Here is a 249,186-nt window from a genome sequence, read left to right on the forward strand (position 1 = left end):
AAAAAAAGAAGGATGTTGAACTCCTCCTACCGACCCTGTTGGAGTGATTGAAGGAAATAAGGAGACGTGTGGTGCATGTTCCGTGGCTGCGAGGAGCACTGATGTGGGAGCGTTTCTGCTATCACAGGAGGATCCCGGTTATCAGACCTGGAAACCCACAGAGCAGGAGAGGCCGTGGTTGAGGAGCGACCACGGGGCACAGGATTTGCCAGGGCAACAGGATTTGCAAGCTTCACCAGGAGCCGCTTCCGTTCAGACTTGAGTAGTGGGGGTGGTCTCCACACTGGGAGAGCCCCGTGGGGACCTGAGGCCTGTCCCTGAGACGAGACCGTGGGATCTGGGATTTGAACCTGCAGGGTAGGAGGAAGCAGCAGCCACCGTGGCCGCTGGGGCCGGAGGATCAAGACCCCAGGCTCCTCCATGGGAGCTGAAGTGAAGGGGCGCAGGCACCTGGGACCCAGGTGGTAACGCTCAGGCCGGCTCCAGGGTCCCCTTCCAGGGCAGCACTTCAGTCAGCGGGGCTCGCCTGGACCCCCTGCTCCCCACTCCTGGGACACTCTGGTTGGGGGTGAGTGGAAGGGGTGAGTCAACTCCTTGTTGGGTTTCCCTGCCTGCAGAGGCCGGGGCTCTGTCAGCCCCTCCAAGGTCAAGTGCACGGGGCCAGGGGCTGGGGGAGTGAGGTGGGGGTGGGGTGTGAGTACTTGGAGCTGTATGACGCTGTGTGGATGAGCCCAGTTCTGAGGTTCAGTTTTAGGGATCTCTTTATGTGTCACACATTAAGCCGCAGCACCGGGCTTTCCAGGTGGTTCAATGGTAAAGAATCTGCCTGCCAATGCAAGAGATACAGGAGATGCAGATTCGATCCCTGGGTCAGGAAGATCCGCTGGAGAAGGAAATGGCAACCCACTCCAGTATTCTTGCCTGAGAATTCCATGGACAGAGGAGCCTGGGGGGCTACAGTCCCTGGGGTCACAGAGAGTTGGATAAGATTGAACTTACACACACACACACACAAACCACAACTCGAAGCCCAGTCCAACTTTTATCATGAAGAAAGATGGTGTTTTGAATTCCTCACTTTTTTGTCTGTCTGCAGGTTTGGAACTCAGGTGAGAAAAAGGGATGCACTTTTGGGGTCTCTACCCTCACCCTAAAGCGGGTCCAGCACATGGGTATATGTCGCCCTCCTTGGGTTTCTGTTCACATGTGCCCCCAATGAGTGGAGAAGCCAAGAGCAACACCCCTTGCAGTTGTGGTCATGACACAGTTATCCCTGAGTGGGCTCCGTGGCCATTTGGTGTCGATATTTCAGTTTTTAGAAACTGGGGTGAGGTGGAGCCCCCTTCGCTCACTGAGTAGGACCTCAGTGACTGTGCTAAGGGGTGGAGCTGTGGACTTGTGAGGCTGCAAAGTTTTTAAGAAGCCAGAGGAACTGTTGGGCTGGAAATGTGATCCTTTCTACAGGGAAGACAGTGAATCCTTGGAAAGCAGGATGCGCAGAGACATCTAAGCAGAAGAAAGGATTTCAGGCTGAGGGTGGTAGGGAGTGAGGGAGAGAAGGGGACCACTGGGCCCCACTGGAAGTCCATCTGGGTCTCTTTCAGAAGGTCTGGGGGTCATCTTCGAGAAACACCCCCGAGGAAACCCTTGGTCCTTGTGCAGTCCAAGGAAGGAAGAGGCTGGCCCAGGGCACAGTCCCGTCCACAGTTTCAGTTGGCATCATCACCCACAGCCCTTCAGCAGGAGCCCTGGGCCTGAGCTCCAGGGAGATGGTTGATGTGGCATCAACAGCTCAGCAAGGACTGATTTCTCCTGTACTCTGGTTACCTTTGAGCAGCCCTACACTCCCTGCGACCCACTGAACCCACCTCATGCCTCTCTGCTGTGACCACCCAGCTCCAGACACAGCAGGTGAACACAAAGCAAGGAAGGAGCCTGTCACTGCCTTCACCTTTCTCATTTCAGCACCCAGTGTCCGCATCCCCTGGGACTGGGTACCCTTTTCCTCCCTGACTTGGGCTCTAGCTGGCTGCACTCCCCACCTAGTGGTCTTGCCCGGTATTACAATCTCCTTGGAACAGTTTTGTTGCCTATTCAGAGAAACTGCAGCCCTGAAATTAAAAGACGCTTGCTCTATGAAGAAAACTATGACAAACCTGGACAGCGTATTAAAAAGCAGAGACATTCCTTTGCCAACAAAGGTCCATAGAGTCAAAACTATGGTTTTTCTGGTAGTCGTGTATGGATGTAAGAGTTGGACTGTAAAGAAAGCTGAGTGCTGAAGAATTGATGCTTTTGAACTGTGGTGTTGGAGAAGACTCTTGAGAGTCACTTGGACTGCAAGGAGATCCAACCAGTCAATCCTAAAGGAAATCAGCCCTGAATATTCCTTGGAAGGACTGATGCTGAAGCTGAAGCTCCAGTCCTTTGGCCACCTGATGTGAAGAACTGACTCATTGGAAATCCCCTGATGCTGGGGAAGATTGAGGGCAGGAGGAGAAGGGGATGACAGAGGATGAGATGGTTGGATGGCATCACTGACTCAATAGACATGACTTTGAGCAAACTCCGGCAGATGGTAAAGGACAGGAAAGCCTGCGATGCTACAGTCCATGGGGTCTCAAAGAGTTGGACACAACTGAGCGAGTGAAACAGACCAGCAGAGAAACTGAAGCAGAAAATCTCATCTCAAATTGTAACTGTCTAAATCCTTTGAAATTAGTAGTAGAAGCACCATTATTTCCTTCCAAATAAAGGTGAACTGACTTAAGAACTGGGTCCTGATATAAGTTTGATATTTGACGGTTCATGAGCACACAAATGCATTTATGGTCTGGACAGGAAAGTCCTGGCTTAACTGGTGAGGGAAGCCCTGAGACTTTGTCCCTCCCGTTCCCTTGCAGGCTCTGTCTTGCCAGAGAGCTGCATTCTGTCCAGGAGCCTCAGGGTGACTGTTTCCTCTCCACCTCCCAGAGGAGAACTGCTCAAACCTGCCCCTCCTCACCTGAGGCTCTGATCTCAGGTCCTGCAACCACTGGCAGAAGCTTCCTGAGATCTCTCTCGCACATGTGGACCTCACTCCATGGTGAGCAGTTGAAAGCAATCCACATTATTAAACAAGCTGCGAAAATGAATAGTATGGGATGAATTGTTAAGAGACAATATGACACTTTAAAGAAGTTCTGTGTTTCACAAGGAACTCTGCTCAATGCTATGTGGCTGACTGGATGGGAGGGGAGTTGCGGAGGAATGGATACACATATATGCATGGCTGAGTCTCTTTGCCATCCACCTGAAACTATCACAACATTGTGAATCAACTGTACTCCAATGTAAAATAAAAAGTTAAAAAGAAAAAAGATAAGTTATGCGTCCAGGCAGGCAACTTCATCGCCTGAACCCCGGGTGTTAGTGGAGTTGTTGTCACCTTCCTCCACCGTTATGATTCTGGGCTGCCAAGAGAAGGGGAACCCAAGTCTTAGCTTAGTCTTAGCTTCATTGAAAGGCAACACTGAATCAATGGACATGAGCTTGAGCAAATTGTGGGAGATGGTGAAGGACAGGGAAGCCTGGAGTGCTGCAGTCCATGGGGTCGCAAAGAGTTGGACACAACTTAGTGACTAAACAACAACAGCTTCACTCAACTATGGCTGACTTAGAAACCCAACCACTTGACTGCAAAAGGTGAACCTTTCACGGGTTTTCTATATCTGATATTCTGGGGATAGCTGGTGGGATCTCCAGGTCTCCTGAGTGAGTCCTGATGGCACTGTCTGCCATCCCTGGCAGATCTGGGATCAGGCAGTTCCACACTGGACTTGCTGCCCCCAGGGGATATGGCTGTAAGGGTCTGCCTTGCACTTGGGCAGCGGGAGGAACATTTCTTGGAATCTACCTCGGTCTGGGGTCTCCCAGGGAGCTCCAGAATGTCAGTAGGGTAGGGCACCACATGGAGTGAGGGTGGACCAGAGAAGCAAACGGTTGAATGAACAGTGAAGCTTGTGCAGAGTTCCCACTTCTATTAGTAATATTTCTGCAAATCCCTCCACGTGACAGCCTTTGCTTCTTTTGTCTTCTAAGTGTGTACTTCTATCAAGTGGAAGATCCATGGCGGGGAACTCAGTACTACTACATAGAACAGAAGCAGTGTGATTGGAAAGAACAGCTTCATGAAGGCTCAATGGTTGTAAGATAGGAGGTGGGTTGTAAGGATCAGTTAAATTGCCCCTACCCAGAGGGGTCAGAGGCTTCCCCTGGTGGCTCAGATGGTAAAGCGTCTGCCTGCAATGCGGGAGACCTGGGTTCGATCTCTGGGTAGGGAAGATCCCCTGGAGAAGGAACCCACTCCAGTACTCTTGCCTGGAAAATTCCACGGACAGAGGAGCCTTGTTGGCTAAAGTTCATGGGGTCTCAAAGAGTAGGACACGACTGAGCAACTTCTCTTACTTCAGAGGGATCAGAGGGATGCATACACAGAGGAATGCTGAAAACTTGGGGAGGGTTTATACACCAAATCTGGGGTTCTTCTCTGTGACTCTCTCCTGTGACTTCCCCCCAATCCTTCTCTCCAGAAAGCCTGGTTACCTTGGGCCTCTCTCCTGGTTCTGCTGACCAGAGAGAAGGTGGGCTTCCTGTAAGGCTCTGGCCACTCCGGTGTAGAGCTGTGACTGCTCCCAGAGTCAGTTGACAATAAGCAGGAAATGTTTTGCTCTGGCTGCATCCCGTGAGTTTCGATTTTCCTCCAAACCAGCCTACTTTTGTTTCCTTTCCAGAAGCCTTAGGCGGTTGCATTTTGAAAGTTGTCCAGAGTTTCTAGCTGCTACCCACAAGAAACTGGTTGGTTGTAGCTCACTCTTGAGATTTAAAGCAGAACTCTTGGTCCTCTTCCCTGGCAGACCAGTCCTGCCCGCTCCCTGGCCCAGGCCTTCTTCTGGCGATGTCAGTGGTTCCAGGGCCCCCCCGTCCCCTGCCCACCCAAGGAAGGGATGCTGCTGTGTGCTATGTCAGACAGAAAACACACCTATGTTAGGAAATACTCAAGCCAGAACTATGCACATTCTGTACCTCTGTGCTCATGGGAACACAAACACATGCCTTCTTAGAGTGTGCTTGTGTTAACAAACAAAATAACAGAGTAAACAATATGCTTGGGGGAAAGATATGAATTATTCTAGGATACCAGTTGGAGTTAATACCCACCTATACAGATGACACATACAGGGTGTTGCCAAGATGACTAAGAATATCTTTTGTTGTCATTAAAGGAGGAAATTGAGTGGTTGTTGTCCAATCTGGCTTTGCTCTAAGGACTTATTTACACAACCATCTGTTTCCAAGGGCTTAGGGCCACAACTTTCCTAATGTCTCCTTCTTGCTCTAAGTTCCCTGTGCACATAACTAAGAAAGGAAGATCGCCTAACCTATGTGTGTATAGTGAGAGTTCCTCATAATAGGAAACACAGATAGCTCAGTCCCTAGATTCTGATCTGGGTCTTGTGAAGACTCACAGGGACCTTTCTCTGCTCAGTTTAGAGAGAGCTGGAGGATGCCTGTCCACTCCCCCAGACGGAAGGTCCTTCCTCTGGCTCAGTGGGGCACAGTGTCCACCCTGGGATCCGCTCTAGGAGAGGAAACACATAGACTGACAGTGAAGAGTTGGAAAAGCTATTACGAGCAAATGGTAACCAAAAGAAAAGAGGTGAAGCTACACTTATACCATAAAAACAGACTTTAAACAAGGAAAGTCAGTTCAGTTCAGTCTTTCAGTTGTGTCTCACTCTTTGCAACCCCATGGACTGTAGCACGCTAGACTTCCCTGTCCATCACCAACTTCCAGAGCTTGCTCAGACTCATGTCCATTGAGTCAGTGATGCCATCCAACCATCTCATCCTCTGTCATCCCCTTCTCCTCCTGCCTTTGATCTTTCCCAGCATCAAGGTCTTTTCCAATGAGTCAGTTCTTCGTAACAGGTGGCCAAAGTACTGGAGTTTCTGCTTCAGCATCAGTCCTTCCAGTGAATATTCAGGATTGATTTCCTTTAGGATTGACTGGTTTGATCTCCTTGATAAAGGGGTTCACATTGGAAAGTTCAGGCTGAGGGGTCATTACCAAGTGGCCCAGGACCTCAGGAACACCTATCCTCCTGTAACTCCCAGGGACACAGGCACACTCCCCCCAGGTAAGGCCACAGCCAGGCTTCTTTGTGGCCAAACAGCTCACAGATATGGATTCTTTCCTTAAAGCTAAAGTGAGTTTCTTGTAGACAGTCTATACTTGGATCTTACTTATTTTAAAAACTATTTATTTGGGCTTTCTTGGTTTTTGAGCCATAAAGAATCTGCCTGTGATGCAGGAGATGTGGGCTCCATCCCTGGGTTTCGAAGATCTCCTGGAGAAGGAAATGGCAACCCACTCCAGTAATCTTGCCTGGGAAATCCCATGGACAGAGGAGCCTGGGGGGCTACAGTCCATAGGGTCACAAAGAGTCAGACACAGCTTAGTGACCAAACAGCAAGTCTAACTAGTGGCATTCGGGGTCTTTTGGTTGTGGCACATGGACTCCCTGGCTGTGGCGCTCGGGCTCAGGAGCACGCAGGCTCAGCAGTTGCAGTGTGCAGGCTTAGTTGCTCTGCGGAGTATAGGAATCTTAGTTCCCTGATCAGGGATCAAACCTTCATCCTCCGCATTGCAAGATGAATTCTTTACCACTGGACCACCAGGGAAGTCCCTAGATCTTACTTTTTAAGTCCATTCATCTATTCTATGTCTTTTGATTGAAGAACTTTATCCATTTACATTTAAAGTAATTATGATAGGTAAAAACTTATGACAAACCTAGACAGTGTTTTTAAAAAGCAAAGACATCACTTTGCCAACAAAGGTCCATAAAATCAAGGCTATGGTCTTTCCAGTAGTCACATATGGTTGTCAGAGCTAGACCATAAAAAAAGACAGCACCAAAGAATTTATGCTTTTGAACTGTGGTGCTGGAGAAGACTCTTGAAAGTGCCTTGGATGGCAAGGAGATCAAACCAGTCAATCTTAAAGGCAATCAACTCTGAATACTTTTTGGAAGGACTACACTGAAGCTGAAGCTCCAATACTTTGGTCACCTGATGTCAACAGCTGACTCTGTGGAAAATATCTTGATGCTGGGAAAGACTAAAGGCAGAAGGAGAAGAGGGTGACAGAGGATGAGATGTCTGGATGGCATCACCGATGAAATGAACTTGGGCAAACTCTGGGAGATGGTGAGGGACAGGGAAGCTTGGTGTGCTGCAGTTCATGGGGTCGCAAAGTGTCAGACAAGACTGGGTGACTGAACAACAAGAAGAACTTACTATTTACATTTTGTGAGTTGTTTTCTGACTATTTCATGCATGCTTTATTCTTTGCTTCCTCTCTTGCTGCCTTCCTTTGTGGTTTGGTGGCTTGTAACAGTATGCTTTGACTCCTTTATCTTAATATTTTGTGTATCTACTATAGGCTTTTCCTTTGTGGTTATCACAAGGCTTACATAAAATATCTTATTATTCTTATTTTCAGCTGATAACTTAGCTTCAAAACATTAAGAAACTTTATACTTTTACTCTTCTCCCTCACATTTAAAGTTATCAATGCTAAAATTTGCATCTTTTAAAATATTGTGTATCCAATGACAAACTGGGGTAATTATGGCTATTTTGAATATGTTTGTTTTTTAACATTTAAGGGGAATTATGGTGAATTATGTTTAACCATTACAGTATCAGAGAATCTGACTTTGACTGTGTATTTACAATCACTAGTATTGCATATTCACATTTCTATGATGTTAATTAGTATCCTTTCATTTGAAGTCGAAGAATCCCTTGTAGTATGTCTTATAAGGCAGATATAGTGATGATGGACTCCCTTGGCTTTTGTTTGTTTGGGAATGTGTATTTCTTCTTCATTTCTGAAGGACAACTTTGTCAGATACTATTCTTGATTCACGGTATTTTGGACTCCACGGTTAGTTATGAAATTAAAGGGCGCTTGTTCCTTGGAAGAAAAGCCATGACAAACCTAGACAGCATACTAAAAAGCAGAGACATCACTTTGCTGACAAAAGTCCGTAGCATCAAAGTTACGGTTTTTCCGGTAGTCATGTATGGATGTGAGAGCTTGACTGTAAAGAAGGCTGAGCACCAAAGAAGTGATGCTTTCAAATAGTGGTGCTGGAGAAGATTTTTAAGAGACCCTTGGACTTCAAGGAGACCCAACCAATCAATTCTAAAGGAAATCAACCCTGAACACTCATTGGAAGGATTATTGCTGAAGCTGAAACTCTGACACTGTGGGCATCTGATGTGAAGAGCCGAGTCATTGGAAAAGACTCTGACGGTGGGAAAGACTGACGGTAAAAGGAGAAGGCAGTGGCAGAGGGTGAGATGGTTGGATGGCATCACTGACTTCATGGACATGAATTTGAGCAAACTCTGGGAGATAGTGGAGGACACAGACCCTGGCACACTGCAGTCCATGAGGTCACAGTGAGTGGGACACAACCTAGCGACTGAACAACAACAATAGCAATTAGGTAAGGCTACAAGATGGGCTCTGCCATAGCGCCTGGTTGGACAGTTTCAGGCTATGCTGCCAGCCTGATGGTGCCACAGGCTGGACTCCATAGTTAAAAGAGGCCACAGACAGGGTCATACTGCTGGCTGTTCCCTGCTGTGGGGATGATTTCTTGCCAAGCTCTCTGGTTGAGGGGGCTCCAGCAGTTTCCTGCAGTTGGGTGGGGGTCAAAACTGCTCTACATTTGGAGTGTGGTTCTCTAGGTGCCCTCATTGGGTGGGGCCACAAATTTTGCTCCATGACTAGAGTAACTCACTGGTTAGGCTCCCTGCATGGACGAGATAATAAGCTGTGTTTGGCAACTGGACGGGGCTCTTTTGCTGGGCAGGGCTGTAGAGAGGACTCTGTGGGCAGGTGGCATCATAGGCTTGTTTCTGGGCTACTTGGATTACCTGGCCACACTTTCTGAATGACCAAAACTGGAAGCTTCACTCAGCAGATGGGCAAGGTTACAGTACACTTGTCCACCTGGGCTGGGTAGTAGAACCTGCTCCTTGGCACAACTTGGGACCCAAATCAAGCGCAACTGCCAACCGAGCTCTCTGACCAGATGGGACCACTGGCTTTAGCTCTACAGAAGGGCAGAGCCACTAGCTAAGATCTTTATTTAGGCCCCACAGCAAGCAGGAATATGATCTACCAAGGCCCGAGTATTGCTTTCTATAAACCCCAATCATGTTAGGTTTATAATAGTCATCCACTTACCATGAACCTCTGCTGGTTCAGAGGGTAAAGCAATGTAATGCGGGAGTGGAGAAGGCAATGGCAAGCCACTCCAGTACTCTTGCCTAGAAAATCCCATGGTCAGAGGAGCCTGGTAGGCTGCAGTCCATGGGGTCGGTACGAGTCAGACATGACTGAAGCGACTTAGCAGCAGCAGCAGCAATGCGGGAGACCTGGGTTTGATCCCTGGGTCAGGACGATCCCCTGGAGAAGGAACTGGCAACCCACTCCAGTACTCTTGCCTAGAAAATTCCACGAACGGAGGAGCTCGTTAGGCTACAGTCCATGGGATCGCAAAATCACACACAACTGAGCAACTTCAACATGAGCCATGAACCATGTAGCTTTTGCAGACATCAGGAAGAGATCAAACCAGTCAATCTTAAAGGAAATCAGTCCTGAATATTCATTGGAAAGACTGATGCTGAAGCTGAAGCTCCAATACTTTGGCCACCTGATGCAAAGAGCCGACTCTTTGGAAAAGACCCTGATGATGGGAAAGATTGAGAGCAGGAGGAGAAGGGGACAACAGAGGATGAGATGGTTGGATGGCATCACCAACTCAATGGACATGTGTTTCAGCAAACTCCAGGAGATAGTGAACGAGAGGGAAGCCTGGTGTGCTGCAGTCCATGGGGTCGCAAAGTCAGACATAACTGAGTGACTGCACAACATAACCCCTACATCCTTAAATCTTTGCACTTGGCATTAATCTATGTTATTTTTTCATTTCTCAGGAATGAATATTCCTTCCAACTTTCTATTTTACCATGAGAAACTTTAGTTTCAGAACTTTCTACTTGGCCTTTCCTAAGATATCATTGTTATTTCATAGATAAGAACTATGGGTTAAACACCAGTTAAGCAACTACTGTGGCTGTCCAGATTATACATTTAGGAACTTGGGTAATGACTGCCCAGTGACCCCCTGGATTGAGTGGACTCATTTTTAGATGGACATTACCTTTCATCATACACTCCACTCTAACAGGCACCATGATAGTGCTTTGGGCCTCCAGGTTCCAGCATCAACTCAGATCTTGTATCAACAACTGATAAGAGATCTGAGTATTTTCCTTGTCTGGCATCTGGTTACTTTAATCAATGGCCATAGATGCCTTTGGTGAAGCCTGGGGAATCACTTTCTTATGACACCTGCCCTCATTCCTGTGAGCAGGTCCTAGATTTGGCTCAGGTCTGGAAACTGGACAGGGGATCTTGACTTTTTATTGGGGAGCTGATCTCAGCCATCTGTTCATCTATTTTTAATCTCTTTTGATGATATACACAAGGAAATATACTTGTTGGCTGCCCATCTGTCTTCCTGGACACCATGTTTATGATCTATCTACATGGACATCTATGAGCCAGCATCCCTGCTGTCATCTAACCTTACTGCACATTATAATAATGACTTCATCTTGCTCTGACACTTTCTACCTTGCTGCCACCCAGCTTCTATTATTCTGGAATCCTATCAAGGCTGAAACTGAAACTCCAATACTTTGGCCACCTGATGCGAAGAGCCGACTCATCATTCTCTGATGCTGGGAAAGATTGAGGGCAGGAGGAGAAGGGGACAACAGAGGATGAGATGGTTGGATGGCATCACTGACTTGATGGACGTGAGTTTGAGCAAACTCCGGGCAATAGTGAAGGACAGGGAATCCTGGCATGTTGCAGTTCATGGAGTCACAAAGTATCAGACATGACTGACTGACTGAACAGCAAAATCACTTCCATTGCTACTAGGGAATCCCCTTCTGTAAGACATTCTTCCATTATGCCAGCCTACAGAGGACCAGAGGACAGCCTGGGCATCTCAAGGATGCTAGTGCCCCTCAGCTGTGTGCTCCTTATCACCTTGTTGAGTTAGTGTCTCTGAGGCCTCCTGAGGAGCAGTCACCTGGTGGAGGGTTTTCCAGTTGTAGAAAGTAAAGCTGTGCCAACCTCCTAGGCTTTTGGATTCCCCTTTTTACACAGTCTGCCCTGGCATGTCTAGTAAGTATCTCTGCTTCTACTTCATCTAGTATGTATCATGGTTTTTACCAAGCCTTTGGAAACCAGCAGGAACATACTTGAATACCCTTGGCCCTTGCCAAGGTAATTAAACTTCTTGGCATAGGAAAGTAATTCTTTTTAAAATTAATTAATTAACTATTTGGCTAGGTTGGATTTTTTTTTTTAAATAATTTCATTTATTTATTTATTCCTGGCTGTTCTGGGTCTTCATTGCCGTCTGGGTTTTTCTCTAGTTGCAATGAATAGGGGCTATTCTCTAGTGGTGGTACATGGGCTTCTCATTGCAGTGGCTTCCCTTGTTGCGGAGCACAGGCTTTAGGCCATGAGGGCTTCGGTTGTTGCAGAACATGGGCTCAGCAGTTGCAGCTCCTGGGCTCTAGAGCACAGGCTAAATAGTTGTGGCACATGGGCTTAGTTGCTCTGTGACATGTGGGATCTTCCTGGATCAGGGATCGAACCTGTGTCTCCTGTGTTGGTGGGCGGACTCTTTAACACGGAGTCACTAGGGAAGCCCAGGGGAGTGCTTCTGGGTTAACAATTTTTCCTTTTGTATTTTCATATTCCCCTTCTTTGTCCAGGGCTCACCCCCAGACCCAGTCTCCTGGTACCTGCTGTATATGTTGACAAGTCCTGCAGTTCCGCTGGGGTAAATCCTCTCTACAGATGGCAGGATGACCAGTGGGGTCCTGCTGGGAGAACTCTGCAGGGTCTTCATTCAAGCAAGATCAGGATGGGGGAAGGGTGGGGGCGGGCCTGTCTTCCAACCAGGGGTAAGGGACACATCTGCAGGCCCAGTAGGTTGAGACAGACTTCCTGGAGTTCACGGTTATCACATACACCTGTGTAGAAAGCCTGGCTCTGATGCACGGCTTCACTCCTGCTTTATGAGGGCCCTGCCGTCAGCACAGGAGGCCGGCCTGAGTCTAGGCCTCAGTCTTCTCCAATGGTCAGCCATTCCTAAAACTGGGGCTTGTGTCCAATCTTCCTTTTTCTGCCTTCCAGCTGCAGGTAGGAGAGTCTCTTTGCTTTGACTGATAGATCGAAGCCTATCATTTACTCCTTTCAATGCATCAGTGGCACTTAGCAGTAGCCACCAAAATCTACACTTCTGCTTACCATTTCTCCCTGTGTGAATGCCAATTTCACCCACTAGTGAAACCCTCTGTATCTTGTTTAGTTTCCTACATGTGGAAATTTAGCAATAGCACTGTTAGAGCACACTATAGATAGATAGATAGATACAGCTAGGTATAGATATATCTATAGGTATGGGCTTCCCTGGTGGTTCCATGTTAAAGAATTCGCTCGCCAAGCAGGAGACACAGGTTTGATCCCTGGGTCAGGAAGATCCCCTGGAGAAAGAAAGGGGAACCCACTCCAGTATTGTTGCCTGGAAAATTCCATGGACAAAGGAGCCTGGTGGACTTCAGTCCATGAGGTCACAAAGAGTTGGACTTTACTGAAGCAGCTGAACATAGCACAGCACATAGATATGAAGAGATGGAAGGCTTGGGATCACGCAGTCAGTTCCTGAAAGCATCGAATTATCTAAAGACCTGTCCCACCAGATTCTCTGGGGCACAGAGTGCCTCACTCCACACTGAACGCCCTCAGGGGATGTGACGTTTAACAGCGGCAGTAGCATTGGGTTCAGTCTCTGCAGAGGCAGAGGGAAAATGTCCTTGTTTTTGTTGTTGTTCAATCGCTGTCAAATGCTCTTGACAAGGGCCAGTTAGTAGTTGACAGTGTTAAAAAAAGATACTATCAGCTCAACTTGTTATTTATTTCTCCTGCAAAAGCAATATTTAATTACACTATATAATTTCAATATACAAAATATAATTTCATCAATAGGATTTATCCTATTAAATATGAATTCACAAATTTCCTGCCTTATTCCATTTTTTAAAATGCTGAAGGAAGTTCCTGGATGAACAGGACACAAAGGTCTTCAAAACAGTGGCTTTTCACTCCTGACATGCTGCAGGCCAAGGCTGGACATCCTAATCTTCTTTACCTGACCCATTTCTTAGGGCTGAACTAGATGTTGCCTGAGGCTCTCCTTCGTTGCTCAAGTCTGAAGAATCACTACTGCACATCCTGAAGAAAGAAATAAAAGTCTTTTACAATCTCAGTCTGTGACTTAGGACCAATACAGCATGGAATTCTTTAACAGAAAATTTGGAAAAGGGAAGCTTGTGTAAGAAGGTTAAGGATAATTCTCCCACCAGGTCACCCTGTGGCTCCATCTGACCTGGTGGTCAAGGTTGTTCCAGGAACCACCCCCAAGGCTGGGAGTGGACACAACTTTGCTATGGAAGGCAGTCCCTAAGCTCTTACCCTTTCTTCTTGTCAGTATATATTAACATTCCTGCTTTCACTCTGTTTCTTACCCAGAGAGACCCTGGAAGCAACATTTTCAATGTCAGAGCTTCCATCACCTGGGCCCTCAATGAGCACCCCTCCAACCTGGGAACTGCTTTATCCTTTGATGTGAGTGAAGAATAAACTTGTACTGCACTTGTGACACTGAACTTCTTGAGGCCTACCTGTTACATCAATTAGCTCAGCTCCTCTAATTCAAAATGTATAATATGAATTATTGAAAACACCTAGAAATGTATCATTTTATTTTCAAGGGTATAGCCAAAAAGCTAAATGAAGCTTTTGTAGCCAAAAAAGGTATCTGTTACATCAAGAATTTTTAATTGTTCTTACATCTTTTCCTATTACTTCTACTGCGAATCGATGTGTTTCCAATATCTGTAGGATCTAGGAAGCAAAGGAAAATAAAATCAGTAATCTGTAAATAAAAGAGTAGTAAATCTTGTGATTACTCACATTGTAGACAGGACATGGGCTATACAGATGCAATGATGGTCATTTCTGTTTCTCCCCATCTAAAGGAAAGTGATCACTACCAAATGGAGTGAATATCCCCTATCCTTTAGCCCTGATTGCAAAATCAAAGAAGTTTTGAAAACCAACATTTTTTTTTTCCATAGACTTGCAGCTAACTAATTTGCCAATGAATCTAGACTTCAGCTGCCAGGAGTCCAATAAAATATTACAATTGATGTGAATTCACACAATTTGCTACAGGAACACTAATATGGTTTATTTAATCATGGGATTCTGTCCCAGACTTTACTGGGGTGTTTTGTAACATATAGGGTGTACATCACACTGTTCTTCTAAAATAGTAAAACATTTCTATTTTATATCTGCTTGTAAAGATTTTGCTTTAATGTTTTATTTAATATTTTTGGAGTCTAGTTGCTTTACAATGTTGTGCTAAAGATTTTGAATAAAGGATTGCAAATGTTTGCTAAGAATCTAAGTTGTTGGTTTTGCATCTTCTGGTAACTTTCTCTATGCGATGTGTAAAAGATCCTTAAATGTTTATGTGCTGGAGTCTAAACTGGGAAATGAGGAAACCAGTTTTCTGAGCTACCTTTTATAATAGGTTGTTGTAAACATAAAAGGATATTTTATTGGAGAAAATATTTTCAAATATCGTTATATAGACCAATGCCATGTTGGGGGGTCATCTGCCAAAAGCTATAAATGGAATCTGATGGTAATAACCAGAAGCTCTTGCTTCTGTCAATACTTGGGGAGCATGGCCAGAAACTTCTAAGTTTTGAACAGACAAGTGAATCAAGCAATGGCAGACTGCTTCACTTTGCTCTTTACAAATAGTGGGTGGGCAGAGGCAGAAATCACTATATAACCTAATACTTTGTGGGGTAATACATCTGACAGCATGCAGTAAAACGACAGTGCCATTCACCTAGAGCCATTTGGTTAATCTGAATTTGCAAGTGTTTCTTTGCAATTTTCAGAATAGTCACAGGAGTAAATGCAGAAAATGGGCTCTGAAGGGTCACTGAACAGATGTGTGGAGTGTGCTCAGAGTAAATTGCACTAGAAAATTCCTGATGTCCAGAGCCCAGGGATGGCAGTCCTTACCCTCATCAGGACCACTCCTCAGGGTTGAGCTCCATGTTCCCCAGAGTGCCTCGTCCTCGCTGGACTCTAAAGAGTCTTCACTCACTGTCACTGCAGAATGGAGAAAATGTCCCTTGAAGTTCTTAGTGTGTGACAAAGGGACCAATATAGGAAAAAACCTGGGAAGCTCTGAAAACGAAGGCTTAGAATGTTCCACGATCAGACCATCATGATCTGTCTTTTATATTCATATGATCTGTAGGCCTGTATTTTATCCCCTTACATTGCCTGCACCTGAGAACACTTTACTCCCAGGGCTTCACTGCTTTGCATTGGCCCTTTATCATCTTCTTCTTCTTTTAAATATTTAGCTGTGCTAGGTCTTCATTGCAGCTTGCAGAATCTTTAGGTGCAGTTTGCAAACTCTTAGCTGTGGCATGTGGGATCTAGCTCCCTGACCAGGGATTGAACCCAGGCCCCCTGCATTGGGACCATGGAGTCTTAGCCACTGGACCATCAGTGAAGTCCCAGCCCTTCATCTTCTTACATCACGGTCTTTCTTTTTTCACTGCCCCATTATAGATTTCTTGTTGCTGTTTTGGTATCTATGTCTGTATCTATTTTTAGCATTGCTTCTCTCCCAGGGCAGTCTTGGAGAGACCAAGTCTGGTCTTGAAGAAGGCAGATCTCCCACTTGGCTATTCCCGCCAGACTACTTAAATAGACTCCCATTCCCCCCACCCCACCCCCTCATCTAAAACTCTTTGCAATGTTTACTTGACAAGAAATAAAAATTCTATGGTTTTTGAGTCCTTGACTTCTTCAGGTTTATTTCAGTCACTAGCCTAACTGATGAATACAAAAGCTAAATATGAACCATCTTAAATTAGAGCAAGTTTATATTTTACTTTGAAGGGTAGAGCAAAGAATTAGAATGGGTCATTTAACACTGCTCCTTTACAACAGTGGTGAGATTTTATTTGCTCTTACCTCTTTGCCAAACCCTTTTCCTGGATGTGGTTGTTTTTCTGAAGTTCCTGGGCTCTATCTTAATCGGGCTACGTTGGCTTGCCATGTGGCTCAATAGTAAAGTATCCGCCTGCCAAGGAGGACACTCGGGCTCGATCTCTGGGTCAGGAAGATCCCCTGGAGGAGGAAATGGCAACCCACTCCAGTATTCTTGTCTGGGAAATCCCATGGACAGAGGAGCCTGGCAGGCTTCAATCCATGGGGTTTCAAAGAGTCAGACACGACTTAGTAACTAAACAACACAGTCTCTACCAAGTAAGAGGAAGAAACAGTTATCTGTCCCCCAGAGTCTTATAATTTCTATGATAACTTGCAAGACAGATGGGCTTGCAATGGTAATAATCTTTTTTTTCTATTGGGTTTTGGTCGTTTACAATGTTGTGATAGTTTCTGCTATACAGAGAAGGGAATCAGCTACATGTATATACATGTCCTCTTCTTCTTGAACATCCCTCCCCGCCTCCCACTATCCCACCCCTCTAGGCCACCACGGAGCACTGAGCTGAGTTCCCTGTGCTTCTAGCAGCTTCCCACTAGCTGTCTAGTTCACGCACGGCAGGGTATCCCTGTAGCGCTCCTGCAGATTCCTGCAGCCCTGGCCTTGCTCTCCCCCTTCCTTACCAGCCGCCCTTCCTGGTGTTGGTGTGGAGGGTTCTGGGAACTCATCTCCATCACTGGATTCTGCAGAGTCCTCACTGCTGATCACTGCACAGAGGAACAAACCCCCTTAGGATCTCAGGGTGGAGCCCACGCAGCAGGAAACCCCAGAATGAGAGCAGCGGGGAGCACTAGAAGCTAAGTTAATTCAAGGCACATGGTCTGTGCTTGAATGTGGGTGAGCTGCAGGCTGCTCCCAGTCCTGCATGAAAGGTGACGACGCTCACACACAGAGGGCGGCTCTGCCCATCCTGCCCACACTCCCCTCCCCCATCCTCCTGCTACCCCTCACCCCAACCCTAGACCTACCTCTGACCCTCTACTCCATTCTACCTCTTTCTTTCATTCTCATTTTACCTCTTCACTTTCCTCTTGGCCCCTTTCCCTTACTTATGCCTCTCTTTCCAGGAACGGTATCGCTTGACACCTCGCTTTGTCTTTATGTGTTTCTTTTCCATCTACTCTCTTGAATATCTTGGCTCTCTATTTTTTTCCCCTTTTCTTTCTTTCTCATACTTTCCTCTCTTACTTTGGAAGTAGTCTCCTGGGCATCAATACTTATAACCCATCTTCTGATATTTCTCTGGTCCCTGGGGAACCTCCTCCGCTAAACTCACAGCACAAGATGCTGGTTCCCTGCCCTTCCTTCCTCTGCCCAAGGCCACCTGGACTGGCTGGCTGGACCCTGACGCCCCAGCCTCTTGCCTGGTTCCCTTGATCCCTGCTCCACATTCTTTCTGTCAGCCTTACCTATTATATTGGACACCTGGTTATAGTCAGTCCTTGCTTGGGCTTGTGGTTGAACTTCTGAGTTAAAAAATGGCTTTTCCTTCTTTATATCCTCTAGACGGACAGAACAGGAATTTATTTGTAGTCCATGGTTGGATGGCTTTGCTCCTGGATCAAATTTTAACGAATGAAAAATTTTAATTTGTCTTCCCAAAAAGGAGTGAGCACCGTTCACTAGCATTAAGAAGTCTGCTCCCTGTAATCCCACTTCTGGGAGTGGGGGAGCTCCGACCCACCCTTCTCCTTCCTGCTGCTCACTCTGTCCCTTCCTGTGTGTGTGTGTGTTTTAAAACCTTATTTCAACATATTTATACTTACAGAAATATACTCATCTTGGTTAACAGAACGCAATTTAACTTAGCCTATGCCATCTGAACCAAAAAACTTGGTACATGGTTTGCTTAAAAAAGAAAGAAAGCAAATTTGCAATCTGGTTTATTTTTATCAATTACAAATGTATATAAAAGATCCTCTATCAAATGCTGCTAAAACAAAGAGCATGAACCTTGACAAATTTAACTTTGCTTTGTCTCTGAAAAACAGCACATATTGAACTGCAAAAGTTTATAAAATTGGTGCAACAAAACATTGTTGTAATGTTTCAAGGCCAATTCACAAAGTTCAATAACTGATGGACGTTGACAAGGGTGAGGTGATCCTCTGTGTACATGTGAAAATATAAAGCGATCTGATCTGGTTAATATTACAGATAGATCCCAAATCTACTCAAACCAAGATTCAAATAATGTCTTAAATCTGAATAAACACTATCAGTCCAGTTCATCTGCTGAGATCAACAAGGAAAGTCTACACAGTAGCTGTTTTTCTGATTTGTGCAAAAATAGAAAATGAAGTTTCTTCCCCCAGATTTTCAGTCTAGAGCTGAAACTACAAGAAAGGTATTCCTTCCATTGTCTACATTCCTGGGATGACATGGGATGACTCAAGCTTAAATCCGAACTAGCACTCATATACAAAAGAGTCCCTGAAGTTTCAGACCACTTTAGAAGTGACTTTAAACTTTAGAAGTGACTCTAGAGAAACAAAGGAGGGGACAGAAAATCCACAAAACCTCTTCCCCAAACTGATTCCATGTCTTCCTTTGTTCCTCCCTCAGCTCTGGGCTTTCTTCTTTTGTCTTTCCTTTCCTGGGGAGAATCTTATTTTTATCTGAGGGGTTACCGGGCCATTTGGATCATTGAGAACACCTTATCTTTCTCAATGGTATTAGGAACAGCCCCTGTGCCTTCATTCAGATGACTGCCTCCTCAAACGGGACAATGTCTCCACTTCTCTCCTTCCTCTGTGCTTTGTCCACATTGCCCTTTACTCATTCTCTGTGGAGCTCTCTTTTGGTGCCTCCCCCATTTTTTTCCCTATATTTTTGGTGTTCATTTTTTTTTTTTTTTTGTATCTTTATTTATGCATGCTCTTTTCTCTACATTTTAAGTCAATGTCCCACAGGGCCCTGAAGGGTCTAGAGTTGAGGCAAAGAAGGTGCCTAAAATGAGATGGTTCTCACATCTCATAAGAAAGGGTCTCCCTGCCTCATCCTAGGCCTGGCCCTGCTGTCCTCTACCTAGCTGCTCAGCTTATCTACTCTCTATTATACTTCCTACCTTCTCCGAGTCTTTGCTTCTTAATTATTGACACGACTGGTGTATGCCTCTTCTATACCAATTTTGTCTTTCTATAGTTTCTTCATCTCAAGCATTCTAATCATCACCAAAGTCTTCCCCTGTGCCATTGTCCAACACACCAAGTCCCTCCACTTGCCTGTTCCCCTCCACACTCGTCAAACCCAGTCAGTCAGTCTTACCTGCTGGTTCAGACTCTTGGGCACATTGTTCATTTGTTTGTTGGCTTTCTAGAGCACCATTTTGGTCGCTGGTTCTATCTTTCATCTTCGCATTCATCTGCTGTCTTTCACTGAGGCGATCCGAGTGTCCATTTTCACGTGGGGTCATACCTAAATCATGTTTTGATTCATCAATTTTGTTTTCCTCCCACATCCATCAGCATCCAACAGGAAGATACAAACCACTTTAAGCCTTTAGAGCAGAGGGAATTTAATCCAGGGATTGGCTACACAGCTGATGGAAGAGCGGAGAAGACCAAGCGGAAGAATGTGAGGACATAAAGAGGAGTCAACAGAAAGCTGCGGGAGGGATAGAGGATGACATCATGGGCTGAGGTCACTGGGCAGGCAGAGGCTAGAGCATGATTTGCCTGCTTTGTGGAAGGTGCAGTCAAGGCTGAGATGCGGCTGCTGCCAGAATTGCGGCCGGAGGCAGTGATGGAGAAACACCTGGCTCCCCCCTTACTCCCACTCTCCTGCCAGGGTCTCCATGTTAGGAACCCAGCAGGGAGTCAGCAGCAAGGGGAGCTGACAGACAAGTCTGCGGGGGCCAGTGACCAGAGACAGAGGGCTGAGCAGAGCAAGGGAGGGGAAGGACTGAGTCCCTGGGCAAACCACCCAGGACCAGCACACATGCCCTTTCTCCATGGCAACCATCTCCGGTCCTCACTGGTTCCATCAACCCCTCCCACTCTGTTCCCTCCAGCCTCAATAATGTATGAACACATAGACATATTTTTCACTGCAGTTTGGATTTTTCATGTAGTGCTACTTTTGTGAATAAATTAATTAATGTAAAACGTGATTTAAAATTATTTCCCAAAGTTATAATATAGACTGTGGGCCCTGATGCCTGTTCTGTGCCACATCCTCAAGATTGGGAGCCTCCCCTTGGGGTGGGGGGGATGTGAGACACAGCCCTCCTCTCACCTGGGCACGTCAGCCCTTCTTGTTGGGTCAGACTCTTGGACACACTTATTGGTGACTTGCTGTGTACCATTTGGGTCCTAGGTTGAAGTTTCTCTCTTTATATTCCTTACTCCCCATCATTAAGATGCTCTGGGATTTCATTTCCTGACAGGATTGCCCCCAGACCACACTTTGAGTTTTAGAAGACTTCATTGCTTCCTCCCTCCACACCCTACACACACACACACACAATCCCTTCTCTTCCGGTCATTACTTGTCACAATTCCATTCACTCACCCCTTTCTAGTCCCATCAACTGCACTAGTAGATGAACAGCTAAGAGTATGGATTGGTGCATGTTGTGTAACTTTTTGAATAAATGTCACTTGCTAAATGTATAACTATGCTTTCAGTAGTCACTTGAAAAGTTTTTTTTTCTTTTATAAAAATGTAATAATAACTTAGAACATCCCTCCTTAAATAATCTATCCCATCTGGAAGCTACATAATAAGGGCTTTCCACGCTGTGAGAAGTTCCCTGAGACTTTTCTATGTTACTAATTTCCAAAGGAGACTCATGGAAGAAAGACATGAAATTTATTATAGACTAGTGTGCTCTATGGGTGGGGAAACTGTGCCTTTCAATTTATCTTTCTGGGTCAGGAGTAGGTGTTGCTTTTATCACTGAAATGGTCACTGTAATGGTTAAAAGCTTGGACTCTGGCACCAGACACAAACAATGATGGTGATTAAATGTAGTAATAATAACAAATGCATGGACACACTGATGCAGCCTCAGGCAAGATTGTGAGTGCTTTATATGACATAATTTGTTTAAAATCCATCACCCTCTGAAGTAGCTACCATTACCATGTCCATTTTACAGACAGTGAAACTGAGGAACAATGAGGAACAATGAGTGACTACTACCCCAATATCTCGAAGCAGAATCTGAAGCCAGGCCACAGGCCCCTGAATTCCTGCTGTGACACTGCACACAGCAGCGCTCAATTCTGATTCTCAGCTGGGTTAACTTGCACAGATAACCAAGCTCTCTAAGCTGATTCTTTCTCGTCTGAAAAATGAGGATGTTATATACCTCATTTTGGGATTTTTGAGACAGTTAAATAAACTATTGTCTGTATCACTATTTGGAATACTGTGACTGATCTGAAAAACGAAATCATTATGATTAACGTCTTAAATTGATATTAATCTTATTAACTTAGTATCATTATTAAGAGTGTTATGGAATAATGGAGGTCAAGTGTTGTAAATAGCGGTTACTGGTGGTTAAAGCACCAAAACGGTTTTCTCAGAGGCCTGTCTGGTGTTTGGAGGGCAGCTGCTGGTCTCTGTCCCAGGTATGATGGGAGAGGGTTTGTATGGGAGTCATGAGGTGTCCATGGTCCATGTGAAGGACTAGCAGGGGAAGAACCCTTCCCCCCGAGGATCACCCATCACCTGCTTCTCTCCACTCCCCCACTCCCGTCACTCTGGTCGTAGCACTGGCCTCTGCTGGACGTGACATCAAAGCACTGAGGTCGCTGCCAGACCAAGCAAGACAGAGCAGAACCCTGCAAAGCCAGGCTACTAGGCCAAATGTCCAGGCCCAGAGCCTTCAGGGATTGGCAGCAAGTATGTTCAAGGAGTGGAAGGAGTAACCCTCCCAGACAACTCAGAGAACTAAGACTCTGTTGTCTAACTCCTTGGAGAAAATGCAGATGCAAAGACTGACAATTCTGCACAGTCAGTAACACAAAGAAGCAGGCTCCATAGCACACCCCCAGACGGGACACGACAGCAAAGATCACAGAACAGTTTCCAGGAACTGACCATCACGAGACAAGGGAACTGCCTGTGAAGAGGTCAGGCCGTGATGAAAGTCTCCGCCAGTTCCTAGAGGGCAGAAAGGAAAAGTTTATTTCAGAAACTGGAGTATTAGCTATGTTATTCTTCCCTGATCCCTTTTTAGTCTTGATAAAGATGAAGTTGAAGATTGGTGGCTCAGACGGTAAAGCGTCTGCCTGCAATGCGGGAGACCTGGGTTTGATCCTGGGGTCGGGAAGATCCCCTGGAGAAGGAAATGGCAACCCACTCCAGTACTCTTGCCTGGAAAATTCCATGGACTGAGGAGCCTGGTAGGCTACAGTCTGTGGGGTCGCAAAGAGTCTGACATGACTGAGTGACTTCACTTTCTTTCTTTTTCTTTCTTCTCCAGATGTCTAGATGGAGACCATCTGGACCATCTGGGAAATTCCAACTAACAGGTGTGTCAGATCCTAGAGACTGGGATCAGCTTTACCTCTGGTTGAAAGTGCCTCAGACGGGCCATTTCCTCATGTGACCTCCACCAGCCATTCAGTGACTAGGAATGGTTTATCTTGACCCCTACAGCCAGAGTGAACCTGCTTTGCTTCCCAGAGCTATCCATGACTGGTGACCTTCCTGCAAAGTCCTAGAGCCTCTTCCCCACCCTCTCTTCCTCCATTCCCTCCCTGTACAGGATCTGTTTAATCAGTTCTGTTGGCCTCACCATGAGGATTCAATGTCTGATTCTCCTCTACTTTCCCCAGCCCTTGTATTCTTTTTTTCTGTATCTTTCCATCTTTATGTATTTCTCTATCTCCCAGGTCGTACTAGTGGTAAAAACAAACAAACAAACAAACAAAAAACAAAAAACCCCACTAGCCAGTGCAGGAGACATGAGACTTGGGTTCAATCCTTGGATCGAGAAGATCCCCTGGGGTAGGAAATAGCTACCTTTTTATTCTCCTTTCTCTCAAACACCCACATCCACTCCTCTTCATCTCTACCACTTCCTTGCCTCTGAATCTATATGACTGCCTTTTTCCTTGAATATTCCTGCTCTTGAACAACCTCCCCCACATTTAAATCAGTCCTTTCTTCTGCTATCATGAAGGGCCTTCTCTTCGACATTGACCTTGGGCCCATAATGATTAGCCCATCACACCTTCACATTGATCTTCTCCTATAGGATTCTTTCTAAATCACAATGACTTCCTGGCAGTCATTCTCTTTAAATCTGGTTACTGACACCCTGGGTTCCTCTTCCTTTGTCTTGGTATTTGGGGCAACAGCCTCTTGTCACAGCCAGTCCTCGAGGACTCAGACTCTGGTTAAATGCTCACACAAACACCCCTCCCTGCCTTCTCCGTGGTCCTTCAACATTTCTTCCCTGATTTCCAATCTTTGCTCAGGATTCAGGCCTCCCCCTCCTCTTCTCCTTTTCCGCTTAGCAAGGGAGAGTTGGTTTGTGCATGGTCTCAATCACCTTGCTCAAGGCTCAGTTGGATGGCCGACCTCTTTTGTCCGTTACTTTCTTCATAATTAATTTTCTCTTGGATCACTGAAGAGAGGGAGAGAGAAGACAATTGGAAATCTCCACCAGAGACCAGGAACATTGTCTCAGAATTGCACATTTAGAAATTTCCAGCTCTCGGGTCACTCAGAGATTAGTGGATCCCAACCTTCATGATAAATTTCCCCCATCATCCTTGGACAGAAAAGAGAAACCCCAGCAAGGGAGCAGTTATGTTCTCTGCACAGAAATGAGCCACTTGAATGTAAGGATAAAGGAGTCGTGGGAACATCCTGAGGCTGTCGGTCATGTACAATAAATGTCACACTGTGAGGATGACACGTGTTTACATAACTAAGGGAAGTGGAATGTGTATATTGAACTGTTCAAACTGTAAGAAAGAAACAGGTTTCCTCTGGAGAAGGGCTTGGATCCTAGAGATCTGTGTGTATAAAAGAGAAAGCCCAAAAGCTTTAAAGACGGTTCAAGATAAGGGGAAATTTGGGTTCACTGGGTCCTGGGGAATGAGTGGATTGCAAAGAGACAAACAAGAAGATGCGGGAGGAACTCTAGACCCCTCCCTGGGGTGCCCCAGATCCCAGGACACAAGAAGGACACTCTGAAGCTGCAAGCAGGGAGTGCCTGTTACAGTGCTGCAGGAAGTCCCCATGACTCCTAGACCAGGGACCCACGAGACTGCTAACAAGAACCAGGACACAAGCCCAGAACCCCTGCATGTAGATGCCCTGGCAGATGTTGGAAGAAGGAAGTAAACCAGGGATCCCAGAGGGTAGGTCTCTGCTGTGAATCCGGGAAAAGGACGGTAAGCCTGGGCCGCCCCAGGGCTGATGGCTGGGGCTCCTCCTGGGGCAATGCCTGTAGTAGCATCTCTTTACTGTCCAGTAAACAAATTTCAGATTCCTTACCTTTAGATTTAAGACCTTTCAGGATCTTTTTTTTTCAAACACATCCCTCTTGAGTCCGCTCCCACAGTCTGCTTCTCACTCTGAGTGACACCACTTGACCATGTCCTTTTCCAGAAACTCTAGAACCCTCCTCGCTCTGTGCCTATTCCCATAGCACCCTCTCTCCTCGGCTCATAGAATCATTCTTCCTGTGAATTCTCCATCACTCTTGGGAAGTCTTAGTTGAGGCCAAATTTTTCGTGTGAAGTCAAAACAAAAAATCTTGGAAGGACATCTTCCTTACATAGTACCAGGTATAAGCAGTGCTTTCTCAGGAAAAAGTGGTGAACCAAAGCTTTAGTTTTGTGCAGCATCAAAAATAGTCTGGTAGAGCAGTAGGTTTTGTGATATTTAAGCAATGTTTGTTTTACCCCCTTGTGGAGAAAGTTAAGTAAAACCATTTCTCCTCAAGGACAAATTTGATCTTGAGTTAACTTTCCATTAACTCTGAAAATCTGATGAAGGTAAACTCTTGTCTGTGTTACTAGGTCAACCCAGGGTTTAAGGTTAAAAAAATGACATGTGACTGGTAAATTGTGTGTAGACTGGATGGGACTCTCTATGGACTATTCTTGGGTCTTCCTTCAGGGCGGTGACTCTTGCCTCTCATGGGGTCCCTGAAAGTTATGACTACAGAGTTGCTGAATTTTTGGTGCCCATAGACATGGCGCTGCTCCTCCAGGATGGATCCTGCACCCACAGCTAAGCTTATAGTGAGTAGTAGTCAGCTGGGTGGATGCTGTATAGACCACCGCGGCTCTGTCATTTGTCCTTCTACCTAAAGCAGATGGCACTGTGGCGCTGCTCCTCCTGTGAGTCTAAGTGCCTAAGTTAAGCAGACCTCCAGGTGGGTGCTGTACCATAGCCATTATAACCTGACTTCTGAGAAGACTTAGGGTATGCGTGTTTTTTCACCTGTTACATCCCCACTGCTCAGCACTAATTATGGCACTTGATGGGAGCTCATTATATATACTTGTTGACCAAAATGGACCTTGAACATCAAAAGGTAGATAATAAGATAATTACCATTTTCGAAGCTTTTATAAATGTGATTTAAATCAGGATATTCCTGCATGTTGACCTCACTGAACAAAGCTTCCAGAAGCGACAGGTTAAATGTCTTCTCCAGCTCACTGAGAACATTGTACACCACTCTTGGTACAGGGACCAGGTTCCTACAAGAATCTTGACAGTCCTTAAAGGCAGTGAATGGGAAAAATAGAAATACAGACTTCCAAGTTACAAGAGAGCCCTAGAAAGAGATTTTGAGTTAATGTATTCCAATTTTCATAAATAGGTATCTTTTCATGTAGAGGTTTAGAATTTCTGTATATTTGTATGGCCACTAAGTGAAACAATAAATCCTCTCTTCTTAAAACAATCCATTTGTGAATCTGATCTCCTCACCCTCATATACATTATATGTAAGAAGGCACAATTCTGAAGACTAAAAGTGGGTTCAAAGTTACTGAATATGTAACTCTCTAAGAGCCTGGTCAACTCTTTGAGGGATAGACTTGGCAGGTGACGAGCCACTATTCTGTTGACTGGACAACACCTGCCCCTTCACCAATATTAACTTGGCCTGGAAGAGCTCAAGGAAGCCAGGTGACAGTTTTCCATTTTGTGAACTTGGCCACAGTTTGAAAGCATATTTGTAGGTCAAACTGCAGACTTGCATCTCTGTAACTCCAGAAACACCTATTGCAAAAATTAACTCAAATTCCAAGACTCAAGAATACCAGAAAAAAAAGAAAACTGAAAGCTGTTGGAGAAAAATAGCCTGCATCTACTCCCAAATTTGCTCTAACACGACATTGTCTCAGCGGGTTTTAATATTTTCAGATCTAATTATTTAAATTGATATTCATTGAAAAGAAATGCTCTGTCAATTATGATTTTTATCAAATCAATAAATTAAATTTATTCATCAGTTCATCGACATTAATTTAGTTTATGCTGTATTGTGTGCATTCCTACAGGGTAGTAAATATCTACAGAGCACACCCACTTCAGATCCAGCCTGTCTCCAATGTTTTTCACCCTGACTCCTGTGTTCACTATGAGTACCACCCCTTCGGTTAGAGACGGGACTGTCTCCAGTGATGCCTGTTTCTGCTCTCTCTTCCCTTTCTGCCTTTTAGGATCACTTGCATCACTACTTAAAAATGTCCCCCTCTCACTGGAGACTCTTCAGATGGCTAGTTATACCCTGATATTTGGGTCCAGGATATGAAATTTAACCTAGTTTCAGGCCAGTTTACCAGATTGTGATGTAATAAACTTCACTTACTTCATACATTTTACTGGTGATGAGTTCATTGTCACGGAGGCCTTCAAAGAAAGGAAATGTCTTTTTTATTGCATTTGAAATCTGCACCTTTTGTCTTTTGAAGTGCCTGAATACAGTCTCATAGAAGGGCCTGTTGTCTATGTTCTGATTTTCTGAGGACATCCTAGGAAGGAAGGATACCATGTGAAAATAGTCATCCAGATTATGAGATTCTTATGGAGGCTGTAAGATTTTGCATATAAAGACAGGTTGCAAAGAACAAACACATGTAAGATAACTGGTCCTGAGTAGAGACCAGTTATATATATATATCACATACCTGGTACACTATTTTAATAAGTTTTTTTTTAATTGGAACAAAACTGTAACAAAACCCAAATAGAGTAAACCAAAAAATGAAAAACAATGAAATAAAAATATAACCTTGAAAATGCTTCTTTATTAACTAAGAGAAGATAAACCACAGAAAGATAGAAAATAGTGTCTCCTCTCTGCATATAGCAGGTAAGAGAAATGCCATCCTACAGATGACCAACTGGCCCATGAAAGGCTGCTCAACATCACTAATTATTAGAGAAATGCAAATCAAAACTATGATGAGGTATTTCCTCACACTGGTCAGGGTGGCCACTGTTAAAATGTCTACAAATAACAAATGCTGAAGAGGATGTGGAGAAAAGGTAAATCTTCTACATTGTTGGTCAGAATGTAAGTTGGTGCAACCACTATGGAAAACAATATGGAGGATCCTTAAAAAACTAAAAACAGAGTTGTCATATGATCCAGCAATCCCACTCCTGGTCATATCCAGACATAACTACAACTCAAAAAGATACATGCACCCTGTGTTCACAGCAGCACTATTCACAACAGCCAAGATATGGAAAAAACCTAGATGTCCATCGACAGAGGAATAAATAAAGAAGATGTGATGCATATATACAATGGAATTCTACTTAGTCGTAAAAAGAATGACATAATACCATTTGCAGCCGCATGGGTGGACCTAGAGATTGTCATATTAAATGAAGTAAGTCAGAAAGAGGAAGACAAACATCGTATGATATCACTTATATGTAAAATCTAAAATATGGCATAAATGAATATATTTACAAAACAGAAGCAGACTCATAGACATAGAGAACAGACTTGTAGTTGCCAAGGGGAAGGAGGGCTGGGGGAAGGATTGATTGAGAGTTTTGGATTCGCAGATACAAACTGTTACATATAGAATGGATAAACAAAAAGATCCTATTGTATAGCACATGGAACTATATTCAATATCTTGTGATAAATCATAATGGAAAAGAATATGAAAAAGTATATATATATTTATATGTATAACTGAATCATGACCACAACATTGTAAATAAACTGTACTTCAATTAAGATGCTTTTTAAATTAAAAAAAGAGAAATTCATCCTATGTTATAAACTGGTTCATAAATGATAAAATGTTTTAATAATAATATAATTAGGTATAAACTGGGAATTTCACAATAATATCAGTCATTTCTCCTGGGACTTCTACTATGTGCTAATGTAAATTTATCTGTGCTATTGTTATATGGAGTGAATGTTTTTAGACATCTCAATTTTAGAAATAGCAGTTCTTTCCTTCAAAACTTAATTTTAAACTTGAGTCTATAATTTGGTTCTTAGTTGTTTTATAGGTCTGATATTTATGTTTAATCAATATTTCACATTTTTAAATGTTATGAAGACCCATTTTAAATGTTAGCTTTCTTAGTCAAATCAAAACAGAATTATTGTCACTTCAGTTCAGTTCAGTCAGTTAAGTTCAGTCACTCAGTCGTGTCCAATTCTTTGTGACCCCATGAACCGCAGCACACCAGGCCTCCCTGTCCATCACCAACTCCCGGAGTTCACCCAAACCCAAGTCTATTGAGTTGGTGATGCCATCCAACCATCTCATCCTCTGTCATCCCCTTCTCCTCCTGCCCTCAATCTTTCCCAGCATCAGGGTCTTTTCAAATGAGTCAACTCTTCGCATCAGGTGGCCAAAGTATTGGAGTTTCAGCATCAACATCAGTCCTACCAATGAATACCCAGAACTGATCTCCTTTAGGATGGACTGGTTGGATCTCCTTGCAGTCCAAGGGACTCTCAAGAGTCTTCTCCAACGTCACAGTTCAAAAGCATTAATTTTTCGGTGCTCAGTTTTCTTTATAGTCCAACGCTCACATCCATACATGACCACTGGAAAAACCATAGCCTAGTACCCAAAATCATCAGGGAAAAGTAATGTCACATTACTGTGTTGAATTTTTCATGAAAAAGTTTCTACTTAAAGATCTCAGATTGGAGAGAAACATTTATCTTCTTTTTTATTAAGCCCCCACTAAAATGTTAATAAAGGGGTTGGATTCACAATGATAAGGAGAATGGCAGGAGGCAAGGAGCAGATGAGAGATTTCTACCAAAATCTGTAAGATGATAAGTGGTCAGAGGATCGCTAATCACTGTTGAAGGTGGAGTATGCTCCCAGAGGTCAGGAAAGCAGCCAGTATGTCCTGCAGAACCCTGAAGGGGCAGTGGAGATCACAAGGGAGACATGGTGTGGAAAACTGACGTGTTATTTGAAAAATGAGGAAGAGAACAGCATACCCTATACCCCTCAACATGCATCCTGAGCACTTGTACGCAGACAGCCTCTCTGAGGGAAACAGTACTGTCCTTTCTGTTCCCATATGTTAATTTTACCTGTTACCTGACTTCATATACATGAAAATAATAAATCACACGTGCTTTGTGTCTGACTTCTGCTCGTCATCTATATTGTTGGATGAATAGAAGTTTGTTTCTCTTATTGTTGAGGATATTTTATTGTGTGGATCTAGCACAATCTGTTCATTCATTTTCCTTCTGAAGGACATTTTGGGTTGATTCCAGTCTGGAACTAGAATGAATAAAGCTGCTGTTCTTGGACAGATCTTTTGGTAGCAAGTTGTTTTCATTTCTTTTGGGTCAATGATTAGGAGTGAAATTGTTGGGTCATTGTGTAAGAGTATGTTTAATCATTTTAAAAAACTACCAAACTGTTTCTTAACATCTGTTATAAATGGCTTTTCTAATTTAGCCATCCTAGTATGTGTGATGTGGTATCTCATTTCAGTATTAATTTCTATTTAAAATGACTAATAATGTTGAGCACATATTCATATGGTTGGCAATTCATTGGCAATTTATACATCTTCCTTTGTGGAGTGTCCAAGCCTTTGGCCCATTATCCATTTATATTACTGGGTGTCTTCCACTTATTTATGTGTAGGAATAAAAAAAGTTTTTTTATTGTGGAGTGATTAGCCTCCAACTAGTAAAGATAAATGGGGAAAAAAAGAAGAGAGAAGAAAAAAAAAAAAGGAATAAAAAAAGAAGTTTTAATTTTTATGATCCAGTCTATCAGTATGTGTGTGTACATGTGTGTGTGGTTAGTGACTTATGTGTACTATCTAGGAAATCTCTGCCTACTGCAAGTTAATAAAAATTCAGAAAGCAATTCACAGCATAGCATGGGCCTGTTTCTGGATTTTTCTATTCTAGACTGTTTCTCAATTTTTATTCTATATCATTGACCTGTATGTGGATCAAGAAGCACCAGTTAGAATTGGACATGGAACAATGGATTGGTTCCAAATAGGGGAAGGAGTATATCCAGGCTGTATGTTGTTACCCTGCTTATTTAACTTATATGCAGAGTACATCATGTGAAATCCTGGGCTGGATGAAGCACAAGCTGGAATTGAGATTTCTGGGAGAAAAATCAATAACTTCAGATATGTAGACGACACCACTCTTATGGCAGAAAATGAAGAGCAACTAAAGAGCCTCTTGATGAGGGTGAAAGAGGAGAGTGAAAAAGCTGGCTTAAAACTTGACATTCAAAAAACAAAGATCACAGCATCTGGTCCCATCACTTCATGGCAAATAGATGGGGAAACATGGAAACAGTAACAGACTTTATATTTTGGGGGCTCCAAAATCACTGCAGACGGTGACTGCAGCCATGAAATTAAAAGATGCTTGCTCCTTGGAAGAAAAACTATGACCAACCTTGACAGCATATTAAAAAGCAGAGACATTACTTTGCTTACAAAGGTCTGTGCAGGCAAAGCTATGGTTTTTCCGGTAGTCATATATGGATGTGAGAATTGGAGCATCAGGAAGGCTGAGCACTGAAGAATTGATACTTTTGAACTGTGGTGTTGGAGAAGACTCTTGAGTCCCTTGGCCTGCAAGGAGACCTAACCAGTCCATCCTAGAGGAAATCAGTACTCAATATTCATTGGAAGGACTCATGCTGAAGCACTAATACTTTGGCCACCTGATGCGAAGTGCCGACTCACAGGAAAATACTCTGATGCTGGGAAAGACTGAAGGCAAAAGAAGAAGGGGGCAGTAGGGAATGAGGTGGTTAGATAGCATTACTGACTTAAAGGACACGATGAATTTGAGCAAACTCTGGAAGACAGTGAAGAATAGAGGAGCCTGGCATGCTGAAGCCCATGGGGTCACAAAGAATTGGACACCACTTAGCGGTAGAATAACAATAGTTATAAAATAGCTAACTCCTGAAGATATAACTTACAGCGTAGTGACTACAGATAACAATACTGTATTGCATATTTGAAAGTTGATAGGAGAGTAGACCGAGAAGGCAATGGCACCCACTCCAGGACTCTTGCCTGGAAAATCCCATGGACGGAGGAGCCTGGTAGGCTGCAGTCCATGGGGTCATGAAGAGTTGGACACGACTGAGTAACTTCACTTTCACTTTTCACTTTCGTGCACTGGAGGAGAAAATGGCAACCCACTCCAGTGTTCTTGCCTGGAGAATCCCAGGGACGGCGGAGCCTGGTGGGCTGCCATCTATGGGGTTGCACAGAGTCGGACACGACTGAAGCAACGCAGCAGCAGCAGGGGGAGAGTAGGACTTAAAAGTTCCCATCACAATAAAAAATTATGTGATTAAGCATAGTGATGAATGTTATCTAGACTTATTGTGATAATCATTTTGCAATATATACAAATGTATACAAAATATTCAGTCTTTATGTTGTACACCTGGAACTAATATAATAATATACGCCAATTTTACCTCAACTAAAAATGAAATTAAAGATCTTGAGAGGGGCAGATTAGATTATTCTGAATTATTTAGATGAGCCCAAAATATTCACAGGAATCTTTAAAAGGAGAAGAAGAGGGCAGAAAAGTTAGTCAGAAGATTTAGTGATGCTGTGTTGCTGGATTTGAAGATGGAAGAAGGGGCTCTGAGCCAGTGAATGCAGGGAGCCTCTAGAAGCTAAAGAAGGCAAGAAAAAGAGTCCCTCCTAGAGTCTGAGATAGAGCCACATGACTATAAAGGTGAAAAATCTCTAATATTCTTAATATCAAAGTAAGTAAAAATGCAAAATACTTAAGAGCATATAAAATATAGTCTTTTATTAAAAATGAGAACACAAATTATATATTTAGGAAAATGAATTATATATGCAAATCCATAGAAGAAGCTCTTAAAGTTATACCCACAACTCTAAAAGGATTGGGGTTGAAAGCTTCAATAACTGTTCTCTGTATCTATGTGTTTGTTTTTGTTTGATTTGGTTTATTCATTTATTTTGTATTTTTTTCATTTTTTTTAATATCCCACATATGAATGAAATCTTACAGTATTTGTGTTTCTCCAACTGACTTGTTTCGCTTGGCATAATATGCTCAAAGTCCATCCATGTTGTCAAGGATGGCAAAATTTCATCCTTTTATGACTGAATAGTATTCCATTGTTGGCGAAGGCAATGGCACCCCACTCCAGTACTCTTGCCTGGAAAATCCCATGCACGGAGGAGCCTGGTAGGCTGCAGTCCATGGGGTCACTAAGAGTCAGACACTACTGAAGTGACTTACAGCAGCAGCAGCAGCATTCCATTGTATATGTATGCTATAACTTTATGCATTTATTTATTAATGGGAACTTAGTTTGTTTCATATCTTGACTGTTGTAAATAATGCTTCAGTGAGCATATGAAGTGGTTAATATTACTTTTAAAATGTGTTTTTTAATTCTTCAGATAACTAAGTACAATTGGAATAGCTAGATCATATGATAATTCAATTCTTAATTTTTTAAAGAATCTTAATACTGTTTTCCACAGTGGCTGCACCAGTTTATATTCCTATCAACAGTGTAGTGTTCCCTTTTTTCTGTATACTCTCTACTCTTGTTATTTCTTGCCTTTTCAAAAACAGTCATTCTAACAGGTGTGAGTCGATATCTCATTATAGTTTTGATTTGCATTTCCCCAATAATTAGTGATTTTGGACATTTTTTTTGTATGTCTGTTGGTGATCTTTATGCTCTCTTTGGAAAAAATGTCTATTTAGTTCTTTTGCCCAGTTTCTAGTCAGGTTGTTTGTTTTTGTTGTATGATTGTATGAGTTCTTTATACATTTCACCCCTTACTAGATATATGACTTGCAAATATTTTCTCCATTTGACAGACTCATTTTCATTTTGTCAATGGCTTCCCTTGCTGTGCAGAAACTTTTTAGTTTGATGTAGTCCCATTTATTTATTTTTGCTTTTGTTTCCCTTGCCTGAGGGAACATATCCAGAAAGGTAATGTTAAAACCAGTGTCAAAAAGTGTACTGCCTCTTTTGTCCTAGAAGTTGTGTGCTTTCTGGTCTTGCATTCAAGTCTTTAACCCACTTTGATTTTTGTGTATGGTGTGAGATAGTGGGATTTATTCCAGGAATGCAAGAATGGTTCAATATCCACAAATCAATCAAAGTGATACATCATATTAACAAAATGAGAGATAAAAACCATATGATTATCTGAATAGACACAGAAAAGCATTTGAGAAGACAGCACCCATTTATGACAAAAACTCTCAACAAAATGTGTATAAAAGAAATGTTCCATATATATGCATTAGTATACTGTATTGGTCTTTATCTTTCTGGCTTACTTCAAAAATCACTACAATATTGTAAAGTAATTAGCCTCCAACTAATAAAAATAAATAAAAAAAAAAAACAAACCAGAACACACACACACACACACACACACACACACACAAAAGAAATGTTCCTCAGCATAATAAAAGCTATGTATGTCAAACCCACAGCTAATATCGTATTCAAAGGTGAGAAACTGAAAACTAGCCCTCTAAGATTAAGAACAAGACAAAGATGCCCCCTCTTGCTGCTCTTTTTCAACATAGTACTGGAAATCATAGCTAGATTGATTAAGTAAGAAAAAGAAACAAAAGTCCTCCAAATTGGAAAGGAAGAAGTAAAACCATCACTATTTGCATATGACATAGTTTTATATATAGAAAACCCTAAAGACATCACCAAAAAATGACTGGAAATAAGCAAATACAGTAAAGTTGCAGGGCACAAAATCAATATACAAAAATCTGTTGTATTTCTGTACACTAACAATGAGCTAGTAGAAAGAGAAATTAAGAAAACAAGCCCATTTGTATCCAACAAAAACAGCAAAATACCTGGGAATAAAGGTAACAAAAGAGATAGAAGACCTGTACACTGAAAACTGTAAGACATTGCTGAAAGTGAAGGCAGACAGACATTCTGTGTTTGATTACCTACGGCAATCCACAGATTTCAGTGCAATCCCTATCAAAATCCCAATCACATTTTTTATAGAAATAGAACAAAAATCCTAAAATTTATGTGGAGCCACAGAAGATCCAGAAGAGTCAAAGTAATCCTGAGAAAAAGAGCAAAGCTGGAGATATTACAAGCCCTGATTTCAAATATATTGCAAAGCCATAGTAATCAAAACAGCAGAAAAACAGACACATACATCAATGGAATAGAATTGAGAAGCCAGAAATAAACCCACACATATATGAACAACTAACTTGCAATAAAGGGTCAAAGAACATACAGTGGAGAAAGTATAGCTGCTGTAATAAATAGTGTTGGGAAAACTGGACAGACATACGCAAAAGAATGAAACTAGACCACTTGAATGAGACTTTTCCCCTCTATATGCTTCCCATATTGTTTGAAAGTTTATGAATCAGAATGTACAATGTATTTCTTTTGTGTTAAAATAACAGAAAATTAGATAGATGAAGCAATGTTATTTCTGAACTGATTACTAAAGAGGATTTTCCTTGTAGAGGAAACCTAGTCCAGAACAGAATATCAAAGCAAAAATGAAAACACTCAGCCTGGGCTAGCCTTGTACAGTCTTGGGTCTTTCTCTTCCTTTTATTTTCTTTGCTCAAGATTGCTGGAGGAAGACCCCAAGCCCCCAGTCAGAGGTGGGAATAGCATCAGAGCTGACGGAGACCCCATCCACAGGACAGACATGGGACCACACCACCCAAGGCTTCAAAATAAGTCAGGGGTTTACCCCGAATTTCGTGTTTTCTAAACTACCTCCTTTGAAATGACCTATGTCAAGGTAGAGATGACCTGAGGGAAACAAGAGTGCTACAGGGTCACAAGAAAATAAAATCTTCCTGCAAAGGCTCATAAAGGACAAAGGTCCCTTCAGGCAGACCAGCCAGCCGAGCAGTAGTTGCAAAACAAGCAGTCATGTGTGTTGTGGAGGCAGGACCCAACCAGCATGCACCCTGCTGCAGTTAAAATCCCATTTCCTCATCACACATTCCTGTCCACCCTTATATGGCAGGCGAAGGTTCCCCTACAGCAGGTGGAAGGCAAAGGTTCAGTGCAGAGTCCAAAGACAGCACTGAACAGCAGCTGGCCACAGGGAAAGGCGGAAGGAAGGGGGAGAAAGACTGACCTGGTGCTGAGCTCTCTGCCCTCTCCGGCCATTTTCCCGCCCAGCCTGGCCTGGGCCTGAGCTTGGCCTCCAATTCAATTCTTCCAGTCTCCCCAGCCTGGGTTCCGAGAGGCCGCTGGAGCCCTGAGCCCCGAGCCCCAGCAGGAAGTCAGCTCTGGGTCTCACCCACAGAGAGGAAAAGAGAAGTGAAAGTACTTGCCAGTGAGTGGTGCTTGGCAGATACCAGCTCCCTCCCTCCACCCGCAGCTCCCTGGTGCTTCCAGCCATCAAGACATGTGGTCCCAGGGATGCAAGACAAGGAGTGACCCTCAGGGCCTGGAGGGCCAAGGGAGGGGCAGGGCCAGCCCCCAGGGGGTCACCTGTTTGTGCAAAGACAGCAACAACATCTGTGTGATCCCAACTGTCCTCAGGCTTCTTCTGCCTTCTCAGGGCAGTTCAGAGTTTGGTATTGGGTCAAGGGCAAACTCAGGTGTGCCCCTTCCCCTTTGCTGAGATGGTTGTTGGGGGAAGAGGGAAAAACAAAGACTTCAGATCCTCTCTCCAGCCTGTGGGAGAGCCTGGACCAGTCGAGTCAGGTCCCCACATCCAGCCAGAGGGCTGGTGAAGCAGATATCCGCTAGAGCAATGGTTTCCACTCGGTGGCCCCTGAGTGTGACTTCCTCCAGCTGTGAGTAGAGTTCTCACCCAGCAACATTTGAAGATGAAGGGAAGGGTTTCCACCTTCTCTGTCACTTCCATTGTTTCTTTCTCCCAAAGGAGCAAGAAGCACTGTGGTCAGGATAGACCCCAGGACTCCAATGAGGACTTTTTCACCAGTGGGCAGAGTGTCAGTGGCACCAGATCCTGCACACGTGTGGACCCCTCTCCCGCCCCCCTCACTCTGAGGGTAGCAGGGCTACTGAGCTGAGCCTCATCTGGGCAGGACTGTCCTCTGCCCCTGACTCCATGGGACACGGTCCACACGAGGCTGGCACAGACCACACCTGCCTGGTCTAGGGTCCCCTCTCTCTCTCCTCTCTGTTCCTGGGTGGCTGGTGGACCAGGTCAGTGCTATGCTGTGTGTTGACATAAATGTGCCAGTTTTTCTGTTGTCTGTTTAGGACCTTCAAGGTGAACACCTGGAATTAGAGACCACCTAGCAGAGGCTGGGCCCATAATACACAGGATGGACACTCCTGAGCTGGGGCTGCTCCTGGCTCCTGGAGGAGACCTTCCTGTGGGTCAGAGAAAGCTGGGCCCGCACCACACCCATGAGAGCAGTGGCGGGGGCTGGGGGGTGGGTCTGAATCATCCCAAGTCCCCTGTGGAGAAAGCAGTTTCTTTAATCCAGGAAATAATGTCAGACCCACTCAGGTTTGGGAAAGGACAGGTTGCAGGTTGGTCCTATGATAAACCATAATGGAAAACTATAGAGAATGTGTATATATGACTGCATCACTTTGCTGTAAAGTAGAAATTAACACAACATTGTACATCACCTGTACTTCAATTAGAAAAGAAAAAGGAGGAGGAGGAGGTTGAACTCCTCCTACAGACCCTGTTGGAGTGATTGAAGGAAATAAGGAGACGCCTGGGGCATGTTCTGTGACTGTGAGGAGCACTGAAGCAGGAGCGTTTCTGCTATCACAGGAGGAGCCCGGTTATCAGACCTGGAAACCCACAGCGTAAGAGAGGCCGTGGTTGAGGAGCAACCACGGGGCACAGGATTTGCAGGGCAATGGGTTTCACAAGCTTCACCAGGAGCCGCTTCCGTTCAGACTTGAGTAATGGGGGTGGTCTCCACAATGGGAGAGCCCCGTGAGGACCCGAGGCCTGTCCCTGAGATGAGACAGTAGGATCTGGGATTTGAACCTGCAGGGCAGGAAGAAGCAGCAGCCACTGTGACTCCTGGGGCCAGAGGATCAAGACCCCTGGCTCCTCCGTAGGAGCTGAAGTGAAGGGGAGCGGGCACCTGGGACCAATGATTACACTCAGGCCAGCTCCAGGGTCCCCTTCCAGGGCAGCACCTCAGTCAGCGGGGCTCGCCTGGACCCCCTGCTCCCCACTCCTGGGAGACTCTGGTTGTGGGTGGGTGGAAGGGGTGAGTCTGCTCGGTCAAGTGCATGGGGCCAGGGGCTGGGGGAGTGAGGTGGGGGTGGGGTGTGAGTGCTTGGAGCTGTGTGATGCTGTGTGGATGAGCCCGATTCTGAGGTTCAGTTCAGGGATTTCTTTTTCTGCCACATGCTAAGCCAGAGCACTAAGCCTAATCCAGCTTTTACAGTGAAGAAAGCCGAGATTTTGATCACCATCTATCTCATCTTTTTGCCTGAGAGTCGATTTCGAACACAAGTGGGGAGGGTTTATACTCAGAATTTGGGGTTATTCTCTATGACTTTCCTGGAATTTTCCCCTCTCTCCCTAGAAAGCCTGGTTGCCCTGGGCTTCTTCCCTGGCTCTGCTGACCAGAGACAAGGTGGGCTTCCCACCGGAGTTTCAGCCACCTTATGCAAAACTAGGGCAGCTCTCAGAGCCAAGTAATAGTAAACAGGAAACATTCTGTCCTGGCTGCTTCCGCCGAGTTTCAACTTCCCTCCTCCATCAACCTGCTTCTGTACACTTTCTAGAAGCCCTGGCGGCTGTTCTTTGCCTACTGACCTCACGGGAGCATCTTCCCACCCAGTTTCCAAGAGAGAGGTGGAGAATTTTGTTCTCTCTTCCAGACAACAGGATGGGTGCTGATGCCCTGGGTTCCACACTGAGAGGTTCAGGCTGAGGGGTCGTGCCCAAGTGACCCAGACCCCAGAAGCACCAGGTCCTCCCTCAGATCCTGGGGACACAGACACACCCCACCCAGGTAAGACCACAGCCAGGCTCCTCTGCAGCCAGCATCCCACATCTGCATGCAGGTTAATGGAACAGACAGAGGTGACAGGCTTAGTGGCCATCCTTGCCCTTGGCTGACCCAGGGGGGTGGAGTGGATGCTCTCAGCCTTAATCTTCAAAGCACAGGCAGAGGAATCACAGTCAACCTGATTCCAGGAATGTTTTTCCCACCCACCCCGCCCCCCCACCACCACTCCCACTCTCTGCAGCCTCTCTGGCTGGCCTGGGACCACCCCATTCCTCCTCTTAGACATCAGAGCCCACTAGTGGTCCCTGAGTTGGGTTCTGCTGGTCAGCTGCATTATACTTGTTTGTCCAGCCCACTCCACCCCTTTGTAGACAGACCTGGATTCCTTTGAGTGAGGACTTCCCCTCTTTGTATGTAGGCATAGAAGGAATGTTAATCAAGATACTGGCCATTGAGCAAGCCGGGCCAGCCAGACTCCCTTTGGGGAGTTGAGCTCTCATGTGGTTTATTAAGGAGCTCAAATACAGTTGGATAACATTTGTTCAGTGGCAGCTTGTTAACAAGATGGAGGAGAGGTTTACTGTGTGTGCATGCGTGCTCAGTCTTGTCCGACTCTTTGTGACCCCATGGACTTTGTAGCCACCAGCCTCCTCTGTCCATAGGATTTTTCAGGCAAGAACACTGGAGTGGGTTCCCATTTTCTCCTCCAGGGGATCTTCCGAACCCAGGGATATTCTGTTAAGTGCCAGACCACTTAATCCCTAAAAACTTGCCTATATGGCATGTCTTCAAATCTTATAAGGTTTATCTCTCATCACTGGGAGTGCGTGTGACTCAACTAGGGTTTTAGAACACTCAACACTTCTTGCTCATCAAGTCCAATTAACATACTGTCATTGTGATAGCTAATGCTGTGTGTCAACTTGACTGGACCATGGGGTGTGCAGATTACCCCTAGATGTCTTTCAGGGTGTTTCTGGATGACATCAGCATTTGAATATGTGGGCTCAGTAAAGTAGATGGCCCTCCTCAAGGTAAGCAGGCAGCATCCAATCTGTTAAGGGCCTGAATTTAAAAAAAGTGAAGGAGGGAAATTTGTTCTCTTCTTGCCTGCCTAGTTGGGCTGGGACAGGTGTATCCAATGCTCTTAGATTGGACATTATGCCTTTGGCTCCCCTGGTTCTTGGGCCTGCAGTCTTGGACTGGACTTAACCACTGTTACTGGGTCTCTGGCTTGCAAATGGCATCTCATGGGACTTTTCAGCCTCATATTCCCATTAGCCAATTCCCATTTTATATATAAACAAACATGTATGTGTGTGTGTGTGTGTGTGTGTGTGTGGTTAATCATATCCTACTCTTTGCGACCCCAGGGACTGTAGCCTTCCAGGCTCTTCTGTCCATGGAATTTACTAGGCAAGAATGCTGGAATGGGTTGCCATTTCCTACTCCAGGGGATCTTCCCAACCCAGGCACCGAACCTGCTCTCTTGTGTTTCCTGCATTGGCGGCTGAATTTTTACCACTAGTACCACCTGGGAAGCATATATATACATACACACACACATATACATATATCTTTCAGTATTATATCTTTTTGCCTTTTCATACTGTTCATGGTGTTCTCAAGGCAAGAATACTGAAGTGGTTTGCCATTTCCATCTCCAGTGGACCACGTTTTGTCAGAACTCTCTACCATGACCCGTCTGTCTTGGGTGGCCCTACAAGGCATGGCTCATAGTTTCATTGAGTTAGACAAGGCTGTGGTTCATGTGATCAGTTTGGTCAGTTTCCTGTGATTGTGGTTTTCATTCTGTCTGCTCTCTGATGAATAAGGATAAGAAGCTTATGGAATCTTCCTGACGGGAGAGAGTATGGATGTGAGAGTTGGACCATAAAGAAAGCTGAGCACTGAAGAATTGATGGTTTTGAACTGCGGTGTTGGAGAAGACTCTTGAGAGTCCCTTGAACTGCAAGAAGATCAAACCAATCAATCCTAAAGGAAATAAGCCTTGAATATTCATTGGAAGGACTGATGCTGAAGCTCCAATACTTTGGCCACCTGATGTAAAGAACTGACCTATTGGAAAAGACCCTGATGCTGGGAAAGATTGAAGGTGGGAGGAGAAGGGGATGACAGAGGATGTGATGACAGAGGTTGGATGGCATCACCGACTCAATGGACATGAGCTTGAGCAAGCTCTGGGAGTTGGTGATGGACAGGGAAGCCTGACATCCTGCAGTCCATGGGGTCGCAAAGAGTTGGACACAACTGAGAGACTGAACTGAAAAGATATATATATATATATACAAGCATCAATATAGTGGACCAAGGTAACGTACTGCAGAGTGTCCAGACTGACTTTGCCCCTTCAGCATATAATGTGACAGACAGCAATAGAATTCACATAGCCCAGGTGCCAGACTGTAAACATGTACTATTGTCGAGTCCCTGTGAATGTGAAGTGCCTCTTATCCTACTTCCCACTGGATATTTTTAAAGTACGTTTTTCCATACTGATAACTGCATGATACATACCATAGGCCATGCTGATCTGCTCTAAGATAACATACCTATTAATAGCACAACAGTGTAATTGGGGCTACTATTGGCTAAGTTTCTAATAGTCATTTAGCAGCTTTTGCAGAATCCAGACTGCTGTTCAAACAAAGAGGTAAAGAGGACTAGAACTCTTGCATCCTTAAATCTTCACCTGTGGCACTCATCTCTGTGATTCCCTCATTCCCCAGGAATGCAATTTTCTTTCAACTGATTTTCACCAAGGGAAACTTCAATTTCAAGGCCTTCTGATTGGCCTTTCCTAAGACAGTCGTTGCTATTTCAGAGGTTAAAAAACCAGCTCAGCTAACTGCTATGTATGTTCTCATAATCCTCACATCCAGGAACTGGGGTGACGATGGCTGGGTGGCTCTGTGGATTGAGTGGACTCACTGTTAGATGGACGTTACCTTACTGCATACTCTAATAGGAACCGTGATGGTGTTTTGGGCCCCAGGAACTAGCATCAACTCAAATGCTGTAAAAACAACTGTTAAAAGATCTGTGCATTTTCCTTTGTCTGCCATATGGAAACTTCCATAAATGGCCTTAGGTCATTCTGGTGAAGAACTCAGGGAACGACCACATTTGCAGTTTGTTATGAGACCTGCCCTCATTTCCATGGGCAGGTCCTAGATTTGGCTCAGGTCTGGAAACTGGGCAAGGGATCTTGATTTTTGACTGGGGCAGCTGATCTTAGCCATCTGTGCACCATTTTTAAACTCTTTCAATTATATGTATATGTATATATATATATAGCCATATATATAGCAATATCCTGTTGGCTACCCACCTATCTATAGGCTTAAGGCATACAGCATTAATGATTTGACAGATGTAATCATAAAGTGATTATCAAAATAAGTTTAGTGGCCAAGTCCTATTAACTATCTTCATAGATATCTATGAGCCGGGTCCCTTGCTGTCATTCTAACCTCATCGCACGTTACAAATAGGGTTTCATCTCACTCTGACAATTGCCATCTTGCTGCCACCTGGTATCTGTTGTTCTGGAATCCTATCACTTCCATTGCTACTTGGGAATCCAGTTCTGTAAGACATTCCTCCATTATGCCAACCTACGAAGAGGACAGCCTCTGCTGAGCATCTCAAGGATGCTAGTGCCCCTCAGCTGTGTGTTCCTCATCACCTTGTTGAGTTAGTGTCTGTGAGGCCTCTTGAGAAGCATAGGCACCTGGTGGAGGGGTTTTCAAGTTGTAGGAAGTAGAGCTGTGCTAACCTCCTAGGCTTTTGGATCTTCTTTTCCTGGTAGGTCTGGTATCCCTGCTTCCACTTCATCCAGTGTATACCGTGATAAGTTTAGTGAACATCCATTATTTCATAGAAGTACAAAATGAAAGGAACAGAAACACATTCTTCCCTTATGCTAACCTACAGAGGAGAGCCCCAGAGAGCATCACAGGGATGCTGGTGCTCCTCAGTTTTGTACTCCTTATTACTTTGTTAAATTAGTGCTTTATATATACATATATATATGTATATATATATATATATACACACAAATAATGGTTTGTCTATAGACATAGTAAAGTGATTGCCACAATAAGTTTAATGACCATGTCCTAAAAACCATCTTCATAAACATCTATGGGCCAGGGCTCCAGCTGTCATTCTAACCATATATATATATGTTATTATATATATATATGTCATTCTATATACATATATGTCATATATACATATATATATGTATATACATAGACATATATATATATGTCATTCTAACCATATATATGTATGTCATTCTAACCATATATATATATATACTCCTGGTGGTCCTTAAAGGCATATATATATGTCTGTGTGTATATGTATATATATATATCCTGTTGGCTACCCACTTATCTATAGGCTTAAGGCGTATAGCATTAATGATATATATATATATATACACACATATGTGTGTGACACACATATACATATACTTATATGTATGCCTTTAAGAGCTACTGGGAACATACTTGGATAATCCCTTTTGGCCCTTGCCAGGGTAATTAAACATCGTGGCACAGAGGAGTGCTTCTGTATTAACAATTTTTCCTTTTTCTGTTTCATATTCCCCTTCTTTGTCCAGGATTCACCCCAAGACTCCTGGTACCTGCTGTACATGTTGGCCAGTCCTGCAACTCCACTGGGGTAAATTCTTGCTGCAGCTGGCAAGAGGACCCAGGACTTTCCCAGTGGGGTCCTGCTGGGAGGACTCTGCAGAGTTTTCATCCAAGCAAGATTAGGATGGGGGAAGGGTGGGAGTCTGTCTTCCAACCAGGGGGAAGGGACTCTTCTGCAGGGCCCATGGTTTCAGGGAGACCTGAGGTTCAAAGTTCTCACTTGCATCTACCTGGGAAGCCCAACTCTGATTCAGGGGTCACTCCTTTTTCACTAGGGCTCTGCCTTTGGCACAGGAGCCCATCTTAAATTTAGGCTTCAGTCTTCCCCCATGTTCTCCCATTCTTAAAATTAGAGTTTGTGTCAGGACTTCCTTGCTGTCTGCCTTCCAGCTGCAGGTGGTGATTAAGAGATTTTGTCCTTTTCATTATAGGGGACTGGAATACAAAAGTAGGAAGTCAAGAGATACCTGGAGTAACAGGCAAATTTGGCCTTGGAGCACAAAATGAAGCAGGGCAAAGGCTAATAGAGTTCTGCTAAGAGAATACACTGGTCATAGCAAACACAACACAAGAGAAAACTCTACACTTGGATACCACCAGATGATCAATACCGAGATCAGATTGATTACATTCTTTGCAGCCAAAGATGGAGAAGCTCTAAATAGACAGCAAAAACAAGACTGGGAGCTGACTGTGGCTCAGATCATGAACTCCTTATTGCCAAATTCAGACTTAAATTGAAGAAAGTAGAGAAAACCATTCACATATGACCTAAATCAAATCCCTTACGATTATACAGTAGAAGTGACAAACAGATTCAAGGTATTAGATCTGATAGACAGAGTGCCTGAAGAACTATGGAAAGAGGTTCATGACATTGTACAGGAGGTAGTGATCAAGACCACCCCAAGAAAATGAAATGCAAAAAGGCAAAATGGCTGTCTGAGGAGGCCTTACAAATAGCTGTGAAAAGAAGAGAAGCTAAAGGCAAAGGAGAAAAGAAAACATATACCCATTTGAATGCAGAGTTCCAAAGAATAGCAAGGAGAGATAAGAAAGCCTTCTTTAGCGATCAATGCAAAGAAATAGAGGAAAACAATAGAATGGGAATGACTAGAGATCTCTTCAAGAAAATTAGAGATACCAAGGGTACATTTCATGGAAAGATAGGCACAATAAAGGACAGGAATAGTATGGACCTAACAGCAATAGAAGATATTAAGAAGAGGTGGCAAGAATACACGGAACTACGCAAAAAAGATCTTGGTGACCCAGTTAACCACGATTGTGTGATCACTCACCTAGAGCCAGACATCCTGGAATGTGAAGTCAAGTAGGCTTTAAGAAGCATCACTACAAAGCTAGTGGAGGTGATGGAATTTCAGTTGAGCTATTTCAAATCCTAAAAGATGATGCTGTGAAAGTGCTGCACTCAATATGTCAGCAAATTTAGAAAACTCAGTAGTGGCCACAGGAATGGAAAAAGTCACTTTTCATTCTAATCCCAAAGAAAGGCAATGCCAAAGGATGTTCAAACTACTGCACAATTGCACTCATCCCACACTAGCAAAGTAAACTTCAATAGTACGTGAACTGGGAACTTCCAGATGTTCAAGCTGGATTTAGAAAAGGCAGAACAAGAGATCAAATTGCCAACATCTGTTGGATCACCAAAAAAGCAAAAGAGTTCCAGAAAAACATCTACTTCTGCTTTATTGACTATGCCAAAACCTTTGACTGTGTGGATCATAACACACTGTGGGAAATTCTTAAAGAGATGGGAATATCAGACCACCTTACCTGCCTCCTGAGAAATCTGTATGCAAGTCAAGAAGCAACAGTTAGAACTGGACATGGAATAACAACTGGTTTTAAATTGGGAAAGGAGCATGTCAGGCTGTATATTTTCACCCTGTTTATTTAAATTATATGCAAAGTACATCATGCAAAATGCCAGGCTGGATGAAGCACAAGCTGGAATCAAGATTGCAGGAGAGATATCAATAACCTCAGATATGCAGATGATACCACCCTTATGGCAGAAAGCGAAGAAGAACTAGAGTATCTTGATGAAAGTGAAAGAGGCAAGTGAAAAGCCTGACTTAAAACTCAACATTCAGAAAACTAAGATCATGGCATCTGGTCACATCACTTCATGGCAAATAAACGGGGAAACAATGGAAACAGTGAAAGACTCTATTTTTTGGGCTCCAAAATTACTGCAGATGGTGACTGAAGCCATGAAATTAAAAGACACTTGCTCCTTGGAAGAAAAGTCATGACCAAACTAGACAGCATATTAAAAAGCAGAGACATTACTTTGTCAACAAAAGTCTGTACAGTCAAAACTATGATTTTTCCTGTAGTCATGTATGGATGTGAGAGTTGGACTATGAAGAAAGCTGAGCACTGAAGAATTGATGCTTTTGAACTATGGTGCTGGAGAAGACTCTTGAGAGTCCCTTGGACTGCAAGGAGATCCAACCTGTCCATCCTAAAGGAAATCATTCCTGAATATTCATTGCAAGGACTGATGCTGAAGCTGAAACTCTAATACTTTGGCCACCTGATGTGAAAAACTGACTCATTTGGAAAGATCGAGATGCTGGGAAAAATTGAAGGTGGGAGGAGAAGGGGACGACAAAGGATGAGATGGTTGGATGGCATCACTGACTCAATGGACATGAGTTTGAGTAAACTCTGGGAGCTGGTGATGGACAGGGAAGCCTGGTGTGCTGCAGTCCATGGGGTAGCAAAGAGTCGGACATGACTGAACAACTGAACTAAACTGAAGAAATTTAAGCCTGCCATTTACTCTTTTCAATATATTAGGGGCACTTAATGACAGCCACCAAAATCCAGTTTTTTAGTCACCATTTCTTCTTTTGTAAATGCCAAAGAATATCACCTACTGTATGCCTTTTTGCCTTTATCTCATCCAGTTTCCTACATGTGAATGTTTAGCAACTGCATTATTAGAGCACACCATGGACCATCAATGCACTATCTGACAGGCTGTGATCCAACTCCAGAGCCCATTCTTAGCCTGCTTGCTCGGACCATGATCTTAAGTTGAGTTCCTTAGAAACAGACTCTGCGATAAAGTCTCTTACTTAAGTAATTTATTTTGTGTTTCTTTGCTAGAAAGGGATGAGGGAAGCAGGATGGTATTAAGCAAAAAGCTAAGGATGGATATATTCAGACAGGCTTCAGCCTGATCCCATAGGATGCACAGAGCATGAAGGTTGGGTCGACTGGAGGCCGGCCCCCAGGCCAAGGCTGTGTAACCTCCAGGTGACGTTGGCTCCACTTGGCTGAAGGCAGTGCTCTGGGGAGGGGTGGCATCAGCAGCCAATGCTTCATGCATCTGGGGAATGAGATATTTGGCCTAAAGGGGAATTTCCAGGACACCAACAACATCCACTATTCCAGACAACTGTCCTCATTTGTTTCCTGAAGAGCAAACACTTCCTTGAAATTCTTCTCAAATTCTGCCTCCAGTCTAAGTCCCATTCGGCCAAAGTCATGGAACTGGAAAAAAAAAACAATAAAATGAACACAAAATAATGATCTTTATTATCAATATCACTGGACACCCTGCAACTGAGGACGATCAACTCTTATCTTTGATATCCTGAGTTATGTGAACCAGGTTATGCTTAAAAACTCTTGCAGCGAAGAGTAACTGATGCTTCTTGAGAGCCTGATTATTTCGTATTTACAGGACAGGAATGGAAAATCATGACCACACTTGAGAGCTCTTACTTATTTGGCTAGGTTGCTGATTTCAGTGAGAGTCAGAAAAGTAATCTGTGTTCTTTGTAATAGTGCAAATAGTACAGGGTGGCTGTGGTAGCTCAGTGACCTTCCTTTCATGTTGCCATGGAGCAACTAACCCTGTGGGCTGAGTACTGAAACCCATGCGCCCAGAGCCTGTGCTCCACAAAAACAGAAGCCCCCACGATGAGAAGCCCGCATGCGGCAACTAGAGAGTAGCCCCTCACTTGCCTCAACTAGAGAAAGCGCTTACACAGCAATGAAGACCCAGTGCAGCCGAAAACAAATAAAATTTTAAGAAAGGAAGAGAAAGTGAAATGGAAGCAGAGAGAGCCACTTGCCTTGTAAGAGGCCCTGTGGTTCTGAAAGATGAGACGCATGTCCTGCACAAACCCTTCCACGTGGGAGTAGCCCTGCTCATTCAGCCTCTTCTTGATCTTGTCCAACCACATGGGTTCCTTGAGGTTTTTAGAAGCCTCTTTAATCTAGGGAAAAACAAAAGTCACTGGGAGCATTACTGACAGTGTTCAACGGGTGCCTCCTGTGGATTCCCATCAAATCTGGTAGAAACACAACAAGGCAACGATAACAGTATCTCATTCTCTTGCTCCCATGGGATTCCGGCCTCGACTATCACAGGTGCCAGTTTCCAGATGGGGTAACAACATGGCAGCCTGCGATTACTGTTGGCCGTGGTTACTTACGATCAGTATGTATCTATGTGTACTCGGTTGTGTCTGATTTCTTGTGGCCCCATGGACTGTAGTCCGCCAGGCTCATCTGTCCTTGGGGTTTTCCAGGCAAGAATACTGGAGTGGATTGCCCTCTCCTACTCCAGGGGATTTCCTCAAACCCACATCTCCTCTGTGTCCTGCATTGGCAGGTGGATTCTTTACCACTAGAACCACCTGGGAAGCCACTGTTGTGGTTACTTACATAATAATAATATGGAATCTTCGAAAAAAAGGTACTCTCTGAATGGCAATAGACCTTCAAGAGGAGGAACTCACATTTCTGTAAAAGAAGGAAGCTGTGAACAAAAAGCAGCCTGGAGACATTGAGCCCCATACACATACCCAGGCCAAGCATGACTCACACCAGTCTCTGGAAGTTTCCCCAGACGGGGATGGCTCTTGGACACAGACGTACAATGGCTGCAAACAAGTCCTGGTGTGACTTGAGTGTGACTGAGTCATGGTCACCCTGTGGTTGCCTTCCCCCTACCCTGTGCTTGACTTTTCACACTTGAAGGGGAAGGCTTGGGTTCCCATCTGACTCACCAGCTGCTCCTCTGGCTGCATCGGCCTCGCCAGGACCTCAGATTCCTTGAGACCCTGCTGGTTTCCTGAAGACTCTGTCATCCTGCAGAAGGTGCAACTCCACGGGCTCCTACGGGGCCGGGCATAAGTGAGCGAGGACAAGGTCCCCAGAAACACCCGCCACTCCCATGGCTGCCACCGTCCTCCTTCCAGGAACATTGGTGGACACAGTGCTGAGAGGAAGGGGGTATCTCCAGAGTCTCCAAGACCACCACATGGGGTCTGAGTCAATGACCCCCATTACGGTGTGTGGAGCTGGTGTCAGAGTAGGGGGCTCTCCTTTCTGTGTCCACTTCTGGGAGCACAAGGAATCCTGTCTGCCCGGCCTGAGTGTCAAAACTGGGCCCTACCCCTGGGGTCCTCCAGCTTCCCTCAGCCCATCAATAATGTGACAAAATGAGGGAACCTGCCCATGCTTCCTGTGTTTTCTGAATCAGCACAGAACAGCCAACTCATTGGAAAAGATCCTGATGCTGGGAAAGACTGAGGGCAAGAGGAGATGGGGGTGACAGATGATGAGATGGTTGGGTGGCATTACCGACTCAATGGACATGAGTTTGAGCAAACTCTGGGAGATGGTGAAGGACAGGGGAGCCTGGGTCGCATAGAGTCGGATACGACAGTGGCTGAACAACTGCAACAACAATAAACAAGTGCATTTCCACCCCTGTGAGCAGGAGTCCATGTTGGAAAACTTCTAGGAAAGGACAGGAGCCATGTGGACAAAGGACCTGGCTGCCAGCCTCAGTGTCCTAGAGGATATGAGTGGCAAAAAGCATCCACCTGCCACTGCCCACATCTTGAAGCGGCTCTCTGTATCATACTGCTGGACCCTGTACCCACGGGCCTGCTCCCCATCCAGACGTAGTAAGAACTAGGCAGGGGGAGTGGGCGTGGCCAGAGGGAAGGTCCCCAGTCAGAAGGGAGGGGCAGCATCTCACGTACTTCTCAGTTTCCACCGGCGGGATGTGACAGTCCTCGTGAAAAGACCTCGAACAAGTGTCACAGCAGAACAGCTTCCCTCCATCCCGGCAGGTCTCACACTCATCTGAGTTTCCCAGCTAGAAGGCAAAACAACATCTGTATCCCCAGTGAGACCCCAGAAGTCTAGGAATCAAGAACCCACTGCCTTTGTGTGAACCTGAATGGACGCACATGCTTCTCTCTGAGACATTAAAGAACAGCATGGTGTGGGCATTTCAGAAGAAGAAATTGTGCTCTGCAGTGAAATTGATGAGGAAGAGCCGGTATGTCGGACCAAAAAAGTCTTCCCTGTAAAACCAGAGAGTCTAACACTGAAAGACTAGAAGCAAAACAAGGTAATTTTATAGGAATTTATTACCTCGCAGATGAGAGATAAAGTCCTGAAATAAAGTGTTACATGTGTTTGCCTATACCACAATAATTAAATTGACTGCTGGGAGGGTGATATATTGAGAACTTAATAAAGTGGATTAAACTTCTTAGTATAGAAAGCAGTACAAGATTATTTTATGACTTGAGTCTTGTTCTGGGCTTTTGCATAAAGCTACTTGTGTTGGGTGAATTGGGATTCTGGCCATTTCTTTTTTTTTTTTTTTGAAATGGTCATATATGAGGAAGTGCTAGCCCCAAGGACCATCTTGCCTAAAGTTCCCATTCGATGTTATGGGGCATCCTCAAGGACATCCCCAACTGGGGACTGAAACTGCTCTGGCATGGAGCCATGGGACCGTGTTTCTTCCCTTCAGGGTAAACACTCACAGATTGCCATCATCATTCCCCAGAAAGTAATGACCCCTCTCCCCAGAGGAACAAGGAATAACAGATATAACCAATGTCTAAGAACCTCGTGCATGCTCAGTTGCTCAGTCATATCCAACTCTTTGTGACCCCATGGACTGTAGCCCACCAGGTTCCTCTGTCCATAGAGTTTGCTAGGCAAGAAGACTGGACTAGATTGCCATTTTCTTTTCCAGGGGATCTTCCTGACCTAGGAATCGAACCCTCATCTACTGCATTTCCTACATTGGCAGATGGATTCTTTACTACTGAGTCACCGGAGAAGTCCCCAAGAACCTCACATTTGTGTATTTTTTGGTAGATTTATCTACCTCTTTGTTTCTAGTCTAGCTACACATTAGAACCTCCAGGGCAGTGTATATAAAATATTAATGTCCTGGTCCCAATGCCAGAAGTCTGAATCAGTTTGTCCAGGTGGGGCAGAGTTATTGGTATTCTTCTTTAATTCATAGAATGGGTAATTTTGTGTATCAGAATCATCTGGGGACTTTTAAACAATCCTGATGTCCAAGTCTTAGCCTAGAATGATAAACAGAATTTCCTCTAGGTTGGAATCCCAGCAATACTATTTTCCAAAGGTCTTAATTGCAGTCTAAGTTGAATATTAGTCAAAGCAAAGTCTGTTATTAAGGCATGGGGTTTAGCTCAATGCTGAACTGTCCTCTAACATCAGTCCCAGAGACATCACTTTGCTGACAAAGGTCCGTCTTGTCAAAACTATGATTTTTCCAGTAGTCATGTATGGATGTGAGAGTTGGACCGTAAAGAAGGCTGAGCATCGAAGAACTGATGCTTCTGAACTGTGGTGTTGCAGAAGACTCTTGAGAGTCCCTTGGACTGCAAGGAGATCAAACCACTCAATCCTAAAGGAAATCAACCCTGAATATTCATCAGAAGGACTGATGCTGAAGCTGAAACTCCAATACTTTGGCCACCTGATGCGAAGAAGTGACTCATTGGAAAAGACCCTGATGCTGGGAAAGATTGAGGGCAGGAGGAAAAGGGGACAACGGAGAATGAGATGGTTGGATGGCATCACCGACTCAATAGACATGAGTTTAAGCAAGCTCTGGAAGTTGGTGATGGACAGGGAAGCCTGGCATGCTGCAGTCCATGGTGTCGCAAAGAGTTGGACACAATGAGTGACTGAATAGCAACAATCAATCCCAGGAAAACTGAGTCACAGCAGTGAGGGTCCTCTTGCTGGAACAGTTGCTTCCTCTTCCCTGTGGACTCTTGGCTGTGGGCTGTGAGACCTGACCCTCTGTACCGATGTCCATCCCAAACAAGCCACACAAACACTGGACTCCAGCACTGTTTAGATGACTGAAGAATCCTTCAGTTGGCCAAGGGTCAGAAAGAGAGTGAATAAGATCTAAATCTTGTTGGGGGCATTACTTTGGAGGTAAAGTATATGTAAAGCTATTTGACTATCCCTCCTCTATTGGACGCCATGCATCAGCATTACTGCATACTATCCCACCTGAGTGCTGCCCCCGGAGCTGTGCAAAGGTGACTCTGCTGCAAATGTCCATCCTGTTGCAGTGAAAGGAATCAAAAGGGCTTTCCATGTGGCTCAGTGGTAAAGAATCCGCCTGCCAGTACAAGAGATGTGGGTTCCATCCCTGGGTTGGGAAGATCCCCTGGAGGAAGGCATGTCAACCCACTCCAGTATTCTTGCCTGGAGAATTCCATGGACAGAGGAACCTGGTGGTCTACAGTCTATAGGGTCACACAGGGGTGGACATGACTGAGTGACTGGGCACACATGCACACACAAAGCAGCCAATCACAAGGTACCAGATTGAGTTAAAATGCCCTGATTTGTTAGATGGTGACCAGCTCAGCACCATGATGGTTCCCTCAAGACTGGATGTAGGGTTTCCATAAGGAACCCCCGAGCCCCAAGTGCATTTCTCTGCAGGATCCACGACAGTGTTTAAATCTTAACCTGCCAGCTTTACCTGGCCTGTTCCTTCTGATTGATGCTTAAAACCGTCAAGCTCTCCCCGTACCTTGGAATAGAAGTTTGGGATTTTTCTTTCCTTCTCTATTGCCTTCTTTAAAATGCTGCTCTCCCTCTAATTTCCTCCTTATCCCCCATCTGCAGGCCAGCTGTGCCCATTACTATGTCAAGCCCAGACTCTAGAGCCCCCAGTGGTCTCAAGCTCTGTCTCCTATTCGCACTTTCAAGGGGAAAGAGGAAATGGGAAGGTTTCCACTGAACAAACGGAAAGGATGCTTTCGGGTAAGACACCCAAAGCCAGAACCATGTACCTGAGTGGGCGATGTATCTGCTATGCCCTGCTCATCACCCACGGCGACACACTCCACCTGAGTGTGAGCGTGCTTCAGGGAAATAGGATGACTCAGAAAACGTGCTGAGGGAAAGGCCTGCATTAGTCTGGGTCACAGGTGGGAGTTAGTACTTACACAAAGGTCATCTAAGGTGTTGTGAGACTTCAGTCCTCTTTTCTGCAGAAAAGAAAGATTAAATGACAATATTGAATGTGATGTAGGTATCCGTCACTTATTTAAGCACGAGTCACTGGAGGGATTCAAGCCATGGTTCACCCATTACTTCACACCTGTTTTTTATGGATACATGTATCTACTTGGAAAATAAAAAAAGTACCAAAGGACCACTGCTTAGCCCAATAACAAGTTCTATTCCCTGGCTCTTAGATGCAATGTGGAGCCATCTGGGGACTTTAGCCCTGGTTCCCACAGATGGAGCTGGAGGAGCTCTGTTGGTTTTCTTACTTCAAGAGGCCCTTGGGCATTTTTCTCTACATTATACAATGCCATCCCACCAGAAGGAGCTGCAGTGAGAGTATCAGCCTGAAGATTCATCATCAACAACCCAGGTAACCATGGGGCCCGGAGTCCTGGAGTTCATGCAAATGTCCCAGAGGAGAATGCCACTACCTGTCACAGGTCTCCTGGGGCACAGCCTCAATGATAAAATGTACCCAAACTTCCCAGGGCTGCAACTCTTCTTCCAGAAGATCACTCTTCTCTCCCCTCCCTCTGAATCCGAAGAAGTCAGCTAGCTGGCTCTTCAAAGATAACTGACTACCACCCACCAGCTTTACATTGCTTTCCAATATTCAGTAGAATGACCTGGCCTCCATCCTTCTAGGGCAGGGGTTCCCAAACTCTGGGATCTAATGCCTGATGCTCTGAGATAGAGCTGAGATGATAATAATAGAAATAAAGTGCACAATAAATGTAATGCACTTGAATCCTCTGGAAACCATCCCTCCTCTCCAGTTCATGGAAAAATTGTCTTCCACGAATCCAGTGCCTGGTGCCAAAAAGGTTGGGGACCACTGCTCTAGGACACAGGTAGCCTCAGCTTTGGTCTCCAGCCCAGGGCAGAGTGGTCATGGACAAGTGTAATCCAGTGGTCAGTCACCTGAGATGTGGCTATGTCACTGTCCACCTTTCTATTGCCCATTCTAAATTCACTGCTTCCCAAGTGGCTGAGTGGTAAAGAATATCCCTGCCAAGCAGGAGACGTGGGTTCAATCCCTGGGTCAAGAAGATCAACTGAAGGAGGAAATGGTAACCCATTCCAGTATTCTTGCCTGGGAAATCTCATGGACAGAAGAGCCTGGTGCATGGGGCTATAGTGCATAGGGTCACAAGAGTGGGACACAACTTAGCAACTAAACAACAATAACCCTCTTAGTTATTCTTCCATGTTAGGCAATGAAGTTGAAACAATCCTTGAGGTCAAGGATATTGTTTTAATCTTCTAAAGACCATTGGGCATTTAGTAAGCATTCAATAATTGTATGTTGGATGAGTGAATAAATGAATATAATTTCACTTAGAAAATCCCCTGGAGGAGGAAATGGCAACCCACTCCAGTATTTGTGCCTAGAGAATCCCATGAACAGAGGAGCCTGGTGAGCTACAGTCCATGAGGTAGCAAAAAGTCAGACACAGCTGAGCAATTAATACTTTTTTTTCCACTTAGGAAAAGAAATTACTTGCTATCTCTTAAGCAAATATTACCCAATATTAAAAAGATTGTTCTAGAGGAATATTGTTGTACAGTTGCTAAATCACATCCAACTCTTCACGATCCCATGGACTGTGGCACGCCAGGCACCTCTGTCCTCCACTATCTCCTACAATTATTTTACAACACTGCAATTGTCATCAAAAGGTATTAGTGACCTTTGTCAGGAGCCAGGAAGCCATCGTGTGGTGTTGAGAGTGACACTGAAGAGTCCCAAAGCCAAGGAAAAAAGAGGTTCTGAGAAACACAGAAGACCCATGGAAGTAGTAATGGGTCCTGAGGTTTCCCATTCGGGGAACATCTGCTCTTGTGCATGGGGAGATGAGAAATGAAGAGGCAACTGCAGGTTGCTGCTAAAAAGTGTTGTACCCACGACTAAGGGTAGAATCTGTTGTTAGGAAGATGCCAGCTTACTCCGGTAAACCAACTGAGTCACTCTTGGCACCTGGGGAATGATACAGATGCTGGTCTTCAGGACACTAAGTAAGGCAAATAATAGTTCTCTGCAGAAAATCCAGCAGGTGAAATGTCCCAGGGACTTAGAATTCCAACTGTCCAGAACCTCAGATAATGTGAAGTCCTGGATCTCACATTCCCAATGGAAGATGAAGTCCCATGGGCCAACTATGTGTAACCTGTCTTAGAAGTTCTGTGAATGTCTTGATTGGCCATTTCTTTTTTAATAATTATTTTGTCTGCACCATGCAGCATGTGGAATCTTAGTTTCCCAACCAGGGACTGAACCCATGCCCCCTGCACTGGAAGGGTACACTTAATCACTGCACTGCCAGGGAAGTCCCTTGAATGGTCATTTCTATGTGGAGTACATAAGAACGGCACTTCTCACCTCCATCTTCAAGTTCTCATTCATACCCAAACTTGGAAAAGCCATCTCCGTGTCCTGAATCTACACTGCATCTTACATACTTATTGTCTCCATAGAGGAAGGAATCACTTTCATAGACAGAAGGGAGGTCTGCACAACAAAAGAGTTGCATCAAAGTAACCAGTTTTCTTGGCCAGCCCCTCCTATACAATCCACTGATCTCCCAAGAGTTTCCTATCCTACAGCACCATCTTCATGAAGGGCAAATAATGGTCCCCTGAGAAAGAGTATGTCTGTGTGTAGACTACTAAGGGGTGAAATGATCAGAAAAGAAATATGTTTCCTGTTGCCTATATTACAAAATGGTATATGGACCAAGATAGATGATCTTAGACTGGGATTCTCTGAATGACTGTGAACATACTTTCATTCCATCACATTTCATTAAAGTTAGAAAACAGTAATACTGATTTAAAAAATTTGGGTTTGACTTGAAGATGACCGTATCACCCTATCATAATATACTTTTACATATTCCATAATCATGCTTGCCTTTACAATTTTGACAACATCCACATCTATAGCTAAAGCACATCCTTGAGGTCTATTCTGATGGCTCCTTATCACTTCTATTTCAAATGGTTTACCATTCAAGAAGACCTTGCCATTCAGAACAACATAGTGTTCAAAGAAGCGACACTGAAGGCATATGCCAAAAGATTTTTAAAGGTGAGAGCAGAGTGTTACACAGTTGAGAAACCACAAAATAATACACTGTGCATGCAAAATCAATTATGTGATGAGAATTTCTAGAAAATTATGTAATAATCACCTTTCTTCCCCCGTAATATTTCCTTGGAGGATTATGGAGAAGTCTTCTCTGAAAGATAAAAAGATCCAAGTATATGGTTGGCCTGTGAGTCTGGCACTTCCAACCTCTTCCCAAATATTTCTACCTGGATGTCCCACTGTCAGCCCAAAGCCATGGTATTTAAATGAGAAACCATCTTCCTCTCCTCATTTGTATTTCTTCTAGAACTCAATCTGTGACCCTTTAAAAATCATCTTTAGAACATTTCCCCCCTCTTGTGCTTTTCCCCTTAAGTTTTAAGAGGTTTTCCTATATAATCTCTTTGACACCTCTCACCCGCTCTCCATTCCTACCAGTCACTCAAGCTTGAGTCCATATACCAAGGCTTGTCAATCAATATACACTTATCCCATGCCTACTGGGTGTCAGACATTCTCAACAATCTTGGACACACAAAGATGGACATAGAAAAAACAAAGTGAAAAGATAAGAGTAAAACTATAAGAGGATCTTAGTAATGGGCTCAGGAAGCCCAGGGAAGAAATGGTCAGGGCCAATTTGGTCAGGGAATATTCAGGGAAGAATGGCATTTGAGTTGAGCACTGCATGTTGGGTGTAGGTTTCTTGAGCTGAAAAGATTCTGGAGTCGTTTCAGGGTCCCTCGGCCATCTAAAACACTATTCTAAAAATGTCATTTCATATCTCAGAAGACTTCATTGATTCTGCATTGTCTATGAGTTTAAGCACTTTAACCTGGCACTAAATTCCTCTACAAACAACTGCAATTGAGTTGATGGATTATACCTTATTATATACAGTATGTCTATCTCAACCCACTGGGCATGGTTCTGGTTTTCACATCATTCTTTCTCTGGAATACCCTCTTCCTACTTGTTTGATTGTAAACTGTCTTCTTCCAGTGCATAAAGTTGACTACATTCACCTGAGTCAGAATGATCCTTCTCTCCTTTGAACTCCTATTCCATCCTGACAAAGGCAGTGGAATTTCCTGCCTCTTTCACAGCAGTGATGTGCTAAGTTGTACTGAGGTTAGGAATGTGGAACACTCTCCCTGGGTGAGAGGATAAACTCAGAGACATCTGAGCTTTTGCGATAACTCAACAAATATTTGGTGAGCAAATAGTGACCTTATTCTTGGGGGACAACAAGGAAAGTCACATCTTCTGCCCTGGCCCCCAGAATACCTCCATCAGCCATCGCAGGGGCCTCCCTCCACAGCGAACACTTAACTTCCAATTCTTTGATCTTTCGTGGCCGCCTCTGATTTCAAATTCCCTGGGGGTGAACCAGTCTCCGTTCTCACTCTGTATACACTTCACCCAGACTCCTGTAAGACCAGGGTAAATTCATCTTCAGCCTTCCTTGTTTTCAGAAGGTGGTCTTCCACCACACTGGATCTGGACACACCCAGTTTAGGCTCAAGATCTAAAACAGGAGAGTCTGGCCTCCCCTTTCAGGCTTCAGAATCCCCACACCTAGCCTCCAAGTCCCCTCACAGGAGATTCACTGCCTTGTGGCAACATTTCTTTAACCGATGTGCAACAACAACAAAAATGATAATTACCATTAAAATCAACCTTTTAAAAGTATTTCAAAATCACCTACAAAGGAAAAGCAAGTGATTTTGAAGTGTGAGAGCATTTCAATTTGCCAGGGAGAGGACCTTGGGCCCATGGGAGCAGAAACTCAGGTTGGGACTGAGATCTCTGATGGGTGCCTTGTGGCTCAGAAGGGCACCATAGCAGCATCTGAGCCCTTTATCACACTTCCTACCCAGTTCAATGACATTATTGAGCAGATGTTTCCCCATCCCCCAAACCGTGGATAGCTGATATTAAAAGTAATTGTGAAATGCTATCCAATGGTAAACTCAAGTTATGTATAAAAGATAATCACATGTTAGCATCATTAGTCATTAGAGAAAAGCACAGCCAAACCATGAGACACCATTTCACACCCAGTAAGATGGCTGTCTTGGAAAAATTAGACAATAACAAGTGTTGGCATGGAAACAGAGAAATTGGAACTCTTATACATTGCTGGTGGGAAGATAAAATATTACAGCCACTGTAGAAAACATTTTGATATTTCCTCAGTAGGGTTAAACATGGAATCATCACAGGAACCAGCAATTCCACTCCTAGGTATATACCGGAAAGAATTAAAGACTGTTCACACAAAAACTAGAACATGAATGTTCAAAATAGCATTATTCATAATAGTAGAAGAGTGGAAACAATCCAAACTGATGGATCGCTAAACAAAATATGGTATATCCATACCATGGAATATTATATTATGTGGCAATAAAAAAGAATGAAGTACTAATACATGCCATTACATGGATGAATCTTGAAATTATCATCATAAGAGAGAGAACCAGTCACAAAATGGCACACACTACCTGATTCCATTTACATGAAATACTGAGAGTAGGACAATTTATAGAGCAGAAAATAGATTAGCCAGTTTAGGGTTGGGTAGTGGGGTGAGTATGATACTGGGCATTGATTACTTAGAGACATGGAGTTTCCTTTAAGTAGGAAAGTATTCTGACAAAAATATTCTATAATTTGATTGTGGTGATAGTTACACCATCTTGTGAATATACAAACAAAATTTAATGTTGAATTGTACACTCTGATGGTGAATTGTATCTCAGTTGTTTACTAATACTTTATATCAATTATGTAAATTAATTCCTCACAGCTATACCATGAAGCAGGATTTAATGGTTTCTTTTTTAGATGAAGAATTTCAGGCTCAGAAAGGTCCCATTTTCTACTCAGATGAATCAGTTCCTCTTGGCACAGGAGAGGCTGGGACTCAGGTTATCTGATTCTGAATTCTGTGCTGGTCCTCATTACATCAAGCACCTGCCCTGGTGATGATCATCCCAAGGGAGAAAGGACATGAAGGTGGGGACTGAGGGCCTCATCCCTTTTATTTCTGATTCACTTCTCTTTGGTTCGTTGGCTTCCCTGTGGATACGTCCATGTGGGAGTGAGCACCTAATGTGTATGATTTCTTAGGTATGAAAACATTAACCTAGGTATCCCTTCCTCCTTCTCCCATGCATACTTTCACAACCATACCTTCACCTATGTGTAATTCACATAGATAATCCCATTACTTCTCAAGACTCCTCCAGATAGGCATTGCATAGTAGACCTTAAAACTCACCTTCTTTCAATTTCTTCTTGTATAACTTCCCCTTCACCTTACCACAGGTCACAGGAATTATCTGAGAGTGAAAATTCACATGTTCATATCTGTACCTTCTTTTCCCTGAAAGAGAAGATTCCTTCATGGTCTCGTTTTCAGTTACATCTGTACCACTTTTCCCATGTTGAGTTTGTTCCTATAAATGTATGAAAGGACGTAGAAAGCTTTATACCACAAATCTCTAGAGTTAAGGGCTTCCCTGGTAGCTCAGTTGGAAAAGAATCCACCTGCAATGCAGGAGACCACCTGCCAATGGAGGAGACATGGGTTTGATCCCTGGATCAGGAAGATCCCCTGAAGAAGAAAATAGCAACCCACTCCCATATTCTTGCCTGGGAAATCCCATGGATAGAGGAGCCTGGCAGGCCACAGTCCATGGGGTCTCAAGAGTCGGACACAACTTAGTGACTAAACCACCACCACTAGAGTCAAAGCCTTTCTTCCAAGTGGCATTTTTGATACATAACTACAGAATATCTACCTCTAACTCATCCCTCAAGTTTCACACAAAACAGAATGTGTTAGTAGAAAAATCAGGCCTCAATAAAACTGTCTTAGCTCCCAATCCAGTCAGCCTCACTGATTCTTATACAACCATGAAGCGTACAGCTGCATCATATTCTGAAGGGAGCCATGGGACTTCCCTGGCAATTTAATGGTTAAGACTCTATGCATGGCACACAAGTTTGATTCCCGGTCCTGGAACCAAGATCCTGCATGCCTCAAGGCCAAAAAAAAAAAAAAAGTTCTTTCTTTCTTCATTGTAGGGAATCCTCCAACTATTTCACCACAGTTAAGTAGCTGGAGCAAAATGAGAGACTCTACTTGCATCTCTCTATTTCAGGTCTGGCTGAGTGAGCAGAGGGCAATGATGGGGAACCTAATGGAGGTGACGTCTGCCTTCTCTTTGGGTTCTCTGCTTTGTTTCACTGTCTTTAGCTAAAAGAGAAGTTCAGGAAGCTCTAGGATAATCTGCAAGTTACACGGGGAGAGGGCTGCTGGAGACTGAGTCCACAGAAGTGGGGCTGAAAGGTCTTTGAATAAACTAGCTCAAGGAGGCTGTGTAACTGACCTTGACCCTGCAGTCAATGTTCTAGAGCCATGATGGGAGGAGGGGGAGCTGTCCATGGTCCATTTTGAGATAGTAGACTAGGAGAATTGGGATGGGCTGAGAAGGATGGTTGGCCTAATTCACCCTCTTACTTTACAGATGAAGAAACCGAAGGGAAAGCAGTCAAGTGACAGGCCCAAGCCCACACAATCAGAAGAGGATGATAGACTTCTGACCACCACTCCAGGCTATCCATGCTGTGCAACCTCTGACTCTCTGTATAGCAAGAGAAGGGCCAGTTAAATAATGTGTGGGTTATGTATGTGCCCTTTATGTGCAAACAGACTATTTCCAGCTTGAAAGTGATCAGTTCAGCGGGGAGAGCATCACTGTGATAGCCGTTGAACCCATGGAGTCTGGTTTAGATCTGTCACCAAATTACTTGTTTGTGAAATTATCTTCTTTTTCATCCAGGCACATTTTGAACCAAATTATAAACTCTTTCTGTTAGTAAAGCTGCATAAAGCGATTAGGGAGATAGATTTAACAATAAAAACAGAGTGCAAAACAGGAAATTAGCTGCCTAATTATTGAGACAATATTTCCTTTTTCTTCCTTACCTCTTGACCTAGCTCTTCTCTGTGGGGTTCTGTCATTATTAGTAAAGTGGAGTCTAGGTCTGCCTCTCTTTTTCCCTGAGGAAATAGAAAAACAGAATCGTTGTCACAGACATGCAGTTGCGTTGCATCTATTAATGCTTTTCAGAATTTCCACTGAAATGTAATTTCCCAGAAGCTTGTCTAATGCACAAAGAAAAATATATCATTCCTAGTCTTTAAGCTACCAAGAATTAGATGGCAAATCTTAGACTTATATTTTACTTTTCATTGTTGCACATTAGTAAAACAAACAAGAAATTGATATCAGCATTTTACTTATATCCCAAGCAACCATATGTTAACTGTTTAATAGATGCCAACTGTACATCTACTAATGCACAATTAAGGGAAATGAGTTATAAGGAAGCTTATGGCAGGCTTTGCAGGTGAGACACATGTCATACACATCACCTGGAATGAAGCTATTCGTACATTTGTATTGAAAGTGTTAGTAATGTAACCAAGAGTTTTGTCCACCTGAGCTTAAACAAAGATATTGGAATCTAAGAAACTAAGAACAAGAATGCTAACCAAGAGGAATGTGTTGATTTGAGTCCTCCAAAACCTTGATTTCACATAGTAACTAGGAATGGACTCAGAAAATATTGCAGCAGAGAATGTCCTGCCATTGACAAGTTAATTGGCTCTGGATATATATCTCAAAGTTTGCTATCATTCACATGTACTTTATTTCTAAGGTAGGAAGATAAATTCATTTCCTTCTTTCTGAGTTCAGTGCTCACCATCCAATGACCACCATCTGGTGGGAAGAGTAATTCAGACTCCAAGAAGAAATATTTTCCAGACTACTCCTTCCTAACTGCTATAAACTCTAAGCAGACTATGAGCATATATCAGACCAGCAAAGTAAAAAGACTCTTTCCTTCAATCAAACCCAAAGTGGATCCATTGGTTGGAAGAATAATCTTACTTTCTGGTCTTAAGACTAAACAGTTACTGAGAGGATTTTCAATTCCTCAAAATCAAAATGGCCCTATGGGACAAATCTTGATGATTAGACTTTATCAGAAGGTCTAAAACTTACAATAACCTTGCAAGTGGTCACCCTGTTATTATTTAACAGGGTAATATGAGCTCAAGGAAGAGGCCTACAGAGATTTATAAACTTGTGTAAGAAAGACTTCTGGGCATACACACCGAGGAAACCAGATCTGAAAGAGACACGTGCACCCCAATGTTCATCACAGCACTGTTTATAATAGCCAGGACATGGAAGCAACCTAGATGCCCATCAGCAGATGAATGGATAAGGAAGCTGTGGTACATATACACCAAGGAATACTACTCAGCCATTAAAAAGAATTCATTTGAATCAGTTCTAATGAGATGGATGAAATTGGAGCCCATTATACAGAGTGAAGTAAGCCAGAAAGATAAAGACCAATACAGTATACTAATGCATATATATGGAATTTAGAAAGATGGTAACAATAACCCTATATGCAAAACAGAAAAAGAGACACAGATGTACAGAACAGACTTTTGGGCTCTGTGGGAGCAGGCAAGGGTGGGATGTTTCGAGAGAACAGCATCGAAACATGTATATTATCTAGGGTGAAACAGATCACCAGCCCAGACTGGATGCATGAGACAAGTGCTCGGGGCTGGTGCACTGGGAAGACCCAGAGGGATCGGGTGGAGAGGGAGGTGGGAGGGGGGATTGGGGTGGGGAATAAATGTAAATCCATGGCTGATTCATGTCAGTGTATGGCAAAAACCACTACAATATTGTAAAGTAATTAGCCTCCAACTAATAAAAATAAATGGAAAAAAAAAAGAAAGTATTGGGTTGGCCAAAAAAGTTTGTCTGGGTTTTTAATGTACAGAAAATCTTGAATGAACTTTTTGGCCAACCCAATAGAAGAAAAGTAATAGCCATGGGCCAGGGAGAACCACTAAAAAGGTAGAAATGTGGTTCTTAAAGAGGTGGATTAATCTTTTGACTTCCTCTTACTTTCTCCCTTTGGAAGGTGGGTCCACCACACAGCAGAAGGCCATCCAGCCAGGTATGGCTCTCAAGGCGCTCCTCACCTCCTTGCTCACCCAAGATGCCAAAGAAAGAAAGAAAGAAAGAAAGTGAAGTCGCTCAGTTGTGTCCAACTCTGCGACCTCATGAACTGTAGCCTGCCAGTCTCTTTCATCCATGGGATTTTCCAGGCAAGAATACTGGAGTGGGTTGCCATTTCCTCCTCCAGGGCATATTCCTGACCCAGGGATGGAACCTAGGTCTCCCTCATTGCAGGTAGACTCTTTCCTGTCTGAGCCACCAGGGAAGCCCTTAAGATGCCAAAGTGGTAGAATACTCTAGAAAACCAGGATATTTCTGGCCCTCTTTCTCATTCCTCCCTCCTCTTCTAAAGGTCCATGCTCACAGACCAGTGAGAAGAGATCCATATATCTCATTCTTGCCTCTTCTGTATTCCGGCTCAGCTTGGCACTAAAGGTCTCATCACAACCTTGGACAGTCCAGCAATTGTAGAGCTCTTTCTTTCTCTCTGTCTGCCACTCTCTGGTTATGCCTTTCCTGGGTAATGGGTGTGTTGTAGTTGTGCATGAGTGCATGTGTGTGTGTGTGTGTGTGTGTGTGTGTGTGTGTGTGTGTGTATGTATGTAAGTCACTTCAGTCAAGTCCTATTCTTTGCAACCCTATGTACTGTAGCCCACCAGGCTCCTCTGTCCATGGGATTCTCCAGGCAAGAGTACTGGAGTGGGTTGCCATGCTCTCCTCCAGGGGATCTTCCCCAGCCAGGGATCGAAACCAAGTCTTATGTCTCCTGCATTGGTAAGCGGATTTTTTTTACCACTCACATCACCAGAGAAGCCATCAAATCTGTTAGCCTACTATCTGTAAGGAGAACAATAAAATACACTGCAGTCCATTCTAGTTTTTGGAGCTTCTGGTAAAAGGAAATTTTGAGCTTAAAACCCACTGCTTCATAATATAACACTATTGTATTTTACTTTCAAAACTGATTGGCTGATCAAGGCAGGATTTAACTATTTCTATGTCCCCAGGGTATAGTACCCATTTAATAACACTGAAGCTCTGTAACAAACCCTAATACATACTATAGCAGTCAGATTATAATCTAGGTCTATAGTCATACCAGTCTGAACACATCTGATCTTACCTAATCTTGGAGGCTAAGCAAGGTCAGGCCTGGTTAGTATTTGGAAGGGAGATTATAATCTAAGGCTATTTTTTTTTTTTAAATTGTTATGGTTGGTATTGGCTTTCTTGGTGGCTCAGTGGTAAAGGATCTGCTTGCAATGCATGAGACATGGGTTCAATCCCTGGGCTGGGAAGATCCCCTGGAGAAGGAAATGGCAACCCACTTCAGTGTTGTTGCCTTAGGAATCCCATGGACAGTGGAGCCTGGTGGGCTACATCCATGCGGTCGCCAAAGAGTTGGACACCACTTAGAGACTAAACGGCAACAAACCAAGTGGTTGGTATTAACCTCTAGAAGTAAATGTGACAATTTTTAATTTAATACTGTTTTCTCAAAATCTTAGTAGTACTAAGTCCCAAAAGTTGAGAACAGTTCACTAAGTGCCAAAAAGTATGACCAAGTGCCCCAGTCTGTTCGGGACTAAGGGGTACCCAGGATGTAGGACTTAAAGTGGCAGAACTTGGAAGGTCCTCAGCAAATCAGGTGGAGTTGGTTGCCCTACTTCCAAGCAGGAAGATGCCCACATCTGAAGGCAATGGACTGAACCAAGTAGGTGACATCCAAAGTTTCAGTGGAATATGTTATGGAGGTACTAAATCTTCATTCATATACAGACTATATTTCTTTCCCAAAACTTCAAGCTGGGGGTCTGACCTCACCTCTTCCCTCACTGTCAAGTTGATGAAAGCATCATATGGAGAAAAGAGCTAGTGACTGTGGGCTTTTCTCCACAGTGTCAACTCACAGCTGTGCCTGCCGGGTAAGATGCTACCACATCTGATCTCTCCTCTCTCATCCACTTTCCCAATCCTGAATGACTCAGACTAGCAGTTCCTAAGCGGGAATAGAGCCAAGAGAGAGTGAGAAAAGACCTCAATTATGCCACCTCTTCACTATAGGTATTTCAGACCAAGCTTACTCAGGAGGAAAGAGTGGAGGTGCTTTGAATTGGAGGAAAAAACTAGTCTTAATACCAGGCTAGAAAGGACCCTCAATAACTGGAAAAGACTCTTATTCCTGTGAAAAGGGAACATGAAAGCTCTATGACCTGCTCCCAAATAGGAAAAACTTAACTAATAGAAGATTGATTTGAAAGGGCAATGAAAGAATGAACTTGCTTTCTACTTACAATTTATAAAGTCTAGCCATTTTAATAAACCGAAGATGTGAGATAAAGGAATTTTTGTGAAAATAGATAAAACTCAGAGGAAAAAAATTTAGATCCTGGGCAGATAAGAGCTATGATATAAATGCAAACGATTTATAAAGTTGGCTTCAAATGGGTTTGCTTTCTAGATTTCATGGCGGTCAAATTGACTGGTAAGGTTGACTAGAAAAAAAAATGTGCAGGGGAAGATCTGTGTTCCCCAAAAGCATAGCAAAATTTCTGTTGATCCTTCAAGGCAAAATAGAAGTGTCACAGTCTTACTCCTGATCTTGGCAGGGTCCTGCAGGCGCATTTTCACCACCTTTTTACTTGGGGCTGGCTGGTCATCAGTTTTGCTGTTGTCTGGGGCTAGGCAGGGGAAAATACAGAGTTATGCAAAAAACAGCTGACATGTGAGATGAAAAGCAAGTGAGGAATGTTATGAGAGAGAGTATAAGACAGTGGGGAAAATATGAACTAGGAGCCAGAAACCCATGAAAATTTGTTTAACTCTCTCTGTCTCTTCCTCCATAATATAGATCTACTACTGTTGCTCTGTCTCATCACAGAGTTGTTGTGAAGGTCAAGTGTTAAAGTTTTTCAAAAGTGCTCTATAAGTTGTATATTACAAGCTACCATACCTTACGGCTGTGTAATTGTAAAAATACATTAAAACGTATCAATCTACCATTGACCATGTACTGAAAACAAAAAGTTCAATTCAGAAGTATCCAAAAAGAAAAGCAATGAGTACTGGTTTTAATTCTGAACCCCCTGAACTGTGCACTCAGACAAGAAAGAAAGTTATGGCAAGGGATCTCAAGCAGGTGTCCAGAGCATTTTCTATTTATGAGGGACGACTTTTAAATTATGTACAAGATTTCATTACACTTAGGGGAAATGTGGTTTAGAATTGATCTGTGGACACAAAGACCTGTATGAAAATGTTAAAAGGATTAAATACAAATATTTAGTGTTTTGAAAATAAATCATTCTTAAAATGGATGCAACCACTTTTTTTTTTTTTTTTTCTGAACAATATTATACACATCCCACTAATAGGGCAGCCACAGAAATTGGCAAGGACATTAAGATATATAGATTGGTGACAAATAATAAATTTTCACTGGACTCTAAAATCTTACATAGATCTACTGACTCAAATATTGGAAATCAGGGACTTCCCTGGCAGTCCAGTAGTTAAGACTTCAAGCTTCTAATGCAGCAGGTGTGGGTTTGATCCCTGGTCAGGGGAGCAAGATCCCATATGACACAGGGTGTGGCCAAAAAAAACCTGGAAATCATGTGAAAATGATTTCACAGGAAAATGAAGTCCAGTCCTCATTGTCTAGAGGAAGAGTGTTCCTTAAATTGCTACTAAAATAAACAAGATTTCATGGGTCTGATGAGAAGTAATACATACACATTACTGAAAACTCAGAAAATAAAAATTGCTTGAAATATCACCATCTGGAGAAAGCCACAGTTACCTTGTTCAAAAATATCCTGTTAGACCTTTCTTTTTGCACATTTTGCTGTTTAAATAACACTTTTCCATTACAATAGTTGAACATGTTTAATATTTTGAATTTATACATATAACTTTAAAAAACATAAAAATATAAACATCACCTATATTCCAATGACTACTGCATATTTTTTTTGGATGTACTGACATTAATTTTTCCATGTATCTATGTCTGTCTCTCTCTATATATATAGATTGATGACTATGTATAAATAAGGATTTATAGAGGTGTAAAAACACATAATGCTTATACATATATTTAACACACACATACTTGCACACACATACACATATAGTCTGCTTTGTTCATTGAGGCTTCTTTGGAACATCTCTCCAAATTAATAATAATTTTTTGACCTAGGAAAGAAGCCATGTATTGAGGACAGCAGTGTCTGTACCATTTAGCTCTGCACTACTGCACATGTGAAATATAAACCACTTTGTTGAAGCCAGTATATATGGCAGTCTCTTTGTTACAGTGTCTTGGCCTGTATTCTAACTGACACATTAGCTAGAAAACTATTATTGTCCTCAAGAGACTACAGGAATACGATAAGCAGTGTCTTATGAGCTAAACAGGTATGACTACTTCACTTCGCTGCTTACCTTTTCGACGTATGTTTCTCGATTTTGCTTTTATTCTTGTCCAGGAACGACCTTTCTTTTTTTCTTGAAAAAATAATAAAGTTAATTACTTAGAGCTGTAAATATAATTTTCAAAAACTTATATATCAGTAATTTTCAGGTATTTTTTCAGACATTAGTTCACAAGACTGGGGCAAATTTCTTAACTACCAGTGTAGCAGTGTGAGGTTGATTCTGAGCTATATTTTACTCTGGGAGACTATAGGAGATGACCCTCTTTTGAAAATTTTTTTAAAAATTAGAAAATAAACTCCCACTGATGCCTTAGACTGAATGATTATTGTTGTGGTTATATATTAACTTATTCCGTTTTCAAGTATTTTCATGTAAATTCAAATGTGCATATGGATAATATACTGTGCCCGATTCAGGAGGCATTCTCAACTTTGATGTGAAGAGTTGCCATTAAATATTCTCTGTACTCTTGCAATTGTAACAAAACCCTCTTACTTATATTTAATATAATGCCTGAGGGACTATAATGTCCAGCTGCCTGATCTGTCTGGTGGTCCAGTGGACTCCATGCTCCCAATGCAGGGGACCCGGGTTTGATCCTTGGTCAGGGGACTAGATGCTGCAACTAAAGACCCCGCATGCTGTAATGAAGATCAAAGATCCGGACAGCCACAACTAAGACCTAGTGCAGCTAAATAAATAAATATTAAAAAAAATAATATAGCACCTGAAATTCCCAGAGGAATTAAGGAACCACACTGGGTTTTGTGTTGGGTTTTGCTTCCCTGTGAGTGATATGAAAATGTGTGAGTGTGAGACCATTTCGCTGGGCAAATAGTTCAGTCCTGACTTACAAGGCAGGAAGGACCAAAAAGCCTTGCTCTTCAAATGGAAATGGTATATCCAGGAATGCTGGAGTTCAACCCCACTCCTGGGCATATACCCAGAAAAGATGAAAACTCTAATTCAAAAAGACACATGCACCCCAATGTTCATAGCAGCACTATTTACAATAGCCAAGACATGAAAGCAACATAAGTGTGCATCAAGAGATGAATGGATGAAGAAGTGATATATATACATATATAGTAACATATATAGATATAATGGAATATTACTTATCCATAACAAAGAATGAAATAATGACACTTGGCAGCAACATGGATGGACTAGAGATTGTCATATTAAGTGTAGTAAGTCAGAGAAAGACAAATATCAGATGCTATCACTTATATGTGGAATCTAAAAAAAAAATGATACAAATGAACTTATTTATAAGACAGAAATATAGACATAAAAAACAAACTTATGGTTACTAATGGGATTAACAGATACTATTATATACAAAATAGAGAAACAGCAAGGATTTACTGTATAGTACAGGGAACTATACTCAACATCTTGTAATAACTATAATGGAAAAGAATATATATATATTTCAGATTCTTATATTATCTGAAATATATATATATGTTTATTCTTATTATCTGAAATATATAACTGAATCACTTTGCTGTACACCTAAAACTAACACAATACTGTAAATCAACTATAATCAATTAAAGGAGAGAATGCAGGGACCTTGCCAGAAGCTCCCTGGCTTTGTACTCTACTTCCCAGCCTAAAGCAAATCTCAGCCTCGCTGGGGTCTTCAGCGTTACAGCCACACTCTCCGGGAAACAAACTCACTCAGAGGGACAATGCAAATAATGGAGTGCAGTTTATTACACCGGCGGGCCCAAGCCAGAGTCTCCTCTTAGCCAAGGACCCCGACCAGCATTTGTGAAAATCTTTTATACCCCATGTGTACGTGCCCAAACCCACCACCCCAATTTCCTTGAGACTTACATAAACAAAGGAAGGGTAAATACAATAACCCCATCATTCACGTGTTATGTGTTCAAACAGTCAATAATCAATAAGCCCGCAGTTACATTCCAAACAGTTAATAATCAATAAGCTTGTGGTCATGTTCCAACCAGTTAATAATCGATAAGCCTGTGATTACATCCCGATAGATATGAAAAAAATTTATGACCCGTCGGGAGACAGGGGGTGATTACGGTATGTTTCCTCTTAGGCAATGAGTAACCTGGACGTGTGATCTTCAAGATTCCCCTGTGCAGAGGGGGTCTTATCTTTCCATTGTCATTCCCACAGGCACTAAGCAGAGAGTTCAGAGTCCACTGGAGAGGCAGCAGAGCATGATCAGCACAGATAGGCCTGAGATGGAGTCCTGGCCCTATGAATTCCTTCTTCATTCCCTCCTCTTGATGCTCTTAGTTTCCGTAAGGAGCATCATTCATTGGGATATATTGTACCTTAGCCCTTCTGCCACCCACATGACAGAATGCTATCAACCTCTGGGTTACAAAATTCACAAGGCATTGTAGGAAGCAGGGCCCACAAAGCAGTATGATTAAGATTACTATAACAACAGTTACAATGGTTTCCCACCAGTCTCCCTTTAGCCAGGAGAGGACTGAAGTCCAAAAGGGAATATTTTCATTAGACTTGGCTTTCACTTGATTTTGCATATCCTCCAAGGCAGTAGATACATTTCCAGACAGGTCAGGGATGTACACACAACATTCGACTTTAATTATGGCGCAAGTCCCTCCTTGGGCTGCTGTGAGTACGTTTAATGCCATCCTATTTTGAATTACTGCCTTCCTCATCTGAATTTGTTCTTCGTTCAAAGCTTGAATGGCTTTTGTAGTGTCTAAGAGGGCCTGTTTAGTGAAATTAGTTAAAGCCTCTACCTTAACCATGATATCCATTGTCCCTACAGAGGGTACAAACAAGGCAGCAAGATAGTCATACCATTGGAACACAGATCGTGTCCATCTTGCACGCAGATAAGGCAGGTTTACTGGAGGCTGGTGTAGGCTAGGCTTAATACTGCCGTGGGCGAAAGCAAATCCTAATGTGCAACGCCCCACCCAGCCAACTGGTAACCATGGCCATAAGTTAAGCCCACAGAGCCACTGGGTCCCATTGGGGGCTACCCAGCGGATTCCAGGATTATATTTCCAGTCGGAACCGGGCCACTGAGCAGACTGATTGGGGTAATAGGTAACTTCCAAGATTTGTATACATTGTTCAGGGGACAAATAACCCATATATTTTAATTCTTTTGGGTCTAGGGGGCAGTCTCCAAATCCAACTTTCTGTTCTTTTTGTTCCCAGCAAATAGTAGCAGGGGTAATCAACTGTCCTTTCTCAGGAGTCATCCAGAAATATTCATCCCAGACCTGGTAGTATCGCTCAAGGTACCAGGAGGCCTGTCCCCCTTTTGTAAGAGAGCCCTTCTCCTTTTTGTTTTTCATATATAAGCCTTTGTTACTTCCATAAGGCTGGTGTTCATGTTAAATGCAATCCTATGTCCCTGGCCCATTGATGGCTTCTTCTTACACCAGGAGAGCAAAGAAAGGTTATGATTGGTGAGAGAAAGGAAAGTTCCTTTCTGTTGCTCTAAGAAGGACCACAGTGGTATAAAGTCCCCATAACGGAGTGGCGATACCCACCATGGGAGTCCGTCCATTACTGACAGGGGCATAGCCCCACATACCCAACAGTTGGAGGAGTTGTGGAAGTTCGCGTAAGAATGTGCCCACGAGATGAAGATGTCCTGTGCAGGAGCAGTGGTCAGGTTCAGAATTGCAGTGGTGAGGCCGAGCAGCAGGAGACGTTTACCCATCTCCATCCTGTAGAGAGCTCGTCCGGGATCTTGTTTTCTTTTTCCTCTTCAGAATGATCTTGGTTTCCCATGGGTCGGTGGGGTCCTTCTGGGTGGTCCACTCAGCGTCTTTCAGGTCAGTGTGGTATGCCTTCTTCGCTCTGGTGTGATGGATCCAAGGGGCAATGTCTGCAACTTTAACTGTGGTAGGGGTGGTTAAAAGAACAGTATAAGGACCTTTCCACCGGGGGGATAGTGAGTCATGTTTCCAGTCTTTCACCCATATCTGGTCCCCTGGTATAAACTCATGCATTTGCTCCCCCAAGGGGAACGGTATTCTTTCTTGCACAAACTTAGTTACTTGATTAATTACCTTACCTAGTTGTTCCATCTGCTGCGATATCCCGTCTCCTCCTACCTGAAGTATATCAGTTGCTACCTGTCTTATGATGGGAGGAGGCCTCCCATACACAATTTCGTAGGGAGAGTAGCCGTGGGACCGTGGGGTCATCCTGAGTTTGAGCAAGGCCATGGGAAGTAAATCTACCCAGGAACAGTCAGTTTCTATAATCCATTTAGAAAGTGTCTCCTTTAGTGTCCGGTTAGTTCGTTCTACCATTCTGGAGCTCTGAGGCCGGTAGGCAGTGTGTAACTTCCATTTTACCTTCATGGCTTTACTTACTTGTTATATCAGATCCGGTATGAAGGCTGGGCCATTATCTGATCCTATGCTGGTGGGGAATCCAAATCGAAGAACTATCTCCCTAAGCAGGCTCCGAGCCACTTCTGATGCTCAGTTCGGGTGGGGAAGGCCTCCACCCATCCTGAGAATGTACATACCAAGACCAACAGTTAACAAAAATGGTGATATGGTTTCATCTCAGCGAAGTCCACTTCCAGATGTTCAAAAGGAAGGGTACCTTTTAATTGGATGCCTGGGGGTTTTGGCCTGCACCCTGGAGTGGCGTTAATCTGAGAGCAGGCATTACAATTTTGGGATTCCGTTCTACATAGAGAGGAGAGGCGAGGAACCAGAAAATACCTTCGGATCAATTCCTCCAGTTTGTCATGTCCTAGGTGAGTCATACGATGAGATGGGCTCACCAGAGAGGGGGCCATCTCTTCGGACACTAGTAGCTTACCACCTGGCAGTTCCCACCATCTTTTCTCTGTTTTGGTGGCTCCCTCCGCTTCAGCTAGCTGGTTTTGAGCCTCGGTGTATGTCGGGGAGTCTGGGGCCAGCTCGGGTAGCTCAGCTAGGACAAATGTCCTCATGGGGATTTCCCTGGATTCCTTCCTGTCCTCAGCTGCTCGTCTGGCGGTCGCATCAGCCAGCCCATTTCCTCGAGCCTGTGGGGTGTCTTCCCTCTGGTGCCCACGGCAGTGTATGACTGCTACCTCCGTGGGGCTCCAAACAGCATCTAGCAGAGTCAGGATCTCTTCCTTATTCTTAATGTCCTTTCCATTGGCGGTTAGAAGGCCTCTCTCCCGGTATAGGGCTCCATGTATGTGGAGTGTAGTGAAAGCATACCGGAAGTCGGTGTAGACATTCACTCTCTTGCCCTTTGACAACTGCAGCGCCCGGACTAAGGTCCATAACTCAGCTTGTTGGGCTGACCAGTGCTGTGGCAAGGGACCGGCCTCTATAACAGTCCTTTCTGTAACTACAGCATAGCCTGACAGTCGCTGTCCTAGCTTTACCAGGCTGGTGCCATCAGTATACAGAGTCCAGTCAGGATTTGAAATTGGCCTGTCTCGGAGGTCTGGACGGCTAGCATAGACCTCCTCTAAGACTTCCTTGCAATCGTGAGTAGGTCCTCCTTCTCCCATTGGGAGAAGCGTTGCCGGGTTTAAAACCTGGCAAGGCTCAATACGGAGGTTGGGGTTTTCACATAGTGTCCCTGGTATTGAATAATCCGGGAATTTGACAACCATTTGTGGGGTCTCCTCGAAGGAGGGTGTTGACTTCATCTGGGACCTTTATGATCAGGTCCTGGCCAAAAGTCAGCTTTGTGGCCTCATGTACCAGTAAGGCGACCGCGGCCACCGCCCACAGACAGCCAGGCCAACCTTTGAAAGATAAGCTATTGGCCTGTCCCACGTTCCCAAGGTTTGAGTCAAAACCCCCATGGCTGTTTTATCTTTCTCAGTCACATATAAGGTGAATGGTTTGGTGAGGTCTGGCAATCCCAAGGCGGGGGCGGAGGTGATTGCTAGTCTTAGCTCCTCAAAGGCTTCCTGCTGTTTTTCAGTCCAGTTTACAGGATTTTCTTCAGGCCCTGTCAGGAGCTCAGATAAGGGCTGGGCTATTTGAGAATACCTTGGAATCCAAATCCTGCAGAATCCAGTGGCCCCTAGGAGCTCCCTGACTTGCCGCCAAGTCTTAAGCGTGGGGAGCCTCAGAATTACTTCCTTTCTAGATTGGTCCAGCAACCTTGTGCCTTCCCTTAAGACAAACCCCAAATACCTTAACCTCCTCCTTGCAGATTTGTGCCTTCTTCCTCAACACTCGGTATCCTGCCTCTGCCAGCAATTGGAGGAGTGCTTGGGTCCCTTCCCAGCATTCTTCCCAGGTCTCAGTGGCCAGCAACAGGTCGTCCACATACTGCAGGAGCCAACATCCATAACTTTCAGGCTGGAAAGGCTCCAGGTCCGAGGCCAAGGCTTCTCCAAAGATGGTTGGTGCGTTTTCGAATCCTTGCGGGAGGTGGGTCCAGGTGAGCTGCTGCTTATTGCCTCCAATGGGGTCCTCCCATTCAAAGGCAAAGATGGGTTGTGATGCAGGTGCTAGGAGTATACAGAAAAAGGCATCTTTGAGGTCCAAGCAAGTATAGATCCTTGTCTTAGGTGGGAGGAGGCTAAGCAAGGTATAGGGGTTTGGGACGGTCGGGTGCAAAGTTACAGTGGCCTGATTGACCAATCTGAGATCCTGCACAGGCCTATAGTCTTGTCCTCCTTCCTTTTTTACCGGCAAGATTGGTGTGTTCCAGGCTGATTGACATTCCACCAGGATGCCTGCCTGTTTTAGCCTGTTGATATGAGGCAGAATCCCAACTCGGGCTTCTATGGGTATTGGGTATTGACACTTTCTCACCGGGGTTGCACCAGGTTTGAGTTCTATTATTACAGGGGCTTGGTGTCTAGCTAGCCCAGAGGAGGTTATCTTCGGCCCAGACCTCAGGGAACAGCTGAGTCAGCCTTCTCGCCAACTCTGTTGCCTGGTCTTGTTTATCTCCAGGGGGCTCATGTAGCCTCCATTCGTCTTGAGGGGGCACAGAGAGGGAGAGTAAGTAGGTTGTTGTGCCCACCTGAAAAGTGGGCCTCTCTTCAGGACAGAAAGTCACCTGTGCTCCCAGCTTGGAGAGTAAGTCTCTCCCCAGCAGGGGTACTGGGCACTCAGGGATATAGAGGAACTCATGAGTCACTTGGTGACCCCCCATCTGACATTTTCTGGGCTGGCAAAATGACTTAACCATTCCTTCTCCCGAAACCCCAGTTATGGCGGCAGTCCTTTTAGACAGTGACGCCATGGGTTTAGTTACCACAGACAATTCTGCCCCGGTGTCCACCATAAAGTCAATGTCTTGGTCCCCAATTTTTAAAGTTACCATGGGCTGTCGGGGACCTGATGTCTTTGAGCCCCGGCATCCCTATTCAGTCTCTATGTTAGTGAGTCCTGCAACTGGGAGGGGTTTATTTTCCCTTCTTCCTTCTGGGCACTCATTCTTCCAATGACCAAACCCACGGCATCGGGCACATTGATTTGGCTGTAATGGAGCCCGTGGCCTCCGTTGGGACCGGTTGGAGGGCTGTCCTGACCTCGAAGCTGGGGGGGGGCTTCTTAGCTTTGGCGGTGGAAAAGTCTTCAGAAGAGTTTCCAAGCGCAGCAGCCAACATTGCAAACCTCTCATCTGTTCTCCTCTGCTCGTCTTTATACTTCTTCTCGTATTTCTTCTCTATTTCCATGTCCCTATTCCGGAACACCTTGTCTGCTATTTCAATCAACTGAGAACTGGACATGGATAGAACTCCCTCGGTCTTTTGAAGCTTTCATTTTATGTCAGGAAATGCTTGAGAGATGAATGCCGAATTGATAACAATCTGGGAGCCCGTAGCTTCTTGATCTATGGGTGTGTAGAGTCTGTAGGCCTCACAAAGTCTCTCGTAAAATTCGGAGGGTGACTTGTTTCCCTTCTGAACTATTCCGGCCGGTTTAGACATGTCCATCGGCCTCTGGGCTCCCCTTTTAAGTCCTTGTATAATCGCTGTCCGGTATCTATCTAATTGGATTTTTCCCTCCTCTGTATTATAGTCCCAGTTAGGTCTGTCAGTGGGGAAGGCTTGTTCTATCCACCTCTCTGGGTTAGCAGTGCCCTCAGGTACCATCTCCTGTAACCATTTCCTTGCCTCAGCGTTGATCCTGTATCTCTCTTCTGTACTGAAGAGGGATGCTAGTAATTGCATTGTATTATCCCAGGTTGGTCGGTGAGTGCAGGAAATAGTCTCCATTAGTCTAGTCATGCCCTGGGGTTCCATCGAGTAAGAGGAGGTGTGTTTTTGCCAGTTCAAATATATCAGTTGATGAAAAGAGCTGATAGTAATAGGTTACAGGAGCTTGGTGATAATTACCATCCTCCCCTATCACTGGGGGTTGCTGAACTTCTCTGAGGGGCATCTGCAAGGGTATTTTTTCCTCTGGCTCTTTTGCAGAGTGGAGCCTTTGTTTAATTCCAGTGGTTCCTCCCCCTTGTCCGGGAGTACTTACTGGGAGTGGAGGGTAGAGTTTAGGGAACGTAGTAGCAGCATCCGGGGTGGTAGAGTCCGGTGGGCTCATGGTCCCTCCAGTTGAGGCTGGAGCCTGCCGGGAGGGCGGCTCTACAACCTGTGGAGCTGTCGGGACCGCTGAGGAGTCGGGAGGCTTACCGGTCTCGGGCTGGTTCCTCCGGTTGCCACGGTGTTACTAGCTGGCGGAACCATCATCCAATACGGCGGTGGGGGAAGCTCATCTCCTTCAGGGTCCTGTAAAATTTCCTTCTCATCCTTGGTTATCTTTTGGGCCATCAAGATTTTCCCTTCCCCGCCATGAGCGTAAAAACGGGCCCATTTGGGGGGGTCTTGGGCTATTCCCAGCCAAGAGTCTATGTACGGGAACTGATCAGGGTGTCTGGGCTTTCCTGTAACTATAGCATAGACTGCCTTTATGAGATTTAAGTCCATAGTTCCCTCTGGTGGCCAGCCAACTCCCATTGAAGGCCATTCGACTTCACAAAGGGTACGGAGCTGGCCGGGTGTCATTTTCTTCCCATAGTCTCCATCGAATCCTTTCTTAAAATTCTTAATCATATTCTCCAATACAGTGGCCTTAGATCCGCTTCCTCCCATTTTCTTACCTCTGGATTCCCACATCCCAGGGCCTTCCCGAGAAGCCAATTTACCTGTCTCTACTGGCAGGGGAGATGATGGGTCACACAGCAGATGGGTACCTCCTGGGGGAGGGCAGAATACGAGCGCGCAGAAATTGATATCCTTTTTGTAAAAAAAAACCTGTGGCGACAGCTCGGCACGTTCCCTAGGACGGCGTGGACACACCTCCTGACTGACTTTCTTAAACCCTAAGTTCCCTTTCTTTATCCCTGGCACGGCCATCAACCTGAGTGCCGAGCAGCTATTGTCGCCAACCTAAACCAGTTTCCTATGCGGCTCCCTTCTGGTCCCTCCCAGGGGGGTGATCAGGCCCCCTCTTCCACCCTACCGGGTGGGATCCTCCTCACCTGAGCGCTCAGTTCCCTGCTGCCGTTCACTATCTGGCAAAGCAAAGAAACCGGGCTTTGAAAGGCTGAATTCTTCCAGAGGGGCGAGGCGCCTTCCCCCTTCTAAGAGATTCAAGCCACAAAGCCTCGGGGTGGCCTCAGATGAGACCTGTCTCCTCAAAGTGAGGAGTTTCCCGGGCCATGCACCAAATGTTATAGCCACGCTCGGAAACAAGCTCGCTCAGAGGGACAATGCAGATAGTGGGGTGCAGTTTATTACACCGGTGGGCCCAAGCCAGAGTCTCCTCTTAGCCAAGGACCCCGACCAGCATTTGTGAAAATCTTTTATACCCCATGTGTACATGTCCAAACCCACCACCCCAATTTCCTTGAGACTTACATAAACAAAGGAAGGGTAAATAAAACTACAATAACCCCATCATTTACGTGTTATGTGTTCAAACAGTCAATAATCAATAAGCCCGCAGTTACATTCCAAACAGTTAATAATCAATAAGCTTGTGGTCATGTTCCAACCAGTTAATAATCGATAAGCCTGTGATTACATCCCGATAGATACGGAAAAAAATGTATGACCTGTCCGGAGACAGGGGTGATTGCGGTATGTTTCCTCTTAGGCAATGAGTAACCTGGATGTGATCTTCAAGATTCCCCTGTCCGGAGGGGGTCTTATCTTTTCCATTGTCATTCCCACAGGCACTAAGCAGAGAGTTCAGAGTCCACTGGAGAGGCAGCCGAGCATGATCAGCACAGATAGGCCTGAGATGGAGTCCTGGCCCTATGAATTCCTTCTTCATCAGTTCCCCAACACTCCCCGGAGGCCTGGTGCCCTGGTGTGTGGCTAAGCTGACAACTGAAGTGCACTGGGCTGCTCAGTCTCAGAGCCAGATTGGCAGAATCAAAGTGGCTGTGGTCACTCCTCTGACCGGAGGAAATCAGATGACTCAGTCCCTCCACCTGAGCTACATGCTTGGTCTGCCATGTGGAGAACTACAGACTCTGGCAGAGTAGGAACACCAGTCTCTGGGCCAGTGATGGTGGAAATGACCTGTGGTGTGATTGGCCTGCCCGGGCCCCTCAGGGAAATTCCCAGATGCCTGATCTCTACCAACAGAGACTGACACCATGATTTTGACGCCAGGGTTATGGCTGATGGTCAGGCTCATGACACCTGCTAGAAGCTAACCCATTTGTTTCACATGAGGGGAGCCACATTGCAAGGGGTTTTGCCTCTGCCTGCTCCTGGCCCCTGTCAGTCCTGGCTGACTCTGGCCACACCACTGTGGACCTACAAACTCAATGGTATCTTGAGCCAGGCTGCCTGGACCACTGCACTCTGATAAAGATGTGCCTTGTATAAAAAATTCTACACTGCACTGACTCTCCGGCCCACATCCCTCATCTCCTCCTGTCCACACACCTCTGTAAGGCTCTTTGGTTACTGAAGGCAGCTATCCCCAGAAAGGGCTCAGCTCCTTCCTGGATAATGATTAGGACAAAGGCACTGAGGGATTAATGCTGTTAAACAGGTCAGTTCTGAAAACTCAGGATTCTGTTCCAACACTCTTGAGCACAATGCCTCATTATTTCCCCAACCAGCCTGGAAGGCACAGCCTGGGAGCGCCTAAGGGGTTCAGATTCAGTTCTGGTTACGTTTTGTGAAAGTGCCTTTATCCCGCTTTTATCTGACTCTTCTGAATGAAAGGTCTGAGTGGGGAATAAAATGATTGGGGAAAAACATGTGAAGGCCCAGCCACTGGAATGGTACACAGAGATTTTATGGCAGTAAAGAGGAAAACTCCAGCCATAAACTCCAGAAGGGACAGGGGATGGAGGAGCACTAACAAGATCTATCGTTCAGAGCCTCCCGGAATCCCTCGAAGAATGGCTGGTAGAGCTCTCCCAGCACACAGACACTCAATCTGCCATTCTGCACCCGATACAAGAAAAGGGGCTGGCCCCAGCATCTGCACAGACCATGCAGAATCCCTCAGGGCAACACCCCTACCCCCACCCAGTCATTCGATGGTGGGGGTGGAGAATGAACACCATCTGGTTGGCATCATGAACAAAGAGAACAGATCAGAAGGACAGTCCTCAGGAAGCAACCACTGTCCAAATTAAGGACTCGACACAATGAACAGAACTGGAAGCTATAAAGCTTACTGTTGGCCAGGGCCCACCCTGGAGACCCTGTCCACCTTTCTCCTGGCTGATATATGCCCCTTTAGGGGACCTCAACCACTTTAACTATTTCCCTTCTGGGGGTACCATGTGTACCCTAACCCTTGGGATTGTACTTCTTGTATGAAAGCCAGGCATTCACCTGCCTCCCCCATTCAAATGGGGAGAATTATACCTTAGGGGTGGTCATTAGAGACACAGGGCATTTGTGGTTTACGCAACTCGTTGAATGCAGCAGGAAATACAAATTGGATGGATTTAGTCTTCGCCTACATTGGTTGGATTAATCGGGATGGCTGATGAAGTGTTATCTCCATTGGGAAATTTGCCAGAATCTGATGGGTAAGATGAAGCTTCCCCAGTGGCTTAGCAGTAAAGAATCTGCTTGCAATGCAGGAGTCACAGGAGACCCAAGTTCAATCCCTGGGTTGGGAAGATCCTCTGGAGGAGGGCATGGCAACCCACACTAGCACTCTTGCCTGGAGGATACCATGGACAGAGGAGCCTGGCGGGCTACAGTCTGTGGGGTCGCAAAGAGTCTGACATGACTGAAGCGACTTAGCATGTACACACACACAATGTGTGAGGTGAATTTGTCGTGGGGGTGGGGATTCTCTGTGGTACTTCCACACACCTCAGAGTCTTTCCAAAGATGTTTGAACAAACAGCCTTGCAAGCTAGAGATAATGTAGCCTTCCAGGTCAGAGGGCAGATTTGTTTCCTGACCGATATAAAACAGAGAATGTCTCCCTCCTTAGAAGTATTCCAAGATAGTAAACTTCGCTTCAGTTCCAGCTAATAAGATAATGTCTCCCTCTTGGATAAGTTCTGTGCAGTTTTGCTAGTAGCCCCTTTGTAAGGTTAGACAGCACCACTGACTCAATGGACATGAATCTGAGCAAAACCAAGAGATAGTGGAGGACAGAGGAGCCTGGGATGCCTCAGCCCTTGGGGTCACAAAGAGTCAGACACAGCTTAGCGACTGCACAACAAACCCTTCCAAGGCTGGAGGTGTTCTTCAGCTTGGGCACAGCCTGCGTGTGCCATACTACTAACCCCTCAGTGGGTCTAGGGAGACAAAATAAATTGATGCACCTATTCTGTATCTTAACAATTTCATTTATAGGAATTTATTCAAGAGTTATAAAGACATAGAGCCACTGAAAGATTTCTACAACAGTGTTCATTGCAGCTTTTTCATGTTAGCAAAAAACTGGAAACACTAGTTATCTCCATCAGAAGGAGAGAGTATATACAAAATATGGTATAGTCATACAATGTAACTTACTTCATCACAAACTGATACAAACTACTGATACATTCAACAATATGGATAAATCTCAAAAACACTCTGCTGAGCGGAATAGACTTATGCCAAAAGAGAATACGCTCCAAAATCACATATCATGTTGATGTATGGCAGAAACCAGCAAAATATTATAAAGCAAATATCTTGCAACAAAAAAATTTTTTAAAAAAAGAAGAAATAAGATGATGGGTCCTACTGCAAAATATTTCTGCCTTCATGCATGCTAATATCCGAAATGTTACCACTGCATTTTAGCCTTTGTGAAAAATATCACACCACCCCTAAAATCTTTTTGGGGGGAAAACAAAATATCCTGGAAACAATAAAACATTGTAACTAAAAAAAAGTTTTAAAGCAAGCCAAATTATCATCTTCAAAAAAAAAGAATAATGGTTGTCCCTGATGAGTAACGGGTAAGGATATCCCAGAAAGAGCTTAAGGGTTGTTTCCAGGGTGATGGCCATGTTCTGTATCCTGATAAGGATTTGGATTATATGGGAGAATTGCATCTATTAAATCTCATCAGTGGTACACTTAGTATTTGTACATTTTATTAAACACTTTATTTCAAAAGAAAAAAATAAAAGAACTGCAAATAAATAAGGAACTCTGGTTAATAATGTACATATTAAAGTATTTGGGGGAAAGAGTACTGACATCTGTATCTTTGAAATGTTTCAAACTGTTTACTTGAAGATGGTTTGGTGGATGTATAGGAAGTGGATAGATTGAAAGAAATGTGATAAAACAAGAACAGTACAATGTCAATTGTGAATCTATATTAAAGTATTCTGGTGTATATTATAAAATTCTTCCAAGTTTTCTCTAAATTTAAATTTTCCATGATTCAGTGTTGGAGAAAGAACTTTTAGAGAGAAAGCACAGATTATTTACCAAGAAATTATAGTCACAATAAGAGAAATTTTCATCAGTCACAAAACAGATTCTAGAAGACAATGTAGTAAACACTTTATTCTACTGATGAAAAATTAATGTCAACCTAGGATTGTTAACTTCACGAAAAAAATTCTATTAAAATAAGGACAAATTTGCACATACCACACTTGAAAATTTTACCACTTATAGGTCTTCCCTGAAAGCTCAATTGGTAAAGAATCCCCCTGCAATGCAGGAGTCCCCAGTTCAATTCCTGGGTTGGGAAGACCCCCTGGAGAAGGGATAGACAACCCACTCCAGTATTCTTGGGCTTCCCTTGTGGTTCAGCTGGCAAAGAATCTGCCTGCAATGCGGAGATCCAGGTTCGATCCCTGGGTTGGAAGATCCCCTGGAGAAGGGAAAGGCTACCCACTCTAGTGTTCTGGCCTGGAGAATTCCATGGACTGCATAGTCCATGGGGTCGCAAAGAGTCAGACACGACTGAGCACCTTTCACTTTCACAGACCATTCACTAAAAAAACTAAATGATTTATTTCAACTAGACAAAAAGCAAAATCAAAGAAAAGAAACAGTGATGAGTACATAAAATGATTTTTAAGTGTTTAAGTAAACGTCAACTGCAAAAATCATAATTGTTTCCAAATTATAATTGAAAGAAAATTTAAAATAAAATGTTAAATAATAGCTAAATAGTAGAGATGGATAGTCAGTCTTCAGTGAATCCAGGCTAAGATCCTTGTCATCTTTGGGGGTTGGGGCATGGTCAAAAAGATTACAGAAACTTCATCTCTAGTCTCTAAACAAGCAGAGAAAAAAGGTGGAATATAGAATTCTTTCTCAATCCATTTGAGTGTAGGAAAGAGACACAAAAACACAGAAAAATAAAAATGAACAGTGATATACAAGTCAATATATATCAGAAATCAGAACAAGTGTAAACAAATAAAATGTAACTATTAAAAGGTTAGGATTTTAAAAAACGTCAGAGAAGATTAGAAGAAGTTAAGTGTTGTTAAAAGAGGCATAAAACAAAGCTGCAAAAATGGGCTTAATGTAGAAGGAGTAAAAAGCATCAAAAGGCATAAAACATAAAAGTTCACGTTACACTATCAGCACCCAGAAAAAGAGATTTTATTTATTTATTTATTTTTTAAATTATTTATTTATTTATTTTTTCCAGTGGGTTAGAAAAAGAGATTTTAATATCAAAAGCACTAGTAAGGATAAAGAGAAACACAGTATAACAATAAATGGAAAAAATTCATTAGGTTATACTGTCATGAATACCCTGAAAGTATTTAAAGTAAAACAATAGAACAGTGAGGAGTCAAATACACAGACAGTCGGGTGGGGGAGTTTACCACACCTAAATACAAACCTGATGGAACAAATATAGCCTAACTTAGAAGACGCAAGAATTAAACAAAAAAGTTGTACTTAATAAGACTACGTATATGGGAAGAAACCAGACCCCAACAAATAGTTCAAGCGTACAATTTTTAAGTGGCACAGAACATTCACAAAGATTGACCATAAATTAGGATGCAAAGGAACCTTCAATAAATTCTAAAGAATTGATGAGGTCAGTCTGTTAAAACTCACCCAGTCATACCTTAACAGTGATAAATGCTATTATATGAAATTATAGGTCAATAAAACTGACTAGGAAAGTAAAAATTGGCAAGATCTATTTACGAAAGTTAAAACTTTGTTGAAGAACATAAAAGATGACCTGAATAAGTGAAGAGCTCAAGCTCCTTGTAAAGACCTCAACTCTACCCAAACTAATCTCCAAATTCAATATATTTTCAAAGTTCCAATGCAGTTGTGGAGGTGTTGGGAGGAAATCTTGATTGATTCTAAAATTTATGCACAATGAGTGAGCCAGATTTGCCAGACTTCTGAAATCTCCTTTTCTGTTGCTCCTCAATATATTTTTTACTTTTTTCTTTGAAAAAAAAATATATATATATATAACAAGTAGGAATAGAAAATTTTACTTTAAAACATTATAATTAAACCAACTTGGTACCACATTAAAACTAAATAGACCAGCATCTCAGAGTAGAATCAGACACAGATCCATGAACATGAGAAAAGATGCAAAAGGGCATTCAAATCATGAAGCAAATAGTGTTGGCATCCACTGGCACATAAAAAGATGTTCAACATCACTGATCTTCAGAGAAATGCAAATCGAAACCACCTCGCACCTGTCAGAATGGCTCTCATCAGAAAGAACACAAATAGCAAGGTGAGCAAAAGCAAGAGAAAGGGGAACTTCACACGTTATTACAGGAATGTAAGTTGGTGCAGCCACTGTGGAAAACAGTATGGGGGTTTCTCAGAAAACTAAGCATAGAATTATCATATGACACAGCAGTCCCACTCCTGAATGTATAGCCAAAAAACACAAAAACTCTAATTTGAAAAGATACATGTACCCTAATATTCATAGCAGCATTTTTATAATTGCCAAGAAATGGAAGCAATGTACGTGTCCATCAAGAGATGAATGGGAAAAGAAGATGTGGTATATAGATAGATATATAGATAGATAGAGACAGATATGGAATATTACTAAGCCATAAAAAAGAATGAACATTTTTCCATTTGTGTCAACATGGATGGATTTGAAGGAAATTATGCTAAGTGAAATAAGTCAGATAGAGAAAGGCAAATACTGTATAATATAACTTCCATTTGGAATCTTAAAAATACAACAAACTAGTGAATGTAACAAAAATGATGCAGACTCACAGATATAGAGAATAAACTAATGCTTACTAGTGAGGAGAAGAGGGGAGGGGCAAATTAGGGGCAGAGAATTAAGAGGTATAAACTATTGGGTATACAATAAACTATAAGAATATATTGTACATCATGGGGAATATAGCAAATATTTTATAATAACTATAAACGGAGAATAACCTTCAAAATTATATACCTATAACATATAATATTGTACATTAGCATATTTCATTTTTAAAAAAGTTGGTGTGATTCCTTGTAATTACTATTTCACATCACACACAAAGAGGTGAGTCTTTTGTAAATAATAGATTTAAACATTTAAAAATATTAAGTACTTCAAATATTTTAGAAGTATATGTAAGTATTTTTAAAATTTCAAGTTGGAAAATGTCTTTGTATATTGTAAACAAAACCTAGAAGCCATAAAGGAAAATCCTGATAGATCTTATTATATAAAATTTTCAAATTTCTCTAGGACAAAATATGTTATAAACAAACCTAAGAGAAAGACATCAAATGAAATAAAATACTAACAGTATACATAGGCAAAGTTTAATGTATATACAAATATTCTTATGTTTGTTCAGTATGGTTTAAAAAAAAATAGCAATACTGGCAAGGCATACACACTATCCATTTTTAGAAGAAGGAAAACAAATAACCAATAACAAATGAAAAATGCTCAACCGCAATAAAAATGAGAGCAATGCAAATTAAAGCAGAATAAAATAAAACTTTTTACAGTTAAGTTGGCAAAATGTTAAATGTTTATAATCTCTCATGCATGATATACTGATTTAAAATAAGGGAAATCTAACAGTATAAATAGATTTATGTGTTAGTATATAAGTAGTATATACTATATATATACTATATACTATATATATAATATATAGTATAATATATAATATATTAGTATAATATATATTGTGTTAGTATAAGATGTAAATATCTCAATATATGCATAGAAAAATCTGGAAAGATACACATCAATCAAAATTTATACAGATCATATATTTAAAAATTTTGAAAACAACAAGATTTGAAAAACTATAAATTGCTATTTTAAAAAACTGTAACCTAATGATATAAAGGTGAAACTCGGGGTTTTTGTTTGTTTCTGTTTTGTCTTATGAAAAGTATTAGTTCTCTATTGTTACTATTATAAATTACCATAAACTTCATGGCTTAAAGCAATGCAAATGTGTTATCGTGCAGTTTGGAAGACCAGGAATCTGACACAAGTCTCACTGAGCTAAGATCAAGGCGTCTAGGGGCTTTGTTTCTTTCTGGAAGCTGTAGGGGATATTTGATTTCTTTACCTTTTCAAGTTTCTGAAGGCTGCCCACAGTTCTTGGCTCACTGCTCCCAAAGCCAGTCACACTGTATCTCCTTTGATCATTATTCTATAGTCACATCTCCCTCTCTGCATAGCAGGAAAAGTTTTTGATTTTAAGGACCCATGTGACCTGATTGGGGCCACCCAGATAATCTAGAAAAATCTCCCCATCTCAAAATCCTTTAACTTAATCACACCACCAGTGTGTCTTCTGCCAGGTAAAGTAACAGATTACAGGCTCTAAGGACTAGAACAAGGACCTCTCTGTTTCTGTTGGTATAAATGTCTTAAGAATTTTCTATATCTCCCGTGTATGTCATGAGGATCTCGTCCATTAGACAAGAGTCTCCTTCACAGACCTTTCTTGTAGACTCATATCCATTTTTCACTTCTGCTGAGATGGCTGAGGGTATCTATGGGTCACAAACTTAATCTCTTTGAAGAATAATTTGTGTGACTGAGTACTTTGATGTTTCACTACTTCTGGGACATTCGCAAAAAGTTAAATAGTGACGCTCCTGGTTGTCACTGCAGAGCATGTTTTCCTGACAGTGACTCTCCTAACTAGCAATTTTGCAATCTGAATAGGCTAAAAAATTTTTAAATCATCAAGTCCTGATTCCTTTTGTTTAGCAGCTCTTGCCTTGACTTACCTCTTTCCTTTCGTAGTTTACTCTAAGCAGCAACATGAAACCAGTTGCACCTTTACTGTAGTAATTAGGAATCTTCTTAGATATGTATCAAAAAAATTCTGCTTTCCACATAACTGCAGGACTTAATTTTGCTGAGCTTTCTGCCACTAAATAATAAGGATCCCCTTTCCTTTTATTTTCAAAAACATGTTCCTTATTTCCTTTATGACACCTTTAGCCTCCATATTACTACTAACAGCTTTTTCATAATGATTTACATATTCTCTAAAATGACATAGATTTTTCCTACCATACTCTTCACTTTCAAGTCCTCACAGTCTTCAGCACCACATTTCTACTAACTGTTCAAGGCAATCTAGACATTTTTTATTGTTCTACTTAAAATTCTTATTACCCAAATTCCCTCTGCCCATTGCCCAAATTCAAAGCCACTTCCACATTTTTAGGAATGAATTATGGCTGCATCCCACTTCCAACAACCAAAATCCATATTACTCTTTTATTGGTACCACAGCAAATGACCACAAATTTAGTGGCTTAAAACAGTTCATTATCTTATAGCTATGTTGGTTAGAAGTCTGACAAGGGTCACTCTGGGCTAAAATCAAGGTTTCAGTAGGGCTTCATTCCTGTCTGAAGGCTGGAGAGGGAAATTTCTTTCCTTTCTTTTTTCACTTTCTGTTAACAGAAGCCATCAATATTCCTTATATTTTCCTTCCATCTGCAAAGCTGGCAATATTGCATCTCTTTGTGACTATCTTCCATAATCACTTCTTCCTCTCTTCACAGTTAGGAACAGTTCTTCATATTTTAAGGCCCACTTGATGATACTGAGTGCACCCAGAAAATGCAGGATAATCTCCACTGCCAAGATCCTTATCTTAATCATATGTATAAAATCCTTTTTGCCGTGTAAGATAACAGATTACAGGTTCCAGAGATTAGGATATAGACACCTTTATGGAGTTTTCATATTATTATGTAATAATAATAAAACTGGCATTAAAAACTCATTTTAATATCAAAAGCAAATAAAATTGCATGCATTCTTACTTCTTCTCCTCTTGAGTTTTCTCACAGTAGAGTTGTTCCCAAGATCCGCCGTATCTAGAAAAAAACACATGGTGTGGAAACAAAAATAAATAAATAAAAGTTACAAATCTTAAGATGATTCATACTGCAGAAGGCTTGAATTTATAAAGGTGTTTGGGTTATCATCTCTCTTTCTTTTTTTTTTTTTTTTAAAGGTATGGAAGAGAATTTATTTCACTTTGTGAGGCTTTACTTTCACAATTATACATACCCTTGGTACAGGAAGACCCTATCAAAATTCTATTAGTTGCCTTAAGGTAAATAGGTTGATTTTATGAGACTTTCAGACAATTAAGTTTGAGAAAGTTTATGATTATCAGGATTTGTATACATGATCACAATCAAAACAAAGAGATAAGCCAAAGAACAAGACTTTCTTAACCTCCCTGAAAACATAATAAATTACAATTTCTGGTCAAATGTTATTCCTATGCTATATTCATTTTTATCTCATTTTCCATTTTATACTCTGGCATTTTCTGAATACAGGTTACATATAATGCTATGTGTTAACTCCCTGGTCTTAATACCACAAAGTCAACTGTTTTACCATGGGTATATTTTTATCATTTAGAGTAGGATATGCTTGTTAATAAGCCAGTTATGCTCCAGTAACTTTGTGAATGCAAAAACACTGAGAAGTAAGAACAAATAAAGGAGTTATTATTTCATGGATCCTCATTCAAGTTTAGGAAAATTACTTCCAGAAAGCTGCAATTCTGCCAAATATATTGTTTAAACGGAAACTGAAAGAAAAGTGAAACTACTGGAAGCCTTTGACGGTTCACTAGACATTGTGTGCTTTCAATAGTTCAACACTGTTATGCTTGATAACCAAAAGTAAATTAATAGGCTAACATTTTAAAATGTATACTTTAATTAAGCTATAAAGTATATAAACAATCAGGTAAGCTTCTAGAGAAGCTGACCAAGATACATAAATTAGGAGATAAAAGTGTCCATCTAAATTTTCTATACTTCCTCTTTTTTTTTCTTTTTACAGAATATTTATTAAAGTTGTTTAATATACAACTTTTCATTTGTCATTCTGGAAGTCCTTTTTTAGAAAGACTCTTCTAAAAGAAGAGTCTCATTGTCTCTTCTCATTGCAGCCTCATTGTCAGTGATTATTCCGGACCTCCACGCTGGATAAATTCAATTTCTTCTTGAGAGACAAGTTTCCGTCTGTATTTCTGAGGTAAAGTTTTTATTATCTCTGCAGTGTCTGGTGGACCCTGATGCATCAGCCAGTCTGGCGATTTACTTCCCTTAGAATGCTGCGAAATTGAGGAAGTATGAGATGGTAGTCCTGCTGATCGTAGAACTTCTGATACATTTGGTTTAGGATTGTCTCTTCTGTCAGGGAACCTTATTAATGGAGTATGTGGCTTGACTACCTGAACGACCCTGCTGGCAGACGCCATCTTGCTGCCCATCATGACTCCCGAGAAGGGGCAGCTTCAGGGGCGCTGGCGAGCCGCGGTTATAACAGGGTCACGCGCGGCTGGGGGGGCCTCATCTCTCTTTCTTGTAAAGGAATCAAACCTACTGAATTGAGACATGGGAGCCCGGGACCCTGGGTCTTCCATTGTTCCTTAATGGGACTTTGAAAAACATTCTTCAATATCTGTAAATTTCAGTTTACTCAGGGATGTTTGTCTAGTCCTTAAGAATTTTGTTAGGATGAAATAATGCCCTATCTGCAAAAGTGAATAGTATCACTATATAAACAAGTGACATGCTGGAGAACATTTATCAAACATATGTGCTGGGTTAAGAATAGTTGATCTGAAGTCTTTCCTTCTGACAATTAAGTGGCAGGACTAGCTATTTTTTGAGACCTTCCTAAGATTGTGACAAAATGACACTATTATCTACTAATGGAAATACACTTTACTTTCTTGGGTGACAGGGATAGAAATCACTGCAAATGACAAAACTTTGTTAGCAATATACTGATGTAATAAACAATAAACTGCCACTTTAAAGAGTGTGTTTCTCTTTGCAACACCATGGACTGTAGCCTGCCAGGCAAGCATACTGGAGTGGGTTGGCATTCCCTTCTCTGGGGGATCTTCCCAACATAGGGATCAAATCCATGTTGCCTGCATTGCAGACAGATTCTTTACCACCTGAGTCACCAGGGAAGCCCAATTAATACATCAACCATGTATAATCAACACAGGCCATCCCTTAAACACAATTTTATAATGATCTCTTGCTTTCCTGCTATTCCCAAAAGGATCAGGTCAAGCAAATGCAGAGATCAGGATACTGGGATAGACTGGAAGCCACCCATATTCCTTATTCCTTCCTTCCATCTGCCACCACCCTACCTGGGTCTGTGCTTCCAGTGGAGCCACCCCCACCTCACCGCCCTCAGGCAGCCTTACCTATCATGTCATCAGCTTGCGTACTTTCAGTTCTTCCTTCTGGACTTCTGGGCACATCTTTAGAGAAGCACATCACACAGGAGCACTTATTTCCAAACGTTGGTAGCTCTGTTCCTGGGTCAAAATCAAGGCTTATGAAGATTTTTTATTTCCCCAGTGATCCTCTTTTCTGAACCCCTTTTTGTTGATCCCCTTTTTTCTACTTCTTCCTCTGAAATCTTCCTTTGATGTTCCCCACATCTAACTCTTTCTTTAAGTCACCCTGTTTCCCTTTATCTCTTTATCTTTACCAGAACTTTGTTTCTGTTTTTTTTTTTTTTTAATTCATAATTACTTTGGCCATCATAGGATAGTGGGCTAGAACTTAGCGCTTCTGAATCTTCTTCTGTATGCATTTGGAGAGCTTCTAGTCTGCTAGATACTGAAGGGAAACAAGAACATTACTGTCTACAGATCCTGAGACAGTAATTAGGATAGAGTTCCTGGTGTTTTCATGTTGCACACTGATATTCTGAGCTAAGATAAACTGCTTTCTGGAAAAAAAAGTACATCTGCTCCAGTAATCTCACCTGAGGTCCAACAGAACCATGTTTTTTCCCATCTTTTGTACCTCATCTGCTTTCTCTTTTGCCAACAAAGGTCCGTCTAGTTAAGACTGTGGTTTTTCCAGTAGTCATGTATGGATGTGAGAGTTGGACTATAAAGAAAGCTGAGCACTGAAGAATTGATGCTTTTGGACTGTGGTGTTGGCGAAGACTCTTGAGAGTCCCTTGGACTGCAAGGAGATCCAACCAGTCCATCTTAAAGGAGATCAGTCCTGGGTGTTCATTGGAAGGACTGATGTTGAAGCTGAAATTCCACCTGATGTGAAGAACTGATTCATTTGAAAAGACCCTGATGCTGGGAAAGATTGAAGGCTGGAGGAGAAGGGAACAACAGAGGATGAGATGGTTGGATGGCATCACCGACTCATTGGACATGCGTTTGAGTAAACCCTGGAAGTTGGTGATGGACAGGGAGGCCTGGAGTGCCGCAGTCCACAGGGTCACAGAGTTGGACACAACTGAGCGACTGAACTGAACTGAACTGCTTTCTCTACTTTTCTTTTTCTACTTTAAACTTTAAGAATAAGACTAAAAAAATCTTATCCTTCTGGGAAAAACTGTCTTGAAAATTGCAAACCATAATTACCAGAACCAGTTTTAAATTTATCGCAATTGGCCAATGACTGTTTACATCACTAACTACATTTAAAACCAGCCAATTAAGGATGGCCTTATACTTATGAAAATCAGCCAATCAGCAACAGACACACTTCAGAAAGCCTGTGAGTGTGGCTAGATGCTAACCTAGTTATAAACACTCTTGTTTCTGAAAATCTTCTGTCCCTGAACTACATGCTTCCCAAAACTGTAAATAAAAACACAACACTGTAAATCTAACATACTGCAATAAAAATTAATTAAAAATAAATAAATAAAATTGGCAGTTTTCTTTTTTGAAAGACACTGAGTCCCATAAGCACAGTGCCTCCTCTCACCATGTGTCTTGCCAGCACAAGATATTGCATGATGACCTCTGCCTTCAAAAACAGAGCTCCCAGTGAGATCATCACAAAGACTTGTTTAGGGGTGTCTTTTGAGACCCTTGAACCAACAGATACAAACCTACAGCTTCTTGTGCATGACTCAGATTGTCTTCCTTATCCACTTGCAAGTGAAGCTGTCCCAAGAACAACTTGAGCTCTGACTTGTTTCTTTGAGGTTTTATAGAATTTATTTTAGTATCTAAAGGTGTGTATGAAATTAGATGTGAAATCATTGGACCTTTCGGTTTGGCAGCACAGCATTTAACAAATACTCTGTCAGTGTGCTTATGCTTCCACTACTTCATTTACTCACTTTTCTTTTGTCTATTTTTTTTAAAAGTCTTATCTCATGTGTGTTTGTGTATTCCTGAGTTTCCCATGCTTTTTAATTATTAGAAGATAGTGATCCAAAGCAAATACATAGAGACACAGACTTGATAAATCTCCAACCCTTGCCAGCCCCAAAGACTAATTAGTGGGTGGGGCTCCATTAGACCATAGCCAATTTGTGCAAATATATTTGGTCACACTCGTCTTGGGTCTCTCACCAAAACCTTCATGAGGATATTTGACATTGTATTAATTTGTGAAAGAAAACCACTTTGTTTAGTACATAACTATTATCATGTAATTAATCATATGTTTTCTTTCTCATCTCTGTTTGGTTGATGAGTTCAACGCCTCACTTACGAGCAGGACACCATTCATACTTATGACTGGGTGTAGTGGCCTCTTTGTTTGTCATGGGTTTGTCTCTGCCGAAGTCACAAGCTCCCACTGGCAGAACTTTCACTTCCTCCTTGTACTCTCAGTATGAGTCTAACTCTTGCATGTAATAAACAGCAAATTCTTACAAAAGGTATCTTTGGGTTTCAGTGGGGAATTTTTGGTATGTCAAAAGTAAATGACTCATTTAATAATATTTCCCTAAAAGAAACTCCTAAAAATTTAATAGGTAGGGCTTTATCCTGCAAATGAAACTATATTAAATGTATTAAGAAGTGCTAACTTCCACTGGAGAAGGGAATGGCAAACCACTTCAGTATTCTTGCCTTGAGAACCCCATGAACAGTATGAAAAGGCAGAAAGATAGGACACTGAAAGATGAACTCCCCAGGTCAGTAGGTGCCCAATATGATACTGGAGATCAGTGGTGAAATAACTTAAAAAAGAATGAAGGGATGGTGCCAAAGCAAAAACAACACCCGGTTGTGGATGTGACTGGTGATAGAAGCATGGTCCAATGCTGTAAAGAGCAATATTGCATAGGAACCCGAAATGTTAAGTCCATGAATCGAGGCAAATTGGAAGTGGTCAAACAGGAGATGGCAAGAGTGAATGTCGACATTCGAGGAATCAGCAAACTAAAATGGACTGGAATGGGTGAATTTAACTCAGATGACCATTTTATCTACTACTGTGGGCAGGAATCCCTTAGAAGAAATGGAGTAGCCATCATGGTCAACAAAAGAGTCTGAAATGCAGTACTTGGATGCAATCTCAAAAACGACAGAATGATCTCTGTTTGTTTCCAAGGCAAACCATTCAATGTCACAGTAATCCAAGCCTATGCCCTAACCAGTAACGCTGAAGAAGCTGAAGTTGAACGGTTCTATGAAGACCTACAAGACCTTTTGGAACTAACACCCAAAAAAAGGTGTCCTTCTCATTATAGGGGACTGGAATGCAAAAGTAGGAAGTCAAGAAACACCTGGAGTAATGGGCAAGTTTGGCCTTGGAGTACAGAATGAAGCAGGGCAAAGGCTACTAGAGTTTTGCCAAGAGAACGCACTGGTCATAGCAAACACCCTCTTCCAACAACACAAGAGAAGACTCTACACATGGACATCACCAGATGGCCAACACACACAGTTGTGTCCAACTCTTTGTGACTCCATGGACTGCAGTACGCCAGGCCTCCCTGTACATCACCAACTCCCAGAGCTTGTTCAAATTCATGTCCATCGAGTCAGTGATGCCATCCAACCATATCATTCTCTGTCATCCCCTTCTCCTCCCACCTTCAATCTTTCCCAGCATCAGGGTCTTTTCCATGGGGCAGTTCTTCATATCAGGTGACCAAAGTATTGGAGTTTCAGCTTCAACATCAGTCCTTCCAACGAATATTCAGGAATTATTTCCTTTAGGATGGACTGGTTGGCTCTCCTTGCAGTACAAGTGACTCTCAAGAGTCTTCTCCAACACCACAGTTCAAAAGCATCAATTCTTCAGTGCTCAGCTTTCTTTATAGTCCAACTCTCACATCCATACATGCCTACTGGAAAACCATAGCTAGACAGACCTTCATTGGCAAAGTAATGTCTCTGCTTTTTAACATGCTGTCTAGGCTGGTCATAGCTTTTCTTCCAAGAAGCAAATGTCTTTTAATTTCATGTCAGCAGTCACCACCTGCAGTGATTTTGGAGCCCCCAAAAACACTGTTTCCATTGTTTCCCAATCTATTTGCCATGAAATGATGGGACCAGATGCCATAATCTTAGCTTTCTGAATGTTGAGTTTTAAGCCAACTTTTTCACTCTCTTCTTTCACTTTCATCAAGAGGCTCTTTAGTTGTTCACTTTCTGCCATAAGGGTGGTGTCATCTGCATATCTGAGGTTATTGATATTTCTCCTGGCAATCTTGATTCCAGCTTGTGTTTCATCCAGCCCAGCATTTCTCATGATGTACTCTGCATATAAGTTAAATAAGCAGAGTGACAATATATAGCCTTGACATACTCCTTTTCCTATTTGAAACCAGTCTGTTGTTCCATGTCCAGTTCTAACTGTTACTTCTTGACCTGCATACAGACTTCTCAAGAGGCAGGTCAGGTGGTCTGGTATTCCCATCTCTTGAAGAATTTTCCACAGTTTGTTGTGATCCACATAATCAAAGGCTTTGGCTTAGTCAATAAAGCAGAAGTACATGTGTTTTTGGAACTCTCTTGCTTTTTTGATGATCCAATGGACGTTGGCAATTTGTTCTCTCGTTCCTCTGCCTTTCCTAAATCCAGCTTGAACATCTGGAAGTTCACTTCCTTACTAAATCATGACCTAATATTATTTGGTGATAAATATTATCTTTAAAATAAAATAAAATTGAGACAAAAGATAATAAAGAAAAATAAGATACCAGGCTGGTTATGCAGTGACTGCTTCAGATTTCCTTGTAGAGATCATTCCCTTACAGAAAGCAAAATTATCTCAAGTAACTGAATGTAGAACCTTCTCTGTGGTTGTGGTTGTTGTTGTTAAGTCTCTAAGTTATGTCCAACTCTTTGCGACCCCTTGGACTGTAGTCCACCAGGGTCTTCTGTCCATAGGATTTTCCAGGCAAGAATACTGGAGTATTTTTCCAGTTCCTCCTCTAGGGGATCTGCCCAAACCAGGGATTGAACCCATGTCTCCTTTCCATGTGGCACCTTGTATTTCTTCTGTATGCACATGTGAAGGGGAGTAGGGTAGGAAGGGAAATTGAAAGAGGGAGATCTTCCTCTCCGTAGACAGAAAAGATTCAATTAGTTAAATGGGAGTTGAAATTGTGAATACCTTCTCCATCATATAGTGGTTGACTGGGCAGCTCGTCTTGTTCTTCTATGTCAGTCATTTGGGAAGCTTCAGGATCACATGATACTGAAAAGAAATGAGAAATGGTATACAGGAATTTATTTCCATGCAGGAATAGAGATACAGATGTACAGAATGGACTTGTGGACACAGGGATAGGGAAGGGGGAGGTTGGACTAATTGGGAGATTAGGATTGACCTGGATATACTACCACGTGTAAAATAGATAGTGGGAAGGTGCTATATAACACAGAGAGCTCAGCTCTGTGATGACCTAGGCTGGTGTGATGGCAGGAGGTGGACATGGAAGGGACATCAGAGAGGGGATATATGTATACATATGACTAATTCACTTCATTGTACAACAGAGACTAACACAACATTGTAAAGCAATTATACTCCACTTTAAAAAAAAGAAAGAAGGAAATGAGCTGAGCTAGGATGTTCAGAGCACAGGTGAGCTGCCCTTTGGGAAAAAGGACATCTGCTCCAAGGACCACACCTGAGATCCAGCGGAGCCTGTTCTGCCTCTGTTTCCACTTCATTCACCTCATTCTCCTGCCCTCTGCTTCTCAGTTTCCTATCAATAGACCTGCCTCTTAACATTTCTGCTTCTGCACTAGGAGAATAATTGTGTATAATTATAAAGATGTATCTTTGATTTTGTGTGCTCTACCCACCCCCCAACATCCCCTATCTTTATGTTTTTTCCTCAATGATGATCTTGAGTTCTCATTTTTTGCTTATTCTCTCCAGCTGTATTCCTCTAGGTCTCTCAGATCCTATTGTCATTGTTTAGTCGCCAAGTCATGTCCAAGTTTTTTGATCCCATGGGCTATAGCCCACAGTCTCCTCGGTCCATGTGGTTTTTCAGGCAAGAGTACTGGAATGGGTTGCCATTTCTTTCTCCAAGAGATCTTCCCAACTCAGAGATCAAACCTACATCTCCTGAATTGGCAGGTGAATTCTTTACCACCGAGCCACAGGGGAAGCCCCCAAATCCTGTAGCAGAATTCATTTCTTGCCTCACTCTCTCTCTCTTAATCTCTTCCACTCCCTACTGATAGTCTTTATTTGAGAAGTAGAAGGCTCTCTGGTTTGGGCTCTGTTCTATTGTAATTGAGATGTTGCAGGTCTCCCTTTGGACTCCCATCATATGATGACACTGACTTCCTACAAGCCTCACACAGCCACCACCTGTATTGAGATACTCAGGACACTGGTCTTCACCCTTCCTCCTACTTTGATCTCAAGGGAAAAACAAATATTCTTTTTTCTCTGCTTCTGTATTCTAATTGCTAAGGAAAGATAATAACAGTTTCCCTGCTAAGAACTAAAATTTTGTGAGGAAATCTCACTTGCCAAAGCACTTTGAAAAAGAATAAAGCACTAGAAGTGAAAGTCACTCAGTCATGTTTGACTCTTTGTGACCCCATGGACTATACAGTCCATGAAATTCTCTCAGCCGGAATACTGGAATGGGTAGCCATTCCCTTCTCCAGGGGATCTTCCCAATCCAGGGATCAACCCAGGTCTCCACATTGCAGGCAGGTTCTTTACCAGCTGAACCACAAGGGAAGACCAAGAATACTGGAGTGGGTAGCCTACCCCTTCTCCAGCGGATCTTCCTAACTTAGGAATCGAACCAGAGTCTCCTGCATTGCAGGTGGGTTCTTTACCAACTGAGCTATCAGGGAAGCCCAATAAAGCACTATATAATCCAATAATCTGATGAAGAATATGTGGCAAAAACTGCTTGTGGGCTTAGAGTCATTGGTCTTTCTTTCTGACAAGTAGATCTCAAGGACCAAGTTTCTTTGGAAGTCAATCCAAAGTTATAACAAAATAATATTACTATTAAACACTAGATAAATACCTACCTTTTATTCTTTATAGAAAATAAGAGGTGCCCAGGAGTTAGAATCACAATATTGAGTCTTGAGTGTAAACAAGCATAAAGATTATGGAGGAAAAACAGACTCTTTAGGACTGATTTACTACAACAGAGGAGGAGATGGTTGGATGGCATCGCTGACTCAATGGATACGAGTTTAAGCAAGCTCCAGGAGATGGTGAAGGACAGGGAGGCCTGGCTTGCTGCAGTCCATGGGGTCACACAGAGCTGGAGACAACTGAGTGATTCAACAACAACTCCAACATGAGGAGGGAACCAGGGTCGTGCTATTCAGCTCTGAATTCAGACATCTGACAGCCTGCAGCTCAGGGCTGACAATCCCCCTTCCTTACCTGGCTCATATCTTGGTGGGGAGCTCGGGGCTTCCTGGGGCTCTTCTTTCTCACGGATCACATAACAGGCATTGTTATCCTCTGCAGAAAGGAATGAAATCCCTCAGAGGTCTCAGTATACAACCAGGGAAAATCATGGCAAAAAAACCCCCAAAACCTCATGGTGAAGACACAGGAAGCTCAGTTCTCTCCTGGGTGAGGCTGTCCTTGTCCCAGACCATCTTGGTCTGCCCTTGGAGTTCCCCTGACCTGCAGGGTAACTCCCTCCCATCATTACCACTGGAGGCTGAGAACCAGCCACCATCTCCCACACTCCCTACACATCTAATTCTCTTTCTCCTTTTTCCTCTTCCCGTTGACTCTGCATATTTTTCTGTCTCTGCCCTTGTTTCCTCTGCCAGTGTCTCTAGATGCTTCTCTTTGTTTTGGTGTGTGCTGCCTCCTCTGCTCCTTTTATTTTTTTTCTTTCAGCCTTGACACTGCTCTTTATTGCCTTTTCCCATCCCATTCTTCCCTCCGTTTTCACATGGACCACAGGGGCCAAAAGCTTCCCCTCATCAGCTTTAGTCTAAGAATCCTATATCACCTTTCTAAATCTCAAGCCTACTCATCACTCACAAAACTTATTTCCGTGTTCCTAGGACTTCCAGAAGGAAGGTGAAAATGATTTCCTTGCCTCAGTGGCCATAACCTGCTGACAACTGGATTTTTATATGCACTTAAAGTCACCCAAGTTCTAATCCTGGTCGGGAAGGTCCCCTGAAGAATGAAATGACAACCCACTCTGGTATTCTTGCTTGGAAAATTCCATAGACAGAGGAGCCTGGCGGGCTACAGTCCATGGGGTTGGAAAGAGTTGGACATGACTGAGCACACACACACACACACACACACACACACACACACAGAGTCACCCAGGCACTCCTACTTTGGGACCCCTGCCCACCTCTGGCACATGCTGTCTCCCTACCTTCTCCACCCAGGGGTGCTCTCCCCACTCAGCTCCACTCACCTTTAACCTTAGTATCTCTCACAGTTTTGGGAAAAACAAAACAGAAAATCAACACAATTTCTTGTGTATGTATGTGAATATGAAGAAGAGAATGGCAAGATGAGAGAAGGGGAGATTTTTTTCCCATTTATTGAGGCAATTGGGAATTTAAAACATAATTACCTCCTCCCTCTGCAGGTAGTAGGCTGAGCACCTCCTCGGCTTTTCCTTCAGGAGGTATTTGGGGAGCTTTGGGATCACAGGTCACTGCAGAGAAACAAGGACCTGATGGACGTGGAGGGCGATCAGAGACAGACCTCAGCGGGCTCGTGCCAACATGATGGGACAGTGATATGTCTGCTCCAAGCTCTGCTCCTGGGAGCCCCAGGCTGTCTGTTTCTTTGCCATCTGCTGGCGCCCCTTCTCCTTCTCACTCCCTCTCAATGTCCTGCCCACAGTTCCACCTCCACGCAGCTCTGTTTCCTGGATGTGCATCTGTTTGATTGTCTGGGTTTCTCTCCTCATGTCTTGTTTTCATGTCTTGGGGTTTCCTGTTTCCTTGTTTTTCAGTGATAGTGTGTCTCTTTTGCTCTATTATCCATTCTAGTTTTCTTACGCAAGATCACTTAAAGTCCAAGTGGTTGGTCCATTTCCATGCTCCCTGTTTCTCAGTGATTTCCATTCCTTCCCCACCAGCACTACTTTTTCCTTAACTAAAACCTCCTGGACTCTGGTTCACTCCTTCAAGAACCTGCAGAACTCCCTGGGCTTCCTCTTCCTCTTCTGACCACATGACCCCACCTTGACTGCCAGCTGGCTTCGAACACCGCTGTCCTCAGGGACACACCCAGGATGCTGGTGCCCACCCTTCCTTTTCTACCTTGCCCTTGCAAAAATAACTGCCCTGCCCTTGCAAAAATAACTCTGTGCTTTATTTCCACAGCCATAAAATAGAGGTTACGACAGTGTGCACACCTGTCTTTTGGTTTTGTGAAGATAAGAGGAGGGCTTGCACAACCCAGTAATCTGGTGCAGAATGTAAGGAAATGTGCATACCTGGTTTCCCAACCTTATTCTCTTTCTCATTCTCACCCTTTTCATGCATCTCTGCTTCTTCTATTTCTACCTCAGTCAGTGTCTTGCTGTTGGAATGTCTTGCTATTTCCTTTGTCCTGATTCGTTTCTTTTCCCATGTCTGTTCCCACCTCCCTTTTCTCCTCCTTCCTTCCCTGATGCTGATCTTTACATCCTCGCCCCATCTCTCAAACTGCTGTTTTCTAAAACTAAGGATCCGAAAAGGTATCTCTGAGATGGTATATAACTTCCATGTGAGGGATTCCTTGGTGGTCCAGTGGTTAAGAATCCACCTTCTAATGCAGAGGATGTGGGTTTGATCCCTGGTCGAGGAACTAAGATCCTGCATGCCAAGGGGCCACTAAGCTCATGAGCTGTAACTACAGAGCCCACGTGCTCTGGAGTCCACAGGCCACAACTAGAAAGAAACCCAAACATTGCAATGAAGGTCCCACATGCCACAAGTAAGATCCAATGCACTCAAAAATATACAAAGAACTAAGTAAATATAATTGGCATGTGGTTTCACCAATTAGTGAGCAGATTAGACAGTGGAATGGACCAAAAAAACTGTTCCCAGCACAGGGCTAAGTGTGTGGAAAAGGCTCAGATGAAAAAAATTCAACAAAGCTGAAATTACTGCAAAGTTTTACACGTACTTTAGAAGTCATTGCAGGAGAGGCACACATGAGACTGGAGCCATGGAAAGGAAAATAAGGGAAGGATTTACTCCTTATGACAACAGGAAGTACTGATTTAAGGTAGGCATGTGAGATAAGCCAACTTGCCTTTTCAAAGGGTCATCTAGGTGAGTTGGAGAGGATGGATGTGGTGGGAGGATGATTAGGGGAAGGTATGAGACTAGATAGAGATTGTTGCTCTGGCTCTGGTTCCAGAGAGAAGAGAGATCTGATGAGGGCTTTTGTGTTGAGAGCAGCAAGCAATGGATGAGCAGGAGACATGTTCAAGGTGTAGCTGATTAAACTGGATGATTGATGGGTTGTGTGAATTGAAGGAGGGGGAAGAGACACTGATGATCCCTAGGTGTCTGCCTAAAGAACGGAACAGTAGAGTTTCATAATGAAACAAAGAACACCAGGAAAGGAGGCAGATGCAGTTTCAAGAAAGATGATCCATGCAACTAAGGAAGTGTCTACTACTGAAGTTTCCCAAAACCATCCAAATGGAGCAGTCTCTCAGATGCCTGTACAAATATATTCAAGCACTTAGATGAATGAGCCTAAAAGACAAGTCTGGGCCAGAGATAGGAATTTGGGGATCATTAAGTTATAGGTGGAAGTAGACAAGAATGGCTGAGGAGAGACCCCTTGCCTCAGAGGCTATTACAGGTACCACTTTGATCATTGGGGTAATCTGAAATCAGTCCTGAATACTCATTGGAAGGACTGAAGCTGAAACTCCAATACTTTGGCCACCTGATGTGAAGAACTTTCTTGTGGGAAATGACCCTGATGCTGGGAAAGACTGAAGGCAGGAGGAGGAGGGGACAACAGAGGATGAGATGGTTGAGTGGCATCACCAACTCAATGGTCATGAGTTTGAACAAGCTCTGGGAGTTGGTGATGGACAGGGAAGCCTGGCGTGCTGCAGTCCGTGGGGTTGCAAAGAGTTGGACACGACTGAGTGACTGAACTGAACTGAAGTGAAAACTCATTGCTAACATGTTCAACTCCTAGTTTTAGAAGTTGCCTCCATGCAGCAACCCTTCTTTCAGTTCCCACAACGTCCCCAGCTGTCTTCTCCATCCCTTGTACATGGTTTTCCCTCTCTACAGATGTTTCACTCATTCTCCTTTATCTTTTTCTCTATGTATAACTGTCATGCTTTCCTCCACTCTTTCTACTTCTTAGCACTTTCCCTTTTAGGGTCTTTCTCTTCATATCACTTTCTCTACCTTTTAAACTCTGTACCTTGTTTGATTACTAAGTTTAACTCCTTTCTTCTGGGGAAATCATTTCCTTGCTTCTATCTCTTCTCTCTAATTGTTAACTTTCTGTTTGCAATGTTTCCACCTAAAATTTAAATCTAAAAGTTAAAATTCCAGCCTTTCTGTTTACTTTGTCCATCTCACATATTCCTCCTCCATATTGTCAAAGTTCTCATCTTCTGCCACTGAAAAATGAGCATGAATCTTTCCTTCCCTTTGGCAGGCTAATTTCAAAAGTCTTTCACATGAATTCTCTGTATTATGATTATTCTCACTATGTCCATGTTCTTGGGACAATCTTAGTGAAAGCAGGTTGAAAATTATCTCCCTTCCCTGATAGCATATTGCAGCCTGGTTCTATTTAGATTTCATGTCCATTTATTTCTTAATTATTATTGGAGTATAGTTGATTTAAAATATTGTATTAGTTTAAGGTACCCAGGAAAGTGAATCAGTTATACATATACATATATCCACTCTTTTTAAAGATTTTTTTTCCATATAGGTCATAATAAAGTATTGAGTAGAGTTCTTTGTGCTATACAATAGATTCTTATTATTTATCTATTTTATATATGGTAGGTGGCTCTAGTGGTAAAGAATCTGCCATTCAGGAGACATAAGAGATGAGGATTAGATCCTTGGGTTGGGAACCCGATCCTGTAGCCTTGCCTGGAAAATTCCATGGACAGAGGAGCCTAGCGGGCTACAGTCCATGGGGTTACAAAGAGTCGGACTCAAATGAGTGACTGAGCACACACACATATGTCAATCCCAATCTCCCAATTCCCTGTGTGAGTCTGAGCCTCACATGGCTACTACCTGCAATGAGATACTCGGGACACAGGTGAGTCTTTGTCCTTCCTTCTACTTTGATCTCAGGGAAAAACGAGTATCATTTTTCTATGTTTCCATATCCTAATCTCTAAGGAGAAATAATAACTGTTTCCCTGGCTAAGTCCTAAAGTTTTATAAGGAAATCATATTTGCCAAAGTACTTAGAAAAGAATAAAGCACTATATAATCCAATAGCTTGATATATATATATATATATATGGCAATAACTGTCTTGTGAGATTTTGGGTCACTGGTTTTTCTCTCTGACAAGTAGATCTCAAGGACCATATTCCTTTGGAAGCCTATCCAATGTTATGAAAATATATTATTAAAAATATTACTGTTAAACACTAGATAAATATCTATCTTTGTTCTTCATAGGAATAAAGGGTACTCAAGAGTTAAAACCGCAATATCAAATCTTTAGTGTAAATAAACATAAAGATTTTGGAGGATAAAAGACTTTCTTTAGGACTGGCCTACTACAACATGAGGGCTTCCCTGGTTGCTCAGATGGTAAAGAATCTGCCTCCAATGCAGAAGACCTGGTTCTATCCCCAGGTCAGGAACATCCCCTGGAGAAGGGAATGGTGACCCACTCCAGTATTCTTGCCTGTGGAATTCCATGGATAGAGGAGCCTGGTGGGCTACAGTCCATGGGTTTGCAAAGAGTTGGACAGGATGGAGCGACTAACATTTCACTTTAAGTGGGAACTCATCTGTTATAACCAGGGTCGTGCTATTCAGCTCTGAATTCAGACATCTGACAGCCTGCAGCTCAGGGCTGACAATCCCCCTTCCTTACCTGGTTCATATCTTGGTGGGGAGCTCGGGGTTTCCTGGGGCTCTTCTTCATTACAGATCACATAACAGGCATTGTTATCCTCTGCAGAAAGGAATGAAATCCCTCAGAGGTCTCAGTATACAACCAGGGGAAATCATGGCCAAAAAAAAAAAAAAAAAAAACTCATGGTGAAGACCTGGGAAACTCAGTTCTCTCCTGGGTGGGACTGTCTATGTCCCAGATCATCTCCGTCTGCCCTTGGAGTTCCCCTGACCTGCAGGGTAACTCCCTCCTATCATTGCCACCGGAGGCTGAGAATCAGCCACCATCTCCTGCACTCCCGGTACATCTAATTCTCTTTCTCCTTCTTCCTCTTCCCATTGACTCTGCATAGTTTTCTGTCTCTGCCCTTGTTTCCTCTGCCAGTGTCTCTAGATGCTTCTCTTTGTTTTTGTGTGTGATGTTTCCTCTGCTCCTGTCTTTTTTTTTTTTCTTTCAGCCTTGACACTGCTCTTTATCGCCTTTCCCCATCCCATTCTTCCCTCCATCTTCGCATGGACCACAGGGTCCGACAGCCTCCCCTTATCAGCTCTATTCTAAGAATCATACACCACCTTTCTAAATCACAAGCCTGTCCATCATTCACAAAACTTATTTCCATGTTCCTAGGACTTCTGTAAGGAAGCTGAAAGTGATCTCCTTGCCTCAATGGCCAAATTGGATTTTTAAAATTAATTTATTTATTTTGATTGGAGGATAATTACTTTGCAAAATCATGGTGGTTTTTGCCATATGTCAATGTGAATTTTATATGCAGCTGAAGTCACCCAGGCACTTCTACTTCGGGACCCCAGTCTACCTTTGACACATCCTGTCTCCCTACCTTCTCCCCACTCACCTTAGTTCACCTTTATCCTTAGTCTTTCTCAGTTTGGGGGAAAATAAGAGAAATTGACACAATTGCAAGCATACGTTTGTGACTATGAAGAAGAGAATGGCAAGATGAGAAAGGTGGAGGATGTTTTTTGCCCATTTACTAAAGCAGTTAGGAATTTAAATTATAATTATCTTCTCCCTCTGCTTGTAGTAGATTGAACACCTCCTTGGGTTCTCCTTCAGGAGGCACTTGGGGAGCTTTGGGATCACTGGTCACTGTGGAGAAACAAGGGCATAATGGACGTGGAGGCGATCAGAGACAGACCTCAGCACACTAGTGCCAACACGACGGGACGGCGACATGGCTCCTGCAAGCTCTGGTCTGAGAGCCACACCGTCTCCTTCTGTTTCTTTGCCATCTGCTTGCACTTCTTCTCCTTCTGTCTCCCTGTCAGTGTCCTACCCACAGCTCCACGACCACACAGCTCTGTTTCCTAGCTGTGCATCCATTTGATTGTTTGGGCTTCTTGTTTTCAGGTCTGGAGGTTTTTTTGTTTGTTTGTTTTTCAGTGATAGTGTATCTCTTTTCCCCTGTTATCCTTTCTACTTCTCTTCAAGCACAAATGATTGGGTCCATTTCTATACTCCCCATCTCTCAGTGGTTTCCCTTCCCTGCCCACCGATATAAATTTTTCCTTAACTAAAGTTTTGTCCTGGACCCGAGTTCACTCCTTTAAGAACCTGCAGAACTCCTTGTGCTTCCTCTTCCTCTTCTGACCACCTGACCTCACTCTGACTGCCAGCTGGCTTTGCACGCCGCTGCCCTCAGGGACACACCCAGGATGCTGGTGCCCACTCTTCCTTTTCTACCTTGCCCTTGCAAAAATAACCTCCGTGCCTTTCTGTGCTTTATTTCCTCAGCCATAAAATAGTCGTTATGACAATTTATGTGCCTGTGCCTTACTGTTTCATGAAGGCAAGAGGAGAGCTTGCACAATCCAACAATCTAATGGAGACTCTAAGGGACCTTGCACACTTTGTCTCCCAACCTTATTCGCTTTCTCATTCCCAGTCTTTCCGCACATCTCTGCTTCTTCTATTTCTACCTCAGTATCTTGCTGTTGGAACCTCTTGGTACCTCTCTTTGTCTGATTTGTTTCTTTTCTCATGTCTGTTTCCACCTGCCTTTTTCTCCCCCTTCCGTCCTCGATGCTGATCTGTAGGTCCTCGCCGCATCTCTCAGACTCTTGCTTTCTAGAACTAGGGATCAGAGAAGGTGTCTCTGACATGGTCTATAATTTCCATGTAACTTCACCAGTTAGTGAGAAAACTGTTCCCAGCATAGGACTAAGTGTGCACAAAGGCTCAAATGAGAAAATTCATCAAAATTTAAGGTACTGCAAAGTTTTACATGAACTTTAGAGTCATTGCCAGAGAGGCACGCATGAGGCTGGAGCCATGGGAAGAAAAATAAGGGACAGATTTAATCATTATGATGACAGGAATTATTGATTTAAGGTAGGCAAGTGAGATAAGCCAACTTGCCTTTTCAAAGCATCATCTAGGTGAGTTGAAGAGAACGGATGTGGTGGGAGGATGATTGGGGGAAGGTATGGACTTCCCTGGTGGCTCAGATGGTAAAGAATCTTCCTGCAATGCAGGAGACCCAGGATTGATCCTTGGGTGGAGAAAATCCCCTGGAGAAGGGAAAGGCTACCCACCCCAGTATTCTGACCTGAAGAATTTCTTGGACTCCATGAAATTCCATAGGGTCGCAAAAAGTTGGACACCACTGAGCGACTTTCACTTGCTCTTCTACATCTGTGACTCTATTTCTGCTGAGTAATTAAGTTCATGCTTTTAGAACATGATAGTGTTCTAAACATGGTAATGTACATGTTTACTTTTGTTTTTTATTTTCATTACTCTAGGAAATGGATCAAAGAAAATCTTGCTGGGATTTATGTCACAGAGTGTTCTGCCTATGTTTTTCTCTAAGAGTTTTACAGTATCTGGCCTTACATTTACATTTAGGTCTTTAATCCATCCCTGTTTATTCTTTCATTCACACTCACTTTGTCTCTGCTATTCTCAGTATTTCATTAATCCTATGCAATCCTGGAAAGCAAGTTTATAATGACTGCTCTCCTCTAAACTCCAATTTGGTAGTATTTAGATTTCATATGTGCGTGTGTGCATGTGTGTTTAGTTGCTCACTCACATCTGACTCTTTGCAACCCCTTGGACTGTAGCTTGCCAGACTCCTCTTTCCATGGAATTTCCCAGGCAAGATTATTGGAGTGGGTTGCCATTTCCTAATCCAGGGGATCTTCCCGACCCAGGGATTGAACCCGTGGCTTCTGTGGCTCCTGCATAGGCAGGAGGGTTCTTTACCACTGAACTACCTGGGAAACCTTAGATTCCACAAACTTTTAAATAAAATTAGAGCTACTTAGGCAACTCCATGTGGTGCCCTCAATCTACATTTTCATAATGCTGTGCCCTTAAATTCTCCATCCAGAAGCCCCTCCATTAAGGCCATTAGCCCCCCTTTCCCCCTTGCCTCCCTTACATGGAAGAAAGCAATCAGAGGCCAAGTAAATGGGTATATCTGTGTTTGGAGGGAGGAGAAACATGTTCCTTGCATACAGACATGTAAATAAATCAATGAGATCATTGGTCACTTAATTCAGTTCAGTTCAGTTCAGTCGCTCAGTCATGTCCAACTCTTTGCAACCCCATGAACCGCAGCACGCCAGGCCTACCTGTCCATCACCAACTCCCAGGGTTTACCCAGACTCATATCCATTGTGTTGGTGATGCCATCCAACCATCTCATTCTCTGTCATCCCCTTCTCCTCCTGCCCTCAATCTTTCCCAGCATCAGGGCCTTTTCAAATGAGTCAGCCCTTCACATCAGGTGGCCAAAGAATTGGAGTTTCACCTTGCTCCTTTAGGATGGACTGGTTGGATCTCCTTGCAGTCCAAGGGACTCTCAAGAGTCTTCTCCAACATCACAGTTCAAAATCATCAATTCTTTGGCGCTCAGCTTTCTTCACAGTCCAACTCTCATATCCCTACTTGACCACTGGAAAAACCATAGCCTTGACTAGACTGACCTTTGTTAGCAAATTAATGTCTCTGCTTTTTAATATGCTGTCTAGGTTGGTCATAACTTTCCTTCCAAGGAGTAAGCGTCTTTTAATTCATGGCTGCAATCACCATCTGCAGTGATTCTGGAGCCCAAAAAGGTAAAGTCAGCCACTGTTTCCACTGTTCCCCAGCTCCCCGTTTACCTGGCTGCAGTCTGGGCATCTCTGCAGGATTGCCTTTGCTGGTCCTTTGGAGAGATTTGTGCTCAGAGGAACCTGAAGAGAAACACAGGAAAGACCAACCAGACAGTGTGATGGGGGAACAGACCATGGATGATGCTGAATTCTGATGTCCAGTGCTCGGGTAAGCTTCTCCTTGGGAAAACAATACTGTTGTTCCAAGGACTTCACTTAAGACCCACTGGAGCCTTGCTCTCCCTGTTTTCCTTCTCTTTAGCCCCCAGTCACCTTTCTCCTCATTTTTCTGTCCTCACACATGGTCATTTCTGTGCCATGAAGGATCACACACCTCCTTTACCCTCTGGGCTTTTTCTTTTTTGCCCTCCAACATTCTTTATCAGTTTTCCCTACTCCCAACAGTTTTTCTTTCTAGGTTTTAGCTTCCCTGACTCTCTGCCAGCCCTACCCAACAGTCACCACTCTGAGTCATCGAGAATGCTGGTTGCCTAGCTTGTTTAACTTGTTTTGGACTGCTAAAAGACCCTTACACACTTCAGTGCTTCTATTTCCTTACCTATACAATAGGAATAAGTAACAGCCCATCTGTTTACACCCATAACTCTGTGGAGATAAGAATGATACCTTGTTTGCCAAGATTCTTTGAAAAATAATAGTCTATTTTGCCTTAGGTCTGTAACTGTATAATGGGGTTTTCTAACCATCTAAAAGCTTTTAATTTACAAATGGTTGTTTAAGCTCCTACGAGTGCCACAGCCTCCTCCAACTATTAATTGGAGCCCCTGGATCAGAGACCCTCAATATGAGAGTTAGGAGAATATGTTGCCTCAACAATTTAGGGACCACGCCCCTAAACAGCAGGAAGTAGTTATGAAATGAAAACGATGCCGCTTTCCCTTGGCAACATAATTCTCCTAAAAGAAAAGGGAGGAATGAGAGAGTCATTTCCTAGGCAGGTTGATAAGAAGTCTAGGGGTCCCCAAGGAGAGGCGGGTCTGGAATTCTCGAGGAAGAAAGGACAAGCTTTTTTTCTTTCCTATACATTCCTTAGCATTATATAACAATAATGTATCCTGCCTGAGGACAATCTCTGGATTAAACCTTCTGGCTAATCCTGTTATCTTAAAATGTAAATTATGGGAGTAGGTCTGGTGAGGTCTTTACAATCTTCAGACATTCTTCAGATTCATTGGAGACTATATAACTCCATTGCTAACACTAGCAAGTGGGTACTCTTTCTGCCCCCTTCTGATGTCTATGTCAGAAGCTTTTCCTATCCCTTTTATACTTTAATAAACTCTATTGCACACACACAAAAATAATAATAATAGTCATATAATAAATAATATTATTGGTTGAAAAAAATTATACTTTAAACTTGGAAGCAATTGATCTGGAAGACATGCTTCTTTGGGGGGGGGTGGTTTCCAAAGTTAGCATTATAAACAAACAAACTATATAAGCAAACAACATATAACAAAATAATAGTATTATAAGCAAACAGAAAAATACTGAGGTTTTATTCTCTAGAGAAGACAAAGGGTGAATAGGTATTAATGCAAGTTTTTTACAATTCATAGCTATGAGAGACATCCTTTTTCTCCAGCATATTGCTGGTAGAATGCACTAGGAACATTTGTGCTATTTGTTGTGTTACTTATGCTGTTATGGACTCATGAGATTCCAGGACGCTTTAGATCTTTTGACTGTGGAGTACACTCAATAAACACCTGCTGTGAATTCAGCCACCTGACACCCTCGGCTGGCAGTTCCTCCCCATCCTTACCTGGCATATACCTTGGTGAAAAGCTCGAGGCTTCCTGGGGCCATTCTTCATCCCAGGTATTGCTGATCTCTACAGAAAAGATTGCAATTCCACAAGCATTTCAATTTATGACCAAGGAAGAATCACAGCAAGAAAATAACTGGAAAATCAAGAAAGGCTGAGAAACTGGAAAGCCCTGCTCCCCAAAACAACCTGCCATGCCATGCCATATTGCTCTCAAGTCATGTCCAGCTCTTTTGCAACCCCATGGACTGTAGCAAACCAGGCTCCTCTGTCCATGAAATTTTCCAGGCAAGAATACTGGAGCAGGTTTCCATTCCCTTCTCCAGTGGATATTCCCTACCCAGGGATTGAACCCGTGTCTCTTGTGCTTCCTGCATTGACAGGCAGATTATTTAACCACTCCACCACCTAAGAAGAAAATGACCTGATCTGAAGGTTAACTTTGCTTCACCAGGTTTCACTAGGGGATGAAGAATTCACCCACTGTGGGACGATCTTCCTTTTCTTATACTGCATTTTCTTTCTATTTCTTCCCTTTCCATTGATTCTGTGCATTTTATCCAACTCTGCCTCTGTTTCTTCCTGCTGGTGTCTCTTGGACGGTCTCTTCCTCTTTTCCTGCAAATTTTTCTCTTGTTTCTCTGGTGCTGCTCCTTCTCTGCTATTCTTTGTCTCTCAACTGTTTTTTCCTAACTTTCTCTAGAAAAATGTCCCTGAGATAGTATGTTTTAAGTAGGCTTTAGCCAGAGGGAGGCGGTTAAGTGGAAGACAGTGGAACGTGAAAACAGTTCTTAATAAGGTAGAAAATATATGAAAAGGCTCAGATATGAAAGAGAGATTTAACAAGTAAAATTATTATGAGTGAGTCAAAGACAATATCATATGATATGGCTTATATGTGGATCTAAAAAAAAATAATACCAACGAACTTATTTACAAAACAGAAACAGACTCACAGACATAGAAAACTTATGGTTACAAAGGGGCTACGGGGGAGGGATAAATTAAGAGTTTGGGATTAATATATACACTTTATTGTATATCAAATAGTTAACAAGGACCTACTGTATAGCACAGGGAACCAAAACCAAATATCTTGTAATAATGTATAATTAAAGAACATGTAAAAAAGAATATATATATATATATGGGCTTCCTTAGTGGATCAGTGGTAAAGAATCTGCCTGCAGTGCGGGAGACACTGGAGACCCAGGTTTGATCTCTGGGTTGGGAAGAACCCCCAGAGGAGAAAATGGCAACCCACTCCAATATTCTTGACTGGAAAATCCCATGAACCGAGGAGCCTGGTGGGCTACAGTCCACGGGGTCACAGGAGTCGGACACAGCTGAGAGACTGAACACACACATAGATATGTATATCTGAATTAGCAAAGTGATTGGCTGAAACTAACTCAACATTGTAAATCAACTATATTTCCATAAAATTTTTTAAAATGAAAAAAAAATACAAATTTAAAAAATAAAATCACTGGGGGAAAAAAGTTTATCCTATATTGAATTAACAGTGTAGGAGGCAGGTGATGAGGCTGTGAAAATAGACCTGGGGCTCACCTTGGGTGATCATGGATGCCACTCAGAGGAACATATATTTAATCCTTAGTGTATTAAGAAAGTATGTAGGAACACAATCTAATTTTCATTTTCATATGTCCCATGTGGTTGAAGTAAAAATGACACATTTGATGGGAGTGAGGTTAGAGGAAAGTTATGAGTAGAGCCTGTTTTGAGAACCATGACAGAGATATGGATTTGAGACTTGAGGGTGTGACAGATTGGACAGGTGTGAGTTATTCTGGAAGAGAGATGACTATGCTGGATGAGTAACGGGCATGTATTTGAGAGCAAGAGGAGTCCTGGAGACGCCTTGACTTCCAACATGAAAACCCATGAGACAATAGTGACCCATCACTGAGACATGAATGCTGAAGAGGAGTTAGATCTAGCTTGAGCAATGAAGAAGCTACTTTCAGTCCTGAAGTGCCAAGTTTAAGGTTCTTGAAAGAATTCAAGTGCCAATGTCTAGCAGACCATGGTCTTTGAGTCCATGGATAAATACACTGTGAAGACAATCTAGGGTGGTGATTTGGTCTTAGGAATCATTGGAATATTCGGGGAGAGGACTTTTTCAATCTGAGTATTTTACAAGTGCCACTTAGATGATTGAGGAGAGTTTGATCTGAAAACTCACATCTGATGTTGCCAATCCTTGTGCCCAAAGTTGCTTATACCCAGTGCTCTTACCTCAAGCCTGCAATGTCCTGATCTGTTCCTCTCTCTCTTTTATCCTCTTTTCACTCAACCTGTTTTCCATCCATTCTCCAACTATTTCTCTACACAGTTGCCTTTGTACTTCTCTCTGACTTTTCCCAATTTTTAGCATTGATATTTTCCTCTTGCTCTTTCTCTTTCCATATTTTTGGCTCTCAATTTTTATCTCAGATTCTTTGGAGATTTTTCAGTTTATCTCTCCTCTGCTGTGTCTTATACTTGCTCCCCTTCCATTTGTTCCTCCCACTTTACCTTGACCTCTGACTCTCAATGCTACTCAACTTCTGTCTTTCTGCGTGATTTCATCCTCCAATTTCTGCCTTCTCATCATCTCCAAAACTCTCCTCTTGGACTCTGATTACAGTCCCAGGAACCTCCAACTGGCCAGCTCTCCCACATAAACCTGACATGGCATGATGTTCCCCAGTTTCTCTTAACTATTCTGTGAACCTAATTGAAAATTATCTCCTATCTCAACCTGGAAGGGTAAGATTTTATATTCCTTTTGGAAAACTGGATCCATTCCTGTAACTGGTCACATAGTTACACCTTATATACTTTCTCCACTTTCTCTTTTCATATTCCCTATCAATGGGTGCTCCACCTGCTCAGGAGTTCAGTTTCCTTTGCTCATTGTCTCTGTTTCATCTGAGAGCAGGTAAGTGCAGGTAGGAGAAGTGGGATCTGGCAGAGGGTTAGGACGGGAGATAGAAGGTAGGCTCTGCTTCCATGAAGACAAGAAAACAAAGATTTAATACAGAATTGACAAATTAAATGATAGTTACCTTGCCTATTATATGTCAGTAGTCTGGGCATACCTTCAAATCCTCTTACACTGTTCGTTTGGAGAGGTGAGTATTCCAAGGACACTAAAGAGAGCAACAAGGAAATGATAGAACTCAGGCAGTATCCGGAGAAGAGACTTGTCTGTAGGGATGCTTACATCAATAGGATCACACAGCATGTCCTTCTGTAACTGACTTCTTTTCTCAACATAATGTTTCTGAGATTCATCCTTGTGGTTACATATATCAGTAGTTCATTCCTTATATTGCTGAATAATATTGCATTTAATAAATATATCACAGTTTATTCCCTCTCTTATTGATGAAAATTTGAATTGGTTCCAGATTTTAGCTATTAGGAATAAAGCTACAGTAACATTGTTGTACAAATCTTTGTATGAACATGTTTTCATTCCTTACGAAAATATACTTAGGAGTGGAACCGCTGGGTGGTAGGTTATGTTTAACTTTATAAGAGACTGCCAAACAGTTTTCCAAGGTGGTTATATCACTTTATATTCAAACCATCAACATACATAAAGGAGTTCTAGTTGGTCCATAGGTCCCACCGCATTTGGTGTTGTCAGTATTTTTAATTTTATCAATTCTAATAACCAAATGGTAGCTTCTTGTGGCTTTTCCCCAATGACTAATGTTCACTTCACTTATGTCCTTATTGGCCATTTTATATCTTCTGCGTGAAATGTCTCTTCAAGACTTCTGTCACTTTTTTAAAATTGGTGCTGTGTTTTTTTATTATTCATTCATAGGAATTCTTTATACATTCTCCATCATTCTATGTGATGTACCTTTTACTCTTTACTAATAACTGTTACGAATCCTTCACCACCCATTCTCATTTCCACTATTCCCAGTAGTAGATGAATCTCTAAATATATTTTTTACATACTTTTTACTTTTTAATGTACATTTTATACTTTTAGCAACTGGTCTTCATTCAAAAGAATAAATATTATTATTAAATATATCAAAATGTTACATAAATGTATTAATACATGTCTAAAATATGTAATCTTTGAGATATAAATACAAATTAAAGATACATATTCATGGTATTCTGCAAAGCCATTCTTCAGTTTTTTCTTGCACTGTTCATTTCCAAGGTGGTGGGGGACCCAACATTTAACAAATAATTAAATTTACTGTTGACCATTTGGCTTAAGGATGGAGACAGTTTTCCTGGGTTTCAAGGGAGTTTCACTCACTAAATCTCTAGCTACCTTCACATCTCTGTTTCTTCTCCTGAAAAATGGGAGTAACAAAACCCTTATTACAGGATTGTTATGAGAATTAAGCGAGATGCTCCTGATAAAGAAATATTTGAATTACAGTAACTTAGAAAGAAATCATAATTTTCAATTAATGTCTTAGAATGAATAATTATTAGTAATAATATGAATGAAATGATTAAAAAGTTAGAAACCATGCATACAGCTTACAAAATTACGTATTGCACAAGTGAGCATTAAACAAGTTGATCCATGTCAACTGTTGACCTTGTGTCTACTGGTTCATGGATGTTATGTGTTGTAACTATTGTCAGAAATTTATTACTGACCTTGGTTCTCTTCTTCCCTTTTTACTCCTTCCCTTTTCCTTTTCTTCTTTTATACAAAACACTATTTCCTCCACATTTTCTTCTGCATACAATTACTTCTTCCTCTCTTCCTCTTTTTTATTATGAGTGAACTTTACAATAGTTTCTTCTTTTGACACATTAAAGACTTCCTCTTTGGACTTCTCTATCTCTGTATGTTAAACGCTCAGTCGTGTCCGACTCTTTGCAACCCCTTGGTCTGTAGCCCGCCAGTCTCCTCTGTTCATGGGATTTTCCAGGCCAGATAAATGGAGCGGGTTGCCATTTTCTCCTCCAGGGGATCTTGCCGACCCAGGGATCAAACCTGGGTCTCCTGCATTGGCAGGCAGATTCTTTACCATCTAAGCCACCAGCGAAGTCCAAATAACACCAAACCCTTATCCTTTCCCAGGTCCACTGAATTCCTAACTCATGGTTACTGCTATCAGTTCTTCACCTTAATTCTGCCTCACTGTCACAGTGAGACCTCTCTCGGACTTATGTTCTGCCTTCTCGGTTGTCACAGCTGCCTGGTAATATTCTTGGACTCCAGATCTGGTTGCCTAACTGGAGCCCATACACACACTGCTGCTCTGGTTTCCCCATTTCCTGTTGCACCAAAAGCTCAATCCCTTGACCTCTGATCTCCTTCTTTCTTAGCAGATGAGAAAACAAGCTTCTGTCAAGTCAGAATTACCTTGTTCATGGTTTAATTGTGAGTTGAGCATCTCCTTTGTCTCTCCTTCATCAATGGTTTGGTAATAGAAGTTGTCACAAATCGCTGAGAAGAGAAAGGAAAGACAAGTAGAGATCTCAGATGGGGACCAGGAGTTGCATCTCACAGTTACACATCCAGTCACATCCTTGACTCCCACAGTTCAGGGAAAACCTTCCAGCCCTCAGGGAACCCTGGGCTTCAGTGGGTCTCTCAAGTCCTGTGAGACCTGATGTTGCCCCTGTAATCTTACGGCTGTTCCACACTGAACACACCTCTCAAGGTTTAAAAAAGAATGGACAGTGGAAAATTGTAAACAGTGTTCAACTCCCTTTCCAAATGACCAGGAAACAATGAAAGCCAATTTAAAATAAATAGTAAAGTCATTTTGACAATATTGATTCTTCCAGTCCATGAACATGGTATATTTCTCCATTTGTTTGTGTCCTCTTTGATTTCTTTCATCAGTGTTTTATAGTTTTCTATGTATAGGTCTTTTGCTTCTTTAGGTAGATATACTCCTAAGTATTTTATTCTTTTTGTTGCAATGGTGAATGGTATTGTTTCCTTAACTTCTCTTTCTGTTTTCTCATTGTTAGTGTATAGGAATGCAAAGGATTTCTGTGTGTTAATTTCATATCCTGCAACTTTACTATATTTGTTGATTAGCTCTAGTAATTTTCTGGTAGAGTCTTTAGGGTTTTCTATGTAGAGGATCATGTCATCTGCAAACAGCAAGATTTTCACTTCTTCTTTTCCTATCTGGATTCCTTTTACTTTTTTTTCTGCTCTGATTGCTGTGGCCAAAACTTCCGAAACTATGTTGAATAGTAGTGGTGAGAGTGGGCACCCTTGTCTTGTTCCTGATTTTAGGGGAAATGCTTTCAGTTTTTCACCATTGACAGTAATGCTTGCTGTGGGTTTGTCATATATAGCTTTTATTATGTTGAAGTATGTTCCTTCTAGTCCTGCTTTCTGGAGAGTTTTTATCATAAATGGATGTTGAATTTTGTCAAAGGCTTTTTCTGCATCTATTGAGATAATCATATGGTTTTTATCTTTCAATTTGTTAATGTGGTGTATTACATTGATTGATTTGCAGATATTAAAGAATCCTTGCATTCCTGGGATAAAGCCCATTTGGTCATGATGTATGATTTTTTAATATGTTTTTGGATTCTGTCTCCTAGAATTTTGTTAAGGATTTTTGCATCTATGTTCATCAGTGATATTGGCCTGTAGTTTTCTTTTTTTGTGGCATCTTTGTCTGGTTTTGGAATTAGGCTGATGGTGGCCACATAGAATGAGTTTGGAAGAATCAATATTGTCAAAATGACTATACTACCCAAAGCAATCTATAGATTCAATGCAATCCCTATCAAGCTACCAACGGTATTTTTCACAGAACTAGAACAAATAATTTCACAATTTGTATGGAAATACAAAAAACCTCGAATAGCCAAAGTAATCTTGAGAAAGAAGAATGGAACTGGAGGAATCAACCTGCCTGACTTCAGACTATACTACAAAGCCACAGTCATCAAGACAGTATGGTACTGGCACAAAGACAGAAATATAGATCAATGGAACAGAAAAGAAAGCCCAGAGATAAACACACGAACCTATGGACACCTTATCTTTGACAAAGGAGGCAAGAATATACAAAGGAAAAAAGACAACCTCTTTAACAAGTGGTGCTGGGAAAACTGGTCAACCATTTGTAAAAGAATGAATCTAGAACACTTTCTAACATCATACACAAAAATAAACTCAAAATGGATTAAAGATCTAAATGTAAGACCAGAAACTATAAAACTCCTAGAGGAAAACATAGGCAAAACACTCTCCGACATAAATCACAGCAGGATCCTCTATGACCCACCTCCCAGAATATTGGAAATAAAAGCAAAACTAAACAAGTGGGACCTAATGAAACTTAAAAGCTTTTGCACAACAAAGGAAACCATAAGCAAGGTGAAAAGACAGCCCTCAGATTGGGAGAAAATAATACCAAATGAAGCAACAGACAAAGGATTAATCTCAAAAATATACAAGCAACTCCTGCAGCTCAATTCCAGAAAAATAAATGACCCATTCAAAAAATGGGCCAAAGAACTAAACAGACATTTCTCCAAAGAAGACATACAGATGGCTAAGAAACACAAGAAAAGATGCTCCATATCATTCATTATCAGAGAAATGCAAATCAAAACCACAATGAGGTACCAATACACACCAGTCAAGATGGCTGCTATCCAAAAGTCTACAAGCAATAAATGCTGGAGAGGGTGTGGAGAAAAGGGAACCCTCTTACACTGTTGGTGGGAATGCAAACTAGTACAGCCGCTATGGAGAACAGTATGGAGATGTCTTAAAAAACTGGAAATAGAACTGCCATATGACCCAGCAATCCCACTTCTGGGCATACACACCGAGGAAACCAGATCTGAAAGAGACACATGCACCTCAGTGTTCATCGCAGCACTGTTTATTATAGCCAGGACATAGAAGCAACCTAGATGCCCATCAGCAGACAAATGGATAAGGAAGCTGTGGTACATATACACCATGGAATATTACTCAGCCATCAAAAAGAATTCATTTGAATCAGTTCTAATGAGATGGATGAAACTGGAGCCCATTATACAGAGTGAAGTAAGCCAGAAAGATAAAGACCAATACAGTATACTAACACATATATATGGAATTTAGAAAAATGGTAATGATAACCCTATATGCAAAACAAAAAAAGAGACACAGATGTACAGAACAAACTTTTGGACTCTGTGGGAGAAGGCTAGGGTGGGATGTTTAGAGAGAACAGCATCGAAACATGTATATTATCTAGGGTGAAACAGATCACTAGCCCAGGTTGGATGCATGAGACAAGTGCTCGGGCCTGGTGCACTGGGAAGACCCAGAGGAATCGGGTGGAGAGGGAGGTGGGAGGGGCGATCGGGATGGGAATACATATAAATCCATGGCTGATTCATGTCAGTGTATGACAAAAACCACTACAATATTGTAAAGTAATTAGCCTCCAACTAATAAAAATAAATGAAAAAAATAAATAAATAAACAGTAAATGTGGAATGTGCTTTGTAAATTCTATGTGCAACTAAGACTAGGGAAGAAGCAGAAGGATTTTTTCAAGAGAAAGGTAATGTTTCTAAAGAAATAGACCTATGTTATAGAAGAAAAGCCCCAACGTCTTTAGAAGTTGAAGATTTTAAAAAGAAGAGAGAAAGGAAGGAAGGAAAGAATGGAGGGAGGGAAGAAGGAAGGAAGGAAAAAAGATCTTGGGCCAGGGAAGAAGATCTGGTTAGAGAGACACAACACTGAAGAGAAACTCTTATTTCCCTGGGGTGGGATGGGTGGGGAGAGATCCAGGAAACAGGGAAAGACACTGTCTGAAAGCCACAGACAGGAAGTGGCTATTTTTATGAACAGCACAAACAGGACGTAAATATTGCCATAGCTGTACCAGTGACCCAGGAGATGGTAACAAGCATGAGAAACCAAGCCAAGGCACCACTCCATCAAAACTGCCATTTCAAAATGACTCAGCACACATCTGGTCCCATCACTTCAGGAAAATAGATGGGGAAACAGTGGAAACAGTAGCTGAATTTATTTTTCTGGGCTCCAAAATCACTGCAGATGGTGATTGCAGCCATGAAATTAAAAGATGCTTACTCCTTGGAAGGAAAGTTATGACCAACCTAAACAGCATATTAAAAAGCAGAGACATTACTTTGCCAACAAAGGTCCGTCTGGTCAAGGCTATGGTTTTTCCAGTGGTCATGTATGGATGTGAGAGTTGGATGGTGAAGAAAGCTGAGCGCTGAAAAATTGATGCTTTTGAACTGTGGTGTTGGAGAAGACTCTTGAGAGTCCCTTGAACTGCAAGGAGATCCAACCAGTCCATCCTAAAGGAGATCAGTCCTGGCTGTTCATTGGAAGGACTGATGCTGAAGCTGAAACTCCAATACTTTGGCCACCTCACACGAAGAGTTGACTCATTGGAAAAGACCCTAATGCTGGGAGGGATTAGGGGCAGGAGGAGAAGGGGACAACAGAGGATGAGATGGCTGGATGGCATCACCGACTCGATGGACATGAGTTTGAGTAAACTTCGGGAGTTGGTGATGGACAGGGAGGCCTGGCGTGCTGCAATTCATGGGGGTCACAAAGAGTCGGACATGACTGAGGGACTGAACTGAACTGAACAGCACACATGGTTGGAAAAGCAAGACTCACAAGATATGAGGAAAAAACACTCAAGAAACAGAAAAAGACGCTGACAGAAGATGCTGCTAGAAGGATGGATGGCAGGAGCACACCTCCTTGGTGGGGGGGCAATACCCACTGAGGGTTCAGGGCAGTAAGAGATGCTTTTTCCATCTCCAGGACACCTTGACTTCACGCCCAGGCCAACTTCGGAAGAGGACATAGGGGGCAAATGCTGTGTGGGTGAGAGGTTTTAGAAATGTAAGGAGGCTCCAGAAGCAGGCATTTCAGTGATGGGAGTTGGGGGCTTCTCTGACCCCTCTTACCAGCATCTTGGCTCCTGGCTGCTGACTCTAAGCTCCTGTGGACAGCTGGGCTGGAAGGTACCAGCAACAACCTCCTCTGGGGGCAGGTGGCCAGCTGCATTAGACCAGGAGGTGGGCAGGGGTAAGCCTGATGGGTAGGATGTCCCAGCACAGGAAGCCCCAGAAATTAGCACACATGATGTGGGTGCTGGGGTCCAGGGAGGAGAATCCTTACAGTATTGGGAGAGGTTTGGAGCCCCTGAGATGTGGGCAGTAAAGTTAACCACCTTTCCCTTCCTACCGGCGGCCTGGGAACACCATGGTTACAAACATAGCATTGACTTGAAATTTGTGGCTTTTCTTTATTTCTTTTTTGGACTTTGATATAACATTGTGGAAATGAGATAGCTCTTATTTTACAACACAGAATTTTCACAAATAAACACATCCCATCCTTTATACTGACTTTTTTAACTTTTTCTCTGCTCAAAAATCTTACATTACTTCTTTGTTTCTCAAATAATAAATTTCAAATTCCTTAGCACAGGATGTCCAACCTTCAAAAATCCTCTCCAACTCCTCTTTCCAGAAGGGGCTTCCAAAACCTCCCACCCACACTCCCTTTTGTAGCCAACGTGGTTCTGCAAGTCTACCATTCCTTTTTCCTGATATAGCTTTCCCATGCTGCCCCTCCCCAATGCATGGGTAGGTACTGGCCTTCCCCTGCAAGTTCTCCACTGTTAGGGGAAGTAAGTTTGCACCTGACTGCCCCAAATGATAAATTTTTTCCTACAAAGAAAATCTTTTCATCTTTGAGTGTGTCTGCACGTGTTAGGGAAGGCTCCCTCCTTTCCAACAAAAGGGCATAATTCATGCCTTCCTCCAAAAAAGTAGAGATTTAAATCCTATGCTTTTCAGCTTCAAATATAGATCCTGGCTGAACAATCATTTGCGGCATTACTGGGTTAAGGTGTCACTCCTATTATATGTAAGCTTCATGGAGACACAGATTATGTGTGTTTTCTTTCCCATTTTACCTGCCACTAGATAGTCACTCAGTAAAATAACTTTCAAACATATGAAAAGTGAATGAATGAATCAGTGAATGAAGTGGACTTGAGTCCCCAAAAGTTGTTGAAAGCTCTAATTACCGTTTTGGAAGCTATTACGAATCTGAAGTAAATCAGGATAGGCCTTCAGGTTAACCTGGCTGAACAGGGCTTCCAGAACCGTCTTGTCAAATTTCTTCTCCAGCTCACTGAGAACTTCATACATCACTCTTTCCACCGGGACCAGATTTCTACAAGCTTCTTGAAAATGCTTAAAAAATATTGAATGGAGAATTATGTAGTTTTGTGTGTATGGGTTATGGGCAACTCAGATCAGAAATAAACAAATTTGTTCCCTGGTGAAGTGTTAGAATGTTACATATATTTGGACTGATTCCCTGATAGCTCAGTTGGTAAGGAATCTGCCTGTAATGAAGGAGACCCCGGTTCAATTCGTAGATTGGGAAGATCCCCTGGAGAAGGAAATGGCAACCTACTCCAATATTCTTGCCTGGAGAATCTCATGGACAGAGGAGCATGGTGGGCTACAGTCCCTGGGATCTCAAGAGTCGGACACATCTTAGTAACTAAACCACCACCACCATCACCCACTCTAGTATTTTTGGGCTTCCCTTGTGATTCAGCTGGTAAAGAATCTGCCTACAATGCGGGAGACTTCAGTTCAATCCATGGGTTGGGAAGATCCCCTGGAGAAGGGAACGGCTACCCACTCTAGTATTCTGGCCTGGAGAATTCCATGGACTTTCACTTTCATTACATATATTTGGATGACATCTAAAATATCCTCCATTGTAAAAATAGACTCTTATGTTGTTAACCTGCCTCTCTGACATTGATGTCCATTTAAGAGAGCAACTCTGAAGAATAAAAATAAATTCAAAATTGAATGTGGTGCGGGGACTTTAAGAGCCTGGCCAGGATGCTTCAGGAGTGGTCCTTACTGGTATTGAGTGGCCATTTTGTTGACCAGGAAATAACCATTGCCCTCGCTTCCAGGAAACCTGGCAACCACTCCTATGAACATGGCCAAAGGGCAAAGAAAATTCACAAAGACAAAACGATGACTTGCCCCCAGATTCCCAGGAAGGCCCACAGTGCATTCTGCATCCAGAAATGCCTAAAGAACAACAAACAGTTTGGAGACAGCAGCAAGCACCTTGTTCCGAATTCATCCTAATGTGACACAACTTCCCTGTGAGTTCATTCACCTTAGAATCAAGCGTGTAAAAGAAGAGGGCTTTGTGGTGAAATGTTGCCCAACTCACTTATTCACTTTAATTTTGTTATTGCTATTACATTGTGTCAGTAGACCTAAGACGCTCCCACCTGTGTCTCATTCCCATTTCCAGAGTTGCTGTATTTCCATCGTCATGGCCCCCCCTCCCATTTACGACAGAAGAAGGAATACTGTCTGTGATGCTGCTTCTCCTATCCCCTCCTAACTGACGGGATGGCGAAGGTCCCTGTTCAAAGGAGGCCCTTTAGCCTGTTCATCGCATTCTAAATTTGGCAGAATCTAGTGTGGGGCTGGTTGTCAAGAGGGAATTCCACTCACTTACCTCGTACATTGACTCAGAGATGAAGTCTCGATCTCGCAGGCCCATGAGGAAAGGAAATGGCTTTGGTATGGCATTTGCGATCTCCACCTTATTTTCTTTGAAAAGCCTGAATACAAACTCATAGCAGAGCTGCTCCACTGGGCGCTGCTCCTCTGGGTTCTGCTCCCCTGTGATCATTCTGAGAAACAAAGACATGATATGAAAGTAGACACTGGGTTTCCAAGAGATGGAGGCTAGATTTTATTTTCTTTTTTTTATAGCTTCTGAATGCTTTTATGTATGAAATGGTATATTATCATGACTATTTTTTTTCTACATGAATATTTACTGCATATATTTTTATATAATTTTTAAAGGTTACATTCTATTTACAGTTATAACAAAATACTGTCTATAATTCCCCATGTTGTACAATACATCATTGTAGCCTATGTTACACTCAACAGTTTGTATCTCCCAGTCTTCCACTCTAAATTCCCTCTCCCCCATTTCTCCCCACTGGTAATCACTAGTTTGATTTCTAAATCTACGAATCTGCTTCTTCTTTGTTATATTCATTAGTTGGTTGTATTTTTTAGATTCCATATGTAAGTGATATCATCCAGTATTTGTCTTTCTCTGTCTGACTTACTTCACTTAGTATCCATATATGTTGTGGCAACTGGCAAAATTTCATTCATTATTTATTGCTGAGTAGTATTGCATATGGAAAAGGGAATGGCAATGCACTCCAGTATTCTTGCCTGGAGAATCCCATGGACAGAGGAGCCTGGTGGGCTACAGTCCATGGGGTCACAAAGACCGAGCACAGCTGTGCTGACTAAGCACAGCACAGCACACAGTATTCCATATATATATATATAAATATATATATATATGAAAAGAAAGTTAAAGTGTTAGTCAGTCATGTCCGATTCTTTGCAATTCGCATAGACTGTAGCCCACCAGACTCCTCTGTCCATGGCATTCTCCAGGCAAGAATACTGGAGTGGGTAGCCATTTCCTTCTCCACGGGATTCTTCCTGACCTAGGGATTGAACCCGAGTTTCCTGCGTTTCAGGCAGATTCTTTACCATCTGAGCCTCCAGGGAAGCCATATATATATATATATATACATATTTAAAGACAATTGCAACTAATGCTGCTAGGAGAACTGGGGTGCATATATCTTTTCAAATTGGTGTTATTGCTTTTTTCAGATATATACCCAAGAATGAAATTGCTGAGTCATATTGTATTTCTCTTTTTAGTTTTTTGAGGAAGTTCCATATTACTTTCTACAACGGCTGTACCAATTTACATCAGCAATATAGGAAGGCTCCCTTTTCTCTACATCCTCACCAACATGTGTTATTTGCCTTTTTGATGATAGATACTCAGTGGAGAGTCAACATGGATAAAACTATGTTCTTGTGGAAGGACCAGAATAGATGGAATCTATTTAACTTAGAGAATAATCAAGGGTGCAATAGAACACACTGGGCTTAAGGAAGACCTGCACCTAGAAAGAATTCACCCTGTGCTACTTTAAACTACCGTGAAGAGACTTTCACCCAAACTCTCTTTGGAAAACATTGAGATTTAAAATGATAAAACTTTATAGGAATTTATAATGATATTGTGATGGTTAATTTTATATGTCAAACTGGAGGACTTGGGAGGATAAGACTACTATTTTATGTTAAATTGGTGAAATTTGAGTAAGAAGTTTGCCCGACATAATGTGAGCTGGGCCTCATCCAATCAGTTGAAGGCCTGAATAAAACAAAAACACCAGCCTCCCTGACTAAGAAGGAATTCCCCAGCTGACTACTTTCAGAGACTCTGCAGGATCTCTGGGCTGCGGGCCCATAGCTGACTTCGGACTTGCTGGCCTCCATTATTGTGTGAGCCAATTCCTTATTAATAAATCTCTCTCTCTCCACACACACACACACACACATACACACAATACAGCCTATTGGTTCTGTTTCTCTGAAGAATTCTGACAAATACACATCATCAAAAAATAAGTTACAAAGAAATAAAAATCAACTGAGATAATACTACAGAATCTACCACTGAACTGAAAGTCTTCTTAGTTAATAACAAATCGGAGAAATCTCTGGAAAGTATAAAAGAAATAGACCACTCCCATCTGTAACTGCAGAGACAGGAATGGCATTCCTCATCAAAAAATTAGGTCAAAGACTCTTCTCTAATAAAGTTTCAATTAAATATTGAGAATATGTCTTTCTGTTTGGTCTAATATAGAAGTGTGTGTGAATATTCAAAACTAGGACAAGGTTGTTCCGTATCTTAACCTGCCTGTGGAAGTGTTATATGCACGAAGAACTATAAGAGCTCTGGATTTCAGACATAACCACATCTCTGAGAAGCAATTTTAGTACTCAAAAAGCTTTGTAATTCTGATTCTTTCTTGATAAATTGTTTCCCTTGCTGATAATTTCTCAATCCACTTCTCAGTGTTGCTAAAAGGTATATAGACTCATAGGATATTTTTTATCCCACTGTAAGAGGGTCATTGGAACTTCCCATTCTCCAAATACGCATCATGATAGAAAAAATCCATTTCTTCATTGAATTCCTTAAAAAATGAAAAAGACTTCTGGTTAAAGATAGTTGATTGAAAACAAGTGTTTTTCTCCTCTCTCGCTAGAGAGTCCTATAAAACATTAGTAAAGGAATTAAAGTCATTATGACTAAGAGAGAAGGATTAGATGAGATACTTAAAGCAAAGTCTGAAAAAGTGGCCAGGACGTTCGTCACTATTACTGGTGGTGGATGCTCCCAGGGATCAGAGAGGGGTGCAGTGTGCCTTAGAGGCCCCTGGGGAGGTAGTGCAGGCAGGGAAGAAGACACTAGGATAAAAACAGAGGGATTGTTTGGAAGGAGAAAATATAAATCAATGTGCTCCCTCACTCCTCCCTGACCCCAACACAGAACTTCTCCATCTAGGCAGGAGACCAGAGGTTTCTTCTTAAGAAGACTGTAGATGACTCAGGAAAAAAACATCTTTGCCTTTGGGCATTTGGGATTCACCCAACAAAGCCACAAGTTTTCAAGCCCATCTCATTAAGTGGAGTCCCAAGCTAGCTTATCAGTGCCTTGCCCTTAAGAATGAACAAACAATTACAGACCACAGCCATTCATGGAAACCAACAGCATGAAAGGGCAGAACCAAGATGAGAAGAGAGCAAAGATTACTCCAGCATAAATAGAAATGTTACAGGAAACAGAATTTCTAAAAAAAAAAAAAAAAACAAACCAATTTTCATACACATAGGAGATGATATTATGTCCAGGATGCCAAGAAGAAAAGACCAGAAAATAAGATAATGGGCCTCGAAATTTTAAAAGATTACTGAATTTTTTTTTTAAAGTTTAACTAAAATGATCATAAAATAACGACAACAGAATTTTTCTGGAACATAGCTGGAAAAAAATTATAAAGGAGGAATGGAAAGCAAATTTGAAACATCTGACTGTCTAAAATAGTTATGCAAGTATGTAGATTCAGAATTACAAGGAAATGAGTAAAACATATATGCCCTGTTCAGTCATTTGTGTGTGAAATGTGAAAGAAAAATAGCTGTACCCAGGCTCAGAAAACACATCACTCACGCATTCTCTGTGCTGGTCACACAGTTTCAATGTTTAATATTCTCTGTGTGTGTGATTACTTGCTCAGTCGTGTCCAACCTTTTGTGACCCCATGGACAGTAGTAGCCTGCCAGTCTCCTCTGTCCATGGAATTCTAGGCAAGATACTGGAGTGTGTTGCCATGCCCTCCTTCAGGGGATCTTCCCAACCCAGGGATCGAACCCAGGTCTCCCGCATTGCAGGCGGATTCTGTACCGTCTGAGCCACCAGGGAAGCCCTCAATGTTCTTTACTTCTGGGCAAAGGTAGGGTTGCACCTCCTTGCCTTCCTGTGCTGACGGGTGTCACTTTGGGAGAGGAATTCGGAGCCAGCACGTGTGAGTCATGCTCACTGTACCTCAGCTTGCTGTGGTGGCTATCCCTTCAGATGGTGGCTCTTCACCAGTCAGAGACAGTCCAGGATGAGGAGTCCCTGAAGCAGCCAGGGACCTGTGAGATTTTTAGAACTGTCTGTTCCAAAGGAATGTGCTGTGGTGCTAAGTCGCTCAGTCATGTCCGACGCTTTGCAACCCTTTGGACTGTAGCCCACCAGGCTCCTTGATCCATTTTTTTCAGGCAAGAATGCTAGAGTGGGTCAGCATTTCCTCTTCTATGGGAACTTTCCAACCCAGGGATCGAACCTGCGTCTCCTGTGGCTCTTGTGTTGCAGGCGGATTGTTTACCCACTAAGCCACTGGGGAAGCTCATTACAACACAATAATCTACTCCAATATTACTGACACATGGTCTGGGACAAATTATTTGCTGATGTCTATAATAAGAGAATCAGGAAATCAATACCAGCAAGTTTTGTTATACAAGAAGTGGAAGGCATTACTAAAACTAGCTAAAATACTAATGTCTAAAAACTGTAAATTTAATTTGAGAACAGAAAGTACATCTCAAAATTATTTTACAACAGTAATTCTCCAAGTGTGGTCTGGGGACCCTGGGGATTTTGTGCAAAACTCTTTCAGGTGTCATCAAAGCCAAAACTATTTTCATATAAGATGTTATTTACCCTTTTTCTCTCTCGTCCTCTTATAAATGTATAGTAGATTTTTCCAGAGAATACATGGCCAGTGGTATCACAAGAGATTGAATGAAGAAGCAGATAGGAGAATCAAGCTGTCCTCTACAGAATCAGCTAATAGATTTGCAAAAGTGTGAACATCACTAATCTCACTAATTTAGTTTATTTTAGAAGACATAGTTATTTTTCATAAAATAGGTCATTTATGTTAGCAAGTAATGAGTTCCTCACCATCATTATTATTAAATGAATGAATAAATAAATATATTTAATTGTCCAAAGTTCTACTTTCTCATATGGTAAATATTAATAGGTATAACCTACATAAACAAAAGCTAACTCTTTGGAATTCCTAATAATATTTCAGAATATAGAGGGTTCAAAAACAAAAAAAATTTCAGAAGACCTATTCTAGAAAGAGAGGATATATACTGCATATAGTAATAAAATTATAGTAAACTTAATCTAAAACTTCAGAGTATATTAAAAATTTTAACAAACCAAATCTAGGCAAGTTAAAAAACTGAGTTAAATTATTTATTTCAAAGACACTAAACTCAAACGGCCTGGCTTCACACTGGATGTGTTGAATTAGAGAAACATATACTTGAGAATTAATTAGAAACATAAGGGTAACAAATAGAATCAAAATGAGACTATAAATCTTACAAAAGATAAAAGTAAAGAAAACACTGTTTTCCTTAAACAGAGAAAAATGAAGAGGGATTAGATATTAAAAGTGTCCTCAAAATTTATTAGCAAGAAGATATGTGTCATTTTACATAGATTAAATTTTCATCTATCAAAGATACAATTTAGCTTTGATACAACTACCAAAGATACAACAAAAACAAAGTGACAGTAAAAATGTTAAAAGTAAAAAAATGGGCAAGTGACATTAAAGAATTGTAAACAACAGAGAGCAAAATTCACAATATCTGTATTTTAATAACCTTTAAGACTACTAATAGACAAATCTTTCAAGGTTGTTAAAAATTTTTACTTTCAATTTTTAACTCCACAAGTGTATTTAAAAAGATATATGGGATATAAGTTTTTAAAATTTCAAAATGTATGTATTAATAACTTGGTCATAAACACAAGAACATACCAAGTATTGGGCCCTGAATTGATCGAAATAAATAATAATAAAGAGAAATTAAATAGGTTACAAGTTCTGGCTATAAGATAATATTACAATAGAACCATATTTTTAATACAAAAATTTTAAGAAAAGAATCTAACTTGTAGTGGTTTAAAAAGTTCAATTTTTGGTTTCAGTTCTAACAATGCAAAGACCTAAGAAGTCATCACTGACATCCTTACAAAAAAAAAAAAAAAGCTAAACAACCTGAAAATCAATGAATTTCATGTACATACAGGAAAACTGGGGTGACAGGGCAAACGGTCACCCCCAAAACTGATTGATAAACAAATCCAGAGAATCACAGATGAGATCAGCTATCTGGAACAGAAGCCACTTAGAGTCATAGACCACAGAAACACTTAAACGGTAAATTTAAATAGAGGCGGAATGTGGATTTACATGAGAATGAGGAACTCCTGGGGAGCCAGGGGAAGGGCAATTATCTAAAAATCCAGCTTCTTCTAGGTTTCTGTCTCATTTCATGGAGTGAGGAAAGGGAAAATATCTAAGAAGTCATTCTAAAAAGTACAGTCTAGGGACACAGTTCCTCTACAAGATTGAAATTTAATCATAAGACTAAAGAATGCTTTCTCTCCTCTGCACCTTACCTCTTCATCAAGAGGGCTCCAGTATAATAATAAGTGAGGATTATAGCTGATAGAGCTGGAAGGCTCTATTTAATAAATTCTTAGGGAAATACAAACAAAATAGGAGAGACAAAACTTGTTGATGTATAGCACCAAACATGAAGCAGTATAGCTTAACTCAGAGTGGATATGGTTAGTCGTAAATATATATTGCAAACTCTAGGGAAACCAATGAAATGTTCTAAAAGAAGTATAATTGATGGACTAAGAGAGATGAGAAAATAAAATCACAAAATGCTCAATAAAATGTTCAATTAAAAAACAGGCAGAAAAAGAAAGGAAGAAAAATGGAAGCAAATAAGCACAATGATTAAAAAACAGTTACAAACATGGTAGATTTTAATCCAACCACAGGAATAATCACTTTAAATATGAATGGTCTAAATACACCAATTAAAAGACAGAGATTGACAGAGCGGAAAAAGTAACACCCAACTATATATTGTCTTTGAGAAAGGAATTTTAAATGTAAAACACAGATGGGTTAAAAGTGAAGGGATGAAGAAATGCCATACCAACATTAATCACAGGAAAGTTGTAGTAGCTACATTAATTTCAGAGAAAACCTCAGAGTAAGGAAAATTTCAGAGACAAAGAGAAGTATTATATAAAAAGCAAATTTCTCCAAGAAGATTTAGCAATCCTTAATGTATACGCAACTAATCTAAGTAGCATCAAAATACGAGACAAAATTTGATAAAACTACAAGAAGAAATAGACAAATCCACTCCTGTTGTTGGAGAATTCAATACCCCTCTTTTAGTACTTGATAGAACAAGGAGGCAGAAAGTAAGTAAAAATATAGTTGACCTGAACAGCACCACCAATCTGATTTACTTGACACTTAGAGACTATTTATTCTACAGTGACAAAATATACACACCACTCATGCTCACATGAAATATTTACTAAAATGTACCACATTCTGAGCTGTAAAGCTTATCTTAACAAATTAAAAAGAAAATAAATCAGAAAAAATTATATTCTCAGACCACAATAAAAGTAGAAATAACAGAAATGTAGCTGTGTATTTTGAAAATTCCAGAATACTTAAAGACAAAATAGCCTATTTCTAGAATCAAAGAAGTCTCAAGAGAAATTTAAAATTATTTAGAATGAAATTAAAATGAAAACACACTTTCACAAAAGTTACAGAATGCAGCACAAAAGTGCTTAGAGAGACATGTGTGGTGTTAAAATTCATATTAGAAGAAAGATTTAAATCAATAATATAAGCTTCCATCTGAAGAAACTAGAGAAAAAGGAGACATTTAAGCCTACATCAAGCAGAAGAAATCATAAAAATTGGGTAATAATCAATAACACTGAAACAGGAAAGCAGAAAAAAACCAATGAAACCAGAAGCTAATTTTTAAAAATCAATACAATAATTGATAAACTATTGATAAATAAATAATTGATAAACTTCTACCTAGACTGATAAAGAAAATGATGGCAGAAATTACCAATATAAAAAACAAAACAGGGCTCATCACTATTAATCCTACGAACATTAAAAGGATAATAAAGAAATAATACTACAGATTACGCTATCCCTACAAATTTGATAAAATGGGCAAACCTTGAAACAAACTGCCAAACTCACACAAAGAGATAGCTCATCTGAATAGGTCTGTATCTATTAAAGGAACTGAATCAATAACTAATAGCCCTCCAAAAAAGAAAGCACCAGGCCCAGACGGTATCACTAGTGAATTCTACCAAACCATTTCAACTATGACCTCTTCCAGGAAATAGAAGCTGATGCATACCCTCCTAGCTCATTCTATGAGATCAGCATTACCCCACCCTCACCTCTCAGAGCCTTTCTTTTCCTGCCTGGAAGCCAAAGGCTAGTTGGACTTCAAGCTCCACTGGCTCATTCTCCCATCTCTCAGGAGCAAGTGGGAGCAGGGATGCAGTCAGCCTCCACGAGAAAGGGCGCTGGGCACTAAGGACCTGGCTGGCTGCACCACTGCAGGTAGAAATGCTGGGCCCAGCTAGTGCCAGAAATATCCCCAGCTTGGCAGCCCAGGTTAGAGGAGTCATCATACACTTTTACATTGCTTAAATTACTTACCACAAAAAATGGATTGATGGTTGACAATAAGTCTCTTTTTCAAAGACAATTTCCCTTTCTCTAGCCAGATGTGTAATACATCCCAGAATAGAAAAAGACAGTCGTTGCCTCCCTGCCTGTTTGCATTCATTCATGTTGAACCCCACCTACTTTCAGTTCCTCCAAGCGAGTTCCTGAGTTGACTCTCGGACTCAGGGCTCTGACAAAACCGGTACCCACCCCCCACTACTACCCAGAAACTGCACAACGTTTTTACCAAGAGTTGGGTGATTGATTTGGATGTTAATTTTTCTAAAAAGATGCTTCCTGGACAGAATTGTCTTTGGAGGTAGGGATGGAGAAGGCATTGGGGAGAAATGAGAGGGTTCAGAGGTCACAAGGTATCCCCCAGCCTTGCCGCAAGTCCTCGAGGGACCAGGGAGTTCCAACAGGGCCCACCCAGCTCCATGGCGGTTACAGGAAAATAAGAAGGGGGCGTCGGTCAAGGTGTCCTTCAGTTTCCCCCACAGCTAATCCACCGACATTTTTGAAATCGCCCTCACTCATTAATTGATTGATTTGTCATCTCATTCTGTTTATACCTGCAAGCTGAGACTGGGCAGACAGAAATAACGAGTATGGATGCCAGGACATGCTCTCTCCTTAGGAGAGATGCAGGACACAGGAGGCCAGGACTAACCTGCAGTTAGAGGAGCTGCCTGCACTTGCCATCTTCTTCTTAGACCATGGAGCCAGCCCCAGATCACTCTTGCTTAGATTTTTACTTCCTCTGTCCTTTCCCGGAGCTGTGACAAGAAAGTCTGCCCATCTGTCAGCCCCTCAGGTGTGGCACCTAAAGGGTAAAAGAAAAGTGAAACAGCTGAACGGGGTGTCAACACGCTGGTCTTTCCTCCTCCCAGTCTCAGGCCCCAGGGAGGAGGAGCAAAGCATCCAGAGAAGAGAGGGAACCCCTTGCTCCTGCAAAGAAGAGAGGGCAGGAAAGCTCTTTGAACTAAAAAAAAATCAGACGTGTTTTGAGGTGAAGGGGCACAGTGCTGACCAGGAGGAAGAAACCACACTTGCTCCTGCCCCCTGCCAACGTGACTGTGAGAAGAAAAAAAAGGAAAGCCAGACATTTCAGATTTTCTCATAGGCCCATGGGCTGACCCCGCACAGTCGTGAGCCTGGAGTGGATGAAATCGGACCCAGTATTCAGATCCAGTATTCAGACCCAGGACTGGAGAGAACCAAAACGCTGGAGAAAATATTCTTCAAATTTCTGGAGAGCAGCCAGAGGCCAGAAAGACCTCTCCCAACTCCTGCAACCAGAAGGAAGAGCTAAGTTTGGACAGAGAAGACTGATGTGCAATTCTAAGTTTTCTTGAATCTATGGGCACTTTTCAAATGCAACCAGGAGTGCTAGGAAAAAAATTGAGCTTCAACTAGTCTCTGTATTCTGGTGGTCTGTGGTTCCTTTTTAATGTGGAGGTTTCACCCAGTGGGTGGGGTTGGACGATTGGCTTGTCAAGGTTTCCTGGTTAGGGAAGCTTGCGTCGATGTTCTGGTGCATGGAACTGGATTTCTTCTCTCTGGAGTGCGATGGAATGTCCAGTAATGAGTTTTGAGATGGGTCTATGTGTTAGGTGTGACTTTGGGCAGCCTGTATGTTGACGCTCAGGGTTATGTTCCTGCATTGCTGGAAAATTTTCGTGGTATGTCTTGCTCTGGAACTTATTGGCTCTTGTGTGGTGGTTGGTCTCAGTGTAGGTATGGAGGCTTTTGGATGGTCTCTTATTACTTAATGTTCCACGTAGTCAGGAGTTTTCTGGTGTTCTTAGGTTTTGGGCTTAAGTCTCCTGCCTCTGGATTTCAGTTTTATTCTTCCAGTAGTCTCAAGACTTCTCCAACTATACAGCACTGATAATAAAACTTCTAGGTTAATGGTGAAAAGATTCTCCCCTGTGAGGGACACCCAGAGAGGTTCACAGAGTTACATGAAAAAGAGGAGAGGGAGGAGGGAGATAGAGATGAGCAGGAGGAGAAAAGGGGGGACTCAAGAGGAGAGAGGCAGATCTACGCAGTTGTCTGTTCCCAGATTGTTCTCCGTAGCCCAGACACCCACCAAGATTCACAGAATTGGATTGGGAAGAGAAGGGGAAAGGAGGAAATAGAGGTGTTCTGAGGTAGAAAACGGAGATTCAGAAGTGGGAGAGAGTAATCAACACACTCCTGAATAAAAATGGGAACTGAATATTGGATTCTTAAATGTCCAAAATTGATATCAAATACTGAAAAACAAAGATTAAAAATCTAGAGTAGAGGTTAAACTCTTAAAAATACAATATTAAAAACAAAAACACAAAAAATTTTAGAAATATATATGAAGTTCGGTTTAAAAATATGGCTTCTCCTTTTTTTTTTTTTTTGCAAGGTTATAGTGAAATGAAAATGAAAATTAAGGAGTAATAGAGGAGTAATAGAGGACTTTAAAAGAAAATAAGAGGAAAAAATAAAACAGGAAAAAAAAATTTTTTTCCTAATTAAAAAAGTAGTAAAAATATATGAAAATGGAAATGAAAGTTAAGGAGTAATGGGGGAGTAATAGGGAATTTTAAAAGAAAATAAAAGAGAAAAAATAAAAAAAGAAAAGAAAAAAAAATTTTTTTAATTAAAAAAAAAAGTAAAAATATATCTAGGAATTTCTCTGGAGCTGTTGCGGTCAGTGTGGGTTCGGTTCAGTTTCAGATAGCTCCTCCTTCCAGCTTACACTTCTCGTGTAAGGCCCCTTCCAGTGTAGTCGGTGTTATCTACAGGGATTTTAATCTGTTGCACCAGTCCCTTCTGAAGCGATTCCCTTTGTTTATTTGGCTTCTGTTTGCCGGTCTCTTCAGTGTCTAATTTCTGCCCTGACACAGGCGGGCAGAGGTGGTCTCTTGTTTAGGTTCGCTGGTTCAGTCGTGCTCCTTTTGAAGACATGGGCTGCTTTTCTGGGCACCTGATGTCTTCTGCTAGAGGTCAGAAGTTGTTTTGTGAAGTTTGCTCAGTGTTCAAATGTTCTTTCGATGAATTTGTAGGGGAGAAAGTGGTCTCCCCGTCCTATTCATCTCCGCCATCTTGGCTCCTCCCTTCAACTAGTCTCTGAAATCTCAAAGTGACAGGCCTTTCTTTGGGTGGGAGAAGGATTTAGAACTAAGACTCCCTACATCTTAAAGGACAAAGTGATGGCGCTAGCAACAAGTGTGTTACATTTATGTTTGTACATCATTTTTTCATTTATACCCAGCTCTCATTTTGTAAAGGATTTGAAGCAACTTTGGAAAAGTTTGGTGTAGCTAGTGGTAAAGAACCCACCTGCCAATGCAGGAGACATAAGAGAAGCTGGTTCCATCCCTGGGTCTGGAAGATCCCCTAGAGGAAGGCATGGCAACCCACTCCAGTATTCTTGTCTGGAGAATCTCACAGAGGAGCCCAACAGGGTCTCAGAGAGTCAGACAGGACTGACGCGACTTAACAGGCACTCAGGAAAAGCAAACTACATTAGCGTAAAGTTGAAAGATAAAGGAACAGGGGCAAAGCACAGGTAAATAAATAAAACCAGAGGAATAGAAATCTAGGCAGGACAATGGGTCAAAGATAGAGGTGAATGAGAGTCAAGGTGTCTATAGAATCCAGGGTCTTGGTGAGAATCATGGGCCAAAGTAGGTGAGAACTGGGAAACTCCTAGTAGCGTTTCCGAAGTATGTTTCACCGAATCCCAGTGCTTCTGACTCACTATAGGAATGCTCAAAAATCTGCATAAACATGTTTTCCAAGTATAGGAGGCAGAAGATTTCTACCTCTCTACCCTCATCTGTTCTCTTTCCCCCAAAGAAGTGAACACGAATCTGGCTGGGCCAGATTCCAGGTGCCAGGACGTGATGAGCCCAGTAGATGAGCAGATCCCAATAGATGAGCAGAGCCCAGCAGAGCCCAGTAGATGAGCAGAGTCCATGTGCCTACCACGTGCTGACATACCTGGGGCTGCCCACTTCTCTCTCTCCCTCACTTTGTGGGCAAAGAGGCTAGTAAGCTCTGCCTCTGGTGGGCATAGCTGTCCTTGGTTTTTGAACTCCATTGGGCACAGTGGCCCCAACAAAGTCGGACACAGACTAGACCAGCTGGCATAAATATGCCACCTCTTTGGCTTATAAGCACAAGGTCTTTGGAGTTCCTCAGCTGATGGTAGTAAGACTAGGGCTTAGGGGGTTTTTCTGCCAAATTTACAAGAAAACTTTACTTGGCAATATTCTGCATTAGTCAGATAATGATAGGAAATTTAGCTTCTGTTTTCCCACTGTCTATTTTCATCTCTGTTCACTAGAGAATCAGTGTCTCTAGGATAAGATCAGGGATGTCTGGTGCAAGCCCACCAATGACCATCAGATGGTCCCTGGCTCATAATGGAGGGGTAGCGTTGTCTCCTTTTTCTTCCATATGACCTGGGGGATGAGGAGATTCTGACCTGCCTCCTTGCTCTATTCTCCCACCCAGACTTAGGTCAAGTAGGTGACAATCTCTGGAGCAGGTTAACACTTTCTTTCTACCTGAAAAAATGTCTCTCCACTTTGTTAAGTGTGCTAAGATCTGACATTTGGAATAGACGTGTGAATTGCAGAGTCCTGATCACAATCCAATGTTATTAGTTAATTTGCTATTAACTTACCAATGTCTACTCATCTTTGAACACTATTGGTTTTATTTATTATTTATTTATGTCTAATTAGGTCAGATAACCCATCTCAGATTGATGACATTTCTGTGAAGATCTGTTGCCCACAATTCACTCTCTGCTACCAGCTTTTTGGGCTTCCCAGGTCTCAGTGGTAAAGAATCTGACTGTCAAGCAGGAGACATGGGTTTGATCCCTGGGTCAGGAGGATCCCCTGGAGTAAGAAATGGCAACCCACTCCAGTATTCTTGCCTGGGAAACCCATGGACAGAGGAGCCTGGTGGACTACAGTCTATGGGTTCAAAAAAGAGTCAGACATGACTCGGCAACTCAAAAACAACAACCAACTTTTTAACCAGTTGGGATGTGGGGGTACAAATAATCAAAACTGACTCAGACTAACTCAGGCAGAAAATCAATTTCTTAGAAGTATATTGGGTAGCTCAAAGAGTTTATAAGAAGGCTGGAGGACTGGAACAAGAAAATAGGCAGTCTAGGCAGTGAGATCCCAGGCCCAGGTCATGTATGTGGCCACTGATTTGACAAATAGATTCTTTCCATACTGATTTAAAAGGGGGATCAGAAACTTTTTATTCTCACAGGACAGATAAGATCATTCATTCACAGTTTTTCTTAGAGTAACAGAAACTCACCTGTCCTTTGTCATAACACAGTCCAAAGATATCTGGATCACCTGGGCCTCTCAAAGAACATCACATATGTTGATTATGTTGGTGATCAGACAGGATGAGGTGGGCCACACACCTAAAGAGGAAAAAAATTACTAGCCCTTCAACAACAAGGATGAATCTCAAAAGCATTGTGATGAGCAAAAGAAGCCGGACATCCAAAAGTGCATACTGGGTGTTTCCATTTATATAAAACTTTAATACAAGCAGAACAAATCTGTAGTCATAGAAAAAGTAGAACAGTGATTGCCTGATGCTGGAGTTGGAGAGGAGGCTATCTGCAAAGGGCACAGGGAACTTTCTGGGGTGATAGAATTGGTCTGTATCTTAATTGTGGTTGTAATTATATTTGTAAACACTCACCATATGCACACCTACAACAGATGCATTTTATGCTTCAATAAAATTGAGCTCTTGCCCGTGTAGGTTAATCTTGGTTTCAAGGATTCTTAGACCTTAGAACTGTGTTTCCCTTTTTTTTTTTTCCTGAGGGATAGGACACTGTATGTGTCCTGGTAGGGGAACCCATGGACTGAATACATTTGAGCATCAGTGATTTCAGTTCAGTTCAATTCAGTAGCTCAGTTGTGTCAGACTCTTTGCAACCCCATGGACTGCAGCATGCCAGGCCTCCCTGTCCATCACCAACTCCCAGAGTTTTCTCAAACTCATGTCGATTGAGTCAGTGATGCCATCCAACCGTCTTGTTCTCTGTCGTCCCCTTCTCCTCCCACCTTCAATCTTTCCCAGCATCAGGGTCTTTTCAAATGAGTCAGTTCTTCGCATCAGGTGACCAAAATATTGGAGTTTCAGCTTCAACATCAGTCCTTCCAATGAATATTCAGGACTGATTTCCTTTAGGATGGACTGGCTGGATCTCCTTGCAGTCTAAGGGACTCTCAAGAGTCTTCTCCAACGCCATAATTCAAAAGTATCAGTTCTTCGGTGCTCAGCTTTCTTTATGGTCCAACTCTCACCTCCATACATGACTACTGGAAAAACCATAGCCTTGACTAGACGGACCTTTGTTGGCAAAGTGATGTCTCTGCTTTTTAATATGCTGTCTAGGTTGGTCATAACTTTTCCCCCAAGGAGTAAGCAGTGATTTAAAGAAAGTTAAACAGATTTCCACATTAAAGGATTTCTCACAGACCCTGCACAACATCACATATTAGAAATCTTTAATGGACTGTACAGAGGGGGCATTCCCTGCCTCCCTGGAGGGGTCTCCTAGCCCCGACTCTGCCCTAGATCCGGGTTCCACATGCTCCCAGCTCCCACCTGCCAGCCTATTCAAAGACACTTTTCTGCCTGGAGGTCTGCCTGCCACGGCATGATTTCAGTTTATGTTCAGGTTTCCTTCGGTTTCAATTTTCTTCGGTAGTAACTTTATCCTGACAAAGTACAGGCATTTCTGAGCCACCTCACCTCTGCTTTGTTTTTTTCCCTTAAATTTGATGATCTCTAGCAAATTTATTTAGTTGTGTAACCATCACCATCACAACTCAGTTTAGGTACATTTTCATTACTCCAAAAAGTACAGAAGGAAGAGGAGTCCAGGGGAAACATAGAGGTGGGTAGGAAAGCAAACAGATGGCAGATTCTCAGTTCCTGGGGGCCCTGGGGCTGACCCCTAGGCCTCCTCCCCTCTGTACCCACTTCTCAGGACGGTACCGATAAGCAGCAATCCCCCTCCACAGCCCCCACAGGCCCTGGGAATCTCACCAGTTTCCGGAGGTAGAGGGAGGCTGCAGACTCCGAGGCAGCTCTGTAGGATCAGCCCAAGTACTTTCACTTTCCTTTCCTGGAAGCCAGGCCGGCGTCATGTGTAGCAAAGCAGAGACTTCCTGTTTTGCCCACTGGTCTCTCTCTGCCCTTTTGCCAGTCTCCCAGGAGCTACCCCAGGCCAGCCTCTGGATCCGTAAGGGGGCACGAACAGGTAGCCATCTCAGCATCCAGGTGGGTTTTCGTCTAGGCTGCTTTATTCACTTTGGGTGATTGGCTTTTACCATTTATGTCCTGGCAGCAGCTGCAGCTGCTGCGTGAAACTAAACAATTTCAACTGTGACTCTCTTTCTTTGTAAAACAGTATTTTCCAAAGAGTCAGAGAGGGGACTGTGGGATTTAATAGGAGATGGTTAAAAAGAAGACAAATGACAAGGGGGAGCAAATGCAACTCAATTCTTTTTTCCCTAAATTCTAGTTTGTTTTTGTGGTTGGAACTTAAGTTTTGCTTTCTATCTTCATTGGCCATGAAGAGTGATCCTGCACTCTGCCCCCAGCTGGCAGCTCATTAATTATTCACTGTACAAGTGGCCAGAAGTAGCTGGGAATTAGTGGGAAAGGGAAACTCAGGAGAGGATATTTCATTTCTGCTCTAGTGTGTCCACTTTTCAATACTTTTTCTTGAAGCACATTCATGATTATTTTCTTGAAATAAATTCCCAGAAATGGAATTTAGGACTCGAGGGGGTATATATTTTAGGGTATTTGGTACTGGTTACTAAATTAATCTCCAGAATGTTGGGACCTGTTTGTATCTGGACTAGGAGTGTCTATGATTATTGCTATTATTTGTATCTTGACTAACTTGACAGGCAAATGTTACGAACTTGTCTTTGCTTACACTGCTCTGATTACTATCGAGTTACCATGTTTTTAATATATTTATTGTGCATTTGACTCGGTTGTCTGTGTATGTCTTTTGTTTTGTTTTTTCCCTTACTGGATGTTTGCCATTGCTCATTCGTTTTTAAGACCCTTTTACATAATGCACACCTGAATACTCATCTATGAGATGCCTGCTGTATCTTGCACTAGTGAGAAATGGGACTTTGGTCAAATGAGTTCTGCTTGGCCACCAAACACTTTCAGTTCAGTTCAGTTCAGTCGCTCAGTCGTGTCCAACTATTTGCGACCCCATGAATCGCAGCATGCCAGGCCTCCCGGTCCATCACCAACTCCCAGAGTTTACTCAAACTCATGCCCATCAAGTCGGTGATGCCATCCAGCCATCTCATCCTCTGTCATCCCCTTCTCCTCCTGCCCCCAACCCCTCCCAGTATCAGGGTCTTTTCCAATGAGTCAACTCTTCGCATGAGGTAGCCAAAGTTTTGGAGTTTCAGCTTCAGCATCAGTCCTTCCAACGAACACCCAGGACTGATCTCCTTCAGGATGGACTGGTTGGATCTCCTTGCAGTCCAAGGGACTCTCAGTCTTCTCCAACACCACAGTTCAAAAGCATCAATTTTTCGGCCCTCAGCTTTCTTCACAGTCCAACTCTCACATCCATACATGACCACTGGAAAAACCATAGCCTTGACTAGACAGACCTTTGTTGGCAAAGTAACGTCTCTGCTTCTTAATATGCTATCTAGGATGGTCATAACTTTCCTTCCAAGGAGTAAGCGTCTTTTAATTTCATGGCTGCAGTCACCATCTGCAGTGATTTTGGAGCCCCCTAAAAAATAAAGTCTGACACTGTTTCCACTGTCTCCCCATCTATTTCCCATGAGGTGATGGGACCAGATGCCATGATCTTAGTTTTCTGAATGGTGAGCTTTAAGCCAACTTTTTCACTCTCCTCTTTCACTTTCATCAAGAGGCTTTTTAGTTCCTCTTCACTTTCTGCCATAAGGGTGGTGTCATCTGCATATCTGAGGTTATTGATATTTCTCCCGGCAATCTTAATTCCAGCTTGTGCTTCTTCCAGCCCAGAATTTCTCATGATGCACTCTGCATATAAGTTAAACAAGCAGGGTGACAATATACAGCCTTGACATACTCCTTTTCCTATTTGGAAGCAGTCTGTTGTTCCATGTCCAGTTCTAACTATTGCTTCCTGACCTGCATACAGGTTTCTCAAGAGGCAGGTCAGGTGGTCTGGTATTCCCATCTCCTTCAGAATTTCCCCCAGTTTATTGTGATCCACACAGTCGAAGGCTTTGGCGTAGTCAATAAAGCAGAAATAGATGTTTTTCTGGAACTCTCTTGCTTTTTAGATGATCCAGTGGATATTGGCAATTTGATTTCTGATTCCTCTGCCTTTTCTAAAAACAGCTTGAACATCTGGAAGTTCACCGTTCATGTATTGCTGAAGCCTGGCTTGGAGAATTTTGAGCATTACTTTACTAGCATGTGAGATGAGTGCAATTGTGCAGTAGTTTGAGCATTCTTTGGGATTGCCTTTCTTAGGGATTGGAATGAAAATGGACCTTTTCCAAATACTTTAGGCTAGTTATTTAACCTCCCTGTGCCTCAAGTGTGTCCTTGGCAATCACAACAGATGAAGAGTGAGGAATATGATGGATGTTCTGTTCTGAATGCTGTGGTATAATTAGTCATTCAGGGCCCCTTCCCCATCTCAGCAAGTGGTCATTCTGGTGCTTTCTGGCTCTGTGCTGATCTTTGCAATATCCTTCCCCTATGCAGATGGTGAACAGTTAGTTCCTTTCCCATTGGTTCTCTATCTTTTAGGATTTCTTCATGATTATCCCAATAGCATCTTCTCTTGTTTTCTGGTACTGTTGTGATGATTGTTTTTTGCAACATATATTTTTTTTCTGTTAAACTTAACATATTTGGGAATGAGGAGAAAAAGACAGGGGTGCTCAATCTGCCACTGGGATTAAATACCTAGAAAATCATTGTGCATGCATACTCAATCATGTCCAACTCTGCGACCCCATGGACTACAACCCACCAGGCTCCTCTGTCCATGGAATTTTCCAGGCAAGAATACTGGAGTGGGTTGCCATTTCCTACTCCAGGGGATCTTCCCAACCCGAGGGATTGAACTTGAGTCTCCTGTGTCTCCTTAATTACAGTTCAATTTTCTCTTCGATACAAAGTTGGAAAAAAAGATCTGCATTCATTTTGTTTTTTTAAAAATCTCTAGGTGATTGAATTTTTTGTTACTGCTTCCCTTTTCTCAACAATTTTTCAAGAATATCAAAGGTGCATTTTCTTCCTATTGTAACTTATTGATATTTCTGCACGACCTATAAATGGTCAACTATTATGATGTCCCACGGGCATGGGAAAAGCCATGTCTGTTCTGAGATGTGAAATGGACACAGGAAGCACTTGGTACATAGTGGCCCTGTTTATTACCAGCTGCCCCTTCGGGATTCCTGCATCACATTGTGGGTCACTTTGCCCTCTGTGTTGCTGAGCATAGTCACTGCTTCCTATGCCCATGAGTCTTTTCATCAGAGGTGGCTTTGTGGACCACTAAGGGATGCCTTGGGGAACCAGAATGCTTGTCTCCAGATGTCTGTGCAGCACAGAGAATGGCTCCCCTAACTCTGCAAAATCTTTGCTTCTCCTTTCTTCTTGTGCCTTTTCCGTAGGAGAGCCACCATGACCAGGGCCTTAGAAGAGGCTCTTCTTCAGCACTTCATACATCAGAAGCTGGAGATCGCTTATGCCATCAACAAGCCATTTCCCTTTTTTGAAGGCCTCCGAGACAACTTCTTCATCACTGAGAGACTGTACAGGGTGAGTCACTTGGTGCTTTGCCATGGCAACCCACCCCCACCAAGAATGCCCAACTGTTGAGGTCTCAAACCACAACACTCCAGAGCTTCTAGAATTTGGAAGTTCCAGGCTAAAATGGTCATTACCAAGGAAAGAAGGTGTCCAAGGTAGGTGACTTCAAACCAAATGGCTTAAAACAAAGAAATATGTTCTCTCACAGTTCTGAGGTCCAGAAGTCCAAAATCAAGGTGTTGGCAGAGTTGGCTCCTTTTCAAGGCTCAGGGACAATCCATTCCCTGAATTCCTCTGTCTTCTACTACTTCCAGCAACCCATGGTGAACCTGGTTTATAGAAACTTCACTTCACACGTTCTTTCCATCTCTACACTGCCTTCTCAACTGTACCTTCTCCCTTTTTCTTCTCTTACAAGGACATTTTGTCACTGTGATTTAGGGCCTACCGTAATCCAGGATGGTCTCATTTTAAGATTCTTAACTTAATTTTACCTGTAAGACCCTTTTTCCAAACACAGCCTCATTCACAGATTTCAAGCAGACATATTTTTGGATAGAAGGAGGCACCATTCAATCCATAAGAGTTTGTCACTCAAAGCCCATCCTGATGTGAAGCAAGGCAGACAGTGGGAGATATGATTATGTGGACAAAGTGAGATTCTTTTCCTATAATTTAGGTTACTTAAAGCATTTATTGAGCCCTAAGAATCTGAGCCCCAGAAAAGTGCTAGCAGTGGTAGGACAATCTTCCCCCAGTCTTGGCCCAGTTGGATCCAACCCCTTTTCAGATCATGGTCAGGGTGTCACTGATAGCTTACAGTGAACGATGTCAGATTTGTGATCTCCAAAGAAGATTTAGCTTCAGAATCAGGATCCCTCAAGAGCTTTTGTGTAGCAGAGTTTTATTAAAGTGAAAAGGGACAAAGAAAGCTTCTGACACAGACATCAGAAGGGGGACAAAGAGTGCCCATCCACTACTCTTATCAAGACCTTATATACTTTTACCAGACCCACTCCTACAAGATATATCTTAATTTAACAAGATTAAAACAGTAGAAAGGTCTTACCAGACCCACTCCCACAACATACAGTCTTAAGATAACAAGATAAGTCAGAAGGTTCCTTTTTAAGAAGAAGAAACATGTCCTCAATGCAAGATGCGTTGTTGTTATATAATCCTTAGTACAGATTTCAAGATGAGTTTTGTTGTGTAATCATTAGCTCTGAACTTAAAGAAAATAACATCTTATGTGACTAAGACAAAGCAATGTAGGAAAAAGCATTTGTCCTTTTCTCCTCTTTGAGATCCCCAGACCCCTTTCTCCTTCTCAAGGGCCCCGGACCCCTTCCTCCTTGAGGGCCCTGGACTCCTTATGAATCTACCTAAGAATTAACACTCCTCAGAGAGGCATCCTTAGCCTACTCATCTAATTAAGTCCCCCTTAGTATTCTTCCTCATAGCAAATTACACTTTCCTTCATAACACTGCTTTTGATAGGAACTGGGTATTTATTTGTGTTTATTATTTAACGCCTATTATTTCAACCCACTAGCGCCCTTCCTCCCACACGGTAGCACCATGTTGGTCTTATCTGTTGCTAGATACCCAAACCCAGTCATTGCTCACCAAACCAAGTCATTGCTCAACAAGTATTTTTCAGGAATTCTCTCCTGCCATGTTTCTCCTCTTGGTCAACCTCTCAGGAGGATTTCTCAGATTTCCCATTTAGGGCATTTCAAGTTCATGAGAGAAGGAAAGAGAGAGCAGAGCCACTTGTGACCAATTCATAGATCCACAGCTAAAGAGTCCTGGCCAGAGTCTTGGAGAATTAGACAGGAGCAGTCTTTATTTCCACTTTTCTTCCTTAACATTTCTCTCTTCTCTCAAATGTACCTAAAATAAGGTTCACAAGAGAAATTTATTTTCCAGGATGCTAAACTCCTGTGACTAACCACTCAAATATCAATATATATGAAGCTCCAAAAATAAACATGTGGAAATGTGGTTTCTCTATGTTAGAGGATTTGGCTACACAGTTTGCATTAAATTCCTTAAGAGCAAAAATCGCTTTCTTACAGCTTGGAAAACCACAAATGTGTGATAAATCTCCATTCCATTTTATACTCATGTATGATAATCCTTTATTCTGCTTTTTAAGGAATCTATGGAAGCCTGGAAAAATCTGGTCCCTTTATCCAGAGTCGTGTACAACATTCTTACCCAACAGGAGAAGACATTTAGTCTGTCATTTTTGAAGATACTGTTCAGCCAAATCAACCTGAAGGAATATCCCAACCTGATAACGACTCTCAATAGCTTCACAAGAGGTATAAGGCTCTTTTTAAAAATTTTTTATTTATTTATTTATTATTATTTGGCTGTGCTGAGTCTTCGTTGCCTTGAGCCGGCTTTTTCTGGTTGCAGTGAGCAGGGCCTAGACTTTGTTGCAGTGCTTGTGTTTCTCAATACAGTGGCTTCTCTTCTAGAGGATCACAGGTTCAGTAGTTGTGGCACATGGGCTTAGCTGCTCTGTGGCATGTGGGATCTTCCCGGATCAGGGATCAAACTCATGTTCCCTGCATTGACAGGTGGATTCTTGACCAAGTCCAAGGCTTCATGAATACCTTTGGGCTTTAGGAACATGATAGAAGTTGCTATGCTAAAAGTTCAAACTGGTTTTCTGCCTTGAGGAATATGCACTTTAACTCCCCACTTTCTCTTTGGGAAGAGATGGACCATTCTCTCTCAGGAGAGTGCCAGGAAAACAGCCCCTGGCTCTGGGTCTCTAAGGTGAATTTCTAGATGACACAACCATTTCTGTCTTACATGTTCTATGGGGTGGGAGGGTGGCGGGGAGGTGACTGTACAATTCAGCATACTGGGCAGTCTCCAGGGAAGGGAACACATAAAGTGACAGAAGAGACCTAGCCTGACAGAAGGAGAGCCAGAGAGGAAGAAAAATGGATATGGATGGGTAATAATAAGTATCTTTTTCTTTGTTGAGGTATAGTTGATTCACAATGTTATATGTTAGTCTTACATATACAGCAGAGTGATTCAGTTACATATTTATATTCCTTTTCAGATTTTTTTTCCAATATAGGTTTTACAAGATATTGAATATAGTTCGCTGTGCTATATAGTAGGTCCTTGTTGCTGGTTTTTTTTGTTTTTTTCTGAGTGCTTACTGTGTGACAGACATTATCCCAGGCACTTTGTATGGTTATCTTATGTCATCATTAAAACAATCCTTCGAAGTCATTCTTGTCCCTATGTGACATATAAGGAAATTAAGGCTCAGAATAACTTTTCCAAAGTTACTTGTCTGCTAAGTGTAGAGCCAGGAATCCTACTTGGACCTCCTAATACTAGGATCCAACATTTTGGTTACTATTTTTTTTAATTTAAGATTTATTTTTGATGTGGGCCATTTTCAAAGTCTTTATTGAATTTGTTACAATATTGCTTCTGCTTTATGTTTTGGTTTTTTTAGCCATGAGGCATGTGGGATGGATCTTAGCTCCCTGACCAGGTCTGGAACCCACACCCCCAGCATTAGAAAGTGAATGAAGTCTTAACCTCTGAACTGCCAGGGATGATCTTTAATCACTATTCTAAACAATCTGCTAGAGGGCAGATTATAAAGCTAAATGAGGTAAGAAAATTAGCTGAAGAAGAAGGGAGAATGAATTGTGGACACAGAGATAAAAAGAGAGAGTATGAGTAAGAAGCAGAGAATGAAGTTCCCTGAGAAAGAGAAGAACTGAATAAAAATTGCAATATTAAAAGAGCAATGACATTGCTGGGAAGAAAGAAGGAAGAGTAAGAGAAGCAGGCAGTTAAATCACTTAGTTTAGTTCAAGTATATGGTTCATTTATCTGAGAACCACAAGGAAAAGATCACACTGAATGGTATCATTCTTACTACTGGAGTCACCACTGTTGACAGCTCTTCATCTGCTCTTTGACACTTTACCATCAAGAGGCTCCTCCTCAAAGGGAGAAATGATTCCTTGAGCTACAGGGGCAGCAGAAGAGACGAGACCTCCCCCAGGCTGGCACAGCTGCACGTGTGCCTGAGATCGCAGCCGTATCAGGGCAGTTCTGGGAGAAACAAGTTCTCAAAGGCCAGGCTAAGTAAGTCTAAGAGTCAAAGGGATGCACACACTGAATATACTCCTAACCCAACCCCCACCCCCAGCCTGACTGAGCTCTAGCATCTTTCTGGATCCAACTCTGTGATTTTGTTCTAGGATCCTCTCCCAAATCTGGCCTTACTTTCCTTTTTTTGTTTACTGATTGAGACAGAATGGAGAAGAATCATAAAAGAAACCTAGCCCTGGACACGCGGGGGACCAGCAGGCAGAGCCCAGGCCCTGGGGTTGTGGGATGGGAGGGAAGTTCAGTGTGGCCAGAGCATAGGGTACAAGGCAAGGAGGCACGGAAACTGAGTCTGCAGAAATGAGCAGAAACTAGAACATAGAGGTGCTAGTACACTGGGCTGGTAAAGAATGCACCTGCATTGCAGGAGACCCCAGTTTGATCCCTAGTCGGGAAGTTCCCCTGGAGGAGGGCACGGCACCCACTCCAGTATTCTTGCCTGGAGAAACCCATGGACATAGGAACCTGGTGGGCTACAGTTTCATGGGGTTGCAAAGAGTTGGACACAACTGAGTGACTTTCATAAAAATAAAAACATACACTGTGCAAAGGAATTGCTGTTTTTGTTGTTTAGTTGCTAAGTTGTGTCCAACTCTTTCGTGATCCCATGGACTGTGGTCCACCAAGCTCCTCTGTCCATGGGATTTTCCAGGCAAGAACACTACAATGGGTTGCCATTTTCTTCTCCAGGGGATCTTCCTGACCCAGGGATCGAACCCACATCTCCTGCACTGGCAGGTGGATTATTTTACCACTGAGCCACCAGGGAAGCATGAAAAAATTTATATTTTCTCTCATTTGCTCCAGAGAGGTGTGAGATGTTTATTGCTTAAAACAAGGACAACATTTAAAACTATAGCATTGTACATAATTGTCTAAATTCTAAAGCCACAACTAGAGAGAAACTGAAGAAAATTAAATCCCTGGGTACAAAACCAATCTCAACTTCATGGGTGAAAACCACTCTGGTGTCACATCAGAGGTTAGCAGCTATTGATATTGCACTATATGGCCACATCAAAGAAAGAAAATCTACTGGGTCCACAAATGGATGATGGATTCATTCTACATATCTGTGAGAGAGTGAATACCTCCATGACTTTGTCCTACTGAATGTGAAGTTTAAAGAAATCTCTTCTCAGTTTGGGATGGACATGTACACACTGCTGTATTTAAATAGATAACCAACAAGGACCTCCTGTATAGCACAGGGAACTCTGGTCAATGTTATGTCCTCCTGGAGGGGAGTGGGGTTTGGGGGAGAATGGATACAGGTATCTGTGTGGTTGAGTCCCTTCACTGTTCATCTGAAATTATCACAACATTGTTAATGTTAATCAGCTATACTTCAATACAAAATATAAAGTTGAAAAAAAAAAAGAAAGAAATCTCTTCCCCAAACAATTCCGACGTACTTATGTGTGGTGCTTTGCCGATCCCAGTTGTCACTTCCCATGGAGGCTGGAGCAGAATCACAACCATCCCTCTTGAAGCCCCAGCCAACCCAGCAGGAAGGAGCTCCTCGAGGACCCTGCCCCTGCCGCGTCTTCCCTGCCGACAACCCCTACGGAGCCTCCCACCCTATGTACCCAGTGTCAGCGAGCCCAGAGCCCCGGCCCAGCACAGCTCTGAGGTCCTGTGTGAGCTGCCCAGCCCTACCAGCCCCACCATGGCTCTCCGGGGAACCATCCAGGAAGGAAGACTCAGTCCAGGTGAGACACAGACTCCATCCAATACCGGGGCCGCCCCAGCCTAGGGTGCCTGTGGCCCTGGAACCCCAGGGTCCCGTCTCTTTGTTGACCTGCATCTTCCCGAGCTCCCATTACCATACACAGCTCTTTCCAAGAGGGACTGTGGGCGCTGCCAGGAGCCTGGGTAAAGCCTGGAGCCCAGAACACCTGCTTCCCACCCCTAGAACAGCCCGAGCCTCTGCTCTTTGGCTCTTGTACTCTGCTGGCTCCTGGCATTTTAACTGTTCACTCCTCTCCCTGACATCCTGTCCCTGTAGCCTACGACTGTTTTCTTCTGGCTTCCCTGGTGGCTCAGACCGGAAAGAACCTGCCTGCAATGCAGGAGACCCAGGTTCAATCTCTGGGTCAGGAAGATTCCCTGGAGAAGGAAATGGCAGCCCACTCCAGTATTCTTGCCTGAAGAATTCCATGGAGAGAGGAGCCTGGCGGACTACAGTCCATGGGGTCGCAGAGTTGGACATGACTGAGCGACTAACACTCACACACATAAATGACCAACGACAGCACCCCAAATAAGTGATGAATATTCATAAAAGATGCCCGCACTCCCCTGTCCCTGTTCAGAGCAATGCTGCTTGGAGCTGACTCGCCCGGCTTAAGGTGGCTGTGAAGGAAGAACACTTGCCTGTAAGTCAAGAGGGCTGTGGCAGGAACCCCGGGAAAAAGCACTGGTGTGACAAGGAAAAAGCAGCAGAGGTCCATGCACTTAACCTCTTGTCAGGGATGCTGTCACAGCCATTTGACGCTGTGATGTCCAAGAGCCCTGCCCACCCAGCACTCAGGACACACTGCTCTGAATTGTCAAGTAACTTGGGCAACAAGCTGCCTTAACGCTTTACAGATTGCTCACCCTCTGATTACAGGGACATCCGTTTAAGCCAGATTCATTTTCATATAGCTTAGATTCTACGAGGAATGTTACTGAAATTATTAGGAAAGATGACCAAATGTTTAAAGGTTGCTGGGCCTGATTTCACTTCTACAGTTATGTCATTTATCTCCCCCAACCATCAGGATAAAGCACTTTGACTATGTAAAACGTAACTGTGGAATATTATTGACCACTGTTAAAAATGGTATCATGGATTCTGAGCTCTCCAGTACTGGGAATAAAGGGTCTTATTTGGTCCAAATGTTTTCTCCACTCATCTAAAATTACCATCCAAATAAGGCTAACATAGGGGCTTCCCAGGTGTCACAGTGCTAAAGAATCTGCCTGCCAATGCAGGAGCTGCAGGAGCTGCAGGAGACGTGGGTTCAATCCCTGGGTCAGGAAGAACCCTTAGAGAAGGAAATGGCAACTCACTCCAATATTCTTGCCTGGAGAATTCCATGGACAGAAGAGCCTAGTGTCTACAGTCTTTTTCCATGGAGTCGAAAAAGTCAGACACAACTGAGCATGCATGCATGTACACAAGGTTAACATAATCACGACGCCAATAACAAGAGTCCATCTTCTAGATTTAAAACAAAATAAGTGCTATTTTTACATTGATAAGAGACTAATTGAAAGAAAATGATTGGGGAATTACCTGGCAGTACGGTGATTAAGACTCAGTGCTTTCATTGTCATGGGCCTGGATTTGATCCCTGGCTGGGGAACTGAGATCTCTCAAGCCATGAAGCATGGCCAGTAGATGAGGGAGGGGGAGAAAGAAAGAAAAGAAAAGATTGCTCTCCCTCCCTGCCTACCCCACCCTCGAGGAGCCTTGGTATTCAGCTGGCCCATCATTTTTACCTGCTAGAATAGATTGTTCTTGTTCCTCCCACCCTGGATCCTGCTGGCGGGTCCCGCTATCTGAAATTTCTCTTCTTCCTCCGCTCAGTGTCCAGTGACAACCTGATCCCTCAAATAAAAGATAAAGAAGACACTCAAGAGATGCCCTGCACTTCCTCAGCCTCTGTGCCAGGTAATCTAGATTTGGACTACTCAGCCTCACCTTGGGGCTTCGCTGATGGTTCAGACAGTAAAAAATCTGCCTGCAATGCAGGAGATCCAAGTTCCCTGGGTCAGGAAAATCCCTGGAAAAGGGAATGGCAACCCACTCCAATATTCTTGTCTGGACAATCCCATGGACAGAGGAGCCTGACGGGTCCATCGGGTGGCAAAGAGTAGGACATGACTGAGCGACTAACACATACACACACACACATATGCAGGCTCACCTTAAGTTTTGTGTCTACCGTGAGGAGAAGCCATTCGGAACACCCAGGCCCAGGTCTCCTCTCTCCACTCTCCATCTTGGTCCAGCTTTCCCACTGCTGCTCACTCCCTGCCCTTGGGAGCTTGAACAGACAGGAAACCAGAGCTCTTGAAAGAAGACAGAGTCCCGGGGCGGGGATGGACGGTGGGGTGAGGGAGATGGGTCTGGGAAAGGTGGATGGAGAAGGGACACTGAGGGTGAGGGACAGAAACCCCACTAGTACTGACCCGACTGAAGCCAAATCCAGCCTCTGTACCCTGACACCGAATTACTGATATATCTCAGAGACAGAGTTTTGGATGAAGTAGAAAAGAACAGCTGTATTGCTTTGCCAGGCAAAAGGGACCACAGCAGGTTAATGTTCTCAAAACTGTGTGTCCCAGTTTGGACAGAGTAAGTGAGAAGTTTTATATTTGTGGTTCAGAGAGGGATGTTCTTCTGATTGGTCGGTGGTGAGGTAATTCGGAGACAGCATGATCAACCTCTTGTTTCTGCCATTCAGGGGTCTCTGTGCTTATGGGCAGCAAACTGTTCATTTCTCCCACCTGGTGAGGGTTTCAGAATCTGCAAAACAGGTCACAATATTGCCCTGTATATCCCTTGAGGGGGAGCCCAGCCTGTACTATTATTCCTTTCTCCCTTATCTCCACACCCCACTCTCTTCCCTAATTAGCATCTGTTTGAACATGCTGGTTGGAATTTAGGGAAGGCCTTGGAGGTCAGATGAAGCCTATTTCCTGTATTTAAGAAATGGGGGACAGAGAAAAGCTTTTGTGCCCAGGAGCCCCTCAGGGTCCTGCACAGTATCAAGACCCGGACTCCAAACACCACTAAGGAGTCTGCAAACAGAGAACATTCCTCTGCCAGGTGATGTGTGAATCCCAGTGGGGAAGGACTATTTGGCTCAGCAACTCCCAGAGGCCACTTGAGTAGGTAAAACTCCGAACTGCTGCATCAAAATGCAAAGCAAAAGCAATTATTCTCCAATTTAAAATAAATTTTTTTAAAAAATGGAATTCCTCAGTGGTCCAGTGGTTAAGACTCTACCTTCCAATGGAGGCAGTGAGAGTTCAGTCCCTGGTTGGAAATTAAGATCCCGCAGGTATCGAGGGGTAGCCGATAAATATATAAAGACACCATCCTTCTGCCACCACGGCAAGTTTCAACTTTTGTGACTTTTTTCCTCCCTTGCAATTTACTCTTTAAATTGGGTCATTTACCCTTTATATTTACACAGGTTGGGTTTTGCAAATTGCATTCCATGATGTTGTGTAACGTGTCCATCCAAACTGCTCAACTCTCTGAATTGCTTCTGGAAAAATAAACTTCCCCGTATCAGCTATTTTGGTTATCCTGAGCTATAGCTTGAACAGTAAAGGAAAACCAGACAAAAAAGAATGCAAAACAAACAAAAATACTGTGTGACCCTAACTCTAAATCAGTGCCCCAGACGTGGATGGTCCTCCTTTCCAGCCCCCACATTGACTGTGGGAACTTTCATTTTCAAACTGTATCATTTTTTTTTTACATCATTTGGATTTTTAAGGTATTTAACTAATTTGAAATGCAACAAATCATTTTTAAAGTCTGAGGACTGCTGGCTAGCTGCCTCAGTTAGCTATTCCTCTGCAGGCTGGAACTTGACACAGATCTCATAGCACTATGTTAGCAAGAAAGTGACTGCCATTTGTGAGATGGGCCCTTATTTGATATGGCTTCAGGTCTTTCTGTCTTTCTTAGGGCAGGAAAAACTAGCAGAACTTTTGGTATTCTTGTGGCTAACAAAGCCACAAGCTGGCAAGCACAAGCTGATTCCTGCTTTCCCGACAACAGATAGATGGAAGTATATAAGGCACTTAGTCTTCTTCACTATTTCTCAAGATGAATAATCGCAGATACAGCAGTTTAAAAATATCCCATCACAGATATCTAAGCAATAGCATGTACATTTCATATGGCAAAGGCATTCACCCTCTTTGTGGCCCTCAGAATTCAAGATTACCACGCACACTGGCTGCTTAGTCTTTGTTCTTCTTCTTCCATTGGGAAAGGGGAATCTCTCTAAAGAACTCCAACTGAGTCCTCTGTGGGACAGTTGTTCCCGGTTCACTGTGATAATCACACAGGGAGCAGTAACCACAAGTTGATCAAACCGAGGCCAAGTCGGGGAACCTGGTGAATCCCCAGACCTGTGCTAGGGGTGCTCTCCACTCTCTGCTTCTCCCACCAGAATCCCTCAGCACTTTCTTATCAGCCCGCTCTGAGTTCTAAAATGAATTGTACTTTTTTGTCAGTGAGAAGAGATGATGTCCCTGAACCAAGTGACTCAAAGGAGCTCCAGGAGGCATCCAGGACACTTCCCAGCAAGAAAGGTAAGGATTGCCTTTGGGGCTGCATCTTGTCATGAGCACCCACTAGGTGACTGTAGGCATCATGCCCAACACAGTTTATTTCCCATTCACTGCATCTTCCTCTAAGGCCTTCATGAAAATTATATGGAGATGAGAAGGCATTTGGGGCCATTGAAATACACACCCATTGGAATTGTTTGTTCTGAAATCATCAAGGTCTCCTACATACACAACTTCTTATAGGGCTAGTTACACTTCCCTCTTTAATGGAAAGTCCCCAATAGGACACTGCTTCCTCTTAAGACAAGACTGAATATTCTCTGCTACCCTCTCCTCATGTAGGAAGATAGGTTGAATGACACCCCTGGTTGCCCACTGCCCCACCCAGCCCCTTGCTCCCTATCCTCTCTTTTGAGGCTTAACCATCAAGTGAAGGGCTCACTCCCTTTTCATCACTGTCATACGTTGACTTCTCCACCACTCCCTGGAGGACCTCAAGGCTGACTTAGAATCTTTCTATCACTTCCAGTCCTGCTATCCTTCTGGACACCTGCAAGGTCCATGTGAGTGACAGACCCATCCAAGACCCTGACCTCTCAAATCCTTCAACTCCTTATTTCCAATGACTTTCCCCCCCAACCCGTTCTTGGCCTCCCAAACCCAAAGGGCCTTTTCATCATTTAAATCTGGCTCAAAAAAAAAAAAAAAAAAATCTGGCTCAACTTCCCAATAAGTTGAGATTTCCTTTTATTGACACTCAGTGCTTCAAGTTTGCTCCTTTTATAGCTATTGCTCAACTTCTGATCTCTCCTTCTCTATAAAAATGAATTCAAAAATATCTGTCCTGCCCTGATTTCTTCTTTAAAATTTCTTCTTTAAAATTTCTTCCTCTGCAGCTTTCTCTCAATATCATTTGGGTGACCAGTCATGGGCCTTTCCTGTCTCCATTCAATCATCTGCCTTTCTTTTATTTATTTATTTTTGTCTGTGCTGGGTCTTCTGTGCTGTGCTTGACCTTTCCTATAGCTGTGGCAAGTGGGGGCTACTCTTCATTGCAGTACATGGGCTTCTCATTGCAGTGGTTTCTCTCATTTCTCATCCTTTCTCATTGCAGTGGTGGGGAGCATGGGCTCTAGGGCATGAGGGCTTCGGGAGTTGCCACTGCCCAGCTCTAGAGCACAGGCTCAATTGTTGTTGTGAACAGGCTATGTCGCTTCAAGACATGTGGGATCCTCCCTGACCAGGGATGGAACCCATGTCTCCTGCAAGGGCAGGCAGATTCTTTACCACTGAGCCACCACGGAAGCCCTATCTGCCTTTCTTCATTACCCTTCTTACCAGTTTAGAGTGCCAGATCCATTGTTTCAGTCACCTACTGCTATCTTTACCTGCTTTGCTTCTTGTCTTTGCCTAGAACTTCCTGGCAGAACTTGGAGGAGACTACTAGCTGCTTCCAGCACACTGTACCTGAAATCAGGCACAGTCGGAGAGAGGCACATGGCTGGGCAGCGTGTTCTCACTGTGTCTTCATGACTCCAGCATAAATGACCCTCCACACCGCGTGACCACTCCACTTCCTGTGATCCTCTCAAATCTAAAAAAAAACCAGTTTTTAATTTTCAAACCTCTTATACTTCACTGCTTGCCTTTTGCACAACAGATGACCATTCCTCTTGTTTCATAGAAAAGCATCAGGTGGGAATTCCCTCTCTTCCTGCTCCCATCTGTAAATGCTGCATCTGCCTGCTCCTTTCCAGTTCATTCTTTCTCTCCAAAGCAATGCTACCACCTCTCCTGACCATCTCCATGGTCCCTCCTCTTTCTTGAGAACTCAGCATCTCCCCCTGATAGCTCAGATGGTCAAGAATCTGCCTGCAATACAGGAGACCCAGGTTCCCTGGGTCAGGAAGATCCCCTGGAGAAGGGCACAGCAACCCACTCCAGTATTCTTGCCTGGAGAATTCCATGGACAGAGGAGCCTAGCGAGCTATAGTCCATGGGGTCACAAGAGTCGGACATGACTGAGTGACTTTCACTTTCTCACAAGGATATTCATTCAACCAATGCCCAATCCTATCACAGTTCATGAAAGGAATTTTCTCTTGATCCTCCTCTCACTTCAGCCACCTCCATCGCTCTCCCTTCTGTTTCACAATGAAACTTCTAGAAATGAATTACCGAAACTTATTGTCTCCATTTCTTCACATCTCTCTCTTTCTTCTGATGCTTTAGAATTTCAGCATCACCAAAGATCACCAATGACCTCCTGGTCACTGTGATTTGAAGCTAAGCATTGTTGACATATGAGGTTGATAGATAAATGTTTGTAGCTATAAAGATGATTTGTATCTTTTCAGGAAAGAAAAGAAAAAGATGTATCTGGGCCACCACAAAGAAGAGACAGCACAAAAAAAGCCACCGAGGAAGTAAGATGAGAACACAAGAGGGGGTTGGAGGCCAGAGACCGCTCATCTTTGCCGGTCAAGGTGTGGGAGATGGGATTTTATTCTAAGTGCAATGGGGAGCCACTGAAGAAACCTAGTCTGTGACGTGACATGATGCAATTTTTTTAACTTTTTATTTTATATTGGAATATACAGTCAGTTAACAATGTTGTGATAGTTTCAGGTGGATGGCAAAGGAACTCAGCATCCATTCTCCCCCAAACTCCTCTTCCAATCAGGCTGCCACACAGCTTTGAGGGGAGCTCCCTGGGCTGTACAGTAGGACCTTGTTGGTTATCCATTTCAATATAGCAGTGTGTACATGACATGATTCAATTTTCACCAACAGAAAATTGTGGTGTTATGTAAAGAATGAATTGGAAATAGAAAAGAATGGATACAGGGCACTCCTTTAAGGGGCAGATGCTGTGGGAGCTGACTGCAGCTTGGATTCAGACCTGGCAGTGGATGGAGAGAAGGTCTATTCAAGATCAGTTTAGGTAGAGTTGGCAAGATTTGGTAAATTGGAAGCTGAGGATGAGAGAAAGAAATCAAGGTTTGTTCTTCAGTTTCTGGCTTAAACAGCTGGGTGAATGGTAGGTGATGCTGTTGCCGAGGAAGGACGCAAATATATTGGGGGAAATTTTTATAATTCAATTTTTGACTTATTCATTTCAATATTGGTGCTGTCTATGCACCTGTGTGGTTTGTCAAGAACCGCAAGGCTCTGAGATTACCCCCTCCTGCAGAGTGATGTTCTTTAGATATATGAATATTGTAAAACCACAAAGCGCCTGGGTCAGGGAGAAGAATTCTTTTATTGATATTCACAACCAGTTCAACATTGTAGCATTTCTCATATGGAGACCCACAGGCATGAGGAGAGAGCTGATGGAATCTTCTGTGTGAATGCAGATTATATCCTATAGACACAGGAGAAAGAAGGGTGGATTTTCTGTTTGTATACAGGACAAGGACAGTCATCCTCTTTTGCTCCTGAAAAGAGAAAAGCAAATTTTTTTTTACTGCTTTGAGATAAGATTGAAAATGTCCTGAGTCTTCACCGTAATTTGGGAGAATGTAAATGCCTCTTTCTAAGAGCCAGAGAAACCCCAGGTGTCTCCAGCTTTTACTAAAGATTCTCCAAGTTCTGGGCTTCATCCCTTTTGACACTAAACACCTAGGCATAGAGTGCTCCAATGTCCCTGTTACTTAACCTAGGAGGGACTTAACCTAGGAGCCTAGCCCTGGCCACAACCATTTGATCATGATCAGAATGAGAGGTTTTATCACCTCTTTGGATTAGGCAGTAATTAACTAGCTACAGATTTAATTTCTATGGTATATGAAAAGTGTAATAATTTCAGGGGGAATGAAAGAAAACATCCCCTATTTTTATATCATATATACTTCTGTGTCTCAGGAGGCTAGAGCTTTTCACAGAAGCACTGAGAAATCAAGGAGAAAATTTCCCCACAGTACACCAGTTTGAAAGGGCAAGTCACTCAGTCATGTCTGACTCTTTGCGACCCCATGGACTGTAACCTGCCAGGCTCCTCTGTCCATGGGATTCTCTAGGCAAGAATACTGGAGCGGGTTGCCATTCCCTTCTCCAGGGGATCTTCCTGACCCAGGGATCAAATCCTGGTCTCCTGCCTTGCAGGTGGATGGATTCTTTACCATCTAAGCCACCAGAGAATTCAATTTGGCACTCAGTAAAAAAAAAAATTCTAGTCCAAAGATATAAATACAAAATCCACTGGCAAAATAAAGGGGGAAGAGAGACCCAATGCTAACACCCCCACTCCCACTCCCCTTCATCCTCTGGGTCTCAGCCTCACCCTCCACTGCAGGGCCCCTGCCTCTCAATTCTTAGATGCCTTTTTGCCCTTTCCCTTCTAGAGGCATCCTGGGTCTCTCCTGTCCCCTGTATCACACACAGGCCCTAGGGAATCTGGAAAAGTGCTTTACGAGACCCTTCCTCTGCTGAAATAGACCATCTGGCCATGTTTACTTGGATGTGGCACTTTCTGGCAGCAGGGGTCTGAAGGCAGGAAATAGGAAATCAGCCCCAGTGCTCTGGGGCTCCCCCAAATTAATCTGATTGGTTTCAGCAGGTTGCACAGAGAGTGAGAATAGATGGTAAGTTTTCAGGGGAAAGGAAGGTACATACGAGGAAAAAAAAAAAAAAAAAAAAAAATATATATATATATATATATATATATATATATATATGTAATTACAAAGAAATAGCAGGAGAAAAGTGAGGTACAGAGCAGGGGTACCAAGGTCTCACAGTGGGGAGACTGGGAGTGTGAGAAGGCAATCACTATTCAGGGAAGGAAGAGGGCCACTGCAACCCCAATTAAGACTATTTCCAAATCACTGTTTGGCCAGGGGCAGCCTTACCTGGGCATGGAATTCAAAAGACACTCCAACAGCAAGATCAGGTGACTCATAAAGAGGACCACTCAACCAGCAATACAAAGGTCGTGACAAGGGCACAAAAGAGGACAGAATGTGCCCAGATGCCTAAATCAGAGGGTAAGGCTGGTGATGGAATTTGTCATCTGAATGCTCAGTGTGGGAGGCTCTCTCTTGCAACCCACAATAGACCAATAACTTATTACCATAAATAATATATTTTTATGAAAAATAGTACACTTTTCAAATAAAAATATTAAGTGAGTGGTATCATTTTACATTTTTGCAACTCTCTTTAATGTCTACCTTAATCAAAGCTGGATTCTTTTAGAAAATTTTATTAACTATCTTTTCAATGTGCTTCTTCAATAGTTTTGTACATATCTTTACTGTATTATATTGAGAGCTGAGAGAACATTTTTAATAACATCAATCTATATCCTGTTAACAATTACTTTCTGTTTTAAAGCTCCTTTTAACTTTTTTTCTTTAATTGAAATATGTTTGGTGTACAATATTATGTTAGTTTCACGTACACTACACAGGGGTTTCATTTGCATATACTATGAAATGATCATCACCATAAGTCTAGTAACAACCTATCCCCATTCAAAGTTATTACAATACTATTGACTTTATTTCTTATACTGTATGTTATATCCCTTTGGCTTATTTATTTTATAACTGTATGTTTGTATGTCTTAATCCCCTTTACCTTTGGTTGAATCATAGGAAGAAAATCCAGCCCCACACAAATCTGTAGCCAAAAGGGTGGAGTATTTTAACAGTCTCTTGAGATATCTGTGGTTATTCACCTTTGATACTACACCAAAACTCAACAAGTGGTAGTTTCTTAAAGGTTTGCTGTAACCAGAGTCTGAAACCACATCAATGAGCTTTTCATACTATTTTGTAGTAAGATGTTTCACACTATCTTGTGATTCAAATGAATCTTCTACTCACGCCAGATTTTATAATATCATATACAACTGGAAAGTATTGGTTCACTGGAGTTTCCAGTGAGCTTACAACACAATCACCTGAGTATTGTTCTTGAGACAACCATGGCACTTCAAGATGCAACAAACTACTTTATATGTGCTCCCCACTTTTTCACATAGACTTTTTTCCTTTTGGCTGCATTGGGTCTTAGTTATATCATGCGGGATCTTTCATTGCAGTGCACAGACTCGCTATTGTGGCGCACAGGCTCAGTCGCTCCACAACATGTGGGATCTTAGTTCCCTGATCAGGGATCGAACCTGTGTCCCCTGCATTGCAAGGCAGAGTCTAAACCATTGGACCACCAGGGAAGTCCTCACACAGACTATTAAAAAGATATGTTCTCAAGAGTATAAATTTAATACAGTTAATAATTTTAACTGTTTCATCAAGAACATTCTTAAATGAAACTACTCTTTTGTTTTGTTTTTTCCATGTTGAGTAACTGGTGGTAGAGAATGCAATAGATAATTCTAAGATTTGGGGACTTTATTTGTACTGAAGCAGCAGCATTTTTACCTGCCTTATCTGTGCAAAAGCCAACATAGCAAAAAAAAAAAAAAAAAGGCAAAGAACATCTTATTATGAAAACAATTTTGACCTGGAAGTTCTCCTGAGGAAAGAGTTTCCAGGACTCTCCAAGGGGTTCACAACCTCACTTTGAACCTCTGGTCCAGAGGCTCAAACGACTGGCTCCCCAAAGGACATTCTGTTAGTAGTGGAACCATTACTGACCAGCTTTTCTATGGCCCTCTCCTGACTGGCAGACACATCAGTGGTAGAGTTAGTCTCAGGAGGGTGTCTTGGAGGCTCAAGCAAGGCTGGAACCTCCAGCCTTCAACTCCAGAGTGTTCAAGGTCCTTCCTGGTTCTCTGGGAGATTCCCCATTGACTTTCCAGAGAGGAAAGTGACATGAATGTTGGTTTTGTTTTGTTTTTTTTTTTTTTTTCAGAGATCAGTGATAATCCTTCAGAAATGGATGAAGGGAAGAGACCCCAGGAGCCACCCAGCACACCACCAAGAATCATCCACAACAAAGGTGAGGGATTGCAAGCCTCACAGTGCATAATCAGGAACCCAAACTTAGAGAGTTGTTTTACTCTGAGTCAGTGTTTCTCAGCCATTTGTTCATTATCGCTGCTCCAGAGAGCCCATCTAGATAATTTTTTCTAATAATGAACCCTACCTCCCAGGGTATTTTAATAACACAGGTATATTATCTATCCATTTCTGTACTGGATATATTTATTTATGATTTATACATGAAAAGAGTTAAGTTTTTTTCACCCCAAGAACCAATTAGGGGGCAACCCTAATTGTTAAGGCTTCCCTGGTGGCTCAGAGAGTAAAGAATCCATCTGCAATGCAGGAAACCCAGTTTTGATCCCTGGCTAGGGAAGATCCCCTGGAGAAGAGAATGGCTACCAACTCCAGTATTCTTGCCTGGCCAATTCCATGGACAGAGGAGCCTGACAGGCTACAGTCATGGGGTCACAAAGAGTCAGACATGACTGAGCGACTCTCACTTTCTTTCACCGCCGCTAAGAATTCATGCTCTGAGTGTATTCATGGTTCTTTATTACACTGCCAACCCATCTGGTTTTTCCCTAAGACCTCAATCACCATATTTCTCACATGACCTTTCTGGGAAGTGAACAGTAGTCATAAACACAAATGTAATACTACGTCTGAGCACGAGCCCCTGACTTTGTTGTGTACATGCGCAGGACTAGAGAATCTCGGTCCCTAGAGCCCTCTTGAGGAGCCACCATTCTCCATTATAATACTGCTGCTGCTAAGTCACTTCAGTCGTGTCCGACTCTGTGCAACCCCACAGACAGCAGCCCACCAGGCTCCCCCGTCCCTGGGATTCTCCAGGGAAGAACACTGGAGTGGGTTGCCATTTCCTTCTCCAATGCATGAAAGTGAAAAATGAAAATGAAGTCGCTCAGTCGTGTCCAACTCTTAGCGACCCCAAGGACTGCAGCCTACCAGGCTCCTCTGTCCATGGGATTTTCCAGGCAAGAGTACTGGAGTGGGGTGCCATTGCCATTATAATAAAAGGGGTAGAAATAATACTATTAAAGCTTTACCAGCTCAATATTGATGGAAATGAATACAAAGATTGCTTATTCAAAAGTTTCTTTCTTATTACTTTCAAGATTCCACAGATGATGACAGTAAACTGTCTTTGGGAAAATCTCCCGGGGAAAAGCGTAAGTGTAAAGAACTTATTTGGTCTCTGGTAAGGTAGAGTTGATATTATTTTTATTGATTGTTATGTCCTTAGGACATCCAAGCCAGAAAAAGATGTGTGCTTTTTACAGCAGTAATTTAACTTTTTGCAACATTAAAAAAAAATGTACTATAAAAGCAATACGCTGTGGCCATTAAGATTAGCTTGCTGTGTGTGACAGAAAACCACCACTTACCCTCCCCCTCCAAATAATGGGTGAGATAAAAAGGCTTATTTCTCTCTCCTGTAGAGAAGTAGGAGGTCGGGGCTGGCACCATACACAGTTCATTCTGGTTGTCGCTCCGTCATCCTCAGCATGCGGCATCCCCTCCACTGGGCTCCAGCCCACAAGAAAGGAAAGAGGCAAGGTCAAGGAGAGGCACACCTCCTCCACTGTAGGACTCTATCTGCAGGTTAAATTTAGTAATCCTGTTGCCATTTCATTGCCAGGACTGGTTCCATGGCCTTACCTGGCTGCAAAGGAGGCTGGGTAATGTAGTCTTTATTCTAGAAGGACGACTATCCAGGTGAAAATGAGCAACTGTACTACTAAGGAAAAGGGAAGAAGACAAAAAGGAACAACCAGCCCTGCACACCGCCTGCTGGGCAGTACTAGTGTTCTTCACTATTTCTGGTTCTCCTTCCCTTCCCAGACATTTGGAAGCCTACACTTGCCGGCCCCTTGCAGAAGACAGGGCCGTGTCACCAGTTCTGACCAAGAGGCCAGTTACTCCTGAGTCAAAACACATAAGAGACACTTACTGCTCAGCTCTCCCCACTCTCTTCCTCTGACTGGGAAGGTGTGTGGAAGAGGGAGGTGGCCAAAGGTCAAGCACCTTTGGATGGGTCTCAGCACCATCCACAGCAGACAGCTGTCCTGGAGACCCCTGTCTTGCAGAGAACTATGCCTGACAGAGAAATACACTGTGCACGTTAAGACACCAAGGTCTGGTTCTGCTTGTGCTGAAGAGTAACCCATCTTGTCCAGCCCCACATAAAGTTCCTCATAAAATCCTCCAACAGTATGCAAAGTTATTAATCAGGAAATGAAATATCTATTTATTCTGCTTCTGCCACCTTATTTTTGTACCTTACAAAAAAGGCCTGCATTCATGTACATATATATGTACACATTCTTTACATATATATATTACATTTATATGTATATACATTATATATATATATATACACACACATGCTTATTCTACATAGTCTATTCTATAAACACTTCTAAACATTTTTCTCATTGTGTCAATGTTATCCATTACCTATTTTCCTTTTTTGGATGGGAGGGGATATACAGCTCATTACTATATGATTAACAATTTATTTCAATAATAACCTATTAGCAGTAAGTTAGGATATTTCTCATTTTTATATAAAAATAGAAATCATGTTGCATGTGTTGGTATCTTTACACATTTGTCCAATAATTTCCTGAGAATTAATTTCTAAGTGTGAATTACTTGGTTAGAGTTTAGGTATCTTAAATTTCATATTTGTTACCAAACTATTCTCCAGAAAATATTGTTGTGTTGTTGTTGTTTCCTTTAACAACACAAGTGCTCATTAATTATGTCCTCGTCAACCCAGACATGATAAAACTTTTCACAAGTTTGGGTATAATTCAAACCAAGCAATGCATTTTTTGGATTTTTGGTGGTCTAAAGATGCTTTTTCAAAAAATATTGTCATTTCCTCTTTTAGTACTTTCAATTTATGCTTTTGTCCATTTTCCTAGTATACTGTTCATCTTTTGTTTTACTATTAAGGTGATTCATCCTCTAATGTTACATATATTGGAATTTCCCTGTTCTATTTTAATATTGTGTGGATGTTTCTTGAAGTATGGGCATTTAAATTTTTTAAATGGTTAAATTTGTTCATGTTTTATCTTCATGATTTTTGGTCTTAAGTTTTGGCTAAGAAGATCATTTATATCTATGACTAATAACAATCTATATTTTTTCTCCTAGTCTTGAAAAAACTAGTTATAGAAAAAAAGGCATATTTTAATGCTAATAATTTGCCACATCTCTGTTATTCTTTATTCAATCCTTTTTCATTTCCAAGTATTTTCTTCACATGGACTCATGGGTCTCTTTCCTCCCCAAAGTGATGGGAAGATAGAAAAAATTTTACTTAAAAATTTCAAACTTGTAGATCACTCTAGATAGCCATAAGAGATGATTTTCTTTTCTGTTTCAGAAAGGAAGAGAAAAATACATAACTGGTCAAGTTCAAAAAAAAGACAGAAGAAATGTCCCTCAAGAGGTAAGCAAGAAGGATGAAGGTGTCATTCCCTTGGTGTTCATTAGGGTTCTTCTTTCCAGCCACATGGCCAGCTCCACCCCAACCCCTAGACCATCTCATCAAGGACTATACCTCACAAAGGGAGAACCATGCTGGTTCCAACAGGCTTCTTTTATCTTATCACTGGGAAGGAATGAGGTGGAGGTGGACAGGAGGCATCAGACGATTTTGAGATATGGGACTTCCCAGGTGACACTAGTGAGAAATGACCCGTCTGCCAATGCCGGAGACACAAGGGACACAAGTCCAATCTCTGGGTCGGAAAGATCCCCTGGAGGAGGGCATGGCCACCTACTCCAGTATTCTTGCCTGGAGAACCCCCATGGACAGAGGAGCCTGGGGGGGCTACAGTCTATAGGACAACACAGAGTCAGACATGACTGAAGTGACTTAGCACACACAACGTCCAGTGCAAGTTCAGAGCCAAGAAGAAAAGACAAAGCAAAAACCTGAATGTGCAGGCAGGATTCAGATTCCCAGTCCCAAACTGGGGTTAGATTTGTGGTCATTGAGTGTTCAAAACCACCCGCAGAGATGCTTAGCGTGCCACTGACTCCATGCATGAAAAAGCATGTTATTTGCAGCACAAGAAACAAAACTGTATGTAACTCTGTGCTTTTCTGGACCCTCTGCTTTATTCCTTTTCACACTCATCACCTTTTCTCCTTTTCCTCTGCACTTTCTCCCTCTTCCCCTGCCCCTCTCCTTTCTCCTTGTTTCTTTAGTTCAAGATGTGCCGATTGGTGGGGATTGTCTTGGATTCCCAGCCCTTAGGAGGTAATGTGGCAGGCATCCCGGGATGAAATCTCCTCTCAGCTCCCAAACTGGAATCATGACATGCTTTTCACTGCTTTGGACATTTTCCCAATTTTTCTGCTTGTTGCCAATACCCCTCAGTCTTGGGGTCTGACCTGGGAAGGGACCAGAACCTCCTCCCTCACCCTTCTCCTCCCCTTGTCTCATTCTCCCAGTACCCAGCCCCATTGCCTCCTTGTCACATGCTGAGTTCTCTCTACCAACAACTTCTGGGAACACTTGACATTCAGACCTCTGAGCTTTTCTTGTTGGTGTATAAAAATAATTTTGGAACATAGAACTCCCCTTTCACTCTTGTGTTTCTGAGATTTTGGGTAGTATTTCCAAAGTGGCCTCGACTGAGATCCTGGGCTAGATTCTGCCCTTTCCTGAAAATTGACTGACTTCATAATTAGGGAACCCTGACCATTACAAGGGGCTTCCCTTGTGGCTCAGCTGGTAAAGAATCTGCCTGCAATGAGGGAGACCTGGGTTCGATCCCTGGGTTGGGAAGATCCCCTGGAGAAGGGAAAGGCTACCCACTCCAGTATTCTGGCCTGGAGATTCCATGGACTATACAATGTATAAGGATGAAAAATACATAATTTAAATATTTTCTAAACTATGCTGCTTGTTACACATTCATTCCACAGAGATGCATTGAGCTGAGGTATGTTCTGGGCACATGTCCTCAGTTCTGGGGACTTAGCAACAAGCAAAACAAGATCCCTGCCCTCATGGAGCTTATATTCTCACTGATACATGTAATGAAGAGTCAGAAAGAGGAATTGAAGGAGAAAAAGAGAAATAGGGTTTAGGGAGGAGAAGAAAGATACATCCAAAAAAAAAGAGAGGGGTAGTTACGGAGAAATAGTAAGACCAGAGGCAGGCAGGGATACAAAGGGAACTCAAAGTGAGGGGACTGGGAGAGTGAGAAGGAGGTCGATAACGGGAGGGCCACTGGGACCCCAGTGAAAACTCATCATAAATCTCTATTTGGTCCAGGAGAAGCCTCATCAGGGCTCAGAATCGAAGAGAAGCTCCAAGGGATGAATCAGGTGACTCAAAAGAAGGACGACTCAACCGGAAATTCAAAGGTCATGACAAGAGCCCAAAAGGCACAGGCTGAAGGTGCCCAAACGCCTGCACATGAGGATAAAGCTGGTGCTGGCACTGGTCACCAGAATGCTCAGCGTGGGAGGGTCTCTCGTGGAGCCCGCACAGGTGACGCAGATCTAAAGTGACTAGAGAAGGAGGGAGAAGCATAGATGAGGCTGCATGAAGACAGAGCTGGGGTCTCGGGGTCTGGGGGTGGTTGCTGGGAAAAGTAATCGTGTTCTCAGGGTGAAGGTCGCCTCAGCTGTGTCCTGTGGATCCACATCACCTCTCCCAGGGTCTGCTGTTTATATGTCCATCAGCAGAGTCGCCTCTGCTCCATGGAGCCTGGGGGCTCCTCTCCCAATGACGGGAGTAGCACCAAACCTCGAAGTGGACACGTTCTCTGGCTTATTTCTTCATGGTTTGTCTCTGGAGGTGAAATAGACTGATCCATGAGTTTGCATATTTAAAATTATCTTGGGACTTGCCTGCTGGTACAGTGGTTAAGAATCCACCTAACCATGCAGGGGACGTGAGTTCAATCCCTGGTCGGGCAACTAAGCTCGAGTGCCACAACTACTGAGCCTGTGTGCCACAAAGATCCGTGTGCCACAACTAAGACCTGATGCAGTCAAATGAACAAATAAATGTTTTAAAAAATAAAATTATCCCATACTGGGAAACCCCTGGTCATCCAGTGGTTAGGATTCTATGCTCTCACTGCCAAGGGCCTGGGTTCAATCCCTGGTCAAACAACTTAAATCCCATAAGTGGCGTGGTGCAGTGTGGCCAAAAAATTAAATTAAAAAATAAAATTAAATAATGCCATACCCGATGATCAAATTGTTGCCAGTTTAGGCTCCCATGAATGTGGTGTGGAGACCCTTTCCCCTACATCTTCACCAGCACTGGAAATAACAAGGGCTTCCCTGGTGGCTCTGACGGTAAAGAATCTGCCTGCAACACAGGAGAACCAGGTTCAATCCCTGGGTCAGGAAGAGCCCTGGAGAAAGGAATGGCTACCCACTCCAGTTTTCTTGCCTGGAGAATTCCATGCACAGAAGAGCCTGGCGGGCTACACTCCATGAGGTCACAAAGAGTTGGACACGACTGACTAACACACACACACACACAGAAATAACAAGCCTTTCCCATTTGTTGAATACACAGGCCAAGAGTGATAGTCTGCCAGTGTTTTCCTCGGAACTTCTTTGCGCGCCGCGCAGGGTTAAACACGCGGTGGGAGGTCACAATACTGCTCGCCAGCATCCCAGAAGGTCACAGACCTGTGTATTCGAGAAGGGCCATGTGACTTGGCCAAAGAAATGTGCACAGAAATGCGAGGGCCTTGCAAGCCAAAACTTGAAAAACTTTTTCTAAAAAGGGCCAGAGAGTGAGTCATTTAGGCTCGGCTGGCCATACCGGTTTACTGCTACAATTTTAACCCTGACTTGGTAGCAGGAAACTGGCAGAGGCAAAAACATACACAAGTAGGCCTGGCTCCACCCCAATAAAACATTCTTTACAGAAACAGACACTGGGCCGATTGGCTCCTGGGCTGTAGTTTGCTGACATCTATAATAAACCACTGAATTCTGAGAGGACCATAAATGACTTCAGCATTCTCTAGCCGACATTTACTAACAGCCCTGTTTTTATATGGGGCTTCCCAGGAGGCGCTGGTGGTAAAGAACCCACCTGCCAATGCAGGAGACATAAGACACAGGTTCTGTGCTTGGGTTGGGAAGATCCCCTGGAGGAGGAAATGGCAACCCACTCCAGTACTCTTGCCTGGAAAATCCCATAGACAGAGGAACTTGGCAGGCTACAGCCTATACGTTAGCACAGAGCTGGACATGACTGAAGAGACTTAGCACGCACTGTTTTTATTACTTTTTCAATTTTTATTGAAGTGTAGTTGATTTACAGTGTTGTGTTACTTTCTGTTGTACAACACAGTGAATCAGTTATACATAATACATGCATCCATTCCATTTTAGGTTATTTTCCATCTAGGCCATTAGAGAGGATTGAGTGGAGTTCCCTGTGCTATACAGTGGGTCTTTATTCGTTTTCTATTTTATATATAGCATTACACCATATATAAAATAGACAACGATTATACTAGACAGCCCTGCATTGATTTCTCTTCTGGTCAAGCTCATCACAGGTTGACATCTTGAGGAGCACTGGTATACTGTGCTTACAGAAAAATGCTGGTGCGTAGTGTACAACTTGAGGGACTCACACGAAGGAAAAGCCCAGGTGTACCCAACAACCAGGTCAAGAAATAGAACATAATCCACACCCGTTTTCCAAGCCCTAGCTGCAGCCCCTAGGGTGTGTCCCAGCCTGGTTCTCTGAGCATCACCCTGTGCTTCCGGCTCCGTCCTGCTCAGGGCCAGCTCATGCGTCTCCTCCCCCGTCACACACTCCATCCCCATAGCCAACCCCTCCATCCTCCTTCTTCTTTGCTACACAGCTCCAGACTCACCTTGAACAAAGCCTCTTGGACCCAGCAGGTACAATGTTTTTCCTTGGTGGCACTTACCGCAAGTGTAATTTTTTTTTTTTTTTTTTTGGATAGTTTTATGGGGGGTTCTCTCTTTTTTCGGATATACCTTGAGGCATGCAGAACTTCCCCCACCAGAGATCGACCCCACACCTCTTGCAATGGAAGCACAGAGTCTTAACCACTGGACCACCAGGGAAGTCTTCAGATCTCTTTATAAAAAAAAAAAAATGAAGTATAGTTAATTTACAGTGTTCTGTTAATTTCTACTGTCCAGCAAACTGACTCAGTTATACATATACATGTATCCTTTTTCAAATTCTCTTCCCATTTAGGTTGTCAGATAATATTGAATAGAGTTCCTTGTGCTATACAGAAGGTATTTATTGGTTATCCATTTTAAATACAGCAGTGTGTACATGTCCATCCCAAACTCCCTAACTATCCCTCCCCCCACCGCTCCCCACTGGTAACCGTAAGTTCTTCTCTAAGGCTGTGAGTTTGTTTTATCACAAGTATGATTAACTGTCTGTGTACATCCTATTCCCTGCGGGAAAATCAAATGAGGTCAGAAGGCCTTGCTCGTAGCTCCAGCTCTCCTCTGTGCCTTGCAGCTTGTGCTTAAATAGCTGCCAGATCAATGCATTATCCATTCTTCCTCATCAAGTATGAATACCTGTATCAGGGCCTCCATTGACCCCTATCAACTAGAAAAGAGAGCCCCTTCCTTGACGCACTTGACTTACATCTGGCAGAGCCGGTTCTTGTAACCAGGCCCTTTACTGCCCCCTGCTGGAAAGAGGCAGGAAGTGTGCAAATGGACTATAGCTCTGATGTCACTAGGAGCTCCCCACCCCCCACCTTAAAGGGGGACTCCTTGCCCAGTGTGCGTTCCACACAACCATACGCAGAAGCCCTGCCAACGATATGTAAGTGCGTACGTCACTTTACAATTGGCAACCGATTTGTTCTACTTTTTGCCATCTAATCCTCAAATAGGTATTTTCCAGTCCATTTTGCAGATTCAATTAGAACGTAAAGGACTTGCATGAGCTAGAACAAATGTAGGTGTTTTAATCTCAAGTCCTTTGTTTTACGCTGAAAAATAAATACCCCCCCTCCAGGTCTTTGTAGTAAACACCAGTAGGAGGCAAGAGTCCAGACAAACACTGACAGCTGTCCGTCAGCATCAGCTTCTCCACCTCCTTAGCATGTCCGCCCACCCAGCTTTGACTCCTGATTTAACACCTTGTCTTGGGATCGCAAAGAGTCAGACATGACCGAAGTGACTTAGGAGGCACGCACACACTCTGTGTGGGACAGAAGAGCCCGGTGGGCTACAGTCCATAGGGCCACAAAGAGTCGGACACGACTGAATGAGTACCCACACACACACTCTGCTGTTAAACGATGCGGACTCTTGTTGCAGTGTTTCTAATGGTGTGGAAAGAGCACACACATAGGGGTTGGCATGTCTGAATTCCAATGCCAGCCCCATCTCACAGTTTGGTGACCACCAGGAATTCTCTCTCCAAACCTGTGCCAAAGTCCCCAACTCTAAAATGAGGACCATGGCCACTGCCTTCCCTTTCTTAAGGCTGTTGTGCAAATAAACAAGAAAACATATGTGTGCTGCTTTTACTAGTCCCCTTACTAGTGCTTTTCCAGCCACTCCATTTCCACATGGGCCCTTCCTCTATAGATCATGGAGCTCCAGACTTTTCCCCAAGCTATGAGGGGGTTTTTTGTTTTAATTTTTATTTATTATTATTATTTTTGACTGCACTTGATCTTCATTGCTGCAAGCAGGGTACTTTCTAGTTGTGGTTCCTGGGCTTCTCATTGGGTGGCTTCTCTTGTGGTGGAGCAGTCTCTAGGGTGCATGGACTTCAGTAGTTGCAGCTCATGGGCTCAGTAGTTGCTGCTTGAGGGTTCTTTATCGAGGGCTCAGTGGTTGCAACAAATGGACATAGTTGCTCTGTGGCGTGTGGAAGCTTCCTGGACCAAGGATTGAACCTCTGTCCCCTGCATTGGCAGGTAGGTTCTCAACCACTGGCCCACTGGGGAAGTCCCCAGGCATAGTGTTCACCTGTGCCTCTTCCCTAGGTTCTGTAAGAATCCCTGGAGGTGGTCTTCCCCATCACTAATGGGGGTTTTTCCATTCCGCTCTTCTTTGTCTCTGTTAGGCTTTTCTTTTCATTTTCTCCACCAGGTTTTTCATCTCTACGAACTCCCTCTGTTTTTTCTTCCTTTTTTTTTTTTTTTTTTTTTTGGAGTTGTTGTTGTTGTCACTGTTGCTTGTTGTTTGGTTGATTTTGGGTTGTTTTTTGTCTGTTTGTTTCCTGGCCACGCTGCTCAGCATGCAAGGATCTTAGTTCCCCAATCAGGGATCGAACTCATACCACTTGCACTGGAATCACGAAGTCTTAACCAGTGGACCACCAGGAAAGTCCCTCCCTTTGCTCTTTAATTGCTTACTTTCCCTAGCAAGTTCCTCATCTTTGCTTGCATTTACTAACGGTGACCTAATAGATGTGGGAGAGCGGCACTCAAACCGCCCTCCACCCCTTCAGGCTTCCATCCTTAAACGTCTGTTTACTGAGATGAGAGGTACTGCTGCTCCTGCTAAGTCACTTCAGTCGTGTCCGACTCTGTGTGACCCCATCCCTGGGATTCTCCAGGCAAGAACACTGGAGTGGGTTGCCATTTCCTTCTCCAATGCATAAAAGTGAAAAGTGAAAGTGAAGTCGCTCAATCATGTCCGACTCTTCACGACCCCATGGACTGCAGCCTACCAGGCTCCTCCGTCCATGGGATTTTCCAGGCAAGAGTACTGGAGTGGGGTGCCATTGTGTTCTCCAGAGATGAGAGGTAGGATGGAGCCAAATGAAAGATTGTGGGAAGAAGATCAGAAAACTTTCTCCCTCCCTAAGGGGTGGGGGGTGGGGTGGCTTTGGAAGCATTAGGGACACAAGGTCCCTCCTAAGTAGGCAAAGGAGGGGGAGCTTCCCGTGCCCACCACTCTGCACACTGGGCTGCTGCCCAGAGTTCCCAAAGCCACACACGGTGGCCACATCCACCTGTGGGCATGTCTGGGATGTCTGTGTCCACTGGACCTGTACTTGATCGTTCGGTGACGCAGGCAGCTATGGCAGGTCCCTGTTGCCATCCGAATCCCCCTCGGGATCTTCACAGTGATTCAAAGTTACCTGTGACTCCGCCTTGTCAGCAAGTTAGGAACCCGTAGTGCAAATGCCCCGCTCAGCTTTGATGGCATCAGCATTCGCTGTTGTAACCGTGCTGGTGAACTGCAGAGCCAGGATTACAAGCCCACCCAGTCTGGCTCCCAGTGCCACGCTCTCGTCCACTGGGTCATATTCAGTGGGCGGATTCTGGGGACCAGCGGTGGAGCCAGCATCTCTGTGCAAGAGCACCGGCCAGCTATTCTTCCCACCAAGGTCTTCCCACCCCTTATTCACACCTACCTTGCTACAGTCCCTGCTCCCCGAGGCTGAGCTTCCTTTGGGTTCTATAGAAGGCAACTTTCGCCTCACTTCTCATTTCTCATCTGACTCCACCTAGTTCATATTTTCTGAACTGACTCATGGTTTCTTTGCCATTAATGCTGCTCTGTTTCAGGTTTTTTCCCTCAATGATGCGCTTGCTTTTTCATATATTTTCCTTTAGATTTTTCTATAAGTGTTCGAAACCAGGGTAAGAGTTGGGTTATATATTCTCCTTGCCTCACTGCAGATGCAACAACATCCAGGATGAATGCACATCAGCTCTGGGCAGCTTTCTCTCTGCACCCCCACCCCAGGAAACAGCTCCTGTGTCTGTCTTTAATGAACTTGCCCACAGTGAGGTTGGCGGGGGATGGGGAAAGCAGGAATTGCTGATGTTTATGTTGTGTTCGTGTTAAGGCACTTCAGTCATGTCTAACTCTTTGCAACCCAATGGACCGTAGCACAAGAGGCTCCCCTATCCATGGGATTCTCCAGGCAAGAATACTGGAGTGGGTTGCCTTGTCCTCCTCCAGGGGGTCTTCCCAACCCAGGGATTGAACCTGAGTCTCTTCTGTCTCCTGCATTGGTAGGCAGGTTCTTTATCACCAGCGCCCCTGGGAAGCCCGATGTTTATGTTACCCCTTCTACTTTTACAATTCCTTCTCCTGAATCAGAACCCCAGATCCCTACTCTAAGGCTGTGAGTTGCCTAATCTCTCCATAGGCAATGTGCAGACTAGTCTAGAACTCTTGGGTGTTTTCTTCTCCTCTTAGAGGAAGAAACAGGAGAGCAATCAAATGAAAAGGGACAAGACTTAGCATTCTCCTCTCAGTGCTAACTGCTTCCCTTACCCCTGTCTTTGTTTGAATCAGGCGAAAAAAAAATCATAGAGAAATGGTCTCCAACTACATGAAGGCAAAGGAATATTCTGGGCTGGCAACTCCTATCAGCACAGAGGGACAAGCAGGATGCTTATAGAATAAAGGAGCATTGGGTGATTGTGGATTAGTCTGTAAATTAAAACATATTCACCCAATGGAAGCACAATATGTTTATTAAAGTATTTTACGTGATGTGGTGTTGGCGGGGTTCGTTTTGTTTATTAAGGACCCCTCGGTACACCCATGTAGTCTGCCACTCAAAATGGAAGACTTCCTGTGAATTAACCAGAGAATGCTCCCCAGTGTTCTTTATGTTATTCTGGTCACTGCTATTATTATTAGAATTCATGGAAAATTCAACGGGAGACAGAATGAAGACTGAAGAATACTAATCTGTTCTTTTCCTTTTTAGTGATTTATTTATTTGACTTTTGGTTGGGCTGGATCTTCGTGGCTGTGAGTGGGCTTTCTCTAGTTGGGCTTGGCGGGGGGGTCTACTCCGTGTTGCGGAGCACAGGTTCTTGGCACACTAGTGCACGGGCTTCAGGAATCGTGACACACCTGCTTTAGTTGCCTGAGACACGTGATCAGGGATCCTGACCAGGGATCGAAACCACGTCCCCTACTTTGACAGACGGATTCTTATCCCCTGAACCACCATGGAACACCAACCTGTTCTTTTCTACTTTCAGAAAAACCTGAAGATGAAACTCTGGATTTTCACTCTCCTGAACTCCCCGTGACCTGTGGGGAGGCAAAGGGGATTTTATATACGGAGAAAATGAAGCAAGGTGAGTTCCTTGACCTCCTGCCCTTTGGAACCCCGAGAGGAAGGAATCACTAGAAGGGAAGAGAGTATCCACGTGTGTCATTGTTCGGGGACCTGCAAGTGAGGCTGCTTTAGAAAAGGCTGGGCTTCTGATAAAGGGATTTTCCACCTTTCCAATGTCATTTTATATCTGGGGACCAGGCCACTGCCCTCCCGCATGGAAGTCATCCATGGACCTGTGACACACGTCCTAGCCACATGAAAGGCAAATCCAGTCCCAATCCCTCACCACTCAGGTGGGTTTCAGGGCTTCCTTCAATCCGAGAGGAGGAACTGGGTTTCCCCGCTCCTTCTCCCACCTCACAGGGAGTCTCTGAACCCAGAAGGGTAGAACATCATGAGTAGGGGGATGGAGGTTTAGGGTGAATTCACTGAGGATGGAAGTGGGTGTTGGATGGACTGTCTTTACCTTCCAGGATCCTTAGAGAAGTGTATTCAGAATGAGAAGGGAGTTTGGTTCACACCAAGAGAATTTGAAATTGAAGGAAAGCGGAAACATCTTAAGAACTGGAAGCGGAGCATGTTTTGTGGAGGAAAGAGCCTAGAAAAGCTGCTGCAGGTATTGTAATAACAAGAGACACACAGGTGATGAGTTTAATTCCCTGAAGGATGAGTGGAATTACAAGAACAGAAGTGTGAGGAAATTCCCATCAGGATTCCACAGAGTGACTGAGAAAGAGCTAACTGATCATAGAAAAACACTGTGGGTGAGGAAGTTAGGAACCCAGACTGGTGCTGATAAGGGGAAACTCTAAATGCAAGATGGAGGGATTTAAGAAACTTACCCTGCTAGTATGGGAGAAGGTGGGCTGGAAGGAAACTAGATGAAGACAGAGACCCCTCTGAAAGCTTCCCTGTGCCCACCACCCAATAAATGCCTCCTCAAGACCACACTCCATCTGGGCCCCTTGGTGATGCATTTCCAAACCATCCTGCCCATGGCCAGTCCCTCCTCCCCACTTTCCTGGCACACTGTTCCATCCCGTGAGCAACAAACAAGGGTACTTGTCTCTGTGATCCCAGATCCCATCACAAAACCGCTCCATAACACTCAGAATGTGATCACTGAAATGAAATCATAAGGATGTTATCTAGAGAAGAAATGGGAAGGAAAAGGAGTGGGTAGGATAGCACAGAGAGAGAACAGGTCTTGGGTTTGAGTGACAGAGAATAAATAATGTCCAGAAGAAGAGCCAATGGGAGGAGGGGGCTAGTTATTCTTCCCGCTCTCTTGGGTTGGAGACCCAGTAGGCTGGCCATGTACAAATATTCATTCACAAGTGGGGACTTGGATATTTACAAAAGAAAAGCTTTCAGAACAGTCCCATTCATTGACCCGTCCTCTCTTGCAGGAAGGAATTTTGCTCTGTCCTTCAGGAAAACATCTCAAGAGAGAGGTAAATAGCAGGTGAATTCCTACCACATTCTCAGCCACCATGTTGCAGACTTTCCATGTGCCAAGGCTAGTCTGGGCGTCCTCGACCTTCCCAGGCCCGAGTCACCTTCCCATTTCAGCACCGTGGTTTCCTGACGACTGCTTTAGCACACTGATGCTTGTACATGCCGCCTTTATGTTCATAGTTAACTTAAGATAGGGAAGCAGATAACTCTTGAAAATGAAGATTAGGACACTAGCATGTGTTCTACAAAAAAGATTTGTATATTTGGATGATCAGCAACCAAATATGTCAGAAATAGAGTGCTCTAGTTTGAAAAGTAAATACGGTATTGAAATAGACAAGAATAGATAAATAGTAAGAAGTAAGAGTAAGAAGATCATCCTTGATTGAACTCCAAGTATTCCTAACTTCGACATGCTCCTTATTGGTAGTAGCAGAATGGAATAATGTGTTTGAACTGAGCTTTGTCTCTGCAGAGCCTCCCAATGGCATTCATTCATTGGCCGTACCCACTCCTCCTCCTCAGGTGCCTGTACTTACATAGATAGGCCTTCCAGTCTCGAGTCCCATTCATGGGCTTCCGTTAGATACGGACCTCCAATAGATGCAATGATGCCTCTTCCATCTTGCCCAGGAGGTTAGCCTGACCCTTGGCTAGATTCACTCAAAGTTGATAAGGCAATGGTCCCCCAAAGCTGTTTATTATATAAATCACCTTTTCCATGCTGATTTTAAATACCTTGATATGTTTAGGAAGGTTCCTTGTCATAGCAAAAAAAAATAATAATAATAAGGAAGAATATAGATGCTCATCAGTACTCTAAAATAAACTGATAATCAACAGAATGGTGGCTTTTAAGAATGCAAGTTTTGCAAGTATATATTCATCCTATAGTCACCTAAGGGTGTTAAGGTCAGGAAAGCTTCAGGAAGCTTAAACCGGTAATAACGTGTACAGAAGGAGCACAGTTTTGTTTATGTGAATGTGTAGGGCTATGACTGAAAAAACATCTGGAAGAGTCTGTTATTCTGGGATGGGATGACAAGGGACATTTGCCTTCCATGTTATATATCTATGTACAGATGAAATTTTTATAATGATCATTTATTACTCTTGTAACCAGAAAGAAATAAAGATTTTTAAAATCCAGATCATTAATTAATGGCCCCAATATTATAACTCCTTCTTACTCATAATGCTACATGTCAGCAAATGACAGCCAGGGGCACACTTGACCATTCAGTGCCCCCACCACCCCATCAGGAGTCACAGTGAGGTAAAGAAAACCAAGTTTAGTTCTGATCGCAAATGGACCAATGCAGGCCCTTCCCCCAACACCCCACGGTCGCGCTGCAGCATACCAAGTCTTTCCTGGCACCTTGCTCTGCTTCCGTGTACCAGCAAGCCATCTGATGCTGATATTGGGTTGGCCAAAAAGTGCATTTGGATTTTTCCATAACATTGTATGGGAAACCCCGAATGGACTTTTTGGCCAACCCAATACTGCAAACGTTTGCTGTGCGGCAGGCCTGCAGGGTGCTGCTCCCAGGACCCCAAGGCAACCTGGGCAGCTGGTGCAGAGAATCAGGGGCTCCGGGCCTGTGAGAATCTCCACCACTAGAAGGGCCCAGTAGGCAGCCTACCGTTGCTATACAAAAGGCATATAGGGTGAAACTGACAGCTTCTGCTTTTCGCTTTTTTTTTTTTTTCTTTAAATTTTTTAACAAATCCTAGAACTTTTTGTTGAGGAGTCCCCATTCAGATTAGATAGCAAGATGGTTAGATAGCATCATGGACTCAATGGACATGAGTTTGAGCAAATTTCTGGAGATGGTGGAGGACAGAGGAACCTGGCATGCTGCGGTCCACGGGGTTGCAAAGACATGACCGGGTGACTGAACAGCAACAAGAAGCCCATTCAAGTGGGCTGATTTGCAACCAACGGTTTAAATGAGTATAAGTCAAATCTGTACGTGAGGACAGTGTTACTTTCAGAACTCAAAAGGCTTTAAAATGTTGGGCAGTTGTTGTTGGACTGAGTTTTAAGAGGGTCAGTCATTGTTTCTTAACAATGTCAGGGATAGAGCAGCCCTCATCTGACCAAACAATGCCCAGGAATTTGCTGAGCAGGTAGGGCCTTGTTCTACATGTGTGGTGATGACCCTTCCCTTCTCCTGAGTTCCTTTCTGTAGCTGTATATTCGTAATATGTCAAATGAGAAGGGTTGCATCTATGCGGTACCATTTCTGTGTTCCTGGGGAAAGTCGGCTGCAGCTACGATCTTGTCCGCAGAGACTGTGTGTGATGGCAAAGCTGTCAAGGTACCCCAGGATAGCCAGGTAAAGGTGTGTTGTATGCCTGCAAAGGGGAAGGCCAACTCCAACTGAGATGCTGTTGAGATAGGCACTGAACAGAACAAATGAGCCAAATCTGTGAATGTAAAGCATTTGCCAGTTGCTAAGTGGATGGCATCGGTAACGGCATTAATATTGGCTATATCATGCGGGTCGTTTGTGAGTAATTGCATCCCATTAAATTTAAACAAGGTACCTACTGTCCTTTCAGGGGACTTGCCAAACATAAAACAGAAGACAAACAGGTTTACCTCACCTTAACCATCAAAACTGCTGCCTTACCTAAAGGCCCCAGGGCCATAACACCCACTGCTCAAAGCTATCCTGTAGTGGGCATGGATGCTTTGAGCTGACAAATGATGAAGTAAAATATAAAATTAAATCTTTGACACAATGAGTTTTATATACTGGAGCCCATGGAACCTCCACTCTGTTAAAATAGTTAATAGAACTCAGTAGAAATTAAAGCAGGGCCTTCAAGAATAGAAATTTATCATGTTGTTGTGTTGTTATTTAGTCCCTAAGTTTTGTCCAACTCTTTTGTGACTCCATGGACTGTAACCTGCCAGGTTCCTCTGTCCATGGGATTTCCCAGGCAAGAAAACTGGAGTGGGTTACCATTTCCTTCTCCAGGGGACCTTCTTGACCCAGGGATAAAACCCGAGTCTCCTGCATTGGCAGGTGGATTCTTTACCACTGAGTCACCAAGAAAGCCCATACAAGATCTGTTTAGAGCAACAGTGATTATCTCTACTTTTTCTCCATCTAAATGTCCAATATGGCCTGCTCTTAAACTTGGAAAGAATGGATGGTGCCTCCTCGTGGATGATGGCAACCTCAGTGCCCAGAAGAGAACAACATAACTTCAAGCATAAGTCAGCGGGGACCTGAGCCAGTTAGCAATCCAAAGAGAGACCCCTAGGTTGGAATGGTCACCCAGTCTCCTGCTTGCCAACCCAACTGTCTTGTGGTTGCCTGCAGGTAAGTGAGCTCAGCCCTGCACTAAAAACTGGGTTCAGATATTGAAACCAATGATGCAACACATGTGCCAAGAGAGAATAAAAGATTTATTGCTCATATACAGAGACTTTCTGGGGAGAGGCAAGGCAGGCACCCAAGCTGGTCTGAAAGTGGCTGGAGTGAAGAAAGGGTATGCATGCTACATCACTTCAGTCATGTCCAGCTCTGTGAGACCATATGGACTGTAGTCTGCCAGGTTCCTCTGTCCATGGGATTTCCCAGGCAAGAATACTGGAGTGGGTTGCCATTTCCATCTCCAGGGGATCTTTCCAAACCAGGGATCGAACCTGAGTCTGTTATGTCTCGTGCAGGGGCAGGAGGGTTCTTTACCACTAGCGCCACCCCAAGAAAGGGTATAGCCCAAGGTTTATTATGGTTAGGGATGTGGCCAAGGGCTTCCCTGATAGATCAGTTGGTAAAGAATTCTGCCTGCAATGTAGGAGACCTCGGTTCAATTCCTGGGTCGGGAAGACCCCCCCTGGAGAAGGGAAAGGCTACCCACTCCAGTATTCTGGCTTGGAGAATTCCATGGACTGTATAGTCCATGGGGTCACAAAGAGTTGGACACGACTGAGTGACTTTCACTTCTTCACTTCGTGTGGCCAAGGTGAGGGTTCTTTTGCTGGGGCAAGGTCTGTCCAACTTGAACTTCTCACTGTGGCCGAAAGAGGGAGCCCATGAGTTTTCTTAGCACCTTGCCCAGGTGTGCCAAGAGGGGAAGAGGGAGGGCTTAGAGAAACCACCAGTCATCAAATATAAAAACCAGAGTCAGATTCTTTATTAGAGTGTGACCATGGGTATGTGCATCCTTTCTCTGTCATTTCCCTGTCATTTCACTCCAGAACCAGGAGGTAGGGGGCAGGGGTATCAGGGCTCTGGGCCCAACCAGATTCTCTATCAGGAGGAGCAGGTAGGTCTGCACTGGCATCTATACTCTGGACCAGCGCGGGCCAGGTGTCATCGAGGCAAGAATGGCTGTCGGGTGTCAACCCTAAAGACAGGGAGAGGCAGACTGGCAAGTCCAGGAGGGGAAGGCCAGAAAGATTCTTTGACCTTCAGGGTTATGGAGCACTCCTTAGGAGGCCTTGGGGCTTAGGAAGTGGAGAGGGCGCTCAGGAAGACTCCCCAGCTAAGAGAGATGAACACCATCCCAGATCAGGAAGACGTTTCCCTTTGGCTGAGTGGCTAGTTTTGCAAATGGACTAAACATTCCCCTCCCTGCTGCCCTTGGTCAGGCTCCTCATATTTGTGTTAGGGACAGTGGCGGTGGAGGCAGGGTCCTCTCCTTGGTTGTAACTGATTCTCAGTTGCTTTGAGCCTTTGCTCCGGCTCCTGGTGGTCTATTTCCTGACCACCCACCATCTGTCTTGGGGTGAGAGTACCACGGTGGGGCACAGGAAGAAGGACCCCTCTTCCAGACTCCTACCCTTCACGCAAAGAAAAGGTTCCCGTGTGCATGTGGAGGGTTCCCCTGGTGGCTCAGATGGTAAAGAAGCCACCTGCAAGGCAGGGGAGCCAGGTTCGATCCCTGGGTTGGGAAGATCCCCTGGAGAAGAGAACGACTGCCCACTTCAGTATCCTTGCCTGGAGAATCCCACAGTCAGAGGAGCCTGGTGGGCTAGAGTCAGTGAGGTCACAAAGAGTCCGACACGACTGAGCAATTAACTTGTGTGGAGCCCTACCCTGTCTGTCTTGTGGGGCTGGGAGCAGAATCAGGACTCCCATCCGTGTATCTTTGTTGTTGCTCAGTTGCTAAGTCGTGTCGGCCAAGTCATGTCCAACTCTATGCAACCCCATGGACTGCACTATGCAAGGCTCCTCTGTCCTCCACTATCTCCCAGAGTTTGCTCAAATTCGAGTTCATTGAGTCCATAATGCTATCTAACCATCTCCTCAGAGTGCTCATATTTGTGTTATGGACAGTGGCGGGTGGAGGCAGGGTCCTCTCCTTGGTTGTAACTGATTCTCAGTTGCTTTGAGCCTTTGCTCTGGCTCCTGGTGGTCTACCTGACCACCCACCATCTGTCTTGGGGGGAAAGGACCACAGTGGGGCACTTTAGCACCCCTTCCCCCCCTTCTCCTTTTGCCTACAGTCTTTGCCAGCACCACGTGAATCTTTACCCAACTGTAAGGATCACGCCTCTCACATAAGTCACTTGTAGAATTTATAGGTTACATTTTACGGCCACGAGAAAGACCCTTATGGATCCTGAGCAACCACCCCCCCCCCCCCAACCAAACAACCCATGGACACAACAGCTCTGTGTCTTTGTGTACGTCCCTGCGTGTGTCAGTGTAACCCCAGGGACTGTTATCGGGGTTGCCCACGAGCTTACCTGGGCCTGCGCACAGCGGCTGAGAGCATCTCTGGCCCAGGCCCGGGAAGCAGGGGCAACCCATCTCAGGTACCAATTCCCTTCCAGCAGGAAAACTCCAAGGAATGTGAGGTGTGCTGTAAAGGGGGCTCGCTGCTCCGCTGTGACACTTGCCTGCGAGCCTTTCACGAGGACTGTCACATCCCACCGGCGGAGGCTGAGAGGTTAGTGAGACGCAGCCCCACCCGGTGCGGGCGCCCCGCCCGGGCTCCGCCTCTGATCGTTCATCTCCGGTTGGAAGAGCCGCCGGCCCGGGAGCATCCTGGACACCCTGGGCTCTGCCCGGTGACCCCGTGTAGCCCCATCGGCCCGCAGCCTCTGTTCCCTGTGGCATCAGTGCCTCTGAGTCTGCGCCTGAGTCACGCTGACCCCCACACTGCCCCTGCCCCTGGGAGTTGTCCTTTCCGGGTTTCGTAACCCAGACTCCGGTCCAAAGGGCGGAAAAACACCATTTGTGCTCTGTGATTTCTCAGAAAAGCCAGGAAACGTGGCCTGCTTCTCCGATTTCCCCCACAGTCTCAACAGGCTGATGGAGCCTCAGTCACCCAGGGGGTTAAGACCCAGTTTCTGATACTCCAGCTGGGTGCCCAGCGCTCCTTGTGCCCCCAGGAGGGCAGAGGAGGAAAAGGAGAACCCACCCCTCACCCTGACACTGCCCTCCACACTCTGACTGCTTTGTTGCTCTCTCAGTGGGACCCCTTCCTGCACTCTACTCCCACCCCCCGATCCCCCGACCCCCAACCTCCTCTGCCTTGGGAATCTTGGAGACTCCAGGAGGTGGCCCCTTCCTTCCCTGGCTGCATCCACCAGGAAAAGGAAAACGGTGGCTGTTTCCGGGGGCCTTGTCCTCGCTCACTTATGCCGGGCCCCACAGGAGCCCGTGGAGTTGCACCTTCTGCAGGATGAAGGAGTCTTCAGGAAACCAGCAGGGTCTCCAGAAATCTGAAGTTCGGGCAAGGTCCATGCAGCCGGGGGAGCAGCTGGTGAGTGGGATGGGGACCCAAGCCTTCACCTTCCCCTCAAACAGGCAGAGGGTCCAGGGAAAGGCACCCAAAGAAAGCCTTCAGTGTCTCACTTCCGAGGATGGAGCTTCAGCGCCCAAACGTGGAGGACAGACAGAATTCAACATCCACCTCCCCACCACGGCACCTTGGCAGATGCAGTTGGAAGGCTGGTTGTGTCTGGCTGCTCCTGTGTGTGGTTTCTGGGCAAAGCCTTGGCCTCACTTTGTCCAAACTGCATTTGCCTTTAAATCCCTCTTTGTATTTTACAGAAATGTGAATTTCTCCTCTTGAAAGCCTACTGTCATCCACAAAGCTCTTTCTTCGCGGAGACCCCACTTAATGTAAGTTCTGTTCGACATTTCTCATCCTCTGGGCATCCCTCCGCTGTTAAACTCATTTTAGAAATGTGGAGTGTGTGTCCTGCAGGCATCTCTGTTTGTCGAGGGTGGAAGGTTTAGCTGCAGGCTCTGGAGTGGGGCTGCCTGCTTCATAGGCATTGCATACCGGCTCTGGGACACAGTATCTTAGTTTCTCTTTCTCTTCAATGGAAATGTCTTTCTTATAGAGAGCATAGGGTTGAGGGTACAGACTCAGGAGACTTAAACTATGGGTTCAATGTAACTCAACCAATTTTTAGCTGTGAAATATTGGATAGGTTACTTAACCTCTCCATCCCTGGTTTCTCATCAATAAAACTGTGGTGATTATAGTAACAATCTCTTACGGCTGTTGTGGAGATCATATATTAATGTATCGGCAGTGCTTAGAACAATGCCTGGCACATAGACATCAGATATCATTATCAGCGCGTGCATATGTGCTTAGTCACTTCAGTCATGACCGACTCTTTGAGACCCTATGCACTGTAGCCCACCAGGCTCCTCTGTCTATGGGATTCTCCAAGTAAGAATACTGGAGTGGGTTGCCCTGCCCTCCTCCAGGGTATCTTCCCAACCCAGGGATCGAACTCCCATCTGCCTGCATCCCCTGCATTGGCAGGCTTATTCTTTACCCACTAAGCCACTTGGGTATTACCCTGCAAATAAAGGCTGGAGTTGGATCCATTCCAGTGACATTGCCTGTGCTCACATCACCTCTTTGATGTCTTTGCCCCTAGATTCGAGATTATGGTGAGCCCTTTAGGGAAGCCATGTGGTTGGACCTGGTTAAAGAAAGGCTGACTGAGAAAGTGTACACAATGGCTTGGTTTTTACGGGACATGCGTCTGATATTTCACAACCACAAAACATTTTACAAGGTAAAGGGAATTTCCTGCCTCCCTTTCACATCCTTTCTACTTCCTCCTCATTTCTGGGACAGCAGAGCTTTGCAAGAATCATGCCTAGTCTTGTCCTGGGGAGAGCTCAAAAAGCAAGAATTATAGAAGGAAGCTGTCTCCCAATCTCAGAGGTGGAGAAAGAAACTGAAAGTCACTCAGTCGTGTCTGAGTCTTTGTGACCTCATGGACTATACAGTCTATGGAATTCTTCAGGCCAGGATACTGTCATCAGTAGCCATTCCCTTCTCCAGGGGATCTTCCCAACCCAGGGATCAAACCCAGGTCTCCCACATTGCAGGTGGAGTCTTTACGACTGAGCCACCAGGGAAGCCCCAGAGGTGGAGAGGAGGATGTCAAAAAGAACAGCAAGCAGGGTCCTGGTAAATGGTACCTGAAAAAAAATTTCATCTTCAGTCCCAGAAGGACAGGCCATACCCACTGAGAATGGTCAATTTCATCCTGCCTCCTTGTTCAAATGGGGTGGGGCGGGGACGGGGGGAGGCAGTTTATGCTTACATGGTCCTTCATGCCTCAGAAATACAGAAATGAATTAATTAAGATGAAATGAATTAAACTTTCAGGATGCTCATGCTCGGATTTTTTTACTCCTGAGTTTCCCAGTGGACCCAAACACCCAGATTTGCTCTCAGCTGGTGTTGATTTCATCTTTCATTGGTAGGAAGAGCAACTGGTTGAACTCTATTGCAATCCAAAGCATTCTTAACTTTAGTTTATTGTGTTTACTCTGATTTTTAACTCTCACTTGTCCAGATATTTCTTGGGACATATATAAAGCTAATTCTCAATTCCACCCAGCCTCCTTCCCTCCCTGCTTGCCACCAGTTGGCGTGTTCATGAGTCACAGACTGTAAACTGGTGTCCACCCATGGAGTTGGAGGGGGTAAGAATCAACCCAGGGATCCCTTCAATGCCTGGCACAGTCTTAGCCTTGGAGAATGGAAGGGGTCATCTTTCCTTCAGAGAGTGGGCTTTCGAGAAAAGCTTTATCTGGTTTGCCCCAAGGTTAGGCTTTGCAGGGGTCAAAATCAGCTCTTTGGTCCAGACAACCTGTTGGGTCCAGGTTAACAACCAGGCAGAGCCTCATGCATTTGAACATCTGAGTGGCAGCCTCTCCCTCCTGTTCTGCTTGCCACCTGGGGACGTGCAGCTTTCTGGCAGGGAGAGCAGATCTCCTAAGAAAGCATGAGTGATCTATGATCCTAATTCTGTGTCCTTAGGCCCCTGTGTGCTTGCATTTTTTTTTTTCTTTTTCAGGCTTCCGACTTTGGTCAGGTAGGACTGGATTTAGAGGCAGAATTTGAAAAGGACCTCAAAGAAGTGTTTATTTTTCATGAAGCCAGTGAGAACAGCTTCCAGGTTCATCCTTGATCCTGTTCTGGATGGACTAAAGCATCCCAGCTTCAGGATCCAGATAACGGTACCCCGGCCATCCTTAGATTGCCAACGACTCTGGGATGTTATTGGCTGCCCTCTTCACTCAAATCCATACTCTATGTAGAATCATCATGTCCTCCACCTCCTTTTATTCTTTTTGTATTTCACTCCCCCCAAAAAATTGAATAGTTTCTTAATACCATTAAATACCTCACCACTGTTCACATTCTCTTCATTGTCTCATAAATCCTTTTCCAATGGATTTGTTTAAATTGGGATCCTAACTACTTTCACACACTGAATTTAGCTAATCTGTCTCTTAAGGTTCTTTTCATCTGTAAATCCCCCACTTCCTTTCTTCCTTGCTGTCTACTTATTGGATAACCTGGGGTCTTTGCCCTACAAAATTTTTCATGTTCTGAAATTTTCTTTTTCCTTCTTTTGGCCACACCATGCAGCTTATGGGACCTTCAGTTCAGTTGCTTAGTCGTGTCTGACTCTTTGCAACGCCATGGACTACAGCACGCCAGACTTCCCTGTCCATCACCAACTCCAGGTACTTGCTCAAACTCATGTCCATCAAGTCAGTGATGCCATCCAACCATCTCATTCTCGGTTGTCCCCTTCTCCTCCTGCCTTCAATCTTTCCCAGCTTCAGAGTCTTTTCCGATGAGTCAGTTCTTCGCATCAGGTGGCCAAAGTATTGGAGCCTTAGTTCTTTGTTTTCATTTTTGGCTATGCTGCCTGGCTTGTGGGATCTTAGTTCCCTGACCAGACATCGAACCTGTGCCCTCTGAAGTGAGAGCACAGTCCTAACCACTAGACTGGAATTCCCATATTCTGGGTTTTTCTACATCCTCCTGTGAAAGTGAAAGTGTTAGTTGCTCAGTGGTATCCTACTCTTTGCAATTCCGTGGACTATAGACCGCCAGTCTCCTCTGTCCATGGAACTCTCCAGGCAAGAATACTGGAGTGGATAGCCTTTCCCTTCTGCAGGGGATCTTCTTGTCCCAGGGATTGAACCCTGCACTGTTGGCAGATTCTTTACCATTTGACCTACCAGGGAATCCCTCATGCTCTTAGTGGCATGTGTTTTTTCTCTCTGGCATTTTTTTTAGACCTAAAGGTTAGATCTAGAGGCTTACTTAGATTCAGGTTTGGGGGAGGTTTGTTTCAAGTTGACTGTTTAGTATAGAGACTTTCCAGGGGGAATCTGTGTATTCATTTTTAGTGTTAAGATCTTAAGCAGTTTCAGGTGTTATCAGCCTGACCCATCTGTTACATATCACTGTTTCCCCTAATGATTTTAGCAGCCACTGATGCTTATTGCCTAAACCCAATTCATTAGGGTTTGGAAAATGATGATATTTAGATTCTGTTACTCCTTCTAAGTGGGTTTGATCCCTGGGTCAGGAAGATCCCTTGGAGGAGGAAATGGCAACCCACTCCAGTATTCTTGCTAAAAAATCCAATGGACAGTGGCAGGCTATACCCCAAAGGGTTGCAAAGAGCTGGACATGACTGAGCACATGAGCACTCTATTCCTTCTATATTTATTAGTTAGAATTATTCTGCAAAGGACTCCCTTCAATAATATTAGGTTAGCTTGAAGTACAGTTTGTATAGGAAATAAAGGATAAATTCTGTATTCTTTATTTAAAATGTTCACGTTAATGAGTTGTTTCCCTAATAGCCTCCAAAGATAGACATGGAGGTTTTTTTGTTTTTTTCCTATAAAGTATCTTGAGCTCATGGATTTAAATATTTAATGTGCTCCAAACCATTGCAGTTAATATCTTTATTGCTGCTCAAATTGCTTATCAGTGAGTGAGAGTCTCTTCATGTTGGCTCCTGAGTTCTTTTGAAATGACCCCAGGGCTCTTTGATAGCATATTAGCTACCTATTGCTGTGTAACAAATGACCCCAAAGTTCAAGGAGCGGTCATCTTACTGTTCACTAGTCTGTGGGCCAGAAATTTAGGAAGAGCTCCACGTGGATGCCTTATCTTTATTCCACATGGTATTGACCAAGCCCTTTCATGCTTGTACAGTGTTACTTCTGCCACATACCATCAGTCCAAGCAAATCACCGGGCCAAATTCAAAAGGAGGGGAAATGGGCTGTACCTCTTGATAGGATGAATGGCAAAGCCATGTTTCAAAGGGAATGCTATTTGGCAAGAAATGTTGCCACTGTCTTCAGAAACACCCTACCATAGTCTACTCTCTGACCACAGCAATTAACATCCTTCCCACATGCAGAGGACACTCACCCCCCATCCCAATAAGTCTCACTCATTGCAGGACTGGAGCAAAGTCCAGGACCTCATCATCTAAATCAGGTTCAAATTAGGTAAGTTCCTTAGGTGTGGTTCATTGGATGCAGCCCTGTAGGTACACCTTCCGTGGAACCAAAGACCTGTGAACTGAAGGACAAGTTAGTCTCCCCCTCTTTCTAAATATAATGATGACACAGGCTATAGACACTTGCATTCAAACAGGGGGAAATGGATAGTATATAGCAGTCACTGGTCCATAGCAATTCAGAAATCCAGTCAGCTGTGTGTTGGCAGGACAGAGACCATTCCTTGACAATCCCATGATTTATAAATATTATATCCCTCTAATTCCCATCCAACACCACAGGCTTCTCCCATGTCTTCCTACAGGCAATATCTGTGTCTGTCCCTCACAGTACATTTACTCATTTTCTCAAATCTAAACTACCATAACAATACTTTCAGAATTTCTACACTCATAACACTATGAAAAAAAACTAAGTTGAATTCTAAATTTGTGTGGAATTTTTGTTTCTGTTATGTATCTAATATACCACTGCACAGGGTATTTTTTAGGATTTTGTGTTTGTATTTATAAATGATAGGTCTGCAGGTTTTGTATATTGCCACAGTCAGATTTAGAGTTGCCCTGTTGTTCCGTCACTGAGTCATGTCCGACTCTGCAACCCCATGGACTGTGCAGCACACCAGGCTTCCCTGTCCTTCACTGTCTTTCAGAGTTTGCTCAAACTCATGTCCATTGAGTCGCTGATGCCATTCAACCATCTCATCCTCTGTCACCCCATTCTCCTCCTGCCCTGTCTTTCCCAGCATCAGGGTCTTTTCCAATGAGTCAGCTCTTCACATCAGGTGACCAAAATACTGGGGCTTCAGCTTCAGCATCAGTCCTTTCAACAAATATTCAGGGTTGATTTCCTTTAGGATTAACTGATTTGATCTCCTTTTTGTCCAAGGGACTCTCAAGAGTTCTCCAGCACCACAATTTGAAAGCTTCAATTCTTCAGCACTCAGCCTTCTTTATGGTCCAACTCTCACAGCCGTACATGACTACTGGAAAAACCATAGCTTTGACTCGATGAACCTTTGTCAGCAAAATGATGTCTCTGTATTTTAATATACTATCTAGGTTTGTCATATTTTCTCTTCCAAGGAGCAAGTGTCTTTTAATTTCATGGCTGCAGTCACCATCTGCAGTGATTTTTGAGAACAATAGTAACGTTTTCTGTTCTTACTATTTAAGTTTCCCCACTGGTCTTATCTTGCCATGGCATCTCCACACTTCTTTTTTTGATACATCTTTCTGTAGTCAACAGAAGTATATTTTTAAAGTATACTTCAAAGTATATTTTTAAGTAACTTTAAAAGGTGGGCACGTGGCTGTTTTCTTTGCATATCTCAGAATGTCTTCTGTTGTTTTCATTAACTAACAACATATTGTGCTACAATATATATTTTATCACAATTTCTCACCTTCAAAATTGATTTAGACTTTGTTCCACTGTCTTTGAGCATTCTGTTCTGCAACTCTACTGTCTGATTTCAGTCAGAATTATCTTTCTAGTGTGTGAACACATATGAAATTCCCCCTTTATCTCTGTAATTATATGTTTAGCTATTTTTGACCGGATGGGATTCAGTGTAATATTCTTATCATTGGTCTTGCCTGGAACACTGAGCCTTTTCAGTATACACATGTGGTTCTATTTTCAGCCCCATTACATCTTTCTGATCCATTTGTTCTGGGCTTACTGTCAAGAACATCTTTTATCCTTGCTTGGTCCTCCTATTTATCATTAAAAAAGAATTTCATAAAAACGTTCTTCTTCTTAGGCTCTTAGTATGAGACTTAAATATACTCACTTAATTGCAATTCTATGGTCAATATTTTAAACTTAATGATCTTTTAGCACTTTCATTTTGCTAATTGCTATCTATTAACAAAGCTTCAAAGGATAAAAGCTTTTCTTATCACAGTGGTTTTCTTCCCTCAAGACAAAAATAGGAAGTCAGTACAAATTACTAGATTGCTCTGATCTGCTCCACCCAAATTCTCCAGAACTGTGAGAAATAAATGGCTGCAGTTTCAGCTACTCAGTCTGTGAGATTTTGTTAGGCAGCACAAGCTGACAAATAAAAATTGAGTAACACCATCATCAGAGCCCCCCATCCCTGCTCCCATAGCAAGTCGAAAACTCTTCAACAGGATCTTGCAATTTCCCATTTAGGTACCTAGTGTCACAGACTAATAAACCGGAAATGCATAGAGATCCCTTTGGTTCTGGTTTCCTACTGTTTCCACAATAGTGTGAACTGTGAAATGGATTGACTTCACCTATCATCCAGAAAGGGGTGTAAGCAGTTTGGGCACCTTAAGAAAAGCATGTAATGAAACAGAGCTCCTTTTATAGTTGGAAAGGAAGATGACAAATATGGCCATAAGGACTTCTGATGCCCTTCCTGGAGAGCATGATGGATTCTAGAGATAATGATGGCTTTGGATGTCCAACTCCTTCTGCAGGGAGCACTAAAGGTTTCTCTTGGCAACACAGTCTCCATGCATTATGGTGAAAGACCCTTCTCCCACTGGTTTCCCAGTAGGCAGGACTGCTGTGCTGTAAATTACCTCGAATCCATTTGTGACATTCTCTTTCATTCTGGCACTGATAAGCTGAATCAGGTCTCTCTCACTCTGTTTTATCATGGCTCTGGATTGCTCTATTATTGGGGGGAAAAAAGAAAACTACTCAAGAGTCATTTCTTTCAAGTTGAAAGTTTCAGCCACTATCAGTTCAGTTGCCATGACAACCAAGACCCCTATCCCTGGGACCATCTATTCCTTTAACTTCCTTTTGTTGCTATTCTCTTTCCTACTTGAAAGAGTGGGGTTTGATTTATTCTACTTAGCTCAGTGGTCCATATCTTCCCTCAATCCTTCTGAGCTGGAGACTCAGATCCATCCTCCTTTTGTTCTCCCATTGCCCAAGCCCACCAAGTTTTGGCCCCCATCTCCTTCAACAATAAAAACTCTTAGTGTGGGGCTTCTGTGGTGGTCCAGAGTTAAGACTGTGCTTCTACTTCAGGGGCCACTTGTTCAATTTGTTGTGCGTAGACAAATAAATAAAAACTCTTAATGAAATCAGTGTCAGTGACATCCCTGCAGACAGTGTGACGTGTGTCTCCCTGGAGACCTCTTCTAGTCCTGCACCCAGGCTATTTCTCTCTTCCTGGTCCCATTCCCTACTGGCCAGAGCTGCTGAGAGTCCGGGTCCCCTCGGGACTGCCTCCTCCCACCTTGGGGCACAGGAGGTGACTGTTGTCGTTGCGGTTGTTCAGTCCCTCAGTCGTGTCTGGCTTTCTGACCCCAGGGTCTGCAGCACACCAGGCTTCCCCGTCCTTCAACTGAGTGAAAAAGTGAAAAGTGAAGTCACTCAGTCATGTCCGACTCTTTGCAACCCTGTAGCCTACCAGGCTCCTCAGTCCATGGAATTTTCCAGGCAAGAGTACTGGAGTGGGTTGCCATTTCCTTCTCCAGGGGATCTTGCTGACCCAGGGTTCGAACCCGGGTCTCCTGCATTGCATGCAGATGCTTTACTGTCTAAGCCACCAGGGAAACCTTCACTATCTCCCGGAATTTGCTTAAACTCATGTCCATTGAATCAATGATGCCATCCAACAGTCTCATCCTCTGTCACCCCCTTCTCTTCTTGTCCTCAATCTTTCCCAGCCTCAGGGTCTTTTCCAGTGAGTTTTTGCAGCAGGTGGCCAAAGTATTGGAACTTCAGCATCAGTCCTTCTAATGAATATTCAGGGTTGATTTCCTTTAGGATTGACTGGTTTGATCTCCTTGTTGTCCAAGGGACTCTCAAGAGTCTTCTCCAGAACCACAGTTGGAAAGCATCAATTCTTCAGTGCTCAGCCTTCTTTATGGTCCACCTTTCACATCCGTACATGACTACTAGAAAAACCACAGCTTTGACTATATGAACCTTTGTCAGCAAAGTGATGTCTCTGTATTTTAATACACTGTCTAGGTTTGTCATAGCTTTTCTTCCAAAGAGCAAACATCTTTTAATTTCATGGCAGAAGGAGGTAATAAATGACTCTTAAATGACCCTCTGAAGCTGGGCAGAGCTACAGCTTCAAAAATTGAATAAAGAAAACTTTACAGAGTGACTGGAGGAATTATGTATAAAAATATAGTGTCCCCTCCAGCTGATTCCAGAAATTCAACCTTGGAAAAGTCATTCTTAGGAGCTGGGCAGGCATGGTTTCCTGGTCAAGAACACTTGCTCTTGGGAGAGCAGAATGGGCTGAGTGCCTTTCTTAGACACTTTCCAAACTTCTGCTGAGCCAGACCTGGCCAAGCAAGCTCACATCCCACATGTAGCTGTGGGATCTGCTTCTGGCTGGCCTGGTCAGTCCTGCTGGGTGCCATGCCCTCTCTTCTTCACTGCCCCAAGCCGTGAGGACCCTGACTGTTTCTCTTTCCTCCTAAAGATGCTCCCACTCCATTCCCTAGAATCTTTCTGCCTGCAATTGAGCGTGAGGGCTATAGGAATCTCAGCTCTCCCTTCTATTATCGTCCCTGGAAAAAAAAGAAAAGCACACGTACTATCACTTTAGCACTGTGAGGTGGCACTGGAGATCATGAAATCCAAGAAGCCATGGTCTTACACACTTCTCCCCTGGTCTCAAGGCGCCATTGCATCTCAGGAACCATCTAGAAAAGAGAGTACCATTCAGTGAAGCCCTGCCAGCCTGAACTCCTCAGGCCAAGTGCCAACGGGCATGCCAACTGGATAAAGCCAGAGCTAACACGGTTGGCACTGGAGGTACTTCTCCCCATGAGCAGCCACTGGCTCCTGATTATGTACAGAGAGGTTGAGCAGACCCTGCAGGAACTCTCTCCTCCATCAGCCGGATGTCACATGGAGGCCAGTTTTCCAAAAGACAGCACGCAGCCTCAAGCAGGAACTCAGCCATGAGGACAGTGACCCAGACCTGGACACAGGACTTGAGGAGCAGCGAAAAGGGCGGGTGCCTGTCCAGAGTCTCAGCTGATACCAGAACTCATCTGTCAGGCCGCCCTAGGCAAGTGTCTGTTTAATTTGGAGTGACAGTTTGACAGAATAAATGCTGTAGGGGATGGATGGAGGCAGAAACATCCTTCCTTCACAAGGGCAACATCAAGGCTCTAGTTTCAGGCACAACAATGGTTCTCCAGGCTCCACAGCCCCAGGCACCGCGGTTGCAACATTCAGATCCAAGGCTGTAACTGTGCCTGGCAGTCAAGATACAGAAGGAGGGTATGGATCAACTGACCCTGTGACTAGGTTCTGAGCTGATTCATGGGCCCATGAAAGTGCCCTGGGGAGCATGGGAGCCTGGTCTCTCTGCCCACAAGCAGGTGGGTTCTGGAGGCCAGTGAAAGGGGCTTCAAGTTCACAGGCACGTGTTAGTTCTTTGTTGTTGTTTGAGGTGACACACCCTAAATTGTGTCTGACTCTTGTGACCCCACGGACTATAGCCCACCAGACTCCTCTGTCCATGGAATTTTCCGGGCAAGAATACTGGAATGGGTAGCCATTCCCTTCTCCAGGGGATCTTCCTGACCCAGGGATCGAACCCAAGTCTCCAGTATTGCAGTGGATTCTTTACCACTGAGCCACCTGCGAAGTGCCACGTTAGTACTTACCTGCAGGAAAAGCCAGAGGTGTTCCAGCACATCCTTACATCCTGGGGGTAGGAATATCTCAGCGTGAGAGGCGCAACCCCTCAGAAGTAAAACAGAGGACTGGTCTCAACACAGGGAAGCATGACGCCTACAAGTGCTGATGCCAACCTAAATTTTCCCAGCCAGAGTCTAAGGGCAGACCTGGCTATTTCTGCGTCTGGACCATGACCCTGTTCATTTGGGCAGCCGTGCCTGATATCAACACCATCTCAGTTTCCAGTTCTTCAAAGCAGTTTTCCCTGAACTCCTGTAGCCCCGGTTCTGAGCTCTTTGGAGAATCCGGGCAAAACAGCACGTGTAGAAGAGGTTTTCCTACTCTCTCAGAATAGGCTCAGAACCCAGTAGGCACTCTGGACTTCTGCAGGCGATGGTACAGTGCTGCCCCACCGCCAGGGGGCAGTGTGAACCCCTTCCAGAGGCGCTAGGTAGGAACGCGGTGGTGGTGGTTTAGTCTCTAAGTCGTGTCTGACTCTTGTTACCCCATAGACTGTAGCCTACCAGGCTCCTCTGTCCATGGGATTTTCCAGGCAAGAATACCAGACTGGGTTGCCATTTCCATCTCTAGGGGATCTTCCTGACCCAGAAATCGAACCCAGGTCTCCTGCATTGCAGGTGGATTTTTTACCGACTGAGCTATGAGGGAAGAACCCCGTATGAACTGGGAACTAGGAGAAGTAGTGAGGGTTTTTCAGGGTCAAAGGAGCTCTCAGAGGCTCTGTAGTTGAGCGTCCAGGAACAGGAGAGCCAGCCAAGGATGTCCACAGATTAGGTGAATTAATTATAGATGCAGATGCAGAGAACAGACTTGTGGACACAGCAGGGGAAGGCAAGGATGGGACAGACAGACAGACAGCAGCACTGACATATACACACTAGTGCTAGGGCTGCAGGGCTCAGCCATGTCCAGCTCTTTGTGACCCCATGGGCTGGAGCCCGCCAGGCTCCTCTGTCCATGGGATTTCCCAGGCAAGAGTACAGGAGTGGGTTGCCATTTCCTTCTCCAGGGGATCTTCCCGACCCAGGAATAGAACCCAAGTCCCACTGCATTGGCTGGTAGGATTCCTTACCACTGAGGCACCAGGGAAGCCCATATATACACTAGCGTGTGTAGAACAGATGGCTAGTGCAAAGCTGCTGCATAGCACAGGGAACTCAGCTCAGGGCTCTGTGATGACCTAGAGGGGTAGGATGGAGGTGGGGTGGGAGGGAAGTCCAAGAGGGAGGGGACATATGTCCGCTTATAGCTGGCTCATTTGTTGTATAGCACAAACTAACACAACATAGTAAAGCAATTATCTTTCAATGAAAAAAGAAAGAACCCTTGACCCCTAAGTCACTTCTCATTTCCCTCTGCAACCCCAGATCCTGGCCACCACTCAATCTACCTTCTGTCTTTATAACTTATAGCTGACTCTGGACAGTTGATATAAACAGAATCATATGTGGTTTTAAAATATAAAGAATAACCAGCTGGACAGTCATGGTTAGGCACATGCTTGTGCCTCTGACATGTAAGTGAGAATTTCCTTACTGTGATAGGAGGTCCCTTCTGTTCTTTACCACAAGCTGCCAGCCTCACAGCTAGCACAATGTAACAACAGAGCTGTGATGAGCAACTTGGGGGGAGAGAGGGCCGTGCAGGTCTTGTTTTCTCATTTGAACGAGTTGGAGTCTGGTGATAGGCCCATTCCGAAGATGGCTGGCCGCATCCTCAGGCCTGGATTCTAGACTCTTCTGTTTTCAAGAACGCCTCATGAGATCTGCTCTCCAGGAGGCTGCAGGGCGGTGATCTGCTGAAGAAACTGCACCAGTAAAGAAGTCTTCAGTCCCAGTAAAGTGAATTTGGCCAAATGCTGTTTAAAGAGGGTCCCCTTGAGATGGCTGCACGTCTGACTATTTCCCATGGAAAGGGCCCATGGACCATCGCTTCAGAATCACCAGGGAGCTTGTGCAGATGCAAATTGCGAGGTCCCTGGCCCTGGAGGAGAATCTCTATGATGGAGGCCCAGGAAGTGGTGTTTCTAACACCACAAATTTTCTAAGGGATCCTTTTTTGCCCCAGTTATGTTTGGCATCCATCGCCCTAAGTAAGACTGGTCTTTATCTTTCGACAAAGGAACAAATCTGACGAATGTATCAGTGGTGCAGGCAGTAGCCGGGGAGCCCGCAGCTTAATATCCAGAGTGGTGTCAGCCCTCTGTGTGGGCTTTGGTTGATTTTGTGGTTATTTTAACTTTAATGTGATGCTGGGAAGGATTGAAGGCTAAAAGAGAAGAGGGCGGCAGAGGATGGGATGGCTGGATTGCATCACTGACTCAATGGACATAAATTTGAGCAAATTTCGGGAGATGGTGAAGGACAGGGAGCCTGGCGTGCTGCAGTTCATGGGGTCAGAAAGAGTGGGACACGACTTAGAGGCTGAACTTAACTTTAATGTAAGTATAATTGATTTTCAGAAACAGTGATAAGAATGAAGCCGTTTGCAGAAGGAAAAACTGAACCAGGAAGAGAAAGCAGCTGAGAATAAGAGGGAAAGGGCTAGGGAAAAATGCAGCCCAATGGGCCAGACTGGAGAAGGGGGAAGGACAGAAACACATGAGAGATGGGGAAGAAAGCGCTGTCAATAGGACTTCAGAGAGACGAATCTTTAAGATGTTCTGCTCTGGGTCAGTTGCAAGAGAGTTGAAATATTTACATTCTTAGGAAGTTTTCTTTGGATGTTGGTGTCATCTTTGAATGTGAAATTACCCTGAAGTGGCTGCCAGGTACCCTCATTGTACTGGGGCTACAGGCAGTTGTGAAAAACAGAGAATTCAGAATATTGACAGGTCTGGGATAGAGATGCTTCACTGCAGTGTCTGCACAGGGAGGCAAGAGAAAAAGACAGGAGGGACCCAGAGACAAGGAACATGGGCCCCAGGGAGATGCTGAAAACACCTGAGGGACCAGGTGAGGAGTGGAGACAGATGAGGGAGGGGGCTGGAGTTGCCTCTGGTATAACCACCTCTTAGTGCCTCAAAGGATTGAGTACCCACTGTTTGGGCTTTTTCGGGGGATGAAGTGGGGTGGGGGAGAAGGAACCCTGTTCCAGGAAAGGTGAGGGGGAGATGACGTACTGGGGGGATGGATCTACCATAGGCTTCATTTTCTATCCTAAAACACCTACACCTATAATTAAGGCACAGCTTTTACCCAGAAGAGTTCATCTCCTTTTGACCCCCACTCTTGATCCCTAGGTGAGATTCCTAGTTCTGTCAGCTGGCAGAGCACATCTACTCAACTTTCTTCTCTGCATGTATGCACGTTTAGTCGCTCAGTTGTATCTGACTGCAATCCATGGACTGTAGCCCACCCGGCTCCTCTGTGCAGGAGATTTCCCAGGCAAGAATACTGGAGTGAGTTGCCATTTCCTCCTCCAGGGGATCATCTCTTAAGAACTGCTAAGCCTGGCTTGAGCTTTATTCTGCTGAAAGAACACGGCCTTCAGCATGGGGTATGTCAAGTTTTCCTTTGATGACACATCATAGAGGCTGCCCAGCCCAAAATTAATCATCCCAATTTTCTCAGGAGGAAAGAAGTATCTTTTGATCCAGCCACACATGCAAAGTGCCTGGCACACAGTGGCATCTACAGCCAAGTCATTGCCATCGGGAGACAGCCAGAGTTCCTTGCCCTTGACCTGTGTGTCCAGGGTGTCCCCCACCATCACCACCCCGCATCAGTGGCCTGTGGGGCTGTGGTCCCGTCATGCTCCATGCTTCCGCCCAGGCAGAGCACAAGTGACCAGCTCCTATCATGGTAGCCAGGCTCCATGACCCCCACTGAGGTCAGGTAGGGGGACCCCCAAAGAGAACAGGGACCCCCAGCCCCAGCCCAGGGGACTGGAGACCGAGGGAAGCTGCAGCACTGGAATTCTTGAGGTTGACTGACTCTTGTGCTTTGTTTTCCTGGATGTAGTTTATATTGTGGAAAACCTTTTTTGTTTTTTAAAGAGAGGATGTTTTTCTCAGAGGCGTTCACAGCCTGGCGTCATCCCTGCCTCCTTCCGACCCCATTCCTCCCTCAAGTCCCCAGGGTGGAAATTCCTGATCCGTTCGAGGTCCAGCTCCATGGACATTCCAGACCAGCATCCGGAAGACGGCCGACATCCGCAGCCCCGAAGAGCTGGCCCCTGATCTCCTGGCTCTGCCTCTAAGTGAGAGCTGCCCACAGTCTCTACCCCGCTGGACCCCACCTCTGCCTGGGTCTGCAGGGCCTCCCTGGTCTCCCCACTTTGACCCTGCCCAACCCCCACCCCAAAGCCTATTCTCAGCTCAGCAGCCAGATTGGGCCAGTTCAACCCATCTGCTCTTCCCTACTCCCCGCCCCTCTCAGGGTGAAATCCCAGGGCCCTTGACAAGGTGGGGGAGCCCTCCTCTCATCTACTCCCCTTGGTGGGTTTTCCTCCAGCCTCCGCACTGTGCCTGGAGCACCAGGTCACCCCTGCTCAAGGCCTTTCCGCCAGCCTGTCCCTGTGTCTGGAAGGTTCTTCCCCCTAGAAATGCTCAGGGTTCATTCTCCTGTCCTCGAGGTTTTCACTCAAATGTCACCTCTGGAGGAGGCCACCCCAGCATCCCTTATCTCTCTCCCACTCTCTTGCCTTGCCTGCTGGCTTGCTTTCCCCAGAGCCTCACTGGGCATGTTCTAACACTTCATGTGGTCTGTGGATTGTTTGCAGTGTCTGTCTCTCACCACTATTAAGTTCCTTGGGGACAAAATTCTCTATTTTGTTTGCCAGAATACCCCCTCTCCAACTCTTCGGCGCTTCATAAATATTTGTTGACTGAATGCCCCGTTAGTCTGGGCCAGCTGGCCTGGGGGGATCCATAGCATCTCTGAGCAAGCCTCCTGCTTCCCAGGGTTCTACACCATTCGTTGGGTGGGGGGGTCTTACTCCCGGGCCCCCATGTGGTAAGCCAGGCTTCAGGGTGGGTTAACTGCCCCGAGACCCCCTTCTGCCCATGCCTGTCTTGTCTGGGCCCAGTTCCCTCCCTGCCCAGAGCCTTGCTTCACTTGGATGGAGGCATCTCACCCTCACCCTCGCCCACTTGGGGTCCAGCTGGGCTCTGGGGGCTGTGGGAGCCTGTGCTATTTTACCTGTCCATGCTGCTCACCTGGGCTCTGGCAGAGAGGTGCTTCCACTAAATAAAAAAAATAAAAAAAAAAACACAGAGGCTGGCAGTCATTAAAGAAGGAAATACAGAGTTTATTCAGAAACTATTGCAATAGGGGGCTTTCCTGATGGCTCAGTGGTAAAGAACCCGCCTGCCAAGCAGGAGACACAGGAACCAAGCTGAGGGTGTCATCCCTGGGTCAGAAAGATCCCCTGGAGAAGGAAATGGCAATCCACTCCAGTATTCTTGCTTGGGAAATCCCATGGACAGAGGAGCCTGGTGGGCTGCAGTCCATGGGGGTCGTGAAAAAGTCGGACATGACTTAGTGACTAAACAACCACAGCATTGCAGCAGGTGGAAAAACAAAGACACCTCAGTATAGAGCCAAATCTAACAAAAACAAGAGGGGATTTATAACCAAGGAGTAGGTAGGGATTCTGTGGGTGGAAAATTAATAACAAGAAATATCGAGTGTCGGGGGTAGAGGGTGGATTCTGGTTAAAGAGAATAGGGTTCTTGCTGAAGGCAAGCAGATACCAAAATGGGGGGTGGGTGTGAAGAATTTGGCCAGCTGTTGAGGGTGATCACACATCAAGGGTGATTAGGTAACAAGGATGAGGGATTCTCTCTAAGCTGACTTAGCAGGATTCTTGCTAAAACTGGGCAATGCAGGCCCAACAAGGAGGGATACTAAAGTCCAAGGTCAAAGAAGGCTTAGAGGAGCCTGAGTAAGGTTTGGTCAAGGTGAGAGCCTCCATCCTCACCTTGGCAAGCAGAGTCCTTTGCTGGTACCACCAGCACCTACCTCACTTGATCTGGCTCCAAGGCTGGGTCCACCCCTACCACCCTGCCCCGATGAACAGGCCAGTCCAGTCAAGTCAGGGCAATAACATCCTGCAGGGGTGAAGAACTGGCTCCCACCCAGTCCTAGCTGTCCACCACCCACAGCCTCCAGATAACGCAGTGGGTGACGGGGTGGGGCAATGCAGAACCCGGCTGCTGGGGAGCCAGAATGCCCCCCCACAGCTTCCTAACGGTCACTGAATAGCTTCTCAGAGGTCCCACAGCCCAGTGGTTAGGACTCTGCACTTCTACTGCAGGGGACACAGGTTCGATGCCTGGTAGGGGAACTAAGATCCTGAATACCACGCAGCACAGCCAGAAAGAAGACAAGCAGAAAATCACTGAAATACTTGCCAGTCCCTCATGCCCGCAGCTGAAATCTCAGGGGTCATCTCAAGTACCCCTGTGGTCACCTCCAGTTCTGACCTCGACTTGGAGACAGTTGCCTCAGGCTGTTTCGCACAAGGATTTTGAGGAAGGAACAAGAGGCTTTAGACTTAGTAAGCTTAGCTGCTGCAGCTCTCATTTTTACTCAGGAAAGAAATAGATAAAGAATTCACAACTCTTGGGACTTCCCTGGTGGTCCTGGTGGCTGGGAAGCCACCTGCCAATGCCAGGGACATGGGTTCAATCCCTGGTCTGGGAGGATGCCACGTGCTGCAGGGAACTAAGCCCATATGCCACAACTACCGAGTCCTCTCTCCCTAGAGCCTGTGCTCTGCAACAAGAGATGCCCCCACAATGAGACCGCCCACTGCAATGGAGACCCAGTGCAACCAAAAATAACTAAATAATTTTTTAAAAGAAGAAGAAGAAGATTTCAAGACTCTGCACCTCATCTATTGATCTGTCTCTGCCCTTTGACTTATTCCGAAGACCGGGCTGGTCTATGAGCCCAGCGGTATATTTTCACATTAGGAGTCAGGCTCTTTAATGGGTCTCTTCGGATGCCAGCACCACTGAGAGAGCCAAGTGGAGGGCATGGCCTACAAAGAGGCAACTTCCTGTTTTACGTGGCACATGTTGTGATCTGCCTGAGTTTCCAAAGGTTTTTGGTTTCCGTTTTGGCTGTGCTGGGTCTTTGTTGCGGTGTGGGCTTTTCTCTCGTTGCAGTGAGCGGAAGCTCCTCTCTATTTGCAGGGCTCAGGTTTCCCATTTCAGTGGCTTCTCGTGTCGCTGTGCACAGGCTCTAGGGGACACAGGCTTCAGTAGTTGTGGCTCCTGGGCTCTAGAACACCCATTCAGTAGTTGAGGCACACAGGGCTTAGTTGCTCCACGGCATGTGGAATCTTCCCAGACCAGGGATCGAACCCATGGCCCCTGCATTGGCAGGCAGAGTTTTGACCACTGAACTACCAGAGAAGTCCAAGTTTCCACCATTTTAGCTGATTCCTGTTCTGTCTACCAGTCAGACCCCAATCCTATCTGGGCCCCACCCTCACATCCTCTACCTTTGCATAGCCTCTGTCTAGAATTGACCCACTCTGACCAATCCTGCCTTGAGTTTCTGACCTGTATCTCATCAGCCCAAAGATTGCTATCCCTCTTCAGTATGCCTTCTTCTTAAATGTTCCCAAGGAAGTGCCTACCCCACCCCAAAGAAGCAAGACGGAGGAGTCAGGGGATATTTTCATAGCTTCCTCCAAGTTTAGAGGCCACCAAGCCAAGAATTGCACTGCCACAGGGAATGAGTGTGTATAGAGGAGAGAAATGGTGTTCCATATGCCCCCACTCCTAAGATTCCCAGAGAAAAAGAGTTTCATAAGTGCCAAAAATATGGTAGGACTGCCCATGAAATCAGCTATGATAGTTATGAGACGTAAGTCATGGCTCAGTTTGTTCTGGATCTTCTTGTCCAGATCCTCACATGGATGATGGGGCTACGGATCTCACTGGAGCCTCTTTCATAAGGCTGGAGGATCCACTCACACGGCCAGCAGGTTGGTGCTGGTGCATTGGTTCCCACCCACACGAACTTGGCTGTGTGTGGACCTCTCAAAGGGATGCCTATGTGTGCTCATGACTTAGTGGCTGGGCTTCCCCAGAGTGAGCTATCCAAGAGAGAAAGAGAAAGTGCACCAGGTGAAGGTATCATTTTTATGACCTAGTGCTATGGTCTAATTCATATCAAATTCATATCACATCAGTTCAGTTCAGTTGCTCAATCATGTCTGACTTTTTGTGACCGCCATGGACTGCAGCACGCCAGGCTTCCCTGTCCATCATCAACACCCAGAGCCTACTCAAACTCATGCCCATCTTATTGGTGATGACATCCAACCATTTCATCCTCTGTCATCCCTTCTTCTCCCACCTTCAATCTTTCCCAGCATCAGGGTCTTTTCAAATGAGATGGTTCTTTGTATCAGGTGGCCAAAGTATTGGAGTTTCATCTTCAGAATCAGTCCTTCCAATGAATATTCAGGACTGATTTCCTTTAGGATGGACTGGTTGGATCTCCTTGCAGTCCAAGGGACTCTCAAGAGTCTTCTACGACACCAGAGTTCAAAATCAGCAATTCTTTGGTGCTCAGCTTTCTTCATAGTCCAACTCTCACATCCATACATGACTACTGGAAAAACCACAACTTTGAATAGATGGACCTTTGTTGGCAAAGTAATGTCTCTGCTTTTTAATATGCTATCTGGGTTGGTCATAGCTTTTCTTCAAAGGAGCAAACATCTTTTAATTTCATGGCTGCAGTCACCATCTGCAGTGATTTTGGAGCCCAAAAAAATAAACTCTGTCTCTGTTTCCATTGTTTCCCCATCTATTTGCCATGAAGTGGTGGGACCAGATGCCATGATCTTAGTTTTCTGAAGGTTGAGTTTTAAGCCAGCTTTTTCACTCTCCTCTTTCACTTTCATCAAGAGGTACTTTAGTTCCTCTTAGCTTTCTGCCGTAAGGGTGGTGTCATCTGCGTATCTAAGGTTATTTGATATTTCTCCCGGCAATCTTGATTCCAGCTTGTGCTTCATCCAGACCAGCATTTCTCATGATATACTCTGCATTTAAGTTAAATAAGTACAGTGACAATATACAGCCTTGACATACTCCTTTCCCAATTTGGAACCAGTCTGTTGTTCTATGTCTGGTTCTAACTGTTGCTTCTTGACCTGCATACAGATTTCTCAGAAGACTGGTCAGGTGGTCTGCTATTCCCATCTCTTTAAGAATTTTCCACAGTTTGTTGTGATCCACACAGTCAAAGACTTTGGTGTAGTCGTTAAAGCAGAAGTAGGTGTTTTTCTGGAACTCTCTTGATTTTTCAATGATCCAATGGATGTTGGCAATTTGATCTCTGGTTCCTCTGCCTTTTCTAAATCCATCTTGAACATCTGGAAATTCACGGTTCACGTACTATTAAAGCCTGGCTTGGAGAATTTTGAGCATTACTTTGCTAGCTTGTGAGATGAGTGCAATTGTGCAGTATCATATCATATCAAACCAGTCAATTCTAGAGGAAATCAACCCTGAATATTCATTGGAAGGATTGATGCTGAAGCTTAAGCTCCTATACTTTGGCCACCTGATTTGAAGAGCCAACTCACCAGAAAATTCCCTGCCGATGGGAAAGATTAAAGGCAAAAGGAGAAGGTGGCGACAGAGGATGAGATGGTTAGGTAGAATCATTGACTTAATGGACATACATCTGAGCAAACTCCAGGAGGTAGTGAAGAACAGGCAAGCCTGGTGTGCTGCAGTCCATGGGGTTACAAAGAGTCGGAGACAACTCAGCGACTGAACAGCAATTCATATCCTGAAACACTAACTTCTGATGTGATGATATTAGTAGGAGAGAGCTTGGGAGGAGCTTAAGCCATGGAATTAGGGCCTTATAAAGGAGGGGCCCATTCATATCCCATTTGTATATTCAACCTTTACCCCTCCACCTTAGACGAAAACTTGGGTGAGATCTTGGTTCTTACACTTTTGCTTATCATTCTTTTTTATTATATGCTTATTAAAAACATAACATAAAATTTACTATCATGACCATGTTTAAGTATACAGTTCAGTAGTGTTAAGTATATTCACATTGTTGTGAAAGATCTCCAGAACTTTTTCATCTGAAAAAAAAGTTCATCTGAAACTCTACCCATTAAATAGTTCCCATTTCCCACCTCCTCTCAGTTCCTGGGAATCACCATTCTACTTTCTGTTCCTATGAGTGTGACTACTTTGTATATCTCCTATAAGTGGAATCAGACAGCATTTGTCTCTTTGTGGTGAGGGTTTAGTAGCTAAGTCGTGTCTGACTCTTTATGACCTCATGGGCTGTAGTCCACCAGGCTCCTCTCTCCATGGGACTTTCCAGGCAAGAATACTGGAGTGGGTTGCCATTCCCTCCTCCAGGGGATCTTCCCAACCCAGGGATCGAACGTGGGTCTTCTACATTGCAGGCAGTTTCTTTACCGACTGAGTCACCAGGGAAGCCCACTTAGCTTAATATCTTCAGGGTTCATTCATACTGGAACATGTGACAGAATTTCCCTCCTCTTGAAAACTGAACGATATTTCATTGTTTGGATATACCACATTTTGTTTACTTATCCATTTACGGACTTTTGGTTTGCTTCCACTTCTTGGCTTATTGTGAAGAGCATTCCCATAAACATGGATGTGGAAACTTTTTTTTACTCTACTTTCAATTCTTTTGGATTTATACCCAATAGTGGGATTGCTGGATCATGGAATAGTCCTATTTTCAATTTTTTGGAACTCATTTTCTATAGTGGCTATACAGTTCCCATTTGGGAAATGGGAACATCTCACCAAGGGTGCACAAGGGTTCTAATTTTTCCATATCTTTGCCAATACTTATTGTGTGCTATTTTTATAGTAGTCATCCAAATGAGAATGAGGTATTATTTTGTTGCTATTTTGATATGCATTTTGGCTAGTCATTCTTAAGTAATTCTTATGTCCTTTGGTCATTTTCAGCTACAAGGAACAATCTCATTTTATAAATGTGATAGGCAGAGTAACATCCCTTACCCCGGCAAAGATATCCTAACCACTGGAACCCATGGATGTTTTGCTACCTTATAAGGACGAATGAAGGTTGCAGATGGAATTAAGGTTTCTACAGCCACCCCCCCCCCCCAACCCCAAGGTTGCCTATGACTTTTCTTGACCTAGAAGAGATGGAAGCTGGGAGGAGATGTATGAGACAGCAAAGATTATCCTTGTCTAAGGTAGATATAGTATGACCTTTGCATCTTCTGGGTGGGATAGATTTCCAGCGACAATTCTTTCTCTTCTGTAGCACTATGTGGGGTCCTCAAAGTTATCCCCTTGAGCCCTTGGGCAATCCTTGTCCCTGGCTGACTGCCTCTCACCCCATCTTCATCTTCTGCAGCTAGTGGTAACCACCATTCTCTTACTGAGAATGTTTTAGAACAAGCCTTTCCAACAGTTCCAGGGCCAGATGCTTCCCACAGTCCTCTTGGTTCACTGGAATGTTCTGGCATGCTTTCCCCACTCCCCCTAGGGACAGATGTGCCATTTTCTCTCCACTGCAGAGATAATGTCTTCACTTGGCCACCAGGAAGGCAATTCTAGCCATAGTCTTTGACCTTTCCAAAAACAAAAAATGCTTAAAGTACATTATTGTGGCTGATCTTACCTTCTTGAACTTCTTCTGAACAACAGACTGGATTCATTCTACATTTTCTTATGATGGATATTATAAACTACTTTTCTGTTCTTACTTTTTAAAATGTTTCCCGAGTTCATTTTTAGAATAAGTGTTTATAGAGCATATCTACATATAAGGCAGTGTGTTTATACAGCATATCTATAGTTAAGCCAGAAATGGTTTCATGCCGTGATAATATGGTAACAGTTGCAATAAATGAAATGTTTCCAAGAACTCGGGAATTTTGATAAATTCACATTTTTGTTTCAGTAATTTGCTTTTTAGAGCTATTTGAACATTTCCCCTAAACTCCTATCCTTCCTGACTTTAAACTCAATATAATGGCACCACGTCTATAGGGGAAAGGAACAGTTTACAGGTACTCTCAAATAACGCAAATAACGTCAGCCTCTCCCCTGTCCTCTGTATCTTGCCCAAGCTTAAGTTTCTCAAAGAATTTTCACATTATGGGAAGCATAATTGCTGATGTCATTCATGACATAAACTATCATCCTTAATATCAGTTTAAACAACTTTCAAATGCAAGTCCAGGAAGTGAAAACCAAAATTATCTTACAAATGAGAAATTCTCAATAATTTCCGCTTCGTTGATCATCTTTTGAGGAAAGCTCAGAAACTGATCAGCTGTTGACTCTTGGAAGAGAAGGAAGATATCAAAAAATGGGGAGGAGGAAGACGTATGCTTGTGTGCTAAGTTGCATTAGTTGTGTCTGACTCTGGGTGATCCTATGGACTGTAGCCTTCCAGGCTCCTCTGTCCATTGGATTCTCCAGGCAAGAATACCGGAGTGGGTTGCTGTGCCCTCCTCCAGGGTCCATCTCCTGCGTTTGCAGGTGGGTTCTTAACCACTATCGCCACCTGGGAAGCCCAAAGAAGACTTAATTTTCACTAAATACCATTTTGAGCCTTTTGAATTTTATACTATACTTTCCCAATTCAAAATATTTAATTTTAAAAAGCAATGATTTACATTTAAAAGTATAAAACAACCATTCTCATGATCAGCGGTACAAGTAGAAGTTACCTTTCGATATTAGAAAACAGTTTTAAAAGTTCTGAGGATAAATTGAATTGTGAGTATTAGATTTAGGCCTCACAATTAAGTTAAGCCTGGACAATTTTTTAGTTTTTCTTCCTCTTTCTGCTCTCAGATTGCTTAATAGTTCAACAAAAACAAAGAAACAACTTTGTTTTTGTGGTTTTGTGGGGAGAGTTTGTACAAAGGCATGTCTTACTGACTGATGAGTCTAGTTTATCATTTGTTGAGATCTGCCATCTATCAGGCTCTATACTGGGTGCTGGGAGACAAAGTAAGAGACTTGCGCCTGCCCTGGAGGAGAACTGCACAAGCGAAAGAGAAGGTGGTGCTTTGAAGTCTCAGAGCTATTCTTAGAGGAAGAAGGAAAACTTAGAATGAATACCCAGAGGACAAAAGAAGAACTGGAAGCCAAAATGGAGTCCAGACATGATTCAGAAACTGCTAGGATCTGAAACCACGGGCAGCCTAAGGATGTAGAGTGTAGTCAAAACAATCAGTAAAATGGAGCTCTTTTCTACAAGCCAGCGGTCCACACCCAAAGCAAAGTGGAGAACCAAGGCCCCAATTTCCCAAGCAACAGGTCCAGCTCTCAACAGTGATGAAATGATCACCCTGAGTCAAGTCATGTGTATGGAAATTTAAAGGGGTGGTCCTGACCTCCTAAGCTCCTGTAAGACCTTTATAAGCCTCAGTTTTTCTCATTTGTAAATCAGGGATAATAATCTCTACATTATAAAATTGTTGGGAGGACTTGACATAGTGTATATAAAAGAGCTTCCATAATAATATCAGGAGCATAAGAATTGCTCAATACATGGCATCTGTTATCCTTGTTGTTGTTTTGTTACCTGAAAATATAAATATCATAATGGTGGATCCCATGATTTGGACCATTCAATCCTCATTTATACACCTTTCAGGGTGCCTTTCTGTACTACCAATTCTGTGAAACTAGGAACTACATTTCCCAGAACTCCTTTGTTCTTAGAGTCTGGATGCCAGTTACATTCTACCAGTTAGAGCCCCAATCACATGAGATTTGGAAGATGGAGGAGGTGGAGGCCATCTTCCTGCTGCTGTTTCTCCCCCAGACAAAGTTACACAGGCATGAGTTACATGAGGAGACAGGGCGAAGAGGGGCAGGCGGTGGTAGAAACACCTGCCTGACCTCCAGGTTGCAGCTGCATTGGTTTGCTCCTGACATCCACAAATGCTGTCCCCTGATTTCCACTCCCTAGCCCTTTTCAGTGATTTGTATGCATCCAACTCCTGTATTAAATCTTTATGGGGCAATATACTTATGGTAACGATTCCTGTTTCTAGGACTGACTCCTGACTGATTCAGAAATGGGTGTTTTATCTAAAGAAATATCATATGGAGACTTCTGTGAAAGAAGTTATTTCATACTGCGGCCCCAAACTTCCTTTGACTTAAATTATGAGTTCCCATGTTTAAACCAGTTCAGTGATCTCTTTATTGATGCCATTCTTTTTGACCTAATACAGTTAAAGTTTTCTGGGATCCAGAACAGATAACTCTGTATCTATGTACCATTTTAAAAGGTAGAGTATATTTTTGTAATGATCATAATCTATCCATTGTCTTTCTTTGTATTTTATTTGGTCAAGAGAAAAATGGTCCCTGAAATAATTTTTTTATCCAATATTTCCTCCTATTTATTTTCTTAGTATTAAGAAACCTAACTTTTAACAGAACACTGCTACACTACTCCTCTCCCTTAAATCTAGGTCGTAGCCAAATGACTAAAATTTAGCCAGTTAGATATAAAAAAAAATGTTTTGTAACTTCTGAAAAGTGTCTTTAGAAGGAAGGTACAGAGACTTCTTTGTCCCTTCCTCCTTCCTGTTGGCTGGAGTGTGAATGTGATGACAAGAGCACTAACAGCCATCCTGGGTCATGAGGTAGTACACTAATCATCTCTGCGGCCTACAGAGTTACCACACAGGCCTGGATTGTGCGGCTCCAGACTTCTTTTACATAAGAAAAAAAATCAACCTCTAACTTTTTAAAGTCACTCTCATTTTGTTGCTGCCATGTAGCCAAACCTACCCCTACTTAATATACGTGAAACAGCCAAACTTCTCTCCCTATCAACCATGGTCTGTTTCTTAGTTTCTAAAAACAAGTGCATTCACAAAAAAAAACTGCTCAACTCCTGATACACACTGAGGCATGCTACCCAAAATGCTAATCTGGGTATAGAATTAAAGACTTAAAATGATTTCTCTGAGTCCAATTCAGTGGACACAGTAGTCAAAGTTTGTAAGTCAGATGGATAAATTTGATTTACTCATATTACTCTTAAAATCAAATCAAGGCATCAATTTTAGGTTGAGGCATCAACCCTAACTGGTTGTCCTAATGGTGGTCCATTAGGACTAGCGTTATTGATTCAAAATGGCTGAATTTTTATTTAAACTGACACTCTGGTGGTCACACCACAGTGACCACACCACAGCTGACAGCACACCCAGTAGTGTAATCTGCTTTTCAACTCTCTGTTCCAGAGCCCATAGATCAGAGGGTTAAAACACTGGGCAAAGGCAAAGACTCCAAAAAGCACCAGATTTAAAGCAAAGAAAAACACTCCACACATCTTTCCCAAACCAATGAATAACAGAGTTGGTATTACGTGCAGGCCCAATTGCACTAAATGAATAAGGACGGTTTTCCTTGCTTTGATATTTGACCTATTAAAGTGGCCAGCCCGTTTCCCTTCTTTGTATATCAGGGAGTAACTTATAAGAATGATAGACAGAAGAAGGAAAAGGAAAACCATGCCAATGGCTCTAGCAGGAATGCCATTCAAGACCACTGGGCAAAGGGGCTCAGATTTTAAAAGAGCAATCTGCGTAGGGCCAGTGCCCTCTATGAGGAAGAGGCAAGCATTCTTCAGTATAATGATGAGCCAAGTCCCAGACAGAATCTTATACTTAACGGAATCTACAAAGGACACAGATGTCAAGGGCCAGCAGATCACCAGGTACATGTGGGCCGCCATCAAGGCCAGCGTGAAGAGGATCCCTTCTCCAACACTCAGCTGTGCCCCAAACACCACCCAGCATACCAGGACAGGGCTATTGGCCAGGAAGGCTCGCATCCCTTGGACAACCACCCCCAGGCCGCAGTAGGAGGAGATGCACAGCAGATGGTGACAGAGAAGGATGTATCGAACCTCTTTCCTCAGTTTTGAATTCTGTGATACGATGGCGATAATGATGACTGTGATGAACGTGGCGAAGGAGAAAGCCACCACATACACGGAGGCCTTCACGGTTGCTTCCAGCCTCAGCCAATCTGACATATTGCAGTGTTCAGAAGACAAGTTCATGGTCTTCGGGGCAACCTGGCTCCTGCAGGAGAAAATAATAAGAAAGAATGAATCTGTACTAAAGTTTCTTTCGTGGTTTTCTGACTCTCTGACCTTGCGTACAGTCCCAAGGAACAGGCTGCCCATGTTTCGCTATAGGCGATGACAACTTTCAAGAGCATCGACTCGGACCAAAGAAAGAAGTCACCTGCTGTCTCAGTTCCTCCAGACCTCCCTCTCCTCCATCAAAGTTGATTGGACTGGGAGTGATGGAGTATCTGTCTCAGAGAAAGTTGTTCTGCAGACCGTGCTGAATCCATCAGAGTCTGTCTCTTAAAAATCCAGCCCAAGGATTCTCAGAGAATGTAGTCCAAGTGTGATGTCGTGCAATTGACCTGTCACTCATGTTGGAGTGTAGACAAGAGGAAGAGAGAGACAGAGAGAGGTTGGAGAGGAGCAAAGTGGAACCACAAAAGTCCTTGCAAGACAGAGAGCAACCGGGGTTTCTGATTCCACTAAAATGCCTTGCATTTTCTGCCTTCGGTTCTAAAAATATCACACACCCCTGGATTATTTGAGCTAGCTTAAATAGGTTTCTATTCCTTCATTCTGGCTCCTAGAGAGCAAAATATATAAAATGGACCCTGAAGAGGCACAGTAAATGCCAGTAGTTTCCTAAAGGGCAAGTCACAATGGAGATAATGGCAAGTCACAGCTAGGTGACTTCCTGAGAATTGCCAATGCTGAAGCTCCTCATGAAATCCCTTGCTGAAGGCACAAGTTTTTTCGTACATACTGTGCTGTCTTTGTGAAGAATTTGCCCTGTTCTGATGGATTTCTGTGCCATTGTCACGCTGTTGAACTCCAGGCTTTTATTCTCTGGATTCTCCAGCTCTTCACAGAGGACTAGAAATTGTAATGGTCATTGTCAGGCTTTCTTTCAACTGCAGATTTTTCCATCAAAATCTTACCCTAGAACCTGTCAATAATAAACTGGAAAATGCACATCTGCCTGTATTAAATGCCTCCTTCTTAATCCCTCACTCCCAGAACACACAGAGCACCACCAGAGAAACAGAGAGCCCCCAGAGCGGCTGTGTGAAGACCCCGCAGAGGGCCCACTCCACCCCTAGCCTGGGGGAATCACATGAACTGAGCTCTAAGCCTAGATTTGCTGGAGTGCGGAATATGACTTTGGATGCTGAACTCACTTTACTTCTCTGGTCCTGGGTTCCTTAAATCACAGCCAGGCAGCATCACCAAGCTCAGCATCCTTTCTCTACAGTCACAGAGTCAACCTCACACACATCCTCAAGGGCACTGGAGTATCTGGGCTTGTACCTTACTCTTGAGAACAAGACTGCCCCACCTCTACCCCTAGAACATCCTCATCTTACTCCCCATCTCACTAACTTGAATAGAAACCTTGGCTCTCTAGGACAGGCCTGCCTTGCCTTGCCAGGCCCCCTCCCAAGACCTGAGACCCAACCTCTGATCCCTTTAGGGGGAGTAAAGTCTTGCTGAGAGGACTACGGACAGCCTAAAGCCAGGACTAGATTTGAAGGGCCTTGATACCACTCTAAGAGTTCAGATTCATTTTGTAGGCAATAAGGAGGCTTGCATGATTAAAATTAAGAGCAGCACTTGCCCCAAGTTAGAAGCCAATAAGATATGCCCACTTCTGCTTACAGAGCGGTATTTGATAGGAACTCTAAAGAGCCTCTTGATGAAAGTGAAAGAGGAGAGTGAAAAAGTTGGCTTAAAGCTCAACATTCAGAAAACTAAGATCATGGCATCCGATCCCATCACTTCATGGCAAAGAGATGGGGAAAGAGTGGAAACAATAACTGACTTTATTTTTGGGGGCTCAAAAATCACTGCAGATGGTGATTGCAGCCATGAAATTAAAAGACACTTACTCCTTGGAAGGAAAGTTATGGCCAAACTAGACAGCATATTAAAAAAGCAGAGACATTACTTTGCCAGCAAAGGTCTGTCTAGTCAAGGTTATGGTTTTTCCAGTGGTCATATATGGATGTGAGAGTTGGACTATAAAGAAAGCTGAGCACAGAAGAATTGATGCTTTTGAACTGTGGTATTGGAGAAGACTCTTGAGAGTCCCTTGGCCTGCAAGGAGATCCAGCCAGTCCATCCTAAAGGAAATCAGTCCTGGGGGTTCATTGGAGGGACTGATGTTGAAGCTGAAACTCCAATACTTTGGCCACCTAATGCGAAGAGTTGACTCATTGGAAAAGACCCTGATGCTGGGAAAGATTGAGGGCAGGAGTAGAAGGGGACGACAGAGGATGAGATGGTTGGATGGCATCATTAACTCAATGGACATGAGTTTGAGAAAACTCTGGGAGTTGGTGATGGACAGGGAGGCCTGGCGTCCTGCGGTTCATGGGGTCGCAAAGAGTCGGACACAACTGAGCGACTGAACTGAACTGAACTGCTGAGCAGGGGGCTTCCCTGGTGGTTCATACAGTAAAGAATCTGTCTGCAATGAATAAGATCTGGGCTCGATCCCTGGATTGGGAAGATCCCTTGGAGAAGGAAATAGCAACCCACTCCAGTATTCCTGCCTGGAGAATTCCCAGGAACTTGGCAGTCTACAGTCCGTGGAGTTGCAAAGAGTTGGACATGACTGAGTGGCTAACACTCACTAATGCTCACTCACTCTGCAGAGCAGGCAACTTGCAAGGCAGAAATGTGCTCAATGAAGGCAGTACAACCATACCAAAGGGCTGCGAATACTCTTTTAAACACATGAAATCTCCAGGAGGGCTGCAACTCTGCCAAGTCAGCAAGGGCAATAATATTGGCTTTAATTTATTTATGAGACTTCAAGAAGATCAGCAATATATTCAAGATCATGCAGCCAGAAAAAATCTCCCAGTCTCCAGATTCATATTTCCTTCTCGGAGGTATATTTGCATATCAAGAACCCACAGCTACCAAACCCATATAATCAGCCCTCATCTCTACATACAACCTCCACTTAATGACAGTTCTTAAAGTCCTTTCCTTCTGGAGTTCTAAAATGGGGAATAACTGTTTCCTTCTAGCCCAAAATGCTACTTTGGCTTCAGTTTTGAAATAAGACACTGAAGCTAAGAGACTTCAGCAAAGAATTACGTTATGTCCACAACTGTCCTGAAAAAAAAAATCAGAATCAGCCATCACCCCTCCCTACCCAAATCCTGTAGGAAGCAGATGTGTGCGAGGGCTGGAGTGGGTCCATACAGGACCAGCAAAGCACCTGGGTCTCGTCCTAAAAGCCCTGCTCAGGACCAACCCCTGAGAGCAACATGCCGCCCTCAGCGAGAGACTGAATCCACAAACACATGTAGCTAGACCATATATGAAAACACAGCTCTCAGCTACCACCTGCAGCACCCCGCCCCCAAACCAAGCCCTTATCTACGGTAACTGGCCATGGAAGGCAGCCTGGCTGTGGCACGTCAGACTTGGGGAAAGTTGGATGGTTGTCTCTTACAATACAGGAAGCCAACCAGCAACTTCTATGAAATCCAAACAGCCAGCCTTGGTTAACAGCTGCCAACTTCTCTAATTTTTGTCCCTGCTTCCAACTTAGGACCAAGTAGAAGCCAAATATGCACCCCTAACTGATCACATGGGGCTTCCCTGGTAGCTCAGTAGTAAAGAATCTGCCTGCCAATGCAGGAGAAGTGGGTTCAATCCCCGGGTTGGGAAGATCCCCTGGACTAGGAAATGGCAACCCACTCCAGTATCCTTGCCTGAGAAATCTCAAGGACAGAGGAGCCTGGCGGGCTACAGTCCGTGGGGTCACAAAGAGTCGGACGTGACTGCGTGACTATAAACAACAACAATAACAACCGATCACAAAGGATGCCCCACTTCCCGTTGGCCACCTCCTGCTTCCCTAGGCCCACAATCCCCCCCTCAGGGTACTGAAACCCTCCCTTGTTTCCATCAGAGAGCTCTCCCACTCCTCTGCCTGTCCGTGGTTCTCCGCCAAAACGCGGGCAACGGTGGCATCGAGAAGCCGGAATTTACTTACTTTCAGGAAGCTGAGGACAGCTTCTCTTGGGTCCAACTAGACTCCCCTCCCCGCCCAACCCAGAACCTGCATCTGGGAATTTCTAAAGGAGGAAAAGTCTCTGCTCTCTGAGACGGAGACAGCCTTTCCTTCCTGGGTGCCCACTGTCAGTCAGGCAGCGTCTGCCAAGACTAGGGCCAGTGTCAGACTTATTGCCAAGGAGAAGACCGCATGAGCTGAAAACAAACTTCAGAAATGATCTCAGCAGCGAATGGCTGCTGACAGAAGGCCAATGAGAAAAAGTGGATGCTTCCAGAATGGCCCCCAAAACCTTCCCAAATGAGACCTCCTTTCCCACAATAAACCTGCAACCTTCTCTTTAAACATGTCTTCCCCTTTGCTCTAATTGCAGCCTTACTTCTTTGGTACTTTAAAAATCACTTCCGCCTGTGAAGCTTCTGTGATCGCCTCTGTTTTTCTTCTCTAAGTGGGCAGGAAGGAAGGGAGGGAGCCCGTATTTACTGAACACCGGGCCCTTGACACCAAGAGTAAGCACTTAGTATTAGCTGTGAGTGGTCACCATCTGGTAATGTCTCCCAGAGGTGACATAGGGAACTGTGTGAAATCACAAAGCCATGAAGGTATATCTTGTGACTTCTAAAGACAGGAGAATCACATATTTTTCTAGTGAGTGCTTTCCCACACAGTTAACTTTTGTTAACCTGCCCCCCCCCAGACTTTTTTTTTTTTTTTATTAAAAAAGGAAATCCTCCAGCTTCCTTCCCCAATTTTTTTCTGATTAAAACTTTGATCTACAGACATTCTTCTAAGCACTGCTAAGATTCCTTAATCTAGAGACCTTGCTTTAATAGAAACATGACCTTTCCTTAATGCTCAAAAACACTTCTTAAAAAATGACATGCACCACACACCTACTATCAATTAATCTTTGACAAAGGAGGCAAGAGAAAAGACAGTTTCTTGGGCAAGTGACTTTGGGAACACTGAACAGCTGCATGTAAATCAATGAAAGTAGAAAACTCCTTTACACCATACACAAGGTGGCTTGCAGACTTAAATATAAGTAATGACACCATAAAACCTCTAGAAGAGTCATAGCAATACTTTCTTAGGCTGCTCTCCCAAAGCAAAAGAAATAAAAGCAAAAATAAACAAATGAGGGAATTTCATGGGGGTCCAATGCTTAGGATTCCAAACTTCCACAGCAGAGGGCATGAGATGATCCCTGGTAAGGGAACTAAAATCCTACAAACTGCACTGCACAGCCTCCCCTCCAAATATTTAAAAAAAAAAGTAATAAAATAATGACACAATCAAACTTACATGCTTTTGCCAGCAGAGAAAACCATAAATAAAACAAAAAGACAACCTATGAACTGGGAGAAAGTATTTGCAAACCATGTGACGGATAAGGGCTTAATTTCCAAAATATACAAACATCATACAGCTCAGTATAAAACAAACAAACCAACCAATCAAAAATGAGCAGAAGAACTAAACAGACATTTTTTTCAAAGACGCACAGATGGTCAACAGGTACATGAAAAGATGCTCAGCATCACTAATTATGAAAGAAATGCAAATCAAAACCACAATGATTTGCCTCACACAGGTCAGAACAGCCATCATCAAAAAGTCTACACATAACAAATTCTAGAAAGGATGTGAAGAGAATGACTGCAAACTGGTGCAGGCACTATGGGGAACAGTATGCTGCTGGTTTAGTCGCTAAGTCATGACTGACTCTTGCAATCCCATGGACTCTAGCCCTCCAGGCTCCTCTGTCCCTGGGATTCTCCAGGCAAGAACACTGGAGTGGGTTGCCATTTCCTTCTCCAATGCGTGCATGCAAAGTCGCTTCAGTCGTGTCCGACTCTGTGCGACCCCATGGACAGCAGCTCACCAGACTCCTCTGTCCATGGAAGTCTCTAGGCAAGAATACTGGAGTGGGTTGCCGTTTCCTTCTCCAGGGACAACACTATGGAGGTTCCTTAAAAATCTAGAGTTGTCATATGATCCAGCAATCCCCCTCCTGAGCATATATCTGGAAATGCTTACTATAATTCAAAATAATACTAATCCATGTATCTAATGTTCACTGAAGCACTATTTACAATAGCCTAGACATGGGTGCAACCTAATGTCCAGTGACAGATGGATGGATAAAGAAGATGTGGTATATATCTACAAGGGTATATTACTCATCCATAAAAAATAATGAAATCCTGCCATTTGTGGCAACATGGGTGGACCTAGAGATTATCATATTAAGTGAAGAGAAAAACAAATATCATACGGTATTCCTTCTAAGCACAATCTAAAAGAAATGATACAAATAAACTTACTTATAAAACATAAACAGATTCATAGACATAGGAGACAAACCTGTGGTTACCCAAGGGGAGAGCAAAGGAAGGGAATAAATCAGGAGCTTGGGATTCACAGATACACACTGCTCTATGTAAAACAGGTAAGGCACAAGCACCTAGTGTATAGCACAGGGAACTGTATTCAATATCTTATAATAGACTATAATGGAAAAAATTTGAAAAGGTATACACACACACACACACACAGACACATATACATATATAACTGAATCACTCTTCTGGTCACCTGGAACTAACAGAACATTGTAAATCTACTCTACTTTAATAATAATAAAAAAATTTTGCGCTCACATCTTTATTGAATACCTTGAGATTTTGAAACACCAGGCAGCCCATTCACAAGGGCAGGTTGAAACAAATCTCCAGACCTGGAATATAAACAAATACTCAAGAAGTATTGGAAAGAAGGTTGCTCATAAAAATGCTGATGAAGCTCTTTCATTTTACAACTTAGATATTGATAGATGTGTGTGATCCAACTTATTACAGAAATGGTGATATCTGTATGAACAAAGAGGACACAAATTAATGACAGATCTCACTGTACTATGTACATCTATGTACTATGAAAACAGAAATAAAGCATGGGGGTCATTCCAGAATTTCAGAAAAAGATTATGCAATGCTAACTATAATGGTATCATATGAAAATAGCATTTTCATAAATCATAGAAACTTAAGTAATGAATGTATATGAAATTAAAATACACTGGTTAAAATAAAACAGGCATTCAATTCTACTTGGATGGCACTCTCTGCATTGACATGGGACTAGCCAAGGAACAAAACTGGTAGAGATGAACAGTTACTCAATAGGTTGGTGAATTCCAATTGCCTATGTGCATAGATCAAGAGCTGCAGATACTCAGAAACCAACACAGGTCAAGGCTCTGGGATTAGGGCATTTACACAATCCTGAGTCTTCTGGCAGGTAGTAAATAATTGGCCTTTCTCCTTTCCTGCCTGTTTCTCCGGATGCCAAAGGTCAATACTATGTCTATAAACCACAAAAAGCAAGCAGCAATCTAAATACTGCTGAGAAAATAATTCTCAATACTACTTCTCAGAATCTGAAAGGATTTTTGTCCTTGGTCTATCAGTTTCTATTAATAACACGAGTTCAACTTGCGGCATTCACTTTTGAAATATGTTAAAGCTATCTTTCTTTTTTTAAACTAATTTATTCATTTTAATTGGAGGCTAATTACTTTATAATATTGTGGTGATTTTATTGTTACATTGTTGGAATTATTAAGCTAGATGCAAGTTAACTTACCTGTATATGACTTTAGCGTTATTAAAGCTTATAAAATAACATACAACAGCCACAATGGTGAATTTTGTGTTTGCTAGCAGGCAGCCCTCCACTCCATAGTCTATGGTTTCCTTTCTTTGCACAGTTAGCGATAATTGCCCCATCCTAAGCAATAAATACACTCTTTCTGTCTCAGACTATCACACCTGGCTTTAGCAGTGAACTAGATGTTTTATCAGTACAATCTTGGCAAAGTTGCAATCAGCAGCTTTCATGAAATGCTTTGGTTTTCTCTCTCTGATTCGGCCTTGGGGATGATCATAAACTTTCTGTCAGATTGGATTTCACTACCCCAAATTAAAGTACAATTGAATTTTAACTAGTCTTACTAAGCTTTTTTTGTATGGTGTGATTGGTTTTATGGGAAAAAAACTCCTTAGGTTTTGAAATCTACATATAATAAACATTACTGTGTTAAACTAGTTCTTATTTTTTAAAAAAAAAGATATTTAAGGCATGTGAGATCTTACTTCCCTGATCAGGGACTGAACCTGTGCCCCCTGCAGTGGAACCTTGGAGCCTTAACTACTGGATCAGCAGGGAAGTCCCAGTATCCTTATCTTTATCAGATATCTTTGCGCCATTCATATTATACATGTCACTCAAAATTAACTCTCTAGACCTGAAAACTGTATTAACTATAAGATTTTACACAAATCTAAAAATTGAAAGTGAAAATTCATGGAATGTCTTAATTGTTTCCCTGTTCTGAGAACTTGGTATCATTTATGAGAAAGATGGCAAAAACATGGACGTTTCAAATATTTTACGTTGAAGAATATATATGAAACCACAAACCTTTAAAATAAAGACAGGTGAGTTCCCTTCTCCTTTTCCCAAAAGGAGGTTCTAGAGGAGGTATTCTTTCTTCTCTTGCATGAAAAGTCAGGGTGGGAGATGTTGAGATGAATCCCCGGCAGTACAGACATGGGGCTAGCAGGGAAAACCTCCTAGAAAAAGTAAGGGCATCAAAACCTTTAATAAGCCTGTTTGAGAAAAACAGAAAGCTGTAAAGAATCCTTCGATGTGTGTGTGCATGCTAAGTCACTTCAGTCATGTCCAACTCTTTGCAACCCTGTGGACCGTAGCCCGCCAGGCTCCTCTGTCCATGGAATTCTCCAGACAAGGATACGGGGGTGGGTTGCCATGCCATGCCCTCCTTCAGGGGATCTTCCCAACCCAGGGATCAAACCCATGTCTCCTGCACCTCCTGCATTGGCAGGTGGGTCTTTATCACTAGTGCCACCTGGGAAGCCCAAAGAAGGCCTCTAGAAAACTACAACTGCTAAAAAAACAAATAAACAAACAAAAACAGGCTGGCACTGTGGACAGAAGGTGAGGGCAAACCTGATAAAGACAAACTTATAGATGATACAGAGGAAGAATCAGTCAGAAAAGTATCTGGTTTAGGAAACACATGAAGGGTACAGTTAGCTAGATCTACATACTGGCCAGCTTTAGAGTTTGGCTCAAATAACTAAGAGGATTTCCACATCCATGGGCTCCAGGAACCTATCCATGGGGTCCTCGTGTGTGTGTGCTGCTGTAGCAAATTCTGCCAAAGCATCAGGTTCCATCACCATTTCCTGCTTATTGCCAATTTTACCCTACTTGAGTATTTACCTTGTTTCAGATTGTCAGCCTGCCCCGCGCACACATGTGTGTCTGCCACTTAATTTAGGTCTTGACTTTCTAGATTCCTGGTCTCAGAACAATGGATATTATTTCTGGATGATCCAGGACTGATGCCCACATGTGACCACTTGCTTTTTTCAGAGTTACCAGTGATGCTATGTAAATCCCCACCTGGTCCCCAAGGAAATGTGACCTGGTCAGAAGGCAAATGTACCTACAGGAGGAAGTGCAGTCTCCAGATCAGAGGATCATAGGTGATAATAGAGATGAGCCAAAATGACTTACAAATAGATGAGAAAAGAAGAGAAGCTAAAGGGGCAAAGGAGAAAAGCAAAGATATAGCCAGTTGAATGCAGAGTTCCAAAGAATAGCAAGGATAGATAAGAAAGCCTTCCTCAGGGATCATTGCAAAGAAATAGAGGAAACCAATAGAATGGGAAAGACTAGAGATCTCTTCAAGAAAATTAGAGATACCAAGGGAACATTTCATGCAAAGATGGGCTCAATAAAGGACAGAAATGGTAGGGACCTAACAGAAGCAGAAGATATTAAGAAGAGGTGGCAAGAATACACAGAAGAACTATACAAAAAAGATCTTCATGACCCAGATAACAATGACGGTGTGATCACTCACCTAGAACCAGACATTCTGGAATGCTAAGTCAAGTGAACCTTAGGAAGCATCACTATGAACAAAGCTAGTGGAGGTGATAGAATTCCAGTTGAGCTATTTCAAATCCTAAAAGATGATGCTGTGAAACTGCTGTACTCAATATGCCAGCAAATTTGGAAAACTCAGTAGTGGCCACAGGACTGGAAAAGGTCAGTTTTCATCCCAATCCCAAAGAAAAGCAATGCCAAAGAATGTTCAAACTACCATGCAATTGCACTCATCTCACATGCTAGCAAAGTAATGCTCAAAATTCTCCAAGCCAGGCTTCAACAGTACATGAACTGTGAACTTCCAGATGTTCAAGCTGGTTTTAGAAAAGGCAGAGGAACCAGAGATCAAATTGCCAACATCCACTGGATCATCAAAAAAGCAAGAGAGTTCCAGAAAAACATCTACTTCTGCTTTATTGACTTTGCCAAAGCCTTTGACTGTGTGGATCACAACAAACTGTGGAAATTCTAAGACACAGAGATGGCTTGCTGATAAGATTAAGGTGTCTCTTTGTATAACATCAGGAGGTGACTAATTTGATCCTGGTAACATAAACCATGGAAACCAGTCAGCATATTTGTGGGTTCAGCAGAGAGGATATTGTTATAACAGCTGAAAATAGATAATGTAAACCATGGAAACCATTCAGTGCATTACAGTATCCTCAGCAGAGAGGACACTGTAATAACAGCTGAAAATAAAAGAATGCCTGGGGCTTCCCTGGTGATCCAGTAGCTAAGACTCCGTGCTCCCAATGCAGGGTGACCAGGTTTGATGCCCGGTTGAGGAACTAGATCCCATACACCACAACTAAGAGTTGCATGCCACAACTAAGACCTAGAGCAACCAAATGAATAAAAATAAATATTTTTGAAAAAGAAGAAGAAGGATACTTGTTCCCTGGGAAGCAAAAAAAAGCAAAGGCCAAGAGCAAAGAAGCAAAGGGGCCTTGATTAATGTAATATCCTGATCCACTCAACATACCTCCCACAAGCTGAGATATTCACAAGGCTGCCACAGTTTTATCGTTTCCGTAATGTAGTGGTTATGTTTCCGTAGTGTAGTGGTTATCACATTCGCCTGACACAGTATTATCACTGTATTCAGTGAGTATCTACCATGTGCCAGAGTACTATGTAAAATGTTTATAGTTAGCTATCTGGAAAAATAAGACAGAATTGCAGGGCAATTAAGCTTGTGAGCCACAACTTCTGAGACTGTACTCTAGGGCCTGTGAACCTCAACTACTGAAGCCAATGTGCCTAGAGCCCATGCTCTGAAAAAAAAGAAGCCACCGCAATGAGAAGCCTCTGTACCACAAGGAAAAGTAGCCCCCGCTCGGTGCAACTAGAGAAAGCCCGTGTGCAGTGATAAAGACCCATTGCAACCAAAATTAGTAAATAAATAAGTAAAATTAATTTAAAAAGAAAGGAAAACAACATCCCATTAAAAAGAAAATAGGACAGAATCCCTATGTTTGTGGAGCTCACAGTCTTTTAAGGAAAACAGATACATAAGCAAATAGTTTTAATACTATGAGTTAAGAGCTTGAATTCAAAGTGTCATGGAAACCCAGAGGAGGGAGTCTAATCTTCCCAGAAGCATCAGGGAAAATTCTCATAGGCAACATCCCTAGAAATTAATAAAGATTCATCTATTCAACTAGCTGGCCTTCCATTTATTCATCATGGATGTGCTGAGTACTTCCGATCGTTCTAGATGCTGTGCGTACAATACTGAACAAGACAAACAAGGTTCCTCCCTGAGTGGCACTTATTTAATCCATTCCTGTGGGAGGGAGTGGATGACATTACCAGGAGAAACACAGAATGTTCCCTTCAGACCACCCAATATCCACCCTCTGGCCTCATTGCCTCTCCCACATGTATTTTCCGAATGAGACCAGAGTGCGTTGGCCTCTCAAACGGGAGCATTTTGATCCTTTTGGTAAGTACAGCTCTCACTGTGACACAGAACTGCCAGTTCATTTCTTCCTATCGCAGTGAGAATACTTTCAGAAGTGCCGGATCAGATAAAATCAAGTTTCTGAAAATGCAAAGCTGAGAATCAATTTCAAGCAGAAATAGAAGTGAGTCATGGGATGCCCAGGCTGCCATGAGATTTCCTTACCTTCTTTCACCAATGGAAGTCTCTTCTGCCAGTGGAAAAAGTTCTCTTTTCTAGGATAAAGTATGTGGAAGAGCAGCAGGAGTTTCTTCATGAATTGGGAAGAACTCCTGATACCCAGCATCTAACAGAAGTGAAGCCAGGGACGCACCCCACTTTGATTTCTCCCTGCTCCCCAAGTCTTCAGACCTGAGGCCCCTTCTGTGGTGCCTACAGCCAGTGTCACACTGTGATTCAGGGTGCGGAGAATGCTGGGGACTCTCTAGGGTGGCCACTTGCTGAAGCACCCTCTGTCCAAGAAGGAAGTAGGGGAACAGGGCCAGCTCCTCCCCTTCTGCCCACAGAGGCTCCGCTGCAAAGAGACACACGTGCTCTGTACCCCATATGGTATTGGGACCCCCTTCATAGTGTTGAAAGGTGACAAGTGAAAATGTCTCTAGAGAAAGCTAAAATGTTTCCCACCCTAACATTAGGGGAAAATTCTAACCACTGGAACCGGTGGTTTCAAACTAGACTAACCTTCAAAGATCTCAGATTACGCCTTTAGAAATGACCACAATTTCATAACAGAGGCAAGAGAAAGACAGTTAGAAACTTCTGCAAAGCACAGTTGGTATCACTGTGAAAACTCATAGTTTCTGTTTGCCAACACGTCTGCTTTAATCTCTCAAGCAATTAATTGCATCGCAAGTGTTACGTGTCAACTTTTCCTTATATTTAGAGTTTTCATTTGTAAAATTTATTCAAATCATGCATGCTTGTTGTCAAAAATGGAAAATGCAGACAAACCTAAAAAGCAAGGTTTTTAAGTCCCCATATTCCTGCCACTTGAAGATAACCTCCACTGGCACTTTGGTGTATATCCTTCCAGACATTTTTGTGTTTAGGTGGATCTTGGTGTGAGCTTCTCAACACCCATTCCATGCCGCACCATTATGGAACATTCACACAGTTTTCTTGGGATTTGCCCACTCTCAGCCCCCGTGTAGATCCTGATTTGACTAAACGAAATTATCATCTTCTCATGCTCTTGCCACAGTGTTTTAAGGACCAGCATCTAACCCAGACCTAAGTCATTAATACAAAGCTCTTCCCTGACCACAAGGAAAGTCACGTGATCTAGATGATCCAATTAGAGGGAAGCCTAGGACTCTCGCTAAAGGGCGGGGCGGAGGTAGGGGAGACACTCACTCACTCCTTCTCTGGGTTTGGACTCAGAGACCTGGGAGCTATCGGCAGCCATCTTGCCTCCACAAGACAAACCAGCTCTCAGTGAAGTAGATGCTTCGGAGGTTAAAAAAGAGAGAGAAAAAGAAGTTAGGTTTTCAAAGAGCTTTCCGAGCTGCTAAGTTAAGCTAACACCCAAATCTGTCTTACCTCTGGAGTCACTAGTTAGATGAACCAATAAATTTGCTTGTTGAAATCAGTTTAAATTGAATTTTCTGTGACTTGTAACTGAGTGTATCCATCTCAATACTTTTATAAAAGGCCATATTGAACATATTATTTATAACTTCCTATTTAAAAATATGTCATAATCATCATTCATTTTCAAGATAAATATACTTTTACAAAATTATTAATTGCTTCAGAGTAACCTGTTGCATGGACAGATATTAAATTAAATATCTAATCCCTTATTGTGAGGTATTTATGTCATTTCCAGGTTTTTCCATGTTATATAAACAATTCTGTGTTGAGTCTCCTAAATATTAGAAAACACAGTTATTTCCCCAGGACATGTTTCTAATGTAGAATTTCTGAGTCTGTCCTTTTTGAAAGATTTTTGATTCATATTGCCAGATGGCTCTCCCAAAAGGTTATTTTATTTATATTTCAACCAACAGAGCAGAGAATGCCAAAAAAACTCCCTCACTTCTCCCAGCCCAGAACACTTAACATACATAAAGTTTCAACACAAAGTCTCCGTGTGATAAATGGTAATCCATTGCTGTTTTAATTTGCATTTTTAAAAACCATATACAGTGCCTGGAGGATTTTTCCCATATATTTATTTGCTTATAGTATTTCTCCTTTTCTGAGTTGTCACTGATATCCTTTGCCCATTTCAACTAGAGCATTTGTTTATTTCTTCCATATGTGTAGGAGCTATTAATATATTGAGTTTACTAAGCATTGACCTATTATACATGTTGCAAATAATTTTCACGGCACACCATGTGCCTTTTCACTTGCATATGGTATTTTTGACAGTTCTGAAGTTTTAAATTTTAGTTTATCAATCCTTCCCTTTACTGTTTCTGCCCTTTTTGTGTCATTCTTTAATCAGAGAACTTGCAGTCCTCCAGCGTCAGCCTCTGCTCGTAAAAATGATCTTGGCATAATCACACTGATGCTCAGGGTGCCCGAGATTCTGTCCCCTTAGGAGGCAGCTGGGACGCTGTCTGCATCCCTCCATCCCTGACTGCTTCTTTCTGCCTCCCTCGCAGACGTGGTTTGTGATTAAAGTACAGCCAACAGCATGAGAGCTGATGTGATATGTGCAACTTCAAGGTTTTTCTCTTTAGAAAGGGAAATATGTTCTCCTTAGATTTTCACTTCTTGCTTAGGTTGGAGTGAATAAGTGACAGTAATCATACAGATGAGTACAATACCTAGGAAGTTCAGAACTACAAGCCAGGAGGCTCCAGGGTCCCCGACACTGGGGAATGTCCGTATCTCCTAGACTATTAATACTTAAAACTGGACTGTTTTGTAAATGAGAAATTGAACTTCTGCTAGGTGTGAGCCACTGTTTTGGGTCTTTATTACAGTCAAACCCATATTCTAAATTAAATGGTAATGCATGACCCCATTTTAAACACATACAAACACAGACTCAATGAACATGAATTTGAGTTTACTCCAGGAGATGGTGAAGGACAGGGAAGCCTGGCGTGTTGCAGTACATGGGGTCGCACTGACTCGGACACAGCTGAGCAACTCAACAACAATACACAATCACTCACACCAGCATAAGAGAAGATAAAGAAAATGACATACCAAACTGTTAACATTAGTTCAGGGAATGAGACTGTAGGAATTTGGGGGGGAAATTATGAATTTTTAATCCAGGTTGTTTTGACTCAATAACTTACATTACCCAAGGTGGTTAAACACTTTGTTTTAACAGCCCTTTTTCATGTAAAGTCACAGCCCTAGACAGAATGGGTGGAAGAAAAGTGTAATTGAGAAAAGGGTGCAAGAATATGACAGGTGGAATAGTCTAGTTCTAACAGAATTGGTTGAGTCTGGAACTATATCATTAATAACGAATGTGTATTTTATATCTACTCTGGACCAATATTCAATGACATCATATTTCTTTTTAGATTTCCATTTTTTTCATTTTTAAAGGTTACCAGGACTTTCTACTGGATTCTAAGATATAACATATAATATGTGACTCAGCAGGGCTTCCCTGGTGACTCAGATGGTAAAGAATCTGCCTTCAATGTAGGAGATCTGGGTTCAATCCCTGAGGTGGGAAGATCCCCTGGAGGAGGAAATGGCAACCCACTCCAGTATTCTTGCCTGGGAAATCCCATGGAAAAAGGAGCCTGGCAGGCTACAGTCCATGCGGTCACAAAGAGTCAGACATGACTGTGTGACTAACATTTTCACTTTCACATTCACACATGTATCTCAATACATAATGTTTTCCTTGTAAAAGGAAAAATATTCAAAATCCTTTCAATATGCATGTGACAAAAGTTCTTATATTTAAAAAAATTTCCTTGTAAATTTTATTCATTCACCTGCACCTACAAATATTTAAATAAGCTATGTTTTTAAAATATGTATATTTGTCACTCTCACTCATAGAAAAAAAAATCCAGAAGGATACACAGCAAATTGATAATAATGGTTATTCTCCAGTAAGGTATCAGGTTACCTTTGGGAGAAGGGAGAGCTAGAGGAAACCGACTTTTTTTCACTGAAGTGTAGTTGATTTACAATGTTGTCTTAGTTTCCGTGTACAGCAAAGTGATTCAGTTCTGTATATATATTCTTTTTCAGATTCTTTCATATTATAGGTTATTACAAGATATTAAATAGAGTTCCCTGTGCCACATAGTAGGACCATTGTTTATTTTACATATATAGTAGTGCATTTCTGTCAACCCCAAACTTCTGATATATCCCTCCTCTTGTCCCTTCAGTAACCATACATTTGTTTCCTCTGTCTATCAGTCTGTTTCTGTTTTGAAAATAAGTTCATTTGTATCATTGTATAATGTTTTCTAGGTTCTACACATAGTAACCTCATATGACATTTGTCTTTCTCTGTCTGACTTACTTCACTTATGATAATCTCTAAGTCCATCCATGTTTCTGCAAATGGCGTTATTTCATCCTGTTTACAGCTGAGTAATATTCCATTGTATATATACACCATATCTTCTTACCCATTCATCTGTCTGTGGACAATTACGTTGCTTCCGTGTCTTGGCTGTTGTAAATGGTGCTGCTATGAACATTGGGGTGCATGTATCTTTTATAATTAAAGTATTCATTTTTTCTAGATTTATACCCAGGGGTGGAATTTCTGGATTCTACAGTAGTTTTATTTTTATTTTTTAAAAGGAATTTCCATACTGTTTTCCACAGAGGTTGCACAAATTTACATTTCCACCAACATCTGACTTTTTGTTGGTTTATATTGTTTATATTGTTTGTACTTTTATAATGAGGCTGAATTCATATACTGAGTGCACAATGGAAAACAGTACAAAAGTTTTAAATAAAGACTAGGAAAAATAAACCAACAAATTCTTTAAATGAAAAATCTATAGCTTATAGATTTTCCAGGACTGTGTTTTAGCAGTTTGGTAAGATATTAGTTGATATCCACTGCATATAACAGAAAACTCCAATGCAAATAGACTTGACTGTCCTGAAGATCTTTTTCTCACCTAACAAGGAAGCATCTTGTTGACTCCAGGGTTGGTTGGAGCCTGGCTCAGCGTGATTGTCAGGATCCAGGGTCTTTCTGTCTTTTTGCTTCGTCATCCTCTGCATGTTGGCAGTTTGGCCTCATTCTGGTTCCCCTCATAAGATGACCGCAGCGATTCCTGGCATCGTATCTAGACATCAACATCCGGAGAAAGAAAGGGGCCTCCCTTCCTGTGTCTTCTTAGGACAGAGACACTGTTCCCAGAACTCTAAGAGCCAATTTCCCTCCAGCTTCACAGGCCAGAATCGAGTCACAAACCCTTTCCTGAACCCATCTTTGCAAGAAGAAGGGAATTACCCTTTGACTGATCATTAATTATGAGAGATAAACATACCAGACTGGGACTAGCAATGAGCCTTCCAAAGACATCTGTTCATTCCTGCAAGCCATGTGGCATGGCCAAGCGAAAATAAAAAAAGAATGATCTGTTCATGGATATGTTCATAGATTAGAAAACTCAATATTGTTAATTTCTCCCCAAATTTATCTATATGTCCAATGCAATTCTGAACAAAACTTAACAGGCTTTTTAAAAACAGAAATTCTAAAATTCTTTTTTTTTTTACTTTAAATTTTTAAAAATTCTTTTTAAAAACAGGAAGCTGATTCTAAAATTTATGTGGAAAATCCAAGGACCTAGAGTACACAAAACAACTTTGGAAAAGCAAAACAAAGTTGAAGAAATAACACTATTGAATTTTTTTTAAATCATGTTATTTATACTTACTTCAGTTAGATCATTAGGATTTTTTTCTAAGATATTTTTGATGTGGATCATTTTTAGTCTTTATTGCTTGTTTTATGTTTTGGTTTTTTTGGTCTCAAGGCATGTGGGATCTTAGTTCCCCAAACCAGCAATTGAAACTACATCCCCTGCATTGGAAGGCAAAGTCTTAACCACTGGACCACCAGGGATGTTCCAACACTGTTGACTTTTAAGATTTACTATAGGAGATACAATAATTAAGAAGATGTGAAATGAGTATGCAAGTAGACCTAGACATCAGTGGAACAGAGTAGAGTCCAGAAAAAGACTCATACATATGTGGCAATTGATTATTGACAAAGATGTCAATGTAAATCAAAAGTAAATGGAAAGTATCTTCAATAGTGCTGCAATATTTATTTATTCACTTCATTTACAAAAATAATGAACTTTGACTTGTACCCAGAATCATAAACAAAATTCAACTTGAATGGATCATAAACCTGAATAGAATACAAAACCAACAACATTACAACTTGTAGGGGAAAAAAAGGAGAAACATCCTTGCCACCTTAGGTTAGGCAATTATTGCTTATATAGAACACAAGAAGCTCAAACCATAAAATAAAAATTGCATAATTTTTTCCAGTATCTAAAACATCTGCTCTCTGTACTCTCGCAACTTAACAATAAAAAGTTTGTTTTTTTTAAAAGACACAGTACACCACCCTGATGGCAGAAAGTGAAGGGGAACTGAAGAGCCTCTTGATGAAAGTGAAAAGGAAAGTGAAAAGCTGGCTTAAAACTCAACATTCAAAAAACTAAGATCATGGCATCTGGCCCATCCCTTCATGACAAGTAGATGGGGAAACAAGTTCTAACTGTTGCTTCTTGACCTGCATACAGATTTCTAAGGAGGCAGGTAGGTGGTCTAGTACTCCCAACTCTTGAAGAATTTTCCAGAGTTTGCTGTGATCCACACAGTCATAGGCTTTGGTGAGTCAGTAAAGCAGAAGTAGATGTTTTCCTGGAACTCTCTTGCTTTTTATATGATCCAACAGATGTTGGCAATTTGATCTCTGGTTCCTCTGCCTTTTCTCAATCCAGCTTGAACATCTGGAATTTCAAGGTTCACATACTGTTGGAGCCTCGCTTGGAGAATTTTGAGCATTACTTTACTAGTGTGTGAGATGAGTGCAATTGTGCAGTAGTTGAGCATTCTTTGACATTGCCTTCTTTTGACATTGGAATGAAAACTGACCTTTTCCAGTCCTGTGGCCATTGCTGAGTTTTCCAAATTTGCTGGCATATTGAGTGTAGCACTTTCACAGCATCATCTTTTAGGATTTCAAATAGCTCAACAGGAATTCCATCACCTCCACTAGCTTTGTTCGTAGTGATGCTTCCTAAGACCCACTTGACTTCGCATTCCATATAGTCTGGCTCTAGGTGAGTGATCACACCATTGTGGTTATCTGGGTCATGAAGATCTTTTTTGTATAATTCTTCTGTGTATTCTTGCCACCTCTTCTTAATGTCTTCTGTTTCTGTTTCATTCATTTCAGAATGAAAACCATAATCACAGAAAACTAACCAAACTGATCACATGAATCACAGCCTTGTCTAACTCAATGAAACTATGAGCCATGCCATGTAGGGCCACCCAAGACGGACATGTCATGGTGAAGTGTTCTGATAAAACATGGTCCACTGGAGAAGGGAATGGCAAACCACTTCAGTATTCTTACCTTAAGAACCCCATGAACAGTATGAAAAGGCAAAAAGATATGACGCTGAAACATGAAATCCTTAAGTCAGTAGGTGCCCAATATGATACTGGAGAAGAGTGGAGAAATAACTCCAGAAAGAATGAAGAGATGGAGTCAAAGTGAAACAATGCCCAGTTGTGGATGTGACTGGTGATGGAAGTAAAGTCCGATGCTGTAAAGAACAATATTGCATAGGAACCTGGAATGTTAAGCCCATAAATAAAGGTAAATGGGAAGTGGTCAAACAGGAGATGGCAAGAGTGAACATCAACATTTTAGGAATCAGTGAACTAAAATGGACCGGAAAGGGAGAATTTAATTCAGATGACCATTGTATCTACTACTGTGGGCAAGAATCCCTTAGAAGAACTGGAGTAGCCATCATAGTCAACAAAAGAATCCATAATTCAGTACTTGGGTGCAATCTCAAAAATGACAGAATGATCTCTCTTTGTTTCTAAGGCAAACCATTCAATATCACAGTCATCCAAGTCTATGCCCCAACCACTAATGCCAAAGAAGCTGAAGTTGAACAGTTCTATGATGATCTACAAGACCTTCTAAAACTAACACACAAAAAAAGATGTTCTTTTCATCATAGGGGACTGGAATGCAAAGTAGGAAGTCAAGAGATACCTGAAATAACAGGCAAATTTGGCCTTGGAGTGCAAAATGAAGCAGAGCAAAGCCTAACAGAGTTTTGCCAAGAGAATGCACTGGCCATAGCAATCACCCTCTTCAAACAACACAAGAGAAGACTCTACACGTGGACAACACCAGATGGTTAATACTGAAACCAGATTGATTATAGTCTTTGTGGCCGAAGATGGAGAAGCTCTATGTGGTCAGCAAAAACAAGACCGGGAGCTGACTGTGGCTCAGATCATGAACTCCTTATTGCCAAATTCAGACTGGTTGAAGAAAGTAGGGAAAACCATTAGACCATTCATGTATGACCTAAATCAAATCCCTCGCAATTATACAGTGGAAGTGACAAATAGATTCAAGGGATTAGATTTGATAGAGTGCCTGAAGAACTTTAGATGGAGGTTTGTGACATTGTACAGGAGGTGGTGATCAAGACCATCTCTAAGAAAAAGAAATGCAAAAAGGCAAAATGGTTGTCTGAGAAGGCCTTACAAATAGCTGTGAAAAGAAGAGAAGCAAAAGGCAAAGGAGAAAAGCCAACATATAGCCACCTGAATGCAGAGTTTCAAAGAATAGCAAGGAGAGATAAAGCCTTCCTCAATGATCAGTGCAAAGAAATAGAAGAAAACAATAGAATGGGAAAGACTTGAGATCTCTTCAAGAAAATTAGAGATACCAAGGGAACATTTCATACAAAGACGGGCACAATAAAGGACAGAATTACCATATGATCCAGCAATTTCATTCCAGCGTGTATACTCAGAAAACATATGTCCCCCCACATAAACTTGTGCACCAATGTTCTTAGCAGTTTTATGCATAATAGCCAAAAAAGGAAACAACCCAAGTGTCCATCAACTGATGAACGAATGAAGTAGGTTATAACTCAGCAGTGAAGTGTTATTCAGCTTGTAAAAGGAATGATACATGCTACAACATGTGTGAATCTTGAACACATTATGCTAAGTAAAAGAAGCCAGAAAACAAAGGCCACATATTGTGATTCCATTTATATAAAATATCCCAAATAGGCAAATCTAAAGAGATAAAGTAGATTAGCAGTTGCCAGGATCTAGGTGGAGGAAGGGACCAGGAGTGACTGCCAGTGGGTCTGAGGTTTCTCTTTGAGATTAAAATGTCCTGTAGATAGTGATGGTGGTTGTAAGATTTTGTGTATATACTAAAAAAAACTGAATTGTATACTTTAAAACAGAATTTTAGCTCCATTTTTTAAAAAAGAAACAGATTTAAAAAAAATTCTAAGAACAGCTGACTCCCTTTGCTGTCCACCTAAAACTATCACAAGCAATGTGGTTAGTTGGCTAAACTCCAATACAAAATTAAAAGTTTTAGAAAAAACAAAAACAAAAAACCAGCTCTTTGAAAGACATTAAGGAAATGGCAAGACAGAGACTGAGGAAAAAATATTTTCAAAGCATGCATCTGATAAAAGAAAGGTAACCAGAATATAAAAGATCTATCACAGTTCAGAATTTAATAAGAAAACAATTCCATTTTTTAAATTCATTTGAATACTTTACAGAAAAGATAAGAGGAAAGGCCAGTGAGGATATGAAAAGATGCCCAACACCAGTAGTCATGAAGAAAACATTAGTTAAACTACAATGAGACTGATTATATACCTATTAGAATATCTAAAATTACAGAGGGGAAACTGACAGTACCAAGCACTATCAAATATGTGAATCCACTGAAACTCTCATCCTCTGTTGGTGAGCATGTGATATAGTACAATCAGCTTATGAAACAGCTTGGTAGTTTCTTTAGAAGTTAATACAGTTACGGACTTCCCTGGTGGTACAGTGGGTAAGAACCCGCCTGCCAACGCAGGGGACACAGGTTCGATCGCTGGTCCGGGAAGATTCCACATGCCATGGGGCAGGTAAGCCCACGCACCAGAACCACCGAGCCCATGCTCTAGAGCCTACAAGCCACAACTGCTGAGCTCAGAAGCCACAGTGACTGAAGCCTGTGTGCCCAGAGCCTGTGCTCTGCAACAGGACAAGCCACCGCAACCAGAAGCCCAAGTACCACAGTGAAGAGTAGCCCCTGCTCGCCACTAAAGTCCCCCCAAAACAAGGATGACCAAGTACAGCCATAAATAAATTAATTATTTGTTTTTACAAAATTCATCCAGCTACCATATGATGCAGCCATTTTACTCTAGATGGTTACCCAAGAGAAATGAAAACACGTGTTCACACAAAATACTATACACAAACGTTCATAGCAGCATTTGGCTAATAGCTAAAAGTGGAAACAATACAAATGTCCATTGACTGGTGAATAGATGAGCAAATCTTGGTACATTCATACCAAGAGTACAACACGTGCACCCCTATGTTCATCGCAGCACTGTTTATTATAGCCAGGACATGGAAGCAACCTAGATGCCCATCAGCAGACGAATGGATAAGGAAGCTGTGGTACATATACACCATGGAATATTACTCAGCCGTTAAAAAGAATTCATCTGAATCAGTTCTAGTGAGATGGATGAAACTGGAGCCCATTATACAGAGTGAAGTAAGCCAGAAAGATAAAGAACATTACAGCATACTAACACATATATATGGAATTTAGAAAGATGATAACGATAACCCTATATGCAAAACAGAAAAAGAGACACAGAAGTACAGAACAGACTTTTGAACTCTGTGGGAGAAGATGAGGGTGGGATGTTTTGAGAGAACAGCATGTATATTATCTATAGGGAAACAGATCACCAGCCCAGGTGGGATGCATGAGACAAGTGCTCGGGCCTGGTGCACTGGGAAGACCCAGAGGAATTGGGTGGAGAGGGAGGTGGGAGGGGGGATCGGGATGGGGAATACATGTAACTCCGTGGCTGATTCATGTCGATGCATGACAAAACCCACTGAAATGTTGTGAAGTAATTAGCCTCCAACTAATAAAAAAAATAAAATAAAATAAAGAAGAAATAGTTAAGCTATATACACACACCTACACACACAATGTGACTTAATCTCAGAAGCATTATGTCAAGTGAGAGAAACAAGACCCAAAAAGCTACCAAATGCTTAATTCCATTTTTATGATATTCTGCAAAAGAATACCATATGAAGATATTCCAAGACTGTAGAGACAGAAATCAGATTAGCAGAAGCCAAGAATTAGGGGTAAAGAAAAAGATGGCTACAAAGGGGCAGAAGGAAACTTTTTCATTCTGATGAAACTGTACTATTGTTTGATTGTGCTGGTGATTATACAACTGTCAACATTTGTTAAAACTCAGAGAACAGTATGTTTAAAAGTGTTACTTTTTTTTTACTGAATGTAAATTATACTTCAATAAATCCAATTTTTTAAAAAACTAACCACATTATCTTAATCCACCTCCTCTCTCTAAAAAAAGCTAATGGAATGTATCAGTTTTTTTAATGTGAGGAGAGTCCCATAAAGAAAGAATGCCAGGTAGCTTTACTTCCTCAAAAACTTACACTCTTCATTCTCTTTTTTGGTTAATTTTATTGGAAATCAACCCTGAGTATTCATTGGAAGAATTGTTGCTATAGCTGAAGTTCCAATACTTTGGCCACCTGATGCAAAGAATCGACTCATTGGAAAAGATCCTGATGCTGGGAAAGACTGAGGGCAGGAGGAGAAGGGGACAACAGAGGATGAGATGGGTTAGATAGCATCACCAACTCAATGGACATGAATTTGAGCAAATTCTGGGAGACAGTGGAGGACAGAAGAGCCTTGCAATCTGCAGTCCATGCAGTCCAAAGAGTCAAATATGACTTAGTGACTAAACAACAGTTGGAGTATAGTTGTTTAGTCGTGTGTATACAGCCATACATATACATATATTTCTTCTTTTTTTGGATTTCCTTCCCATTTAGGTCACCACAGAGCACTGAGTAGAGTTCCCTGTGCTGCAGAGTAAATTCTCACTAGTTATCTATTTTATACATATTAGTGTGTATGTCAATCCCAGTTTCCCAGTTCATCCCACCTCCCCACCCCGCCTTAGTGTCCACACATTTATTCTCTTCATCTGTGTCTCTATTTTGGCTTTGCAAATAGGCTCATCTGTACCCCTTTTTTTTAGATTTCACATATACAGATTAATATATCTGTTTTTCTCTTTCTGACTTAATCATTATGTGTCTCTAGATCCATCCACATCTCTGCAAAGGAACAAGATGAGAAGACAACCCTCAAAATGAGAGAAAATATTTCCAAATGAAGCAACAGACAAGGGCTTAATTTTCAAAAAATACAAACAACACCTGCAGCTCAATATTAAAAAAAACAACTACCCAATCAAAAAATGAGTGGAAGATCTAAATAGACATTTCTTGAAAGAAGACATACAGATGGCCAAGAGGCACATGAAAAGATGTTCAACATCACTAATTATTAGAGAAATGCAAATCAAAACTATAGTGAGGTATCATGTCACACCAGTGTGGTCATCATCAAAAAATCTACAAAAAAATCAACACTGGAGAGGGTGTGGAGAAAAGGAAACCCTCTTCAGTTTCTCTGTGTTAGTCACTCAGTCGTGTCTGACTGTAGCCCGCCAGGCTCCTCTGTCCATGAAATTCTCCAGGCAAGAATACTGGAGTGGGTTGCCATTTCCTGCTCCAGATCTTCAGTTTCTAAGACACAGTTAAGCACCTATGAACATTCACACAACACCAGCATTGTAGACATTTTTAGCAACAGACTACTTACTTTTTTGAGAAAGAAATTAGCTTTGCTAGGACTGTCTCTCTCTCTTCCTCCAACCTGGACACTCCTGTTTTAAGGCTGGCAGCCTGGCTGCTAGTTGGAAAGATGTTTTGTTTCAAGCGTTTTCACTTCCTCTCAGAGGAGTTTACTGTGGGCAGTAATGGATAAAATCAGGAGAGATGAGATTGGATCCAATCTGTTCCTATGAGAGGTGTGGCAAGCAGAATCCATGCTCTGCCCACACTCTCTTTGATTCCTTTTTTATTTTCCCTAGTTATATGCCTTCCCTCCCAGCAGCCAGCCTGTTTCTTTGTTGGAAGACTACCCTCAGGTTGCCCAAGTCCACCTGCCTACTGCACTTGGTAAACCAGATGCCCCCTTGGAAGAATTCTCTCCCCCTGGGAGCAGTCCTGTACTGGCACTGGTAGATACAGGAACTCCTTTGTGCCTGATGAAGACAGCTCCAAGGTATATTTAATACCACTGCTTCTTACACTTTCAGGCTTGGATGAATTGGCTGGAGATTGAATCAAATGCAGATTCTAATGTAGGAGGTCTTGAGTCTTCCAATTCTAATAAGCTCCCAGGTGATGCCAGGGCTACCACTCATGGATCCCATGCAGCATAGGATCTTTTCAGAGCTCCTATAGAATTTAACTAAAGACGACAGGTGTCTACACTTGATCTATTTGAGCACGACAAGATACCCAGGGACAAAATGTGGATAAGATGGATGGAAGATGAGGTTCCATAGGCAGAATATAGGAAGACTCATCTCTAGAGACTTCCAAAGCACCCCAGGATTTAGGAATTCAGTGGGATTCTTTAGACAAAGGTATATTTCTGGGTTGAAAAGCACAAGCAATTTCTGCCCCCTTCCACTACTGAAAGACAAAGATCTGCTAGCGGTCTCTGAGCTGTGGGGGAGGGGCAAAGGGTGAGGGGATTGCAAAGGGTGCAGCTGTCTGACAGCAGGGAGCCAGGTGCATTTTAGACCATTTCAAAATTTTAAAAAAGGATTTTGGTGGCAACTAGCAACAGATAATTGTTGGCAGGAAGACTGTTGTGTCTTTAGGCTTTGTCAGGAGTTTACTTTGTTAGACCACGTCACAGAGCACACAGACTGGCTATTCATCAATCTAGTCCTTATGACAGCCCCAGGAAGCAATTACCTGATAAAGCGTCAAGGCTATGAGGCTAGAAATGTCCTCTCTTCTGTGCTCCCATGACGCTCTTTAAAGATCCTGCTATTGCATTTATTTCTCCCCTTCATTTTCATTCCACAAATTTTCCTTGAGTGCCAGTATGTGCCTTCCCAGGTGGCACAGTGGTAAAGAATCCATCTGTGATGAAGAAGACGCAAGAGACGCAGGTTTAATTCCTGGGTCAGGAAGATGCCCTGGAGTAGGAAATAGCAACCCACTCCAGTATTCTTGTCTGGAAAATTCCATGGACAGAGGAGCCTGGTGGGCTACAGTCCATGGGATTGCAAAGAGTCGGACATGAGTTGGACCGAGTATGCACACACACACATGCACCCACGCCAGTAAGTGCCAGGTGATATTTGAGGCATTGGGGATTCAAAGATAATCAACACAGAAAAGTCTTCACAAACTTTATAGGCTAAGAGGAAAAGCTAAGTAATAAATGCACCAACAAATACACAAGAAACATATTAAATAACTGCTATGTAGGGAATTTAAAAAGGGTGGAGTCATAGCAAAGGACTTGGTTGCTATTTTAGAAAGAATAGTAGAGAGAATGTCTAAGTCCATTTGAGCAGCTAAAACAAAATAACACAGCTTATAAACAACAGAATGTGTATTTCTCACAACTCTGGAAGCTGGGATGTCCAAGATCCAGTTTCTGGCAGATTCAGTGTGGGGGGAAAACTGGCTTCCTGGTTCAAAGATGGCCATCCTCTTTCTGTGTCCTCACATGACAGAAGATGCCTCTTGCAGCTTCTGGTGACTGCTGGCATTCCTTGGTTTGTGGCTGCATCACCACAACCTCTGCTTCTGCCATCCCATTGCCTTCTCTTTTCCATGCGTCAAAGCTCCCTTTGCCTCCCTCTTATAAGAACACTTGTGATTGCGTTTAGCTCCTACCATGATGGTGGCTCAGATGGTAAAGAATCTGCCTGCAGCACAGGAGACCAGGGTTCAATCCTTGGGTTGGGAACATACCCTGGAGAAGGGAATGGCTGCTCATTCCAATATTCTTGCCTGGAGAATTCCATGGGCCAACCAGTCTGGCAGGCTACAATCCATGGGGTTGCAAAGAGTTGGACAGGACTGAGTGACTGACACACACACTCACTCACACACACACACACACACACACACACACACACTCCTACCCTGATAATTCATGATAATCTCTCAGTCTCAAGGTTGTTAACTTAATCACACCTGTGAAGACCCTTTTCCAAATAAAGCAACATGTAAAGGACTTGATGTCTTTGGGGGATATTATTCAGCTTACCACATGGCCCCAGAGCTGAACTGGGGAGACCATTGGCAGCCAATAACCCATATCCAGGCAAGAAATGTCTATGTCTTGGATCTGGATGACAGTAGAGAAGAGAGAGCATTGGACAGATTCAGAGTAAGTTTTTGAGCTCTAACTGTTAATAGAAGTGATGGGAGCAGGTATGGGAGGAGTTAAAGAAAGCAAAGAATCCCCTGGGGCCGGACCCCCTGGTACCAAGCTAATCTCTACAAACTGGGTTGTCACCTCCTTGAGGTTCCAGCACCTTTCATTATCTCATCACTTCTGGTACCCAGCCTGGGGCTTGTACTATATGGCATTGCAGGTGGATTCTTTACAGTCTGAGCCACTAGGGAAGCCCCATTAGATCTACAAGGTTGTTTAACTACATTGGAATATGCGGTTCAGAGCATCAGTGAGCATCTTTGCCAGAGTGTAAGAATGTGCAGAAATGTCAGAAAAGCTCTGTTTGGGTTGTTCCTCTTTGAATACCAGTGACTCAGTCTCAGTCTCTCAACGGAAAACTTGTTCTCAAATTAGAGCTCTCAAATCTGCCTTCCTTCTGACTTGCATGGCTGCAGTAAGGAATCCAGAGAAATCTCTGAAAAGATATTTTACAAACAAGCAAAAGCAATTTGTGTATTTTTTTAAAAGCAATCTTCAGTCCTGTTACCATGTTTAAATTTATCCCTCTTACTGATTAAGACCAATATCTAATAGGCTATGAAAATCATTGATAAGCACATCATTTCCTGATGACTTTCTCTGTAGTATAAATGTGACTATGGGCCTCATTGACTTTCATATCCTGAACAAAGAGGTCTAAGACCAAAAAAAAAAAAAAAAAATCTTTAGAGCCAGGAAAACAGTGCTCAGTCACAGCCATATTACGTGCAAGTACAAATGTCAGACACGTTTCACCCACTTTATCCTAATGGCAATGAATCAGTTTATTGATAAAGAACCACAGGCTGCTCTATTAAATTTGAATTTGGGTAAAGAATGAGTAATCGTTTCATAAAAGTTTGTCCCACGCAATACCTGAGGCATACTTACAGCTATTCACTCTTTATATGAAAACCTAATTTAACTAGGAATCCCATGCTTTTATTTGCCAAATCTGGCATCTTTGCACCTGGGAGAAGGGTGAGCAGCGCCCTCAGCCTGCCTCTTCCCGCCTCACCGTGAGCCCTACAAATGCAGCTAGTAGGGAAGTCAACCCTCTTATTTCCCCAGACGATTTTTCTCACTTCATCCTGTTTCTCTGCTTGCTGACTGGGTCCTCCGACATTCCTTACCTGCCCTCAATTCAGAGGAGATCTCTTAATTACCCACCTACTCTGGTTGGCCTGTCCTTTCAGGTCAGGGCCTCCCAGGGCAGACTTGGTGCATTCTTCCGTGAGACCCTCGTCGGTGTTCACCTCCTAACCATTCAAAGTGGGGTCTGAGGACCAGCAGCAATGGAATAGTCCTAGGTGGTTCTGAAGAAGGCAGAACCACCAGCCCATCCTGGCTTTCTAGGCGGTGATAGTGGTAAAGAACCTGCCTGCCAATGCAAGTGACCTAAGAGACCTGGGTTTGATCCCTGGGTTGGGAAGATCGCCTGGAGGAGGGCACGGGAAGCCCACTCCAGTGTTCTTGCCTGGAGAATTCCATGGACAGAGGATCCTGGAGGGCTACAGTTTGATGGGGTGGCAAAGAGTTGGACTGACTGAAGCAACTCAGCATGCACGCACACACAACCCCCATCCAGACCCCGTGAATCAGACTCTGCAATTTGCCAAGACCCCAGGGGATTTGTAGGCACCTGAAAGTTCCAGAGGCCAGAGATTTTGGTGAGAATGAGCTTGATTCCCCGCTGTGAGCTCAGAAAGACGGAAGAAACTTTTCACTCTCAGGCTGGGGAAAAAGAGCTGTACCTCCTCCCACTTCTCTAGATGTGTGGCTGCTTGGCTGCCCAATCATTCCAGAGGTGGCACGAGACCCTCTCAGCAAGAGGATGGAGAGAGGAGGGAGAGGAGGGCTCCTCTGACAAACTGCTTATTTTAGCTGAATTCCACCCCTAGTCAGAGGCCCTTCAGGCCAAACAGTCAGATTTATGCTGTTCAGTTCAGTTCAGTTCAGTCACTCAGTCGTGTCCAACTCTTTGAGACCCCATGGACTACAGCACACCAGGCCTCCCTGTCCATCACCAACTCCCGGAGTTTACTCAAACTCATGTCCATTGAGTCGGTGATGCCATCCAGCCATCTCATCCTCCTTCATCCCCCTCTCCTCTCGCCTTCAATCTTTCCCAGCATCAGGGTCTTTTCAAATGAGTCAGTTCTTCACATCAGGTGGAGTTTCAGCTTCAACATCAGTCCTTCCAACGAATATTCAGGACTGTCAAATACATGGCAAATAAATGGGGAAAAAATGGAAACAATGACAGACTTTATTTTCTTGGGCTCCAAAAGTATTGTGGACGGAGGCTGCAGCCATGAAATTAAAAGACACTTGATCCTTGGAAGAAAAGCTATGACAAACCTAAACAGTGTATTCAAACACAGAGATATCACTTTTCTGACAAAGGTCTGTATAGTCAAAGCTATGGTTTTTCCAGTAGTCATGTACGGATGTGAGAGTTGGACCATAAAGAAGACTGAGCGCTGAAGAACTAATATTTTCAAATTGTGGTGCTGGAAAAGACTCTTGAGAGTCCCTTAGACAGCAAGGAGATCAAACCAGTCAACCCTAAAAGAACTGAACCCTGAATATCCATTGGAAGGACCGATGCTGAAACTAAAGCTCCAGTGCTTTGGTCACCTGTCGTGAAGAGCTGACTCACTGGAAAAGTGTTGAAAAGTCTGAAGGCAAAAGGAGACAGGGGCAGCAAAGGATAAGATGGATAGAGAGCATCACCAGTTCAGTGAACATGAGTTTGAGCAAACTCCAGGAGATGGTGAAGGACAGGGAAGCCCAGCATGCTGTAGTCCAAGGGATTGCAGAGTCAGACATGACTGAGTGAATGAACCACAACAACATCATGAAGGCAGAGGACTTATGTCTTTGCCCCTTAGGTGTTTCTATAATCTATTTATCTATCTTTAAAACACTCAGGACATAGTTCAGCAGAAAGTAGCGCCTCATTTGAGGGTCAGTGTAGCAAAAGGTACAGAAGCCGAGATGGGCAAAATCTTTAGCAAAGTGCAGTTTGCAGTTGATGGCACACAATTCCTTGCCCCCACCCCCCCAAGAACTACAACATAGGTCCTCTTCAGGGATGAAGCCCAGGAAGCTGTGTTTTCACAAACACCTGCAGTGATTTTAAGGCAAATAAAGTTAGGGGCCTTGGTAGTGTAAGGAAATGTCTCCAACTCCAGGAATGGAAAAATGAGATCTTGGGCATGACAGGTCCCTAGTTACATCTTCCACCTACTGCCCAGATTTTCTGAAGGACAGGGACTGGCCAGGACTAGCACACAGCTGCGATGGAACGTGCACCAGTGGATAAAAACCAAATAGAGCGTCGATGATAACTCACAGTGGGTTCCCTACAGTGAGGGGAGTAGAAACTATTCAGTTTATAGATTATATAAACAGGGTGGGAGAGCGAGGAGGCATGTTCAAGAGGGAGGGGATGAATGTATACATATAGCTAATTCACTTTGTTGTGTGGCAGAAATGCAACATTGTAAAGGAATTATACTCCAAAATAAATAAATAATACATATTAAAAAAAGAAAAATAGAAAAAATTAAAAACTAAAGTATACACACATACCTGCCTAATATCTTTGTTAAAGACCACAGATTTTATTTCTTTTTGAAAAACTCTACCTTTGATGTGTGCTTAGTCGCTCAGTCATGTCTGACTCTTGAGACCCATAGACTATAGCCTGCCAGGCTCCTCTGTTCATGGGACTCTCCAGACAAGAATACTGGAGTGGGTTGCCATTTCCTTCTCCTCCCTTTGATACAGACTTGAATTATACCAAGTTACAAAATGGCTCAGTCATACACAAATGATAAATAAGACAGTTAATAGTAAATAATCCACTTTTTCTCCTACCAGCTCTTTCCTTCTTCTCCTAAACAGCTTGACTAGCACTCAAACTTCTGGTACTGGTTAGGAATATTTAAAAGTGTTGATTCCAATGTTTATATAAAAAGCTTTCTTCCCAAAGCAACTACTCAAAAACTCTCAAAGCCAGTAGGATAATTGTTGGCCAGGGAAAAGTGAGAGAAAGGAGGAAAGACAGGTGTGGGTCTCGTGGCCTCTATCAGGGGCTGTGCAGAGCAAGAGACCATGGCCAAGCTCCCCAGATTCCCAGGGTCAGATGGCCTTCCTGAAGCAGACGGACAATTTCCTCCAGAAGGTAGTGAGGAAAGAGGTGGAAAACGAGTCCTCTCACCCTCCTGGAAATTTTCCAAAAGACCTTCCTGAAAATGGTCAAATGGCCTGTATTGTGTTCCAACCCCGCTTTAACATCAGGAAAGCAAAGGTGTTAAGCACCATGCAACAGAGAAAATGACTGTGCAAAGCCATAAATTTAGGGTTTTGTTGTTGTTCTTTTAATGAATGAATGATGCATGTTTGCTTGCTAAGTTTTGCTTCAGTGGTATCTAACTCATTGCGACCCTATGGACTGTAGCCTAGATACCATATTAAAACGCAGAGACATTACTTTACAGACCAAGGTCCATCTAGTCAAAGCTATGGTTTTTCCAGTAGTCATGTATGGATGTGAGAGTTGGACCATAAAGAAAACTGAGCACCAAAGAATTGATGTTTTTGAACTGTGGTGTTGGAGAAGACTCTTGAGAGTCCCTTGGACTGCAAGGAGATCCAACCAGTCCATCCTAAAGGAAACCAGCCCTGAAAATTCGCTGGAAGGACTGATGCTGAAGCTCTAATACTTTGGCCACCTGATGAGAAGAACTGACTCATTGGAAAAGACCCTGATGCTGGGAAAGATTGAAGGCAGTGGGAGAAGAGGACAAGATGTTTGGATGGCATCACCAACTCGATGGACATGAGTTTGAGCAAGCTCCGGGGTTGGTGATGGACAGGGAAGTCTGGCGTGCTGCAGTCCACAGGGTTGCAAAGAGTTGGACACGACTGAGCAACTGAACTGAACTGGACTGTAGTCTACCAGGCTCCTCTATGGGACTCCCTAGACAAGAATACTGGGGTGAGTTGCCATTCCCTTCTCCAGGGGATCTTCCCAACCCAGGGATAGAACCCACATCTCTTAGGTCTCCTTCTCCTGCATTGGCAGAAGGGTTCTTTACCACTAACGCCACCTGTGCAAAGCCATATATTTACTATCAAAGCACAGAAGAACCAAACGACACAGCCACCGAAGTCCAAACTGAAATCAATCTAGGGTTTGCCAGGTAGTTCGTGGCACCACTGTTGTGCAGAGGCCGGAAAGCAACTGAGAGGGGGGCAGGGCTAAGAAAACTGGAGAAAACCTCTTTTTTTCTTTTAAATTTATTCATTTTTAATTGAAAAAAATTGCTTTACAGAATTTTTTGGTTTCTGCCAAACATCAGCATCTTAAAACTCCTCTCTCAGCTGGGTCATTTTTTGGAGGTGGTCCTGAAAAAGCAGGGGATAGAATTTCAGGACAATATCCCTGACAGATGACATTTTTTCAGAGATAGTTACAGCAAAATCTTCCACTCTTCCTGCTCCTCCACAATGTGACTTTGCCACCCCTGCCCTTGAGAGGTAGGCGACCCTGCCCCTGGAATCAGGGTGGGCTGTGACTGCTTCAACTGCTAGAGAACCTTCTGAGCGTTCTGGAGCACTCATCCTCAGAGTGGAGCTGCCATATATGTCATCCAGCTAAGGCGAGGCTGCCATGCTGGAGCAGCCACGTAGCATCCCATGCTCTTGAAACTTTCAACCTATATAAAAACCCTACCTTGTGCCTCATCCCCTCAGTTCTCTGCTCTCCTAAGAAACTGGGGAATCATCTGTGTTTAGCTGCTTCCAGTCAGAAGAATGCGCTCTCCCAGTGAAATCTATGAGTAAGAACTGCTGTGAATGGCTCTCTAAAGGTAAGTTCACAAGGGTTCATGTGTATTCTCCGTGTGCTCAGCAGCTCAGTCGTGTCTGAGTCTTTGTGACACCATGAACTGTAGCCCACCAGGCTCCTCTGTCCAGGGAATTTTCCAGACAAGCATATTGGGGCAGGTTGCCATTTCCTACTCCAGGGGATCTTCCTGACCCAGGGATTGAACCTGTGTCTCTGGTCTCTCCTGCACTGGCAGGCAGATTCTGTAATACCTAAGAGCCTCTCAAGATTCTAGAATCAGTGAGAATAAATATAGCCCTCAGGGAGTTACAATATATCTAATTGTTTATTCCTCTATTCATCTTCCCCAAATGCTTCTGAGCTTGGGAATATGCAAGATATCTCTGATGTGTATCATATAAGAGTGAGCAAGAAAACATTTCATAGCCTTCAAGTTCCTCTCCCTATCACATCATCTTCCATGTGTCACTTCTCTGCCTTTATCTCTGTCTGGTTAAGTCACCTATTTGTTTACTTATCTACTCGTGAACATGAGTTTAAGCAAATTCAGGGAGATAGTGAAGGACAGGGAAGCCTGGTGTGCAGCAGTCCACGTGATCACCAAGAGCTGGACGTGACTGAGCAGTTGCACAACAACAGGCCAAGGAAGGAAAAAGCACATGGAAACACAGAGGCATAAACTCAGGAAAACCCACTTTGCCTGGGTCACCTTTGTCAGAGATATAGAGGGGACGACATCAGAAAATGAGCTGGGCTCGGATCGAGATCTTTAAGCAGTTGCTTTAAGGAAACTGGTATGCCTGTTCTTCAAGGCAACTGTAACCTGCAGAAACCAGGGAGTGTGTCCCTGCCTTTTTTGTTTTTTGTGAGTTTTTTTTTTTTTTTTGGTCTAGAAATACTTACTCAGCAGGAGAATGTGGGATGCAGTGGTGAAGTGCAGGGACTCTGAAGCCAAACTGCCCTGATTCAAATCTCAGCTGTGTGGATCTGGCAAGTTCCTTAACCTGTCTGTGCGCTTGCTTACTCACCTGTATATGGGGGAACAAGAGTGTTTCCCTTGTGGAGGAGTTGTGAGGATTGTGTAATACAGCGCATAGCGCTGTGAATGCTCTTCTGAGCCAGCACACACCAGGGGCCGGCCAGTTGAGAGGCATCACCTCCCGGCCACACCCCCGTGTGACCTACTTTATTCCTGACAGGGCCAGCCCTCCGGTTCCACTGCTGTAACCAGCTTCTTCAAACTTGATTAACTTAGCGTGAGTCCATCTGGACTTCCTTCCCATATCCGTTTGTTGGAAAGCTGCCTAGAAGCTCTGTGTTCAAGGACTGAAGGCAGTGCTTTACTGGTTATGATTGGGAAGAAAGTCAACTTCTACATGAAGTACCCCCAAAACATCATTATTTGCAAATTATTCTTCTTGGGCCCATTCAATTACAACAAAAGGGAGATTCGTCCTGTCTCAGGTTTGGGAAATACGATCCAGACCTCTGGCATCTGGGGAGCAGGGCAGGTGAAAGATGCTGGGGAAAGGTGGAGGGATCCCACTGTTCAGGGAGCAGACTGTACTGCACCCCCTTCTCCAGCTCTCTGCCTGAAATTGAAATTCAAGTTCAATTTCTCCAGAAGATAACCCCACTGTGGGTTGGGAGATGGGCATTGCTTGGCTAATCGTCTGAAATGATTAGTCTAGAGTGTGGATTGACCATCTGGAATTTTTTTAAAACTCACCTGGGGATTTTTAACATTCAGCCAGTGCTTGAGAACATTGCCTTAAAGTAAACATACCAAATGTCAGTTATTTGACTACCATCTTGTTGAACTGCTATCTGGATTCTTTACCAGCTGAGCCACAAGGGAAGCCCTGAATAAATACAGGAAGTCATAAATAAATAAGTGAAAACAAACAAGTTGGTTAAATTTCAGCTAATAGGACTACTGTGAGATGACTTTTAAGACTGAAGCCTGTACTTGCCCTTAACCAGAGAGAAGTGTTAAAGCCTTTCAACTCCTGAGACTTTCTCCTTCTCTATTCAAAGGACTAAAAAGGAATTGGACATGCATGTGTTTATTGCTGACTTGTCAGCATCTAGAAACAGTGTCCAGCACCTCGTAGGAGCTCAATAATATTTTCCAATGTATGAGAGAGACTCAGTGTTAGCCATTGCTAGGTATTGCACAGTTGAAAATCACCAGTGTTCTCATCTCCCTCTCTGGAAGATATTGTCTCAAGTCATTCTGACAGCCAGTCCTGACACCCAAGAAGCACCTCCCCCTGATGTTGCAACGCAACCTCAAGGAACAACATCACTCTCACTCCTCTTCAGTTCAGTTCAGTTCAGTCTCGACCCCATGAATCACAGCACGCCAGGCCTCCCTGTCCATCACCAACTCCCGGAGTTTATGCAAACTCATGCCCATCAAGTCGGTGATGCCATCCAGCCATCTCATCCTCTGTCGTCCCCTTCTCCTCCTGCCCCCAATCCCTCCCAGCATCAAGGTCTTTTCCAATGAGTCAACTCTTTGCATGAGGTGGCCAAAGTATTGGAGTTTCAGCTTCAGCATCAGTCCTTCCAATGAACACCCAGGACTGATCTCCTTTAGGATGGACTGGTTGGATCTCCTTGCAGTCCAAGGGACTCTCAAGAGTCTTCTCCAACACCACAGTTCAAAAGCATCAATTTTTCAGTGCTCAGCTTTCCTCACAGTCCAACTCTCACATACATACATGACCACTGGAAAAACCATAGCCGTGACTAGATGAACATTTGTTGGCCTCTTAGGCATATCCAAATTGAGGTGGGCCAGACCATGTTTTTCATCCTTCCCACTGACACACCTCTCTCCATGGAGGTTTAAAACCACATGAAGCACATTTGATTATGAATAGGTTTTTGGTTTTGTTTTTAACTCCATGTATCCTAAAGACCCCACTGTGGTTCAAGTAGGTAGGATCTCAGGTTAGTTACACATCTGTGCACAATGCTCACATCAGCTACACTGAAGCCCAGTCAACCATGCTTTGTGTAGGAGCAACTAAATAGCCAAAGTAATCCCCATCATTAGTCCATTCACCCTGAGGAAAAAGTCACTGAGGATTGGGTTTGGGATTGAACCATCCATTCATGACAGAAGTTTTGAAAGACAGCTCCCTTGTCTGGCCACCTTGGTCCCTGTGGAGCTATTCACACCATGAATTGGGAACCAACACATGACTTATAGGTCAACATCTTTATTTAAACACCCTCCCCCATCTTCCACCTGTGGGATTATCTCATCCCACAAAGAATCTGCCTGCAAGGCAATTCCATGGACAGAGGAACCTGGCTGTCTACAGTCCACACAGTCACAAAGAGTTGGACGTGATTGAGTGACTAACACACTTTCATCTCATCCCACAAGGGGAGAGGGGACCACAGTAAAGTACTTAGAGAACATTTCTCTAAGTACTAAAGGGGGACACTCTTTCCTGCAAACCTTCACTCTTCAGCTGAGCAGCCCTCTCAGTGCCCAGCAGCAGGTTGCTCCACGGGGGTCGACACGTCTGATTCACTCTGTCTCACTCCAGGGGTCACAGGTGGGTTCACCTTCCACAATCTGATTGCACAAGGTGCCTCACAAAAGAGTCATGAGAGAGGTGGAGGGCGCAGGAGGAACCCAGAGGAACTAAGGGATTCTACTTGTCTGAGCAAAGGAAACTCCTTGTAACTTTCTGATATATTTCCCAGGCCAGCAGAAGATCTGAAACCAAAGGCTGGGAAACAGGGAAAGCAAAAGCAGTGCAACGTTGTTAAGGAAGGTCATAAGAACACTGTTTGATACTATATGGAATCCAGCATTGAAAAATTCAGTTAGAAAGGAACAGAGAACACATCTGTCCTGTTACCTGCCAAGCATTGTTCTAAGGACTTTACATACTTTCTAAATTCTTCTTTGCTCCTAAATACTTCAGGGAGCATTTCCTAAAAATAAGGACACTCTTCTTACATAACTACAGTAAAGTTTTCAAAATAAAAAATTCAGTAAAGTTATAACACAGTTACCTAATCTCTGGCCCTGAGTCGGACTTGGGCTGCTGTCCCCCTCCAACTGGTAAAAGCAATCTAAGCCTCACGTGCTCTGTTAGGTTGTCATAGCTCTCTTGTCTCCTTTACCCTGGACCATTCCTGAATCTTCATTCATCTTTCATGACGCTGACCTTCTTGAAGAGTACAGGCCGGTTGTTTTTTAGAATGTCCCTTAATTCAGGTTTATCTGATGCATCCTCACAATTAGATGAAGGTTACGTATCCTTTTTGTCAAGAGTCTCACAAAAAAGACGCTGTGTGCTTAGGGTATCACGCTCTGGGGGCACAGGGGGCACACTGATTGACTTCATAGAGTCTAAGTCATTTACACCCCACCAGAGTCCAAAGGGTAAACCTCCTCCTCTTCTTCCTCCCCCTTCTTCTTCTTCTACCTCCTCCTCCTCAATCCTCTTCCCTACTTCTTCCCATTTTACAGACGATCAGACTGAGATTTACAAATGCTAAGTAACCTCATTAAAAGATGAAATAAGTGATGAAAATTGGGGTCTGAATCCAGGCAAGCAGGCTTCCCAGGTGGGTCTTGTGGTAAAGAATCCGCCTGCCAATGCAGGAGACACATCTTTTGATGAGGGTTCCATCCATGGGTGAGGAAGATTCCCCTGGAGGAGGAAATGGCAACCCACTCCAGTCTTCTTGTCTAGAGAAACCCATGGACAGAGGAGCCTGGCAGGCTACAGTTCACGGGGTTGCAAAGAGTCATGATGCAAAGAAACGATGGAGGACGTGTGCACAGGCGCGCACGCGCGCACACACACACACACACACACACACACACAAATGAAGCTGCAGGGTGTATGCTCTGAATCACTCATTTTTGCTGCCTCTCCAAAGTCCTCTGCTGGAAGGCAGTTTTCTCTGAGACGATAAAGCTTTCAATGACACCGTTATCGCAACGTTAGAAACAAGTCTCAATTATATGCCAACCACTGTGCCAACATAGCGCTTTACATGTGCTATCTTATTGAATGCTTTCAACATCCCTTCAAAGCAGTTCTGTCATCATACCCACTCTCAGGTGAATGCCCAGGCTCCGAAGAACAGAGGGGAGGTGCGGGGCTCGCCGCTTGAGTCTGACTTCACCACGTGGACCTCCAAGCACTACATTCTCTTGGCTTCTGCACTCATGCTCTGCTGCTTCGCAACCAGGACAAGGACAGCTCCTGGGCTTTCATAATCACTGGTTACACATTCTTGAGAGTTTCTTCATGCCAGCCTTCGGCCTTCACAATACACTGAAATCATCTGATCCTCCCTTGCAGAGGAGCCAGGGCAGGCCCAGCTAGGGAACTGGCCTGGGGCTGGAAGGTCCACCGGTATCTCAGAGCACCGGAAGGTCAACTTGTTCTCAAGGTGAAGAGAAACCTGGGGACTTGAGACACAAGGCCAGGTCAACACGAGCAAGAGGCAGGAGGAAAGTCCAAGGTCAAGGGCAGAACAGAGCAAACAGGTCCAAGATCATTGCTACAACAGGGCTGGACAGCTGCAACCCATTCTGATTAATCTCTGGCTAGTAGGTTTCCTAGGTTTTTCTGTCCAGCTTAAAAGTACAGAGTAGAAGTATAAGAAATCCATAAAAAAAATGATCATAGAAAAGAGAACCATCTTCCTCCTATGTAAGGTAAAAGAACCTACTGATTCTCCCTTGAACCATCTGTATATTATTTCGGTAGCTTGTACTAATTTTACCAGATAACACATTTATCCCACAAACATAGTGCCAGTGCTTCTCCCAAACTCGTCTCCTCTGAAAGTTAGGGCATTCACATCTCATATCTTCAACTGCTTTCTTCAGAACCACTTGCTCCTGCACGTAAAGTCACACTGAAGTCACGGTTGACAGGAAAAAGCACTAGATCTTTCTCATCCAGACTTAGTCCTATTTATTAATGACCTTCTCAAAGAATATGTTCTGGAGTTGACTTTTGAATGTTAAACACGATTGTTTGATGCCAATGACCCATTTTTGGACCCACAAAAATATTTTAAAAATAATATAAGTTACAAGTATGCTCTGTTTCATGGGAAATAAAATTTAAGTGCATACCTATTAAATAGATAGGTTGATATAGAAACATATCAGTATATGAGGATTCTTCTAGCCTCAGAAGGATTCCCTGCAATTCCATTAGCGAATACCCTGACAGCTTTTAAAATATTAATAAGATTTTACCTATGTGACACTTGTCAGGGAAATGGGTATTAAAGAAAAGAACAAAAATCTACAGATGTAAGAAAAAGCCATAATCATTTGCTAGCATCACTGATTTCATAAAAAAATTTTTTTAAACAATTTATAATATTAGCCAAGAAAACTACTATACAACCCCCTGAACCAAGCATTACTTTTTAAAGACATATGTGTGAGAAAGTGTTTGATTTCCAAATTAACGGCAGAACTGGCATTTTAGACCTGTACATTTATGAAAGCATATGCTACTATGTGAGGATATTGGATATTTTTATTAGAAAGAAAAATGTAACAAACTTGGAAGACGAATGTAAAGACTGGAACACATTGCTAATCTGGCTACGCATCTCTTCACCCTTGATCTGTTCTTTGAATTTGAAGCCAAGGTAAATATAAGCTTGTAACTATCACCAGAGGCAGGAGAAGTTTTGAAGGTGTTTTGGAATAAAGACTGGGGAAGTCCTAGACCACAAAGAAAATCTTGAAGCACTTAGGACTTCTCCATCCTGCTTGCTATAAATATCCTTTGGGAAAAACAAACGGCTTCTCACATGGTCTTGTGAACTGGACCTGCAGGAAAACACGAGGTCTCTGTTGCAGCATGTTCATCAGATATGTATGTGCCAGCAGAGAGACAAATGGGGAGGCTGCAAGAACCAGGAAGCTGGACAGAGTTTGATGAACTTAAAAATATTTAAACTTTGGGCTTTCCTAGTGGCTCAGTGGTAAACAATCCTCCTGCCAATGCAGGAGATGCAAGAGATGTGGGTTTGATCCCTGGTCCAGGAAATTTTTAGATTCATGTATAAGTGATAACATACAGCATTTGTCTTTTTCTGTCTGACTTTTTTCACTAAGGATAATACTCGCCAGCTTCACCTATGTTGTTACAAATGCAAATGGCAAAATCTAATTCATTTTTATGCCTAAGTAGTATTCCACTGTGTGTGTGTGTGTGTATGTGTGTGTGTACCACATCTTCTTTATCCATTCATCTGTTGAAAGACATTTAGGTTGCTCCAGTATCTTGGCTTTTTAAATACTGCTATGAACATTGGGGTGCATGAATCTTTTCAAATTGGTGTTTTCATTTTCTTCAGATATACACCTAGCAGTGGAATTGCTGGATCGCTTGGTAGTTCTACTTGTAGTTTTTTGAGGGGCCTCCATGCTGTTTTCCACAGTGGCTGCACCAGTTTACATTCCCACCAACAGTGTTCAAGATTCCTGTTTCTCCACATCCTTGCCAACATCTATTATTTGTAGTCTTTATGATGACAGCCGTTCTGACAGGTGTGAGGTGGTATGTCATTGTGGTTGTCATTTGCATTTCTATGATGATTAATGATGCTGAGCATCTTTTCACATGCCTGTTGGCCATCCATTATATCTTCTTTGGAAACATGTCTGTTCATGTCTTCTGCCCATGTTTTGAGTTGGTCGGTTTTTTGATATTAAGTTGTATGAGCTGTTTATGTATTTTGGATATTAACCCCTTATCAGTCATATCATTTCCAAAGATTTTCTCCATTCAGTAAGTTGTCTTTTCACTTTGTCCATGGTTTACTTTGCTGTGCAAAAGCTTTTAAGTTTAATTAGGTAGAAGTTACTTATATTCCTTTCATAGACTTGCACAGCCATCACCAAAATCAATTCTGGAGCATTTTATCACCCCAAACAAGCCCTGTACTCATTAGCAGACACTCTATTTCCTCCCCAACATTCCCAACCTAGGTACCCCTCATCTACTTTCTGTCTCTCTGCACCTATTCTGGACATTTTTGAATCACACAGTACATGCTGTTTTGTAACTGACCCTTTTTACTTAGCATAATGCATTCAAGACTCATCCATGTTGTAGCATGTGTCAATACCTCATTTATTTTTATTGCTGAATAAACTTCTAGTATATGGATGTATCACATTTTATTTATCCACTCATTAGTTGCTCGATATTTAGGTTGTTTCTGCTTTTGGCTTTTATGCAGAATGCTGCTATGAAGATTCACGTATAAGATTTTGAGTGGACATATGTTTTCATTAATCTTGGGCATATACCTTGGAGTGGAAATGCTGTGCCATATGGTAATTCTATGTTTAAACTTTTGAGGAATTGCCAATCTCTTTTTCAAAGCAAAGTGTATGAGGGTTCCAATTTCCCCATATCCTCACCAACACATTTTGGTCAGGTTGACACATAAAATCAACCATCACAGTCTATTGCATTAAGCCTGGAAGGGTGTGGGTGGGCTGCCTTCTAAACTGATAGATGGGCAGAATGACCGTCTGGGATAACTATGTAGTTTCTAGGTCACCTTCATATCTGGACTGGCTATAAAAACAGTTTCATCAAGCTGACACTTTAAGGCAGGGGTCCCCAACCTCCAGACTGCAGACAGGTACCTCATGTCAGATCAGCAGCAGCATTAGATTAGAAATAAGTGTGCAGTTGGCACATTAATGCTAGCCTTAAGCAGATGATACCACCCTTATGGCAGAAAGTGAAGAAGAACTAAAGAGCCTCTTGATGAAAGTGAAAGAGGAGAGTGAAAAAGTTGGCTTAAAGCTCAACATTCAGAAAACAAAGATCATGGCAACTGGTCCCACCACTTCATGGCAAATAGATGGAGAAACAGTGGAAACTTTATTTCCTCACTAGTAATGCTTAAGCATATAAGTTTATAAATAAATAGTGCATATGAATAATTTGCTAATTACAAATGGCAGTGGCAGACTTTATTTTTTGGGGCTCCAAAATCACTGCAGATGGTAACTGCAGCCATGAAATAAAAAGATGCTTACTCCTTGGAAAAAAAGTTATGACCAACCTAGACAGCATATTAAAAAGCAGAGACATCGTTTTGTCAACAAAGGTCCGTCTAGTCAAGACTATGGTTTTTCCACTAGTCATGCATGGATGTGAGAGTTGGACTATAAAGAAAGCTGAGCGACGAAGAATCGATGCTTTTGAGCTGTGGTGTTGGAGAAGACTCTTGAGAGTCCCTTGGACTACAGGGAGATCCAACCAGTCCATCCTAAGGGAGATCAGTCCTGGGTGTTCATTGGAAGGACTGATGTTGAAGCTGAAACTCCAATACTTTGGCCACCTGATGCGAAGAGCTGACTCATTTGAAAAGACCCTGATGCTGGGAAACATTGAAGGCAGGAGCAGAAGGGATCGACAGAGGGTGAGATGGTTGGATGGCATCACCAACTCAATGGACATAGGCTTGGGTGGACTCTGGGAGTTGGTGATGGACAGGGAGGCCTGGCATGCCTCCCTGGTGCTAAGAAAGGTTGGGGAGCACTGCTTATCCTAAAACCTTCAATATTCTATGGTAGAACTTCCTCAAAAGTTGATTTGCTCCCACTTTCTGTCTAATCCATACCACAAGGCCCCACAAAGAGTCGGACACGACTGAGAGACTGAAATGAACTGAACTGATTCTATGTGTATGTGTGTATAAAAATTTTAAAAAATGTACAGACTTTGCCCAACAATTTTACCTCACTAGTAATGCTTAAGCATATAAGTTTATAAATAAATAGTGCATATGAATAATTTGCTAATT

At 43.2% G+C, this 249,186-nt stretch overlaps 4 protein-coding genes and 1 long non-coding RNA gene across 28 annotated transcripts; 2 read left to right on the forward strand and 3 right to left on the reverse strand.

Annotated features, from left to right (window-relative positions):
• Window positions 1-12,781: 12,781 nt before the first annotated feature.
• LOC133060799 (nuclear autoantigen Sp-100-like) lies at window positions 12,782-36,113 on the reverse strand. Of its 2 annotated transcripts, XM_061148541.1 has the most exons (12): window positions 35,934-36,112; window positions 27,124-27,286; window positions 25,857-26,025; window positions 23,836-23,910; window positions 22,377-22,439; window positions 19,593-19,742; window positions 17,735-17,881; window positions 16,949-17,032; window positions 16,289-16,444; window positions 15,320-15,409; window positions 14,066-14,119; window positions 12,782-13,447 (listed from the first exon to the last, which is right to left on the reverse strand). In XM_061148541.1, coding segments are annotated over exons 1-12 (1,185 nt in total). In that variant the 5' UTR covers window positions 35,966-36,112; the 3' UTR covers window positions 12,782-13,445. The 2 variants fall into 2 exon arrangements, with proteins under 2 accessions (XP_061004524.1, XP_061004526.1); XM_061148543.1 differs by lacking the exon at window positions 16,289-16,444 and having other exon boundaries at window positions 35,934-36,113.
• Window positions 36,114-38,503: 2,390 nt separating this feature from the next.
• On the forward strand, window positions 38,504-46,572 carry LOC133060806 (uncharacterized). The gene is made up of 4 exons (XR_009693853.1): window positions 38,504-38,766; window positions 40,599-41,096; window positions 43,418-43,479; window positions 43,883-46,572. It is a non-coding gene; the product is annotated as an uncharacterized LOC133060806 (long non-coding RNA).
• On the reverse strand, window positions 46,557-136,819 carry LOC133060801 (nuclear body protein SP140-like protein). Of its 10 annotated transcripts, XM_061148544.1 has the most exons (27): window positions 136,683-136,819; window positions 134,922-135,033; window positions 130,261-130,413; window positions 121,034-121,211; window positions 119,556-119,724; window positions 113,852-113,935; window positions 111,558-111,641; window positions 108,481-108,549; window positions 106,701-106,772; window positions 102,550-102,630; window positions 98,069-98,152; window positions 96,895-96,975; window positions 94,630-94,713; window positions 89,493-89,606; window positions 87,061-87,114; window positions 67,428-67,490; window positions 65,576-65,662; window positions 60,914-60,988; window positions 59,201-59,305; window positions 57,202-57,344; window positions 56,018-56,065; window positions 52,763-52,804; window positions 49,493-49,608; window positions 48,509-48,617; window positions 48,165-48,242; window positions 47,570-47,713; window positions 46,557-46,982 (listed from the first exon to the last, which is right to left on the reverse strand). In XM_061148544.1, exons 3-27 carry the CDS (start codon window positions 130,290-130,292, stop codon window positions 46,875-46,877), a joined length of 2,304 nt encoding a protein of 767 aa, XP_061004527.1. In that variant the 5' UTR covers window positions 130,293-130,413; window positions 134,922-135,033; window positions 136,683-136,819; the 3' UTR covers window positions 46,557-46,874. The 10 variants fall into 10 exon arrangements, with proteins under 10 accessions (XP_061004527.1, XP_061004531.1, XP_061004532.1 ...); XM_061148548.1 differs by lacking the exon at window positions 102,550-102,630; XM_061148549.1 differs by lacking the exon at window positions 98,069-98,152.
• On the forward strand, window positions 136,785-194,968 carry SP110 (SP110 nuclear body protein). Of its 11 annotated transcripts, XR_009693851.1 has the most exons (23): window positions 136,785-136,916; window positions 140,309-140,456; window positions 142,609-142,777; window positions 146,054-146,323; window positions 148,189-148,272; window positions 150,861-150,938; window positions 153,275-153,403; window positions 155,759-155,905; window positions 157,740-157,826; window positions 158,950-159,003; window positions 161,232-161,297; window positions 163,137-163,355; window positions 170,821-170,919; window positions 171,374-171,516; window positions 172,310-172,354; window positions 178,138-178,271; window positions 178,982-179,090; window positions 179,381-179,452; window positions 180,229-180,369; window positions 181,666-181,828; window positions 182,244-182,341; window positions 193,238-193,311; window positions 193,886-194,968. XR_009693851.1 is itself a non-coding variant. In XM_061148557.1 (21 exons), the coding sequence occupies exons 2-21, from the start codon at window positions 140,319-140,321 to the stop codon at window positions 181,685-181,687; spliced, it is 2,295 nt and encodes a 764-aa protein (XP_061004540.1). In that variant the 5' UTR covers window positions 136,785-136,916; window positions 140,309-140,318; the 3' UTR covers window positions 181,688-182,016. The 11 variants fall into 11 exon arrangements, 9 of the variants coding, with proteins under 9 accessions (XP_061004540.1, XP_061004537.1, XP_061004541.1 ...); XR_009693852.1 differs by lacking the exons at window positions 193,238-193,311; window positions 193,886-194,968 and adding an exon at window positions 185,038-185,249; XM_061148557.1 differs by lacking the exons at window positions 182,244-182,341; window positions 193,238-193,311; window positions 193,886-194,968 and adding an exon at window positions 180,689-180,777 and having other exon boundaries at window positions 181,666-182,016.
• Window positions 194,969-195,042: 74 nt separating this feature from the next.
• Window positions 195,043-218,304, reverse strand: LOC133060804 (uncharacterized). 4 transcript variants are annotated; one of them, XM_061148566.1, is made up of 5 exons: window positions 218,027-218,304; window positions 214,396-214,547; window positions 212,574-212,650; window positions 206,056-206,753; window positions 195,043-205,890 (listed from the first exon to the last, which is right to left on the reverse strand). In XM_061148566.1, exon 5 carries the CDS (start codon window positions 205,866-205,868, stop codon window positions 204,951-204,953), a length of 918 nt encoding a protein of 305 aa, XP_061004549.1. In that variant the 5' UTR covers window positions 205,869-205,890; window positions 206,056-206,753; window positions 212,574-212,650; window positions 214,396-214,547; window positions 218,027-218,304; the 3' UTR covers window positions 195,043-204,950. The 4 variants fall into 4 exon arrangements, with proteins under 4 accessions (XP_061004549.1, XP_061004548.1, XP_061004547.1 ...); XM_061148565.1 differs by lacking the exon at window positions 206,056-206,753 and having other exon boundaries at window positions 212,589-212,650; XM_061148564.1 differs by lacking the exon at window positions 206,056-206,753.
• Between the last annotated feature and the right edge of the window lie 30,882 nt (window positions 218,305-249,186).

Source organism: Dama dama, chromosome 8 (assembly GCF_033118175.1).
Source record: "Dama dama isolate Ldn47 chromosome 8, ASM3311817v1, whole genome shotgun sequence".
NCBI lineage: Eukaryota > Metazoa > Chordata > Mammalia > Artiodactyla > Cervidae > Dama > Dama dama.

What these genes read in the sequence shown, in the direction of transcription:
- LOC133060799 (XM_061148541.1), bottom strand. Translation starts at nt 35,965, where the DNA reads ATGGCCGGAGAGGGCAGAGAGCTCAGCACCAG. An exon ending in GGCAGAGAGCTCAGCACCAG is followed by an intron (nt 27,287 to 35,933) that starts GTCAGTCTTTCT and finishes CTTCCTTCCTAG; the next exon opens with GATGTCCTCAGAAAATCAGA. An exon ending in AGTTCCCTTGTCTCGTGATG is followed by an intron (nt 19,743 to 22,376) that starts GTCAGTTCCTGG and finishes AACATGATTTAG; the next exon opens with GTATGACCCCACGTGAAAAT.
- LOC133060801 (XM_061148544.1), bottom strand. Translation starts at nt 130,292, where the DNA reads ATGGCAAGTGCAGGCAGCTCCTCTAACTGCAG. An exon ending in ACTGACATATAATAGGCAAG is followed by an intron (nt 108,550 to 111,557) that starts GTAACTATCATT and finishes TCTTTTCTGTAG; the next exon opens with AGATCAGCAATACCTGGGAT. An exon ending in GATGCCCAGACTGCAGCCAG is followed by an intron (nt 102,631 to 106,700) that starts GTAAACGGGGAG and finishes TCCTTTCTGCAG; the next exon opens with AGGATAACAATGCCTGTTAT.
- SP110 (XM_061148554.1), top strand. Translation starts at nt 140,319, where the DNA reads ATGACCAGGGCCTTAGAAGAGGCTCTTCTTCAGCACTTCATACATCAG. An exon ending in AAAATCTCCCGGGGAAAAGC is followed by an intron (nt 159,004 to 161,231) that starts GTAAGTGTAAAG and finishes TTTCTGTTTCAG; the next exon opens with AAAGGAAGAGAAAAATACAT. An exon ending in GAAGAAATGTCCCTCAAGAG is followed by an intron (nt 161,298 to 163,136) that starts GTAAGCAAGAAG and finishes TATTTGGTCCAG; the next exon opens with GAGAAGCCTCATCAGGGCTC.